The following is a 288,358-nucleotide window of genomic DNA, read 5'->3' as shown; positions in this document are numbered from 1 at the left end:
TTTGAGATTTTGTTTTCTGTCGTGGTATTAGTTGTGCATCTGGATAATATGGCTTTCCACACTGTATCTGTGGAGTGTCAGATTTTTCATTACTGCACAAACTTGTTTCACAACTATCTGGTGGTTCATGATGTCCAATAGTTTCACAAGCATTTTCAGACTCGTCCTCTGATGAACATGGTATTTCCTCTGTATGGCAAGTTTCTACTCCTTTGCTTGAGGTTGTTGGATTATCTACATCTGCATTGTCACTTGTTGTACTAGTAACTGGCTTGTAGAACTGTCTAATATCGGAAAGTTTCAGACGCTTGCTTGTCATAATTGAAATCTGTTTCCCAGATGACTCAACATGCTAAAATACAGTCTTTATTGAAAAACTCTAACGTACAACGAAAGAAGATAGAACAGAATGGAAGTAGGATTGAACTGTAGAATGTATTTAAGTCGAACGCGCGAACCTCACAGTGACTACCGAGCCGACTGATCGCTTGGGCATCGCTGGGACAATAATTTGTGCTAGTTACAACACAAGTAATTGCAAATTTCTCGAAAAATACTTAAACAATCACAAATATATTATATTACTGTTAAAGCTCATCAAAAGGCAAACATGTTGTGATATAATGTCTGTAAGCGCATCAATGAAATAAAAACACGTAAATAAAAACTAGCAATACAATTCGAGTAGAGGCTTCAGGCCGTTAAAAATCGCTATTTTTGTGTTCTAATTATACAAGAAAATACAATATTTTACCACAAAGCACCAGCACTTTATTAGAGGGCGGTGATAATATGAAATTTCATGGATTAATGAGGGCTACAAACACAGGTCTAATGAGCCCTGTTGTAAAATCGAGGCTCAGACTAAAGGGAGCGGAGGGGGGTGATGTAGGGCGCGTCTGGATCCGAGCGGCCCGAACCTGTCGTTAACTGTACCCTAAACGTACACTATGGTCAGAGGATTCGGCAGCTAAGGAGAGTAAGGCGTTTGACAATAAAACCGGCTGGACATGCATAAGAACAAATAGCGAAGGAAAACCGCACAATATATACATAAGATTGATGCAGCTACAAGCTACAAATGGCTTGCCGGATTTAGTTCACAGGAGTTTACGCTTGGGAGTAATATTTTCGAAGTTCATGCTCTGTTCAATGTGTTGTGATGAAAATTTTACTTAATCTTACACTACGTACAAGACGTAGGTATTCTGTGATGGTGCTTGCAAGTATTGCATGTATACTTAGGCCTACTGACATATACTTACGAACTATCGCTTAGATCGAAAAGCTTAGAAGCATGCCTGTATTAAAGATGTACATTTCGGCTACTGAAAAAAGCCTACATCTAGGCCTAATTATGTAATTCGATTGGTAAGAACACGAGAATCACAAGAACAAACACACAATTTATAGACCTGTGATGCAATAAAACAATTCAATAGACCAAACTGTAGGGGGGATGATTGTATGCACCATACCCCACATCTAAAATGAAGGGGGGATGTATCCCCATCCCCCCAGAATCTAGGCCCCTGGATATTTCAATCGAAATGATAGATCATTTGTCACACGACCAACTAACTTATAAATACTATAGTACGAGAGAATGTGCAAATTAGGTGTGCATATGATACCTAGTTAGTATTAAATAAAGTTGCAAATAAACAAGTGAAGGTGCATCCTGAATCTATGTAATTTTCAGATTACACAGTGTATAAACAAACATAAACACTTTCTGATGCAGGCCGAGAGGAGCCCTAACTCAAAGAATTGATAAGATAACTCAGGCCAACGATGGTTTTATTGCTTGAACTTTTTACATGTTCTACGGTAATTCTTGTACGCTGAATCTGAAAATAGTATCATTATTGTCTTATTATATATGTCAAAATGGCTGGTATGAGTTGACGATGACGATGACCGAAGAAGGTCGAGATGTTGTTCGCTCCTCTACATAAAATTTTCTCAACCCATATCAGCTGTATTTACATATATATTTGTCTCTACAAGTGGGTTTTCTTGTCATCACGGATTAAGAGTCTTATTGATTCTAGAACCCACGAGAAACACGTTATTAGTACATAAACGGTTAACTGGCAGCATGACGTGTCATTTCTGAAAAGTATTTGTGCGTACACTTTGACATGTATATTTTCTTTTCAAAATTATTTATTCGTCGCTATAGCAACTAAAATTTGTGTAAATGACCCACCATATTGCGTTATATTTGTAGTACTTTTTTTTGCAAAGAAGCAAAAGCAAAACTTTACAGAATTCATTAAAAAGTGTATTACATGTATTTTGGAATAAAACTTGGGGATCAAGATACATCATAAGCTTTGAACAAATTTTGCACCATTTGTGTCGAAAGGTTGAGACAAAGAACTAAAGGTAAGAAAAGGTATTTGTTTTTTGACATTCTAATGGTCTGGTGTGAGTATAAAAACCACGAAGATGACTGCTTTTGTGCTCATGTAACGTGCAAGGCTACAGCACTCGGAAAAAAAGACTTTTCTTATCTGAGTCTTCAATCTGCTAAGACCTGTTGTTCATGGACCTGATATACCTGTACTTCATCGAAGACTCTTGATACAGTTTCATATGATTTGAATGTGATGTCAATAGAAATGATTATAGGGATTGTTCTCATCCTGAAACCTCTGGTGAACCATAACTTTCACCCAATGTGAACTTAGTGATTTGGTGAAGGATTTGGACCTTTCAAAGGATTCTTCAGAGACTTGGGGTCCAGATTTCATGTAAAGAACTTACTTTCTCCAATTACATCATTTACTTGTACAGAAATCGTGAGGAAAAGTTTATATCATACTTTTTTTACTGGTTTATTGCAACAATACTGCTGAATTAATACTAATGCTAGGAGTGACAGTCTATGAGCCAAGTGAGTGGTGATTTATCGTTAATTCCTCCAAAAGAAATTTAACAGGTCTTCTTCTTTACAATGGTTGTATATAAACATGTGTTACTATTGCTTATTCGATTCACTTGAAGAAAATTATGAAAATCTCGAACTTCTACTCAATAAAGGTAAATACAAAGAACATAGTTGGCTACTTTTTCTTTCGGGACGGGACCTGGCCATTCTCTCCATTGCTGCCTTTGCCTCCGTCCAAGATAACATTTAGAGTGACATCCTCCACCCCCCCAAAAAAGAGTAAAAAATTATATAATAAATAAATAAATAAAACTAAACCTAATAACAATTCACGAAAGGGGACGAAGAGGAACCACAACGTTCCTGAACACCCCAGTTGAAGAGAGAATTCTTACGATTTCTCTCTCTCTAAACTAAACCCCTGCCACGATAGTTTGCGTTTGCATTACTTTATAGAGAATTGACATTAAACGTCATTTGTAAATTGTTGGGCCAACAATTCGGTTATACAAAGTTTATATGTTTTTCTTGTTTTGTGTGAGTGGGACAGCAGAGCTCGATATCAGCATTGCATAAAGAAGCAATGGCCATAGAGGATTGGAAAACATTGAACATGAAAGTCTGTTTGAGACAAAAAGTCCTATTAACTTCAATTCACATAAAAGTAGGCTGATGAAGCAGTTTGTAAAGGCCTTAGACAAAGATAACGACTGTTTCAAGTCTTTATGTGGGCAATTACAAGCTGTTTTAAAAGTGAAACTTAAAGAATGGAGTTTTGTTGGACCTCAGATTAGGATATTTACTTCGGATGAACAGGTCGAAAGGATAATGAGGAAAGTTTAAAAAGAAGCGAGGATTGCCTTTAGAGATGTAATTAACAAATATTTAGGAAACAACAAGGACCGAAGTGACGAAAATATTATCAATAACATGATCGGTAAATTCAAAACGCTAGGTTGTAATATGAATTGGAAAGTTCATTTCTTACATTCAAATATTAACTATTTCCCTGAAAATCTCAGAAAATTAAGAGAAACTTTTCATCAATACATCAGGAAAGTGGAGAGAAGGTGTTAGAGAATATGGAACATAAGCATGATAACTTATTGCTGCTGGTCATTGAAACGAGATGCTCCAGACGCAATACATAAAATTAAGACCACAGCACTTAGTTTTTGAGAGTAAAACACGTAGATTTTAAACAAAAATCAGAATGAATGAGGATCATATTTGTTTCATATCATTGTTGTTATCTTTTCTTGAGAATGTTTGTATTTTTCTTAACAAACTTTATAATAAAAAGTTTCACTGTGGAAAACAAAATCAACAATATGTATATGTTCTAAACAAGAGTTTTTCTTCCCAATTTATAAAAGAGTCTACATGATAGAAAACAATGAATATTATTTTCAAAATTTGTGTAACGAAATTATGAAAAATCTGTTATTAAAACCAAAACAAATTTTATAAATCATGAATTCACTGGTCTATATACTATTGACGATAATGAAAAACTAAACTTTAAAACAAAATGTATTTCAAATACAAATTAAAAGGAATTGTTTCCAGGGGCTGTAGTTGAAAAAATCTAGGCAATAAAAGATGATTTCTAAGAATGACAAGAAAATGAAACTGTCGTAATTATGTAAAATATGGACAATATATTCTAGACTATTGGCCCGGCATGGCCTAGCGCGTAAGGCGTGCGACTCGTAATCCGAGGGTCGCGGGTTCGCGCCCGCGTCGCGCTAAACATGCTCGCCCTCCCAGCCGTGGGGGCGTTATAATGTTACGGTCAATCCCACTATTCGTTGGTAAAAGAGTAGCCCAAGAGTTGGCGGTGGGTGGTGATGACTAGCTGCCTTCCCTCTAGTCTTACACTGCTAAATTAGGGACGGCTAGCACAGATAGCCCTCGAATAGCTTGGTGCGAAATTCCCAAACAAACAAAATCCTATTATAAATCAACCATTAATAAGTATAACAAGTTCACAAAGTCATAACGTAAGAATACTCCACCTGTCACTTTATTTAAAGTAACTAGTTTATAAGTCAATGGATTAATTGACTGCAAACCTTGTAACATTTGGATTTGAAATGGTTCTATAACTTTTTTGACCTAATGTGATAATAAAATATGGTATATTGCCTCCAGAGATTAAGCAAGAAGTCATATTTGTGAAAATAGCAAATTATCATAAGATTCTATCTACAAGGAGACTCAAAACCACTCTCTCTGTGAGAAGCTTCTATATAGAACATGATGTATGGGTGATTGATTTCAATAAGAATTTATATTGTATTGGTTTGGTTTGTTTTGAGTTTCGCGCAAAGCTACACAAGGGCTATCTGCGCTAGCCATCCCTAATTTAGGAGTGTAAGACTAGAGGGAAGGCAGCTAGTCATCACCACCCAACGCAAACTCTGGGGCTACTCTTTTACCAACGAAGAGTGGGATTCACCGTATTATCATAACGCTCCCATGGATGAAAGGGGAGCATATTTAGTGTGACGGGGATTCGAATCCGCGATCCACATATTGCGAGTCGAGTGTCTCAACCACTTGGCCATGCTCGGCCACTTCTATTGGGAATAGAATTCAAGTGAGAATACAGACTGAAGTTAAACTTATTAAAAACATTTTCATGGTCTTTGATAATGAAATCACTGTGAACTACACGAAAATTACATCACCAGAAACTGAACTTATAATTGCAACAAAGATGGAAGCATTAGGTAACGAGGAAGACGAATATAAAGTGCAATAGATCAGAATAGCAATAACTATAAAAACAAATGGTCCAAATTAAAAATCATACACCAGGATTACGTTTTGGTAGTATATTGACAGGATAATAACTAAATTGATAATTTCATTAGAAGTAACTCAACCTGGCTCCTGTCAAGATCGCTTCCAAAGTGCCATCAAAGATGGAGTTCCTCGTGGATATCTGGGTATTCACTAAGGTTGTAAAGAGAGCCTTCTGCAACTTCATAATTTATAGGGAAAATGGATGCTTTTAATGGGCAAACTCACAGGTAAAATTCGATAGAAAAGTTTAAGAAAAGAGTATATTTCAAATATCCTTTATTTGAAAAAAATCACTATTACTCAAACATGTCTGGCAAGTTCACATTTAACACCTGATATTATTCAAAACTAAAAAAGGTTGAACAAGCATAGAGAGTGAACGGCCTGAAAGTGAATTCTTTGAACCTCTATTTGACTCCTACAATGATATAATAGCAAGTGGTGACAAAGGGGAAGAGATTATGTCGTAATCATATCATAAGCCATAGAAAATAAAGTTAAACAATAATAATAATTTTGCAGACTGTTTCCCACTAACCTATTTATTATACAAGTTTTTTTTTTAATTTCTATGCATAATGTATATGTAGTTTTAATATAGAACGTTGGTTCAAGAAACCCCAAGCTACTTACTTTGTTTGGAGCTAAACAAATTAGAACAACTGTTGTGTTCAAATATTCCTTAAACATAGGTATATCACTATCAAAGAACAGTAATTCTGGTAGGAGTAAAACGTTTATATATGATTTAATGAACTGAACTTTGCGTCATTTTCACTTATTTATTACTGAAAAATCGAAAAAAAAACTCCTGCCCGCGGTAGCTCAGCTTTACGTCTGAGAACTAATAACGCTAATGTGTTTCGATATGCGGTGAAAAAATCAGATAGTTCATTGTTAGTTATGTGTTTAACAACATACAAGCAAACGAGGGTAGAAAGCCTCTAGATTCACGACAGGTATGTTTAATTGTCAGTCCAAAACGCTAATTACAAAAACGCCATCTTCAACAAACCCGCACGTTTTGAAATGGTCCAGTTTCATCTTACGACTTTCTGTATTATCTGTTTTATTTGAAATGAGGAGTTAAGAATAAAGGGAAATATTGTCATCAAAGATTTGAAATGTTTCCTAAAAAAATCGAAAGAGATAACGAAACTTATATTCAAAGGATATGACTATGCTATACAATTTCTTTTGGTAAAAAGTTAAAAATAAGACTATTTTATTACAATCGTTTCAACAAGTAATTTATTATTACTATTAAGTTAATAGTAATACTATTTCATTTTCGCCACAGATGGCAGGAACATCTAAGTATAGATGGAAAATAAATTTGTGGTGGGAATGCGAAATCGTTCAGGTGTAGAGTAAGGAGTACGGATTTATTATTCCTGAGAATCACTATCAGTTAATTTCTAAACTTTTCACGCATATCTTTTTAAGTTCGCGGTAAAGAGATGCTGCTCATTTTCATTCTAACCAACCTGAAATATGTTTTCACCTTCTTTTACTTTATTTTTATTAAGCAATTATAAAGGATATTTGAACATCCCGTATAATATATAATGTTTATTTTGATTAACGGCTATTGCTCTACTCACCCCTCAACTGGTTAAAAGTCAGACTAATGAGACTAAGTGTAATTAAAAAACAACAAACATTTTTGTAATTTCTACAAATAATTTTGATATTCATTATTAACTTCTTTTCTTAGCGAATACAAATTAGCCGTGTGTTAAATTTATTCTGTAAATTAGAGCTAGACATATTAAGTTTTTTCGTGAAATATTCTTGTCTTAATACTAAATATTTATTACTAGAACAATTTTATTATAATACACAGTTTTTACAGCACGTTTTACTGTTAAATTTGTTATTTGGAATGAAATATATTTTATCAGTAAGTAAACTCAAAACCAAAATAAGAGTAGTCCTATATCGATACTATCATTATAGGTGATCAGTGCTGTAAGGTTAATCAGTTCGTTGTATTATAGTACAAATTGTACTTCTCACTTTTAGAAGGATGATGCGACAGTTAGTGAAAGCGCTGGTATAAACCGAAAATTAAATAAATATTGCTTATGGAAAAAAAAAATGTGCTCATTATGCAGTGACTAGAAATTTAACACAGTTCTTGAAGATTAGAAAGATACACACTGTATGCAAATATAAAACTTTATCCAAACAGTTTTACAAAGGATTTTCAAGTCAGTCTTGTATAGTGTATATAGAATTATAAATGGTCAATAAGTTAGTAAAAATGTAAATATAATTTATATCAGGCAAATTTAAAGTAGGCAGATAAATATATCACAGAAATATTTCAGAACATATTTCAAGTTTAATTAAAACAAATTTGTGTGTCTGACTTCATTAAGGATAATTAGTTATATTATTAGTATCAAAAATATTGAAATTTACAGAATATTATAAATTATCAAATAGTAAATCAGGAGAGATGTCATTACTATAATAAAACCATAATCTGCAACTGTATATAGTTCTGCAGTTAGAAAGTATATAATTATTATTTGTTTTCTTGCATATAAAGTAAAACTAATCAGAAAAAAAATAAAATTTATTTTTAGTAGTCTAGAAAGTTAATTTATATTCCAAATTATAAGTTAGTAACAATATCTGAAAAATAAGCGTGATTGTCAGTGTATCAGGATTATTGTGTGAATAAATGACATTTCAGAACACCATATAGTATTTTTATCAACTAATTTTTGCTCAGTTTAACTGTGATGCATAGTTTTTAATTGTCAGTATATTTATATTTTAATATTAAAGGCTTAACTCCATGTCAGATTTCATTATTCTTTTCTATAATATTTAATCCATCACGAGATCCAGAACATATTTAAATATTTTAAAGTAACCTTTTGTTTCTTAAAAGATATTACAAGAAAAGTGCTTTAAAAGATCTAAAAAAAATGTGTAATTTCTATTCTATATTTTATATTCTTGTGTGGTTTAATTCCCAGTAGCATAAAGAAGTTTACATTGTGTTGTTTAAGATATATCACTGGAGGATGACAAAGACATGAAGATAATTTGCCTGAAACTTTGATATCTGCTTCCTCCCAGGTTGGTGATCCAGGAAACTGTGCGTGAAGATTACCCCTCCCCATCTTACTTTTGTTAGCATATAAAAGTCTTGATATCAATGGAGCTTCTTATGTGTGGTGAGGAGTTGCTTGGAATACAGGCAGTTCTACAACAGTCTCAGCAACAATTATTATTTCATAAGGCTAGTTTTCCAGAGCCACGGAATGATGGCTTGGAAGTTGGCATTTTGTTGCCTTGTTTTAGTATTGCTGTTGGAAATCCAACTAGTGAATAGGTAAATTGTAATTATAATGTTTTGAATGTATTATATAGCAGGTATTCAAGGTAACATTAATTTTGTAATACTATTATAGTTAAATTGATTTTATAAATGCTTTGACCCAAAAATATAACAATGAATGAAGTACTTAACTGTTGAATCTAGTTATTATAAGTAAGAATATAAGAACTGTGTATTAGGTAAGCTATATTCATTAATAGGTTGATTTTCATTCTAACCCATATATGCCACTTGCTTTGGTCAGAATTTATTGTTAATTAGGAGAAACTATCTGTATTCCAGGATGGTATTTTGATGAAAAGAGATTACTTATTATTAGGTGTTTTAAATAGGAGGGTTTACTTATCAGTCAATAAGGTGTATTTATTAAATACCCTCTCCCAATATAGGGTGTTTCAGTTAGGAGAGTTAGGGTAGTAATAAACAAATAGAATTAAAAAAATTGTACTAAAAGCAAATAAGTGTTATAATTAGAAGAGATAAACTATTAGGTATTTTAAATAGAAGATAGTACTAACATGTTACAGTACTGGTCATTAACATGACTAAAAACTTGCAATTGGATGCATTTTATAGTTCAGAGTACAGCCTTATTGGGAAGTTTTTTTATTATTATTTTTTTCTTTTTAGTTAAAAGTTACTCAATAAGTAAGTGATAAGTCTAAAGGCTTACAGTGCAAACATTTGGATTTTGACATACTTTGATCAGTTTTGTGCTTAACAACAAACAGATCTTAACATTTGAGTTTTGACATACCCCATAGTTAACAGGGCACAGATAGTCCTTTCTGGAACTTTGTGTTTAACAACAAACAAATCTTAACATTTAAGTTTTGACATATCCATGGTTGGCAGGACACAGCCTTTTTTAGATTTATGCTTAAGAACAAACAGATCTTAACATACCCGTGGTTGGCAGGGGGCAGATGGTCCTTTGTTTAACTTTGTGCTTGACAACAAACAGAACTTAACATTTAGGTTGGCAGGACAGAAGTAGTCATTTGTTTAGATTTGCACTTAACAAGAAACAAATCTTAACATTTAGGTTTTGATATACCCATGGCTGTAGGGCACAGGTAGCTCTTTGTTTAGTTTTGTGCTTAATAACTAAAGTGTGTTTACTTAATGTGCATTTGTCAAATAGCTTTGATTTTTACTACTAGTAGTGACATAAGTTTATGTAAATGTGTATCATTCTTGGAAAATTTTTAGATTATGTTTGCAAATATATTTCCAAAGGAAATATATATTGGTTTTAGATATTTGTAAGTATACTGTGTCTGTTTTAAAAGTAGAGCATTTTACTGAGCTTCACAAAATGTTGACATTGTTTTTCTTTTGCTCATTAAACAGTTGAAATGGAGACATTATATTAACCTTTTCAACATTCCACAAAGGAAAGTTCTTTTATAGACATTACAAACAATAACATATTTATAATTGAGTGTCCGTGAATGTATAGCAAACTGTTTTTGTAAACTAAAGCAGTGACTTTCTACTTGTATTTTAGAATGATATTTGTGATATGAATTATGCAGAATTTTAAATCACAGAAAGCCACTTATTTTATTAAAACATATAAATTCTGTAACAAAGCATTTTTTCATATATAATTCATTTTATTAACTCATTAAGTAATACATTTAAGATGTAAGCATGAGAAAGAATTATGAAAGTAAGATTTGTAAGCCTTAGAAGGTTTACTTCTGGTATTAGCTTTAGTTTACTGAGCTGTAATGTAAGTTATTGGGCAGATCATATAAGTTATGAAGTGTCTTGACCACCTTAAACTCTCCTTTGACCTGAAAAAATGTGAAATGTTCAATAAAGATTTTCTAGTTCTTCAGTGAAAACATGAATTTCAATGTCTTTTCACAATAAATAAGTATTGTTATAAATAATCAAAATATCAATTGAAATTGTTATATTTTCAAATTATATCTGAAATATAAAGTAGATCCAATAACATTTGTAATACATTTATTATTCACTAATATTTATGTTTAGTTTAACTATGTGTGTTATTTTTATACTTATGATTTGATTAGAAACTTTCTGTAAAGAAATCAGTGATGGATAAAAGTTCAGATTAGTTGTTTCAACCACCTTTCTTAACGTTTCAGCTATACTAAAGGACGACACTCAAAATCACTGCCCTGTAAGTATTACATTTTGTGTTGTCGCAGAAATTATATAAGACTTAATGTTTAATCTTAATGTATGAAAACATCAAGTATGGTACCACAATATAACAAGTTGTGGAAATATACTACCTTATACTATCTTAATATAAGTTTTGAAAATATCGCATATTTCAGTATGTGTTGTGCTATAAGAAGTTGCAAAACGTTACACTATAACACAGAAACTCTTAAAGATTTAGTAATAAGTAAACTTCACTGTTCTGTTGATTTAATATTCATCTGTTGATTAACAAATAGCTTCACTTTAGTAAATAGCTATGCTAGATTTTTGTATTTTTCTATATTTATAGTTTCTCTACATTTATTTAGTGCATTTTTTTTAATGCTTAGGAATGTCATTTTTCAGTTTTGATATTCTTGTGGTAACATTTTGCATCTTTATTTTAAAAGGTTTATCAGAATAATATGTAAAAAGTATTTAATACAAATTTGATAATTACGAATAAAATATGTAACACAATTTGAAGTATATATAAAAGTAGGGTTAGGGTATTGCAGTTAAATATGTTATTGTTATGAAACATAAATTTAAATAACATACCACACACTTCAATAAACACTCTTTAATATTACAGACTGATAGAACTAGTCTTGCATTCATTTCTAAACTATTTCTGATAAAGGAGTTTGCAGGAGTTCATTTGTTCATAATTAAGATTTTTTTTTGTTTTTAATTATAATTTTTCTTGTATAATAGTTGGCATTATGCTAATTTCTAATGAGTAATAAATTTGTATTTATAATATATTTGAAAGTTATAGAATTATATATACATGAACAAAAACTTATATGCTTAGTTTTATTTGTTGGATTATATTGCAACATTTTCTCATTTTAGTGTCTTATTTATGTCTATAAAAGTCATGTAGTCCTATAGATATTTATATATATATTAATGTTATGGTAATGTATTTTTGTATGGAATTTATGAATATATAAAAACAGGCACCTAGTCCTATAGTCTGGTGACTTTTCTGTGACTGTAATATTAACATGTTGGTGACTTTTCTGTGACTGTAATCTCAGTAAGTAATCATTCAATATTATTTTTAATTTTTTCTGTTTTACAAAAATTTCCATTTTTGACCAACTGTTATTATATATTACAAGTTCTGAGTGATGTACAGTCTGTTAACACTAGTACAGTCTGATAAAACTAGGATGCAGGAAGAAAACTTGCCTATTTCCGTGTGTGTGTACAATATTCTCTTTTTAAAAAGGAAATGTGGTGTAACAGGAACAGGAAGTACACTGCAGGAAGGATGAACTGTCTCTGTCTGGTTGACACATGATATACATTCCTTGGTAGATGACAACTTGATTATTAAGTCTTAAATTAGAAACAAATGTCAAGTGAAGTACTTAAAAAAACCACAGTTGCCAAAAGTTTATCATATTTATGCATAAAATAATAAGTACAAGACATGTAAGATATCAAGAAATGCCAGTTTCAAAATGTGATTGTTAAATAATTATTGAACAGTATTAGCAGTTTGTTCATTCTAGAATTTACTTTGAAGGACTGAGAGTGACAGATACAATTTACTTTTAAAATTATAACTAGTATTTTATCACAAAATTAAAACTTTTCACTTCTCATAAAAATAGTATTTATTAATAATGAAAAATATTATTAAACTAACTGATGATTCATTGCATTCTAATTACTAGAAACGTAGTTTTTTTATCAGCGATTTATGACATTAAATTTTTCTAGTGAGTTAATTGTTCAGCTTACACATGGTTAATTTATAATTGTATTTCTGATCTATTTAGTAAGCTTAATTCAATAATTAGTACTTTCAGGTAAACAGTCTCATTTCTTACTCACACACATAATTAACAAAACTCAGTTTGCTGTGTTATGGAACTGAGTTTTTATTCTTTCAGTCATATTTAAAACTGTGGTTATATTCATTTTTTAAATTTTTTCCCATTACTTCTGATGTGTTATACATTATTCTTTTCTATTTAATTCAATGTAAGTAAAAGCTCATTTAGAAATCTATTTAACTTCAGTTTTAGAATATTTTTGTATGAGTTGAGGCTGAAATGAAGGCCTATCTGTGGATCCTCCATTGGTTCCCTTGTGTAATCTTTTTATGGATAATTTTGAAACTGAAGCTTTATGGGACAGTAAACTTAAACCTTAAATATAAATTAGGTATATTGGTGAATGTTCATGGTGAAGAAACCTTGGCATATTTTACTAATTACTTGAAGACTTTAGAACCCACTATTAAATCCATCCATAAGATTGAAGAAAATAATAGTTTACTGTTTCTTGACATATTAGCTAGCAAAATGAAACCAAAGATAAGTTTGAAACTGCTATATACTATACATTTTTTTTCTGTTATCATGTTGCTACCTCAAGAATCATGTTATACGAATTCGCAAAAATGTCAGCTTTTTGTTCTTATGTTTACAGGTGTTTAAAGCTACATTCTAAACAAGAAAGAACAACAAAAAATAGACTGTTATTAATTACATATGTAGTATTAAATAGAGTTTTTCTTTCCTGTAATATTATTGATATATTTGTGGGAAATTTCTGTAAAATTACAAATGATGGTAAAAGAAAAGCCACCCTAAATGAACATTTGATAAAATAGAGAAAATGGTTTTATTATTTATACCATATGTCTCAGCTTTATCCTATAAAATTGTTTGAAAATTTAAAAAACAAAATAGAATTCTTATTTTAGTTTGTAAATTTTGAAGAAGTGAGTGAAATATTAATGAAACTAAATATGTAACAGAGGAAATGAGAATTCACAGAACTATATGTGAATGTAATGTGATAGTGTAATACATTGAACAAACTAAACTAAATGTTAAAAGTAACTGAAATGAAAACTGGACTAGCTGAACATACAAGTCTTACTGGTCATGTCATGTGGTGGGAAAATCGGTTATTGTGGTTAGACCAAATGTTATGACAACAAGAAACATTAGATAATTTATAGAAATAATAAAGCTTAATAAAAATAATTATCACATTTTGAATAAGGAAGAAGGGTTGGTATGTTTTAAAGTACAAAGATGTCATGATTTTCTTTGTGACATAACCATTGGTTTTGGTATATATTATTTACACTGATTTTGATTTCACACTCCCAAGGATGATATCATTCTATGTCAAAATGTATAGAGTGTCAATGATCTCAGATTTTTAATTTAAAAATGTTGATAAGAGTTTTGATTTTTTTATTTATACAAGTACCTTGGATTTTTAATATCATCAGGGATATGATAAAGAAGGAAGGAGTACTTGATAGTTTTGTTGAGATTTTTTGGTTTTATTAACAGATATCTTCAGCTTATGGATGATACAGAAAATGGATACAACAATATTCAGTACTTAAGACAGATATATAGTGTTGAATCTTATGAAATAAACAAATAGGAGAAGTTCTTCTCATCCACACATTATAAATTCTAACAGTACTAAATATGATACAGGTTTTTTTTATACAAGTACCTTGGATTTTTAATATCATCAGGGATATGATAAAGAAGGAAGGAGTACTTGATAGTTTTGTTGAGATTTTTTGGTTTTATTAACAGATATCTTCAGCTTATGGATGATACAGAAAATGGATACAACAATATTCAGTACTTAAGACAGATATATAGTGTTGAATCTTATGAAATAAACAAATAGGAGAAGTTCTTCTCATCCACACATTATAAATTCTAACAGTACTAAATATGATACTGGTTTTTTTATACAAGTACCTTGGATTTTTAATATCATCAGGGATATGATAAAGAAGGAAGGAGTACTTGATAGTTTTGTTGAGATTTTTTGGTTTTATTAACAGATATCTTCAGCTTATGGATGATACAGAAAATGGATACAACAATATTCAGTACTTAAGACAGATATATAGTGTTGAATCTTATGAAATAAACAAATAGGAGAAGTTCTTCTCATCTACACATTATAAATTCTAACAGCACTAAATGATTTATTTCTTTTGTGTAGTAACTAATCACAGTTGTTTTCTTTCAGATGTACGTCGGGGAATCAAAGGTTTCTTTAGAAGTAAGTTATAGAATTTATATCATAGTCTGATATCATAGAATAAGTCTAATGGAATAGAAATGATTGTGAGTTACTTTGACAATGAATGTCAAAGAAAACTTGATTGTATAATATAAGAAAACAAAACACAAGAAAATGCATTTATAATTTAGTGTTATTATTACTACTGGTACAAGGAATTGCTCTGTTCAGTAAACAAGTTCTGGTACACATTGTTTTGATTTATTTGGACAGTGTTTTTAAATATTTATGTATTTTATCTATATTGAAAATCCTGTGTAAAGCATTTTTATAGATTGTTTGACTTTTTGTATGCAGCAATGGATATATCAAAAACACTTCTCTCCATTATTAAGCTGTGTGTATTTGAAAACAGTGTGTACAAAGGTTTTCTGTTTTTTTTCAATTATTTTATTTGTATTGTTGCAATATTATTTTAAGGCTATTGGCGGGATCTTTCTGATTATTTGGTAAACATAATGTGAGATCCATTCTACATAACAATAACTAATTAGGTTTCTTTTAAACATTATGTACAAACTGTTTTCACTGATAGGCTTAACTTTATAAAATATATCTATAAAGATTTCAAAAATAAGGCAAACCTAACTTTCATTTTAAACATGGAAAATGTCCTCCCAAACTGATAATACACAAATATGTTTCCTAAGTACTGACCACTTGAATCACAGGCAAATTCTTTCATTACCGAATATTTAATAATTCACTGAGTCTTATATTTGTTTTATTTTTACTTCTTACACAAAACTTGGACATTCTAAATTTGATGATATTTTTAGGTACTTCAGTGTGTACAAACAAACGTTTAAGTTAAAGTTCTAGATATACTGCTGACAACATTATACTGATGTTAGCTTTCTGTATATGATTCTTATTAGCAACATAGAACTATGCTAGATAAAGTAGACTCCCTGAATGACTATTAACCCAAAAGTCGACTTCATTCATTGCATGCAGTATATTACAACACCATCAGTTTGTTTGCCTATCTTTACCATTATATTTCCCCAGGCCCAACACTACCCTATTCTATACTGCAACCACTGAAATCAGTCCCCAGGCCATTGTTGACATTCCTTATTGCAACTGTCTGCTGCTTGTTGTTTTTTATAATAAATATTAACAAGTATGGTCTTAACTGATTGTATTTGTGTTCACTCAGGGCATGCCACTTTTAATTTATTCTAATGGTTTTTCTAATTACATGTTGTGGTTTTAGTGCCTTTTAGACTGTGATTTTTAAATTTCTTACCATAAAAAGTATCAAAATGTGTTAATGTTAACTAATTGTTATACTAATCAAGTTAGAAAAAGCTTATGATATTCATGTTATTGTTATTAACTAATTGTTATACTAATAAAGTTAGATAAAGCTTATGATATTCATGTTATTGTTATTAACTGATTGTTATACTAATCAAGTTAGATAAAGCTTATATTATTCATGTTATTGTTATTAACTAATTGTTATACTAATCAAGTTAGATAAAGCTTATGCTATTCATGTTATTGTTATAAACTAATTGTTATACTAATCAAGTTAGGTAAAGCTCATGTTATTGTTATTAACTAATTGTTATACTAATCAATTTAGATAAAGCTTGTGATATTCATGTTATTGTTATTAACTAATTGTTATACTAATCAAGTTAGATAAAGCTTATGATATTCATGTTATTGTTATAAACTAATTGTTATACTAATCAAGTTAGGTAAAGCTCATGTTATTCATGTTATTGTTATTAACTAATTGTTATACTAATCAAGTTAGATAAAGCTTATGTTATTCATATTATTGTTATTAACTAATTGTTATACTAATCAAGTTAGATATAGCTTATGATATTCATGTTATTGTTATTAACTAATTGTTATACTAATCAAGTTAGATAGAGCTTATGATATTCATGTTATTGTTATTAAGTAATTGTTATACTAATCAAGTTAGATATAGCTTATGATATTCATGTTATTGTTATTAACTAATTGTTATACTAATCAAGTTAGATATAGCTTATGATATTCATGTTATTGTCATTAACTAATTGTTATACTAATCAAGTTAGATAATGCTTATGATATTCATGTTATTGTTATTAACTAATTGTTATACTAATCAAGTCAGATAAAGCTTATGATATTTATGTTATTGTTATTAACTAATTGTTATACTAATCAAGTCAGATAAAGCTTATGTTATTCATGTTATTGCTATTAACTAATTGTTATACTAATAAAGTTAGATAAAGCTTATGATATTCATGTTATTGTTATTAACTGATTGTTATACTAATCAAGTTAGATAAAGCTTATGTTATTCATGTTATTGTTATTAACTAATTGTTATACTAATCAAGTTAGATAAAGCTTATGATATTCATGTTATTGTTATTAACTAATTGTTATACTAATCAAGTTAGATAAAGCTTATGATATTCATGTTATTGTTATTAACTAATTGTTATACTAATTAAGTTAGATAAAGCTTATGCTATTCATGTTATTGTTATTAACTAATTGTCATACTAATCAAGTTAGGTAAAGCTCATGTTATTCATGTTATTGTTATTAACTAATTGTTATACTAATCAAGTTAGATAGAGCTCATGTTATTCATGTTATTGTTATTAACTAATTGTTATACTAATCAAGTTAGATAAAGCTTATGATATTCATGTTATTGTTATTAACTAATTGTTATACTAATCAATTTAGATAAAGCTTATGATATTCATGTTATTGTTATTAACTAATTGTTATACTAATCAAGTTAGATAAAGCTTATGATATTCATGTTATTGTTATTAACTAATTGTTATATTGATCAAGTTAGATAAAGCTTATGTTATTCACGTTATTGTTATTAACTAATTGTTATACTAATCAAGTTAGATAAAGCTTATGATATTCATGTTATTGTTATTAACTAATTGTTATACTAATCAAGTTAGATAAAGCTTATGATATTCATGTTATTGGTATTAACTAATTGTTATACTAATCAAGTTAGATAAAGCTTATGATATTCATGTTATTGGTATTAACTAATTGTTATACTAATCAAGTTAGATAAAGCTTATGATATTCATGTTATTAACTAATTGTTATACTAATCAAGTTAGATAAAGCTTATGATATTCATGTTATTAACTAATTGTTATACTAATCAAGTTAGGTAAAGCTCATGTTATTCATGTTATTGTTATTAACTAATTGTTATACTAATCAAGTTAGATAAAGCTTATGATATTCATGTTATTGTTATTAACTAATTGTTATACTAATCAATTTAGATAAAGCTTATGATATTCATGTTATTGTTATTAACTAATTGTTATACTAATCAAGTCAGATAAAGCTCATGATATTCATGTTATTGTTATTAACTAATTGTTATACTAATCAAGTCAGATAAAGCTTATGTTATTCATGTTATTGCTATTAATTAATTGTTATATTGATCAAGTTAGATAAAGCTTATGTTATTCACGTTATTGGTATTAACTAATTGTTATACTAATCAAGTTAGATAAAGCTTATGATATTCATGTTATTGTTATTAACTAATTGTTATACTAATCAAGTTAGATAAAGCTTATGATATTCATGTTATTGTTATTAACTAATTGTTATACTAATCAAGTTAGATAGAGCTCATGTTATTCATGTTATTGTTATTAACTAATTGTTATACTAATCAAGGAAGATAATGCTTATGATATTCATGTTATTGTTATTAACTAATTGTTATACTAATCAAGTTAGATAAAGTTTTTGTTATTCATGTTATTGTTATTAACTAATTGTTATACTGATCAAGTTAGATGGAGCTGATGATATTCATGTCATTGTTGTTATTTGTATTACCTAATTTAATGTTACATAGTTTAACTTTTTAACATTTGTACATTTTTAGCTACTTTTATAATAATTAATTGAGAATTGTTGAGAAAAACAAGACATATAGCACTTATCTGTTTAACTTTTTATTGTCATTGACTGTCCTGCATTGTTGACCCCAGTGCCACAAGTCCATGAAACAAGTTTTTTAATTAAGTAAATGATGCATGGAAGAACACAGAACAATGACATGCCAACTGCTTAGAAAGTTGGGTATCTGTCAGAACTAAGTTGAATTTCCCAGTTACGTTCTGATGGGAAAATTTCTCATCATTAAATTGTCAATTATCTGTCTTATCACATGGCATGAAACATATTGGAATCAATCAGTTAAAATCTAGGATTTTAACTCATGTTATGCATGCATCACATACTCTTTGATAACATTACCATGACAGGTATTCTCGGTATAAATACTGCCTCACATACTTTTTGATAACATTACCACGACAGGTATTCTAGGTATGAATACTGCATCACATATTCTTTGATAACATTACCATGAAGTTATTCTAGGTATGAATACTGCCTCACATACTCTTTGATAACATTACCATGACAGGTATTTTAGGTATGAATACTGCCTCACATACTCTTTGATAACATTACCATGACAGGTATTTTAGGTATGAATGCTGCCTCACATACTCTTTGATAACATTACCATGACAGATATTCTTGGTATGAATACCGCATCACATATTCTTTGATAACATTACCACGACAGGTATTCTAGGTATGAATACTGCCTCACATACTCTTTGATAACATTACCACGACAGGTATTCTAGGTATGAATACTGCCTCACATACTCTTTGAGAACATTACCATGACAGATATTCTAGGTATGAATACCGCATCACATATTCTTTGATAACATTACCACGACAGGTATTCTAGGTATGAATACTGCCTCACATACTCTTTGATAACATTACCATGACAGGTATTCTAGGTATGAATACTGCCTCACATACCCTTTGATAACATTACCACGACAGGTATTCTAGGTATGAATACTGCCTCACATACCCTTTGATAACATTACCATGACAGGTATTCTAGGTATGAATACTGTCTCACATACCCTTTGATAACATTATCATGACAGGTATTCTAGGTATGAATACTGCCTCACATACTCTTTGATAACATTACCACGACAGGTATTCTAGGTATGAATACTGCCTCACATACCCTTTGATAACATTACCACGACAGGTATTCTAGGTATGAATACTGTCTCACATACCCTTTGATAACATTATCATGACAGGTATTCTAGGTATGAATACTGCCTCACATACTCTTTGATAACATTACCACGACAGGTATTCTAGGTATGAATACTGCCTCACATACCCTTTGATAACATTACCATGACAGGTATTATAGGTATGAATACTGCTTCACATACCCTTTGATAACATTACCATGACAGATCCACTGTTTATAAATGTGTAATCACTCATGATGACAAGAAATCCACTTTGAGTATAAATGTATCTCTAGATGGTTGGTATTAGTATCAACACCTTTACTAATAAAGCAGAGAACAATGTTTCTACCTTCTTCAGGTTAACAAAGAGAGAATTTGCAACAGACTATTTCCAGGCACATGTGTTAAGGATAGAGTGTAATGGAGTGCAGGATTTTAAGGGGAGTTGCAGTTAGACATTAAGTTATTAATTATTATAGGTATAAAAGTGTTCCTTTATATTGGTTTAATTTTGGTTGTAATTTTTGCTGTTGTATAAGTAGGGTTTCTTTGATTTTGCATTTGTTTATATTTATTTCCCTTCCTGGTATATGGGTTATATTGTGTTTATTTGGTTTGCAGTGTTCAAAAATGTGTGAATATGTTTTTTTGTGTTCTTTGAATCTGGTTTCAATTTTCTGCTTGTTTCTCAGAATAAAAGTCATGACAGTTGTTGCATTGTATTTTATAAACAGTGTTGGTGTTGTGAAATTTGCAGAAAGGAAAACTAAGAAACAACCTCACACAAAAAGATATTAATTCCATACACAATTTAAAACAAGATAATAACATCAAAATTCTTAAAGCAGATAAAGCACTGCTGTAGTTTTAATGAACACAAATGAATACTTTCAAAAAATGAACATCTTATCAGATAGAAACAAATTTAAACTACTATACATAAATCCAACAAACACATAAAAACCAATTAAACAAAATACTATTACAAATGATAAAAACAACACAATCTTAGAAAAACTTTATTCTTACCTACAAAGGACTGACTCATGCACACCAGAACTATATGGTGCCCCCAAATCTGATTGTCCTCTATGACCCATAGTGTTGACCTAGGAGTCATTTAACTACAACTTCAGTAAATACATAACGTGGACATTTTGTCAATATGTCACATCAGCTGGCTCCATTTTGAAAGACTCTGTTAACTTTAAATATATTCTTAATGAACTAAATCGTAAGTCCTTAATGGCCAGTTTTGATGTAATTTCTCTCTTCACAGAAGTCCCAATCACTAAAGCCTGCATAATAGCTTTAGAACTTTATATCCAAGATCCCAACCCCAGCAACCAATTAGCAGCCCTTATAGAATTCACTTCCACCAAAACTAACCTTATGTTCAATGACCAAAACTACCTACAATAAATGGCCTAAGCATTTTTATCATTTTTATGATAGAGATTGAATCACAAGCAATCAATTCAGCCTTATTCCCACCACTATACTGTGAACAGAGAAAAAAAAAAAAATCACAACCTCAAGATCACAAGAACTGGTACACAAATCAAAACAAAAATCCACAGAAAAATCACCTATACTGGGTTATACATTCTCAGCACATGAAACAAAAAAATTCAACATATCAAGAAAGTAAATAAACAGCCATGAAACTATACTCATCCAATAAAATTAACGATGAAATTGACAAAATAAAACAACACTTCATAACCATTAATAAATTTCTTCAAAAAACCCATGGAAAAAATTATACACATACACCTAGATTGACAACAATAAACCCTAAGATACAACAAACTACAAAACCTTACATTGCTGCATACCATATGTTTCTGATATTAGCAAAAAAATAACCAACATTTGGAAAAAAACTTGCAACAAAACACAACATTCCAGTAAACACCAAATTTATTCAAAAACCAGGTATGAAACAAAAGTCTATACTGTGTAAAACCCCTTTGTATGGATTCTTGTACGTAGTGAAGGGACCTTTCAGGGAAGGTTCTGTTCTTTCAGTTTACCTCTTCTGTTATCTTAACATTCACTAATGTGTTTGCCATGCATGGTGTCCTGTGAAGGGGAGGAGAGGATCTTGGTGGTTGAGGGGTCCAATCTTAAACACCACTTCAGCCTTAAATTCCTGTAGATGGGTGGCCTTGGGGTGGCTCCCCTTGTGTTAATCAACTGGCTCTTCATTGGTTTGGCAGTACATTGGTTACACCATCTGTTTCCTGCTTCTCTTGCTATTCTGATTGTTTTTAACTGTATTTTGCAGGGGAATGTTTTTTCTGATGCCTGGTGCCAGGCTATTGTCCTGCCTGGGAAGGATCCAAAGATTCCTTCAAACTATTGTCCAATTGCTTTGATGAGCTGTCTCTGTAAGACCTTCGAGAGGATCGTTAATGCTCATCTTGTTTGGCTCAAATCAAACAACTCCCTTTCATCCACCCAGCATGGGCTCCGATGATAGTGCTTCATCATAGACCACCTGGTTCGACTTGAAATGTTAAATTGAGAAGCCTTTCTCAAATAACAACATCTTGTATCAATATTCTTTGACATTGAGAATGTTTTTGATACAGCATAGAGGTATGGCATTTTGCAAGACCTCCATATATCTTGGTCATGTGGTCATTTGGCCAATTTTATTAAAAATGTTTTAATGGACAGGAGATTCCAAGTTCATGTGGGTTCAACACTTTCCTGTTCTTTTCTACAAGAACTTGGAGTCCCTCAAGGCTGGATTTTAAGTGCCATACTTTTCAGTATAAAGATTAATGCCATCACTAAACAACTTCCTCTTACTGTTACAAACGGGCTCTATATTGATGACTTTCACATCTCATGTCAGTCGTTGATCATGAGGTATATTGAGCAGCAGCTACAGACTGCCCTCAATCATTTATTGAAGTGGACCACAGCAAATGGTTTTAACTTCTTTCTCTCTAAAACTGTTGCCATGCACTTTTGTCATCAGTGGAGTATTCACTCTAATCCTGAACTCCATGTCAGTGAAGTTGCGCTTCCTTTGTTCCCTGAGGCAAAGTTCGTAGGGTTTATTTTTGACCATAAGCTGACCTTTGTACCACACATCAAGCAACTATGAGTCAAATGTACAAGAGCACTGAGCATTGTCCGTGTTTTCTCTTCCAATACTTGGGGAGCAGATCAATGTTCTATGCTAAAGATATATTGTGCTCCTATTCAATTGATACTGGACTATGGCTTTGCCAAGACCTTGGCCTTGAAAATGCTGGATCCCATTCATCATCAGGGGCTTTGTCTCTGGATTGGGGCTTTCCACATTTCCCCAGTCTAGAGTTTGTACACAGAATCTCACAAACCTCCTCTCCACCTCCGGCTTGTGCATATGTCTTTATTGTATACTTCAAGAATTTGATCTTACCAAAGTATTCCACTTGGTTTTCTGTTTTCCTTCCTCAGTAGGCCATGCTGCTTCAGAACAGATGATCTGCCATTGTTCCTTTTGGCCTTCATATCCAGGCATAGTTGGATAAAATTTGGTCTGTCCTTGGTTAACCATGCTGTATCCACTGGTCAGCCCATTCCATCATGGCTTCTTACAGTCCCCAAATGTGATCTCAATTGGAAATACTGTCTGTTATTTGTTGAACATCTTTCGAACCATCCTTCCATTCCTATTTATACAGATGGTTAAAAATCAGGGGACTTTGTGGACTCTGCCATAGTTCGATTTGAAATTAGAAAATGGCTGTAATGTCAAATAACTTGAAACAAGGACTGGAAAGGCCAACTTTAGGTGACTGATGCTGTTGTTTGAACTACCTGTTAGCCAGGTTGGTGAGTTATTGTCAAACTTTTTCTACAAGTCTTTCAAAACTTTTATTACTTTATTTCTGAAAATGGCTATAACATCAAATAACTCAGAACCAGGACTGGAAAGGCCAACTTTAGGTGACTGATGGTGGTTTTTGAACTTACCTGTTAGTATTCCTGGTGAGTTATGATAATTACAGTTATGTAACAGAAAGTCCTTTACAACTTGTATTACTGTAACTTTTCTCTTACCACTGTGGACTGGATGTAGACATTGGTTTTAATGCTATTTATGTTTTTTTAAACTTTTTTGTTTTTACCTTCATTTCCTTTTATGAATTTTTCTACATTTACTTTACCTTTACCTTTTTACCAGATGTTTAGTGCAGATAGCCTAGCTGCTTTGTGCCATAAAACACCAAACCAACCAACAAACCAGTTATGTAAAAATTACACTGACAAACACAACACCACCATTATTTATAAAAAACAATGCAACAACTACCACAACTTCTATATTGGAGAAACAAGCAGAAAATGGAAACTAGCTTCAAGGAACACAAAATAAAACCTTCACATGTTTTTGAACACTGCAAATCAAATAAGCACAACAAAATCATAGAAAACACCCAGATACTAAGTAGGGAAACTAATATAAACAAATGCAAAATCAAAGAAGCCTTACTTATACAGCAACTTAAACCAAAATTAAACTACTATGAAGGAATACCTGTAATAATTAATAACCAAACACCTAATTGCAATGCCACCTAGAATCTTGTACTTGTTTGCACTCTTATCCCTATTCCGTTTTGATCAGTTGCAAACTCTCTCTTTGTTAACCTGAAGATGACCTGAGAAGGTCCTGAGATAGATGTCATCATTCAGAGAATAAAACAACAGTATATTCTGTTTTGATCAGATGTCATCATTCAGAGAATAAAACAACAGTATATTCTGTTTTGATCAGATGTCATCATTCAGAGAATAAAACAACAGTATATTCTGTTTTGATCAGATGTCATCATTCAAAGAATAAAACAACAGTATATTCTATTTTGATCAGATGTCATCATTCAGAGAATAAAACAACAGTATATTCTTTTTTGATCAGATGTCATCATTCAGAGAATAAAACAACAGTATATTCTGTTTTGATCAGATGTCATCATTTAGAGAATAAAACAACAGTATATTCTGTTTTGATCAGATGTCATCATTCAGAGAATAAAACAACAGTATATTCTGTTTTGATCAGATGTCATCATTCAGAGAATAAAACAACAGTATATTCTGTTTTGATCAGATGTCATCATTCAGAGAATAAAAGAACAGTATATTCTGTTTTGACCAGATGTCATCATTCAGAGAATAAAAGAACAGTATATTCTGTTTTGATCACAAATACAGTTTATTGACAAATTCTATTACAAATCTCTGCGACATAAACTATATTCGAAAATGATGTTGAAGGCAAAGACATCTGATCATGTTGAGGTATTATTGGCAGATAAAGTGAGAGTTCTTCCAAAATTACCAGATTTTTTGTGTAATAAAATATATATATATACACACATGTATTGTAACTAAAATTTGTAAAATAATTTGAATGATGAAAATAACACAATAAATTAATAATAATTAATAGTTTGGATGTACAATGTGCAAAGAAATATCACACACAACATTACAATTAACATTCAAGTATTTTAGGGTTAACTGCTTCATCTCTTTTCGTTATTAAGAATATTATATTTGTTGTATGTTTAACTGTATTACACTTATATCATCTATTCACACATTTTGTGTTGTGTGTGTAACTTTATTATACTGATATCAGTCTTCCATGCATTATATCTTGTTTGTAACTGTATAAGATTTGCTTGTATAACTCCAAATATAACATTCAGTTTATTCTAAACATTATTCAATTTGTAAGGTATCAGAAATTTGATTATCTGAAACATGTTTTGGCTTAAATTCATTCCTTTATATCAAAATAATAAAAAATGCATCATAAATAAACTTGAATTTCCCTAATTAATATTTTTCTTTACCTTAATAAAATATGATATTGTTTTGTTTATAAATATTTCTGTTTGTGTGTAGGTCATTTTCTTATGTATATGTGTATAATTTTTGTTAAGGAAACAAATGTGATAACCCAGCTCCTCCTGTCAATGGTCAGATGAGATGTCAGTTGAGTCATAGAAATCGTAGAGTGTAAGTACAAGGAATCCTTCTCATACTTGAAGTAGCTGTATCTGTTAATTAAGGATTGGGAGAAAATCTGAGATTTTTTTTTTTACTTGTCTGGATCAGCAGTATTACATTGATCCTTTTGTGACCAGGAACCACAGAAAACTTGGCAAGACGTCTAAACCTTTATTTTTAATTGAAGATGGCTGAAATAACCTTTATCATTAGGTTCAGTATGCTTGATTTAAAATTAGAGACGTTCATGTGTAGAATTTGTTTATGCATCTTTACTGTCTATTTCATCAGTTCAGAATTAAGGACAGTGAAGCACAGGTAGCTTTATTGTCTTGTTTGTTCGTTTGGAGTTATTCACAGCTAAGTGCAGACACCTTGTGTTCACATTTTCAAAACAAACACAAATAAGTTATTACTTTATGGTGACCTTTTACTGCATCTCTTTACTCCTTGCTTAAAAATATTAAATATTTTTATTGGTTGCAGTTAAGTGTTATACTAATTTTTTATAACTGAATGTGTCCATCCTATTAATGTTAGGTGTGTATATTAATAACTATTATATGAAAGGTGTCTTAATAATGCCAGGTGTGTACAGTGATTACCATTACATGAAAGGTATCTTACTAAAATCAGGTGTGTACAGTAATTACTATTATGTGAAAGGTGTCTTAATAATGTCAGGTGTGTACAGTGATTACCATTACATGGAAGTGTATCTTACTAAAATCAGGTGTGTACAGTGATTACCATTACATGAAAGGTATCTTACTAAAATCAGGTGTGTACAGTGATTACCATTACATGAAAGTGTATCTAAGTCATGTGATGTGTGTACATTAATAACCATTACAAGAAAGGTATCTTACTAATATTAGGTGTGTGCAGTGATTACCATTACATGAAAGTGTATCTAAGTCATGTGATGTGTGTACATTGATTACGGTTACATGAAATGATATCTTACTAAAATCAGGTGTGTACAGTGATTACCATTACATGAAAGGTATCTTACTAAAATCAGGTGTGTACAGTGATTACCATTACATGAAAGGTGTCTTAATAATGTCAGGTGTGTAGAGTAATTACCATTACATGGAAGTGTATCTTACTAATGTTAGGTGTGTACATTAATAACCATTACAAGAAAGGTAACTTACTAATATTAGGTGTGTGCAGTGATTACCATTACATGAAAGTGTATCTAAGTCATGTGATGTGTGTACATTGATTACTGTTACACGAAATGATATCTTACTAATGTCAGGTGTATACACTGATTACTGTTAAACAAAATGATATCTCACTAATGTCAGGTGTGTACACTGATTACCATTAGATGAAAGTGTACCTAAGTCATGTGATGTGTGTACATTGATTACTGTTACATGAAATGATATCTTACTAAAATCAGGTGTGTAAAGTGATTACCATTACATGAAAGTGTATCTAAGTCATGTGATGTGTGTACATTGATTACTGTTACACGAAATGATATCTTACTAATTTCAGGTGTATACACTGATTACTGTTACACAAAATGATATCTTACTAATGTCAGGTGTGTACATTGATTACTGTTACACGAAATGATATCTTACTAATGTCGGGTGTGTACAGTGATTACCATTACATGAAAGTGTATCTAAGTCATGTGATGTGTGTACATTGATTACTGTTACACGAAATGATATCTTACTAATGTCAGGTGTTTACAGTGATTACCATTACATGAAAGTGTATCTAAGTCATGTGATGTGTGTACATTGATTACTGTTACACGAAATGATATCTTACTAATGTCGGGTGTGTACAGTGATTACCATTACATGAAAGTGTATCTAAGTCATGTGATGTGTGTACATTGATTACTGTTACACAAAATGATATCTTACTAATGTCGGGTGTGTACAGTGATTACCATTACATGAAAGTGTACCTAAGTCGTGATGTGTGTACATTGATTACTGTTACACGAAATGATATCTTACTAATGTCAGGTGTGTACAGTGATTACCATTACATGAAAGTGTATCTAAGTCATGTGATGTGTGTACATTGATTACTGTTACATGAAATGATATCTTACTAATGTGAGGTGTGTACAGTGATTACCATTACATGAAAGTGTATCTAAGTCATGTGATATGTGTACATTGATTACTGTTACACAAAATGATATCTTACTAATGTCAAGTGTGTACACTGATTACCATTACATGAAAGTGTATCTAAGTCATGTGATGTGTGTACATTGATTACTGTTACACGAAATGATATCTTACTAATGTCAGGTGTGTACAGTGATTACCATTACATGAAAGTGTATCTATGTCATGTGATGTGTGTACATTGATTACTGTTACACAAAATGATATCTTACTAATGTCAAGTGTGTACACTGATTACCATTACATGAAAGTGTATCTAAGTCATGTGATATGTGTACATTGATTACTGTTACACAAAATGATATCTTACTAAAATCAGGTGTGTACAGTGATTACCATTACATGAAAGTGTACCTAAGTCATGTGATGTGTGTACATTGATTACTGTTACATGAAATGATATCTTACTAATGTCAGGTGTGTACAGTGATTACCATTACATGAAAGTGTACCTAAGTCATGTGATGTGTGTACATTGATTACTGTTACATGAAATGATATCTTACTAATGTCGGGTGTGTACAGTGATTACCATTACATGAAAGTGTATCTAAGTCATGTGATGTGTGTACATTGATTACTGTTACACAAAATGATATCTTACTAATGTCGGGTGTGTACAGTGATTACCATTACATGAAAGTGTACCTAAGTCATGTGATGTGTGTACATTGATTACTGTTACACAAAATGATATCTTACTAATGTCGGGTGTGTACAGTGATTACCATTACATGAAAGTGTACCTAAGTCGTGATGTGTGTACATTGATTACTGTTACACGAAATGATATCTTACTAATGTCAGGTGTGTACAGTGATTACCATTACATGAAAGAGCAACCTACTAATGTTGATGTGGATATTGACAACTCTTAATTTCAAGTACAGCTGTTAATTTCTCGTGTGAATGTTGATTTACAGTTTAGTATTTGTTGCAGGTTACTGCAAAGATTGTTGCTATGGTACAGTTCCCAGAGTGTGTAAAGTGATTATAGAAATAATTACAACTTCAGGTTAACTGATTTGATCATATAATATGAATTTAAGTCAGTCTTCAGTTTCTATTTTAATTATGAATGTATAGTTATGTGTATGAAAGGTTTTGAGTTACTTGATAAAGTGGTTGAAATGACAGTTTTAAAGGATTTTGTTTCTGTTTTCATTGTGAATGTGTGTTTATGTGTATGAAAGGTTTTGAGTTACTTGATAAAGTGGTTGAAATGACAGTTGTAAAGGATCTTGTTTCTATTTTAATTATGAATGTGTGGTTATGTGTATGAAAGGTTTTGAGTTACTTGATAAAGTAGTTGAAATGACAGTTTTAAAGGATCTTGTTTCTGTTTTAATTATGAATGTGTGGTTACGTGTATGAAAGGTTTTGAGTTACTTGATAAAGTGGTTGAAATGACAGTTGTAAAGGATCTTGTTTCTATTTTAATTATGAATGTGTGGTTATGTGTATGAAAGGTTTTGAGTTACTTGATAAAGTGGTTGAAATGACAGTTTTAAAGGATCTTGTTTCTATTTTAATTATGAATGTATAGTTATGTGTATGAAAGGTTTTGAGTTACTTGATAAAGTGGTTGAAATGACAGTTTTAAAGGATCTTGTTTCTATTTTAATTATGAATGTATAGTTATGTGTATGAAAGGTTTTGAGTTACTTGATAAAGTGGTTGAAATGACAGTTGTAAAGGATCTTGTTTCTGTTTTAATTATGAATGTGTGGTTATGTGTATGAAAGATTTTGAGTTACTTGATAAAGTGGTTGAAATGACAGTTGTAAAGGATCTTGTTTCTGTTTTAATTATGAATGTGTAGTTATGTGTATGAAAGATTTTGAGTTACTTGATAAAGTGGTTGAAATGACAGTTGTAAAGGATCTTGTTTCTGTTTTAATTATGAATGTGTGGTTATGTGTATGAAAGATTTTGAGTTACTTGATAAAGTGGTTGAAATGACAGTTGTAAAGGATCTTGTTTCTGTTTTAATTATGAATGTGTGGTTATATGTATGAAAGATTTTGAGTTACTTGATAAAGTAGTTGAAATGACAGTTTTAAAGGATTTTGTTTCTGTTTTAGGTATGAATGTGTCGCTACATGTATAAAGGGTTTTGAGTTCCCTGGTAAACTGGCTGAGATGAAAAGGATATGTAATTCATTTGATGGATCCTGGCGCCCTATAACCGAGTTTCCTGAATGTGAAGGTAATTTTTGTTTTCTGAATTTAGCATTAAACATTTCACAATATTAATCTAGAAAGCATTTATATAGTTAACTATTTGAAAGCACTTGAGTTTTGGGTCTTGTTTGGAAATATTACAGCATTTATTTGTGATCCTGTTTTGTTAACTTCTTAACCAGAATCTAGGAAGTTATTTTTAAATGATACATGCATTTTGTATAATATATTGGAATTTAATACATTATAGTAGCACTGTCTTTATTATCACACCAATTTCAAGAACAGCTTCATATTTAACATGAGTTGAGTAAGTTCATACATACAATTATTATATTATCTTGTAATGCCCACTCAAGAAGTATCAAAGCCAATGTATGTAGTATTCATAATGCTTCAAGTAGACTTGAAGAATGTGATAATAAAGCAGTTATTTGATGAAATAGCAGTATAGCATAATGTTTTGATCTCATATTGTCCAATATTTTATCACAACACAAACATGTATTGTGTTCCTAAACCACACCTTACTACACATTTTTAAAAAGAATCATAATCCTAAATAAATCCTTAATAAAAATATCCTCTCTGAAACATCATGTACCAACTTTAGTTCATTGTAGCATGCAGCTCACTTGATATCTCAGTATACATATGTAACAACATCAGTGTACAATACAGCTTATGACATCTTTGTAAAGTACTGTATGTAGCACCTTCAGAAAGTAAGTTACAGTTTAGTATCTTTATAAAGTTCTGTATGTAGCATCTTCAGAAAGTACATTATAGTTTAAGGTATCTTTATGATGTACCATATGTTATCTGAGAAGTTACTTGGAGTTTAAGTGAATTGTTTGAACTACTTTGTGATGTTTAAGTTAAATTGAATAAAGTACATAATTTTTTAGTCATCACTGACCTATATCTGCTTATAAATTTGATTGAGAACTGATTTAATGTTTTAATGAGGTGTTTGTTGCCTGTTCACATCATTAATTAAATTAAAACAGTGTCAATGTATATTTTCCTAATTTTAACACATCATATATGTATGTATATGGTTCGATGTATTTACTTACTGTAAGTAAAAATCAAAGTTTTAATATTACTTTTAGCTTTCTTATGACCATTTTGTGTTTAATAGTTTTATAGTAAGATAAAAATAGATTCTACTTACTCAAGTAAGTTTTAGGTAGCTAAACAATGATTTATAAGTATGGTGAAATGTTTAATAAAGTAAGTTTTAGGTAACTAAACAATGATTTATAAGTATGATGAAATGTTTAATAAAGTAAGTCTCAGGTAGCTAAACAATGATTTATATGTATGATGAACAGTTTATTAAAGTAAGTCTCAGGTAGCTAAACAATGATTTATATGTATGATGAAATGTTTAATAAAGTAAGTTTCAAGTAGCTAAACAATGATTTATAAGTATGGTGAAATGTTTAATAAAGTAAGTTTTAGGTAGCTAAACAATGATTTATAAGTATGATGAAATGTTTAATAAAGTAAGTTTTAGGTAGCTAAACAATGATTTATAAGTATGATGAAATGTTTAATAAAGTAAGTTTTAGGTAGCTAAACAATGATTTATAAGTATGATGAAATGTTTAATAAAGTAAGTTTCAGGTAGCTAAACAATGATTTATAAGTATGATAAAATATTTAATAAAGTAAGTTTTAGGTAGCTAAACAATGATTTATAAGTATGATGAAATGTTTAATAAAGTAAGTTTCAGGTAGCTAAACAATGATTTATAAGTATGATGAAATGTTTAATAAAGTAAGTCTCAGGTAGCTAAACAATGATTTATAAGTATGATGAAATGTTTAATAAAGTAAGTTTCAGGTAGCTAAACAATGATTTATAAGTATGATGAACAGTTTAATAAAGTAAGTTTTAGGTAGCTAAACAATGATTTATAAGTATGATGAAATGTTTAATAAAGTAAGTCTCAGGTAGCTAAACAATGATTTATAAGTATGATGAAATATTTAATAAAGTAAGTTTTAGGTAGCTAAACAATGATTTATAAGTATGATGAAATGTTTAATAAAGTAAGTTTTAGGTAGCTAAACAATGATTTATAAGTATGATGAAATGTTTAATAAAGTAAGTCTCAGGTAGCTAAACAATGATTTATAAGTATGATGAAATATTTAATAAAGTAAGTTTTAGGTAGCAAAACAATGATTTATAAGTATGATGAAATGTTTAATAAAGTAAGTTTCAGGTAGCTAAACAACGATTTATAAGTATGATGAACAGTTTATTAAAGTAAGTTTCAGGTAGCTAAACAATGATTTATAAGTATGATGAAATGTTTAATAAAGTAAGTCTCAGGTAGCTAAACAATGATTCATAAGTATGATGAAATGTTTAATAAAGTAAGTCTCAGGTAGCTAAACAATGATTTATATGTATGATGAAATGTTTAATAAAGTAAGTCTCAGGTAGCTAAACAATGATTTATATGTCTGATGAAATGTTTAATAAAGTAAGTCTCAGGTAGCTAAACAATGATTTATATGTATGATGAAATGTTTAATAAAGTAAGTTTCAGGTAGCTAAACAATGATTTATAAGTATGATGAACAGTTTATTAAAGTAAGTCTCAGGTAGCTAAACAATGATTTATAAGTATGATGAAATGTTTAATAAAGTAAGTCTCAGGTAGCTAAACAATGATTTATAAGTATGATGAACAGTTTATTAAAGTAAGTTTTAGGTAACTAAACAATGATTTATAAGTATGATGAAATGTTTAATAAAGTAAGTCTCAGGTAGCTAAACAATGATTTATAAGTATGATGAAATGTTTAATAAAGTAAGTCTCAGGTAGCTAAACAATGATTTATAAGTATGATGAAATGTTTAATAAAGTAAGTCTCAGGTAGCTAAACAATGATTTATAAGTATGATGAAATGTTTAATAAAGTAAGTCTCAGGTAGCTAAACAATGATTTATAAGTATGATGAAATGTTTAATAAAGTAAGTCTCAGGTAGCTAAACAATGATTTATAAGTATGATGAAATGTTTAATAAAGTAAGTCTCAGGTAGCTAAACAATGATTTATAAGTATGATGAAATGTTTAATAAAGTAAGTCTCAGGTAGCTAAACAATGATTTATAAGTATGATGAAATGTTTAATAAAGTAAGTCTCAGGTAGCTAAACAATAATTTATAAGTATGATGAAATGTTTAATAAAGTAAGTCTCAGGTAGCTAAACAATGATTTATAAGTATGATGAAATGTTTAATAAAGTAAGTCTCAGGTAGCTAAACAATGATTTATAAGTATGATGAACAGTTTATTAAAGTAAGTTTTAGGTAACTAAACAATGATTTATAAGTATGATGAAATGTTTTAGTGAACGTAATGATATTACCTGTTTCTTGAGAAGAGATGTAGTGTGTTCCACCCTCAGTAAATATTGTCATTATTCTTGTAGGTCATTGTTTTTCTATATCTTGTTATCATACATTATCATGAGATCCTTTGTCACTCAAGTTTCACAATTTGCTTGTTTTTTTATGTTTTTTTAAAACTGCTCGACATTAAGCTTCTTACTGAATAATACAGTATAGGTCAATGCATATCTTAAGTTTTATTCATTGTCTGTTAAAGCATATGGAAACCTTTTTTACAGCAATCTGTGATCCCCCATGTATCAATGGTGGTAAATGTGCTGGGAATAATCATTGTATCTGCCCTCCGAACTTCCGAGGATCTAGCTGCAACTATGGTGAGTAATTTCACCCAATACCTACTCTACCAGCATCTGAGGACTTAGCTGTAACTATAGTGAGTAATTTCACCTATTTTTGCCCTTCCAACTTCTGAGGTCCTAGGTTTGTGGTGACTAGTTTCACCTATATCTGCTGTATGAACTTCTGAGACCTAGCTGCATGTTAAGTAGTTTCACCAATACTTGCCCCCCCCCAACATTTGAGGACCTATCTTGCATGATGAGTAATTTTATCTCTACCTGCCCTCTCAACTTCTGAGGACCTAGCTGTATGTTAAGTAGTTTTACCTGTATCTGGTGTACCAATTTCTGAGGGCCAAGTTGCATGGTAAGTAGTTTCACCTATATCTGTCCTCTTAACTTCTGAGGATTTAGCTGCAAGTCTGGTGAGTACTTTTATTTGTATTCATATCTTGAAGTGTTTAACTCATGTAAGGTGGGTATTGAGGGTTACACCTAAAAACTTGGCTGTAGGGCATATTTTTTATTTCAGCACTGTTCAGTGTGATCTTAACTTTTTTTGACATTTTTGAAATGTTTGCTGAGGTGCATCAAAATATAATTCATGCCATATTAAGTGGGTTGAAAGTTACTCCTAAGTTATTATACCATCTGATTATGGCATTTAGGAATTTTTGAATTCTACTGGCAACTATTAGGAGGTTTTGCTAAGTGCTCCAGACAGCAATGTCGTCAGCATATTGTGTGAAGTTCATGTATGTTAGGTTCAGAAAGGAGATGTTGTGAACAAAGAGTATATAAAGGATAGAGTCTGGCTACAATATTAAATGGTTGAGAGATGGTTGGAGTCTGGCTGTAATGTTGAGTAGTTGAGAGATGGTTGGAGTCTGGCTGTAATGTTGAGTAGTTGAGAGATGGTTGGAGTACAGCTGTAATGTTGAGTAGTTGAGAGATGGTTGGAATTTGGCTGTAATGTTAAATGGGTGAGAGATGGTTGGAGTCTGGCTGAAATGTTAAATGGTTGAGAGGTGGTTGGAGTCTGGCTGTAATGTTGAATAGGTGAGAAATGGTCAGAGTCTGGCTGTAATGTTAAATAGTTGAGAGATGGTTGGACTTTAGCTGTAATGTGAAATGTTTAAGAGATGGTTGTAGTCTAGCTGTAATGTTAAATGGTTGAGAGATGGTTGGACTTTGGCTGTAATGTTAAATGGTGTTATTGACTTTGACAGAGTCCGTTTGATCACAAAGGAAGTTAGATGTCCATCTGAAGATTGTGTCAGTGACTTATTATTTTATTTAACTGGAATCTGAGTGCATTGTGCCTCACAGAGTCAAATGCTTTCTTTACATCTAGGAATGTAGCAATAGTGGCTAGGTTGTTATTAAATGCTTTGTGTATGGATTTGGTTAACCTGGTTAGGTGGTGAACAGTTTGTTTACCTTTATATGAGGAGTTTTGGATCTTTTGAATCAGGTTGTTGTTCTCACAGTATAGGAGAAGTCTGATATAATTATAGTACATTCTAGTAGTTTACTTAGGAGACCGATTGATCTCGAGAGTTATATGTTTGATTTTAAGAATGATTGAAACCATTACTTTTCTTCCAGGAATCTGGTTAGTAGATGAATGCATAATGTTGAGAAGAAGGGTTAATAGGGTGATTGATGTGTTTTAAAGTATTGTATTACAGATACAGTTATGCCAAGGAACTGAGTTTTTTAGTGTTCTAATACATATTTGAAGTTTGCCAGTAGAGATTTTTATTTTGAAATAGTCATGGCTGTCGAGTGATGACTGTTCATAGAGGTTGAAAATATCAAGAAAATAGTTCAGGTCAACTTCTTGTTTGAATTGTTGATTAAAATGAATCAGTTTTTAAAAAAGAATGTTGATAAAAATAATCAACCAGTAAGCTTTTTCATTGTTGATCAAGTCAGTTTTTGTATAATTGGAAACTGATGCAAGGTTTAAAGAATTTTCTGGTTTTTGGCTTAAGCAGTAAAAGAAATATGAAAGACTCAGCAGGGTGTACAGAGAAATTACAGGAGTACATTAGAATAGATCCAAGGATTGTAACAAGGCCTAAGATGTCAGTGGTTGTGTTATAGTGTGGTGGGTGGCTAGTGTTAATATTATGTCTATTGTAACTATGGAAGTGTGTGTGTGGGGGAATTGAAATCACTAACTATAATGGGTTTGTGTTGCATAAGTAGATAGGTGTAGAGGAATTTTGAGTCTAGTGGCTTGCATGGTGAACAATATATGGCTAAAAGTGAAAGGTAGTGTCTGTTGTTAAGCCAGATATTGCATAAAATACTTCAATTTTTTTGAGGAAGTGTCTGTTTCTATGCTTATACTGTGGATTATTTTTTAATTATATTGCTAAACTTCTTATTTCAACTGTTTTAGGGTGTGAAAAGGATTTATAAGTTGGTAGATTTACATTGGTGTCCTCTTTGACTGTTGTTTCTTAAATTACGATAATATTGATGTTGATGTTGCTGTTTAGATCAGATATTTCTAGTTGCATGATATTTTGACTGCTTTGATATCTTAAGTGTAAGAATCTTTTAAATAAATTTCTGAAGGTTCAATTTTTTGATCATGTGCTTCAATGTGAAGAGTAATGTGGTGTGGCTTGAGATTAAGTAGTGGAAAGTAATATTTAGCTGTTTAACAAACGTGATTAATGACTTGAGATTAAGTAGTGGAAAGTAATATTTAGCTGTTTAACAAACGTGATTAATGACTTGAGATTAAGTAGTGAAAAGTAATATTTAGCTTTTAACAAACATGATTAATGACTTGAGATTAAGTAGTGGAAAGAAATATTTAGCTTTTAACAAACATGATTAATGACTTGAGATTAAGTAGTGGAAAGTAATATTTAGCTTTTAACAAACGTGATTAACGACTTGAGATTAAGTAGTGGAAAGTAATATTTAGCTGTTTAACAAAAGTGATTAATGACTTGAGATTAAGTAGTGGAAAGTAATATTTAGCTGTTTAACAAACGTGATTACTGACAGTGGTGTGATTTTCTTTGGTGATATCAGGAAAAATAGGTGGAAAAATAGATAATTAGGTGAGGAAGGCTAGTAAATTGGCAGTGAAGTCACTGAGATTAATGTATAAATAATTGGAGTGTTCTTGTTTTGGGTTTGTTGTAATGGTGGGTTTTGTAGTTGGTTGTTAAGCATGACAGTGAAAATGAAAAGTGAAGAACATAAAAAATGTTCTCAACCCAAACAAGCCATTTTTACATATGTATGTTCTTTTGTTTGTGATTGAGAAAGGATTGGCCTGTGTCTGTAAGGTGTTGGTAATAGGGGTACTCTGTTTTGGTGAGTGGGAGGTTCGTATGTGGGAGTTGGATGTTAGTGTAAGTGCTTTGATCTGAGTGGTTGTGGTTTGTGCAAGATTAGGGCTTAATAGGTTTCTAATGGCTTAGTATTTGGGACATGCTCTATAGCTTGCAAAGTGGTGGTCTTGGCAGTTAGCATATTTAACGTGTCTGCTGCCATTGGAACACTGTTATCCTTATGTGGGAAGAGAAGTACCTAATTCATCTAAGGTTGATAATACAGTTAGACTTAGAGTGTCCAAATCTGAAATATTTGAAACACTGTAAGACCAACTTATGTAGGAGTTTGACAAGTTCTGTATTTAGTGTAAAATAATGTTCATTCATTGTTGAGTAGAGAGTTATGGTGTTTTTTCTCTTCAATGTATCTGCTCATCCTTTTATGCAATAGTTTTAATGCTTAAAATTGGCTGTCTTTATTCCAAATTTTACTCTTAGGTGAAGCTGTAATAAGAATTCCAGACTAGTAGCGTATGTGTCTTTTAGTGTAGGCACATGCAGAAATATTGGTCAAACTTGAGCAGTTTTTGTTGAATAACTTTGTACATGTGGCTTATATTTAGACCAAATGGGACACCTAATTATAGATTATAAAGAGCTATCAGTGTACCAAATTTGAAAGTAATTCATAAAGGTTAAATATGTTTTCTATGGAATAAAATTTTCACACTTCTGGAGGAAAGAAAGAAAGGAAAGAAATTCAATAAAAATTTGAGATTTTATATTTCATGTATTTCTTAATAGATTACTTTCAAATTTGGTAGGTGAAGCAAGGTTCCTGAAGAACACAGCCACTGTAAATATGTGATAGTTTGGAATTTCTTAATAGATTACTTTCAAATTTGATAGGTGAAGCAAGGTTCCTGTAGAACACAGCCACTGTAAATATGTGATAGTTTGGAATTTCTTAATAGATTACTTTCAAATTTGGTAGGTGAAGCAAGGTTCCTGTAGAACACAGCCACTGTAAATATGTGATAGTTTGGAATTTCTTAATAGATTACTTTCAAATTTGGTAGGTGAAGCAAGGTTCCTGAAGAACACAACCACTGTAAATATGTGATAGTGACTATGGTCCAATCAAGCTACAGAAAGTGAAAAATTGCTAAACTATCACTCCTGTTAGCAACTTAAAGTGTGTCCTGCAGATTGTTTTGTCCACACAACACACTTCTGATATTAAGAATGATAACAATAACGTGGTTTTATTATATTATTTTGTATGTTCATAATAACTTGGTTTTATTGTAATTGTTTTCTGTGTTAATAATAATTCTAATTTATTATATTTATTTTCTGTGTTAATAGTAGTTCTGATTTACTATATTAGACACATCACTCTGCAATCCATCTGATTCTCTGAAGTTTATTGGATCGTGGCAGTGTAATCACACTCAGCAAGAAACCAAATGTTCTTTAAACTGTGCACAAGGCACAGAGTTTGAGTCTCAGCCTGCTGACATCTATACTTGTAGTGTAGAGGGAACATGGAACCCAGCTACAGCCCCTAAGTGCATTCCTGGTAAGAGTTTATATATATGTTTCAGCCATTAACTGTCATATATGTTAATACTATTATGTTATGTTCCATACCTATGTGTGGCTTACTTTTTCATTACTTAATCGGTGTAACAAATTCATTTGCTGTGGTAAACTATAAATTTATGGTAAATATTTTTGTAAGTTTAACAAGTGTAGTAGTTTTCTTTTAAATCTAACAAGAAATAATCAAATGAATGATTATATTCACTTTTTTCTTTTTATTGTCAAAGTCCTTGAATGGAGAAAACTTATAAAGCTAATCCTATCTTTCTAGTGAATGTGATTCATCCAACAGGCAGTCCATATTTTCCTGCTGATAAAATAAAAACAAGTAAGTTATTAAGTTTGACATAGCAGTGGAAGAATTAGGGATAATACACATAGTTCTAATACATATGTGTGTGTGTAATACTTTATCTATTGGATTGTGTATTTTGTGGAACATTGGGAGAGTTACAAAGAAGTTTATTGGTTCATCCTTTAGTAGATAAAGCATTTATGTAATACTTTATTGAATAAAGTATTTATTGTAATTTGACAAAAAACAGCCAAATTTATGTGTTGCAGTTTCACAAAGTTTTCACTGTAATAAAGCTCCTTTCTTTCAGTTTATATTTTATAATCACTTCTTTTGTGTTATGGTTTTGTTTTATTTGCATTGTTTTTGAATGTAGTAATTAATAAAACTGTGGTTTTTAATAACTGTTTATGTATTGGAAATTAAACTTAGGAGATTCAATGAGTGTTTTAAAGAATCATAATGCTATGTGTAATGAGGGCTTGGGATGGACTTCTGGTAGAACTCTGTATTATAGAGCTGGTAAAGTTGAGTCAAGTACCACAAAATTTTCCCCACCTTTTAAGCTACAGGTGCACTATAAAAGTAACAGTCAACCTTTTAGTATGAATGGTGTATTGTATGACTCCGCTAACTAATCAGAAACACTTCTGATTACTAGCACAGAATTAGAGAGAGCAGTACTTACTATTTTTAGCTTTGCTATCAATACAAGGTGCTAGTTTGTAGCATAGAAGATTATTAGAAATAACTTTTAGAAAGTAAATTACATGTGTAGCAATGTTATTTACAGTAGAGCACAAAACTGAACTTTATGTACAGTTATTAACTATAGGCTTTAATACTGCTACATTTTACATGTGTAGCAATGTTATTTACAGTAGAGCACAAAACTGAACTTTATATACAGTTATTAACTATAGGCTTTAATACTGCTACATTTTACATGTGTAGCAATGTTATTTACAGTAAAGCACAAAACTGAACTTTATGTACAGTTATTAACTATAGGCTTTAATACTGCTACATTTTGTCTTCATTTTGTCAGTTGGAGTAGAGGAGCAAAAGCACAGTGGTGTGTGTGCAACATGGGGTCAGTTTCATTACCGAACCTTTGATGGGAGTATGTACAGTTTCCAAGGTCCATGTGCCTATGTTTTAGCTAAAGACTCCCGTGATAACACATTCAGCATACATGTGAAGAATGATCCTAGTTGTGTAAGTAGCAAGACGTGCCATCGACTTATAGTGATATATTTGGGTGGAGACAAGTATAAGCTGATGCACTCTAACAAAAAAGCCACTGTCTACCATGGGACAGAAGAAATTCCTGTACCTAGCACATCTGGTAGTCTGCTGCTAGAGAAAATTGCAGGATACCTAGTAATTAAAAGCTCTTTAGGATTCAGGTAAGTTTCTTTTAATGGTTAAAATTACAGACATACTCTGAATTTAGATTACGAAGATCATGTGAGATTATTTCAGATAAGTAGGAGTGATTAGTTCCAAGTTACTTTTGAATGAAGAACAATAGAGTTACACAGCAGAATGTTTACTAGTCAATATGAAATGTCATCTTTTGTACAGCAGAATGTTGTTTGGTTTTGATGAATAGATTCAAGTTATGTAATTGTAATAAAGTTACCATTGTAGTGGAATAGTTGTTTTGATGAAAGTGTTTCTATTTTGTTTACTAGTCAATATGAAATGTCATCTTTTGTACAGCAGAATGTTGTTAGTTTGGTTCTGATGAATAGATTCAAGTTATGTAATTGTAATAAAGTTACCATTGTGGTGGAATAGTTGTTTTGATGAAAGTGTTTCTATTTTGTTTACTAGTCAATATGAAATGTCATCTTTTTTACAGCAGAATGTTGTTAGTTTGGTTCTGATGAATAGATTCAAGTTATGTAATTGTAATAAAGTTACCATTGTGGTGGAATAGTTGTTTTGATGAAAGTGTTTCTATTTTGTTTACTAGTCAATATGAAATGTCATCTTTTTTACAGCAGAATGTTGTTAGTTTGGTTCTGATGAATAGATTCAAGTTATGTAATTGTAATAAAGTTACCATTGTGGTGGAATAGTTGTTTTGATGAAAGTGTTTCTATTTTGTTTACTAGTCAATATGAAATGTCATCTTTTTTACAGCAGAATGTTGTTAGTTTGGTTCTGATGAATAGATTCAAGTTATGTAATTGTAATAAAGTTACCATTGTGGTGGAATAGTTGTTTTGATGAAAGTGTTTCTATTTTGTTTACTAGTCAATATGAAATGTCATCTTTTGTACAGATATTGATGTGTTAATTGAAGTAATTTTTGTGTTCTGATACAGCACTACAGAAATGTTTGTTGACTAATTTACCATTTTCACTTTATGAATTAATATTAAAGTGTTAGTTGTAGTGGTTATTGTAGATTACATTACAATGTCTGTGTTTTCACAACAATAATATTTTTTACTACCATAGTCATTGTTGGAGATTGTGTTATGATATCAGACTTTTCACTAAAAACATTTTGTTGACTAATATAGTAATATAACTTTTCATGCTCATATTGACATGTTTTAAATGATACTTGTATGATATCTGTTTCACTGATGCATGTATTATACTGTAACGGTACCAGTCTGTAGTTTGTACTTGATAATAAAATTATTTTTATATGACTGTAATTTGTGTTCATACTTGTCCTGATATCTTAGTGAAGTCTTGCAAATATACATGCATATTTTTACATGTATTGTTGTATGCTGATTGTTTTAGTATATTTACATGCATATTTTTACATATATTGTTGTATGCTGATTGTTTTAGCATATTTACATGTATATTTTTACATATATTGTTGTATGCTGATTGTTTTAGCATATTTACATGCATATTTTTACATATATTGTTGCATGCTGATTGTTTTAGCATATTTACATGCGTATTTTTACATATTGTTGTATGCTGATTGTTATAGCATATTTACATGCGTATTTTTACATATATTGTTGTATGCTGATTGTTTTATCTTATTTACATGCGTATTTTTACATATATTGTTGTATGCTGATTGTTTTGGCATATTTACATGCGTATTTTTACATGTATTGTTGTATGCTGATTGTTTTGGCATATTTACATGCGTATTTTTACATATATTGTTGTATGCTGATTGTTTTAGCATATTTACATGCGTATTTTTACATATATTGTATGCTGATTGTTTTAACATATTTACATGTATATTTTTACATATATTGTTGTATGCTGATTGTTTTAGCATATTTACTTGACTTTATTCATACTGATTTTCCTTGTTGCTACTGGACTCAGTCATCAAAAAATTGAAATGTGAATAATTCAGTAATCCATGTGTTTTAATGTTGAACAAATGCTACAAGTGAAAAAAAGAAACAACTGTTATATAGGAGTTTAAAAATTGCTTATGTTTTTGTTTCAGCTTAAAATGGGATGGTAAAGATACAGTTCTGCTTTCACTTGCATCTTCCCTAAAAAATAACACTTCAGGGCTTTGTGGTCGCTTTGATGGAAGTAAAGAGAATGACTTTGAGTTAGTCAATGGAGAGGCTGGAGGATCAGTGTCAGCCTTTGCAAACAGCTGGAAAATGAATGACCTTGGTGGTAAGCTTCAAACAGGTTTCTTTTTTACATCTTATATGAAAATATATGTGTGTTTGTGTTTACAATATGATTATATTCATAGATAACTGCATTTATAATGAACTGTGACAAAGTGATGCATTTAATATGTGTAATTTTTGTATCTTTGAGCAGTTATATTCTAAAAGTAATGATTTATGTGATTTCTACTAGTCAAACTCAGATAAAGAGTTTGTTATTAATTAGACAGAAACATTTATCAAGTGTTTACTGTGTTGATTTTGATGACAGTATAAAGTACTGTCCACTTACAGTTAAACAGTTTAGTTTGGTGTCAAATCATTAGAGATTTACCGTTCTTAACATTATAAGCTACTTCACTGGTTGTCACCTAGCCTTGTGATTCGAACACTGCAAACAAAATGAACACAACATAACCATAAAAAACGCCCAAATACGAAATAAATAAACAAACATACAAACTCAAAATTAAAGAAGTCTCACTTATACAACAATTCAAGCCCAAAATAAACCACTACAAAGGAACACTTTTATACCTATATTAATAAATATAATCAAACATCTAAGCACACCCTCTACATTCCTACACTCAATTACACAACCCACTTCAAACATGTGGTCAGCTATCGGTCAGTTTCCTCTTTCTTTCTTTGTAAACCTGACGATGACCGAAGAAGGTCAAAACATTGTTCGCTCCTCTACATAGAATTTTCTTAACCTATATATGTGTTTTTACACATATATATGTTATTTACTCATTAGTTTATATATGTATATCGAGTTTGTCAATCTACCATGTACACATGAGATCACCATACCTATGTTGGCATCATTTGTTGTGTCACTCTACATGTAAATGTACCCTTCTATGTTGTTATCTGTTTACCAGACTACCCATGTGTGTGTGTGTGTGTGTGTGTGTGTATGTTGTATTGTTTTGTGTTGGTATTTATAGGTTTTCCCAATAATATATCATATGTGTACTTATATTGATTTTAATTTATCATATACACATTTATAGAACATTACTGAATTATTCCAATACCCATGGGACTTTAATATATTATCTGTATATTCATGAAACTTTAATATATCATTCACAAACTCTTTACGATGTGTGTAATATTAAAAGTGTAAATTCTACATACTAAAACAAAAGAATGAAAATGACATATCTTCAGCAGTTTCAGAGTATTGGCTTTTTTTTCTGTTCTAAGAAAACTGCCCAGACTCAGTAAGCCAAGAACATACCTGTACGTATAGGACACCAGAAGAAAAGAAGGTTTCTGAGGAAGCTTTGAAAACATGTCAGATCCTGTGGGATACAAAGTATTCAGTCTGTCATCATGTAAGTATTCATGTGGTTGGAGGAATAAAATATGTCAGGTCTTGTGGGATACAAAGTATTCAGTCTGTCATCATGTAAGTATTAATGTGGTTGGAGGAATAAAATATGTCAGATTCTGTGGGATACAAAGTATTCAGTCTGTCATCATGTAAGTATTCATGTGGTTGGAGGAATAAAATATGTCAGGTCTTGTGGGATACAAAGTATTCAGTCTGTCATCATGTAAGTATTCATGTGGTTGGAGGAATAAAATATGTCGGGTCTTGTGGGATACAAAGTATTCAGCCTGCCATTATGTAAGTATTCATGTGGTTGGAGGAATAAAATATGTCAGATCCTGTGGGATACAAAGTATTCAGTCTGTCATCATGTAAGTATTCATGTGGTTGGAGGAATGAAATATGTCAGGTCTTGTGGGATACAAAGTATTCAGTCTGTCATCATGTAAGAATTCATGTGGTTGGAGGAATAAAATATGTCAGATCCTGTGGGATACAAAGTATCCAGTCTGTCATCATGTAAGTATTCATGTGGTTGGAGGAATAAAATATGTCAGATCCTGTGGGATACAAAGTATTCAGTCTGTCATCATGTAAGTATTCATGTGGTTGGAGGAATAAAATATGTCAGGTCTTGTGGGATACAAAGTATTCAGTCTGTCATCATGTAAGTATTAATGTGGTTGGAGGAATAAAATATGTCAGATTCTGTGGGATACAAAGTATTCAGTCTGTCATCATGTAAGTATTCATGTGGTTGGAGGAATAAAATATGTCAGATCCTATGGGATACAAAGTATTCAGTCTGTCATCATGTAAGTATTCATGTGGTTGGAGGAATAAAATATGTCAGGTCTTGTGGGATACAAAGTATTCAGTCTGCCATCATGTAAGTATTAATGTGGTTGGAGGAATAAAATATGTCAGATCCTGTGGGATACAAAGTATTCAGTCTGTCATCATGTAAGTATTCATGTGGTTGGAGGAATAAAATATGTCAGATCCTGTGGGATACAAAGTATTCAGTCTGCCATCATGTAAGTATTCATGTGGTTGGAGGAATAAAATATGTCAGATCCTGTGGGATACAAAGTATTCAGTCTGTCATCATGTAAGTATTCATGTGGTTGGAGGAATAAAATATGTCAGATCCTGTGGGATACAAAGTATTCAGTCTGTCATCATGTAAGTATTCATGTGGTTGGAGGAATAAAATATGTCAGGTCTTGTGGGATACAAAGTATTCAGTCTGTCATCATGTAAGAATTCATGTGGTTGGAGGAATAAAATATGTCAGATCCTGTGGGATACAAAGTATTCAGTCTGTCATCATGTAAGTATTCATGTGGTTGGAGGAATAAAATATGTCAGGTCTTGTGGGATACAAAGTATTCAGTCTGCCATTATGTAAGTATTCATGTGGTTGGAGGAATAAAATATGTCAGATCCTGTGGGATACAAAGTATTCAGTTTGTCATCATGTAAGTATTCATGTGGTTGGAGGAATAAAATATGTCAGGTCTTGTGGTAGTCACATTAAGTAACTGTATGTATTGTGATAGTATTGGTGTCACATATTTAACTGGTAGTTATTTTAAGTAACTGTATGTATTGTGATAGTATTGGTGTCACATATTTAACTGGTAGTTATTTTAAGTAACTATATGTATTGTGATAGTATTGTTGTCACATATTTAACTGGTAGTTATTTTAAGTAACTGTATGTATTGTGATAGTACTGGTGTCACATATTTAACTGGTAATCATATTATGTAACAGCATGTATTGTGATGGTATTGTTGTCACATATTTAACTGGTAATTATTTTAAGTAACTGTATGTATTGTGTGGTGTCACATATTTAACTGGTAGTTATTTTAAGTAACTGTATGTATTGTGATAGTATTGTTGTCACATATTTAATTGGTAATTATATTATGTAAAAGCATGTGTTGTGATAGTACTGGTGTCACATATTTAACTGGTAATCATATTATGTAACAGCATGTGTTGTGATAGTACTGGTGTCACATATTTAACTGGTAATCATATTATGTAACAGCATGTGTTGTGATAGTACTGGTGTCACATATTTAACTGGTAATCATATTATGTAACAGCATGTATTGTGATAGTATTGGTGTCACATATTTAACTGGTAATTATATTATGTAACAGCATGTTTTGTGATAGTATTGTTGTCACATATTTAACTGGTAATCATATTATGTAACAGCATGTGTTGTGATAGTACTGGTGTCACATATTTAACTGGTAATCATATTATGTAACAGCATGTGTTGTGATAGTACTGGTGTCACATATTTAACTGGTAATCATATTATGTAACAGCATGTGTTGTGATAGTACTGGTGTCACATATTTAACTGGTAATCATATTATGTAACAGCATGTGTTTTGGTAGTACTGGTAGTCATATTAAGTATCAGTAAATGTTGTGATGATACTGGTGTCACACACTTAACTCGTAGTTGTAGTAAGTAACAGTATGGAATTTTCGAAGTCTATGATATAATTTAAATTGCTAGATTAATTTAAGCTTTTCCAATCACTGGGGATGGGTACTTTTGCTTGTATCTTATTATTTTCCTAACATTTCATTTTACAGATCATAACTTATTACCACATATTGCAGCATATTAAATTGTGAGGTTATCGTTACTTTTACCGACCTAATATTGTATTATGTTGATTGTTAACTCTCTACCATGTGTTAGAGAGTCCTACAAGTGCAAGCTATTATTACTAATCAAGTATAATTGTTTATAGATTGTTAACTCAATACCATATATTAGTGTCCTACAAGTGAAAGCTTTTATTACTAATCAAGTATAATTATTTATAGATTGTTAACTGTGTATCATATATTGGAGTGTCCTACAAGTGCAAGCTATTATTACTAATCAAGTATAATTGTTTATAGATTGTTAACTCAATACCATATATTAGTGTCCTACAAGTACAAGTTTTTATTACTAATCAAGTATAATTATTTATAGATTGCTAACTGTGTATCATATATTGGAGTGTCCTACAAATACAAGTTTTTATTACTAATCAAGTATAATTGTTTATAGATTGTTAATTGTGTATCATATATTGGAGTGTCCTACAAGTACAAGTTTTTATTACTAATCAAGTATAATTATTTATAGATTGTTAACTGTGTATCATATATTGAAGTGTCCTACAAATACAAGTTTTTATTACTAATCAAGTATAATTGTTTATAGATTGTTAACTGTGTATCATATATGGGACTGTCCTACAAGTACAAGTTTTTATTACTAATCAAGTATAATTGTTTATAGATTGTTAACTGTGTATCATATATTGGAGTGTCCTACAAGTACAAGTTTTTATTACTAATCAAGTATAATTATTTATAGATTGTTAACTGTGTATCATATATTGGAGTGTCCTACAAGTACAAGTTTTTATTACTAATCAAGTATAATTATTTATAGATTGTTAACTGTGTATCATATATTGGAGTGTCCTACAAGTACAAGTTTTTATTACTAATCAAGTATAATTATTTATAGATTGTTAACTGTGTATCATATATTGGAGTGTCCTGCAAGTACAAGTTTTTATTACTAATCAAATATAATTGTTTATAGATTGTTAACTGTGTATCATATATTAGTGTCCTACAAGTACAAACTATTATTACTAATGAAGTATAATTGTTTATAGATTGTTAACTGTGTATCATATATTGGAGTGTCCTGCAAGTACAAACTATTATTACTAATGAAGTATAATTGTTTATAGATTGTTAACTGTGTATCATATATTAGTGTCCTACAAGTACAAACTATTATTACTAATGAAGTATAATTGTTTATAGATTGTTAACTGTGTATCATATATTGGAGTGTCCTGCAAGTACAAGTTTTTATTACTAATCAAGTATAATTATTTATAGATTGTTAACTGTGTATCATATATTAGTGTCCTACAAGTACAAGTTTTTATTACTAATCAAGTATAATTATTTATAGATTGTTTATTCAATACCATTTATTAGAGTGTCCTACAAGTGAAAGTTTGATTAGTAAACATGTGTTATGATTTATAGATCGTTAATCCTATACCATATATCGAAGCTTGTCGTATGGATTACTGTGCATGTTCAGTATCCAGAGAAGAGTGCGTGTGCAACAGTTTGGCCGAATACTTTAGAGAATGTGTGCGACTGGGAGGGAAAATACCTGGAGGGTGGAGATCAGCAAAACTTTGTCGTAAGTATTTTTCTTTGGTTTAACTGTTTTTATCATCTATACTTTTAAACAACTACAAATAAAATGTTCTGTTCATATTTAAACAAAAGAAGTAAAATTAATATTCATGTAGCAGAGATAAGTACCTTTTATTAGCTAGTGTACTTAATACCTGTATTAGTGTACTGCTTAAGTTTGGTGATTAATAGAAACTGCTTAATAGCAAAAAACTAAGTATACTTCTTGGTTACACTTATGGATGTGATCATTTTTACTACTTCAATGTACATGTTGTTTTAATATAAATCCTTAAAAATATACTTGATGGACATGTATTTGTAAAGCATATTTAAGTAAGGTCTATTAATGCTTGTAAAAAAATTATTATATTTTGTAGATTGTGTTTAATGTTATCTTAAGTGTTTAGGTTTTGTTAATTAGCCTTGAAGTGCCCTTCAGACATGGTTTACCTTGATTGTGGAAGCTCTTGTCCAAAAATGTGCACTAGTGTTAAGTATGATTGTGAAGACGAACATTGTGTAGATGGTTGCCACTGTCCTGAGGGAACTGTTCTTCTGCATAACAGGTGTGTTAAACAGGACAACTGTCCTTGTCTCCATGGTGGAAAGTATTATGAGCCAGGGGAGAAAATCGAACAAGAATGTAACTCATGGTGAGTAATTTGTTATTATTGGTTGGTAGTGTTCTTCTACTAGCTACACTGTTATATCAAATAAATTTAAATGCATCAGCATACTTAGTATTTCCTTGTTTAACTTCAGTCTTTTGTTTTAGCTAGAGAATCACTTGTTGAATTATTACCAATAGAATTTTTAAGTTCCTGTTTTCATTTCTTATCTACAATCAGCTTTCTTTATCTTACAATCCAGAAAATATAATGTGGCATTGAATTGACGTTCCCTAATAAACTGTTATCTTGACCAAAGTCAAAAGTATTACACTTGTATTCTGTGATAAACCCACAGTATACGGTATAACTTGTAATACAACAAACAGGATATAATACATTAGAACCTCAATTAATGGGAATCTGCAAACAGTGGGTATTGCACCTTTATGGGCAGTTCTTTTTGGTCTCCTTTTTCTACTAATTGTTACTGAAATAGATCTTGCAATAATAGGCACCTCAATATTCTGAATTAATGTCAGTGTTATGAGGTTTTAGAAAGGCTGAATTTTTTTACAGCTGGCATCTGTGACTTGTGAGTGATAAATTTGAACAATAAATGGACAGTACACTGTTCACTTGTTTTAAAATAATGTGTTCAAAACAAGTGAATTATAGATACATTACAACTGTAGGGTGTTACAGTTGTTGAAAATTATAGATACATTACAACTGTAGGATGTTACAGTTGTTGAAAATTATAGATACATTACAACTGTAGGATGTTACAGTTGTTGAAAATTATAGATACATTACAACTGTAGGATGTTACAGTTGTTGAAAATTATAGATACATTACAACTGTAGGATGTTACAGTTGTTGAAAATTATAGATACATTACAACTGTAGGGTGTTACAGTTGTTGAAAATTATAGATACATTACAACTGTAGGATGTTACAGTTGTTGAAAATTATAGATACATTACAACTGTAGGATGTTACAGTTGTTGAAAATTATAGATACATTACAACTGTAGGATGTTACAGTTGTTGAAAATTATAGATACATTACAACTGTAGGATGTTACAGTTGTTGAAAGTCCATACAGTTTGGTTCAATTACTTTAGAACCCAATGGAGAAAACAAATTAGTTTTTTTTTCTCCGTTTCTCATTATACAATCTGCAATAAATTCACTTCTGTTACTTTGTAAGTTATCCAGAGCTACAATTAACTGTTTCCTTTTTGTCAAAGTCCACTTAGGAGAGTTAACTTACTTCAGAACACTCTTTGACAAGACACATTATTCTCCTTTATCCCTATTATTACAATAGCACTGTTAAGCTCACTTTAAATATTGACCATTATAGCTAAATTAACAATTATGCAATCCAACTTTTACAAAATTAACTTTCTTTGACCTAACCTATTTTGGACTTGCTTGGTCACTTATATACAAATATTGCCCAACTGAGTCCTAGAACTTTCTCCAAATTATGATATGCTATGATGTAACAATACTCACTTAAAACAACAAGAAAAATACAAAAGGTTCAAGTAATGTGATTCCAAATTACATCACTTGAACTACACACACGGCATACAACTGTTACTGAATTATGTAACGAAATTTGTTATAACTATCATCTTTGAAATAATTACTTTCACACTCTTGTTAGGAAAGCTGAATAATCATCCAATATTACATCACTGAATGAACTAAATAATAGCTGTTACACTAATACTTACATATCCAACAAGTGTCTTTAATCTCTATATGTGCATTTGATAAAGTGTACAGTTAACTTTGTATGCCCTTATGGTATACCAGTAAATTACAAACATCTCAGAAGGATGACCAGTATTCAAACACATTGTTGATTGAATCAGCTATAAAACATCATACTTTCATGGAATTCTTGCTTATGTGATACTAGAAAAACCTTTTTATCATGCAATGTGCAACTCCCAACTTTACAACATTTTTACACTTTGTGCATGTAGATTTGTAATAGAGGTCAAGATTTTCCCATTTCTCATCACAAAGAACTTTACTTTTCTCAGTTCTTAGAGGGCAGGTATGTTGTCATGAATTCGTCACACATGGATCTAAAGCACTAATACCACAGGTGATCAGCTAGTATACTGTAATAAATGTTTTCACAGATTTGAAGTGCAGTTTTATTACTGTGGGGACTTCTCACTGTAAACACTAGGATACATAAGCCAATAAATTCCATGTTGAGTTCACAGAATAGGGTCTAGGTTGGCTTATTTATATGTGCATGTTTTTCTGCTACAGAGGGCATTTGGAAGCAGTTAGAAGGGTGCCCTTAATGCTGAGGTTCTATTATGTAACTTGTAATACAAACTACAGTGTAACATGTAATACAACAAACAGTGCACAATATACCTTGTAATGCAACCTACAGTGTAGAGTATAATTTGTGATACAACCTACAATATACAGTGTAACATGTAATAAAACAAACAGTGCACAATATACCTTGTAATGCAACCTACAGTGTAGAGTATAACTTATAATACAACTGACAGTAAACAGTATAACTTACCATTTAACCCAAAAATACATAATAACTTTTATAAATTACACAGTTGTGATAAAACCCACAACAGGCATTACAGTTTGCGATAGTACCCACAGTATAAAATGTAACTTGTGAGACACCCAATAACATACAATATAAGTTGTTATACTACCAACAGCATAGCGTATAACTTGTGATACCACCAAAAACGTACAATGTAACTTGTGATACTACCAACAACATACAATATAACTTTTAATATACCAACAGTATACATTATAACCTGTGATACAACCAAGAACATACAGTATAACTTGTGATATACCCAACAACATACAATATAACTTGTGATACTATCAACAATATACAATATATATATATATATATATAACATTTGATACTACTAACAATATAGAGTATAACTTGTGATATACCTATCAACATACAATATAACTTTTGATACTACCAACAGTATACATTATAACCTGTGATACAACCAAGAACATACAGTATAACTTGTGATACTATCAACAACATAATATATATATATAACAGTTTTACTTGTGGTACAACTAACAATTTACAATATAACTTGTTATACACCCAACATCATACAATGTAACTACCAATACACCCAACAACATACAATATAACTTGTGATACACCCAACACCATAGAGTATAACTTGTTATACAATTAACAACATACAATATAACTTGTTAAACCACAAACAGCATACAGTGTAACTTGTGATACACTCAACAACATACAATATAACTTGTGATACTACCAACAATGTACAATATAAATTGTGATACTACCAACAATGTACAATATAAATTGTGATACTACCGACAATGTACAATATAAATTGTGATACTACCAACAATGTACAATATAAATTGTGATACTACCGACAATGTACAGTATAAATTGTGATACTACCAACAATGTACAGTATAACTTGTGATACTACCAACAATGTACAGTATAACTTGTGATACTACCAACAATGTACAGTATAAATTGTGATACTACCAAGAACATGCAATATCAACTGTGATACTGCCAACAACATACAATATAACTTGTGATACTATCAACAACATAAAATATATATATAACTTTTGATACTATCAACAACATAGAGTATAACTTGTGATACTACAAACAACGTATAATATAATTTGTAATACAATCAACACTACACAATATAACTTGTGATACAATCAACAATATATAATATAACCTGTGATACAACCAACAACATACATTATAACCTGTGATACAACCAACAATATACATTATAACCTGTGATACAACCAACAACATACAATGTAACTTGTGATACAACCAACAACATACAATGTAACTTGTGATACAACCAACAACATAAAATGTAACTTGTGAGACTACCAACAACATAAAATGTAACTTGTGAGACTACCAACAACATAAAATGTAACTTGTGAGACTACCAATAACATAAAATGTAACTTGTGACACACCCAACATCATACAGTATAACTTGTTACACAACTAACAACATGTAGTATTAATGTAATACAACTAGGAACATGCAGTATAACTTGTTATAGAACTAACAACATGTAGTATTAATGTAATACAACTAGGAACATGCAGTATAACTTGTTATAGAACTAACAACATGTAGTATTAATGTAATACAACTAGGAACATACAGTATAACTTGTCATACAACTAACAACATGTAGTATTAATGTAATACAACTAGGAACATGCAGTATAACTTGTTATACAACTAACAACATGTAGTATTAATGTAATACAACTAGGAACATGCAGTATAACTTGTCACACAACAAAAAACGTATTAATGTAATACAACTCGGAACATGCAGTATAACTTCTCCTGGAATCAAAAATTTACTGTATGAATGTGTATGTTATAATATAATATTATAATATATTATTACTGACTATTTAGTTAAAGAATATATTAAACAGAATTGTAGCTTCCTCCACCTTACATTTCTTTTTAATGCATGTCTAATTGATGAAGTGTGATCTTGTAGAGATAGATACAGTATCTCTCTACACATGAATTATTATAATATTTGTAAACAGAAATGTTTTTGACACATACATATTAGGTAAAAAAGTATTTTATGAGACCCTGTCAGTTGAAGAATTTATAATCTAGCTGAAAATTTTTAAAACACAGTCAATGGAAATTATAGTAAATAATCAAGAAATACCCATTACTGGTTTGTTCTAATGTTGAATGCTAAAGTTACAGATGTAAAAAAGTTCAGTCAAATTTTTCTAAGCATAAAGTAAACAAAAATTTAACAACAATGTTTTGGTGTTATCTTAAGTGTTACTTTGTTTTTAAGTTAGTTTAAACACTTTTGGTTGAGTCTTTTATTTTATCTATATCAACATAACAGATTAAGGACTTCACTGTTATAATAATTCTAATTCTTTGTAGTGAATGTCGGGCAGGAGAATGGGAATGTACCAAGCAAAAGTGTGAAGCACGTTGCGCTTCTACGGGTGATCCTCACTATAAAACTTTTGATGGTAAAAATTATGATTTCTTGGGTACCTGTTCTTACTACCTAGTGTATCATGACAAGTTTACTATTGTTCAAGAGAATGCACCATGCCAGACTGCAAAGATAGCTGGAAAGAAAAATACACCATTTTCGAACTTTGGTTCATGTACAAAATCTGTAATCATCACTATCGGCAACAGTATCTTGACCTTGAAACAAAATTTTCAGGTAATAAGTTACTTTTTTTAAAACATTTTAAGGCACAACAAAGATCGTTTATTTATGTATATAAATTATTTTTAGAGGAGTAGAGTTACAAAAATTTATTTAGGCAACCATACCTATCATCAGTAAAAACCATGCATATTTTTCATTAACACAAAATTGGTTAAAGAAAACAAATGAATGCCAGTCTATCACCAGATTCATCACATTTCACTGAATTATGTTATCCTCATGAATAACTCTGTAGAAAGAAAATAAAAATTATACTAGGCTTTTTATTTTGATCAACTTTTCATTACACAGTCTACTGTGTAATGTCTTCAGTGTGTTTACTGAATGAGCTTATTTTCATAAAGCTGTGTAGAATGGATAATTTAAAAAATATTAAACAGGTAATTTTTACTGTACCAAAGTAATAATTGACTAAAACAGAAAATATTCATATATACATACTGACAATTATTCTGTACAGTGGAAGGTCATAGAATGTTTGATAGTTCTTCATGTTGAAGCTGGACCACAGGTCTTCTACTTCTTAAACATTCTGTGTATCTCCAGCAGTTTTTCTCAAGCATTAAGGAGAGCAACCTTAAAAATTCTGTTACACAATTTGAACAGATGGATGCTTCATTTTATCGACAAATTGAAATGTATTTGATATGTTTAAACTATTTATATGCATAATAAGTATTAATGAAAAATAGCTTCTCATTGTAGGACTTGCCAATTTTATTTTCTGGTCTGGGTTTTTTGGTAGTTCGGTAAAGATTTGTTATAGGTATTCACTTGTTCCTCCTCCATGTACTCCATTACTTCGAACCCTGGGTTTGTGAAACCACTTTTCATTTACCAGCAAGTTATTTGTGAAGATTCATTTCTGTTGGTTAGTGATGGTTTCATCTAGACTTATTAAGACACGCCTCTGGTAACCTAAAGAAAGAACCAAGTACAAGGAACATTATCTACCCAATTAACATAATAGTGTGTGCAGATAAAAGCAGTGCAGTCTTAACTGGTGATCTGGTCACACCAGTCCACTAATAATTGAACTTGACTACTAAGTCTGACAGCTTGGTGCCACAACTTTTAATTGATCACGACAGTTTGAAAGTTGGTGACTTTATATAAGTACTGAAACCTTAGAAATAATAATACAATCATTTTATATTGATATGTGCTGATTTGTTTTTGTACATCTTTGAGAATTTTTCTGTAATTGGTTCAGTAATGATAAATTTATATGCAAAAACGGCTCGTTTGGGCTGAGAAAACACTTTACATAGAAGAGCGAACAACGTTTCGACCTTCTTCGGTCATCGTCAGGTTCACAAAGAATATATTGAATATTATATATTCAAACATCTAATACCGCCCTCTACATTTTGACACACAGTTACACAACCCCTTTCAAACATGTGGTCAGTTTCCGGTCAGTTACCTCTTTCTTTGTGAACCTGACGATGACCGAAGAAGGTCGAACGTTGTTCGCTCTTCTATGTAAAGTGTTTTCTCAGCCCAGACGAGCCGTTTTTGCATATAAATTTATCAACAAGTGGGTTTCTCGTCATCACTGATTATTGGTTCAGTAATGGTTTATTTGGTTAACAGGTCTATATTGATATGTGCTGATTTATTTTTGTACATCTTTGAGAATTTTTCTGTAATTGGTTCAGTAATGGTTTATTTGGTTTTCAGGTCTATATTGCTATGTGCTGATTTGTTTTTGTACATTTCTGAGAATTTTTCTGTAATTGATTCAGTGATGGTTAACAGGTCTATATTGCTATGTGCTGATTTGTCTTTTGTACATCTTTGAGAATTTGTCTGTAATTGGTTCAGTGATGGTGTATTTGGTTAACAGGTCTAATGTTAGCTTTATTATTTTACTTACTGTCAATGAAGCTATTCTTTTTTCTTTCACTATCTTATTTTGGTGTGGCTACTAACTGTGTCACAGATTCTACGTCTGAAATATATATAAAAAAAAAGTCACATTAACACCATATCATTAGCGTTCATATAAATGTTGAAAACCAGATTCTTGTGTAAGCACAGTAATTCAAGTCATACTACACCAGCTTGTAATCTGAGCTTTAGGCTTAATACATAAACATAATGTAAGGCTTAGCAAAAGCACTACTTATTAATGGAAAATTTTATTTTACTTTTGACTACAACTCATTGTCATAAAACTTAAGAATTAAAATATATTTCTGTTATATCACTAAAGTTATAAACAAAATAAATAATAAAAATAAACCTTTCTACTAAATCAACATGAATATTGAGCATTCAACATGAACACCATTACTAACACTGTTGAAAATGCTTTCACTCTTCCTTTTTTTAGCTAGTGATTTTAAACTTTCTGCTAACCCTACATTGATGTTAAAAAAGCATATCTTGTTATACATACCATTGGATGATGAAGTATTTTGGTAATTTAAAGTTGCTGATTCAAGAATGCTTCTCTCGGTGTGAGTTCCTGTATGTGGTGAGGGAACTTCCCAGCGAAGGTTCTGTTTTTTTCACCTGATCTTCTCTGGAACCTAAACATCCATCCACAGGTTTGTCATGCATGATGACCTGTGAAAAGGAGGAGAGGATCCTGGTGGTTGAGAGGTCCAACCCTGACATACCATTTTGGCCTTGAATTCTTGTAGATGGTTGGCCTTGGTGTGCTCCCCCCCCCCCCATGGGTCAAGCAACTGGTAAACTTGGGTTAGGGTCAACCAAGTACTAGTGTTGGATGTTCTCAACAGGTGTTGTGGACATTGTATTTGATGCTGGTGTTTGGATATAGTGCTCATGAAACCCTGGCATTGCTGCAGCATCCTTGTTTGGCATTGTAGTGCATCCTCTTGTAGGGCTACATGGTGTGTGGGGTCAGTGGGTGCCAAAACATTCTTTTTTTTATTATGGATCCCCCAATTAAAACAGATAAAGGACCATGTCTTGAAGATTCTGAGCAGCAATATTCAACGTCTGTAACACCTGCACCTCATTTTCTTATACTATAGTACATTTTCTTTCAGACAAATCTTTAGGACAAATGTCTCCCTTTTTTATTTAAAAGGAACTAGAGGGACTTGCTGGTTTTTTTGAAGTCAGTCAACAAGCTTTGCTCTGGTGATGTATTGGTGGAAACATCCACATCTCAATATAGTGAACTCCTCTTGCATTCAAAGGTGATTGGGGATATACCTATTGAGGTTACACCTCATGCTACTTTGAATCTATCACAAGGAGTTATAGTTGAGAGGGGTTTGAAGAACATCCCCAAGTCAGAGATTCTTGCTGGTTTCTCCACCCAAGGAGTTTCTGCAGTGAGGCGTATCTCCACACGCAAAGATGGAATTACGATGCCAACCATTGTCCTCATTCTGACATTTACATCATCATGTTCATATGCCACCCCAAGTTGCAAAACGATCATTTGTTCACATCCTCAGTCACTGGAATCCTCTTCCAACTGCAAAGACCTGCTCAATTGACCCAGGGCAGGTCGATAGACCTCCCTAGAATAAAAATAGCAAAGAAAATGATGTGGCCATAAACAAAAGGGCTTTCCACCCAATTCCCCTACACATAAATAAAAAATGGCCACCTCGATACAATGGAACTGTCGAGGTTTGCATTCTAATTTGGATGGCATCAAAACACTGATCGCTTCCCACCATCCTGTATGTCTTTTCTAACAGGAAACATTTCTGAAATCTGCCAATACAGTTACTTTTTGGCAGTGTTCTTTGTACAGAAATGACAGGTTGTGTGATGGACAGGTGCATGGAGGGGTGGCACTGTTGGTTGATCAGCATGTGCCCATCCTGTCTTTGCCAGTTGACACACCCTTGGAGGCCATAGCCATCCATGTTTCCTTTGGTCATACCATTACTGTTTGTTCTCTCTACCTGTCTCCTGAAGAGACCTATTATCAATCAGACCTTGATGTTCTTATCAAACAGTTGCCATCTCCCCTTTTAATTCTGGGGGAATTTAATGGACATAATCCCTTCTGGGGAGGTACTGATATTGATGGAAAGGGTCACTCAGTATAGCATCTGCTCTCACATCACAACCTTTCTGTTTTCAATACTGGCTCTTCTACTTATTTTCATGCACCTAGTCAGTCCTTTATTTCTATTGATGTCTTCCTTTCACTATTCTTCCACTTTTCTTGGAGGGTTGACAATAATCCATGAGGCAGTGATAATTTTCCTGTAATTTTGAGAAAGACTGACCATGGTGGATGCTACCCGACCCACATGCCTCGTTTGGAGCTGGATCAAACCAACTGGCCCTCTTTCACTGCTCTTGTAGAACTTGATCCTGCCATCATCTGCAAGCCATCAGTAGATGACTGTGTGGTAACTGACTGTATTATACAAGCAGCTGCTCAATGTATTCCTAAAACCTTCACATGTTTTGCATGATATCTCCATTTGTAGTAAAATCCTCCCTGCCACATGGCATGGAAAGCTCAAAAACGGGCCTAGGATACTTTTTGTAAGTATCCCACACTCTTGAAATGCATCGCTTTCTAGCAGGCCTGTGCAAATGCTTGACAGGTAAGATGTCAAAGGCTGAAGGTATCTTGGATTAAGTTCACAACCAACATATCTTCTACCACCAGTTCCAAAGTCATATGGGATAAGATTTGAAAGGTCAGTGGATAATATAGTTCTATACCCTCTTGATCTTGCTCTCTAATGAGCAGGAAGTAGCTGATACTCAGAGCATCACTGATACTCAAGGTGAAAGCTTTTACCAGGTATCTAGCACTTCTGCTTCATCTTCCACATTCTTAGTCATCAAGACTTGGGCAGAGCAATAACCTCATTTCTTTTGAGCTGATTATCTCATTGACTATAATCGTCCCTTTATACTGGTGGAACTAAAACTGGCCTTTCATCAGTATAGCAGTACATTGGTCGGACCTGATGATATACACTACGAGATGATGCACCATCTATCTCCTGCTTCTCTTGCTATTCTTCTGATTGCTTTAATTGGATCTGGCAGGGGAATGTTTTTCCTAATGCCTGACACCAGGCTATTATCTTACCTTTCTCTAAGCCTGGGAAGGATCCCAAGATTCCTTAAACTACTGTCCAATTGCTTTGATGAGCTGTCTCTGTAAGACCTTAGAGAGGATGATTAATGCTTGTCTTGTTTGGTTCCTTGAATCAGACAACCTCTTCTCACCCACCAAGCATGAATTCCGAAGACAGAGCTCCATTATGAACCACCTGATTTGACTTGAAATGTCAGTCAGAGAAGCCTTTCTCAAATGACAACATCTTGTATCAATATTCCTTGACCTTGAGAAAGCTTATGATACTACATGGAGGTATGACATTTTACAAGACCTCCACTTATATGGGTTACATGGTTATTCGCCTATGTTTATTAAAAAAATTTTAATTTACAGGTAATTCCAGGTTTGTGTGCATTTGACACATTCCTGCTCTTTTCTACAGGAATTTAGGACTCCCTCAGGGCTGTGTTTTGAGTGTCATACTTTTCAGTATAAATATTAATGCCATCACTGAACAACTCCCTCTTCTTGTTGCAAATAAGCTCCATGTCAACGACTTTCACATCTCATGCCAGTCGAACACAAGGTACAGTGAGTGGAAGCGACATACTGCGCTCAATCATTTACTGAAGTTGACCACACCAGATGGTTTTAACTTCTCTCTCTCTAAAACTGTTTGCATGCACTTTTGCTGCCAACAGGGTATTCACCCTGATCCTGAACTCCTTATCTGTAAAGTTGTGCTACCCATAATAATTGATACAAAGCTCTTGGGGCTTATCTTTGACCATAAGCTGATGAACTACAGCTGATTTATGTGATGATTTAATAGTAAACCACAGCTGAGTTGGGTGTTAATTTAGTGGTGAACTACAAATCTTTTGTGTGGTGAACTACAGCTATTTTGTGTGGTTATTTAGTGATGCATTACAGCTGATTTATGTGTTAATGTATTAATGAACAATGGCTGATTTGTGTGGTGATTTAGTTTTTACTGATGTATAATATTTTCTGTTATTAGGTTTCTCTGAATGACCATGATATTAGGATCTTTCCACATACAGCACCTGGTTTACATATTTTCATGGCTTCTTCACTCTTTATGAAGGTAAGTGGTTTTATAAACACAGTAATATGAGAGAGGGAGAGAGAACCTTTACTTGATTGTAAGTTGTATACACACAGTAATAGGAGAGAGAGTCACTACTTGATTGTAATGTTTACACTAATATTTGCATAAGAGAGGAAAACATTATTTGATAGTACAGTGGCATAAGACGGGAAAACATTGTTTGATAGTGTTTTATACACAATGATATGAAAGAGAAAGCCAGTGTTCGATAGTGTTTTATACACAATGACGTGAGAGAGAAAGCCACTGTTTGACATTGTAAGTTTTATACATAGTGACATAAGAGAGAAAGCCACTGTTTGACATTGTAAGTTTTATACATAGTGACATGAGAGAGAAAGCCATTGTTTGATAGTGTAAGTTTTATACATAGTGACATGAGAGAGAAAGCCACTGTTTGACATTGTAAGTTTTGTACACAGCGACATGAGAGAGAAAGCCACTGTTTGACATTGTAAGTTTTATACACTGTGACATAAGAGAGAAAGCCACTGTTTGACATTGTAAGTTTTATACACTGTGACATAAGAGAGAAAGCCATTGTTTGACATTGTAAGTTTTATACATAGTGACATGAGAGAGAAAATATTCATTGTTTGATAGTGTAAGTTTTATACATAGTGACATGAGAGAGAAAGCCATTGTTTGACATTGTAAGTTTTATACATAGTGACATGAGAGAGAAAGCCACTGTTTGACATTGTAAGTTTTATACATAGTGACATGAGAGAGAAAGCCACTGTTTGACATTGTAAGTTTTATACATAGTGACATGAGAGAGAAAGCCACTGTTTGACATTGTAAGTTTTATACACTGTGATATGAGAGAGAAAGCCATTCTTTGTTGCTGTTGTCACTGTAAGTTTTATACACTGTGACGTGAGAAGGTGAGTGATTATTTATTTTTTTTCAGTTTGGCTACATATTGTTCTAACATAGTTTGAACAGTATTTCTAAAAGACACTTCTCTGCTTGTTTTTAACCAGTTCTAAAATATAGTATGTTTAACTTTTTTTGTTACTTTACTCATTGTTGATAATACTTGTAATTTCATCGGGTTCAAATCATATAACCTATCCCAGGAAAATACTGTCAACTTGTTGTGAAAGCTGTGAATCATAATTATAATCAAGTATATTCGTCACAAAGCATTAATATATTCTATATCTTAATGTATTTCCACCACTCTAGTTCAATATATCTGTAGTCAATGGCAAGTTTGTCCTGGTAACAAAGCACCGAAGCTGGCTGGGATACAAAGAATATAGCAGGCTTTGTTTTACCCTGGCCAGTGTCATGATCTTTGGTTATTGAGAGAAATTCTTTGTTGGCAATGCCTTGTGTAGTGCCTACATTTCTCAGTAAGATCCTGTATGGTAGTGTACTGATACAAAATAGATTGTATTTCCAAAAGTTTAAAAATTTCACATTTTGTAGTTGAGTTAGCTGGAGGAATGAGTTTATTGTAAGATGGTTTGAAATGAATGTATTCACAGTTGTTAAAAATTTCACATTTTTTTAGGTTGAGTTGGCTACAGGAATGAGTTTACTGTGGGATGGTAAAAATCGAGTATATATTGATGCACCATCATCTCATTTCAATAAAGTGAAAGGATTGTGTGGGACTTTTAATCATAATCAAAAAGATGATTTTCTTACTCTGGAAGGAGATATTGAAGCTGATGTAAATACATTTGCTAAGAAATGGACTTTAGGAGAATGTAAAGAACAAATTCCAGCAGATGAGGCTAAAAGACCATGTGATATCTATCCACAGAAGAGTGCTGAAGCACAGAAATTTTGCTCAAGACTAAAGAGTAATTATTTTAGAAGTGAGTATGAAATACTGTAAGCATAATATATTTTAGTTTCCAATATGGTTTGACATGATTATTAGTTGGTGCTCATTGACCTTCACTGAGTGAATTATTTTTCATGATTATTAGTTGGTGCACATTGACCTTCACTGAGTGAATTATTTGGCATGATTATTAGTTGAACACCATCCATAACTCGATAAAATTAAATATAAATAGACATATACTGTTATGGGCTTTAGGTTATTTAGGATAAACAATTTTGTTTCCTTGTTACAATTAGCAGTAATTTTAGTGTACTTCTTAATTGTATATAGTAATTATGAGGTCTATCAAGAGATATGGTAGAGAAAATAACAGATAAAATATAAAGTTTAAACTTTATTTACAAAATAAAACACTTTATTTATTTAGGATGTTTTTAGAAATTGCACAAATGAAACTTGAAAATGTCCACATGAAGAAAAGTATTTTTATTTGTAACATGAAAATCGTTTTGCATTTGGAGCAGTCAACAATCTAATTCATATATTTAGTAATAATACATTAGTAACATTTGGGTTTATGTCCACAAAGGACTTGTATTTACTGAAAGTTTACCAAAGTCTGTGAAGCTACATTAAGTATAGTATACACACCTTCATTGTTACAGAGTTGTGTATAATATACAAACCCATTGGAAAATAATTAATAATCAAGTGATATCATGATAAATATTAATTGTGTAATGTGATTATTCTTTGAAGGTGCTCTTAAGTTATGTCATAAAAAAATATTAATTAACTTAAAATAATGAAATATTTATTTATGTATGTTAAAGTAGAAGCCAAATATATGGGAAGAAAATGCTTTATATATTTTAACCTTCTAAGAAGTGTGTTTCAGCATTTATGTAGGAAAATGATTTTTTATTTCAGTAGAACCATTGATATTCTAGATTACTGAAAAATATGTTGTAAGATATTAGTTTGATCTCAACTTTTGAAAACCTAGATTACTGGGAATTTTATCATTATAAAGTTAGTTTTGAGAACTTATATTGCTGCAGTTTTTATTATAGAAAATTAGTTTTCACCTTCATAAAGCCTTTTATGACCAACACTACTGTTAATGCATTTTTATCATACGTTTATTTTTATTGAAATTTTGAAAGTATAAACATTTAAATTTCAAAATATTTCATTTGATTCTTTTTTAATATATGGAGAATCATTTTTATATTTTGTTTTATCTTTCTTCAGCTGGTCATGATGTTGTTGATCCAGAACCATTCTACAAAAAATGTATTTTTGATATGTGTTCTTGTGAGAGCAAGCCTGAAGATTGCCTCTGTCCTGCTTTTGCTGATTATGGTGCTGAATGTGCCAAAAAAGGGGTACTCATTAGATGGAGAGATAACATCAAAGAATGCTGTAAGTTAGAGTGAAGAATTATAATATTGTTAAAATTATTAAAATCTTCTAAAATCAAATAATAGCAAGTTTCCATATATTTCCTTTAATTTATAATGTAGTATATTCTTTTACTTTTATTAAACATTTATATATAAATTATGTTTATCCATAAAACTTAAACTTTTTTAGCATGTTGTTACATGAATAAACTAAAACTGATTTCGGGAGGCTGTTTCCAACAGTAATCATACAAGATACGTTTGCTAAATGTGAAATTTGTGCCTAAATGTTTGATGACATTGTAAAGTTCTGAAAGAATGGTATCAGTGAGAAAAAAATCATAAATATTAATCTGTCATTACATTTACTTGACTGAAACACTATTTTATTTCATTATGTTAAAAACAGTAGGTGAATGTAAGTACAGGAGACACAAATGCACCTACTTGATCATAGAATAAACATTTGTCTAGCATGTCAAGTATAATATTTTGAATGATTGTAACACTTACCAATGATCCATTGTGTTTGTATACATGTGTGTTTAAGTTATGTATATTACTAAAATAATGTCAACTCATTATTTTATTAGGTAGTTGATATTCATTTGTATATGGATTTTGATACAGTGTTTTAGTGTTTTTATTTCTGTGATTAAGCCAAAACTACTGAACTGAGTGACATTAATCTTTTGTAGAATACTCTGAAAAGACCTTTTCTAATGATTTTGTCAATTTATTCAGCTTTGAAGTGCACTGGTGGTCAGACTTACCAAGAGTGTGCTGATCCTTGCCAACATTCTTGCCTTACTATTGCTTCTAATGTTAAATGCCTCAAGAAGTGTGTTGAAGGCTGTGCATGTCCTCCTGGAACAACTTTGAATAATGATGAAATGTGTATTCCAGTCAGTGAATGTCAGTGCATATTTGAAGGAAAAGAATATCTTCCAAACTCAAAGAGGCTAGATGGCTCAGATGTGTGGTAAGTGTCTTTGTGTCAGCTCCAAATTTCATGAAGAGAGATTTGTGGTAATTATTTTTGGATTAATTTCACACTTCAAGAGGCTGAGTGTTTAAGATTTATAGTAAATACATTTGAGCTGAGTCAATTTCCAAGAGTTAAATGACTTAGAGGTATGCACTCTTAGGGTCGACTCTAATTCCAAGACACTAGGTGGCTCAGATTTATGGTATACTTTGGGGTTGACTTCAAGGCCCAAGAGATTATCTTGCTGAGATGTATGGAACATTTTTAGATTGATTCAAACTTTAGATGCTAGGTGGCTCAGAAGTATAGGTACTTTTTGCTTGACTTCTCAAACTTATTAATAATTTGGTTAATTTTAAGCCTATGTTAAAAATGGAAAAGGTTATGTTTCTAGAAATGTAGCATTTTAGTTAACTGAAATACAAGATACAGGTAATTAAATATATATTCTCATAAATACAGTCATGACCCATATATCCACAATTTGTATTTAATATTTCAATATTTAGCTTTTGTGGCTTCATTGGGAGCTGGAGTTATCATGCTAAATTACAAATACATTCTGGAGAAGTAGGTTGTGATTTTATTTATGTTCATTGAAATGTCTCATAATAAACTCTAGTTTGCTTTGAACAAAACTAATAATTTCTTTGTGATTGATCTGCTTCATGTAATTATTGTAAAACACTGATAGTTCCCAAAAAACGTGTAAAAGAGAGATATTGATCTGTTGTGTTATATTTTTGAGTTATTGGTTTAATTTACATAAACCTCAGAAGCCAGCTGTTGGTTTGTATCTTGAAAAGTAGTTTTTGTTGTCAATTACTTTAATCATGATTAACAATAGTATAACATTCCAATCTTTTAAAGAAAACAATCAGTTTGTCATTTGATATGCTCAGAATCTAAATATAACTTAGCCTTAATGTCTAACAATATATTTTCGTAATGGTTATTTTCAATTGTTAACAAAAATGGATATTATAGGATTTCCACAAACAAGTGTTTGGTTAACTGAAGTATACATTTTGAGGTTTACTTCTAATGCATGCATATCTGTCTGTCTATATGTATCTATATATGTATATGTATTCAAAAAATAATATAAAGTTAATCTTTAGGGGAATAAGAAAATCCTTTATGTATGCGTATTTAGAATTCCAAGAAATCTGAGAACTTACGTATATATTAATTACAAAAGTTTTAGTTTCAGAAAAATGAATAATAAATATGGTTGACTTTTAAAAATTTTTAAACTTTTTTCTTTACTTTTCAGCATATGTGAAAATGCTGTTTGGAACTGTCGGGCAGCATCTTTGAAAGAACTTGTTTCTGTAACTAACCCTGATGATCTTATGCAAAGAGATCCAGAATATTGTGGGAAGCAGTTAAATATGGAATATACTAACTGTGTACCTGTTTGTCCTCCCAACGTGCCAAAATAAATTAGTTGAACAAGAGTGTGCTACACGTATCTGTAAACCTGGGTGCATGTAAGTTGTTTTGTTTCATTCCTGGTCTATATTTATGTTATTTTGTGGTTGATAACTTATTCTTTACTTACTTTAATGCTGGCAATGATATGTTCTAAACTTTTGTGTTTTGTAAATTTATAAACTACAGGATGTTCGGAAAGTCACTATGCAGTTTTGTAAACATACTTTATTCAGTCTATTTCAAGCCAGCAACTGATAGCGGTATTTAGAAGCAAAATAAGAAGGATCCAGGCCTGTATTGTTGCCAACAGGTGTCACTTTCAACATTGTTTATAATTGTTATTCATATTTACCTTCAGTATTCTATATTGAAACATGTCTTTAATAAATATATAAGTGCACAGTAACATTTCGAACATACCGTATTTGAATATGTGATGTTGTTAAAACAACATACTAATTGAAAATAGTGTTTTTAATGGGCACACATTTTATTTATTATGAGAAGTACCAATTTCAGATTGAGAATTTGAACATTATATAAAGCTTTGTTTCTCTGAAGGCTGTTGTTTGCTATACTTAGAAAAGTAGTGAATTTCAACTTTCTGTAAAATTTTGTTTCTTTGAAAACTGTTATATGTTTAAGAATGTCTTGAAATGGATACTTGTGTAAAGTTTATATCATTGTTTGTTGTTGTATTCTAAGTGTATTGAATGTTATTGTTTTTGTTTTATTCTTAGATTTTTTTGGCTTATTGAAAGTTATCTTTTGTTGTTTTAGTCTAAGGTTCTCAGAGTATTGAAAGTTGTTGTTTGTTGTTTTATTGTGTTGAAAGTTATTGTTTGTTGTTTCATTCTTAGATTCTTAGTTTATTTAAAGTTATCCTTTCTTGTTTTAGTCTTAGATTCTCAGTATATTGAAAGTTGATGTTTGTTGTTTTATTCTTAAATGATAGTGTACTTAAAATAATAGTTGTTTTATTGTATTGAAAGTTATTGTCTGTTATTTTGTTGTTAAATTTCAGGGTATTGAATGTAACTGTTTGTTGTTTTATCCTTAGTTTTATTGTATAAAAAAGTTATTGTTTATTTTATTTCTAGATTTTACTTTATTAAAAGTTATAATTTGTTCTTTTATTCTTAATTTTAATGTATTAAAAGTTATTGTTTATTGTTTTATTCTTAGTTTTCATATTTGAAAGTTATTGTTGTTTTATTCGTAGAGTTTAGGTGTACTGAAAGTTATTGCTTGTTGTTTTATTCTCAATTTTAGCATTTGAAAGTTGTTGCTGTTTTGTTCTTAGATTTTAGTGTGTGAAAGTTATTGTATGTTGTTTTATTCTCAGTTCCAATGTATTTAACATTATTGTTTATTGTTTTATTCTCAGTTTCAGTGTGTTCAATATTATTGTTTGTCATTTTATTCTTAGATTTTAGGTGCATTGGAAGTTATTGTTTGTTGTTTTATTCTTAGATTTTAGGTGAATTGGAAGTTATTGTTTGTTGTTTTATTTTAAGATTTTAGGATGTTGAAAGTTATTGTTGTTTTATTTTTAATTTCAGTGTATTCAACATTATTGTTTGTTGTTTTATTCTTAGATTTTAAGTGTATTGAAAGTTATTGATTGTCATTTTATTCTTAGATTTTAGGTGCATTGGAAGATATTGTTTGTTGTTTTATTTTTAGATTTTAGGTGCATTAGAAGTTATTGTTTGTTGTTTTATTCTCAATTTTAGCAATTGAATGTTATTGTTGTTGTTTTATTCTTAGATTTTAGTGTGTGAAAGTTATTGTATGTTGTTTTATTCTCATTAGTGTATTTAACATTATTGATTATTGTTTTCTTCTTAGTTTCAGTGTGTTGAATATTATTGTTTGTCATTTTATTCTTACATTTTAGGTGCATTGGAAGTTATTGTTTGTTGTTTTATTCTTAGATTTTAGGTGCATTGGAAGTTATTGTTTGTTGTTTTTTTCTTAGATTTTAGGTGAATTGGAAGTTATTGTTTGTTGTTTTATTCTTAAATTTTAGGTGTATTGGAAGTTATTGTTTGTTGTTTTATTAGATTTTAGGTGCAATGGAAGTTATTGTTTGTTGTTTTATTCTTATATTTTAGGTGTATTGGAAGTTATTGTTTGTTGTTTTATTCTTAAATTTTAGGTGTATTGGAAGTTATTGTTTGTTGTTTTATTCTCAATTTTAGCAATTGAATGTTATTGTTGTTGTTTTATTCTTAGATTTTAGTGTGTGAAAGTTATTGTACGTTGTTTTATTCTCATTTCCAGTGTATTTAACATTATTGATTATTGTTTTCTTCTTAGTTTCAGTGTGTTGAATATTATTGTTTGTCATTTTATTCTTACATTTTAGGTGCATTGGAAGTTATTGTTTGTTGTTTTATTCTTAGATTTTAGGTGCATTGGAAGTTATTGTTTGTTGTTTTTTTCTTAGATTTTAGGTGAATTGGAAGTTATTGTTTGTTGTTTTATTCTTAAATTTTAGGTGTATTGGAAGTTATTGTTTGTTGTTTTATTAGATTTTAGGTGCAATGGAAGTTATTGTTTGTTGTTTTATTCTTAGATTTTAGGTGTATTGGAAGTTATTGTTTGTTGTTTTATTCTTAAATTTTAGGTGTATTGGAAGTTATTGTTTGTTGTTTTATTCTTAGTTTCAGTGTGTTCAATATTATTGTTGTTTTATTCTTAGATGTTAGGTAATTGAAAGTTATTGTTTGTCAATTTATTTTTAGATTTTAGGTGTATTGAAAGTTCTTCTTTGTCAATTTACTTTTTAGATCTTAGGTGTACTGAAAGTTATTGTTTGTTGTTTTATTTTTAGTTTCAGTGTATTCAACATTATTGTTTATTGTTTTATTCTCAGTTTCAGTGTGTTCAATGTTATTGTTTGTCATTTTATTCTTAGATTTTAGGTGCATTGGAAGTTATTGTTTGTTGTTTTATTCTTAGATTTTAGGTGTATTGGAAGTTATTGTTTTTTGTTTTATTCTTAGATTTTAGGTGCATTGGAAGTTATTGTTTGTTGTTTTATTCTTAGATTTTAGGTGTATTGGAAGTTATTGTTTTTTGTTTTATTCTTAGATTTTAGGTGCATTGGAAGTTATTCTTTGTTGTTTTATTCTTAGATTTTAGGTGCATTGGAAGTCATTGTTTGTTGTTTTATTCTTAAATTTTAGGTGTATTGTAAGTTATTATTTGTTGTTTTATTCTTAATTTTTAGGTGTACTGACAGTTATTGTTTGTTGTTTTATTTTTAGTTTCAGTGTGTCAATATTATTGTTTGTTGTTTTATTCTTAGCTTTTAGGTGTATTGAAAGTTATTATTTGTTGTTTCATTCCTAGTTTTAATGTTTGATAGTTATTGTTTGTTGTTTTACTCTTAGATTTTAGGTTTATTGAAAGTTATTGTTTGTTTTATTCTTAGTTTTATTGTATTTAACATTATTGTTTGTTGTTTTGTTGTCAGATTTTAGGTACATTGAAATTTATTGTTTGTTGTTTTATTCTTAGATTTTAGGTGCATTGGAAGTTATTGTTTGTTGTTTTATCTTTAGTTTTAGTGTTTGAAAGTTATTGCTTGTTGTTTTATTCTTAGATTTTAGGTGTATTTGAAGTTTTTATAGTTTTATTCTTAGATTTTAGGTGTATTGAAAGGTATTGTTTGTTGTTTTATTCTTAGATTGTAGGAATATTGAAAGTTATTGTTGTTTCATTTCTAGTTTTAATGTTTGAAAGTTATTGTTTGTTGTCTTGCTCTTAGATGTAACCTGTATTGAAAGTCATTGTTTGCCATTGTATTCAAAGTTTTAGTGGTTTACAGTATTGTTTGTTTCTTTTCTTCTTAGATTTTAGGTGTATTAAAAGTTATTGTTCGCTGTTTTATTCTTAGTTTCAGTGTATTCAACATTATTGTTTGTTGTTTTATTCTCGGTTTCAGTGTATTCAACATTATATTGTTGTTTTATTCTTAGATTTTAGGTGTATTGAAAGTTATTGTTTGTTGATTTATTCTTAGTTTCAGGTGTATTGAAAGTTATTGTTTGTTGTTTTATTAGATTTTAGGTGTATTGAAAGTTATTATTTGCCGATTTATTCATCTATTTGAGGTGTATTGAAGGTTATTGATTGTTGTTTTATTCTTAAAGTTTAGGTGTATTGGATGTTATTGTTGTAGTTTTATTCTTAGATTTTAGGTGTATTGAAAGGTATTGTTTGTTGGTTTATTCTTAGATTGTAAGAGTATTGAAAGTTATTGTTGTTTCATTCCTAGTTTTAATGTTTGAAAGTTTTTGTTTGTTGTTTTGCTCTTAGATTTAACGTATATTGAAAGTTATTGTTTGCTGTTGTATTCCAAGTTTTAGTGTTTTAAAGTATTGTTTGTTCTTTTATTCTTAGATATTATGTGTATTAAAAGTTATTGTTTGCTGTTTTATTCATAGTTCCAGTGTATTCAACATTATTGTTTGTTGTTTTATTCTCAGTGTAAGTATATTCAACATTATTGTGTGTTGTTTTGTTCTTAGATTTTAGGTGTATTGAAATTTATTGTTGGTTGATTTATTCTTAGTTTCAGGTGTATTGAAAGTTATTGTTTGTTGTTTTATTAGATTTTAGGTGTATTGAAAGTTATTGTTTGTTGTTATATTTTTAGATTTTTAGTTTAGTGGTGTAAATTAGTTTGAATAATCTATAGTCCTTATACACATGAATTTTGTATTCTAAAAGGAGCTACAGTTTACTGTTTTATGTTATATAATAAAAACATCAGTTCTTATGTGGTTTATTGTAAGTTTATTTTCAACATTACTGGGTGTTGATAATAACCATAATATAGAACCATTACAATTGAAAGTTCAGTAACCTTGCAAACAATGTGCTTCATAATTGTATATCAGTGAATAAATATTTAAATCTAGATGTAGTGCAGTGGCTAGAACATGTTAATGTGCAGATCAGAGAGCCAGGAGTTTGAGATGTCACAGCAGTGAATGTGATCCATACTTTCGGAAATATGACAAAACTGACAGTGAACCCATATGCTACAATCTGTCTTATGTATAACTAAAAGTGACTCCATATGCTGCTATTCAACTTATTTAAAACCTACAGTCAATCCATACCATGTCATTCATCCTATGTGAAACTGACAATCAATCCATATGCTACCTTTAATCTTATTTAAAACTGATAGTCAATCCATACCATGCCATTCATCTTATGTAAAACTGACAGTCAATCCATACCATGCCATTCATCTTATGTAAAACTGACAGTCAATCCATACCATGCCATTCATCTTATGTAAAACTGATAGTCAATCCATATGCTGCCATTCATCTTATTTAAAACTGATAGTCAATCCATACCATGCCATTCATCTTATGTAAAACTGACAGTCAATCCATACCATGCCATTCATCTTATGTAAAACTGACAGTCAATCCATACCATGCCATTCATCTTATGTAAAACTGATAGTCAATCCATATGCTGCCATTCATCTTATTTAAAACTGATAGTCAATCCATACCATGCCATTCATCTTATGTAAAACTGACAGTCAATCCATTCCATGCCATTCATCTTATGTCAAACTGACAATCAATCCATATGCTGCCATTCATCTTATGTAAAACTGATAGTCAATCCATATGCTACCATTAATCTTATGTAAAATTGACAGTCAATCCATACCATGCCATTCATCTTATGTAAAACTGACAGTGAACCCATGTCATGCTATTCATCTTATGTATAACTGACAGTGAACCCATGTCATGCCATTCATCTAATGTATAACTGATATATTACTCCAGATCTCTAAGGAATGTATTTTATTCTAGCTGCAAGCCAGGGTTTGTTTTGGACACAGACACCAAACAGTGTGTTAAAATAGCTCAGTGTGGCTGTTATCATGGAAATAAAAGATTTGTTGAAGGTGAGACAATACAGCTTGAGTGCAACACCTGGTGAGTTTTTACTTTTTTTTTACATTATGCTATTAAGTAAAATATTAGTCTGTTAATTTGTCCAGTTGAAATATTTTATAGATGAGTTAAACTAGGATACAGTAATTGGTTAGAAAAGAAATATGAAATAATCTGTTGGTGGAATTCAAATTAAACTTGGAATGTTATGATATTTATGATAGGAAGCTTGTTTGTTTATTTCTACACAAGTTCCATTATACACTCACCATGTGTAAGTATGTAGTTCAGAAGTTTACTTGATGTATTTACATGTACCTTTATTTTGTATGTTTGTTTATAAAATATAATTATCTTGAAGCTTCATTCAAAAAAGATGTTTACAGTCACTCTTTTTATTTCTGTTTATATGATGAATATTACAAAATTAAAGGAATGAAGATGTAATATTTCTCACTTGATAATGTTTAGTTGGTGTTTTTTATTGTGAATTTAACACTTCACATATAAATTAGGTTTTATATTACCATTTCAGACTTTTATCATTAGTTGAAGTTGTGCTGTAGAAAGATAAGTTAGATTTAATAAAAAAGTTAGATATTCTCATTCATTTGAAACATTTATAAATTATATATTGTTCTTAAAGTTTATATGCTTTTTTGTTCCTAGTACTTGTACTTCTGGAATATGGAAGTGTGGCAAAAAAGAATGTCCAGGAATCTGTACAACATGGGGTGAATCACACTTCAGTAGCTTTGATGGCAAAATGTTTGACTTCCAGGGAGATTGTGAATATATTCTATCAAAAGGAAAACTGGATAAATCACGTAGTTTTACAGTAATTATTAAGAATGTACCATGTGGGACTAGTGGTGTGACTTGCAGCAAATCACTTACAGTAGATGTGGGTGAGTCCCTTTGTATCAAAATACAATTGTGGAGTTTTGTGGTTGTCAAACATTCCAAACATGTGGTATGACTGCTACTCTATTGATATTAGCTTTCAGGGATAAAAATGATGAATTTTCTTCCATTAGTTTGTATACATAATATTTTCAAGTACATAATGTTCCAGACATTTCTGTAATTTAATCTTGTTAAGTTAAATGACAGGAAATCTCACTTTCTCCTTACATAATCTTTTTGTTTTTTTCCACATAGTTAAGTAATCAAATTTTATTTTTTAATGAACTTAAAACTTTACTTTATTGTCATTTGTCAGCATTTCAATAAGTAAGAATAGCACAATATGGAATCCCCCAGAATATAAATATAATAGTTTACATACAAAACCATTGTGTTATGTAGTAGAAACAGTGGGACATAAATTTGTAGTTTTGTGTGAATATTATAACAGCTCATAAAAACAATTAATTATAGAACTTTGCTACCCAAATTCAGAATATAATTAACACAGTACTTTCTGCATATTACTAATAGTGTTTGTTTGGTTTGTTTATGTAAGTTATGTTAACTTCTGATTAGAGCAAGGTACGTACTTAGAATGAAACCAAAAAACCAATCTAGTAATAGCTGCAGTTAATTGTGTATACTCTTCTTTTTGTCATACTTATAAATATTTCAGCATATTGTTTCATCAGTTGTGTGCTCTCATTGTTTATAATATTTTACAATAATACTTATACAGAATATTAATCATTGTTTCATCAGTTGTGTGCTCTCATTGTTTATAATATTTTACAATAATACTTATACAGAATATTAATCATTGTTTCATCAGTTGTGTGCTCTCATTGTTTATAATATTTTACAATAATACTTATACAGATTAATAATCAATATTTCATCAGTTGTGTGCTCTCACTGTCTATAATATTTTACAATAATACTTATACAGAATATTAATCATTGTTTCATCAGTTGTGTGCTCTCATTGTTTATAATATTTTACAATAATACTTATACAGATTAATAATCATTGTTTCATCAGTTGTGTGCTCTCACTGTCTATAATATTTTACAATAATACTTATACAGAATATTAATCATTGTTTCATCAGTTGTGTGCTCTCATTGTTTATAATATTTTACAATAAAACTTATACAGATTAATAATCATTGTTTCATCAGTTGTGTGCTCTCATTGTTTATAATATTTTACAATAATACTTATACAGATTAATAATCATTGTTTCATCAGTTGTGTGCTCTCACTGTTTATAATATTTTACAATAATACTTATACAGATCAATAATCATTGTTTCATCAGTTGTGTGCTCTCATTGTTTATAATATTTTACAATAATACTTATACAGAATATTAATCATTGTTTCATCAGTTGTGTGCTCTCACTGTCTTTAATATTTTACAATAATACTTATACAGAATATTAATCATTGTTTCATCAGTTGTGTTCTCTCACTGTCTATAATATTTTACAATAATACTTATACAGAATATTAATCATTCTTTCATCAGTTGTGTTCTCTCACTGTCTATAATATTTTACAATAATATTTACAGAAATTAGTAATCAATCATGTGATGATGGATTTATGAGCTAAACTTTTGTACTTCAAAAAAGAAACAAACTCAGAGCTGTTCTATGAGGAGCTATAATGCAGCTAAAATGAACAGATATTACATGTCTGATATCCCATAGTCATTATCTTCCTTTAAATATGACACTAAATATTTAATAAAATGAAAGCTAAAGTAGGCAGAAAGCTGTACGAGATACCATGTTCCTGGTATCTCAGGGTCATTAAGAATATTACACTAAATATTTAATGAAATGAAAGCTAAAGCAGGCAGAAAGTTGTCTGAGATCCACATTGCTTGTATCTCAGGGTCTTTTAAGAATATGACACCAAATATTTAATGAAGTGAAAGCTAAAATGGGCCAAAAGCTGTCTGAGATATCACATTGCTGGTATCTCATGGTCATTAAGTTTATGTAAGTTTGACACAAGATATACCTTTCTTTTGTGCTACTGTAGTAATAGTAAAAAGCCCCAAAAATGTTTTTTTCACAGTGAAAGGTAAAATATTCAATATTAGCCTGTTATTATTATCACTACTAATATTTGTATTGACAGCTAAGTATCCACAGTGTGCCTTCACTTTTGTTACATAGTTATATGTCTGCAGAAGCATAATGTGAAACTGGGTTTTAATCCACAGATAGACCATTGTTTAACTTTGTGCTTAACTTTAAATAAGCAAAGCTACAGTGTGATATCAGAAGCTAGTATCTGACTGTTTAAAATTATCAGGCAAACATTGATTGAAGTTTTGTGTCATTGTTCTTTAAACCTAACTCTTTTGTCTCTTAATTTATAACGTAACTTCAGTGGAAAGATGGATTATTTCTTGTTTCTATAAAAATCTTATGCAAGGACCATTACTGCATTTAAGAAAGAAAAGCACTGTTATTATTGTTGCTGATGAATTCATAGTAGGAACAACATTTTCTCTCAAAGCATACATTATTTATATGTTTTAGTAATAATCTCTTTTGAAACCAGTTGTCAGTAACTGTGTTATTGATATTGCTAAAAGGTGGAGAGGAAAAGGTTACCTTGACACAGAATAAGCCAGTTCCTAAAACAGGTTACACATCCAACTTCATTGTTCGAGAGGTTGGCTTATTTGTATCAGTTTATACAAAGCATGGAGTAACAGTACAGTGGGATAAAGGCACCAGAGTGTATGTACGAGTGGATACAAAATGGAAGGGGAGGGTAAGTATCCAGTAAGTGATAAAAGGAAGTTCTAAAACATATGCTTATTTCAAATAAGAAATATTTTCTGTTTAACTGTTGGTTGAGAATTTTTTATTGTGTGTGATGTATAGTTTCAATATATCAAGTTGTCTTGTGACAGTTTTGTGCAATACCTTTTGCACATAAAAACTAAACATTTTACATACTGTATATTTCAGCCTTTAAACTGGAACTTGTTAAATATTTTTGTGTCAGTATTCATACCATCCAGTGATTTCTCATTCAATCCAGAAATAAATTTCTCAGGATATTTATTTTTAGAAAATTTTGAACTCTGTCACAGCTCTTCTTTACATATTCTAAAAAAAATAGTGATGGAACACATTGTCATGTCCATTTGCAACTTAAAGTATATATTACATAAATTCCATTATTTTCCTAAGTCTGTAAATATCAGTAAATTCAACACTTAGCTGCTATACAAAATAACCAAGAAAATAAACTTTTAATTACAGTTGATAATTAACAAAGTTACAGAAACACTTGATAATTAACAATGTTACAAATACACTTGATAATTAACAAAGTTACAAATACACTTGATAATTAACAAAGTTACAGATACACTTGATAATTAACAAAGTTACAAATACACTTGATAATTAACAAAGTTACAAATACAGTTGATAATTAACAAAGTTACAAATACAGTTGATAATTAACAAAGTTACAGATACACTTGATAATTAACAAAGTTACAAATACAGTTGATAATTAACAAAGTTACAGATACACTTGATAACTAACAAAGTTACAGATACACTTGATAACTAACAAAGTTACAGATACACTTGATAACTAACAAAGTTACAGATATAGTTGATAACTAACAAAGTTACAGATACACTTGATAATTAACAAAGTTACAGATATAGTTCATAATTAACAAAGTTAGAGATATAACGGACATTGAACCTCAGATATTTTAGAACCTAAGAGTTCATGATAAATATTTCATTGATTACCTATTCTAAAGCAGCAGTTTCCAGACAGAAGGCTGTGACCCATGGTTAGGTTTCAGAATGAGTTGCAGAAGAAAACACAGTAAAAGAAACATCTTTTTATATTTTTGAAAGTGATTATATATGTTTTAAAACACTTACACATTTCATTAAAACATTTTATAAGAGTAATTGCTTTTCTTGGTGAAACATGGTGTCTAGAAAATTTCTTGGCTACTGAGGTTGGTCCTAGACTGGGAGAGTATGTGAGTCTCTGTGAGAATGAAAAAATTGATCAGTAGTGGTATGTTTGCAGAAATAGCCACAATGATAATGTCTTCAGTATTGTTACTAATAATAGTGTGTTTCTTTACAGAATGTGATGATTACATTAAACCTTATGGTAACTGATTTGGAAATTGAAATGACCATAATAAAGAAACTTACAATTTAAATGGATAACTGAAACACAACGTTTGTTTTGTTTACTTACATGTGAACAAATGTTAAAATTTAAACATTTTATTGTTCCATTTATAGCTGAAAGGATTATGTGGAAACTTTGATGATGATCAGTCCAATGACTTTCGTACTCCTTCGGGTGGACCACCTGAAGCACGGCCAGTTGTGTTTGGTAACAGCTGGAAGGTCCATGAAAGCTGTCCTTATCCTAGAGATATCAAAGACACTTGTCTGTTACATCCTCAGAGAAGAACGTGGGCTTTAAGCAAATGTGGTGTTCTAAAGTCTGATATTTTTAAGCCTTGTCATTCTGAAGTTTCTCTAGATCCATACTATGAAAGGTAAATAAAAGTAGAAAGAAATACAACAGTAATATAGAAAAGTAACATGAACTATCTCGTTACTATTAGAATGTGAATTTTGTTTTTCTTTCCCATTTTTAATTAATTTTGGGCCAGCATTATATTATATTAATCAATAACTTTGGAATTCTCTGCAAATAATATTTGTATTAGAAGGTGTGGATGCTTTGCTAAACATTAACAATAACTCATTATTATAAGTACTTTATCAAACATTTACATATTAACAGTGTCTATTTCAAAATGTTATGAATGGAAGTATTTGAGAAGTAATTTGGAGACTCTTAGTATATTAGCAATCATTCAGGAATTATAATGCTGAGAAATTGGATTTATCTGTATGTTGTTGGCACAGTACAGATAACCCACTGTGTAGCTTGGCTCCTAACAAGAAACAAAACAAAGAAGATTGATAAATATAGCTATATATCATTATTATTAACTTCTGGTTAGAACATGTTCCCTATATGGATCAGAATTTAAAATCATACACTTAATAATGAGCATAGCAAGTATAATTATTTTAATATCTAAGCAACATCAGGAAAAACTTTTTAGAGCAATTTTATTTTCAGTAAAGGGTTTATATCAATTTACACTATTAGAAATCATTTCTTATCTTTTCTTAGTACTTCTGGATTTATAATAGTGTAAATTTGTTTCTCACAAAGAAAGAAATCTTTTATATCAATTCAAACTTATAATATCAAGAAATACATTGTGAATTTCTTGAAACATTTTTCAAATGTAAAAATAATTTTATTCCAACTTAACACTATTAGAAACACTTTATCATGCTGACTAATAGCAATGTTATCTAACTCATAATTCACTCTAATTTATATTCTTTGCTGAGTGAAGGTTTAGTTGCTATCTATGTTGGTAGATTGCTTTGGTTAGCCTGCAGCATTTCGAACCAGTTTTTCTTTGTTGTACTAAGATGCACTTTGTCTTAAGGCAAAGCAACTTTTCTTACCAGTAGCAGAAAATACTTTATCTCCATATGTTTTACTTACTTTTATGGGTTTGTTTAGTGCTGTAAGAAGAGCAGTCTGGTAATTTAAAACTATCAGAAGCACTTTATTCAGTATGTTTTAACTTTAATAAATACTTAGCAGGCATGTGTTGAGATTTATATGTAAATGATATTTGTTTTACCAGTGTTTGTGTTCAAAATTTCTTGTTAGGTGTGTGTTTGATGCTTGTGCCTGTGACTCAGGAGGAGACTGTGAGTGTCTCTGTACGGCCCTTGCAGCCTATGCACAAGAATGCAACTTCCATGGAGTACCAATCAAGTGGCGATCACAGGAGTTATGTCGTAAGTACTTTGGTTGGTTTTAATTTATGAATATGTAATAAAATTGTGACAGATTGTCTTTTAATACAATTAACATCTTAAGGCTCAAGGAATTTATTTGCAATGACAATTACAGATATGGACAATCTAAGAGAGCCATCGTGTATTTCAAAATGGATGTTTTAGCACTATACACTTGAGTGCAAGTGTGTTGTGTAAAAATATCTCATTGCATGATTTGTTCATACATAGTCATTTAGACATTTTCTATGCCTATATAAGCTGCATATAAATTATTTTTTTATATTTTTAACTGAATGTATAAAATTTATTGGATGTTCATGTGGGTTCTAAATTAGGAAGAAGAGGGGACTCTCTGTGAGAATACAAGAGGATCAATATTAATAATATGTATTAAGTTTATTGTTTTAAGTATGCTGAAACTGTTGACATATGTAGTGAACTTTTGTGTACTTAATTACAACTACCAGTTGAATCTTAAGATAGTCACCGCTTTAACCTTAACATAGTCATTAGTACCAGTTAAGTCAGGACATAATTAATACAACTAGTTAAATCATGAAATAATTAGTACCTTCAGTTAAGTCATAATATAATCACTACCACGAATTAATTAATTGGTACCACGAGCCAAGTCATGACATAATTAATAACACCAGTGAAATTATGACATAATTAATATCCAGTTATTTCATAATCACTACCACCATTCAAGTCAGGACATGATTAATATCACCAGTGAAATCATGACAATTAATACCACCAGTTAAGTTAGTCATAATATACTTATTACCACCAGCTAAGCCATAACATAATAAGCACTACCTAATACATTTACATTGTTCATGTAGCCTCTGTTTTATTTACAGCTATTCAGTGTGAAGATTGTGCAGAATACCAGGCTTGTCTGTCTACCTGTCCAAAGTTGACTTGTGAAACACAATATTTGTATGCCACACTTAATGAAGATTGTGCTTTTGAACCATGTGTTGAAGGGTGTGAAACTAAGCCTTGTCCTTTTGGACAGATTTATAACAATGATCGTGAGTTCAAGTGCATCCCTATTGTAGATTGCCAAGTGCCTTGTAAGAAAATTAATGGGAAAGTTTATATGGAAGGAGAAAGAGTAACAGACCCTGAAACTGTAGATCCTTGCCAGTCTTGGTAAGTTAGTAGTAACATTTCACATAAAGTTCTCTTGTTTATGGTACCATTCTGTGCTATGCTTAAACAATAATATGACAGTTAGCATAAGATATTAATATTACATCAAAATACTGCAGCTGTTCTTCCATTTAAAGAGGATAGTATGTGTAATATACGAAGTTGGTTTTTCTTTCCATGTACGTTATGTGGGAGTACCCTGTGTATAGTTGGTCTTTCATTCAATGTATGTCATATGGGAGTACACAGTGTATAGTTGGTCTTTCATTCAACATATGTAATATAGAAGTACACAGTGTATAGTTGGTCTTTCATTCAACATATGTAATATGGAAGTACACAGTGTATAGTTGGTCTTTCATTCAACATATGTAATATGGAAGTACATAGTGTATAGTTGGTTTTTTATTTAATGTAGGTGACATGTGAATGGTTCTTTATTTAAGTAGTGAAATCCCATGTACATTTGGTCTGTAATTAAAAATATATTTTATAGGAGAATCCAGTACAAAATGTGTTGTCTTTCATTCAAAATCAACAAAGCAGAAGTTTGTTCATTTATGTGTGTGTTAAACTTAATGAGACCAAAATTAAAGCACTTATTTATATCATTTTTGTAGCTCACATGTGACAATATGTGGATATTTATTTGGATTAGTGTTTAAAGATGAACTGGACTATTTGTATTGGTGCATGTGATATAAGTATTGGTAAATGAAATTTCTAATTATATTCCTCATTAGTGCAGCTTATATGAAAGAATAATATAGAAATATGATATTTGTTTCATTGGTAGTTCTCAACTAAACTGAGACACACTGTGAAGTCTTTTTTTTTTAGTAAAGAGTTACTAAACAGAGAAATTTTGTAGATTTTCTGTGAAGTCTGCTTCATAAACTAGTAGTCATCTAAACTGAACTATTATGCAGAGTTTTATTTGAAATGTTTTAGTGGATAGTTGCTAAAAAGATGTCATGTAGAGTTTTTGTGAAGTATGTTTTTGTAGTTAATAGTTGGATAAATTGACACACTAAATACAGTTTTTCTATTAAGTTTTTTAGCAGCTAGTGGCTAAACTGAGGCACTGTGTTAAGCTTACATTCTTGAAATGTATTGTAGAAACTGACTGGCAGCTAAACCTACACATTAAGTGTGTCTTATATTTATTATGATAGCAACATCAATAAGATAATGAGTAAATATAGTCATTTGTAGTGACAGAAAATATTAATTTTGTGAACATTTAATGATTATAAAGATAAACTGCTTACAGAGTTTGGGATGCAACATTATTGGGATAATTACAGAGTTCTTTATCTGTAGCTTCTGCCAGAAAGGTGAACTTATTTGTGAGGGTGAGCCATGTGCTACTTCAACCACTAGAGCATATCAAAGAGATAAATATCCATGTAAAAAAACAGGCTGGACACCTTGGATGAATTCTCCATATCAAGTTGGTGGTGATTATGAACTGCTTGAGGACCTTCAGTTGTTCCAGGTGTATTCTGAGTACTGTGGAACAGATAACATAACTAAAATAGAATGTCGTGTTGTTGGATCTAAGAAGTCAATCAAAGCAGCAAGGCAGTATGCCACTTGTGATTTGCCAAAAGGACTGGTGTGCAATGACAGAGAACAGACTTCTGGAATGTGTCAAGATTATGAGATCAGAGTGTACTGTCAATGTAGTATGTAGAGATTAAGTTGTATTTCACTGTCAATGTAGTATGTAGAGATTAAGTTGAATGTAGTATGTAGAGATTAAGTTGTATTTCACTGTCAATGTAGTTTGTAGAGATTAAGTTGTATTTCACTGTCAATGTAGTATGTAGAGATTAAGTTGTATTTCACTGTCAATGTAGTATGTAGAGATTAAGTTGTATTTCACTGTCAATGTAGTATGTGAAGATTAAGCTGTATTTCACTGTCAATGTAGTATGTGAAGATTAAGCTGTATTTCACTGTCAATGTAGTATGTAGAGATTAAGTTGTATTTCACTGTCAATGTAGTATGTAGAGATTAAGTTGTATTTCACTATCAATGTAGTATGTAGAGATTAAGCTGTATTTCACTGTCAATGTAGTATGTAGAGATTAAGTTGTATTTCACTGTCAATGTAGTATGTGAAAATTAAGCTGTATTTCACTGTCAATGTAGTATGTGAAAATTAAGCTGTATTTCACTGTCAATGTAGTATGTGAAGATTAAGCTGTATTTCACTGTCAATGTGGTATGTAGAGATTAAGCTGTATTTCACTGTCAATGTAGTATGTAGAGATTAAGTTGTATTTCACTGTCAATGTAGTATGTAGAGATTAAGTTGTATTTCACTGTCAATGTAGTATGTAGAGATTAAGTTGTATTTCACTGTCAATGTAGTATGTAGAGATTAAGTTATATTTCACTGTCAATGTAGTATGTAGAGATTAAGTTGTATTTCACTGTCAATGTAGTATGTAGAGATTAAGTTATATTTCACTGTCAATGTAGTATGTAGAGATTAAGTTGTATTTCACTGTCAATGTAGTATGTGAAGATTAAGCTGTATTTTACTGTCAATGTGGTATGTAGAGATTAAGTTGTATTTCACTGTCAATGTAGTATGTAGAGATTAAGCTGTATTTCACTGTCAATGTAGTATGTAGAGATTAAGTTGTATTTCACTGTCAATGTAGTATGTAGAGATTAAGTTGTATTTCACTGTCAATGTAGTATGTGAAGATTAAGCTGTATTTTACTGTCAATGTGGTATGTAGAGATTAAGTTGTATTTCACTGTCAATGTGGTATGTAGAGATTAAGTTGTATTTCACTGTCAATGTGGTATGTAGAGATTAAGTTGTATTTCACTGTCAATGTGGTATGTAGAGATTAAGTTGTATTTCACTGTCAATGTGGTATGTAGAGATTAAGTTGTATTTCACTGTCAATGTGGTATGTAGAGATTAAGTTGTATTTCACTGTCAATGTGGTATGTAGAGATTAAGTTGTATTTCACTGTCAATGTGGTATGTAGAGATTAAGTTGTATTTCACTGTCAATGTAGTATGTAGAGATTAAGTTGAATGTAGTATGTAGAGATTAAGTTGTATTTCACTGTCAATGTAGTTTGTAGAGATTAAGTTGTATTTCACTGTCAATGTAGTATGTAGAGATTAAGTTGTATTTCACTGTCAATGTAGTATGAAGAGATTAAGTTGTATTTCTCTGTCAATGTAGTATGTAGAGACTAAGCTGTATTTCACTCCTTAATGTTTTAAATGTATGATTTTCAAGATTTAGTATTTTGATTACACATTCTTGATACCTAAAAAGATGTGATTTTTAGTTATTTCTAAGTTACTGTTTGTGATAAATTAATAAATTATTCCATAATTTGTATTAAAAGCACAGAAAAAGTAAACAAATCTAGTAATTGTATAATATGTATCGAAGGTGTAACACTGAAAATATAAATCAACATATTCTAAACATTCTTGACAAATTAAGAAAGAAAGTAAATCCTGACAACTTTACATGGTTTTTATGTCATGTAGGTGTTTGATCATTGATTATTAAAACTGCAAACTAATATTTTTGCATGTGTATATTATTATACCTGATGTATTATTTATTAAAGTATGGACTGTGTTTTGTTAGAAGCAGAACCAGTTATATCTCCATCGACAACCCCATTGATCATTACTGAAGTTGTAACTGTAGTCGAACTTCCTTCAGAATGTACGGCTCCAGGTTGGACCTTTTGGATGAATTCTAACAAGCCAGATGAGATTGGAGATGATGAAAGCATAGGAGAATTGAGAAAAAAGTATGTGTTTTGTCCAGAAAGTGAAATCGAGAAAGTTGAGTGTCGGGTAGCTTCTACTAAAAGTAGTTATGAATTTAGCAAAGATCAAAATGTTCAGTGTAGCAAAGAAGGTCTGATTTGTAAGAATTCTGGCCGTGGAGACTTCAGTACATGTGCTGATTATGAAGTAAGGTTCTACTGCAAATGTGCTGATACAGGTAACATATTTCAATTATTTTTTTATTTCATTTTAAGAATTACTTAAAACATGTAATATGAACTACTGTAGTTGTGTGAAGAACTAGCTGTTGTAGGTGTTCAAAGGACTAGCTACTGTAGTTGTTCAAAGGACTAGCTACTGTGGGTGTTCAAAGGACTAGCTACTGTAGATGTTCAAAGGACTAGCTACTGTAGATGTTCAAAGGACTAGCTGCTGTAGATGTTCAAAGGACTAGCTACTTCTGGTGTTCAAAGGACTAGCTACTGTAGATGTTCAAAGGACTAGCTACTTCTGGTGTTCAAAGGACTAGCTACTGTAGATGTTCAAAGGACTAGCTACTTCTGGTGTTCAAAGGACTAGCTGTTGTAGGTGTTCAAAGGACTAGCTACTGTAGTTGTTCAAAGGACTAGCTACTGTAGATGTTCAAAGGACTAGCTACTGTAGATGTTCAAAGGACTAGCTACTGTAGGTGTTCAAAGGACTAGCTGCTGTAGATGTTCAAAGGACTAGCTACTGTAGTTGTTCAAAGGACTAGCTACTGTGGGTGTTCAAAGGACTAGCTACTGTAGTTGTTCAAAGGACTAGCTACTGTGGGTGTTCAAAGGACTAGCTACTGTGGGTGTTCAAAGGACTAGCTACTGTAGTTGTTCAAAGGACTAGCTACTGTGGGTGTTCAAAGGACTAGCTACTGTAGATGTTCAAAGGACTAGCTACTGTAGATGTTCAAAGGACTAGCTGCTGTAGATGTTCAAAGGACTAGCTACTTCTGGTGTTCAAAGGACTAGCTGCTGTAGATGTTCAAAGGACTAGCTACTTCTGGTGTTCAAAGGACTAGCTACTGTAGATGTTCAAAGGACTAGCTACTGTAGATGTTCAAAGGACTAGCTACTGTAGGTGTTCAAAGGACTAGCTGCTGTAGATGTTCAAAGGACTAGCTACTTCTGGTGTTCAAAGGACTAGCTACTGTAGATGTTCAAAGGACTAGCTACTGTAGGAGTTCAAAGGACTAGCTGCTGTAGATGTTCAAAGGACTAGCTACTTCTGGTGTTCAAAGGACTAGCTACTGTAGATGTTCAAAGGACTAGCTACTTCTGGTGTTCAAAGGACTAGCTACTGTGGGTGTTCAAAGGACAAGCTCGTGCAGCTGTTTAAAAGACTAGCTAATGTATGTGTTTAATGACTAACTACTGTAGGTGTTTACAGGACTAACTACTGTAGGTGTTTACAGGACTAACTACTGTAGGTGTTTAATGACAAGCCACTATAAGTGTTTACAGGACTAACTACTGTAGGTGTTTACAGGACTAACCACTTTTGATTATTAAAGGACTAATTATTGTAGTTGTGTACGGAACTAACTGATGTAGATTTTTAGAGTTTACTTTTCTGTAATTACTTTGTTAACCTGCTGAACCAGAATTACTGTATGAGAGTTTTAATATGAACAAACTTGTTTTCTTGTTTTCTCATTGAATATTTAAATGATTAGACTTCTTATCACTTAAGGGGGTAAATTTAAATTTTTAATAGGTCAGAATGAATCAGAAATAATATTTTGTGTAATTACAAGTAGAATCCACTGGTAATAGAAGAAAAGAACAAAATTAGATCTGTCTCCACTAATTGTTTTAAGTTTAAATATATCCATGAGACAAAAATTCAGTCACAGTTACCCAGTTATTATTAAATGAGTATATTACACAAAAGGCCCTATCAGCAAGAACAACGAATTAAAAATTTATATTTTTATGTCTTAAAGTATATTTTGGAAAATTTATTTACTCATTTGTTTGGTGATAAGATGTTTTCTACTGATTTTCATGTGTTTTTTAATTAGGAGAAACCACTGACTGGTAAAGATAAACCAAAGTATATTAAAGTAAAAATGAGGTTAATGTTTCTTCATAACCATTTTAAACTTCTTATTTTAAATTCAAAGAAAGATTTCTATTGATTTCTTACTAGTTTTTGAATTTTTGTTATAGTTAATTAAATGTATGAAAGTTGTTTACAGTTTCACAACAAAAATGTAAACTTTACTGCTCATGTAACCTCTTGAAATGAAAGCCTATAATCTAAAATCTTCTGGAACTAACAGTTTTCTTCCATAATTTGTATTTCACTAGACAAATTATAAATGAGCTATTGGAATTGTAGTGTATTAATGTCTTTTCAAAATAATAGGTTTTGTATTCATAAATGATAGAAAAGTGTAGCTAAGGATTGCCTAACATCTATTTTGTCTTTATGGACAATGCAGTAATGACGCTGAAATGCGTCTTGGTAAGCTGTGACAAAATAGGGTTTACAAATGCTATGGTACTGTTCTGAAGAATACATAGCTCCAGAAATAGTCATTTCTATATTACTCTCCTGAAAAGTTAGAACATTCATATATGCTAAATATATTTTATTTCGGGAAACCTGAACTCTATCAGATACAGAGAGCCTAGCAACTCGAATGGTTTCGATAGTTTTAATTACTGTAAAAGAAAATCAAAGGCAAATGGTTCATAATTGGTTACTTTTAAAATTTATAGAAGGTTAACACAATACATTTCATGAGTGTATTATTATTATTAGAGTTACCCTTTTTTAACTCAGAAAAACAAACTTTTTATTGTTAGCTTTCAATAGATAATTTTGTGATATCACAATGTCCACTGACACCATGTAATGTAATGGTATACAATAACACTATGTAATTATGTAAGCTCTGACACTGTGTAATGTAATGGTATACAATAACACTGTAATTATGTAAGCTCTGACACTGTGTAATGTGATGGTATACAATAACACTATGTATTTATGTAAACTCTGACACTGTGTAATGTGATGGTGTGCAGTAACACTATGTGTAGTTGTGTATACACTGACAGTATGTAATGTGATAGTATACAGTAACACTATGTGTAGTTGTGTATACACTGACAGTATGTAGTGTGATGGTATACAGTAACACCATGTAATTATGTAAACTATGTAATGTGATGGTGTGCAGTAACAATATGTGTAGTTGTGTATACACTGACAGTATGTAGTGTGATGGTATACAGTAACACCATGTAATTATGTATACTATGTAATGTGAGGGTGTGCAGTAACACTATGTGTAGTTGTGTATACACTGACAGTATGTAATGTGATGGTATGCAGTAACACTATGTAATTATGTAAACTATGTAATGTGATGGTGTGCAGTAACACTATGTAATTATGTAAACTATGTAATGTGATGGTGTGCAGTAACACTATGTGTAGTTGTGTATACACTGACAGTATGTAGTGTGATGGTATACAGTAACACTATGTAATTATGTAAACTATGTAACGTGATGGTATACAATACCACTGAGTGTAATTGTGTAAACTATGTAATGTGATGGTGTGCAGTAACACTATGTAATTATGTAAACTGTGTAATGTGATGGTGTACAATACCACCATGTAATTATGTATAAGCTGACAGTATGTAATGCGATGGTATACAATAACACTATGTGTAGTTGTATGTACACTGAGTGTATGTAATGTGATGGTGTGCAGTAACACTATGTGTGGTTGTGTATACACTGACAGTATGTAGTGTGATGGTATACAATACCACTGAGTGTAATTGTGTAAACTATGTAGTGTGATGGTATACAGTAACACTATGTGTAGTTGTGTATACACTGACAGTATGTAGTGTGATGGTATACAGTAACACTATGTAATTATGTAAATTATGTAATGTGATGGTGTGCAGTAACACTATGTGTAATTGTGTATACACTGACAGTATGTAATGTGATGGTATACAATAACACTATGTAATTATGTAAACTATGTAATGTGATGGTATACAATAACACTATGTGTAGTTGTATGTACACTGACAGTATGTAGTGTGATGGTATACAATAACACTATGTAATTATGTAAACTATGTAATGTGATGGTGTGCAGTAACACTATGTGTAGTTGTGTATACACTGACAGTATGTAATGTGATGGTATACAGTAACACTATGTAATTATGTAAACTATGTAATGTGATGGTGTGCAGTAACACTATGTGTAGTTGTGTATACACTGAGAGTATGTAGTGTGATGGTATACAGTAACACCATGTAATTATGTAAACTATGTAATGTGATGGTGTGCAGTAACACTATGTAATTACGTAAACTATGTAATGTGATGGTGTGCAGGAACACTATGTGTAGTTGTGTATACACTGACAGTATGTATTGTGATGGTATACAATACCACTGAGTGTAATTGTGTAAACTATGTAGTGTGATGGTATACAGTAACACTATGTGTAGTTGTGTATACACTGACAGTATGTAGTGTGATGCTATACAGTAACACTATGTAATTATGTAAACTATGTAATGTGATGGTGTGCAGTAACACTATGTGTAGTTGTGTATACACTGACAGTATGTAGTGTGATGGTATACAGTAACACTATGTAATTATGTAAACTATGTAATGTGATGGTGTGCAGTAACACTATGTGTAATTGTGTATACACTGACAGTATGTAGTGTGATGGTATACAATAACACTATGTAATTATGTAAACTATGTAATGTGATGGTGTGCAGTAACACTATGTGTAGTTGTGTATACACTGACGGTATGTAGTGTGATGGTATACAATAACACTATGTAATTATGTAAACTATGTAATGTGATGGTGTGCAGGAACACTATGTGTAGTTGTGTATACACTGACAGTATGTATTGTGATGGTATACAATACCACTGAGTGTAATTGTGTAAACTATGTAGTGTGATGGTATACAGTAACACTATGTGTAGTTGTGTATACACTGACAGTATGTAGTGTGATGGTATACAGTAACACTATGTAATTATGTAAACTATGTAATGTGATGGTGTGCAGTAACACTATGTGTAGTTGTGTATACACTGACAGGTATGTAGTGTGATGGTATACAGTAACACTATGTAATTATGTAAACTATGTAATGTGATGGTGTGCAGTAACACTATGTGTAATTGTGTATACACTGACGGTATGTAGTGTGATGGTATACAATAACACTATGTAATTATGTAAACTATGTAATGTGATGGTGTGCAGTAACACTATGTGTAGTTGTGTATACACTGACAGTATGTAGTGTGATGGTATACAATAACACTATGTAATTATGTAAACTATGTAATGTGATGGTGTGCAGTAACACTATGTGTAGTTGTGTATACACTGACAGTATGTAGTGTGATGGTATTCAGTAACACTATGTGATTATGTAAACTATGTAATGTGATGGTGTGCAGTAACACTATGTGTAGTTGTGTATACACTGACAGTATGTAGTGTGATGGTATACAGTAATACTATGTAATTATGTAAACTATGTAATGTGATGGTGTGCAGTAACACTATGTGTTGTTGTGTATACACTGACAGTATGTAGTGTGATGGTGTACAGTAACACTATGTAATTATGTAAACTATGTAATGTGATGGTGTGCAGTAACACTATGTGTAGTTGTGTATACACTGACAATATGTAGTGTGATGGTATACAATACCACTGAGTGTAATTGTGTGAACTGTGTAATGTGATGGTGTGCAGTAACACTATGTGTAGTTGTGTATACACTGACAGTATGTAGTGTGATGGTATACAGTAACACCATGTAATTATGTAAACTATGTAATGTGATGGTGTGCAGTAACAATATGTGTAGTTGTGTATACACTGACAGTATGTAGTGTGATGGTATACAGTAACACTATGTAATTATGTAAACTATGTAATGTGATGGTGTGCAGTAACACTATGTGTAGTTGTGTATACACTGACAGTGTGTAATGTGATGGTATACAGTAACACTATGTAATTATGTAAACTATGTAATGTGATGGTGTGCAGTAACACTATGTGTAGTTGTGTATACACTGACAGTATGTAGTGTGATGGTATACAGTAACACTATGTAATTATGTAAACTATGTAATGTGATGGTGTGCAGTAACACTATGTGTAGTTGTGAAAACACTGACAGTATGTAATGTGATGGTATACAGTAACACTATGTGTAGTTGTGTATACACTGACAGTATGTAGTGTGATGGTATACAGTAACACCATGTAATTATGTAAACTATGTAATGTGATGGTGTGCAGTAACACTATGTGTAGTTGTGTATACACTGACAGTATGTAATGTGATGGTATGCAGTAACACTATGTAATTATGTAAACTATGTAATGTGATGGTGTGCAGTAACACTATGTGTAGTTGTGTATACACTGACAGTATGTAGTGTGATGGTATACAATACCACTGAGTGTAATTGTGTAAACTATGTAGTGTGATGGTATACAGTAACACTAAGTGTAGTTGTGTATACACTGACAGTATGTAGTGTGATGGTATACAGTAACAGTATGTAATTATGTAAACTATGTAATGTGATGGTGTGCAGTAACACTATGTGTAGTTGTGTATACACTGACAGGTATGTAGTGTGATGGTATACAGTAACACTATGTAATTATGTAAACTATGTAATGTGATGGTATGCAGTAACACTATGTGTAATTGTGTATACACTGACAGTATGTAGTGTGATGGTATACAATAATACTATGTAATTATGTAAACTATGTAATGTGATGGTGTGCAGTAACACTATGTGTAGTTGTTGTATACACTGACGGTATGTAGTGTGATGGTATACAATAACACTATGTAATTATGTAAACTATGTAATGTGATGGTGTGCAGTAACACTATGTGTAGTTGTGTATACACTGACGGTATGTAGTGTGATGGTATTCAGTAACACTATGTGATTATGTAAACTATGTAATGTGATGGTGTGCAGTAACACTATGTGTAGTTGTGTATACACTGACAGTATGTAGTGTGATGGTATACAGTAATACTATGTAATTATGTAAACTATGTAATGTGATGGTGTGCAGTAACACTATGTGTTGTTGTGTATACACTGACAGTATGTCGTGTGATGGTGTACAGTAACACTATGTAATTATGTAAACTATGTAATGTGATGGTGTGCAGTAACACTATGTGTAGTTGTGTATACACTGACAGTATGTAGTGTGATGGTATACAATACCACTGAGTGTAATTGTGTGAACTGTGTAATGTGATGGTGTGCAGTAACACTATGTGTAGTTGTGTATACACTGACAGTATGTAGTGTGATGGTATACAGTAACACTGTGTAATTATGTAAACTATGTAATGTGATGGTGTGCAGTAACACTATGTGTAGTTGTGTATACACTGACAGTATGTAGTGTGATGGTATGCAATACCACTGAGTGTAGTTGTGTATACACTGACAGTATGTAGTGTGATGGTATGCAATACCACTGAGTGTAGTTTTGTATACACTGACACTATGTAGTGTGATGGTATACAGTAACACTGTGTAATTATGCAAACTATGTAATGTGATGGTGTGCAGTAACACTATGTGTAGTTGTGTATACACTGACAGTATGTAGTGTGATGGTATACAGTAATACTATGTAATTATGTAAACTATGTAATGTGATGGTGTGCAGTAACACTATGTGTAGTTGTGTATACACTGACAGTATGTAGTGTGATGGTATACAATAACACCATGTAATTATGTAAACTCTGACACTGTGTAATGTGATGGTATACAGTAACACTATGTAATTATGTAAACTGTGTAATGTGATGGTGTACAATACCACCATGTAATTATGTATACACTGACAGTATGTAATGTGATGGTATACAATAACACTATGTGTAGTTGTGTATACACTGACAGTATGTAGTGTGATTGTATACAGTAACACCATGTAATTATGTAAACTATGTAATGTGATGGTGTGCAGTAACAATATGTGTAGTTGTGTATACACTGACAGTATGTAGTGTGATGGTATACAGTAACACCATGTAATTATGTATACTATGTAATGTGATGGTGTGCAGTAACACTATGTGTAGTTGTGTATACACTGACAGTATGTAATGTGATGGTATGCAGTAACACTATGTAATTATGTAAACTATGTAATGTGATGCTGTGCAGTAACACTATGTGTAGTTGTGTATACACTGACAGTATGTAGTGTGATGGTATACAATAACACTATGTAATTATGTATACTATGTAATGTGATGGTGTGCAGTAACACTATGTGTAGTTGTGTATACACTGACAGTATGTAGTGTGATGGTATACAGTAACACCATGTAATTATGTAAACTATGTAATGTGATGGTGTGCAGTAACACTATGTGTAGTTGTGTATACACTGACAGTATGTAATGTAATGGTATGCAGTAACACCATGTAATTATGTAAACTATGTAATGTGATGGTGTGCAGTAACACTATGTGTAGTTGTGTATACACTGACAGTATGTAGTGTGATGGTATACAGTAACACTATATAATTATGTAAACTATGTAATGTGATGGTGTGCAGTAACACTATGTGTAATTGTGTATACACTGACAGTATGTAGTGTGATGGTATACAATAACACTATGTAATTATGTAAACTATGTAATGTGATGGTTGTGCAGTAACACTATGTGTAGTTGTGTATACACTGACAGTATGTAGTGTGATGGTATACAATAACACTATGTAATTATGTAAACTATGTAATGTGATGGTGTGCAGTAACACTATGTGTAGTTGTGTATACACTGACAGTATGTAGTGTGATGGTATTCAGTAACACTATGTGATTATGTAAACTATGTAATGTGATGGTGTGCAGTAACACTGTGTAGTTGTGTATACACTGACAGTATGTAGTGTGATGGTATACAGTAACACTATGTAATTATGTAAACTATGTAATGTGATGGTGTGCAGTAACACTATGTGTAGTTGTGTATACACTGACAGTATGTAGTGTGATGATGGTGTACAGTAACACTATGTAATTATGTAAACTATGTAATGTGATGGTGTGCAGTATTACTATGTGTAGTTGTGTATACACTGACAGTATGTAGTGTGATGGTATACAATACCACTGAGTGTAATTGTGTGAACTATGTAATGTGATGGTATGCAGTAATGCTATGTGTAGTTGTGTATACACTGACAGTATGTAGTGTGATGGTATACAGTAACACTATGTAATTATGTAAACTATGTAACGTGATGGTATACAATACCACTGAGTGTAATTGTGTAAACTATGTAATGTGATGGTGTGCAGTAACACTATGTAATTATGTAAACTGTGTAATGTGATGGTGTACAATACCACCATGTATTTATGTATACGCTGACAGTATGTAATGCAATGGTATACAATAACACTATGTGTAGTTGTATGTACACTGAGAGTATGTAATGTGATGGTGTGCAGTAACACAATGTAATTATGTAAACTATGTAATGTGATGGTGTGCAGTAACACTATGTGTAGTTGTGTATACACTGACAGTATGTAGTGTGATGGTATACAATAACACTATGTAATTATGTATACTATGTAATGTGATGGTGTGCAGTAACACTATGTGTAGTTGTGTATACACTGACAGTATGTAATGTGATGGTATGCAGTAACACTATGTAATTATGTAAACTATGTAATGTGATGGTGTGCAGTAACACTATGTGTAGTTGTGTATACACTGACAGTATGTGATGTGATTGTATACAGTAACACTATGTAATTATGTAAACTATGTAATGTGATGGTGTGCAGTAACACTATGTGTAGTTGTGTATACACTGACAGTATGTAGTGTGATGGTATACAGTAACACCATGTAATTATGTAAACTATGTAATGTGATGGTGTGCAGTAACACTATGTGTAGTTGTGTATACACTGACAGTATGTAATGTGATGGTATGCAGTAACACCATGTAATTATGTAAACTATGTAATGTGATGGTGTGCAGTAACACTATGTGTAGTTGTGTATACACTGACAGTATGTAGTGTGATGGTATACAGTAACACTATATAATTATGTAAACTATGTAATGTGATGGTGTGCAGTAACACTATGTGTAATTGTGTATACACTGACAGTATGTAGTGTGATGGTATACAGTAACACTATGTAATTATGTAAACTATGTAATGTGATGGTGTGCAGTAACAATATGTGTAGTTGTGTATACACTGACAGTATGTAGTGTGATGGTATACAGTAACACCATGTAATTATGTATACTATGTAATGTGATGGTGTGCAGTAACACTATGTGTAGTTGTGTATACACTGACAGTATGTAATGTGATGGTATACAGTAACACTATGTAATTATGTAAACTATGTAATGTGATGGTTGTGCAGTAACACTATGTGTAGTTGTGTATACACTGAGAGTATGTAGTGTGATGGTATACAGTAACACCATGTAATTATGTAAACTATGTAATGTGATGGTGTGCAGTAACACTATGTGTAGTTGTGTATACACTGACAGAATGTAATGTGATGGTATGCAGTAACACTATGTAATTACGTAAACTATGTAATGTGATGGTGTGCAGGAACACTATGTGTAGTTATTGTATACACTGACAGTATGTATTGTGATGGTATACAATACCACTGAGTGTAATTATGTAAACTATGTAGTGTGATGGTATACAGTAACACTATGTGTAGTTGTGTATACACTGACAGTATGTAGTGTGATGGTATACAGTAACACTATGTAATTATGTAAACTATGTAATGTGATGGTGTGCAGTAACACTATGTGTAGTTGTGTATACACTGACAGGTATGTAGTGTGATGGTATACAGTAACACTATGTAATTATGTAAACTATGTAATGTGATGGTGTGCAGTAACACTATGTGTAGTTGTGTATACACTGACAGGTATGTAGTGTGATGGTATACAATAACACTATGTAATTATGTAAACTATGTAATGTGATGGTGTGCAGTAACACTATGTGTAGTTGTGTATACACTGACAGTATGTAGTGTGATGGTATACAATAACACTATGTAATTATGTAAACTATGTAATGTGATGGTGTGCAGTAACACTATGTGTAGTTGTGTATACACTGACAGTATGTAGTGTGATGGTATACAGTAACACTATGTAATTATGTAAACTATGTAATGTGATGGTGTGCAGTAACACTATGTGTAGTTGTGTATACACTGACAGTATGTAGTGTGATGGTATACAATACCACTGATGTAATTATGTAAACTATGTAATGTGATGGTGTGCAGTAACACTATGTGTAGTTGTGTATACACTGACGGTATGTAGTGTGATGGTATACAATAACACTATGTAATTATGTAAACTATGTAATGTGATGGTGTGCAGTAACACTATGTGTAGTTGTGTATACACTGACAGTATGTAGTGTGATGGTATACAATACCACTGAGTGTAATTGTGTGAACTGTGTAATGTGATGGTGTGCAGTAACACTATGTGTAGTTGTGTATACACTGACAGTATGTAGTGTGATGGTATACAATAACACTATGTAATTATGTAAACTATGTAATGTGATGGTGTGCAGTAACACTATGTGTAGTTGTGTATACACTGACAGGTATGTAGTGTGATGGTATTCAGTAACACTGTGATTATGCAAACTATGTAATGTGATGGTGTGCAGTAACACTATGTGTTGTTGTGTATACACTGACAGTATGTCGTGTGATGGTGTACAGTAACACTGTGTAATTATGTAAACTATGTAATGTGATGGTGTGCAGTAACACTATGTGTAGTTGTGTATACACTGACAGTATGTAGTGTGATGGTATACAATACCACTATGTAATTATGTAAACTGTGTAATGTGATGGTGTGCAGTAACACTATGTGTAGTTGTGTATACACTGACAGTATGTAGTGTGATGGTATACAGTAACACCATGTAATTATGTAAACTATGTAATGTGATGGTGTGCAGTAACACTATGTGTAGTTATTGTATACACTGACAGTATGTAGTGTGATGGTATACAATACCACTGATGTAATTATGTAAACTATGTAGTGTGATGGTATACAGTAACACTATGTGTAGTTGTGTATACACTGACAGTATGTAGTGTGATGGTATACAGTAACACTATGTAATTATGTAAACTATGTAATGTGATGGTGTGCAGTAACACTATGTGTAATTGTGTATACACTGACAGTATGTAATGTGATGGTATACAATAACACTATGTAATTATGTAAACTATGTAATGTGATGGTATACAATAACACTATGTGTAGTTGTATGTACACTGACAGTATGTAGTGTGATGGTATACAATAACACTATGTAATTATGTAAACTATGTAATGTGATGGTGTGCAGTAACACTATGTGTAGTTGTGTATACACTGACGGTATGTAATGTGATGGTATACAGTAACACTATGTAATTATGTAAACTATGTAATGTGATGGTGTGCAGTAACACTATGTGTAGTTGTGTATACACTGAGAGTATGTAGTGTGATGGTATACAGTAACACCATGTAATTATGTAAACTATGTAATGTGATGGTGTGCAGTAACACTATGTAATTATGTAAACTATGTAATGTGATGGTGTGCAGGAACACTATGTGTAGTTGTGTATACACTGACAGTATGTATTGTGATGGTATACAATACCACTGAGTGTAATTGTGTAAACTATGTAGTGTGATGGTATACAGTAACACTATGTGTAGTTGTGTATACACTGACAGTATGTAGTGTGATGGTATACAGTAACACTATGTAATTATGTAAACTATGTAATGTGATGGTGTGCAGTAACACTATGTGTAGTTGTGTATACACTGACAGTATGTAGTGTGATGGTATACAGTAACACTATGTAATTATGTAAACTATGTAATGTGATGGTGTGCAGTAACACTATGTGTAATTGTGTATACACTGACGGTATGTAGTGTGATGGTATACAATAACACTATGTAATTATGTAAACTATGTAATGTGATGGTGTGCAGTAACACTATGTGTAGTTGTGTATACACTGACGGTATGTAGTGTGATGGTATACAATAACACTATGTAATTATGTAAACTATGTAATGTGATGGTGTGCAGTAACACTATGTGTAGTTGTGTATACACTGACGGTATGTATTGTGATGGTATACAATACCACTGAGTGTAATTATGTAAACTATGTAATGTGATGGTATACAGTAACACTATGTGTAGTTGTGTATACACTGACAGTATGTAGTGTGATGGTATACAGTAACACTATGTAATTATGTAAACTATGTAATGTGATGGTGTGCAGTAACACTATGTGTAGTTGTGTATACACTGACGGTATGTAGTGTGATGGTATACAGTAACACTATGTAATTATGTAAACTATGTAATGTGATGGTGTGCAGTAACACTATGTGTAATTGTGTATACACTGACGGTATGTAGTGTGATGGTATACAATAACACTATGTAATTATGTAAACTATGTAATGTGATGGTGTGCAGTAACACTATGTGTAGTTGTGTATACACTGACAGTATGTAGTGTGATGGTATACAATAACACTATGTAATTATGTAAACTATGTAATGTGATGGTGTGCAGTAACACTATGTGTAGTTGTGTATACACTGACGGTATGTAGTGTGATGGTATTCAGTAACACTATGTGATTATGTAAACTATGTAATGTGATGGTGTGCAGTAACACTATGTGTAGTTGTGTATACACTGACGGTATGTAGTGTGATGGTATACAGTAATACTATGTAATTATGTAAACTATGTAATGTGATGGTGTGCAGTAACACTATGTGTTGTTGTGTATACACTGACGGTATGTCGTGTGATGGTGTACAGTAACACTATGTAATTATGTAAACTATGTAATGTGATGGTGTGCAGTAACACTATGTGTAGTTGTGTATACACTGACAATATGTAGTGTGATGGTATACAATACCACTGAGTGTAATTATGTGAACTGTGTAATGTGATGGTGTGCAGTAACACTATGTGTAGTTGTGTATACACTGACGGTATGTAGTGTGATGGTATACAGTAACACCATGTAATTATGTAAACTATGTAATGTGATGGTGTGCAGTAACAATATGTGTAGTTGTGTATACACTGACGGTATGTAGTGTGATGGTATACAGTAACACTATGTAATTATGTAAACTATGTAATGTGATGGTGTGCAGTAACACTATGTGTAGTTGTGTATACACTGACAGTATGTAATGTGTGATGGTATACAGTAACACTATGTAATTATGTAAACTATGTAATGTGATGGTGTGCAGTAACACTATGTGTAGTTGTGTATACACTGACGGTATGTAGTGTGATGGTATACAGTAACACTATGTAATTATGTAAACTATGTAACGTGATGGTATACAATACCACTGGTGTAATTGTGTAAACTATGTAATGTGATGGTGTGCAGTAACACTATGTAATTATGTAAACTGTGTAATGTGATGGTGTACTATACCACCATGTAATTATGTATAAGCTGACAGTATGTAATGCGATGGTATACAATAACACTATGTGTAGTTGTATGTACACTGAGTGTATGTAATGTGATGGTGTGCAGTAACACTATGTGTGGTTGTGTATACACTGACAGTATGTAGTGTGATGGTATACAATACCACTGAGTGTAATTGTGTAAACTATGTAGTGTGATGGTATACAGTAACACTATGTGTAGTTGTGTATACACTGACAGTATGTAGTGTGATGGTATACAGTAACACTATGTAATTATGTAAACTATGTAATGTGATGGTGTGCAGTAACACTATGTGTAGTTGTGAAAACACTGACAGTATGTAATGTGATGGTATACAGTAACACTATGTGTAGTTGTGTATACACTGACAGGTATGTAGTGTGATGGTATACAGTAACACCATGTAATTATGTAAACTATGTAATGTGATGGTGTGCAGTAACACTATGTGTAGTTGTGTATACACTGACGGTATGTAATGTGATGGTATGCAGTAACACTATGTAATTATGTAAACTATGTAATGTGATGGTGTGCAGTAACACTATGTGTAGTTGTGTATACACTGACAGTATGTAGTGTGATGGTATACAATACCACTGAGTGTAATTGTGTAAACTATGTAGTGTGATGGTATACAGTAACACTAAGTGTAGTTGTGTATACACTGACAGTATGTAGTGTGATGGTATACAGTAACACTATGTAATTATGTAAACTATGTAATGTGATGGTGTGCAGTAACACTATGTGTAGTTGTGTATATACTGACGGTATGTAGTGTGATGGTATACAGTAACACTATGTAATTATGTAAACTATGTAATGTGATGGTGTGCAGTAACACTATGTGTAGTTGTGTATACACTGACAGTATGTAGTGTGATGGTATACAGTAACACTATGTAATTATGTAAACTATGTAATGTGATGGTGTGCAGTAACACTATGTGTAGTTGTGTATACACTGACGGTATGTAATGTGATGTATACAGTAACACTATGTATATACACTGACGGTAACAGTAACACTATGTAATTATGTAAACTATGTAATGTGATGGTGTGCAGTAACACTATGTGTAGTTGTGTATACACTGACGGTATGTAGTGTGATGGTATACAGTAACACTATGTAATTATGTAAACTATGTAATGTGATGGTGTGCAGTAACACTATGTGTAGTTGTGTATACACTGACAGTATGTAATGTGATGGTATACAGTAACACTATGTAATTATGTAAACTATGTAATGTGATGGTGTTGCAGTAACACTATGTAATTATGTAAACTATGTAATGTGATGGTGTGCAGTAACACTATGTGTAGTTATTATATACACTGACAGTATGTAGTGTGATGGTATACAGTAACACTATGTAATTATGTAAACTATGTAACGTGATGGTATACAATACCACTGAGTGTAATTATTGTAAACTATGTAATGTGATGGTGTGCAGTAACACTATGTAATTATGTAAACTGTGTATGTGATGGTGTACAATACCACCATGTAATTATGTATAACTGACAGTATGTAATGTGATGGTATACAATAACACTATGTGTAGTTGTATGTACACTGAGTGTATGTAATGTGATGGTGTGCAGTAACACTATGTGTGGTTGTGTATACACTGACAGTATGTAGTGTGATGGTATACAATACCACTATGTGTAATTATGTAAACTATGTAATGTGATGGTATACAGTAACACTATGTGTAGTTGTGTATACACTGACGGTATGTAGTGTGATGGTATACAGTAACACTATGTAATTATGTAAACTATGTAATGTGATGGTGTGCAGTAACACTATGTGTAATTGTGTATACACTGACAGTATGTAATGTGATGGTATACAATAACACTATGTAATTATGTAAACTATGTAATGTGATGGTATACAATAACACTATGTGTAGTTGTATGTACACTGACAGTATGTAGTGTGATGGTATACAATAACACTATGTAATTATGTAAACTATGTAATGTGATGGTGTGCAGTAACACTATGTGTAGTTGTGTATACACTGACAGTATGTAATGTGATGGTATACAGTAACACTATGTAATTATGTAAACTATGTAATGTGATGGTGTGCAGTAACACTATGTGTAGTTGTGTATACACTGAGGTATGTAGTGTGATGGTATACAGTAACACCATGTAATTATGTAAACTATGTAATGTGATGGTGTGCAGTAACACTATGTAATTATGTAAAACTATGTAATGTGATGGTGTGCAGGAACACTATGTGTAGTTATGTATACACTGACGGTATGTATTGTGATGGTATACAATACCACTGGGTGTAATTATGTAAACTATGTAGTGTGATGGTATACAGTAACACTATGTGTAGTTATGTATACACTGACGGTATGTAGTGTGATGGTATACAGTAACACTATGTAATTATGTAAACTATGTAATGTGATGGTGTGCAGTAACACTATGTGTAGTTGTGTATACACTGACGGTATGTAGTGTGATGGTATACAGTAACACTATGTAATTATGTAAACTATGTAATGTGATGGTGTGCAGTAACACTATGTGTAATTGTGTATACACTGACGGTATGTAGTGTGATGGTATACAATAACACTATGTAATTATGTAAACTATGTAATGTGATGGTGTGCAGTAACACTATGTGTAGTTGTGTATACACTGACGGTATGTAGTGTGATGGTATACAATAACACTATGTAATTATGTAAACTATGTAATGTGATGGTGTGCAGGAACACTATGTGTAGTTGTGTATACACTGACAGTATGTATTGTGATGGTATACAATACCACTAGTGTAATTATGTAAACTATGTAATGTGATGGTATACAGTAACACTATGTGTAGTTGTGTATACACTGACAGTATGTAGTGTGATGGTATACAGTAACACTATGTAATTATGTAAACTATGTAATGTGATGGTGTGCAGTAACACTATGTGTAGTTGTGTATACACTGACGGTATGTAGTGTGATGGTATACAGTAACACTATGTAATTATGTAAACTATGTAATGTGATGGTGTGCAGTAACACTATGTGTAATTGTGTATACACTGACGGTATGTAGTGTGATGGTATACAATAACACTATGTAATTATGTAAACTATGTAATGTGATGGTGTGCAGTAACACTATGTGTAGTTGTGTATACACTGACGGTATGTAGTGTGATGGTATACAATAACACTATGTAATTATGTAAACTATGTAATGTGATGGTGTGCAGTAACACTATGTGTAGTTGTGTATACACTGACGGTATGTAGTGTGATGGTATTCAGTAACACTATGTGATTATGTAAACTATGTAATGTGATGGTGTGCAGTAACACTATGTGTAGTTGTGTATACACTGACGGTATGTAGTGTGATGGTATACAGTAACACTATGTAATTATGTAAACTATGTAATGTGATGGTGTGCAGTAACACTATGTGTTTGTTGTGTATACACTGACAGGTATGTAGTGTGATGGTATACAGTAACACTATGTAATTATGTAAACTATGTAATGTGATGGTGTGCAGTAACACTATGTGTAGTTGTGTATACACTGACAGTATGTAGTGTGATGGTATACAATACCACTGATGTAATTATGTGAACTGTGTAATGTGATGGTGTGCAGTAACACTATGTGTAGTTGTGTATACACTGACGGTATGTAGTGTGATGGTATACAGTAACACTATGTAATTATGTAAACTATGTAATGTGATGGTTGTGCAGTAACAATATGTGTAGTTGTGTATACACTGACGGTATGTAGTGTGATGGTATACAGTAACACTATGTAATTATGTAAACTATGTAATGTGATGGTGTGCAGTAACACTATGTGTAGTTGTGTATACACTGACAGTATGTAATGTGATGGTATACAGTAACACTATGTAATTATGTAAACTATGTAATGTGATGGTGTGCAGTAACACTATGTGTAGTTATTGTATACACTGACGGTATGTAGTGTGATGGTATACAGTAACACTATGTAATTATGTAAACTATGTAATGTGATGGTGTGCAGTAACACTATGTGTAGTTGTGAAAACACTGACAGTATGTAATGTGATGGTATACAGTAACACTATGTGTAGTTATGTATACACTGACGGTATGTAGTGTGATGGTATACAGTAACACCATGTAATTATGTAAACTATGTAATGTGATGGTGTGCAGTAACACTATGTGTAGTTATGTATACACTGACGGTATGTAATGTGATGGTATACAGTAACACTATGTAATTATGTAAACTATGTAATGTGATGGTGTGCAGTAACACTATGTGTAGTTGTGTATACACTGACAGTATGTAGTGTGATGGTATACAATACCACTAGATGTAATTGTGTAAACTATGTAATGTGATGGTATACAGTAACACTATGTGTAGTTGTGTATACACTGACAGTATGTAGTGTGATGGTATACAGTAACACTATGTAATTATGTAAACTATGTAATGTGATGGTGTGCAGTAACACTATGTGTAGTTGTGTATACACTGACGGTATGTAGTGTGATGGTATACAGTAACACTATGTAATTATGTAAACTATGTAATGTGATGGTATGCAGTAACACTATGTGTAATTGTGTATACACTGACAGTATGTAGTGTGATGGTATACAATAATACTATGTAATTATGTAAACTATGTAATGTGATGGTGTGCAGTAACACTATGTGTAGTTGTGTATACACTGACGGTATGTAGTGTGATGGTATACAATAACACTATGTAATTATGTAAACTATGTAATGTGATGGTGTGCAGTAACACTATGTGTAGTTGTGTATACACTGACGGTATGTAGTGTGATGGTATTCAGTAACACTATGTGATTATGTAAACTATGTAATGTGATGGTGTGCAGTAACACTATGTGTAGTTGTGTATACACTGACGGTATGTAGTGTGATGGTATACAGTAACACTATGTAATTATGTAAACTATGTAATGTGATGGTGTGCAGTAACACTATGTGTTGTTGTGTATACACTGACAGTATGTAGTGTGATGGTATACAGTAACACTATGTAATTATGTAAACTATGTAATGTGATGGTGTGCAGTAACACTATGTGTAGTTGTGTATACACTGACGGTATGTAGTGTGATGGTATACAATAACACTGATGTAATTATGTGAACTATGTAATGTGATGGTTATGCAGTAACACTATGTGTAGTTGTGTATACACTGACGGTATGTAGTGTGATGGTATACAGTAACACTATGTAATTATGTAAACTATGTAATGTGATGGTGTGCAGTAACACTATGTGTAGTTGTGTATACACTGACAGGTATGTAGTGTGATGGTATGCAATACCACTGAGTGTAGTTATGTATACACTGACGGTATGTAGTGTGATGGTATGCAATACCACTGAGTGTAGTTTTGTATACACTGACACTATGTAGTGTGATGGTATACAGTAACACTATGTAATTATGTAAACTATGTAATGTGATGGTGTGCAGTAACACTATGTGTAGTTGTGTATACACTGACGGTATGTAGTGTGATGGTATACAGTAACACTATGTAATTATGTAAACTATGTAATGTGATGGTGTGCAGTAACACTATGTGTAGTTGTGTATACACTGACGGTATGTAGTGTGATGGTATACAATAACACCATGTAATTATGTAAACTCTGACACTGTGTAATGTGATGGTATACAGTAACACTATGTAATTATGTAAACTGTGTAATGTGATGGTGTACAATAACACCATGTAATTATGTATACACTGACGGTATGTAATGTGATGGTATACAGTAACACTATGTGTAGTTGTGTATACACTGACGGTATGTAGTGTGATGGTATACAGTAACACTATGTAATTATGTAAACTATGTAATGTGATGGTGTGCAGTAACACTATGTGTAGTTATTGTATACACTGACGGTATGTAGTGTGATGGTATACAGTAACACTATGTAATTATGTAAACTATGTAATGTGATGGTGTGCAGTAACACTATGTGTAGTTGTGTATACACTGACGGTATGTAATGTGATGGTATACAGTAACACTATGTAATTATGTAAACTATGTAATGTGATGGTGTGCAGTAACACTATGTGTAGTTATGTATACACTGACGGTATGTAGTGTGATGGTATACAATAACACTATGTAATTATGTAAACTATGTAATGTGATGGTTGTGCAGTAACACTATGTGTAGTTGTGTATACACTGACGGTATGTAGTGTGATGGTATACAGTAACACTATGTAATTATGTAAACTATGTAATGTGATGGTTGTGCAGTAACACTATGTGTAGTTGTGTATACACTGACGGTATGTAATGTGATGGTATACAGTAACACTATGTAATTATGTAAACTATGTAATGTGATGGTGTGCAGTAACACTATGTGTAGTTGTGTATACACTGACGGTATGTAGTGTGATGGTATACAGTAACACTATGTAATTATGTAAACTATGTAATGTGATGGTGTGCAGTAACACTATGTGTAGTTGTGTATACACTGACAGTATGTAGTGTGATGGTATACAATAACACTATGTAATTATGTAAACTATGTAATGTGATGGTGTGCAGTAACACTATGTGTAGTTGTGTATACACTGACGGTATGTAGTGTGATGGTATACAATAACACTATGTAATTATGTAAACTATGTAATGTGATGGTGTGCAGTAACACTATGTGTAGTTGTGTATACACTGACGGTATGTAGTGTGATGGTATACAGTAACACTATGTAATTATGTAAACTATGTAATGTGATGGTGTGCAGTAACACTATGTGTAGTTGTGTATACACTGACGGTATGTAGTGTGATGGTATACAGTAACACTATGTAATTATGTAAACTATGTAATGTGATGGTGTGCAGTAACACTATGTGTAGTTGTGTATACACTGACGGTATGTAGTGTGATGGTATACAGTAACACTATGTAATTATGTAAACTATGTAATGTGATGGTGTGCAGTAACACTATGTGTAGTTGTGTATACACTGACGGTATGTAGTGTGATGGTATACAATACCACTATGTAATTATGTGAACTATGTAATGTGATGGTATGCAGTAACACTATGTGTAGTTGTGTATACACTGACGGTATGTAGTGTGATGGTATACAGTAACACTATGTAATTATGTAAACTATGTAGCATGATGGTATACAATACCACTGGGTGTAATTGTAAAACTATGTAATGTGATGGTGTGCAGTAACACTATGTAATTATGTAAACTGTGTAATGTGATGGTTGTACAATACCACCATGTATTTATGTATACACTGACAGTATGTAATGCAATGGTATACAATAACACTATGTGTAGTTGTATGTACACTGAGGTATGTAATGTGATGGTGTACAGTAACACAATGTAATTATGTAAACTATGTAATGTGATGGTGTGCAGTAACACTATGTGTAGTTGTGTATACACTGACGGTATGTAGTGTGATGGTATACAATAACACTATGTAATTATGTAAACTATGTAATGTGATGGTGTGCAGTAACACTATGTGTAGTTGTGTATACACTGACGGTATGTAGTGTGATGGTATACAGTAACACTATGTAATTATGTAAACTATGTAATGTGATGGTATGCAGTAACACTATGTGTAGTTGTGTATACACTGACGGTATGTAGTGTGATGGTATACAGTAACACTATGTAATTATGTAAACTATGTAATGTGATGGTGTGCAGTAACACTATGTGTAGTTGTGTATACACTGACGGTATGTAGTGTGATGGTATACAGTAACACTATGTAATTATGTAAACTATGTAATGTGATGGTGTGCAGTAACACTATGTGTAGTTGTGTATACACTGACGGTATGTAGTGTGATGGTATACAGTAACACTATGTAATTATGTAAACTATGTAATGTGATGGTGTGCAGTAACACTATGTGTAGTTGTGTATACACTGACAGTATGTAGTGTGATGGTATACAGTAACACTATGTAATTATGTAAACTATGTAATGTGATGGTGTGCAGTAACACTATGTGTAGTTGTGTATACACTGACGGTATGTAGTGTGATGGTATACAGTAACACTATGTAATTATGTAAACTATGTAATGTGATGGTGTGCAGTAACACTATGTGTAGTTGTGTATACACTGACGGTATGTAGTGTGATGGTATACAGTAACACTATGTAATTATGTAAACTATGTAATGTGATGGTGTGCAGTAACACTATGTGTAGTTGTGTATACACTGACGGTATGTAATGTGATGGTATACAGTAACACTATGTAATTATGTAAACTATGTAATGTGATGGTGTGCAGTAACACTATGTGTAGTTGTTGTATACACTGACAGGTATGTAGTGTGATGGTATACAGTAACACTATGTAATTATGTAAACTATGTAATGTGATGGTGTGCAGTAACACTATGTGTAGTTGTGTATACACTGACAGTATGTAGTGTGATGGTATACAGTAACACTATGTAATTATGTAAACTATGTAATGTGATGGTGTGCAGTAACACTATGTGTAGTTGTGTATACACTGACAGTATGTAGTGTGATGGTATACAGTAACACTATGTAATTATGTAAACTATGTAATGTGATGGTATGCAGTAACACTATGTGTAGTTGTGTATACACTGACGGTATGTAGTGTGATGGTATACAGTAACACTATGTAATTATGTAAACTATGTAATGTGATGGTGTGCAGTAACACTATGTGTAGTTGTTATATACACTGACGGTATGTAGTGTGATGGTATACAGTAACACTATGTAATTATGTAAACTATGTAATGTGATGGTGTGCAGTAACACTATGTGTAGTTGTGTATACACTGACGGTATGTAGTGTGATGGTATACAATAACACTATGTAATTATGTAAACTATGTAATGTGATGGTGTGCAGTAACACTATGTGTAGTTATGTATACACTGACGGTATGTAGTGTGATGGTATACAATAACACTATGTAATTATGTAAACTATGTAATGTGATGGTGTGCAGTAACACTATGTGTAGTTGTGTATACACTGACGGTATGTAGTGTGATGGTATACAGTAACACTATGTAATTATGTAAACTATGTAATGTGATGGTGTGCAGTAACACTATGTGTAGTTGTGTATACACTGACAGTATGTAGTGTGATGGTATACAGTAACACTATGTAATTATGTAAACTATGTAATGTGATGGTGTGCAGTAACACTATGTGTAGTTGTGTATACACTGACGGTATGTAGTGTGATGGTATACAATAACACTATGTAATTATGTAAACTATGTAATGTGATGGTTGTGCAGTAACACTATGTGTAGTTGTGTATACACTGACAGGTATGTAGTGTGATGGTATACAATAACACTATGTAATTATGTAAACTATGTAATGTGATGGTGTGCAGTAACACTATGTGTAGTTGTGTATACACTGACGGTATGTAGTGTGATGGTATACAGTAACACTATGTAATTATGTAAACTATGTAATGTGATGGTGTGCAGTAACACTATGTGTAGTTGTGTATACACTGACGGTATGTATGTGTGATGGTATACAGTAACACTATGTGTAATTATGTAAACTATGTAATGTGATGGTGTGCAGTAACACTATGTGTAGTTGTGTATACACTGACAGGTATGTAGTGTGATGGTATACAGTAACACTATGTAATTATGTAAACTATGTAATGTGATGGTGTGCAGTAACACTATGTGTAGTTGTGTATACACTGACAGTATGTAGTGTGATGGTATACAGTAACACTATGTAATTATGTAAACTATGTAATGTGATGGTGTGCAGTAACACTATGTGTAGTTGTGTATACACTGACGAGTATGTAATGTGATGGTATACAATAACACTATGTAATTATGTAAACTATGTAATGTGATGGTGTGCAGTAACACTATGTGTAGTTGTGTATACACTGACGGTATGTAGTGTGATGGTATACAGTAACACTATGTAATTATGTAAACTATGTAATGTGATGGTGTGCAGTAACACTATGTGTAGTTGTGTATACACTGACAGGTATGTAATGTGATGGTATACAGTAACACTATGTAATTATGTAAACTATGTAATGTGATGGTGTGCAGTAACACTATGTGTAGTTGTGTATACACTGACGGTATGTAGTGTGATGGTATACAATACCACTGATGTAATTATGTGAACTATGTAATGTGATGGTGTGCAGTAACACTATGTGTAGTTGTGTATACACTGACAGTATGTAGTGTGATGGTATACAGTAACACTATGTAATTATGTAAACTATGTAATGTGATGGTGTGCAGTAACACTATGTGTAGTTGTGTATACACTGACGGTATGTAGTGTGATGGTATACAATACCACTATGTAATTATGTAAACTATGTAATGTGATGGTATACAGTAACACTATGTGTAGTTGTGTATACACTGACGGTATGTAGTGTGATGGTATACAGTAACACTATGTAATTATGTAAACTATGTAATGTGATGGTGTGCAGTAACACTATGTGTAATTGTGTATACACTGACAGGTATGTAATGTGATGGTATACAATAACACTATGTAATTATGTAAACTATGTAATGTGATGGTATACAATAACACTATGTGTAGTTGTATGTACACTGACAGTATGTAGTGTGATGGTATACAATAACACTATGTAATTATGTAAACTATGTAATGTGATGGTTGTGCAGTAACACTATGTGTAGTTGTGTATACACTGACGGTATGTAGTGTGATGGTATACAGTAACACTATGTAATTATGTAAACTATGTAATGTGATGGTGTGCAGTAACACTATGTGTAGTTGTGTATACACTGAGGTATGTAGTGTGATGGTATACAGTAACACTATGTAATTATGTAAACTATGTAATGTGATGGTGTGCAGTAACACTATGTAATTATGTAAACTATGTAATGTGATGGTTGTGCAGTAACACTATGTGTAGTTGTGTATACACTGACGGTATGTATTGTGATGGTATACAATACCACTGAGTGTAATTATATGTAAACTATGTAGTGTGATGGTATACAGTAACACTATGTGTAGTTGTGTATACACTGACAGTATGTAGTGTGATGGTATACAGTAACACTATGTAATTATGTAAACTATGTAATGTGATGGTGTGCAGTAACACTATGTGTAGTTGTGTATACACTGACGGTATGTAGTGTGATGGTATACAGTAACACTATGTAATTATGTAAACTATGTAATGTGATGGTGTGCAGTAACACTATGTGTAGTTGTGTATACACTGACGGTATGTAGTGTGATGGTATACAATAACACTATGTAATTATGTAAACTATGTAATGTGATGGTGTGCAGTAACACTATGTGTAGTTGTGTATACACTGACGGTATGTAGTGTGATGGTATACAATAACACTATGTAATTATGTAAACTATGTAATGTGATGGTGTGCAGTAACACTATGTGTAGTTGTGTATACACTGACGGTATGTATTGTGATGGTATACAATACCACTGATGTAATTATGTAAACTATGTAATGTGATGGTTATACAGTAACACTATGTGTAGTTGTGTATACACTGACGGTATGTAGTGTGATGGTATACAGTAACACTATGTAATTATGTAAACTATGTAATGTGATGGTGTGCAGTAACACTATGTGTAGTTGTGTATACACTGACGGTATGTAGTGTGATGGTATACAGTAACACTATGTAATTATGTAAACTATGTAATGTGATGGTGTGCAGTAACACTATGTGTAGTTGTGTATACACTGACGGTATGTAGTGTGATGGTATACAATAACACTATGTAATTATGTAAACTATGTAATGTGATGGTGTGCAGTAACACTATGTGTAGTTGTGTATACACTGACGGTATGTAGTGTGATGGTATACAATAACACTATGTAATTATGTAAACTATGTAATGTGATGGTGTGCAGTAACACTATGTGTAGTTATGTATACACTGACGGTATGTAGTGTGATGGTATACAGTAACACTATGTGATTATGTAAACTATGTAATGTGATGGTGTGCAGTAACACTATGTGTAGTTGTGTATACACTGACAGTATGTAGTGTGATGGTATACAGTAATACTATGTAATTATGTAAACTATGTAATGTGATGGTGTGCAGTAACACTATGTGTTGTTGTGTATACACTGACGGTATGTAGTGTGATGGTATACAGTAACACTATGTAATTATGTAAACTATGTAATGTGATGGTGTGCAGTAACACTATGTGTAGTTGTGTATACACTGACAATATGTAGTGTGATGGTATACAATACCACTGAGTGTAATTATGTGAACTATGTAATGTGATGGTGTGCAGTAACACTATGTGTAGTTGTGTATACACTGACGGTATGTAGTGTGATGGTATACAGTAACACCATGTAATTATGTAAACTATGTAATGTGATGGTGTGCAGTAACAATATGTGTAGTTGTGTATACACTGACGGTATGTAGTGTGATGGTATACAGTAACACTATGTAATTATGTAAACTATGTAATGTGATGGTGTGCAGTAACACTATGTGTAGTTGTGTATACACTGACAGTGTGTAATGTGATGGTATACAGTAACACTATGTAATTATGTAAACTATGTAATGTGATGGTGTGCAGTAACACTATGTGTAGTTGTGTATACACTGACAGTATGTAGTGTGATGGTATACAGTAACACTATGTAATTATGTAAACTATGTAACGTGATGGTATACAATACCACTGAGTGTAATTATGTAAACTATGTAATGTGATGGTTGTGCAGTAACACTATGTAATTATGTAAACTGTGTAATGTGATGGTGTACTATACCACCATGTAATTATGTATAAGCTGACAGTATGTAATGTGATGGTATACAATAACACTATGTGTAGTTATTGTATGTACACTGAGTGTATGTAATGTGATGGTGTGCAGTAACACTATGTGTGGTTGTGTATACACTGACAGTATGTAGTGTGATGGTATACAATACCACTGAGTGTAATTATGTAAACTATGTAATGTGATGGTATACAGTAACACTATGTGTAGTTGTGTATACACTGACGGTATGTAGTGTGATGGTATACAGTAACACTATGTAATTATGTAAACTATGTAATGTGATGGTGTGCAGTAACACTATGTGTAGTTGTGAAAACACTGACGGTATGTAATGTGATGGTATACAGTAACACTATGTGTAGTTGTGTATACACTGACGGTATGTAGTGTGATGGTATACAGTAACACCATGTAATTATGTAAACTATGTAATGTGATGGTGTGCAGTAACACTATGTGTAGTTATTGTATACACTGACGGTATGTAATGTGATGGTATACAGTAACACTATGTAATTATGTAAACTATGTAATGTGATGGTGTGCAGTAACACTATGTGTAGTTGTGTATACACTGACAGGTATGTAGTGTGATGGTATACAATACCACTGAGTGTAATTATGTAAACTATGTAATGTGATGGTATACAGTAACACTATGTGTAGTTGTGTATACACTGACGGTATGTAGTGTGATGGTATACAGTAACACTATGTAATTATGTAAACTATGTAATGTGATGGTGTGCAGTAACACTATGTGTAGTTGTGTATACACTGACAGTATGTAGTGTGATGGTATACAGTAACACTATGTAATTATGTAAACTATGTAATGTGATGGTGTGCAGTAACACTATGTGTAGTTGTGTATACACTGACAGTATGTAGTGTGATGGTATACAATAATACTATGTAATTATGTAAACTATGTAATGTGATGGTGTGCAGTAACACTATGTGTAGTTGTGTATACACTGACGGTATGTAGTGTGATGGTATACAATAACACTATGTAATTATGTAAACTATGTAATGTGATGGTGTGCAGTAACACTATGTGTAGTTGTGTATACACTGACGGTATGTAGTGTGATGGTATACAGTAACACTATGTGATTATGTAAACTATGTAATGTGATGGTGTGCAGTAACACTATGTGTAGTTGTGTATACACTGACGGTATGTAGTGTGATGGTATACAGTAACACTATGTAATTATGTAAACTATGTAATGTGATGGTGTGCAGTAACACTATGTGTAGTTGTGTATACACTGACAGTATGTAGTGTGATGGTATACAGTAACACTATGTAATTATGTAAACTATGTAATGTGATGGTGTGCAGTAACACTATGTGTAGTTGTGTATACACTGACAATATGTAGTGTGATGGTATACAATACCACTGAGTGTAATTATGTAAACTATGTAATGTGATGGTGTGCAGTAACACTATGTGTAGTTGTGTATACACTGACGGTATGTAGTGTGATGGTATACAGTAACACTATGTAATTATGTAAACTATGTAATGTGATGGTGTGCAGTAACAATATGTGTAGTTGTGTATACACTGACGGTATGTAGTGTGATGGTATACAGTAACACTATGTAATTATGTAAACTATGTAATGTGATGGTGTGCAGTAACACTATGTGTAGTTATGTATACACTGACAGTATGTAGTGTGATGGTATACAGTAACACTATGTAATTATGTAAACTATGTAATGTGATGGTGTGCAGTAACACTATGTGTAGTTGTGTATACACTGACAGTATGTAGTGTGATGGTATACAGTAACACTATGTAATTATGTAAACTATGTAATGTGATGGTATACAATACCACTGGTGTAATTATGTAAAACTATGTAATGTGATGGTGTGCAGTAACACTATGTAATTATGTAAACTATGTAATGTGATGGTGTACTATAGTAACCATGTAATTATGTATAAGCTGACAGTATGTAATGCGATGGTATACAATAACACTATGTGTAGTTGTATGTACACTGAGTGTATGTAATGTGATGGTGTGCAGTAACACTATGTGTGGTTGTGTATACACTGACAGTATGTAGTGTGATGGTATACAATACCACTGATGTAATTATGTAAACTATGTAGTGTGATGGTATACAGTAACACTATGTGTAGTTGTGTATACACTGACAGTATGTAGTGTGATGGTATACAGTAACACTATGTAATTATGTAAACTATGTAATGTGATGGTGTGCAGTAACACTATGTGTAGTTGTGTATACACTGACAGTATGTAGTGTGATGGTATACAGTAACACTATGTAATTATGTAAACTATGTAATGTGATGGTGTGCAGTAACACTATGTGTAGTTGTGTATACACTGACAGTGTGTAATGTGATGGTATACAGTAACACTATGTAATTATGTAAACTATGTAATGTGATGGTGTGCAGTAACACTATGTGTAGTTGTGTATACACTGACAGTATGTAGTGTGATGGTATACAGTAACACTATGTAATTATGTAAACTATGTAATGTGATGGTATACAGTAACACTAAGTGTAATTGTGTATGCAAACTATGTAATGTGATGGTATACAGTAACACTATGTAATTATGTAAACTATGTAATGTGATGGTGTACATACCAATATGTGTAATTATGTATAACTGACAGTATGTAATGTGATGGTATACAATAACACTATGTGTAGTTGTATGTAAACTATGTATGTAATGTGATGGTGCGTGCAGTAACACTATGTGTGGTTGTGTATACACTGACAGTATGTAGTGTGATGGTATACAATAACACTATGTAATTATGTAAACTATGTAATGTGATGGTATGCAGTAACACTATGTGTAGTTATGTATACACTGACAGTATGTAGTGTGATGGTATACAGTAACACTATGTAATTATGTAAACTATGTAATGTGATGGTGTGCAGTAACACTATGTGTAGTTGTGAAAACACTGACAGTATGTAATGTGATGGTATACAGTAACACTATGTGTAGTTGTGTATACACTGACGGTATGTAGTGTGATGGTATACAGTAACACCATGTAATTATGTAAACTATGTAATGTGATGGTGTGCAGTAACACTATGTGTAGTTGTGTATACACTGACAGTATGTAATGTGATGGTATGCAGTAACACTATGTAATTATGTAAACTATGTAATGTGATGGTGCGCAGTAACACTATGTGTAGTTGTGTATACACTGACGGTATGTAGTGTGATGGTATACAATACCACTGAGTGTAATTGTGTAAACTATGTAGTGTGATGGTATACAGTAACACTATGTGTAGTTGTGTATACACTGACAGTATGTAGTGTGATGGTATACAGTAACAGTATGTAATTATGTAAACTATGTAATGTGATGGTGTGCAGTAACACTATGTGTAGTTGTGTATACACTGACAGTATGTAGTGTGATGGTATACAGTAACACTATGTAATTATGTAAACTATGTAATGTGATGGTATGCAGTAACACTATGTGTAGTTGTGTATACACTGACAGTATGTAGTGTGATGGTATACAATAACACTATGTAATTATGTAAACTATGTAATGTGATGGTGTGCAGTAACACTATGTGTAGTTGTGTATACACTGACGGTATGTAGTGTGATGGTATACAATAACACTATGTAATTATGTAAACTATGTAATGTGATGGTGTGCAGTAACACTATGTGTAGTTGTGTATACACTGACAGTATGTAGTGTGATGGTATTCAGTAACACTATGTGATTATGTAAACTATGTAATGTGATGGTGTGCAGTAACACTATGTGTAGTTGTGTATACACTGACAGTATGTAGTGTGATGGTATACAGTAATACTATGTAATTATGTAAACTATGTAATGTGATGGTGTGCAGTAACACTATGTGTTGTTGTGTATACACTGACAGTATGTATGTGTGATGGTGTACAGTAACACTATGTAATTATGTAAACTATGTAATGTGATGGTGTGCAGTAACACTATGTGTAGTTGTGTATACACTGACAGTATGTAGTGTGATGGTATACAATACCACTGAGTGTAATTGTGTGAACTGTGTAATGTGATGGTGTGCAGTAACACTATGTGTAGTTGTGTATACACTGACAGGTATGTAGTGTGATGGTATACAGTAACACTGTGTAATTATGTAAACTATGTAATGTGATGGTGTGCAGTAACACTATGTGTAGTTGTGTATACACTGACAGGTATGTAGTGTGATGGTATGCAATACCACTGAGTGTAGTTGTGTATACACTGACAGTATGTAGTGTGATGGTATGCAATACCACTGAGTGTAGTTTTGTATACACTGACACTATGTAGTGTGATGGTATACAGTAACACTGTGTAATTATGCAAACTATGTAATGTGATGGTGTGCAGTAACACTATGTGTAGTTATTGTATACACTGACGGTATGTAGTGTGATGGTATACAGTAACACTATGTAATTATGTAAACTATGTAATGTGATGGTGTGCAGTAACACTATGTGTAGTTGTGTATACACTGACAGGTATGTAGTGTGATGGTATACAATAACACCATGTAATTATGTAAACTCTGACACTGTGTAATGTGATGGTATACAGTAACACTATGTAATTATGTAAACTGTGTAATGTGATGGTGTACAATACCACCATGTAATTATGTATACACTGACAGTATGTAATGTGATGGTATACAATAACACTATGTGTAGTTGTGTATACACTGACAGTATGTAGTGTGATTGTATACAGTAACACCATGTAATTATGTAAACTATGTAATGTGATGGTGTGCAGTAACAATATGTGTAGTTGTGTATACACTGACAGTATGTAGTGTGATGGTATACAGTAACACCATGTAATTATGTATACTATGTAATGTGATGGTGTGCAGTAACACTATGTGTAGTTGTGTATACACTGACAGGTATGTAATGTGATGGTATACAGTAACACTATGTAATTATGTAAACTATGTAATGTGATGGTGTGCAGTAACACTATGTGTAGTTGTGTATACACTGACAGTATGTAGTGTGATGGTATACAATAACACTATGTAATTATGTAAACTATGTAATGTGATGGTGTGCAGTAACACTATGTGTAGTTGTGTATACACTGACAGTATGTAGTGTGATGGTATACAGTAACACCATGTAATTATGTAAACTATGTAATGTGATGGTGTGCAGTAACACTATGTGTAGTTGTGTATACACTGACAGTATGTAATGTGATGGTATGCAGTAACACCATGTAATTATGTAAACTATGTAATGTGATGGTGTGCAGTAACACTATGTGTAGTTGTGTATACACTGACAGTATGTAGTGTGATGGTATACAATAACACTATGTAATTATGTAAACTATGTAATGTGATGGTGTGCAGTAACACTATGTGTAGTTGTGTATACACTGACGGTATGTAGTGTGATGGTATACAGTAACACTATGTAATTATGTAAACTATGTAATGTGATGGTGTGCAGTAACACTATGTGTAGTTGTGTATACACTGACAGTATGTAGTGTGATGGTATACAGTAACACTATGTAATTATGTAAACTATGTAATGTGATGGTGTGCAGTAACACTATGTGTAGTTGTGTATACACTGACGGTATGTAGTGTGATGGTATACAGTAACACTATGTAATTATGTAAACTATGTAATGTGATGGTGTGCAGTATTACTATGTGTAGTTATGTATACACTGACGGTATGTAGTGTGATGGTATACAATACCACTGAGTGTAATTATGTGAACTATGTAATGTGATGGTGTGCAGTAACACTATGTGTAGTTGTGTATACACTGACGGTATGTAGTGTGATGGTATACAGTAACACTATGTAATTATGTAAACTATGTAACGTGATGGTATACAATACCACTGAGTGTAATTGTGTAAACTATGTAATGTGATGGTGTGCAGTAACACTATGTAATTATGTAAACTGTGTAATGTGATGGTGTACAATACCACTATGTATTTATGTATACGCTGACAGTATGTAATGCAATGGTATACAATAACACTATGTGTAGTTGTATGTACACTGAGGTATGTAATGTGATGGTGTGCAGTAACACAATGTAATTATGTAAACTATGTAATGTGATGGTGTGCAGTAACACTATGTGTAGTTGTGTATACACTGACGGTATGTAGTGTGATGGTATACAGTAACACTATGTAATTATGTAAACTATGTAATGTGATGGTGTGCAGTAACACTATGTGTAGTTGTGTATACACTGACGGTATGTAGTGTGATGGTATACAATAACACTATGTAATTATGTAAACTATGTAATGTGATGGTGTGCAGTAACACTATGTGTAGTTGTGTATACACTGACGGTATGTAGTGTGATGGTATACAATAACACTATGTAATTATGTAAACTATGTAATGTGATGGTGTGCAGTAACACTATGTGTAGTTGTGTATACACTGACGGTATGTAGTGTGATGGTATACAGTAACACTATGTAATTATGTAAACTATGTAATGTGATGGTGTGCAGTAACACTATGTGTAGTTGTGTATACACTGACGGTATGTAGTGTGATGGTATACAGTAACACTATGTAATTATGTAAACTATGTAATGTGATGGTGTGCAGTAACACTATGTGTAGTTGTGTATACACTGACAGTATGTAGTGTGATGGTATACAGTAACACTATGTAATTATGTAAACTATGTAATGTGATGGTGTGCAGTAACACTATGTGTAGTTGTGTATACACTGACGGTATGTAGTGTGATGGTATACAATACCACTATGTAATTATGTAAACTATGTAATGTGATGGTATGCAGTAACACTATGTGTAGTTGTGTATACACTGACGGTATGTAGTGTGATGGTATACAGTAACACTATGTAATTATGTAAACTATGTAATGTGATGGTATACAGTAACACTGGAGTGTAATTGTGTAAACTATGTAATGTGATGGTGTGCAGTAACACTATGTAATTATGTAAACTGTGTAATGTGATGGTGTACAATACCACCATGTATTTATGTATACACTGACAGTATGTAATGCAATGGTGGTATACAATAACACTATGTGTAGTTGTATGTACACTGAGGTATGTAATGTGATGGTGTGTGCAGTAACACTATGTAATTATGTAAACTATGTAATGTGATGGTGTGCAGTAACACTATGTGTAGTTGTGTATACACTGACAGTATGTAGTGTGATGGTATACAATAACACTATGTAATTATGTAAACTATGTAATGTGATGGTGTGCAGTAACACTATGTGTAGTTGTGTATACACTGACGGTATGTAATGTGATGGTATACAGTAACACTATGTAATTATGTAAACTATGTAATGTGATGGTGTGCAGTAACACTATGTGTAGTTGTGTATACACTGACGGTATGTATGTGTGATGGTATACAGTAACACTATGTAATTATGTAAACTATGTAATGTGATGGTGTGCAGTAACACTATGTGTAGTTGTGTATACACTGACAGTATGTAGTGTGATGGTATACAGTAACACTATGTAATTATGTAAACTATGTAATGTGATGGTGTGCAGTAACACTATGTGTAGTTGTGTATACACTGACGGTATGTAGTGTGATGGTATACAGTAACACTATGTAATTATGTAAACTATGTAATGTGATGGTGTGCAGTAACACTATGTGTAGTTGTGTATACACTGACGGTATGTAGTGTGATGGTATACAGTAACACTATGTAATTATGTAAACTATGTAATGTGATGGTGTGCAGTAACACTATGTGTAATTGTGTATACACTGACGGTATGTAGTGTGATGGTATACAGTAACACTATGTAATTATGTAAACTATGTAATGTGATGGTGTGCAGTAACACTATGTGTAGTTGTGTATACACTGACGGTATGTAGTGTGATGGTATACAGTAACACTATGTAATTATGTAAACTATGTAATGTGATGGTGTGCAGTAACACTATGTGTAGTTGTGTATACACTGACGGTATGTAATGTGATGGTATACAGTAACACTATGTAATTATGTAAACTATGTAATGTGATGGTGTGCAGTAACACTATGTGTAGTTGTGTATACACTGACAGGTATGTAGTGTGATGGTATACAGTAACACCATGTAATTATGTAAACTATGTAATGTGATGGTGTGCAGTAACACTATGTGTAGTTGTGTATACACTGACAGAATGTAATGTGATGGTATGCAGTAACACTATGTAATTATGTAAACTATGTAATGTGATGGTTGTGCAGTAACACTATGTGTAGTTATTGTATACACTGACGGTATGTAGTGTGATGGTATACAATACCACTGAGTGTAATTGTGTGAACTGTGTAATGTGATGGTGTGCAGTAACACTATGTGTAGTTGTGTATACACTGACAGTATGTAGTGTGATGGTATACAATAACACTATGTAATTATGTAAACTATGTAATGTGATGGTGTGCAGTAACACTATGTGTAGTTGTGTATACACTGACGGTATGTAGTGTGATGGTATACAATAACACTATGTAATTATGTGAACTATGTAATGTGATGGTGTGCAGTAACACTATGTGTAGTTGTGTATACACTGACGGTATGTAGTGTGATGGTATACAATAACACTATGTAATTATGTAAACTATGTAATGTGATGGTGTGCAGTAACACTATGTGTAGTTGTGTATACACTGACAGTATGTAGTGTGATGGTATTCAGTAACACTGTGATTATGCAAACTATGTAATGTGATGGTGTGCAGTAACACTATGTGTTGTTGTGTATACACTGACAGTATGTCGTGTGATGGTGTACAGTAACACTGTGTAATTATGTAAACTATGTAATGTGATGGTGTGCAGTAACACTATGTGTAGTTGTGTATACACTGACAGTATGTAGTGTGATGGTATACAATACCACTGGAGTGTAATTATGTGAACTATGTAATGTGATGGTGTGCAGTAACACTATGTGTAGTTGTGTATATACTGACAGTATGTAGTGTGATGGTATACAGTAACACCATGTAATTATGTAAACTATGTAATGTGATGGTGTGCAGTAACAATATGTGTAGTTGTGTATACACTGACAGTATGTAGTGTGATGGTATACAATACCACTGAGTGTAATTGTGTAAACTATGTAGTGTGATGGTATACAGTAACACTATGTGTAGTTGTGTATACACTGACAGTATGTAGTGTGATGGTATACAGTAACACTATGTAATTATGTAAATTATGTAATGTGATGGTGTGCAGTAACACTATGTGTAATTGTGTATACACTGACAGTATGTAATGTGATGGTATACAATAACACTATGTAATTATGTAAACTATGTAATGTGATGGTATACAATAACACTATGTGTAGTTGTATGTACACTGACAGTATGTAGTGTGATGGTATACAATAACACTATGTAATTATGTAAACTATGTAATGTGATGGTGTGCAGTAACACTATGTGTAGTTGTGTATACACTGACAGTATGTAATGTGATGGTATACAGTAACACTATGTAATTATGTAAACTATGTAATGTGATGGTGTGCAGTAACACTATGTGTAGTTGTGTATACACTGAGAGTATGTAGTGTGATGGTATACAGTAACACCATGTAATTATGTAAACTATGTAATGTGATGGTGTGCAGTAACACTATGTAATTACGTAAACTATGTAATGTGATGGTGTGCAGGAACACTATGTGTAGTTGTGTATACACTGACAGTATGTATTGTGATGGTATACAATACCACTGAGTGTAATTGTGTAAACTATGTAGTGTGATGGTATACAGTAACACTATGTGTAGTTGTGTATACACTGACAGTATGTAGTGTGATGGTATACAGTAACACTATGTAATTATGTAAACTATGTAATGTGATGGTGTGCAGTAACACTATGTGTAGTTGTGTATACACTGACAGTATGTAGTGTGATGGTATACAGTAACACTATGTAATTATGTAAACTATGTAATGTGATGGTGTGCAGTAACACTATGTGTAATTGTGTATACACTGACAGTATGTAGTGTGATGGTATACAATAACACTATGTAATTATGTAAACTATGTAATGTGATGGTGTGCAGTAACACTATGTGTAGTTGTGTATACACTGACAGTATGTAGTGTGATGGTATACAATAACACTATGTAATTATGTAAACTATGTAATGTGATGGTGTGCAGGAACACTATGTGTAGTTGTGTATACACTGACAGTATGTATTGTGATGGTATACAATACCACTGAGTGTAATTGTGTAAACTATGTAGTGTGATGGTATACAGTAACACTATGTGTAGTTGTGTATACACTGACAGTATGTAGTGTGATGGTATACAGTAACACTATGTAATTATGTAAACTATGTAATGTGATGGTGTGCAGTAACACTATGTGTAGTTGTGTATACACTGACAGTATGTAGTGTGATGGTATACAGTAACACTATGTAATTATGTAAACTATGTAATGTGATGGTGTGCAGTAACACTATGTGTAATTGTGTATACACTGACAGTATGTAGTGTGATGGTATACAATAACACTATGTAATTATGTAAACTATGTAATGTGATGGTGTGCAGTAACACTATGTGTAGTTGTGTATACACTGACAGTATGTAGTGTGATGGTATACAATAACACTATGTAATTATGTAAACTATGTAATGTGATGGTGTGCAGTAACACTATGTGTAGTTGTGTATACACTGACAGTATGTAGTGTGATGGTATTCAGTAACACTATGTGATTATGTAAACTATGTAATGTGATGGTGTGCAGTAACACTATGTGTAGTTGTGTATACACTGACAGTATGTAGTGTGATGGTATACAGTAATACTATGTAATTATGTAAACTATGTAATGTGATGGTGTGCAGTAACACTATGTGTTGTTGTGTATATACACTGACAGTATGTAGTGTGATGGTGTACAGTAACACTATGTAATTATGTAAACTATGTAATGTGATGGTGTGCAGTAACACTATGTGTAGTTGTGTATACACTGACAATATGTAGTGTGATGGTATACAATACCACTGAGTGTAATTGTGTGAACTGTGTAATGTGATGGTGTGCAGTAACACTATGTGTAGTTGTGTATACACTGACAGTATGTAGTGTGATGGTATACAGTAACACCATGTAATTATGTAAACTATGTAATGTGATGGTGTGCAGTAACAATATGTGTAGTTGTGTATACACTGACAGGTATGTAGTGTGATGGTATACAGTAACACTATGTAATTATGTAAACTATGTAATGTGATGGTGTGCAGTAACACTATGTGTAGTTGTGTATACACTGACAGTGTGTAATGTGATGGTATACAGTAACACTATGTAATTATGTAAACTATGTAATGTGATGGTGTGCAGTAACACTATGTGTAGTTGTGTATACACTGACAGTATGTAGTGTGATGGTATACAGTAACACTATGTAATTATGTAAACTATGTAACGTGATGGTATACAATACCACTGAGTGTAATTGTGTAAACTATGTAATGTGATGGTGTGCAGTAACACTATGTAATTATGTAAACTGTGTAATGTGATGGTGTACTATACCACCATGTAATTATGTATAAGCTGACAGTATGTAATGCGATGGTATACAATAACACTATGTGTAGTTGTATGTACACTGAGTGTATGTAATGTGATGGTGTGCAGTAACACTATGTGTGGTTGTGTATACACTGACAGTATGTAGTGTGATGGTATACAATACCACTGAGTGTAATTGTGTAAACTATGTAGTGTGATGGTATACAGTAACACTATGTGTAGTTGTGTATACACTGACAGTATGTAGTGTGATGGTATACAGTAACACTATGTAATTATGTAAACTATGTAATGTGATGGTGTGCAGTAACACTATGTGTAGTTGTGAAAACACTGACAGTATGTAATGTGATGGTATACAGTAACACTATGTGTAGTTGTGTATACACTGACAGTATGTAGTGTGATGGTATACAGTAACACCATGTAATTATGTAAACTATGTAATGTGATGGTGTGCAGTAACACTATGTGTAGTTGTGTATACACTGACAGTATGTAATGTGATGGTATGCAGTAACACTATGTAATTATGTAAACTATGTAATGTGATGGTGTGCAGTAACACTATGTGTAGTTGTGTATACACTGACAGTATGTAGTGTGATGGTATACAATACCACTGAGTGTAATTGTGTAAACTATGTAGTGTGATGGTATACAGTAACACTATGTGTAGTTGTGTATACACTGACAGTATGTAGTGTGATGGTATACAGTAACACTATGTAATTATGTAAACTATGTAATGTGATGGTGTGCAGTAACACTATGTGTAGTTGTGTATACACTGACAGTATGTAGTGTGATGGTATACAGTAACACTATGTAATTATGTAAACTATGTAATGTGATGGTATGCAGTAACACTATGTGTAATTGTGTATACACTGACAGTATGTAGTGTGATGGTATACAATAACACTATGTAATTATGTAAACTATGTAATGTGATGGTGTGCAGTAACACTATGTGTAGTTGTGTATACACTGACAGTATGTAGTGTGATGGTATACAATAACACTATGTAATTATGTAAACTATGTAATGTGATGGTGTGCAGTAACACTATGTGTAGTTGTGTATACACTGACAGTATGTAGTGTGATGGTATTCAGTAACACTATGTGATTATGTAAACTATGTAATGTGATGGTGTGCAGTAACACTATGTGTAGTTGTGTATACACTGACAGTATGTAGTGTGATGGTATACAGTAATACTATGTAATTATGTAAACTATGTAATGTGATGGTGTGCAGTAACACTATGTGTTGTTGTGTATACACTGACAGTATGTCGTGTGATGGTGTACAGTAACACTATGTAATTATGTAAACTATGTAATGTGATGGTGTGCAGTAACACTATGTGTAGTTGTGTATACACTGACAATATGTAGTGTGATGGTATACAATACCACTGAGTGTAATTGTGTGAACTGTGTAATGTGATGGTGTGCAGTAACACTATGTGTAGTTGTGTATACACTGACAGTATGTAGTGTGATGGTATACAGTAACACCATGTAATTATGTAAACTATGTAATGTGATGGTGTGCAGTAACAATATGTGTAGTTGTGTATACACTGACAGTATGTAGTGTGATGGTATACAGTAACACTATGTAATTATGTAAACTATGTAATGTGATGGTGTGCAGTAACACTATGTGTAGTTGTGTATACACTGACAGTGTGTAATGTGATGGTATACAGTAACACTATGTAATTATGTAAACTATGTAATGTGATGGTGTGCAGTAACACTATGTGTAGTTGTGTATACACTGACAGTATGTAGTGTGATGGTATACAGTAACACTATGTAATTATGTAAACTATGTAACGTGATGGTATACAATACCACTGAGTGTAATTGTGTAAACTATGTAATGTGATGGTGTGCAGTAACACTATGTAATTATGTAAACTGTGTAATGTGATGGTGTACTATACCACCATGTAATTATGTATAAGCTGACAGTATATAATGCGATGGTATACAATAACACTATGTGTAGTTGTATGTACACTGAGTGTATGTAATGTGATGGTGTGCAGTAACACTATGTGTGGTTGTGTATACACTGACAGTATGTAGTGTGATGGTATACAATACCACTGAGTGTAATTATGTAAACTATGTAGTGTGATGGTATACAGTAACACTATGTGTAGTTGTGTATACACTGACAGGTATGTAGTGTGATGGTATACAGTAACACTATGTAATTATGTAAACTATGTAATGTGATGGTGTGCAGTAACACTATGTGTAGTTGTGAAAACACTGACAGTATGTAATGTGATGGTATACAGTAACACTATGTGTAGTTGTGTATACACTGACAGTATGTAGTGTGATGGTATACAGTAACACCATGTAATTATGTAAACTATGTAATGTGATGGTGTGCAGTAACACTATGTGTAGTTGTGTATACACTGACAGTATGTAATGTGATGGTATGCAGTAACACTATGTAATTATGTAAACTATGTAATGTGATGGTGTGCAGTAACACTATGTGTAGTTGTGTATACACTGACAGTATGTAGTGTGATGGTATACAATACCACTGAGTGTAATTGTGTAAACTATGTAGTGTGATGGTATACAGTAACACTATGTGTAGTTGTGTATACACTGACAGTATGTAGTGTGATGGTATACAGTAACACTATGTAATTATGTAAACTATGTAATGTGATGGTGTGCAGTAACACTATGTGTAGTTGTGTATATACTGACAGTATGTAGTGTGATGGTATACAGTAACACTATGTAATTATGTAAACTATGTAATGTGATGGTATGCAGTAACACTATGTGTAATTGTGTATACACTGACAGTATGTAGTGTGATGGTATACAATAACACTATGTAATTATGTAAACTATGTAATGTGATGGTGTGCAGTAACACTATGTGTAGTTGTGTATACACTGACAGTATGTAGTGTGATGGTATACAATAACACTATGTAATTATGTAAACTATGTAATGTGATGGTGTGCAGTAACACTATGTGTAGTTGTGTATACACTGACAGTATGTAGTGTGATGGTATTCAGTAACACTATGTGATTATGTAAACTATGTAATGTGATGGTGTGCAGTAACACTATGTGTAGTTGTGTATACACTGACAGGTATGTAGTGTGATGGTATACAGTAACACTATGTAATTATGTAAACTATGTAATGTGATGGTGTGCAGTAACACTATGTGTTGTTGTGTATACACTGACAGTATGTAGTGTGATGGTATACAGTAACACTATGTAATTATGTAAACTATGTAATGTGATGGTGTGCAGTAACACTATGTGTAGTTGTGTATACACTGACAGTATGTAGTGTGATGGTATACAATACCACTGAGTGTAATTGTGTGAACTGTGTAATGTGATGGTGTGCAGTAACACTATGTGTAGTTGTGTATACACTGACAGTATGTAGTGTGATGGTATACAGTAACACTGTGTAATTATGTAAACTATGTAATGTGATGGTGTGCAGTAACACTATGTGTAGTTGTGTATACACTGACAGTATGTAGTGTGATGGTATGCAATACCACTGAGTGTAGTTGTGTATACACTGACAGTATGTAGTGTGATGGTATGCAATACCACTGAGTGTAGTTTTGTATACACTGACACTATGTAGTGTGATGGTATACAGTAACACTGTGTAATTATGCAAACTATGTAATGTGATGGTGTGCAGTAACACTATGTGTAGTTGTGTATACACTGACAGTATGTAGTGTGATGGTATACAGTAATACTATGTAATTATGTAAACTATGTAATGTGATGGTGTGCAGTAACACTATGTGTAGTTGTGTATACACTGACAGTATGTAGTGTGATGGTATACAATAACACCATGTAATTATGTAAACTCTGACACTGTGTAATGTGATGGTATACAGTAACACTATGTAATTATGTAAACTGTGTAATGTGATGGTGTACAATACCACCATGTAATTATGTATACACTGACAGTATGTAATGTGATGGTATACAATAACACTATGTGTAGTTGTGTATACACTGACAGTATGTAGTGTGATTGTATACAGTAACACCATGTAATTATGTAAACTATGTAATGTGATGGTGTGCAGTAACAATATGTGTAGTTGTGTATACACTGACAGTATGTAGTGTGATGGTATACAGTAACACCATGTAATTATGTATACTATGTAATGTGATGGTGTGCAGTAACACTATGTGTAGTTGTGTATACACTGACAGTATGTAATGTGATGGTATACAATAACACTATGTAATTATGTATACTATGTAATGTGATGGTGTGCAGTAACACTATGTGTAGTTGTGTATACACTGACAGTATGTAGTGTGATGGTATACAGTAACACCATGTAATTATGTAAACTATGTAATGTGATGGTGTGCAGTAACACTATGTGTAGTTGTGTATACACTGACAGTATGTAATGTAATGGTATGCAGTAACACCATGTAATTATGTAAACTATGTAATGTGATGGTGTGCAGTAACACTATGTGTAGTTGTGTATACACTGACAGTATGTAGTGTGATGGTATACAGTAACACTATATAATTATGTAAACTATGTAATGTGATGGTGTGCAGTAACACTATGTGTAATTGTGTATACACTGACAGTATGTAGTGTGATGGTATACAATAACACTATGTAATTATGTAAACTATGTAATGTGATGGTGTGCAGTAACACTATGTGTAGTTGTGTATACACTGACAGTATGTAGTGTGATGGTATACAATAACACTATGTAATTATGTAAACTATGTAATGTGATGGTGTGCAGTAACACTATGTGTAGTTGTGTATACACTGACAGTATGTAGTGTGATGGTATACAGTAACACTATGTGATTATGTAAACTATGTAATGTGATGGTGTGCAGTAACACTGTGTAGTTGTGTATACACTGACAGTATGTAGTGTGATGGTATACAGTAACACTATGTAATTATGTAAACTATGTAATGTGATGGTGTGCAGTAACACTATGTGTAGTTGTGTATACACTGACAGTATGTCGTGTGATGGTGTACAGTAACACTATGTAATTATGTAAACTATGTAATGTGATGGTGTGCAGTATTACTATGTGTAGTTGTGTATACACTGACAGTATGTAGTGTGATGGTATACAATACCACTGAGTGTAATTGTGTGAACTATGTAATGTGATGGTATGCAGTAATGCTATGTGTAGTTGTGTATACACTGACAGTATGTAGTGTGATGGTATACAGTAACACTATGTAATTATGTAAACTATGTAACGTGATGGTATACAATACCACTGAGTGTAATTGTGTAAACTATGTAATGTGATGGTGTGCAGTAACACTATGTAATTATGTAAACTGTGTAATGTGATGGTGTACAATACCACCATGTATTTATGTATACGCTGACAGTATGTAATGCAATGGTATACAATAACACTATGTGTAGTTGTATGTACACTGAGAGTATGTAATGTGATGGTGTGCAGTAACACAATGTAATTATGTAAACTATGTAATGTGATGGTGTGCAGTAACACTATGTGTAGTTGTGTATACACTGACAGTATGTAGTGTGATGGTATACAATAACACTATGTAATTATGTATACTATGTAATGTGATGGTGTGCAGTAACACTATGTGTAGTTGTGTATACACTGACAGTATGTAATGTGATGGTATGCAGTAACACTATGTAATTATGTAAACTATGTAATGTGATGGTGTGCAGTAACACTATGTGTAGTTGTGTATACACTGACAGTATGTAGTGTGATGGTATACAGTAACACTATATAATTATGTAAACTATGTAATGTGATGGTGTGCAGTAACACTATGTGTAATTGTGTATACACTGACAGTATGTAGTGTGATGGTATACAGTAACACTATGTAATTATGTAAACTATGTAATGTGATGGTGTGCAGTAACAATATGTGTAGTTGTGTATACACTGACAGTATGTAGTGTGATGGTATACAGTAACACCATGTAATTATGTATACTATGTAATGTGATGGTGTGCAGTAACACTATGTGTAGTTGTGTATACACTGACAGTATGTAATGTGATGGTATACAGTAACACTATGTAATTATGTAAACTATGTAATGTGATGGTGTGCAGTAACACTATGTGTAGTTGTGTATACACTGAGAGTATGTAGTGTGATGGTATACAGTAACACCATGTAATTATGTAAACTATGTAATGTGATGGTGTGCAGTAACACTATGTGTAGTTGTGTATACACTGACAGTATGTAATGTGATGGTATGCAGTAACACTATGTAATTACGTAAACTATGTAATGTGATGGTGTGCAGGAACACTATGTGTAGTTGTGTATACACTGACAGTATGTATTGTGATGGTATACAATACCACTGAGTGTAATTGTGTAAACTATGTAGTGTGATGGTATACAGTAACACTATGTGTAGTTGTGTATACACTGACAGTATGTAGTGTGATGGTATACAGTAACACTATGTAATTATGTAAACTATGTAATGTGATGGTGTGCAGTAACACTATGTGTAGTTGTGTATACACTGACAGTATGTAGTGTGATGGTATACAGTAACACTATGTAATTATGTAAACTATGTAATGTGATGGTGTGCAGTAACACTATGTGTAATTGTGTATACACTGACAGTATGTAGTGTGATGGTATACAATAACACTATGTAATTATGTAAACTATGTAATGTGATGGTGTGCAGTAACACTATGTGTAGTTGTGTATACACTGACAGTATGTAGTGTGATGGTATACAATAACACTATGTAATTATGTAAACTATGTAATGTGATGGTGTGCAGTAACACTATGTGTAGTTGTGTATACACTGACAGTATGTAGTGTGATGGTATTCAGTAACACTATGTGATTATGTAAACTATGTAATGTGATGGTGTGCAGTAACACTATGTGTAGTTGTGTATACACTGACAGTATGTAGTGTGATGGTATACAATACCACTGAGTGTAATTGTGTGAACTGTGTAATGTGATGGTGTGCAGTAACACTATGTGTAGTTGTGTATATACTGACAGTATGTAGTGTGATGGTATACAGTAACACCATGTAATTATGTAAACTATGTAATGTGATGGTGTGCAGTAACAATATGTGTAGTTGTGTATACACTGACAGTATGTAGTGTGATGGTATACAGTAACACTATGTAATTATGTAAACTATGTAATGTGATGGTGTGCAGTAACACTATGTGTAGTTGTGTATACACTGACAGTATGTAGTGTGATGGTATACAGTAACACTATGTAATTATGTAAACTATGTAACGTGATGGTATACAATACCACTGAGTGTAATTGTGTAAACTATGTAATGTGATGGTGTGCAGTAACACTATGTAATTATGTAAACTGTGTAATGTGATGGTGTACAATACCACCATGTAATTATGTATAAGCTGACAGTATGTAATGCGATGGTATACAATAACACTATGTGTAGTTGTATGTACACTGAGTGTATGTAATGTGATGGTGTGCAGTAACACTATGTGTGGTTGTGTATACACTGACAGTATGTAGTGTGATGGTATACAATACCACTGAGTGTAATTGTGTAAACTATGTAGTGTGATGGTATACAGTAACACTATGTGTAGTTGTGTATACACTGACAGTATGTAGTGTGATGGTATACAGTAACACTATGTAATTATGTAAACTATGTAATGTGATGGTATACAGTAACACTATGTGTAGTTGTGTATACACTGACAGTATGTAGTGTGATGGTATACAGTAACACCATGTAATTATGTATACTATGTAATGTGATGGTATACAATACCACTGAGTGTAATTGTGTAAACTATGTAATGTGATGGTGTGCAGTAACACTATGTGTAATTGTGTATACACTGACAGTATGTAGTGTGATGGTATACAATAATACTATGTAATTATGTAAACTATGTAATGTGATGGTGTGCAGTAACACTATGTGTAGTTGTGTATACACTGACAGTATGTAGTGTGATGGTATACAATAACACTATGTAATTATGTAAACTATGTAATGTGATGGTGTGCAGTAACACTATGTGTAGTTGTGTATACACTGACAGTATGTAGTGTGATGGTATTCAGTAACACTATGTGATTATGTAAACTATGTAATGTGATGGTGTGCAGTAACACTATGTGTAGTTGTGTATACACTGACAGTATGTAGTGTGATGGTATACAGTAACACTATGTAATTATGTAAACTATGTAATGTGATGGTGTGCAGTAACACTATGTGTAGTTGTGTATACACTGACAGTATGTAGTGTGATGGTATACAATACCACTGAGTGTAATTGTGTATACATTGACAGTATGTAGTGTGATGGTATGCAATACCACTGAGTGTAGTTGTGTATACACTGACAGTATGTAGTGTGATGGTATGCAATACCACTGAGTGTAGCTGTGTATACACTGACAGTATGTAGTGTGATGGTATACAGTATCACTGTGTAATTATGTAAACTATGTAATGTGATGGTGTGCAGTAACACTATGTGTAGTTGTGTATACCGACACTACATTTAATTATGTATGTATTGAGACTCCATTTAAAGTGATATTGAAGATTCATTTCTAATGAAATCTATGTAGAACACTACCTGTTTGTATATTAACTGAATATTCTCATGATTAGCGTGCGACTTCCCAAGGGGTATGGAAAAGGATTACATTTCTGGACAAGAAGTTAGTGTATCAAGCTTCAGGTCTCCCTCCACTCTGGGAAACAAAGCTAGATTAAATGGGAACTCAGCATGGAGTGCTGAGTATCTTTCTACAGACCAGTGGATTCAGGTCAGTAAAGGAATGTTCAAACTATGTTTCTAGTGATTGATTATCTTGTAATTGTAAATATGTACATGTCTAGAATGCTGACTTGTGGTTCATTAGTTATAAAAATTCTGTATTTAAAAGAACATAGTTTTAAGTGTTTTGATAAATGTAGAATACTGTAGTGTGCTTGTTTTAAAAGTTTGCTTCAAGGTACTAGCCCCTCAGTGTGGATTCCTGTACATGGTGAGGGGACCTCCCAGGGAAGGTTCCGTTCTTTCAGTGTACCTCCTCTGTTATTTCAATATCCACCCACGTGCTTGTCATGTGTGATGACCAGTGAATGGGAGGAGAGGATCCTGGTGGTTTAGAGGCCTAACCCTAACACACCACTTCGATCTTGAATTCTTGAAGATGGCCAGCTTTGAGGTGGCCACCCTAGGGTCATTTGTCTGGTCCATTTGGCTAGGATCAACCAAGTGCCAGTGTTGGATATTCTCAACAGGTGTTGAGGACATTGTATCTGATGCTGGTGTTTGGGTGTAGTGCTCACAAAACCCTGGTGTTGCTGCAGTGTACTTGTTTGACATTGTAGTGCGTCCCATCGTTGGGCTCCATGGTAAGTGGGGTCAGTGGGTGCTGAAACATTCTTTTCTTATTATGGATCCCTCAAATAAAAACTTAAATAAAATAATGAAGAAACAGTTGGTAAAGGACCATGTCTTGAAGATTCTGAGCAGCAATCTTCAACATTTGTAACACCTGTATCTCAGTTTCTTATAGTACATTTTCTTTCAGACAAATCTTTAGGACAAATGTCTCCCTTTTTTATTTAGAAGGAACTAGAGGGACTTGCTGGTTTTCCAAAGTTAGTCAGAAAGCTTTGCTCTGGTGACATATTGGTGGAAACATCCACATTTAAACATAGTGAACAACTCTTACATTCAAGGGCAACTGGGGATATATCTATTGAGGTTATGCCCAATGATACTTTGAATTTGTCATGAAGAGTTATTGTTGAGAGGGGTTTAAAGAACATCCTTGAGTCAGAGATCCTTGTGGGCTTCTCCACCCAAGGAATTTCTGCAGTGAGGTGTATCTCCACTAACAAAGATGGAATTATGATGCCGACCAATGTCCTCATTTTAATATTTACATCACTGCATCCACCTGTCACCATCAAGGTAGGTTATTTTAATTGCAAGGTATGGCCATACATTCCAAACCCTCTCAAATGTTTCCAGTGTCAGCAGTTTGGTCACTCAAAGACATCATATTGTGGTTCCTTGACGTGTGCTCGTTGTGGTGACAAGGACTGTGATGCCTATGACTGTGAAAGAGACTCTCATTATGTTAATTGCAATGGCTCTCACCCATCCTACTTTCGTTTTTGTCCTAAGTGGTTGGAAGGAAAAGAGGTGCAGCATTTGAAGACGATTCAAAACATTACTTACCCCGTGACTTGAAAGTTATTGTTCACCACTTCATCTTGGATGTATGCTGCTGCACTTCATTCCACTACTTCAGTGGGAGTGCAGACAAATCTCTCTGTGCCTTCAAAAGAATTATTCTCAAACCATAAGAAAAGTCTTTTGACCTCTATGGTTATAAAAGTTGATGAATCAACATTAACGCCCATCTCTGCTCTTAACACTCATTCCAACAAACCCCAAGATCCACTTCCTTTGGTTCTGAGTATGAGCATTTCCTTGGATACATCATCTTCTCCCACCCCAAGATGCAAAATGATCATTTGTTCACGTTCTCAGTCACTAGAATCCTCTTCCAACTACAAAGACCTGTCCAATCGAACCAGGGCAGGATCTATGGAGGTCGATAGACCTCCCTAGAATAAAAACAGCAAAGAAAAAGATGTGGCCATAAACAGAAAGGCTCTCCACCCAATTTGCCTATACATAATTAAAAATGGCCACCTCAATACAATGGAACTGTCAAGGTTTACGTTCTAATGTGGATGACATCAAAACACTGTTGGTTTCTACCATTCTGTATGTCTTTCCTTACAAGAAACATTTCTGAAATCTGCTGATACAGTCACATTTTGGCAGTGTTCTTTGTACAGAAATGACAGGTTGTGTGATGAATGAGTGCATGGAGGGATGACACTGTTAGTTGAGCAGCATGTGCCCACCCTGTCTTTGCCACTCAACACACCCTTGGAAGCCGTAGCCATCCATGTTTCCTTTGGTCGTACCATCACACTTTGTTCTCTGTATCTGTCTTCTGAAGAGACCTATTATCAATCAGACCTTGATGCTTTTATTAAACAGTTGCCATCTCCCCTTTTAATCCTGGGGAACTTACTGATATAGATGGGAAGGTTCACTCTGTAGAGCATATGCCTTCAGATCCCAATCTTTCTCTTTTCTGTACTGGTTGTTATACCTATTTTCATGCATCTAATCACTTCTTTACTGCTAGTGATCTCTCAGTTTGCTCCCCTTAACTATTTCCCTACAAGGCAGTGATCATTTTCCTACAATTTTGAGAGATACTGGCCACGGTCAATGTCACCCGACCCACTGGCCCTCTTTCACTGCTTTTGCAGAACTTGTTCCTGCCATTATCTGTAAACCATCAATAAATGACTGCATGGCAATATTTACTGACTGTATTATAGAGGCAGCTGCTCAATGTATTCCTAAAACTTCGAAACATATTTTATGCTTTCCTCCTCTGTGGTGGAATCCTGCCTGCTACATGGCTTGGGATACTTTTTGTTGGTATTCCTCACTCTCAAACCTCCTCGCTTTACAGCAGGCTCGTGCACATTCTCGGCGGGTAAGACGTCAAAGCCAGAAGAAATCTTGGATAAAGTTCACTACCAATTCCAAAGTCATATTGGACAAGATTCAAAAGGTCATTGGGCAGTATAATTATTTTTGACTGTTGATCCTTTGATGGCCATGAAGTAGCTGATACCCAGAGCATTGCTGATACTCTAGGTGAAAGCTTTTGCTTGATATCTAGCACTTCTGCTTCATCCTCCACCTTAGCCATCAAGATTCAGGCAGAGTGATCACCTCTTTTCTTTTGAGCCGATTGTCTCTATGACTATTATCATCCCTTTACACTGATGGAACTCAAACTGGCCATTCATCGGTCTGGCAGTACATTGGTCAGACCTGATAATATACATTACGAGATGATGCACCATCTATCTCCTGCTTCTCTTGCTTTTCTTCTGATTGCTTTAACTGGATCTGGCAGGAGAATGTTTTTCCTAATGCCTGGCACCAGGCTATTATCTTACCTTTCTTTAAGCCTGGGAAGGATCCCAAGATTCCTTAAACAACTGTCCAATTGCTTTGACGAGCTATCTCTGTAAGACCTTAGAGAGGATGGTTAATGCTTGTCTTGTTTGGTTCCTCGAAAAACAACCTCCTCTTCTTTACCCAATTTGGGTTCCGACAATATAGCTTCACCATGGACCACTTGTTTTGACTTGAAACGTCAATCAGAGAATCCTTTCTCAAACGACAACATCTTGTATCAATATTCTTTGACATTGAGAAGGCTCATGATATAACATGGAGGTATGGCATTTTGCAAGATGTCTACTTATATGGGTTACATGGTCATTTGTCCATTTTATTAAAATTGTTTCAATAAATAGGTGATTCTAGGTTTGTGTGAGTTTGACACTTTCCTGCTCTTTTCTACAGGAACTTGGAGTCCCTCAGGGTTGTGTTTTGAGTGTAACACTTCTCAGTTTAAAGATTAATGCCATCACTGAACGACTCCCTCTTACTGTTGCAAACGAGCTCTATGTCGACGACTTTCACATCTCGTGTCAGTTGTTGAACATGAGATATATTGAACAGCAGCTACAGACTGCTCTCAATTGTTTACTGAAGTGGACCACAGCAAACAGTTTTCACTTTTCTTTCTTTAAAACCACTTGCATTCAATTTTTCCACCAATGGGGTATTCACCCTGTTCCTGAACTCTATAGCGGTGAAGTTGTGCTACCCGTGGTCCCTGAGGCAAAGCTCTCAGGGCTTATTTTTGACCAAAAGCTGACCTTTTTACCACACATCAAGCAGCTACAAGTCAAATGTACAAGAACCCTGAACATTCTTTGTGTCCTCTCTTCCACAACTTGGGAAATTGATTGATATTCTATGCTAAAGATATATCATGCTCTTAGTTGATTAAAACTAGACTATGGGTCACTGGTCTATAGCTCTGCCAGGACCATGACCTTGAAGATCCTGGACCCCATTCATCATCAGGGACTTTCTGCACTTTACCAGTTTGCCTCTAAACTTCAATCCTTACCACATCATCCCGTCTGGGGTTGTTTTTCTTCCTTGGTGGGCCATGTTTTTCAGAAAAGACAATCTGCCATTGTTCCTTTTGATCTTTGTAAGGCGTTGGATAAAATTTGGTTTGTCCTTGGATAACCATGTTGTATCCACTGGTCAGCCCATCCCACCATTGGTTATTACAATCCCCATGTGACCTTTCTTTAATTCATCTAGGGTGTACTGTCTTTTATTTGCTGAACATCTTTCGAACCATCTTTTCATTACATTACCATTTATACAGATGCTTCGAAATCAGGTGATTCTATTGGCTCTGCGATGGTTTGTTATTGTTCGTTGGTTGCTTACAGAATCCCTTGTACAGTTTCTGTGTTTACTGCTGAACTGTATGCCATTTCTTTTGCTCTGGATCACATATAAGCTAAGCATTACTCAAATCGCTCTATTTATACTGTCTCTCTTTGTTCTCTGCTGGCCCTGGAATTGTTTGACATTCATTTTCACCCTGTTCTCACTGATATTCAAAAGGGACTAGCTCATTTCTCTTTAACATCTACATCTATCCAGTTTTTTGTGTGGATTCCAGAGCATGTTTTGAGTCCTGAGAACAAGCTTGCTGTTGTTGCAGCTAAATTTGTCTACTCTGGTGCTGCTGTGCCTGTTTCATACGTGGACTATGGTGCTGTATTCAAGGCTCAGCTCCGTGCCAGTTGGCAGTCGACTTGGAGTGAGCGACTTGAAAACAAGCTTTTCCAAATAAAATCCTCTATTGGACTTTGTCTGTCTTTATCCATAAGGATCGGAAAGATGAAGCTTTCCTGACTAGACTATGCATTGGTTGCAGGTTTTTAATTTATCGATTTCTTTTATCTGGGACTGATGCACAAATGTGTTGTCTGCATGACAATAAGCCATATATTACTGTCTTGCCATCGTTATGACTCTCAACGACGGGATCATTTCCAACGTGTTTTGACCCAAGGTTTATCCGTAACGTTGGACAGTGTCTTTGATAATGGTGACACTGTCTACCTTACAAATGTTTTTAGTTTTTAAAGGCCATTAACCTTTTTAATGCTATTTAAGTTTTTTAATTTATAAATTATACCTTTTTATTTTAATATGATTCATTGTTAAGAATTAAAGTATAACTAGTTTGATATGAAATTAGAAAATGGCTGTAATTTTAATAGCAATTATTCTTCATAATTCATATATTACTTATTTAGTAGATGTTATTTGTGAAAATAATGAATTCAGTAAAATAAATCTTCATAAGATAATTCAGTATAACTTTTGTAACTTAATGCACTGCAGGATAACTGTTGTAACTTAATGCACTGCAGTATAACTGTTGTAACTTAATGCGCTGCAGTGTAACTGTTGTAACTTAATGCACTGCAGTGTAACTGTTGTAACTTAATGCACTGCAGTGTAACTGTTGTAACTTAATGCACTGCAGTGTAACTGTTGTAACTTAATGCACTGCAGTATTACTGTTGTAACTTAATACACTGCAGTATAACTGTTGTAACTTACTGCACTGCAGTGTAACTGTTGTAACTTAATGCAGTACGGTGTAACTGTTGTAACTTAATGCACTGCAGTGTAACTGTTGTAACTTAATGCAGTGCGGTGTAACTGTTGTAACTTGATGCAGTGCAGTATAACGTTTGTAACATAATGCAGTGCGGTGTAACTGTTGTAACTTAATGCAGTGCGGTGTAACTGTTGTAACTTAATGCAGTGCAGTATAACGTTTGTAACTTAATGCAGTGCAGTGTAACTTTTGTAACTTAATGCACTGCAGTATAACTTTTGTACCTTAATGCACTGCAGTATAACTTTTGTACCTTAATGCACTGCAGTATAACTTTTGTACCTTAATGCACTGCAGTATAACGTTTGTACCTTAATGCACTGCAGTATAACGTTTGTACCTTAATGCACTGCAGTGTAACGTTTGTAACTTAATGCACTGCAGTGTAACTGTTGTAACTTAATGCACTGATACTTAGTCTATTTTAAGGAAATTTTTACCATACATTTTATTAATTTCTGAAGGGGTACTTATGAAATTCAAAAGGTGGATGAGATATATTCTATGTTTATGGTTTTGGAATGTCTAGTTTATTGTAACATATTGACAGGGAACAGAAGCAAATTTATTTTGTAAATTTTTGACACTTGTTACAAAAGTGTGTGTTAGATTTAAATACTAGTTACCAGTTTAAAGTAAACATAAATCGTCTACTTCTGTGGCACGACTGAATAGCTGGTGTTTGGTGAATTAATTATTCTAGTTCTGATTTGTGTTAAATAGGTGGATTTACAAGAATTACAAGATGTGACTGGTGTAATTACCCAAGGAAGTCCCTTGCAACCAGAGTGGGTAACAGCATACAAGGTTTCTTACAGTAGAGATAATGTAGCATTTTCAGTAGTGAAATCGCCAGATGGAAGTGAAACGGTAACTTTATTTTGTTTCTAGTGTAACTTACAACTGAAACCTGTATAGATGTAATATTATTTCCTGAAAGGTTTTATATTTATAATGTCAGTGAATGAAAGAACATATAACATTTTTTTTATAGTTCAATAGATGACAGTCAGTGAAACTGACTGTCAAATTATATTTTATTTGTAATGATAAGAAACCCACCTGAAGTAAAAATGTATCTCAGAATGGCTGGTATGGGTATTAATACTTTTACCAAAATAAAGCAGAGAACAATGTTATCTTAAGTTATCATCATGTTAAAAAGCCATGTTAAACTTGAAATATAAAGAACTAAATGAATTTCAGGAACAACAAAATGAATTTAGACCATCAACTGGTCCACTGTATTCATCCAGACATTTATAGACTCATGCAATACAACACCAATCAAACCAATAGTAACAAGGAAAAGATCTGTCACAACAAAAAAACCAGATAAACTAAGGTACCAACAAGAAAAAAACAATGAACAGCAAACTCTCTTTGTTGACCAGATGATGACCTAAGACAGTTGAAACGTTGTTCTTTGCTTTATTAGGGTAAAAGTGTTAATAACCATACCAGCCATTCTGAAATACAAATTATATTTTAGTTGTAAAATTTAACAATACACATCAAATAAAAGTGTCTCTATATACAAAGGAATGACTACAGATTATGTTCTTAATCTGTAGTGATATAGATATTGTGATTTCATAACCCTTAACAAATTTTTATAATAACCTAAATATTGAATTTGAAATAATGGTATGCTTGTCAAATGAAAACTAACAGATTTTTTATAATTAAATAAAATGTGTAAATATGCTAAACAATATGCCTAATGTGTGTTTGGATGAGAGAAGAAAGCACAAACCTGATAGTTTTATAAGATTTTAGTGATGGGGATGACTGCCATGAAACCTTGTATTGATATCTTCTAACCTAGATTCAAGTGCACAAAATTTATCATGACATTAAAAACATTGATTCAATTTCAACTTAAATTGTTTCTAAATTGAAGTATTTTCTGCTATATCACCAATGTGTTTAATAAAAACAAACCTATTTAAGCAATGAAGATTCTAAGAATTTAAAATATATTTTTCCAGTTTTGTTGTTTCTAAATATCACTATACTTTCAGTACATAGATTAAAAACATGAGTAGGTTGTACTTTTGTTGCTGAGCAACATGACATAAGTAAGAGCCATTGTTAGAACTTGGTGTTAACAAAACACTCTGGCTTTTCAATATATTAACAGTTATTAAGCTAACTCATTTTTGCCAATAATTATTCACCACTAATGAATTTCATAAATAATGTTCATTCTTATTGGCTCACAAAGTAATTTATTGTATGGTGGGATCAGAGTAACAACAGTCTCTAAGTAGAGGCTTACTTGGAAGGAGATTTCTGTGGTTCAAACTATTTAACATGGTGACATGAAAGTAACCACAGTTACACCATACAATATACTATATGAAATGTACAGTATATTCTATTGGGGTTACATGCAGTTTACTGTGTAAAATGTACAGTATATCCTAGTGAGGTTACATGCCGTTTACTGTGTAAAATGTACAGTATATCCTAGTGAGGTTACATGCCATTTACTGTGTAAAATATACAGTATTGCCTAGTGAGGTTACATGGCATTTACTAAGTCAAATATACAGTATTGCCTAGTGGGATTACATGAAATTTACTGTGTAACGTATATAGTATATCCTAGTGGGGTTACATGAAATTTACTGTGTAACGTATATAGTATATCCTAGTGGGGTTACATGCAATTTACTATGTAAAATATATAGTATATCCTAGTGGGGTTACATCCAATTTATTATGTAAAATATACAGTATATTCTAGTGGGATTACATGGCTTAAATGCAATTTGCTGTGTAAAATATACTGTATATTCTAGTGGGGTTACATGCAATTTACTATGTAAAGTATGCAGTATATCCTTGTGGGGTTATATGAAATTTACTATGTAGAATATACAGTAAATCCAAGTAGGATTACATGCAAGGTACTTTGTAAAATATACAGTTTATTCTAGTGGGGTTACATGCATTTTACTATCTAAAGTATGCAGTATATCTTTGTGGGGTTACATGCAATTTACTGGGTAAAATACACAGTATATCCTGGTAGGGTTACATACAATTTACTATGTAAAATATACAGTATCTCCTATTGTGGTTACATGCAATATACTATGTAAAATACACATTATATTTTAATGGGGTTACATGCAGTTTACTGTGTAAAATGTACAGTATATCCTAGTGAGGTTACATGCCGTTTACTGTGTAAAATGTACAGTATATCCTAGTGAGGTTACATGCCATTTACTGTGTAAAATATACAGTATTGCCTAGTGAGGTTACATGGCATTTACTAAGTCAAATATACAGTATTGCCTAGTGGGATTACATGAAATTTACTGTGTAACGTATATAGTATATCCTAGTGGGGTTACATGAAATTTACTGTGTAATGTATATAGTATATCCTAGTGGGGTTACATGCAATTTACTATGTAAAATATATAGTATATCCTAGTGGGGTTACATCCAATTTATTATGTAAAATATACAGTATATTCTAGTGGGATTACATGGCTTAAATGCAATTTGCTGTGTAAAATATACTGTATATTCTAGTGGGGTTACATGCAATTTACTATGTAAAGTATGCAGTATATCCTTGTGGGGTTATATGAAATTTACTATGTAGAATATACAGTAAATCCAAGTAGGATTACATGCAAGGTACTTTGTAAAATATACAGTTTATTCTAGTGGGGTTACATGCATTTTACTATCTAAAGTATGCAGTATATCTTTGTGGGGTTACATGCAATTTACTGGGTAAAATACACAGTATATCCTGGTAGGGTTACATACAATTTACTATGTAAAATATACAGTATCTCCTATTGTGGTTACATGCAATATACTATGTAAAATACACATTATATTTTAATGGGGTTACATACAATTTAGTGTGTAAAATATACAGTATATCCTTGTGGGGATACATGCAATTTACCATGTAAAACACACAGTGTATCATGGTGGGGCTACCTACAATTTACTATGTAAAATATACAGTATATCCTAGTGGGGTAACATACAGTTTACTGTGTATAATATACACTATATTTTAGTGGGGTTACATGCAATATACTATGTAAAATATACAGTATATCCTCATGGGGTTACTGGGGTTACATGAAATTTACTGTGTAAAATATACAATATATCCGAGTGGGGTTAGTTGGTTACATGAAATTTGTTATGTAAAATACACAGTATATTCTTGGTGGGGTTACATGCAATTTACTGTGTAAAATATACAGTATTTTTTATTGGGGTTATTAGGGTTACATATAATTTACTCTAAAATATATGGTATATTGTAGTGGGGCTAGATACACTTTACTCTGTATAATATGCAGTATATTGTATGGGGTTAGATACAATTTACTGTGTAAAATATACAGTATATCCTTGCAATGGTTAGTGAGATTACCTGTAATTTCCTTTTGTGTGATTCATGCATTATGAATATGATTTTAATCAACAAAATCATGAACACAAAATCAGTTTGTGTTCAGTTCTGAAAAATGTATTGAGGAAACTCTTTCCAACCTTATGCTACCAAACAGAATTAGTTTTGACTTGAACAAATGTGTGTTGTGGAATCTCTTATATTTACTTATTTTTTATTTAGTTAGTTCTATTAGTATGATATTCAAATAACCACACATTTGAATTAAAGTGTTATTTTGTACTGATTACTGTATTGTTTAAGTTGTTATACACATAGAGGTTGTAGTGAACTGAAATTACACTAAAACTGTCACATATACTTTGCTTGCAGGATTCCCTTTTTTGACCATCTTAACATAGTAGTACAAATATTTTCCATAGGTTTTCACTGGAAATAATGACCAGAATACACCAGTTACAAACAAGTTTGATGAACCTCTCAAAGTTCGTTTTGTACGAATTATACCCTTTCAGTGGAAGGGATGGATAAGTTTACGATTAGAAATTCTTGGCTGTAATAGAGAAAGTAAGTATTATAATGAGTACCTACAGTCTAGTCAAAGATGGTAACAACTTGACATGATAGATCATATTTTGCCACACTTTTCCTTTCATTTTATCACACTTACCATGTGAACTGTTGAGTAAACTTTTGATTTTCATAATAAATGGACTGTTGTTGGTGCATGGCATGTCTTAAATTACAGAAACAAAGCTTTAAGTAAGTTTTAAAATGTAATACATTTATCTTTACTTAAATAACTAAATGTCTATATTCTTAAACAAAATAAATATGGTTTTAAGTAAGATACAAAACAGGTCTTGTATTATGTTGTAAGAAAGACACAGAAAGTAGAATATGGCAGTGCTATGATATCATAGTAATCACATTTACATTTTAAAAAAAATGTGTTTTTTTAGTTGGTAGATTCAGATTTCAAAATATTTTATTTCTTTTGTCTATTGAACTTGAGTGCTTTTGAAAGGTGGTCTTTTCTTCATCAGGGGTAAACAGTTTTTATCATTTTATGTTATTGGGTTTTTATTGTTTCATGTTAAGACTTCTTTAACCTACGTATTTCTCAGACATAGTGATTATTTCTGAACAAGCACTTAAGTACATTATTGAAAGGTGGACTTTTCTTCATCAGGGGTAAACAGTTTTTATCACTTCATGTTATAGGGGTTTTATTGTCTCATGTTAAGACTTCTTGAACCTGTGTATTCCTTTCACATGGTGATTATTTCTGAACAAGCATTTAAGTACATTATTTTTTTATTAATCTATACATGCTATAGGAAACTTTTCTTTTCAGTTCCTGTTGGTACTACAACTGTGCCCCCTTGTGTCCCTGGCTGGACTCGGTACTTCAATATTGATAGTCCCAAATCTGGTGATGGAGACATTGAACTCTTTAAGGATATTCGTACAAAATATGATCTCTGTGAAGACAGCTTTATTCAAAAGATTGAGTGTAGGTCATTTGTGAATGGGCAGATGGTGGATCATACTGAAACTGGTGATGTTGGGATTAAGTGTTCTATAAATAAGGGTCTTGTATGTCTCAACTGGCTACAGAAGAAAGGAAAGTTATGTCATGATTACAGCATTAGAGTTTACTGTGGTTGTGGTAAGTACTTACTGAAGTGTATCACAGGATTAAAATAATATTTGTAATTTAATGCTCAGTTCCAAAATTTAAGAGAAAAAGATATTAATAATATCAATTTATAATATCAATAATTTTGAGCAAATTTAAGACACAACCCAACTTGAAATCTTAGTTCGAAAAGTAGCCTTCTAACATATTAAAATGGCTGAGAAAAACACTAGGGGAACATTCTAATATGTTAATTGGTTATTCACATATCATATATTGAAGTAAGTGTATATTTCCAAAGATGGAAAGACATTTGCAGAGATCACTGGGTTTTTTTAGTACATAAACCTTATTTTATTGGAAATCTTGAGTTTCTAATTCATACAAGACTACACATTTAGTACTTTGACTTTACAAAAAACTCGTTTGAAAAAGTGCTGAATTCAGTAAACCATGTCACACACAAAAATCAACATTTAACTGTGCTTTTTTAATGTTTACTATTCAATTAAAAAATTGAATAATGTGTAATAATATGATTTGTATGATAATCTAAAGCTCGATACAAAACTTATTCACATAAATTCATGAAATAATAGTTCAATAAAATGTTGAATCCAATCAAAAACTTTTTTATGTTGTTAAGTGTACAGCTGTGTATTTCAATGAGGAGTTTGCTGTTTATGTGGGTAGGTTTACAGGTGTGGATTTCAATGAAGAGGTTACTGTTTATGATGATAGGTGTACAGAAGTGGATTTCATTGAAGAGGTTACTGTTTATGTTGTAGGTGTACAGGTGTGGATTTCAAGAATTGTAGATTTCAGGAAATGTTTGATAAAGCTTGATTAAAAAAGAAAGATCTCTATAGGTGTAGCAGATAGGCTATCTCATTGGTTAGAAAAGTGGTTGGATGAGAAAAAGCAGAGTAAAAAGAGTTTGCTCAAACAGTATTTATGTCATAAGAGAGCTACCTCAAAGCTTAGTGTTAGGACTTTTGTTCTTTTTTATTTAGATCAATGACATTATGAAGGAAGTTGTATAAATTTGGAGATGGCATTAAAGTTTTGAGTTTTGTTAGCTGTGAGGAAGATGCTACTGCCTTGCAAAAGGATTTGGACTATTTGGTTAGATGGGAAAATAAATTTCAGATGGATTTTAATTACTGTATTTTACGCCTTGTAAAACGCTACACTGTGGAAGACGCACCCTAATTTTGGAAAGACAATTCTAAGAAAAAATATTTTGCTTCAGCAACCAACATCTTGATGTAACCTTGAGTTTTTTTCAATGTACTGAGTAAGTACAGTCAAATACATCGTATTCTTCACAGTATATTGACAGTATTATTTAAATTGAATGTTTTATTGTATTGAAAATACTTGTAATTGGTGAGTAATGAGATTACGATCTGTATATGAAACCATTTTGAGTAGATCCTAAGCTCACATCTTGTCTTAACTCGTCACTTTTGTCTTGGAAGACACATGGGGATTTTTCAAGGTATTTAAAAAAAAAAAAGTGCATTTTACAAGGCATAAAATATACTATAATTAGTCCAAGGTAACATGGAATTTCATAATGTGAAGTGAGTATAATTTTGATGTGAATAACATCTACAGTATTATGGAAGAAATTAACTTGTTCTTGTGGTTCGTCAGTCTCATGAGCCTTTCAGTGTGTTGTTGTTAGTGGCAGGGCTAATAGAATCTTAGGTTACATCTACAGAAAGTTTGGATGAAATGTAAGTGTCTGCCTGTTTGTCCATTATCTAACTACTCCTAGGTGGTTGAGCCAATCTCAACCAAACTTTGTAGATTGATAGTTTGGAACAAGAGGAGTATTAATGTGGATTCACAACACCTTCATCCCTTATTATTGCTGTTCATGAACATTTATTGTTTTTGACATAACCTTAATTACATTCATAGGTGGTGCCACATTTATTTACTAAAAACAAAATCTTTATGAAATTTTCTCTTAAACTATATACACCCAATGAGTGGGGGCACTTAGATGTCTTGTATATCTTAGAGAGTGCACTGAACCTGTTATGGAGGAATGCAATGAAAAAAAATGGTCACAATCATTGCAGTACTACATTACATCAGCAGAAGTTTCTTCTTCAATACAGCCGTAAGGCTGCTATGAAGAACTGTTTCTTGAGTTATACCAACTTCCATCTATGACTTTTTAACTTCAGTCTGTAAGACATATCTGTGGCCACTGACCATCACTTGATTAATTACATGAAACAATGTGGAAGAACATTAGGAGTTGGGTATTGAAAGTAGGTAACAGAAAGCACCCTTTCTGCCACTGCTTTAGTTACAACCTCTTTCTGCAAAGTTGCCCTAACTATCACATATTGTATACCATGTTTTACGTATATAAAGCTTATACAAAACATTCAGTAAGGTAATAATGAAAACTGAAATAATGTGTTACTTATCATAACGTCCACACCCACACATTTTTTAGTTCATAACCTGGACAAAGGACAGATACTTAACTTGTATTTTATAATCTTGTTGTATAGATTTCTGGTTAAGCTGCATTTGGAGTATTTTGTTTAGTTTTTGGTTCTTTAATTTAGAAAGAATACTAAATGTTTGGAAAAGGTTCAGAGGAGAGGTATTTGGGATGTAAAGGTTGTTGTAAGAGGATAGCTTAAGATCTCTTGAAAAAGATGAGTTAGAGTTGATCTAATTGAGGTTTTTTAAGATTGTTAAGGGGGTTGATAATGCCAATGTGTCATATTTTATCATATGTAATAGTGAGAATGGTAAGACTAAGATATACAGATTATTTCTGGCAGAATAATTGTCATGTTCAGTTTAGACAGTTTTATTTTCTGAACAGGGTAGGGTAGCTGGTCTTTGGAAAGTGTTATCCGTACATGTGATAAATGCATTTAATTTAAGGGAAGGCTTAATAAATATTTGAAAGATAAACAAAATGGTTTAACATGTTTTTTATATATAGTGAAATTAAATAAATACATTTAAATGAAGTTAAATAAGTAAATAAGGTCATGAGGAAAGATTGCATAATTTTTTAATTTTAATATGTTTTGTTTTGGCTTTTAGAAAATTATAGTTATATATTCAAAGTTTTAGTGGATAGAATGGCTTACAGAGATTGGCTTGTTGCTCTTGAATTCTGTCGGTGAGAAATCTTCATAATTCTAGTTTTATAATTCACTTTGATAAAGGCATTGTTATATTATACAAATTTGCATTCAGAATGTGATGATATGTTAACTGTAAATGTATAGATGTAGTAATTAAAGCTGAGTTATATTATTTGTTTTGGAATAACAAACAGGCCCAATACATACTGAGACTGAAAGTATAACACCTGTGGTGACAACATCATCTGTCACTATTCCAACATGCACCGAAGGTTGGACTAACTTTTATAATACAGATGTTCCTTTTACTGGTGGTGGAGATTTTGAGTCAGTGAAAGAACTCATAAAGAAATATCAGTTTTGTAGTGTTGATCAGGTGATAGACATCAATTGCAAAGCTTCAGTGAAATCTCCTCTAAAGGGTGCTGGTGAGCAGCTTGTCGACTGGAAGGAAACTGGAGACAAAGCTGTTGAATGCTCCACTTCTAAAGGACTTGTATGCTATAATAACCAACAAGGAAAAGGTGGAAAGTGTCATGATTACTCAATTCAGCTCTACTGTCAGTGTGGTATGTGAAAATTACATTTGTTTGTAATTATAAGTATATAATATTAATTTTACTTGCATATTTCAAATATTTAAATTTGAATTAAATTTCTGTTAATTCTGTCTTTCTGTTAATTAATTTTAATTAATACCTTTCATCCCTAACTTCTGCATCATTATGTTTTATGTACTTAGTAATTCAACCTTATTTAGAATATGCAGTGTACATATTAAATTACAAATTTAAAGGAAATACAACTAAAAACAAGTTACTTTCATTGCTTTGACAATTGAATTTTTTCATATCTTTAGTAAAGTTGGAAATCCCTGATAGGCAAGTGTGTATCACATGTAACTTCTAAAGGTTCTGTTGTTTTTTATTATATTATGGATCTCTATAGATTTATCTATTTCTGAATACATTAGAGACTTCTATAGGTTTTACTGTTTCTGATTACACCAAAGATATTTATAGTCTCTGCTCTTTCTGATTGTATCACAGACTTCTATACATTCTGTGTGTCTGATTATACCAAAGACTTCTGTAGGTTCTATTGTTTCTGATCATGCCAGACTTCCTATAGGATCTACTGTTTCTATTATAACAGAGACTCCTATAGATTCTACTTTTTCTGATTATACCAGATACCCCTATAGGTTCTGCTATGTCTAATTATACCAAAGATTTCTGTAAGTTCTTCTGTGTCTATTTATACTATGTACTTATTTAGATTCTGCCTTTTATGATTATACCAGATATTTCTGTATATTAAGCTGTTTGTGATGATAGTAGAAACTGGGGTTGGCATGATATAAGTATTATATCCTCAAGCTGATATGATGGTATTGATACTTCATCCAATAGGGTATGATTTAAATATTTGTCAAACTTTCAGTAAACATTATATTTCTTTTGTACAGAAAAAATCAGCATTTCTAATAAATTATTTTTGCTAAAATTGATGTTTTAATATTCAAAGTCAACATAGACATTGGTCTAAATGTAAAGCAATTTTCATGTTAAGATTACAATACTTTTGTCCTTCTAAAAAATTAATATTTTTTGTGTTATCTCTCAAACCTCTAAAATAAATTCAAACTCTTTCCAATAAATTTTCATATTCTCTCTGCTATATTCACTGTCCTACACTGTTGATTTTTTCTTTATGTTAGCCTTAATATTTTATCCAATGCCACTTGTCCATGAAGTCATATTTTTAGAAGTTAAGTAATTTATGGAAGAACATAAAATAATAACATGTAAACAACTAAGACTTTTTTTTGTAACTGTTACAGTTTTTGTGGCTCTTTAAAGTATGTAAGAAAATTCAGCTTAGTTCTTCAGTGTGTTCTCATAGGCATTTTTATTTCTCCTCATGAATGCAAAATGTTAATAATCTTATTTATAACTGCATTGTAAAATGAATATAGCCATCAGTTAGGTGAAATCTAAGCTTTCTGTTGGTTATAATCTTAATGAGAATCAACATCAGAACTTTCTGTTAGCAAACTGTAACTCAGAGTGTGTGATAGGAGGGCTCTGAATTTGTATTTGATTGCTCGTTAGGCACATAACTTTGAAAGATATAAAAATATTGCTTAGCTTAATCAATGATAAATGTATAGAAACCCATTGTATAGTTTTCAGAGGGGTGTGAAATTAATTATGGAAGAAGTGATGACTAGAGAACAAGGTGTCACATTGTTTGTATATCATGATAAATAATAGTTTGAATGTAACTTAATAAAATGTTGTGATAGGTACAGTTTAATCTGCTCATGGTGAGAGAATTAGAATAGTTGTGTCTGAATTATTCAGAAAATGAACAGCAAAAGAAGTGAAGCTTCAGAAAGAACAATCTCAACATTCCTTCAGGCATATAATTTGTATGGGCATATTTTGGATTCTATGAAAACAGTGAAGTAATTGATGAAACTAGTGCAAGGCTATTATATTGTATTCATTTTCTGCAAACCATGAATTGGCATTTTCATCTACAAAAATATCACAGTTTGGCTTTGAGAAAACAATCAGTTTTTTGTTGAAATCTGGACTTGCTCCTGAAAATGTGCTGTAAATTTTTTGAAAAATGCCAAAAGCTTAATCCTGCTAGCAAACAAAAGTTTGTATTTGAAAAGGCCATTGTAAACATTATTGGTACTGAACATCTACATTATTCTGTTGTAGAAAGAGCTTCCAAAACATGAATGTTGTTCAACCTGCATATCAAACCTCTTCATGTAGTATACTTTTTAGCAATGTCAACCCAGGGTTGTATAAAGAATCAAAGGCAACTGTGGTTAATGCTTTGGCTAGCTGGATAAAATTTGTCCTTACAGCAGATCCTTGGACCAGCAATACACTGTTGGCTACATTACAATTGCTGCACAGTGGGAACTGCAGACACTTTGATTGTAAACACAGCTTTTAAATGAGATACATAAAGCTCAAAATTATTGTGAAGATTTATGTGAGTCAATACATGAATGGTTCTTAAACAGTGGTTATTGACAATACATTCAATACTGATTGAGAAATGGTTCTTAAACAGTGGTTATTGACAATACATTCAATACTCATTGAGAAATGGTTCTTAAACAGTGGTTATTGACAATACATTCAATACTCATTGAGAAATGGTTCTTAAACAGTGGTTATTGACAATTCATTCAATACACATTTAGAAGTGGTTCTTAAACAGTGGTTATTGACAATACATTCAATACTGATTGAGAAGTGGTTCTTAAACAGTGGTTATTGACAATTCATTCAATACACATTGAGAAGTGGTTCTTAAACAGTGGTTATTGACAATACATTCAATACTGATTGAGAAGTGGTTCTTAAACAGTGGTTATTGACAATACATTCAATACAGATTGAGAAGTGGTTCTTAAACAGTGGTTATTGACAATACATTCAATACTGATTGAGAAGTGGTTCTTAAACAGTAGTTATTGACAATACATTCAGTACTGATTGAGAAGTGGTTCTTAAACAGTGGTTATTGACAATACATTCAGTACTGATTGAGAAGTGGTTGTTGTGATGCTGATATTCATATCAAGTTTTTTTCCCCACAATATCAATTTAGCTGTGAAGGAAGATCTAAAAGTAAGAAACTGCTACTAATCTGTTATAAATATTTAGAATCCTTGTTGGCAGTAATGAAGGTCTCTAGCTGCAAGTATTCTCTTGAGGTATAAGAAAAGATTGGAACTTCAAACTTAGAAGTTAAAACAAGATATAATTACCTGGGACATGTTTGAGAGGGTATATGAGCAGAAGGATGCAATTTTACTATGCATGTCAAGTCCTCACATACATATGACTAATGACACTGTTTCAGATTTTGAGAATGCTAACAGTATGCATACCTTTTTGGGGAAATTCAGTCAAGCTATGCTGGTGTTGTCTGAGCACTATGTTATGATGTAATTTGTTGTACCAGTGATAAGGATAATTATTAGACTTTGTGCAATCATGACCCAGGATGTGGACTTTATGAAAGACATGAAAGCAGCAGTTGTAAAGATCCTAAAAGGTGTTACATGCCCACCAACATCAGATTATGTCTCTGTATTTTGTCACATTTAAGATGCTTCAAATATATGTCAAGCTTAAACTCTGAGGAGATCAGAGATACTAATGAATGTGTTAAAGCCGAAGGTCTTATGATCAGGTGGAAGTAGTGAAACTATCAATCAGCCTGGGGGTGACCAGTTGGAAAGGTAAACATTAATAAGGAGTGATTGAAACTATCAGTCAACTTGGGGGTGACCAGTTGGAAAAGTAAACATTAATGTGGAAGTAGTGAAACTATCAGTCAACCTGGGGGTGACCAGTTGGAGAAGTGAACATTAATGTGGAAGTAGTGAAACTATCAGTCAACTTGGGGGTGACCAGTTGGAAAAGTAAACATTAATGTGGAAGTACTGAAACTATCAATCAGCCTGATTCCTATCGGTATAACAAACTTTATAACAAGCCAGTGCTCTATCTAGATATATGTCATACTGATTCCTATCAGTACAACAAACTTTGTAACAAACCAGTGCTCTATCTAGATATATGTCATACTGATTCCTATCAGTACAACAAACTTTATAACAAACCAGTGCTCTATCTAGATATATGTCATACTGATTCCTATCAGTATAACAAACTTTATAACAAACCAGTGCTCTATCTAGATATATGTCATACTGATTCCTATCAGTATAACAAACTTTATAACAAACCAGTGCTCTATCTTGATATATGTCATATTGATTTATGTCATATCAGCCATTCTAGAGAGTCCTGCAGATTCTTGTATTTGTGATAATTTCATGGACTTTGTTACAGGACAATCAAGGCTGTTTGGATAAACTAAGATAAAAATACTTAAGTAATTTGGATATTTTCTTTAATGTTTATTTTTACCTCAGTTCCGGAACCTAGACATCGAGTTCTGTGTAACTGGACAGATTGGTGGAATAAAGATGATCCGGATGGTGAAGGAGACATTGAATCCATTGAAATGTATCAGGTATAATCATATATATATATACAAGTAACATGTTAAAATAGTTGTTTTAACATTGAAATAACTCTGTACAGTTTACACCCACCTTACTAATTCTATTGATTCTGATTAAGAAGTCAGCACACAGAATCACATACAAAAGTTATAATTTATTTCAAACAAGACTCAAAACTCAAGCTCTTTTGAATATTTCAGTAGTAATATTACAGAATGGTTCAATAGTAATATTACTGAATGTTTCAGTGTTATTGTTACTGAATTTTTCAGTATTCATATTACTGAATGGTTCAATAGTAATATTACTGAATGTTTCAGTGTTATTGTTATTGAATTTTTCAGTATTCATATTACTGAATGGTTCAGTAGTAATATTATTGAATGTTTCAGTGTTATTGTTACTGAATTTTTCAGTATTTATATTACTGAATAGTTCAATATTAATGTTACTGAATAGTTCAATATTAATATTACTGAATAGTTCAGTATTAATATTACTGAATAGTTCAATATTAATATTACTAAATGATTCAATATTAATATTACTGAATAGTGCAATGTTAATATTACTAAATGATTCAATATTAATATTAGTCTTAAAGAGAATAAAGAATAATATTGTACTGTTTAAATGCACTATAATTTTGGGTCTTATCTGAAAACCATTACGGCCAATATTGGTGATAGATGAATACTTAGTAAATAATTTACTGCAAATCATACTCGAGTGGTTTAATATTCAAAAGTAAAGTAAACTTTGTTTAAGAATATACATGAAACATGTCAGATTTTCTGTGCAACATTAAAAAGATCAACTTCTAATTATCTGTTTTTCTTTCTCCTTTTTTTTTTCTTTTACTCAGGATTTTGTGAAATACATTTTTCAGAATTAAGGAAAACAAAAGCACTCAGATGTTACTCAGATATTTTACTTTTTGTAAGCATTATTTTGCCAGTAAAGTTATTGGCATGTACAGATTGTACTATTTTGTAAAGAGGTGTGTGTATATATATGTTAAACCAAAGAATTGTGAGTATATCTTGACACCAAGTGTGATGAGAAGTAGAGAGGAGTTTAATGTGTTTTGGTTCATTGTCTGGATTCATTATATTTATTTCTAAAATTTCCAGATTATCCAGTTTTTTTTTTCAAAACTTTTTCACCGACATTTGAAATTTCACAGTTTTCTTTGGACAAGGTTGATGTTTGGTTTCTGTAAGGTAGAATGCAGAGGTTGATTTCCTTGGAACATTCTGAGTGATATGTTACACAAATGTTTTCCACATTGTTTATACAGTAGAAGACTTTCTTTGTTTATGTAAATTTTGTGAAAATGTTTGCTATTGTAGCTTTTTGTACACTATTAGTTTTATTCTTTTTATTATTTGTTACAATGTATAATTATGCTATTTTTAAAAATAAAAAATAAGACTGTTAACTCAGTTAACACTTTTACAGAGTGTTCCAGAAATCTGGTTCCATAGGGAAAATAAACATTATATTCATAAAGTTAAAAAAATTTGTCAGTTGTACATGTTTCAGAAAAGAAAATTCTGATGCCACATTATAATAAGAATTTACATGTGTATATCTTTTAATGGCATGCAATTTGAGTAATAAATAAATTAAAAATAAATTGTATATTTTTTTCCCTATGGGTCCAGATTTCTGGGACACCCTGTATATGGATAATTTAAAACCAGATAACAGTGAAGTATAAATTATTTAATTCTGTAAACAAGTGAATATTGAGATGTGAACAGTATATATCAGTTAATACTCGTATGTTATTAGTTAAAAACCTGTAAACAATCATATATAATGTTTCATATAATAAAACACGCATTCAGATAGTTTTATATCAGTAAACAGCCAAATACAAATAGTTTCAAATCAATCAGCATTAAAATATAAATAATTTCAAAATCCCTGAATCAGAAAAAGTTAAGATATGAACAGTTTAGAACCAAACAACAATCAAATGTAGACAACAGATACGAATAGTTTAGAACCAAACAACAATCAAATGTAGACAACAGATACGAACAGTTTAGAACCAAACAACAATCAAATGTAAGAAACAGTTAGATATGAACAGTTTAGAACCAAACAACAATCATATGTAAGAAACAGTTAGATATGAACAGTTTAGAACCAAACAACAATCAAATGTAAGAAACAGTTAGATATGAACAGTTTAGAACCAAACAACAATCATATGTAAGAAACAGTTAGATATGAACAGTTTAGAACCAAACAACAATCATATGTAAGAAACAGTTAGATATGAACAGTTTAGAACCAAACAACAATCATATGTAAGAAACAGTTAGATATGAACAGTTTAGAACCAAACAACAATCAAATGTAGATAGATATGAACAGTTTAGAACCAAACAACAATCAAATGTAGACAACAGTTAGATATGAACAGCTTAGAACCAAACAACAATCAAATGTAGACAACAGTTAGATATGAACAGTTTAGAACCAAACAACAACCAAATGTAGACAACAGATATGAACAGTTTAGAACCAAACAACAATCAAATGTAAGAAACAGTTATATATGAACAGTTTAGAACCAAACAACAACCAAATGTAGACAACAGTTAGATATGAACAGTTTAGAACCAACCAACAATCAAATGTAGACAACAGTTAGATATGAACAGTTTAGAATCAAACAACAATCAAATGTAGACAACATCAAACCATTCAAAACTCATAAATAAGTCAAGAGTTAGATATAAAGCTGTTTAAAATTAATTGACAGTGACATACAAGGTTTTACTTCAGATATGAATATATGTTTTTTTGAGAATCATAACATTGTTAATCTACTTATAATTTCTTATTTGCTCAATCAACTGTTGCATGCAGTATGTTCACAAAATAATGCTTGGCATTTAATATTGTTTGTGTATTTTATAAATGTACAAAGAAATTAGAAAATTGATTAGAGGTCCTAATGTTTACTGATTGGAGTGCCTTTCCTGTTGGTGATATCTTGTTTATTTCCAATGCTACAGTTTTCTTATAAGGGCTCCATTTTTTGCATGAAAGTAAGGAGACAATTGCCTCCTCTGCCTTAGCTTAGCTATAGTGCTGAGACAACTACTATGTCTGTCATATCCCAGCTAAACATGATGAGCCGTGGTATTGTGTCAAAGGCTTTGTTGATAATTAGCTTTAATTCATGGGTTCTTAGAAGTATTTTAGGGAACTCTGTTTAATAATGTAAATATCTTTAACAGTGAGCCACAGAACTAAATGTACTACACTATAAGATGACTGAAGAAATACTTTTCATTATTAGTTGACATTTTATGAAAATAAACACCAGACTATAACAGCATAAAATATGCTTTCTTTTATCATAACAGGAATCCTGGACTAATACTCCCATTTGGGAAGTTACACATCTGCTTGTCTGGAATGTGGTCAAAATGCTACTGGTTATATATGTAGTTGTGTGATATCACATCTAAATGCTACTGGTTATATATGTTGTTGTGTGATATCACATCTAAATGCTACTGGTTATATGTGTAGTTGTGTGATATCACGTCTAAATACTACTGGTTAAATATGTAGTTGTGTGATATCACGTCTAAATGCTACTGGTTATATATGTAGTTGTGTGATATCACGTCTAAATGCTACTGGTTATATATGTAGTTGTGTGATATCACATCTAAATGCTACTGGTTATATATGTAGTTGTGTGATATCACGTCTAAATACTACTGGTTATATATGTAGTTGTGTGATATCACGTCTAAATACTACTGGTTATATATGTAGTTGTGTGATATCACGTCTAAATACTACTGGTTATATATGTAGTTGTGTGATATCACGTATAAATACTACTGGTTATGTATGTAGTTGTGTGAAATCACGTCTAAATGCTACTGGTTATATATGGAGTTGTGTGATATCACGTCTAAATGCTACTGGTTATGCATATAGTTGTGTGATATCACGTTGGAATTCTACTGGTTATATAATCTATTTGTATATTATGAGGTCTAAATGCTACTGGTTACACATAGTTGTGTGATATGTGGTCCAAATACCACTGGTTATATATATATATAATTGTGTGGTATGAGGTCTAAATTTTACTTGTTGTAGAGTTAATTGTGTGATAAGAGGTTTAAATACTTGTTGTATTTATATAATTGTGTGGTATGAGGTCTAAACACTACTCATTGTATGATACTAGGTCTATATAATGCTAATTGTGGTATACAAGGTCTATATGATACTAGTTGTATTATATTATTTCTTTAACAGTTTAATGGTTACCTGAGTTTGATGTTTATGTGTTCATAGTTGATAAAACTTCACATTTTTTTCTTACTTGTCTACAGAATGAGTATGGCGTGTGTAGGAAACCTGAACTGAAAGCTATTGAATGTCGACTTTCTAAAACTAAGCATGATTATCGGGAAGTCAGGCAGAAAGTAACTTGTGACATTGACACAGGTTTGAGCTGTTACAACAAGCACCAAATTGGAAAATGTCATGATTATGAAGTGAGATTTTTTTGTGCTGGTGATGAATGTCCTGGAAGTAAGTGCTTTGCAAAAATGAAATTTTTTAATGTTATTTTAACTACATGTCATTATATTTTCTTTGCCTATCTTCAGATTTACACAAAGTGTATTCAGTTATTAGTTATTATTAATATCATAGAACACCATTTCTGAAACTGTGGTACATTTCAGTGGTCTTTGGTTAGAATGTGGCAGCATAGTGTACAAACTCCATTGTCATCTGTTGAGATGAAAACCAACTTCAGGTTCTCCATGAAAAAAATCGTTTAAGAACCATTAACATCTAAGTAGTTATCTAATTGTAACTTGTTGACTTATTAGTTATCTAATTTTAACTTGTTGACTTATTGCTAATTATTTAGTATGTAACTTTGATTATTTTTTTCCTATTTAGGCCTCCAGTAACATCAAATTAGCTCTTTAATTATATCTTGTTGACTTATTGTTGATTATATATATCTACTGTTAGAACTTTGATTGTTGTTTCTCACATTAAGTTTTGCAGTGGTTTTTTAACTTGTTGATGTATTGTTCATTAGCAATCCTGCTCTTGTCAAGTGTAGACTTGATTACAAATTCAAAACTTTTATTTTACAAAATGTATATACATGTTCATTGTGCTAGTTCCAGTAACTTATAGAAATATCATGTTATTTTTCAATATGTTTTTAATTAGGAGTTTTTCACTGAGCACAATTTTAAAAGTAATGTTTAAAGTTTAACTTAGAGCCTTTCTAGCTTATTGGGCTGCAGGATATTCCATTTTGTGAACAGTTTTCTGCATTTAACTGCAAAAAAACTAAATGTAAAAATTTATTTTTGATCTTTAGCTGTTCCAACAAAAACAAAAAAGAAACCACGGCCTAAAATTACAAGTGAGTTTTTTTACAGTTTTATATGTATGAAAATTGTGTAAATCTAACCATGGAGGTGCACCAATCGCTGTACGACAGCCACGTGACATGGTTTGAATTTTCTCCTAGAAATGCGAATCAGGTACAAAAAGCAATGGACAGAGCTTTAATATGTGCAGATGGTAATCTTAGATAGCGATCAGTGTCCAATATGCTATACGTTGCTATTCCAAAGATTGGTAACACTTGGAAATTGTTCAATTTTTATGACATGCCTACAACTCTAGCCTGTTTACTATAGGATTCATTCTGCAGAAAAATTCTTAGTTTAAGAATTAGTTTAGGTTTACATGCTCTGTTTATGGTATCGTTGTTTGAGAATGGATATTTCTTATCTGTCTCTGTAATGTAATTAAACACCAGCTCTGATAAAGTGTTGCATCATATAGGAATGTACAGGGAAATGAATTTTAGATCATTTTCTTGTCTCTGTTTGTTAATTTTTCTAAATATAAATAGATGGTAGTTCTTCAGAGGTCAGTGCTACTTTCATAAAGTTTAAATAAACATTAAAAATAAATAGTTAACTGTTGATACCAATGGAAGTTAATGCTTTTCTGTGTAACAAATATTTTTATAACCTACTTCAACATTTAAATATAAAGATGATAACGTGTTATTTTACAAAATTTATTATGTGTTATTTGTTCCTTTTCAGTTATTCCTCCAACAAAACCTACTCCGTGTGTTTCAAGCTGGACACCTTTCTTTAATACTGATAGTCCTACTTCTGGAGAAGGAGATATAGAACTCTTGGTAAACATCCAGAAGCGTGGAAGTGTATGTTTTGATAAGTACATTGCAGGCATCGAGTGTAAGACACGTATTGGGAAGACTGTGGTTGATTACACAGAATCGGGAGATTTTGGAGTGAAGTGCTCACTAGCAGTGGGACTGGTGTGTGAGAATTCTTTACAAAAGAAGGGACGTCGGTGTCACGATTATTCAATCAGATTCTTCTGCTCTTGTGGTAAGATCAGAATCGTATAACATGTGAATGTAATTATTCTTTTATCAAGAAGAGCCATAACTTTAGTTTTTGTTTAACACATTAATCGGAGTTAGGTTCAGGTTGGAAATGATTAGTTGAATAATTGAGTGAGGAAAGTAATGTGAATATTACAGCAGAGAAAAGAAAGTTTGTAGTAATATTTCACTTGTTTATTAAATACACAGGCCTTCAAATTTAAAAGTTGTTTTATGGATTTTCCATAATTCAGCTGCATACATTTCAAAATTAAAATTCATTTTTTATATCACTTGAAGATTTTTTTTACAAATTAGGAAGAAAGCAAAACTTTAACTTGGAAAAAATTATTATTTTGTTTACTACACTGAACATTTTATTATTATTATGTTTGAGTTCTAGAAAAATTATTGTGATTGGTCTAGAGAAATCTATAGCATGTAGTTGTCAACATTTTAAAAAGAATAAAATGTGACCCGAGTTCGATGTAAATTATTCAGTTATAATAAAACTACATATGATGTTTTGTGAAAAAATCTGTACATGACATAGAAAAATGGTAGACTTGTGATATCTATAGATAAGAAGATGAAAGTTGTTTTCTGCTCTTTAACCATTAATTTCAGATATATCTGTGTGGTTTGTAAAATGTAAGTTGTTCATTAGCAATCCAGTTCTTGTTACATATAAACTTGATTACAAATTTAAATTTTACAAGATTTATTTCAATGCATTATACATTGTGATATATTCTGTAGTTTGTAGAAATATATTTTTAATTATCACCTTCTTTTTAGTGATCATATTTTAAAAAGTAATATTCATCTTAGAGCTTGTCTAAGTTAGGAGGCTACAAGATATGTTGTTTTATAAACAGGTTTCTGTATTTAACTACAAAAAGTTAGTGTACAAATTTATTTTGATCTTTCTGGTCCCACCAGAAACAAAGAAACCACCACCTGTCACTGCAAGTGAGCTTTTTACTGTTTTATTTGTATGTAAATTGTGTAAATTTAATCATTTAGATACACCTATCATTGTGTGGCAGCCACATAATTTGTTTAGAATTCTTTGCTAGGTATGTAAATCAAACACACAAAGCAATAGCTTAACTGATGACCTGAGCTAATTATTAATGTCTTACATAATATATATTTTTAAAAAATTAGTAATTGAAAACTGTTGTATTTGTATGATATAAATGCTAAAGCCTCAAATAAAAACTTTGTTTTTTAACCTAGTCAATTGATCAAAATTTGAAATCTTGCATCACTATTATTAGTGCATTTGTTGAATACAAAATGCTTTATTGTTGTATGAGTACAATTGTATAAAAAGTAAAATTTTAATATTTCATGGTAACAATGGAATTTATTTCACTTGTATAAAAACTGTCATTCTACACAGCTATGTCAAATTTCCAATGCAACTGCAAATATTGTATGATTTTAGCAAAATGTGCATGAATGTCTATGCCAACTTGCTGTTCTTAAGGTTTACTAAAACATTAAACATATTACATAACAATTACCAGAGCTATATTAGGAAATACAGAAGAGTAATACACATGCTATGAACATTCAGCTCAAAAATAACCTGTTGTGGCTGTTTATTATAGTTTGGTATACATGATATGCAGTATGATTGGAAAACAGTCAGTTTTTGCTGTGGATTATAGTTTATAGCACATATGGCTGACAAATACCCATCTAGTATGATACATGAGCTCCCCCACATATGTCTTTCCTGATTTAGTGCTGTCATCCATATGTAGATATTTTTGTTCACTTCTAGCTTTGAAGCTCCCACATATTCTCATGTGTTTCCATATAAGATTGCTGTATTTTAGGATGCCATTGAGGATGTGACAAACCTCCACTGATAGTAGTTTAGGATACCATTGAGGATGTGACAAACCTCCACTGATAGTAGTTTGACAGTTTTTGGTACAGCTGACTATGATTAGTGAAGCATCACTTCTCAGTTTGGCACTTGTATGTTAAGAAGTGTCATTTTTTTACTTATATGAGAGACAAGTAGCATCAGAAGATGTGGTGTTTGTTGTCTTTGTGTTTCATTTCATTGTCTTCATTCTGTCTTTCTGAGGCTCAAATTTCATACCTTTGCCTTTCCACCACTTTATTTCTGAAATGCACCTCCATTCACATTATAGCTTTATCCTAATGACAATTTCAATCAGTCATACACAGAGTCAGACCTGATGGTTCTTCTGATAGCTCAGGTACTGGTGTGAATTTGGACACATTTTTAGCTACTAATGTAATAAGCTATATGAGCACCCTTCATATAGCTTATTACAAGCCTTCAATGGACATCTTGCCTCCTGCTCTGTTTTAGCAACTAGTGTATACAATGTGTAATGTTTTGGGCATTCTCTGGTTAGTTGCCATTCTTATTCTTTGTTAGACAGGGCAGTCATTTGGCTGACTACCTGTTTTTTTTTCCACCTTTGCCAGACATTGGTGATTATTAGAGAGAAGGTGTTGTCTGCCTTGTCTTCCATGTTTATCAGATCAACCAGTCATAGCTTTCAATTGCTCAGAGAACACATATCTTGCTTCTCAGAGGGTCAAAACATTATAAATTGTATATACCAGTTACTGAAACAGTGCAGGAGGCAAGATGTCTATTCAAGGCTTGTAATAAGTTATCTGAGCATTCTCTGGCAACTTACAATTCTTATTATTTGTTAGACAGGGAGGTCATTTGGCTGATTGCCTGTTTTTCCACCTTTTCCAGACATATTGCTTATTATTAGAGAGAAGGTATTGCTGTACCTTGTCTTCCATGTTTATCAGATCAGCAAGTCTCAGCTTTCAATTGCTTGGAGAACATATATCTAGCTTCTCAGAGGCTAGATCTTCTTCTTCCTTTTTGAGGTTGTAGGCCTGACACTGCTGTTATGGAATAGAATTGCATGGATGTGCTAGATTGCCTGGTGACTCTATTGGCTTCCAGCCTGCTCAGTCTTGTAGCAGTTGGATAGGTATAACATGATAGTGGGTTTTTCATTTATGCCTTCATGTCTAGAAGTGCATCTTTTCACTGATATATATCTCCAAGGTTGGAACTTGTAGGGAGGATATGGAATTCAACAGTCTCTGGACAGATGAAGAATCTTTTCTCCATACAAGTCTTTTCGAGCTTTTAGCAGTTTGACAAGCCATGTTTCTGGCTCTTGTATTGTTGTGAGGAAAGGTGTTGATGCTTCACTCAGACAGTTCCACTATTGTCTCCTATATTTCCTAGCAAGGTATCTGCAGGTCTATTTGTATTCATGTATTGGATCTTCTATTTTGAGCCAACAAAGTTAGGATTGTTCTTCTCATTTGAATTTAACAGCTGATCACGTATTTTGTCCTAACAGAGCTCTTCCCACCAAATGAATGTTTGTTATGCAATTATTTTACACTTTCTCTCATTTTGGAACATCTCAGATTGATTCTTTTGTCACACACTGTCTTTCTGGCTTTCTATACCTCACACTCTGGATTTGGACATAGATGGTTTTAACTAGAACTGGATAGATCTTCATCTTTAGGTGTTCCCTCCAATTTGTCTGCTATCCCAAGTTCTTGCATTTATTTTATCCTCATGCTGTTGAGTTCTTCTGGTGACACTACATTGGCTGGGTCATCCTTGGTTTCCACAGGTGCCAACCTTTTCTGCTTCGTCTATATTCATGTCTCTTATGTCAGATTTTTTTCATCCTGTGATCACCAGTCATCAGCTTCATGCCAGGCTTTTATGCAGTCCATGGCACAAAATCAGGGATTGATTCCTTGGGTTGCATCTTTATTTACCAGGTCCATTCAGCATTTTTTGTTGGACGTTTATCAGTGGAAATGGTTTGCTTGTCGTCTGGATCTCTCGGACATGGTTTTAATCTTTCTTGCCCCTCTGTGCCACATGTTTCTCAATTTCTGACATGATTATTCAACATAGGTTTGGCACCTTTGTCTGTTTTCCTGTATAAGACAGCTCTATCAGCTACTTTTTTTGTATTTGTGGGAAATGTAATGTTTTTGAGTTCTTGGTTGTGTCTTTGCTTCTGATACCATTTCAGGTTATCCATTCTCAACATCCTTTCCAGGTGGGCCCCCAGTGGCACAGTAGCATGTTTGTGAACTTCTAATGATAGAAACTGGGTTTTGATACCCATGGTGGGCAAAGCATAGATAACCCATTGTGTAACGTTTTGTTTAATCTCCAACAAGTTCTTAATTTGAATATCACAGTGATTCTCCATGCCTTATTTCATTCACCATTTGAACTTCTGATGTCATGTTCTGAATATCACCTTTCTCTTATAATGCATTTTCTTCTGTTGTTGTCTGTTGGACTTTCATGTTTGGATATGCTTGCATTTCTTGTTCAAAGAACTCTTTACCATTCCACTTATGTTTTATCTCCTCATAATTCTTGTTTACTGTCCTTTTAAGTTGGGCCAGATGGTTAGGGTGCTTGACTTGTAATCAGGGGGTTAGGATTTGAATCCCCATCACACCAAACATGGTCACCCTTTCAGCCATGGGGAATTATAATGTGATGGTCAATACCACTATTCATTGGTAAGAGAGTAGCTCAAGAGTTGGCAGTGGATGGTGATGATTAGTTGCCTTCCCTTTAGTCCAATTAGGGACAGCTAGTGCAGATAGCCCTCGTGTAGCTTTGTACGAAATTCAAAACCAAACCTTTCAAGTTAAGCGTGACTTGTCTTTTTTGGTCGTTCTTTTCATTTCAGTGATCATTGAACAGGATCTTTGACTTTTCATAATTTTGTACATGGAACATCGATTCCTGTGCTGTTGGTTGGATTTAGTTTGTTCCAAATTCTTCTCTTAATTGTGGGAACAGGAGATGTTGCCTTATTTCTCAAATTGAGGAGTTTAAGATTTTTGTTTGTAATCCCATGCCAGGGAAGCTCAATTTTTATCAGGTTGAGAGAGGCTTGACAAGTCCCTTAATTCTGAATTTGGTTTGCTGCATTTTACACTTCTTCAGATGAGGTGAGTGTTTGTCCACTTTTGTGTTACTTGCCTTCTCTCTGTAATTCTGGTGGCTTGAAATGCAACATTCTGTAACTTTTAGGTTAAGTTTTACTCATAGCACATTACTAAACAAGATAAAATATAGAGCTGTTTTTTATGCCCTAGCCATTACACTGTGAATCTAAAGTTGGGTCCATATCCCTGTAATTTCAGTAAAGTGTGTCTGTCTGGTTTTAGCTTGGACATATTCCTCTAACAGTATTAGGGTTTTGCCTTAGAGGCTGGTCAACCTTTTCCACCCCAGAATTAGATTTCATGATTTCTGAGCCAAGAACATACCTGTTCCAGAAATGTGTTTACTCCACTTGTGTGCTATTAGTGCATCTCATTTTTGTACATCTCTTATCTGTGTATACACTTTTTGAGCAGTGTGAAGGTCCAGCAGTAGTTTGAAGGGATTATATATTTAGAAATAGCTGGTATGGGTAGAGTAAGCACTAGCAGAGGAGCGAACAATGTTTTGACCTTCATTATTCATCATCAGATTCACAAAGAAAGAAACAGTTACTGACCGGTAGCTGACCACATGTTTGGAGGCAGTTGTATAATTGAGTGTGGGAATGTAGAGGGCATGCTTAAATGTTGGATATATTTATTAATATAGGTATAAAGGTGTTCATTTGTATTGGTTTATTTTGGGCTTGAGTTGTTGTGTAAGTGAGGCTTCTTTAATTTTGCATTTGTTTATGTTTGTTTCTTTATTTAGCATTTGGGTGTTTTCTATGGTTATGCTGTGTTTATTTGATTTGCAGTGTTCGAAAACATGTGAAGGTGACTTTTTGTGTTCTTTGAATCTGGTTTCCATTTTTCTACTTGTTTCTCCAATATAGAAGTCGTGGCAGTTATCACAATTTTTTTTTTATAAATAATGTTGGTGTTGTGTTTGTCAGTGTAGTTTTTACATAGTATAGGCCTCAGTTTTGTGCCTGGTGTTAGAATAAATTTGGTACTAACTGGAGTGTCATGTTTTGTTACTAGTTTTTGCCAGATGTTGGTTATTTTTCTGTTGATGTTGGGAATATATGGTATGTAGCAGTATATGGTTTCCTGATGTTGGAATATATTTACTTTTGTTGGTTGATTTTGCTTTTTGTCTAGGTGTGTGCATATAATGTTCTCTGCAGTTTGCAGAGGAAACTTGTTGATGTTGATGAAGTATTTTTTTATTTTGTCTAATTCGTCATAATTTTATCTGGTGAGCATAGTCTTATGGCTGTGTTTATTTGGTCTCATAGTATGTTGAGTTTTTGTTTTGTTTTGTGTGCTGAGTCCCAAGAAATGTATAGTCCAGTATGGGTGATTTTTCGGTGGATTCCTGTTTTAAATTGTGTGTCAGTTTTTGTAATTTTGAGGTTAAGAAATGATATTTGATTGCTTTCTTCCTGTTCACATGTGAAGTTAATGTTGGGATGTATGGAGTTAATGTGATTGAAAAAATTAAGTATGTGTTTTGTGGATGTGAATCCTACAATCGTGTCATCTACATATCTGTACCAGTATAGTGGTGAATGTAATATTGTGTTAATTGCTTGTGTTTCAACTTGTGTCATAAAAATATTGACTAGAACTGATGATACTGGATTGCTCATGCTTAGGCCATTTTTTTGTATATAGTTCTGGTTGTTGAACCTTAATCAACTTAATCACAAAGCCTTAAAGGCCAGTTTCGATGCCATATCCCTCTTTTCAGTAGTCCCAATCACTGAAGCCTGCAAGGTGGCCCGAGAACTCTATATCCGAGACCCAAACCCATTAATAGGCATTCCCAGCAACCAATTAGCAACCCTCATAGAATTCACCAGGATGAAGAACAACTTCATGTTTAGCATATGTATCTGGAAAGGAGGTGCATTGATGTTGGTAAAGGAAATCACAAGATTTAACTTGTTTTGAGCAATATAACATGGTAAATGGCTGGAGCATGTTACATCAGATTCCTACCAATGCTTAGATGGACAGAGAAGAGAAATTTTCGTTGAAATAAAGCTGTAGTGTAGGGGAGGCAAATATTAACAGAAATACATTTTTTGTGCAGGAAAATATTAACTTTCTTTACTCAATCCACCTTTCTGAGACAGGTATGTGTACCCAAGTGGTGTATTATGTGTACCCAAGTGGTGTATTATGTGTACCCAAGTGGTGTTTTAAGTGCACCCAAGTGGTGTTTTATGCATACCCAAGTGGTGTTTTATGAGTACCCAAGTGGTGTTTTATGCGTACCCAAGTGGTGTTTTATGCGTACCGAAGTGGTGTTTTATGCGTACCTAAGTGGTGTTTTATGCGTACCCAAGTGGTGTTTTATGCGTACCCAAGTGGTGTTTTATGCGTACCCAAGTGGTGTTTTATGCGCACCCAAGTGGTGTTTTATGTGCACCCAAGTGGTGTTTTATGTGCACCCAAGTGGTGTTTTATGCGCACCCAAGTGGTGTTTTATGCGCACCCAAGTGGTGTTTTATGTGCGCCCAAGTGGTGTTTTATGCGCACCCAAGTGGTGTTTTATGTGTGCCCAAGTGGTGTTTTATGCGGGCCCAAGTGGTGTTTTATACGTGCCCAAGTGGTGTTTTATGCGTGCCCAAGTGGTGTTTTATGCGTGCCTACCTACTGTGTTTCCCATGTACTCTTTGCTACACATACCTACCTTCATCCTGTTCCTATTGCTTGTTCTTCCTCTGTCCGTGGACTTCATTGTTTTCAGTTTCATCTGTGACTATTGTTTGGGGATCAAGAACAATAGTTTTTTCTTGGGCTATGGATTATCATTGTCATATACATGTCATATGACCAGTTGTTACTGTGTATTATACTGTAATATACATGTCACATGACCAGTTGTTACTGTGTATTATAGTTTAATATACATGTCATATAACCAGTTGTTACTGTGCATTACAGTTTAATATACATGTCATATAACCAGTTGTTACTGTACATTACAGTTTAATATACATGTCATATAACCAGTTGTTACTGTGCATTACAGTTTAATATACATGTCATATAACCAGTTGTTACTGTGCATTACAGTTTAATATACATGTCATATAACCAGTTGTTACTGTGCATTACAGTTTAATATACATGTCATATAACCAGTTGTTACTGTGCATTACAGTTTAATATACATGTCATATAACCAGTTGTTACTGTGCATTACAGTTTAATATACATGTCATATAACCAGTTGTTACTGTGCATTACAGTTTAATATACATGTCATGTAACCAGTTGTTACTGTACATTACAGTTTAATATACATGTCATATAACCAGTTGTTACTGTGTATTGTAGTTTAATATACATGTCATATAACCAGTTGTTACTGTGCATTACAGTTTAATATACATGTCATATAACCAGTTGTTACTGTGCATTACAGTTTAATATACATGTCATATAACCAGTTGTTACTGTGCATTACAGTTTAATATACATGTCATATAACCAGTTGTTACTGTGCATTACAGTTTAATATACATGTCATATAACCAGTTGTTACTGTGTATTACAGTTTAATATACAGGTCATATAACCAGTTGTTACTGTGTATTACAGTTTAATATGCATGTCATATAACCAGTTGTTACTGTGTATTACAGTTTAATATACACGTCATATAACCAGTTGCTACTGTGTATTACAATTTAATATACATGTCATATAACCAGTTGTTACTGTGTATTATGGTTTAATATGTACACACAGTTTTATGTGTATATATATTTAACTGCAAAAGGCTAGCATAAAATTTTCTTTTTTTTTCAGTCAAGCCAAAGACAACAACACCACAACCTGTCATTACAAGTGAGCTTTTTAGTATGTTATATGTACGGAAAATTAGCAGTTGTTGTTATGTACTCTAGTTTAATACATATATAATAAACATACGTATCTCAGAATAGCTGGTATGGGTATTAACCTTAAGATTCTTAAGGTTCTTAACCTGAAGATGACCTAGGAAGGTTGAAACATTGTTCTTTCCTAATCAGTAAAAGTGTTAATACCCATATCAGCTGTTCTGAGATATATTTTAATTTCAAGTGGGTTTCTCATCATCCAGGATATAATTACTATGATTACTGTGCCAGTCAATTATACTGTTAAAAATTTAATAATTTTTTATACTTTATATTTGTAACAACTACTAGTGTTACATATATCTCAGTTTTATGATGGTTCACTCAACAAATTCTGACGTGTCTTCTGTTATACAATTACAGTTTTATATTCCTCAAAATTTCACTTATAATTAAAGAGTGTTGAGTACATTGTTAAGCTTAATTATTTTTGTATATTATTAAAAACATCTATTACAAGACTAAACTCTTACTGTTTTCTAGCTTCTCCATGTCCTTTAACTCAAGTTTATGATGACTGTGGTTACCGCTGCAATCAGACTTGCCAGTCTTTTTTTAACCTTCTTGTCAAGGAACAAAAGTGTGTCCTTGGAACTCCTTCAGACCTGTGTATTCCAGGATGCCGACCTACCAAAACCTGCAGTGCCCCCTATGTCTGGAGAGACTATTCCACATGTGTGCGTAAGGAGGAGTGCACTTGTGTTTTGCCTGATGGAACAATTCTATCTGTAAGTTATGAGAGAATATCTATTGATGATGGTCTTTAAGATGACAGATACTACTTTTGGTGCATGTCTTAAGATTGCTTTATCATAAACATTGATATACATGGCTTTGTTTGACTATTTAATCATGATCATAGTTTTGCCACTTAAGTCATCATCAGGTTCCAATTATCAGTTACTATAATTTGTACTAAACATTTGCAAGATTGTTGAAGGAAATGTATATAAGATGGCTTACGTATAGACATATATGGATGTAAGAAACAATATTCAATCAATAGATTTTGTGAGACCATTGCAAACTTTTTCTCACACATTGGTATATTAAGGTTATTTTAATTGGAGCATTTATTTTCTTGTATATGGAATTTGTTCATATTAATCATATATTTACTCTCCTGATTGCTTTTTGTAAAATTTATTTTAAAGAGATTTTGTAATAGAGATTTAGTTCTCTGTGTTCCAGAATCATTATCTGTATTAAACGCTCTACAAAACGTTTTAGGTAGAAAAGAACAATCTTCATTTATTTTTGATTATTGTATTCAGTTTTATATTTTATATTGTCAACAACTCTTTAAATACTTAACCTAACATTTATCTCACTGGAAAGTTTTTGATTAATATATCTAGTGGTATTTAGAGATGTGATTAATTATTAGGTAGGAGTATATATTGTATTATGCTTAATATACATATATGTGATAAATAATATGAATGCTAAAGACAAATACAGATGTGACTTTGAATCTGTCTATTAATTCACCATGTGTATGATATCACAAACTTAAAGGATGAAGTCATTTGTTTTGTGATCACGAGTGTCCTTTCATGAAATTTCTGTTGATTGATCAGCAGTTTAATTACATATAATAATTTAAACTGTAACTTGTAGTTTCTGTTTTTAATTATCTCAGAAAATCTACCAAGTACCCAGTTGGTAAACCTAAATTATATTGGTTTCTTATTGAGTACTATTTCAAGCTCATTTAGAACAACAATAATTTGTAGATACTTTTTGATATTTGGATATATTTTTCACTTTTCCATGAAGCCTGGTAGAGTTATTGACTATAATTGCCAGAAGTGCCAATGTCAAGACAATCATTTAATATGTATACCAATACCCCACTGTGGAGAAACGCCCACTAAAGAGGGTGAGTACCAAATACATTGAAATACAAGTAACTTTAGTACGTATGAACCTGGAAAACATGTCACACTTCACTCAGGAAGGTAATTTATACTAATGAAACTTGCCACAGTAAACCTACCAATCTGTGTATGTACCTGATTAAGGAAGATAATTTCTTATACTGGATTAAGATATTGTTATCTTACTGTTTTTTGTATGCACATACCTGTGAAGGAAAATTTTTCCAAATGAAACTTGCCATTTCAGTTGTAACTGGAAAGGGTAGTTGCAGGTGATAAGTTAAATGGAAATAAAAACATGTTTGTTTCAAAGAAACCATTTAGGAACTTTAATTACATCTGACCTGTTACATCTTTAATTACATCTGTTCAGAAACCTGCCATAAAATCTTCAATCACAATATTAAACTATACTTGCTACTATACCTTTAGAACTAATATATATAGTTTTATAGATTAACAATTTATTGTTTTAATGAATTGTATGACTCAAGCTACCAAGTAAAGCTTAAATGTTTACAATCTAGTATTTAAACTTTATTTAGGGTTAAACATATCTAATGTTATGATAAGTATCTAGTAAGTATTAAGTAAGGGTTAAACATATCTAATGTTATGATAAGTATCTAGTAAGTATTAAGTAAGGGTTAAACATATCTAATGTTATGATAAGTATCCTGAGCTAACTTAAACCTAGTGGCTATGACATATTAATTTATCTAATGAATTTCCATCTTGCTCAAAAACTAGCAGAATTTAGGGGTATAATTTCAAATACATTATTAATTGTTTATTGGACTTTTAAACACTTTTTTGAAACTGTCTATTTAACAAAATCCTCATGGGTATAACATTTTGTTGTTACAGGATTCTTTGAAATTTACTAATTGTACAAAAACTTAAACAAAAATACGACCAGTGTTTCATGTAATTCTTTACAAGGAGGTTTTGGAGATTTTTCAAATAAAATTAAAAATGTTTCAGATGAAGAATAATATTTTGTAATTTTAACATATGTATTATAATTTATCTTGAATGAGTCTCAGATTTATTATGTTAATTTATGATAATTTCAAATAGCCAGAAACTTTAATTTTAATTTATAAGATAATTAAATGTTGACATGTATCAAATAATGATATTTTCCAACAAGATTGGTACTCACAATTTTCATTCTTAACTCAAATATATTTTAATACACAAACAACAATACAGTTTATAATAATTACAAATACCAATTTATATACAAAACATAGAAATATATACAACATAGAAAAATACTGAGTCTTCTATCTGCTCTAGAACTGAAACTTTTATCAACATTCATGAAGAGCAAATTAATCTGTGTTGATACACAAGTACACTTCCCTCAAAGGGAAGCTAGCTAGCTGCTTCACTAAGGACACATAAGTGTTTCACAAACAAAAAATATCTAATTTCATCATAGAAATACTAACATGTGAAGTTAATTCTCTGAAGTTAGATGGTTTATAATGTTTGAAATCTATAAACGCTCCTAGTCAAATATCTTTAGTTTTTCAATTAATAAGTGTTTATCACAGTTGTAGCTTTCGAGGATTACAGTATACTAACTGTAACAAATCAACAATATTATACTGTCTCTCCACATGTTGCAAGGTTCTCGAAAGTTCATCTTGCAACAATGTAAAACATATATTGTGGCACTTTTCCAATACAAATTTAACATTGTAAGTAACATACATTTCTAGATATATTTCAAACTGAAACGATAATAAATATATAACAGTAAATCCATTACACATGAAAATCACTTTGCACTTTTAGCAGTCAATCTTTAATTCCATGTATACGGACATATTTTTAGTAAATATATTTAATTAAAAACTTCCAATTTATTTCTCTGCAAACGACATAATATTTATTGAAATTTTGCCAAATTTTTGAACATACATTAAGTACTTTGAGAGCAGTAGTATGTATACCATAAAGATTCCATAGTGTTTACAATGTTGAGCAGTATACATAAGCCATTTTTTTCATAAATTTTATGTAAAAATTCACTTGTTTTAAATTTAACATAATGGATTTATGATCATTCAAGTATTTAGTAAAATTTATAGAAAGTAAATTTTCAAGAGAAGTTAAAAGTAACATAATCGCTTTCATTAAGTGTTACATTAAGATAATTGGAGCTTTCCACTTGATATGTTTTCTCCACAGTATTCACTCAACCAACACCAACTCATGCTGAACAAAATAGGTGCTGGACAAATTGGATCAATATTGATTCCCCATTATCAGGAAGTGGCGACATGGAAGATCTAACAGAAATTCGATTGAAATATAGTTTATGCTCTAACCCTCTGGCAATTGAATGTAGAGTGGTTTCAAGTAAGTGTTGTCAAAAGACATAGTTACAATGTCGTAATTATTTTAAAATAAATGGTCACCTCCAAACTTTTTTCACAATTATTTTATTAGTATTGTCATAAACAGTACAACTGTTGCATTATCTCATTCTTTCTTGTTTATCTTTTACTTTTGTTCTGTTTGTTTTCAGACTTTTTATCCAAAAATTAGATGTTTGTTACTGTGTACACATTTAAAGTGTTTATTGTTGCTGTTACTGACTGTGTACACATTTGAAGTGTTTATTGTTGCTGTTACTGACTGTGTATTCATGTGAAGTGTTTATTGTTGCTGTTACTGACTGTGTACACATGTGAAGTGTTTATTGTTGCTGTTACTGACTGTGTACACATGTGAAGTGTTTATTGTTGCTGTTACTGATTGTGTGTTCATGTGAAGTGTTTATTGTTGCTGTTACTGACTGTGTACACATGTGAAGTGTTTATTGTTGCTGTTACTGACTGTGTACACATGTGAAGTGTTTATTGTTGCTGTTACTGACTGTGTATACATGTGAAGTGTTTATTGTTGCTGTTACTGTTGTACTAAAATTTGTAAATTTTTATTAAAAAACTTCTAAAAAGCAAGAAAAGATTAAACAAATGAAATTATTCTTTGTTTGGATGATTGAAATGGTACAGTGAACTTAAGAGACTTTTTTCCACATTTAATAAAAGTTTTTCAGATAAATGATGATGAATTCAATTGTAACATTGTTCTAAACTCTGATGTACTTGCTGTAGACTTCAGAGACTAGTAAATTCCTTTTTACCATAACTGCTTAGAGGCTTAAAATTTTAACCTGCATAATACAACCTTGAAGCTATTTACACAAGCATTGTTTCCTGATTAAATTACATTCTACAGTCTCACACCTGTCTAGGCTGTAACTAAGTGTATAATATAAGTGTGGCCTTACACTTGCTAAGGCTATCACTGACTGTTTAATATAATTACCTTGCTGTTTGTGCCATTGTTCTTGCTAGACAAGCACTAACACTGTAATATTAATACCTTGCTGTCTCACACTTGATAAGGTTGTCACTGACTATTTAATCTGATTACATTGCTGTATGTGGCTTTACACTTGCTAGACGAACACTAACTCTATAATATTAATAACTTGCTGTTTGTTGTCCCACACTTGATAAGGTTGTCACTGACTATTTAATCTGATTACATTGCTGTATGTGGCTTTACACTTACTAGACAAGCACTAACACTGTAATATTAATACCTTGCTGTTTGTTGTCCCACACTTAATAAGGTTGTCACTGACTATTTAATCTGATCACATTGCTGTATGTGGCTTTACACTTGCTAGACAAGCACTAACACTGTAATATTAATACCTTGCTGTTTGTTGTCCCACACTTGATAAGGTTGTCACTGACTATTTAATCTGATTACATCGCTGTATGTGGCTTTACACTTGCTAGACAAGCACTAACACTGTAATATTAATACCTTGCTGTTTGTTGTCTCACACTTGATAAGGCTATCACTGAATGTGAATGATTTAGACATTGTATTATCATTGAATATTGTTAGACATGTTGCCACAAGAGTTGATGAGCTATAAAAGGACATTATTACTTTTACAGGTAAAGAAAGCTCTGTAGATGCTGGTCAGAATGCAGAATGTGATTTAAAAACTGGACTGCATTGTTGGAACAATGTAAATGGAGATGAAGGATGTTATGATTATGAAATCAGACTTCTTTGTCCTTGTCCTGGTAGATATTTGTTTTTATTTTTAATAATATCTGAGTCATACATTTCTATATCTTAAACATTTCTTGACGAAAAATTACTCTCCACAAGCTCAGTTGTAGAATACCTACATTGTAAGTAAACTTTATTTCTCTGGAACATTTACAGACACTGTAGCGTGTTTTCAGCTTTTTAGGTACAACTATGAAAATATTAAAAGAAAGGTATAAGCATAATAAATCTTACTCAAAAGTTACAGTATTTCAGCATGAACATAAATCAACATTAGAATTAGAAATTACTTTTAAGTTCTAACTTGTCAGTTGTTAAGCATTTAATATTTTTTATCTACATTAGTCTAAGTGTGTATAATTTTGAATCTCTTATCTTCAAGCCAGTGTTTTTTTTGTTCTATATAATGCTCATATATGTGTGAGGGTGGTTCTGGTGTGTTCCATAATTCTTTCATATCTATAAGGTATGGTGGTTCTGGTGTGTTCCATAATTCTTTCATATCTATAAGATATGGTGGTTCTGGTGTGTTCCATAATTCAGTAATCTTGAACTATGATGTTTCTGATGTGTTCCTCAGTCCTGTTATCACATTACTTACACATTTCAAGTATAGTAATTATATTCTGACAGGCTACTGATCTTCAAATACTTGCCTGCCATATTGGGGCAGATATGGCTAGCAACAGGAGTTCTAAACAGTGAACAAGTGAATGGTTCATTTATTGCCTACATACAATGGTACATTTACAAAATAGATGCAGGAGCAACAGAACTTAGTGAGGGACCTTAAAAGACCAATAGAGGAGGAGAATTGGGAAACCAAGGACCAATTAGTGAGCTGGCAAATGACATGTTTCTGCCAGCCATTATGATCGATTACCACAATATTAGGGAAAACAAATGTTTAACTTCATACCATATGCTGACCCAAAAGTTTGGATGACCATTGCAGTTTGACACAGCAGTAGCATTTGTTATGAACACTACAGCTCTCAGTGGATCAGTAACCATTACAATGCACAAACTGTGCTGACAGCTCACCCAAAATTATCCACATACATACAACACATCCCTGTCACCAATGTACACATGAAAGGTAACACAGCATACCATGCTAAAGAGGAACAGTTCCTGTATCTAGTGGTAGGAGTGCTTGAGATTCAGACAAAAACATTGAGAGAGGTTAACATTCCGCTTTCCATTCTGTATAAACAATTCTTCTACAGCTTTACATTTCTCTTTCCACAGTATAACAACCAACCTTATACAGGTATATGCTATCTTCTCCACATTATAACAACCACCTTATACAGATTCACATTCTCTTCTCCACATTATAACAACTAACCTTATGCAGATTCACATTCTCTTCTCCACAGTATAACAATCAACCTGATACAGGTTTGTTTTCTTCTCTGCAATATAACAACCAACCTTATACAGATTTATGTTCTCTTCTCCACAATATAACAACCAACCTTATACAGGTTTGTGTTCTCTTTTCCACAATATAACAACCAACCTTATACATGTTTGTGTTCTCTTCTCTGCAATATAACAACCAACCATATACAGGTTTATGTTCTCTTCTCCACAATATAACAACCAACCTTATACAGGTTTATGTTCTCTTCTCCACAATATAACAACCAACCTTATACAGGTTTATGTTCTCTTCTCCACAATATAACAACCAACTTTATACAGGTATACGTTCTCTTCTCCACAGTATAACAACAAACTTTATACAAGTTTAAATTCTCCTCTGCACTATATAGCACCCAATCTTATCCAGATTTAGATTCCTCTCTTCCATAGTATAAGAACCAATCTTATCCAGATTTAGATTCCTCTCTTCCATAGTATAAGAACCAATCTTATCCAGATTTAGATTCCTCTCTTCCATAGTATAAGAACCAATCTCATCCAGATTTAGATTCCTCTCTTCCATAGTATAAGAACCAATCTCATCCAGATTTAGATTTCTCTCTTTCATAGTATAAGAACCAATCTCATCCAGATTTAGATTCTCTCTCTAGTCCATAGATATTTCTCTCTTTCATAGTATAAGAACCAATCTCATCCAAGATACCAATCTTATCCAGATTTAGATTCCTCTCTTCCATAGTATAAGAACCAATCTTATCCAGATTTAGATTCCCCTTTCCACAGTGTAACAACAAACTTTATCCAATTTTATTTTCTATTATCCACAGTATAATAGCAAATTTTGTTCAACATAAAGCTATCAAAAGAGATCATGCACTCAACTTTTTCTTCACCTGTCAATGGAAGCAAACACAAAAATATTTACAAGAGGAGCAGCAGAACAGTGATATCAAAAAGAGTTTGAAAGTAGGTGGTTAAGTCCAGACTGAGTTCATGTAGACAAGGCATGACCCATGCCATGCAGATATGGCAAGAATTACTATGGAATAGATTTCTGTGCTCCCTGCAATACACCTAGGTAATGGGTAGTGTTACCAAATTATTAACTGATACCTTTACCAAATCCTTACCCAATAGCCTTTATGATGGCAGTGATCCTTCATATAGCTTCTTTGGCAAAGAAAACAATAGCTGGAAAATTTTTTTATGAAACTGAACCTCTGTTACTCTTATCTTTAGATTAGTAACCTAATCCTAACTTGTTATACCTGAAGATGTCTGTTCTATTGAACAAAGAGTACTTGAGAATACCAACAACAGAACAAGTTAGAAAAATTTAATTATTAGTTTCATACAAGAATATTAAATTATTTGAAGACAATAAATTAATAAGTTTGACTATTAATCTTTTAGAAACTTCTACTAATTTCCCAGCTATTCTTCTTAATATATTTTGTAGTTTGACTGTTAATCGTTTAGAAACTTCTACTGATTTCCCAGCTATTCTTCTAAATATATTTTGTAGTTTGAGTGTTAATCGTTTAGAAACTCCTACTGATTTCCCAACTATTTTTTTAAATATATTTTGTAGTTTGACTGTTAATCTTTTAGAAACTTTTACTAATTTCCTAGCTATTCTTCTAAATATATATTTTTTTATTATTTCTGCTTTTCATAAAGATAAATTAAATTTTTAACTTTATAATGGCAAAGCAGTTGTTACAGTTTTGTGTTTGGTTAAATTTAGTTTAAAGATGAACATTAAACTGAAGGCATTATCTAATTACTGCTCTATGTTGTTGACTTTAGATTTATAAATACTTAATGTGAACTGAAGGCATTGTCTAAGTACTGTAGTACCTCATTGAATCTCATTTATAGATAAGTACCTAATATGATGGTGTTTTTTTCAGTACATTTTGAACTTAAGTTATAGATGAGTATTTTAAACAGAAGGTATTGTTGATTTTAGTTTGTAGTAAGAGCTGAAGGCACTGTGCTTTAATGTAACAAAAAGATATGGCACACTTACAGGATAAAATATTTTGGATTTTGCTAACATTATAGATTGTATTAAAGTCATGTATTAGTGGTTTATCTTTGCAAATAGTTACTTGTGTTCCTGTGCATACACACTTTGACTCTTGAGACATTGGTTTGCTTGTAGCCTTGAAAACTTAACATCCATGTGCAGTGGAAGGTCATTGGAAACTACTTCAAAAATTAACTTATCCATCCATTTTCACAAACATATTTTATTGAAATATATACTGCAAAAGTAGCCATAATTATCAACCATAAACTTATTAAACTGATCAAATCATTGGTCATAATCCTGACCATCAAATTGAGCAACAGAAGAATTTATTCCCAGGTTACCACAAAACCTAATACAGTATTCTGATTTTATTCTCTGTATAAGTAATTCAGTATTTTATCACTTAACATTTATTGTCCTTATTGCATCAATTATCATTCTTTATTTTCTTCCAGGCAGCACCACTTCAACTTCTTTCCTCAGCACTACTACCCCTCAACCAACCTGTACAAGTGGTTGGACAAAGTGGTTTTCATCTCATATCGTTGATGGTAAAGGAGATTATGAAACACTTCAGAATATCCAATCAAAAGGCTTTAAGTTACCTTGTGAAAGTAATATGATTACAGCAATAGAATGTAGGCCAATTGGAATTCCATCTGGTGTACCAAAACAAAATATTGTTTGTGATATTAAATTAGGATTTATTTGTGAAAATCGGCAAGGGAAGGGAGGCCAAACCTGCTATGATTATGAAGTACGTTTTCTTTGTGAATGTGAAGGAACTACAGTTACTGCAGAAGTAACAACAGGTATTGTGTAGTTCTAGTATTCCTATTCTATTAATATTTGTATCAGTTTACAGTTACAAAATGTGCAAATGGAATGTAGCATCTGTAAAATATGAAATAATATTTACACATAACACTTTAACTTTTTATAACATGTTATAACATCAGATTATACTTTATTATGCAACTTTTGTAACTTGTAACGCTACATATGATATTTAAATACTATCCATGACTTGCAACACGTTTGTGGTAGTGCCCTACACTTCAATTTTCTTTATTCATCATTTTCACACATGACATTTAAGTTATACTTCCTTGTATGCATGTTAACTCAATAAATCCTGGTCTATGTGAAAAACAATCAGGTAATCAGACAAAATTACCTGGGCATACATAACTTTATTTAATAAAACTACACTTAAAGTAAACAATAAAGTAACGATGTCCAGAGTATGAAACCGTCTTTAGTGTATGGCAAGTTGGAACAAGCTCACAAAAAATACAAATAATAACACCTGTTGTGAAGAAAAAAGTATCTAACACGTATTTATAGCAGTCTGTGTGATGAAGACAAACTTGTCTGAATGTTTGTTCACAAAGTGAACAAACTGTGCATGCATATTTTAGAGCTAAGGAAGTTAAGAAAGCCCATAGAAATTGCATTTTGTGTGAGATTTATTTTGTTTCAGGAAAGTATAGACAGGTTAGGTGTTGTTCACATAAAATACTTTGTAAATAAAAAAAAAGTTGAAACTGAAGCCAGTCATCACATGATGACAATGTCATTATGCTGTGTAGCATGCTTGTTCCATTTAAAACTTTTACTAAGTAAAAATACAGCTGATGTATTCTGAATGGAAAAGCCAATGTGCAGTCCAGACTTCTTAGGCAAAGGCCTATCTGTTGAATGCAAAATTTCTTGTACATCTCTCAAAGTTCCATACAGACAAAAGCAACTGTATATTTCATATCGGTGCTGCGTTTTGAATCTTAAAAGGTTGATATGATATTTTGATATGTTTCTTTTTTAATATGCAACATTGTGCATATAATACATTTATATGCTAATTTTGTGGCAGGTAACATCACACACTGTACTTTAATATGTTGTTTTTTTAACACATGATAACATTAGACAAAAATAGCTGCTTGTTAGTATGTAATGCCACATATTATATTCAAATATGAAAATTTTCTAATGTGTAACATAATATATAGTACATTTATGTTCTGTTTTTTTTTAGCATATGACATTACATATAATATTTTAATGTGCTGTTTATGTAATTCAGAACATATTATACAGTAGTTTAATATACTGTTTAATTTAACCTGTTGACTGCCGCTACGGCAGCTCCTATGCTGGTTTTTTTTCAGCAAAATTGAGTAATTTTTAAAACAAAGGAAATAAACAACAAATGCTATTTGTTCTCTAAGCAAAACTTATAGTAGTACACAAAATGAAGAAATATGAACAAAACATGAACAGGTTAATTTGTAACGTCGCATTATAGTTTGACATGTTTATGTAATTATAACACCTTTATGGCACTGAACAGGTTATATTTATGTAATCTGTAACACCTTATTATAGTTTGACATGTTTATGTAATCTATAACACCTTTTATAATACTCTGATATTACGTTTATGTAATCTGTAACACCTTTTATAACACTTTGATATCACGTTTATGTAATCTGTAACACATTTTATAATACTTTGATATTATATTTATGTAATCTGTAACACCTTATATAATACTTTGATATTATATTTATGTAATCTGTAACACCTTTTATAATACTCTGATATTACGTTTATGTAATCTGTAACACCTTTTATAATACTCTGATATTACGTTTATGTAATCTGTAACACCTTTTATAATACTCTGATATTTTGTTTGTGTAAGAAACTTTAGCTTATTTAGACTGCACAATAAATTTCTCTTATGCATTAAGCCAACTTGCTAAAGAGTTTATGTATGCCAAACAATTTTTCCTTTAAGTTGTATATTGTGTTAGTTTTTTTGTGACTAAAGAAGTTCCCAGTAATACAGTTTAGTTGAAGTTTATGAACAATTCATCATGATATATGTGTACATATACTAAGACCGTATCTGTTGTAACAGTCTATAGCTAGCCAGTGACTTTTTAGGTTTAAAATATCATGCTAGATTAACTTCCAACATGAATCATGACTTGAAAATAAATAATAGAAAGTATACATAGTTTAGACTGGAATATAAACATTATTTATTTGTTTATCTAATTAACCTAGGTTATTTTAAATAAAATCATTTGATCTAATGTGTTTCTCTACAAATTTTGAAGTTATTTGTGTAATTTTTGCAGAGTCTTCTGTAACCTCTCCATTAGTTACTACAGTAGTGATTGTCCCAACAACTCCATCAGTACTTCGTAAGTTTGATCTTTCTTATTTTTTTAAGTAACCAGAACATAGGCTAGTGAAGATAAAATATGCTCTAAATGTTTCAAGATACTCTTTTAAAATACACAGGTCTGTAAAATTAAACATTTCAAAACTGATTAAATTATATAAAAAATAAGAAATGGATATCTTTTAAAGTATACAGGTCTGTAAAATTAAACATGCCAACACTGATTAAATTATATACAAAATAAGAAATGGATATCTTTTAAAGGACAGTTATGAGATGTGTTCAGTTTTGAAATAAAGTTTATTGATTAATCTCTTATGAACATATTATTGATTGTCACTCTTCTGTTCTACTAGTAAAGAAAACTGTTAATATGATAAAATTCATCACAGTGCACTGGGATCTTAGTATCTGGTTTAAGGAAATGTGCTAACAAATGATACAGATATTATGAGAAGGTGTATTCTGTTAATAAGATAGTATTAACGTAGCACAATAAGCAGGGCAATTGTAATAAAATTATAATGAGATGTTTTGTAAACTTATATTTCTTTTAGTATGTGTTTAATGTTTACTATGTTACCTAAATTTATATTTTAGAAATTTAAGTACATTTTTACTTTTGGGGTACAGATGCTATATTGTAATAACATAGGCATTAATGATTGTAGCATTTTACATATCCAATATCACTGTGGTTATACCTTGATAAAATGAAATTCTTTTCTGATACTGCATTAAGTCCAGACACTGAGCAAGTAGACATAATTCTAGGTACTGACCGTATAAAAATAAGTCTAGACATTGAGTATATAGAAATAAGACTAGCTACTGAGCATTTAAGGATTACAATGAGATACCTAAAATGTAGGGATTTCATCCAAGCATTGAATATCGAGGACTTACATCCATGTATTGAATATCAAGGGCTTACATCCAAGCATTGAATATCGAGGGCTTACATCCATGTATTGAATATCAAGGGCTTACATCCAAGCATTGAATATCGAGGACTTACATCCATGTATTGAATATCGAGGGCTTACATCCATGTATTGAAAATTGAGGGCTTACATCTATGTATTGAATATCGAGGGCTTACATCCATGTATTGAATATTGAGGGCTTACATCTATGTATTGAATATCGAGGGCTTACATCCAAGCATTGAATATCGAGGGCTTACATCCAAGCATTGAATATCGAGGGCTTACATCCATGTATTGAATATCGAGGGCTTACATCCTTACATCCAAGCATTGAATATCGAGGGCTTACATCCAAGCATTGAATATCGAGGGCTTACATCCAAGCATTGAATATCGAGGGCTTACATCCAAGCATTGAATATTGAGAGCTTACATCCATGTATTGAATATCGAGGGCTTAAATCTATGTATTGAATATCAAGAGCTTACATCCATGTATTGACTATGAAGGGATTACATTCATTTACTAAGTATTTAGAAATTAAGCTTAGATACTCAACATTCTGGAATTATATCCAGATAATAAGCATTTAGGGATTGCATCCAGATGCTAAGCATTTTGAAATTAACCCTCTCACCCTGGGTATCCAATACTGTGCATGACCCAGAGTTTCTTATACTCAAAACTTTGTATAACTATATTTTATCCATGTTATACCAATTAGTATTGTATAAAATCATAGTTAACAATCCATATTGTATTTGTATAAAATCATAGTTAACAATCCATATTGTATTCATATAGAATCATAGTTAACAATCCATATTGTATTCGTATAAAAGTTCTTAATTCTACAATGAAATATGTTTAAAAATCTTGAATTTCCTCTCATATTACAAATATGACACATATTCACTAGGTCTCTTCTTCCTTTTATTTACAATCTTTTTTAAAAGTATAAAATTAAACATATTATTCACTGTAACATTGTTTTTGCTCAAACAAACTGTAAATTCTGTAGTCTTCAATTTTGTTTGGTTACAGAGCTGTCAGTAGATAATCAGAACCTTTCTACCACACCTATCTGTCACATTCTCTCTCTTTTAGGTTATTTTAAGAGTTCTCTCTTATGGTTAATTTATATTACATAAACCCAATAGAAAGGCAAGGATTTCACCTATTAAATAACATATCATACAACACTATATTCTTAAGAAATGATAGTCAGTTTTACTTAGAGTACAAGCAACATTCCTGTGAGAAACTTGAATAATTTGTAACAGTAAGAAAGCCAAAAATATTGTGATAGGTAAGGAAAATTAGCTACATTTTGTATGCTGTTAGTCTATGTTATTTGGTGCATTATTTAATTAGATAAACATTATTTAGTGTATTATTATCATTAGTATAAAAGAGTAGACTTGAAAAGAAAAAATAAGATTAGGTAAGTACTTTATTTCATGTTTATTCTTTATGTGTAATTATGAAAGTAACTAAAATGTAAAAATATGGATCTTTTTAGATCAGTTAAAATTAGATGAAATAAAGTAAGTAATAATATTATAATGTTTTCATGAGGTAAGCACACAAACAACAGATGGGTAACATAATTCGATAGTGTAATGTGAGCTGCATGTGCCCAGAGTGATTTAAAGCTTATAATGGCATAGATAGTAGTTAGACATGGCTCAAAGAGCAACCAGAAGAAGAAGGAGGGGGATAAAATATATATAAATAGATATACACCATTACAAGTTCAAAATAGAATATGTATATATATATATATATATATATACTATTACAAGTTCAAAATAGAATATGTATATATATATATACTATTACAAGTTCAAAATAGATTATGTATATATATATATACTATTACAAGTTCAAAATAGAATATGTATATATATATATATATATATACTATTACAAGTTCAAAATAGAATATGTATATATATATATATATACTATTACAAGTTCAAAATAGAATATGTATATATATATATATATATACTATTACAAGTTCAAAATAGAATATATATATATATATATACTATTACAAGTTCAAAATAGAATATGTATATATATATACATTAGTTCAAAATAGAATATGTATATATATATATATACTATTACAAGTTCAAAATAGAATATGTATATATATATATATATACTATTACAAGTTCAAAATAGAATATGTATATATATATATATATATACTATTACAAGTTCAAAATAAAATATATATATATAAATAGATATATACTGTTACAAGTCTAAAATAAAAAATATATATGCACAAATAGATATACACTATTACAAGTTCAAAATAAGAATATATGTATAAATATATATATATATACACACTATTACAAGTTCAAAATTAAAAAATATATAAATAGATATGTACTATTACAAGTTCAAAATTAAAAAATATATAAATAGATATGTACTATTACAAGGTCAAAATTAAAAAATATATAAATAGATATGTACTATTACAAGGTCAAAATAAAAATATATATATATAGATATATACTATTACAAGTTCAAAATAAAATATATATTAATAGATATATACTATTACAAGTTCAACATAAAAATATATACGAGGGCTGTTCAAAAAATACGCGGACTGACGTCATAAAACAAAATGTACTTTATTTAGAAGTTACAGCTCTAAGACCCCTTCAAAGTACTCTCCTCCCCAATGCACACACTTATACCAACGGTGTTTCCACTTGTTGAAACAGTCCTGGTACGCTTCTTTTGTAATGTCCTACAGCTCCTTCGTCGCATTTGCCTTAATCTCGGGAATCGTCTCAAATCTTCTTCCTTTCAAGGGTCTTTTGAGTTTGGGGAACAAGAAAAAATCGCAAGGAGCAAGGTCAGGTGAGTAGGGGGGTGGGGAAGAACAGTGGTCGAGTGTTTGGCCAAAAACTCGCGAGTTCTGAGGCACAAATTTCACAGCAACGCGGTGCATCTTCAATTTTTTCGGTCAAAATCAAAAGATCCAACTGATATCCCACACTCTTCAGCAAGCTCCCTGACAGTGAGACGTCGATTTGCCCGCACCAGGGTGTTGATTTTGTCAACGTGTGGGTCGTCAGTTGACGTGGAAGGACGTCCAGGATGCTCATCATCTTCAATGGACTGTCGACCATCCTTAAAACGTTCATGCCACTTGAAACATGCCGTACGCTTCATAGCAACATCACCGTAAGCTGTGTTAAGCATAGCAAAAGTTTCAGTCGCAGATTTTCCAAGTTTAACACAAAATTTCACAGCAAGTTGTTGCTCCTTCAGGTCATACATTCTGAAATCTGCCAAACGAAAAAATTGCACTTCACTTAAAACTGCGTAGCTAATACACAAATGAAGATATCTGCAGTCAGGAAATGGCGTCATAATCAGCTGATCTGTGCGAACCTAGTGACACCAAGCGGATTTCCCTGGAACCAACTGGAGCCGCGCAATTACATAAAAAAAATGTTCTCAACCCAAACCAGCAGTGTTTACATATATCAGTACAAACCTACTTAAGATAAATGAGTGTACTTTCATGTTACAATCCGAAATAATTCCTGAAAGAGAAGGTAATTTAGGTTTATCAGGTCAATTAAACTGACCAATTCCAATGTCATATAGGGTAGAGGAAATAAATCTGCAAAGACTTTGACAACAAAGAGGTCACATGGTTAGTTAAGTTAGAAGTATTAAATCTACAAAGACTTTAAATGAGTACAAAGAGGTCTACAAAGACTGAGTTGGTTAAGTAAGAAGTATTAAACCTACAAAGACTTTAAATGAGTACAAAGAGGTCATGTGATTGGTTAAGTAAGAAGTATTAAATCTACAAAGACTTTAAATGAGTACAAAGAGGTCATGTGATTGGTTAAGTAAGAAGTATTAAATCTACAAAGACTTTAAATGAGTACACATGATTGGTTAAATTTTACTGACCTATACTAATAGAGTTAAACTTGGGTGCTGAGAATGGAGTGTTAAAAGTACAGGTACCAAACATGAAGGTTTTATGTCTGAATACTGATCATTGAGAAATTTAGTCCATGTATTGAGCATGTAGGATACCAATATTGTGTATGTATAGATTAAGGTGTGTAATGAATTTTGGCCAACATTTGAATATGTTGAGGTTGTGCTCACATATTGAACATTTAGTTGTTATTCAACTTTCTTTTATGTCCAAAAGTAAAGTGTTATTATTAATTGTTGTTAGTCAAAATAAAAAGTTTAAACTTAGAAGAATATATAAATAATGATATTTTCTAATTATTTTGGTTTATTAATTTAACTTAACTATGTTAAATCACATGGTCTATGGCAGGGGTTCCCAACCTTTTTGCACTCGCGACATGAAAATGTAATTGATGAAATAAAATTAATGTTATCCCAAGCTACTTCTAACAAGGCTACGTGACTCCCCTGCCAAGGCTTCGTGACCCCCCTGCCAAGGCTTTGCGACCCCACAGGGGGTCGCGACCCACAGGTTGGGAACCCCTGGTCTATGGGGTCAGTTATTCTGATGTTCATATATTTAATTTTTTAAAATCAAATTCAGAAGTATAGGTGTACAATATCAGTTTGATAGGAAAACGTAATTAGGTTGTTTGACAATGTATTATGAAGACTTTTTATTCAACATTATTAGTTTTATTTCTGCAGAAAATAACTTACTTTTGTTTGTTGTATAATCCAAGCAATTGTACCTTTATCTATTACATATCCTAGCTCCGTGTACTAATTACAAACATCTCATCAGTGGACCAACTCCTCTTCCTGATGAAAACTTGAAAGCTTCAAGTAGTTTAAATTCAAATAGTGAACCACAGAATTCAAGATTAACACTGCAGAAGGGGCCAAATTCAGGTCTGTCATAAAATATAATGTGAATTTTAGGTATAAGATAACACATTAACAGTTTTCAAAACAAAGTGTTAATGTTTGTTTTTTTTCCATCTTATCTATGTTTTTGGTGAAATGTTTCTTTGTTTAAAGTAATAAGATTGAGACATTCTATCAAACAAATAGTACCTTCTCAAGAAATTTAAAAAATAAGTGTGTACTTTGAAAAAAAATCACATTGATAGAGATACATATTGCACTTAAATATTACAGTGTAGAAGAAATTATATTTAGCTCATGCATAGTTCATTACATTTTAGGTTGAGTGGCTAGCATGGGGATGTGAATGCATTATAGGAGTAATGGTCAGATTTCATTATCTGTTCATAAAATTAAATATGGACACTTTTGATTAGCTGCATAATTTTTAGCCTTTTAGCTAAAAAATGTTAAGGTCAGTTAGAATGGACAGCCATTATATAGTTTTGAGCAAATTTTTGAAAGGTATAAATACTAATTTTTATATATAGCATACCATGTGTTTTCAGTGTTATTGAAAAATTTAAGTTTCAGAAATTCACTTTTTTGCCCTAATTAATGTGGAAAACTTTCATAATTTATATTACCAAGAATTATACATGTATGTTTTAAAGCTGCTTATTCATGTAATACAAGAAGAAACATCCACTTTTTTCATTTCTAATTAACATATTTTTTACAAATGTTATACACTCTATTTAATTGGAGGTTGAGAATTAATATGAATAAGCAAAGCTTATTTAGTGCCTTTGTTTAGTATTTATACCTTGTTTGGTAAATATCCAGTTACTTGTTTTAGATGGAGCATGGATCCCTGCTTACTTCGATAAAGATCAGTATCTTGAAGTTGACCTTGGAAAAACCCAGCCTGTATATGGTATCATTGTTAAAGGTCAGGACAAAGGTCAATCATGGGTCACAGCATTTAGGGTTATGTATAGCTCTAATGATCAGTCTTTCTCATTTGTGACAGAATCATCCAATTACAAAGTGGCTAAAGTAAGTGCCAGTTGTTTCTGTAGTTCAGTAATTTTAGAAATAAATGACAACTTGTTTTTTTTCAGTTGAACATTCTTTGTTTCTCTACATAGTTTCTGCAGGATAATTCTACTGAGACACAAATAATAACTGACAGTATGAAACTTTAATTGGTTTAATTAAGATATTCTGTTTAATTCTATAGAGCATTATTCTCAGTATATTGTTGAAAATTAATATTGTTATATATAGTAATCACTATTGAAAGTAAAAACTGAAAAAGCAAAAGTTAAGGTAAAAAAAAACAGATAAATGTTATCCTCTTTGTGACTTACGAATGTTTATGTGCCATCACACATATGCTGTTGAACCTTGCATGCAAGGATATAACATCTTGTCTGTCTTTACAAATTCCAAAGTGAGAGAGCTGCTGTTTCTCATCCAACAGTTATGACCATAAATTAACAGATACAAAGGATAACATTTAAAGTTTATCACCTTAACCTTTCTGTTTCAGTCCTTATTTACAGTAGTATGTGGTTACTATAGATAATTTAAAATATTTGTGATGACAAGAAACCCACTTGAAGTAAAAATGTGTCTCAAGATGGCTGGTATGGGTATTAAGTTACAAACTCTCTTTGTTAACCTAAAGATGACCTTGAAGTTTGAAACATTGTTTTCTACTTTATTTCAATAAAAGTTTTAATACTCATATTAGCCAACTTTAGACACAATTTAAACTTTCAGAAATACGCTTTACCTCATATAATTCCAAATGGAAACTGTAGAGTCAGTTAGAAGTTTCTGTATAAACCAGTTGAAATTTCTTACAATTTTTATGGTATATTTTTAGTATAATGCTCTTAAGAAAACTGCAAAGTGAAACATTGTGTTTCTAATTAAATATTAATAAAATCAATAACAACAGAATTTGGTATTATAAAGTCGTTTATTTCTAGATATATATATAATACTGAATTCTAGTTTTGGTAGATGAAGAAGAGAAATTACATAATTCTTGTAGATGATCTTTTGGATTCTCCAAGATGTGTTTGGCTTTTCAATATTTAACTTAATGTCATTAAAATTTAATCAGTGATTATACTGAATTGAACATCTTAGATCTAATCATTTCTATCACAAATTTCTAGGTTTTACAGGCAACTATGATAGTTTTTCAGAGGTAAAACATATATTTGTAAATCCATTTGAAGCAAGATATATTAGAGTTCAACCATTGGAATGGGTCAGACAGATTGCATTACGTTTGGAACTCTTGGGATGTGAAGGTGAGTACAGTATGTGAGTAATTTAAATAGTAATCTCATTTCATGCTCTTAAACAGTTGTTTACAGTGTAGTATAAAATATGTTTATTCCTCTTAACCAGTTGTTTACAGTGTTGTACAAATTGTTATACCTCTTAAACAGTTGTTTACAGTGTTGTATAAAATGTTATACCTCTTAAACAGTTGTTTACAGTGTGGTATAAAATATATTTATACCTCTTAAACAATTGTTTACAGTGTGGTATAAAATATGTTTATACTTCTTAAACAGTTGTTTACAGTGTGGTATAAAATATGTTTATACTTCTTAAACAGTTGTTTACACTGTTGTAAAAAATATTATACCTCTTAAACAGCTGTTTACAGTGTTGTATAAAATGTTTAGACATGAAATAAAACAGTACCTTAAAAATTGAGCAGTTTATCAAATTATTTTCATTGACTTTAAAGTAGGAAATTGATTAAAAATATTAAATGTTTGTGTGGAATGTAATTTTTGTTCCTTGTTTCTTAGGTATACCCAAACCTTCGACAGTAGCACCAACCCCTTCACCAGGTAAATGTTCATAGAATAGATCTTTAGAATTTTAAATTTTTTTATGATACCTTTGTAAAGCAGGTGTTTCATTTAATATCAAAATGTATTTCAGTCTAATGCTTTAATTTATCTGATTTTTATTTGATGTATGTAAATGAAGATAATGAGTGTGAAGGTAGAATACTGAAAACAATTTGGTTTTTCTTCATACATGCAGCACACAATTGTATATATATATATATGTAATGTGTTTTTTAATAGTAATAGACAATGAAGCTATAATATGTTTTTCCTATTACAATAATCTTATTTTCACATCTCTTGTGAAAAAGACATAAAATTAAAACCTACATTTTGCAAGTACTGATAATAATTATCAATTTTCACTAAAAATTAAAAGTTGCTTATTTTCACTCATGAAATAGTTTTAATAGGATTCTTAGTATGTATTCCATCACATGAAGTTCTTTAAAGCTGATATACTGGCATACAAAGCTTCAGAAAAAGCAAATAAATACTTAGTAATAAGTAGAATACAGATTTATTATCTTCTTGATTTTAATTTTTGTGACTTACCTGGTATCTATAAAAATGAATTAAAATGCTAAAAACTGAGAAGAGTAATCGAACTTTTTGTAGCTGGTAAAATAACATAAGTAACTGTGTCTAACCTTTTGTAACTGATAAAATAACAGAAGTAACTGTATCTAACCTTTTGTAACTGATAAAATAACAGAAGTAACTGTATCTAACCTTTTCTAACTGATTAACAATAACTACAGAAGTAACAGAAGTAACTGTGTCTAACCTTTTGTAACTGGTACAATAATACAGAAGTAACTGTATCTAACCTTTTGTAACTGTTACAATAATACAGAAGTAACTGTGTCTAACCTTTTGTAACTGGTACAATAATACAGAAGTAACTGTATCTAACCTTTTGTAGCTGGTAAAATAACAGAAGTAACTGTGTCTAACCTTTTGTAGCTGGTAAAATAAAAGTAACTGTATCTAAGAGAAGTAACTGTGTCAAATCTTTGTAGCTGGTAAAATAACAGAAGCAACTGTGTATGATTATTGTTGTAGATTAACAGAAATAGCTGTGTTCAACCTTTATAGCTGGTAAAATAACAGAAGTAACTGTGTCTAACCTTAGTAGGTGGTTAAATAAAACAAACATAGCCGTGTTGTACCTTTATAGCTGGTAAAGTAACAAATAAATAATTTTGTCTAATCTTTGTTGCTGGTTATTTAATACAGAAGTAGCTGTATCCAATCTTTGTCCCTGTTTATCTAACACAAAAATAGCTGTATACAATTTTTGTTGCTAGTTATACAACACAGAAATAGCTGTATCCAATCTTTGTCACCGTTTATCTAACACAAAAATTGCTGTATCCAATCTTTGTTGCTAACAACACAGAAATAGCTGTATCCAATCTTTGTCACCGTTTATCTAACACAAAAATTGCTGTATCCAATCTTTGTTGCTAGTTATACAACACAGAAATAGCTGTATCCAATCTTTGTCACCGTTTATCTAACACAAAAATTGCTGTATCCAATCTTTGTTGCTAGTTATACAACACAGAAATAGCTGTATCCAATCTTTGTCACTGTTTATTTTACACAGAAATACCTGTATCCAGTCTTTGTTTCTAGTTATATAACACAGAAATATATCACATGCATCCAATTTTGTTGCTACTTATCTAACACAGAAATAGCTGTATCCAGTCTTTGTTGCTGGTTATATAATCCAGAAATAGCTGTATCCAGTGTTTGTTGCTAGCTGTATCCAGTTTTTGTTGTAGTTATCTAATACAGAAATAGCTGTATCCAGTCTTTGTTGCTGGTTATATAATGCAGAAATAGCTGTATCCAGTGTTTGTTGCTGGTTATATAATGCAGAAATACCTGTATCCACTCTTTGTTGTTAGTTATCTAATACAGAAATAGCTTTATCCAGTCTTTGTTGGTGGCTAGCTAACACAGAAGTAGCTGTATCTAATCTTTGTTTTTAGTTATATAAATAACTGAGTCTAATCTTTATTGCTGGTTAGTTTGTGTGGCTAGCTAACACAGAAGTAGCTGTATCTAATCTTTGTTTTAGTTATATAAATAACTGAGTCTAATCTTTATTGCTGGTTAGTTTGTGTGGCTAGCTAACACAGAAGTAGCTGTATCTAATCTTTGTTTCTAGTTATATAAATAACTGAGTCTAATCTTTATTGCTGGTTAGTTTGTGATAGTTATTTTCAAGTTTTTGTGCTCATTACCATCAAAGTAGCTTTTTGAGTCTTTCTTGCTTATTGACACAAAAGTAAATATACAATACAGTTTCTTGTACACTGAGTAACTAGCATAATGGTGCTGTAATGTAATTGAAACAAACAATTTATGTTTTGTAATTAAATTGTATTTTGTTTCTTAATGCTGTTTTTCTTAACCTTGTTGGTTTAGAAACTTGTATTTATTAGTTATTAGGTCAAATTTAGTATAGATATATTTATATAGCTTACTTTAATTTTGAAATGAAAAATAATTATTTAACAGAAATTTTCCTTTTTTTTTCCTTAAGTCTACAAAGCTATGGCTTTATAAAGTACTGGAAACCAGTGTAATAAACTCATTACACAGAAATATTTAAAGATTAATAAATATTATTATGTTGCTTGTGTTTAATTTCACAAAATACAGTAATGATTCTTTAACCACTCTCTGTATAGTATGTCAAGATAAAATGGGATTAGAGAATGGTAGAATAACACCTGATCAGGTCAGAGTTACTTCTTCTAAAGGACCAAACTTTGGGCCTTCTGCAATTGCACTAAACTCACTTGCAACAAAAGGTTCAGCTGGAGGGTGGGTAGCTAAGGAAGAGGATTCAAACCAGTTCGTTGAGGTAAAAGTAACTTGAAATATCTTTTCTACTTTCTAATAAGAATACCAAAATATTGTATTTTTTGTGATTCTTATGTGGTTTGAAAGATTAAGGTGTTATGAAGAATGTAAATCGTAAAAGTACACAAGTATGTAAATTGCTTCAAACACAGTGAAGACTTATAAAACACTAATTTTCAACATTTGTGTTTTATTTAAAATACACTAAACTGTAAATGTTATTCCATTACAGATATCCTCTTAAAACTGTTATCTGTGATTTGTCTTTGCACAGATAGTTTTATTTATGTTATTTTCTACAGATAGAATTGTATGCCATCATGTCTAACATAGCTAGAAAGATTCAGTATTGAAAGAAATGCCATCACTGTAGAGACTTCATGGACAGTAGGTTCATTTAAAATTTTATTTATAAATTTCTACTCCTTTAAATAAGCAATGATCTGAGTAGCAGAGATACAAACACGTGCTGTTCGATGATCTGAGTAACAGAGATACAAACATGTGCTGTTCAATGATCTGAGTAACAGAGATACAAACAAGTGTTGTTCGATGATCTGAGTAACAGAGATACAAACACGCGTTGTTCGATGATCTGAGTAACAGAGATACAAACACGATGATCTGAGTAACAGAGATACAAACACGTGCTGTTCGATGATCTGAGTAACAGAGATACAAACACGTGCTGTTCGATGATCTGAGTAACAGAGATACAAACACGTGCTGTTCGATGATCTGAGTAACAGAGATACAAACACGTGCTGTTCGATGATCTGAGTAACAGAGATACAAACACGTGCTGTTCAGTATGAAATTTTTGCACTGATGTTTGGCTTATTGGTTTCATTTATTTTCCAGTTTTTGGTGTTTAATACCTGTAATTATAAGTATGGTGTAGACATTGTAAACATTTTGGTATAAACTTTGTATTATATAGTAATCTGCTGACCATTTGATATGTATGTATATACTTACACTACTTTTTTGATAAATATTTAATTAAGACATAATAAATTTATAAATGATATAAGTCTTCCCAATTTTACCTGTATTTCAAAGGAAAAGTCTGAAAATTGTCTTTCTAAGTGTATTTTATAACAGTAAACTTAACATTTTGTATATAAATAATTTGAAGTTATAGCAAACAAAATTGCGTGAGGCATTTTACTGAAATCAATTGTTTCAATGCTCCATTTCATTGAAAGTATTGTTCTCACATATGTTTCAACATGTACTAGACATTTTACTGAAAGTAGTGTTTCAGTATATGTTTCAAACATGCATTAAACATTTTACTGAAAACTTTGCTTCAATATGTTTCAAACATGCACTAGATATTTTACTAAATGTATTGATTCAGTATATGTTTCAAACATGCACCAGACATTTTAATAAAAGTATTGTTTCAGTATATATTTCAAATATGCACTAGACTTTTGCTGAAAATATTGTTTCAGTATATGTTTCAAAGTTGCACTAGACATTTTACTAAAAGTATTGTTTTCATATATGTTTCAAACATGCACTAGACATTTTACTGAAAGTATTATTTCAATATATGTTTCAAAGTTGCACTAGACATTTTACTAAAAGTATTATTTCAATATATGTTTCAAAGTTGCACTATACATTTTACTGAAAATTTTGTTTCAGTATATGTTTCAAAGATGCACTAGACATTTTAGTGAAAAATTTCAGTATATGTTTTAAACATGTACCACACATTTTACTCTATTGTTTCAAAATGTTTCTCACATGCACTAGACATTTTAATAAAAGTATTGTTTCAGTATTTGTTTCAAAGGTGTTCTAGACATTTTGCTGAAAATATTGTTTTGTTATATGTTTCAAACATGCACTAGATATTTTACTAAATGTATTGATTCAGTATATGTTTCAAACATGCACTAGATATTTTACTAAATGTATTGATTCAGTATATGTTTCAAACATGCACTAGATATTTTTCTAAATGTATTGATTCAGTATATGTTTCAAACATGCACTAGATATTTTACTAAATGTATTGATTCAGTATATGTTTCAAACATGCACTAGTTATTTTACTAAATGTATTGATTCAGTATATGTTTCAAACATGCACTAGATATTTTACTAAATGTATTGATTCAGTATATGTTTCAAACATGCACTAGATATTTTCTAAACGTATTGTTTTGTTATATGTTTCAAACATGCACTAGATATTTTACTAAATGTATTGATTCAGTATATGTTTCAAACATGCACTAGTTATTTTTCTAAATGTATTGATTCAGTATATGTTTCAAACATGCACTAGATATTTTACTAAATGTATTGATTCAGTATATGTTTCAAACATGCACTAGTTATTTTTCTAAATGTATTGACTCAGTATATGTTTCAAACATGCACTAGATATTTTACTAAATGTATTGTTTTGTTATATGTTTCAAACATGCACTAGATATTTTACTAAATGTATTGATTCAGTATATGTTTCAAACATGCACTAGTTATTTTACTGAAAGTTGTTTTAGAAGTACACCTTCACAGCTGCAGATGTGATTTGTATGAATAACTTTCAAGTTGTATCTCACAGAATGTTCCATAATTCCTGATGATGAGAAACCCAATTGAAATAAAAATATATCTCAGATAAGCTGCTGTGGGTATTAACACTTTTATTGATAAGCAAAGAATGATGTTTTGTCCTTCCCAGGTCATGTTTGGGTTAAAAATGAGATGCAATGTTCCGTAATGCCTTTAAGAGTCCACTTTTCCTCATTAATCCAAGTTTGTGGGGATGTGGTCCATATGTGCTTTCCAGAGTGTCATTCAACATCATGTTGTGTTTGATGTGAAAGTTATCAGATGTTAATTTGACCTTGCATTTCTGGTTTAGTAACATATTATCTTAGAAGAGGGTAAGTATCAGGTACAATATAGTGGGATGCTGAAAAACATTAGGTTTGTATCTGAAAGTTACTAGAGGTTTTGCATGTGTAATGTGCAAACTGTAAGATGTAATTTTATTCTTCACATGTATTTCACCTTTCTATCCAACTTTTCTGAGTCACTGACAGCATCCAATCCATACATGTCACAAGTACAAGTATTTTTGAACATATTTATTGCATACAACTGACTTGCATATTCTACTTAAAGCTTTCCATATTTTATGTAAATATAACAGTAATTTTGAAAATTATATTTGATATTACTTCTCCAGTATGGGACCAAATTTATTCATGTTGCATTAAAGCTGATTCAACTTTCAAATGTTGTCAGTTAATGCCTTAACCAAAGTTGATGTACATTATTCGTGTTTGCTGCAGTATTGTGTATCACCACCTTTAGCCTATACATGATTCAGTTCTTTCTGTTTTATTACTGAAATGTATTTTATAATGCTAATTTTGAAAATTCACCTTTTATACAGCTTCATTTTTATATAATTTATTTTATTAATTAAAGAAAGTTAAATAAGTTTTATCAAACTTAAAAGGGGCTTAGATGGAGTACAGTAATACTAACAGTTTAAATTAAGACTTAATTTAAAGTGTGGCTACATGTGCATGGCATGTATGTAAATCCAGTTCAAAGTAATGTTGCGTCTCCTTTTTAAATTATTATGACAGGAAAAGTAGGTATTATATATGTATGTGTTTTTTTTTGTAGTTCATAAAATGTTCAGGATATTCTAACATACTATTTAATGACAGAAAATATTTTAAATATTTTAAGATCAACCTTCTGGCACCCAAGAACCTGACTGGTTTAATCACACAAGGACGTAATGGAATATCCCAGTGGGTCACTTCTTACTACATTGCTTACAAGAGTACTAAAGATGCCCCCTACAATTATTTATTAGAGAATAAAAAACCAAAGGTAAATTATTCATTTTTCACTTTGCACGTATCTTTTTAGGATGATAATGAAATATAGCTTTACTTGTTTTTCACATTATTCATATTCTTAGCATAAGTTGACATAATCATTATGTTGTATCTCTTGTTAGCATAAGTTGACATAATCATTATGTTGTATCTCTTGTTAGCACAAGTTGACATAATCATTACGTTGTATCCCTTGTTAGCACAAGTTGACATAATCATTATGTAGTACCACTGGTTGGCATAAATTAAAATAATTAAAGCACTGTTATATGGCATTAGTTAATTAACAGTGTATCTCTTTTAGAAAAAAATTCAACTACAGGTATATCATTTAATAAGATTTCCCAAATATTTTGAAATGATGTACACTTTTTTCTTTAACTTTTAATACTGTCAAATAGGATTTTAATTTATTATTAAAACTCTTCTGCTGATTGTGAAACATCTTTTCAAAGATTACTGTGGCTCAGATCTGGATTTCATTTGTTTTCAGATCTTTGCTGCTAACTTTGACAGTGATACGCAAGTTACAAACTACTTTCCAAAAATGATTAGGGCTCAGTTTCTTCATATTCATCCTTTCAGATGGCATAATTGGATAGCAATGCGTCTCGAACTTCTTGGTTGCTTTGAGGCGACAAGTAAGTTGTACAATTAGAAGAATATTTATATAGGACTTGTATCTGGGTTAAATTTGTGTACTGTGTAATATTTTGTTTATAACTATTAAGCAATTTTTTATGTTAACTCTAATTTGACAAACAATAATAGAAAATAAGATTAACAGATAAGTGTAATTGACTTAAAGACTTATCTTTTTCCTGACTTAAATAGATTACTTGCCTGTAATGTTGACTGTTGTCTTGAGTAATGATATAACTTTATTTTTTCAGCTGAAGTTATTTCTGAACTTCCAGTTACTTCAACTACCCCTTTCATTATTTCTAGTAAGTTTTGTATTGTGAAAATATCACAAATAAGTAAAAAAACAGAGAGTTGGAAATATACATTATTTATAATCAACAACTTGAAATTGAAATTGTATTTAAATTTAAGTTCATAAAAGTTTGTACAGATAGATTAAATACATGTAGGATTAATAAAAATACAGAATCCTCTAACAACACTTTCAAAGTGGTAATTTCCAACATTGGAGGTAAACTATTGAAGAAAGGTCCACCTTTCAAGAACACTTGGTTTATAGGGTCCTGTATTTTTGTCTTAAATTGGTTTTATTTTAGATTAACATGTTCTTTTAACATCATAATGTAGTTTTAGTTCCAGGCTACAGTGCAATTTATAAAAATAAATTTAACATGATTAAGTAGTTTCTAAATGTGAAAAGAGTATTTATGAATTATAAGTATTGTTTCTTTATTAACAAGATATTAATATCTTAAAGAAACTCCTATACATGTTATTTAAAATGTCACAATGGTATCTTCAGTACAAAAAAATATTTTTTTGGTTTAAGATATTATTATTTTCAGAATGTAAGGAACCAATGGGACTAGAGAATGGTCAGATTCAAACAGGTGATATACTCGTGTCATCCTCTCTGAGTCCCCAGAGTGGCTCTAATCGTATTCGACTCAATACTGAGTCTGGTGCAGATGGGACTGGAGGATGGGTAGCAAAAGTGAATGATCAGAAACAGTTTGTTGAAATCAGTTTTCCTTCTATAAGAGAGTTGTCTGGAATTATAACTCAGGGTAAGAAGAATAACTTTAGTTTAGGAACATTTGAACATGTAGATGTCATGATACTTTAGCTTTATGTCTTAGCTCTCTAACCCTGGATATCCTTTGCTGCACATGACAGAATGTTTAGTGTCTCACATCCAACATTTTATCTATGTTATACCAATTAGTATAGTATAAAATCATAGTTAACAATCCATATTGTATTCATATAAAATCATAGTTAACAATCCATATTGTATTCATATATAAGTTTAAGTTCTTAATTGTACAAGGAAATATTTTTTTAAAATCCTTAATTTCCATCATCTCTTGAAAGAGTTAGAAATTCAACATAAATTACTCACTATAGAGTAATTATTACTTAGCAAACTATACTTTTTATAGCCTTCAATTTTACTTGGTTACAGATCTGTCAGTAGATAATCAGAACCTTTCTACCACATCCATCTGTCACATTGTCTCTTTTTTAGATTATTTTAAGAGTTCCTCTTGTGTTTAATTTATATTACATAAACTTAATTGAAAGTCAAGGATTTCATCTGTTAAATGACATATAAAACACTGTATTCTTAAGAAACAATGGTCAGTTTCACTTTAGGATATTTTAGGGATTACACAAAGGAAACTTCAGATTTTTTTATGAGGAACAGTATTTTTAATTTTAAAGTGCATGTTACTTTTCACAAAGAATATTCAAACCAAATACTCAATATATTCATGAACAAATCTTTATTTTACTAAAACTACTTCACTAAAAATATGATACATATGTTTTGTATGTAAAAGACACAATGTTTACTAAAACACTGCTTAATTTTCTGAAGATGTACACAATATACTGAAAGTTAGAAGCATTAAATCTGCAGACTTTAAATGAGTACAAAGAGGTCACATGATTGGTCAAGTAAGAAGTATTAAATCTACAAAGACTTTAAATGAGTACAAAGAGGTCATGTGATTGGTTAAGTAAGAAGTATTAAATCTACAAAGACTTTAAATGAGTACAAAGAGGTCATGTGATTGGTTAAGTAAGAAGTATTAAATCTACAAATACTTTAAATAAGTACAAAAAGGCCACGTGACTGGTCAAATTGATCAAGCCTGTGTTGAAATAGTTCAATCAGTCATGGATATGTTATATTTTAGCTTTATATCTTAAACCAGTCATATAGATTTGATTGTATTTCAACTTATGTGTTACACACATTACTTACCATTGTTAAATTTTGAAGTATTTTAGTACACTTGAAGACTTAGAATTTTTATTTTTGGAGTTTTTGTATAGTTTTTATACAATTTTTAAAATTGTTACTTGATTTCTGCTAATTAGGCCGTGAAGATGCAGATAATTGGGTAACAAATTTTGCTGTTTTCTATACTATTGATCATAAGAAGTGGACCAGTGCCAGAAACATTGTTGGTAATGAGGTAAATAGCTACATTTTCTAAATGTTTGAAAATATTTAGATTTTTTTTTTATTTGATGGGTCTTATTGCTATGTAATAAAACCCTTTAAATGCAGTAATTATGTAAAATGCAGTTTAGTTGCAAGCTCACAGTTTCATAATCTCAAGGAGTTTTACAATAAAAGTAAAGAACACCTAGAGCCCAGTTATTACAACATTTATTACAACTTTACTGGTAACTTTTACTTAGTTTTAAATTTTTATATAATTCCAAAGATATTCCTGATCTTTATACAAGAAAAGTTATTCACATGCATCTAATGAGTATTCACAGAGAACTCAAGCAGAAAAATAACTTTGAGCCTGCAAATGAATGATATTATATTCAGTTGATTAATTATTCTTTTGGTTAAACTAACTTTTTTATTCATACTTGAAGTTCTATCAGTACTTAATCTGTCTTTGTAGGAAGATGTGTACTAATTTATTCAGTTCAATGTGAAAAATGATCCTGTGTGATTAAGTTACATCTTGATTTGTGTCAGAAGAAATTGTAGATGAATAACTCACAAACACTCATTTCTAACAAAATATTTATCTAACTCACACTCGTGTTAATTTGAAACTATATCCAGATGTTTCCAACCAAAGAATTTATTACACTTCAGTACTTCTAAACCTACTATTTCTTGACTTTGTTCATTCTTAATGTGGAAATGTCTCATGATGGAGGTATTGTAAGGTATTATTTTGTGGCAAGGTTAAGTTTTCACTAAATCAGAAAAACTGTTTGTGAAATTAAAATTGTTTTATTACATAGTTACCACTACATACATGTAGGTGTAAATAAATTTTCTGTTTTATGATTGTCTATACAAATCACAATTGTTTTACATAAGTAAAATTTAGAATGTACCTTTCATGAAGATATAAACAATTATATAGTTAATATACTTAACTTCATTATATAATACCTCATCCACTAAATGTCTTTTTCCTGTGTTTTTAGTGATTGGTGTTATTGAATTTTGTTTGGTGATGACATACTCTTCTAATTTGCTCTGTCTGCCGAGATGAAACATTTTTAGTTGTGTTTATTAATGAATTTGGTATAAACATTGTATAACGAGAAAATACACAATATTTTCCTGTTCTGACAGCAGTGTTAACTTTGTACCAGTTTATGTCGATATTGTTTTGTACAAGAGGATTACATTTGTAGTCACTATCTGTGTATGAAAAGAGTTTTACAAAGACCCTAGCTGATATAAACAAAAGTCACTAAGACTGAACCTTTCTCACAGTTTAGTAGAATATTGTTACAGCTACGTGCCGTTTTTACATGAAATATGGTATATTTTATTACTGAATGTTTTTATTATTTTCTTTACTAGAGGTAGTATTCTCTCCTTTTTACTTCTACTTCTGGTTTTGTTTAACACCTTACTCACACCATATTATTAGTAACAGGTTGTAAACAAGCACAGGTTTCACATCTACTTCTGGTTTTGTTTAACGCCTTACTCACACCATATTATTAGTAACAGGTTGTAAACAAGCACAGATTTCACATCTACTTCTGGTTTTGTTTAACACCTTACTCACACCATATTATTAGTAACAGGTTGTAAACAAGCACAGGTTTCACATCTACTTCTGGTTTTGTTTAACAACTTACTCACACCATATTATTAGTAACAGGTTGTAAACAAGCACAGGTTTCACATCTACTTCTGGTTTTGTTTAACAACTTACTCACACCATATTATCAGTAACAGGTTGTAAACAAGCACAGATTTCACATCTACTTCTGGTTTTGTTTAACACCTTACTCACACCATATTATTAGTAACAGGTTGTAAACAAGCACAGATTTCACATCTACTTCTGGTTTTGTTTAACAACTTACTCACACCATATTATTAGTAACAGGTTGTAAACAAGCACAGATTTCACATCTACTTCTGGTTTTGTTTAACACCTTACTCACACCATATTATTAGTAACAGGTTGTAAACAAGCACAAATTTCACATCTACTTCTGGTTTTCTTAGACTAAAAAAAATGTCAGACTCTTCATAGTTCACCTTCTACCTCCAGATGATCAATGAAAATCTAAAAATATGTGTTTCTTTTGACAATTATAGGATTCCATACAATTATACTATGGAACAGTGGATAGTTTCGATAGTTACAGAAACTGACACTTAGGGCTGAATATCGTACACAACCTTGACTGTCTTTAGGATGTTTGAAATTATAAATTAATAAAAATTGTATATACATCAAATACATTAATGGACTGTAGGGTATGTGTTATCTTCATACTACAAGTATGTTTAATATATGTATTAGTATTTTTATTTGGTTTTATTTAATTTAAGAACTCATATAAAAACATAATATATCTCAAAAATATTTAGTACCATACACATTTGCATACAAATTTTCATGTTTTGATTGACAGAACATATTTTGGCAATTGAAAAACTAAAATTTTGCCAATTGCAGTTCTTACGATTGATTTGTATTCTTCTTTCTAAAGGTTTTCAAAGGAAATACTGACCGCAATTCTTTAGTTTACAATTTATTTAACACTTCAGTTAGTGCTGTAGCTGTCAGAATTGTACCTTTGGAATTTTACGGAGGAATTAGCATGAGATTGGAATTACTTGGCTGCTTTGAACCTTATGGTGAGTTCTGCAGTGAAATCTTCAATTTATTTTAAAATAGAGGCATGTCAGCTAGGAAATATTAAGAGATTGTTCTATTTTTAATCAAACAATTATAAATAAACTATAATATGTTGGATTTTATTTTGATTATTTTATACTGACAGTGAAAGACCTCAAGATTTAGTTTGCTTACTTTGCCTTTTTTGTTCTTTTATTTAGAAACATGTATAAGATACGGTCCTTGGATCAGTTTGAGTACTCCGAAACCTGGAAATGTTGGGGACCAAGAGCCAATAAAAAAAGATTGTAGGTGTCAGTGGTGGTTGTCTCAATCCAGTGCATTATTCAGTGTCGGAATATGTAACACATAAAGATTACTCTACTATGCAACAAAAGTGACCTGTGACCTATCTAGAGGGCTTTTGTGTCGAAACCAGGACCAGTCACAAAACTACTGTTTTAACTATGAAGTGAGAATAGGTTGTTGGATCTGTGGTAAGTGCATGGTTAATAATTATATTGTATCTTTTTATAGCAAAACTGATTTTGTTTAACTTTGACACTCACAGAAATATCACATATCTCAGAGGTGAAAAGAATGGAAAATTCCACTATGGTATGAGTAAATTAAAAGGAGGAAAAAAGACTTGTGATAGAAACTGGTAAATGATGTTTTAATTTTCACAATGTTCCTTGTTATGATGCTCTTGTAGTGATTTTAAACTTTGATGGAACAGAAGGTTTGATACACCAAAGGTTTATCAAACATATAATGATGGACATGAACATCATCCAACAGACCTAAAGATGTATACCTTAATATTTTAAAAATAAGATAACATTATTAAATATATCATTGTAAATAAAAATAATAATTAGAAATTGAGATTTGAAATATATTTAATATTTTTCTATAAATGTTAATAATAATAACAGATAAATAGGGTGATGTACATTGTTGTGAAGGAACATTTTCATATTTCTAAATTCGGAAAGATAATTAGTAATTTTATGTAAAAAGCAAAATAACAGAGATAAATTAATATTCAAAAAATATTAATAATAAATGTACATATATACTTGCATATACCCAAAGATAGTGTGAGCTTATATGATTTTTATATAAGTACAGCCAAATTCTTATGTCTAGATACACAAATACTTGAGTAAGAAAGTATATTATGCTAACTTATTAATAAGTAGACAGACATAGATTTGTAAGAATAATGAAGTGATATATTTGTGGTGGAACGTACTACATGTTTTGACGCAACATTGCTCAGGTATCTGCAGGTGAACAGATATTTAATTTTAAATCTGTACATAGAAGTTCTTGGTTTATTCTGTTGTCAGTATTAAAATATCACCTAGTCAAACACTTGAATACATTTGTAACTTCCACAACTATGGCCTAGACAACCCCGTGTGAAACATTTCACTGATTGTCGTGATATCTTTAGTCACATTATAATTACTGGTTCTGTGTTACTAATCAAAAGGAAGAGACAGCAAAGCAAACTCATCTGTTGAATTGGCACCATTTATTTGGAAGAAATGAATGATTGTTTGTTCTGTAACATATGAATGTGTATGGTTCCATACATACTATATTTTTCTATTCTTTCTGTTTGTGTATACATGTGGGTGTATTTTATTTTTAGATGCCAGACGACTAGCTATCATTTTGAAACTTAGAAACATTAAGTCATTGCTTTGTAACAGTTCACATCACCTTAGCTGTTATTGTTGTTAACATTTAAAAAAACACTTTTTTTAAATATATTTGAAGCCCCAGTCTTTGACTAGTATTTAAATTTATACTGATATATAAATATTTATATTTATGTTATTCTGTTTTGAAACTAAATTTTTAATTTGCTAGTAACTCGCATCTTTAGATCTATTGTTTAATGCTTACTTTGAGTGTTCAGAATGTGTCAATCCATTGTGGTATCAAACTTCCTGCTTCTCAAAATTTAAAATCCCCATAGGAAGAGTGCCCCCTCCTGAACATTAAAACATATGTATTTATCATTTACTGTTTTCTTGTGGTAGAAGTTTTTGATAATGGTAGAGGAGAGATTTACCCAAAGATTGCTAGAAATTAGTTCACCGAGAACTGTGATACTTTTCTGAGATCACCTTTCAGTAGTCTATATCATATACTCTAACAATAATAGTTTAAGTAATATATATGCAAAAACAGATAATGATGGAGACTGCGCTAAATTGCCAGAAGTACATTTTTTGCTGGCTAAATTCCAATAATTATAAACCCAGTGTCTAGTTCTGGAATGGTATAATGTAGTTTATTCACCAAACTAAATAAACATTTACGGGAATATCAGTTTTTTCATATGTTCTGAACTGTACGAACACTTTCTGCTCCTCCTATTTTTGGTTATTTGTTTATAAACACTATATTTGTCGTTTAATTTACATACAAATGTATGTAGATGTGTGTTGGTATAATATTTATAATATATTATACTTCTACTAGCCTAATTATGATACTTTTTAAGTTATGAGCAAATAACCACTCAAGACGCAGGGGTACGAACAATTTGTTGTAACTGTAAGAACATGTTTACATGGAAATGCAGTACACATTGAAAATAGACATTTTAAGAAGTTAAACACTTTGATAAAGTTAATCAAAAAGAACTTGGGTTTATTTGCAAGACAGAAAATAATTAATAAAAAAATTAGATCAACCCAAATGCAATCAAACAAAGAAAGAAATGACAAATATGTTAACTTCATAATATTATCTTATATAATTACATTACAGCCTGCTTAAAAAACATTACACCTTCCCTATCAATTCCACATAGTCATAATAAAAACATTACTTAAACTCAGTGATGTCGAGAAAACCCACTTGTAGAGAAATATATATGCAAAAACGGCTTGTTTGGGTTGAGAAAATATTTTACATAGAAGAGCGAACAACGTTTCGACCATCTTCGGTCATCGTCAGGTTCACAAAGAAAGAGGTAACTGACCGGAAGCTAACCACATGTTTGGAAGGGGTTGTGTAACTGAGTGTCGGAATGTATAGGGCGGTGTTAGATGTTTGAATATATAATATAATTTTATTTTATTACATTTAATATAGGAATAAAGGCGTTCCCTTATATTGGTTTATTTTGGGTTTAAGTTGTTGTATAAGTAAGGCTTCTTTAATTTTGTGTTTGTTTATGTTTGTTTCTTTATTTAGTATTTGAGTGTTTTTATGGTTATGTTGTGTTCATTTGACTTGCAGTGTTCGAAAACGTGTGAAGGTGACTTTTTATGTTCTTTGAATCTGGTTTCTATTTTTCTACTTGTTTCTTCAATATAGAAATCGTGGCAGTTAACACATTGTATTTTATAAATAATGTTTGTGTGGTGTTTGTCACTGTAGTTTTTACATAGGATCGACCTCAGTTTTGTGCCTGGTTTTTGAATAAATTTGGTATTAACAGGAGAAGGTCGAAACGTAGGGCTACACAACTGACCATTAAAGTAGATGCACAAACACTTTCCGCCCCTCCTATGTTTGGTTATTTGTTTATAAACAGTTTATTTTTCGTTCAATTTACATCAAAACTTGTGTAGATGTGTGTTAGTATAATATTTATAATTCATCCTTGTTTGATTATCCTAACCATGATACTTTTAAAGTTATGATGAAAAAACTACTCATGATGCAGGGGTATGAACACTTTCTGTCGTAACTGTGTTTTCCTATTAATTGATATTTCTTTTCATAATTATCATCTGAGTTATTCCAAGGATAGTCAGTGTTGTTATATGAACATTCATTCAAGTAAGATGTTGTAAAACAGTAATTTGTTGTAGGTCCAAATGTGACAACAACTACTCTTCCACCTGTTCCTCTCTGTCCTGAAATTCCAAGTATTCTTTCAACTGGTTGTCCACCAGACTGCCCTCCTGGAAAAGTCTGTGATGGTATTAGTTGTGTTGATCTAATAGATTGTCCTTGCATGCAAGAAAACAAGCGTTTCAAGGTGTGGACATACTTTAAGAATGAAATATATGTTGTATTTTAACTTTTATTTAGTTCAGATGTAGTAGTATTAAATATACCAACTGTAGTAGTATTAAATATACCAACTGTAGTAGTATTAAATATTCCAACTGTAGTAGTATTAAATATACCAACTGTAGTAGTGTTAAATATACCAACAGTAGTAGTGTTAAATATACCAATAGTAGTAGTGTTAAATATACCAACTGTAGTAGTATTAAATATATCAACTGTAGTAGTATTAAATATATCAACTGTAGTAGTATTAAATATACCAACTGTAGTAGTATTAAATATACCAACTGTAGTAGTATTAAATATACCAACTGTAGTAGTGTTAAATATACCAACTGTAGTAGTGTTAAATATACCAACTGTAGTAGTGTTAAATATACCAACAGTAGTAGTGTTAAATATACCAACAGTAGTAGTGTTAAATATACCAACAGAAGTAGTATTAAATATACCAACTGTAGTAGTATTAAATATACCAACTGTAGTAGTGTTAAATATACCAACTGTAGTAGTATTAAATATACCAACTGTAGTAGTATTAAATATACCAACAGTAGTAGTGTTAAATATACCAACAGTAGTAGTGTTAAATATTCCAACTGTAGTAGTATTAAATATACCAACTGTAGTAGTGTTAAATATTCCAACTGTAGTAGTATTAAATATACCAACTGTAGTAGTGTTAAATATACCAACAGTAGTAGTGTTAAATATACCAATAGTAGTAGTGTTAAATATACCAACTGTAGTAGTATTAAATATATCAACTGTAGTAGTATTAAATATACCAACTGTAGTAGTATTAAATATACCAACTGTAGTAGTATTAAATATACCAACTGTAGTAGTGTTAAATATACCAACTGTAGTAGTGTTAAATATACCAACTGTAGTAGTGTTAAATATACCAACAGTAGTAGTGTTAAATATACCAACAGTAGTAGTGTTAAATATACCAACTGTAGTAGTTTTAAATATACCAACTGTAGTAGTTTTAAATATACCAACTGTAGTAGTTTTAAATGTACCAACTGTAGTAGTTTTAAATATACCAACTGTAGTAGTTTTAAATGTACCAACTGTAGTAGTTTTAAATGTACCAACTGTAGTAGTTTTAAATGTACCAACTGTAGTAGTTTTAAATGTACCAACTGTAGTAGTGTTAAATATTCCAACTGTAGTAGTATTAAATATACCCATTTTATTTAGGCATTAGTTGATATTTTTAACTACATGCTAACTGTTGTTTGCATTATTAAGTTATTTTTCAATGTTTTTCACAAGTGTGGTTTGCATTATAAATTTAATTTTTAATGTTTTTCACAAGTGTGGTTTGCACTATAAATTTAATTTTTAATGCTTTTCACAAGTGTGGTTTGCATTATAAATTTAATTTTTAATGCTTTTCACAAGTGTGGTTTGCATTATAAATTTAATTTTTAATGTTTTTCACAAGTGTGGTTTGCATTATAAATTTAATTTCTATTGTTTTTCACAAGTGTGGTTTGCACTATAAATTTAATTTCTATTGTTTTTCACAAGTGTGGTTTGCATTATAAATTTAACTTTTATTGTTTTTCACAAGTGTGGTTTGCATTCTTTCTTTATTTCTTACAAATTAACTTGCTTATCTTATTTGTTTCTGACTGTTTTTGATTGCATGTAATTTCACATTATTGAAAACATTGAGTGTTTCTTTTCAATATTAATATCTTTATGTACTTTTGTTATATTTATAATGTTCATTATTTTGTTGTTGTTTTTTATTCAACAGTCACGTGAATGTAGAGCTGATCTTTTGTACTAAAAAAGAATTCTTAAAGAAAAGGAAATTTATTGTAAATAAATACTTTTTAATAATTATCCAAATTTTATTTGGTTGTAAAAATAAATGAATACTCTTTATGGGAACAGAATAGTTTGTTTAGCTTGTAAATTATGTCATAAAATTTCACATTTTATTTAATTTGTTCTGATAAATTATTTTGTATTATGAAACGGTGTTATTGCATTGTTTTAAAATTAACCTTAGAATGAAACTAATTTGTTATTAGTATGAAATTATGCTGTTATTTATTACATTCTAATTTTACAAAGTTGACTAATTTTAAAATTTTATTTCTAGCCAGGAGATATTCTTGAAACAAGGGACTGCCAAACTTGTGTTTGTCATATGAAAGGACATTCACGATGTGAACAAAAAAAATGTCCCAAATGTCCTGAGGTAGGAAACATCTGAACCAGTTAACAGTTGTGGAACTTATAATGTTATGTTTAATGACGAAAACTTTTGCCATAAGAATTGTGTTCAATAGTAACAAAAATATCCAAAGTTTACCCTTTATTAAACATTTACATTTTTGGCTCTGAACATAAACAGCAAATTTAAGAGAAAGTATTTTGTTCTTAACTGTTTCAGCCAAAAATGAAAGAGAACCAAAACCAAATTTTCAAGATAAAGAAACATTTTAACAATAATTGGTTATTTATTATATGTATATATATCAAACTAAAGCTGAGAAATTGGATCATATTTTTGATTTTCTTTGTGACTTTTGAAAATATGATCATAATTGAGTCAATAAAATATAAGAAAATATCTTTTATTTTGTCTTATGTGTTTAAATAATAAAACAGTATTTAATGGTTTAAATAATAAAACAGTATTTAATTTGAGAAATTAAGTTAATGCTATTTTATTATAAAAAAATGTAAAACGTTTTTCTATATTTAGGGGGAAAAACAAAAACTTACTTCTGCATGTAAATGTACTTGTGAAGGCTGTCCAAAGGGCACTGTTCTGTGTCCAACAGATGGTCAGTGCATTAACAGCAATCTCTGGTGTGATGGAGCAATTGACTGCCCAGATGATGAAGTCAACTGTGAAAAACGTGAGATATTAGTCAGTGTGTGATTGATTGTAAAACAGTTACAGATATTTACAAATCTAAGTTTTTCTTTATGTGCATCTGTAGTTTTACTTTTATTATGTTCATCTTTAGTTATACTTTTATTATGTTCATCTTTAGTTATACTTTTATTATGTTCATCTTTAGTTATACTTTTATTATGTTCATCTTTAGTTATACTTTTATTATGTTCATCTTTAGTTTTACTTTTACTCTTCATTATATTCATTTTTAGTTTTACTCTTCGTTATGTTCATCTTTAGTTTTCACTTTTACATTCATTATGTTCATCTTTAGTTTTTAATTTTACATTCATTATGTTCATCTGTAGTTTTACTTTTATTCTTTATTATGTTCTTATATGGTTTCTACTTTTGCCTTCATTATGTTCATCTTTTATTTTCACTTTTACATTTATTATGTTCATCTTTAGTTTCACTTTTACATTTATTATGTTCATCTTTAGTTTCACTTTATTCTTCATTATGTTCTTAAATGGTTTTTACTTTTGCCTTCGTTATGTTCATCTTTTGTTTTCACCTTTAACTTTATTATATTCATCTTCAGTTTTTACTTTTACCTTCATTATGTTCATCTTTAGTTTTTACTTTTACTTTATTATGCTTTTCTACATATTTCACTTTTACCTTCATGAGTGAATCCATAGTTTTCAACTTTAATTCTTTCATTTGTTCATCTTCAACTGTTACCTTAAGTTATTTATTGTTTCCATCTATTTGTTGTATCCTCTAAATATGTACTTCATTTTATTTTCTGTTCATATAATTTTTTCTAACAGTATTATCATCAGAATTTGTACTGTGCATATCGTGGGTCAGACTTTTCTACATTGTCTTGAATCATGTGGTAAGATCATAAAATAATCATTATGGAAAGAAATATAATATGCTGTGTAATGTATAGTGTTCTATGTTTCTGTTTGATGTGCTTTGTAACTGTGTAATGTATAGTGTTCTATGTTTCTGTTTGATTTTCTTGAATCATGTGGTAAGATCATAAAATAATCATTATGGAAAGAAATATAATATGCTGTGTAATATACAGTGTTCTATGTTTCTGTTTGATGTGCTTTGTAACTGTGTAATGTATAGTGTTATATGTGTCTGTTTGATGTACTTTGTAACTGTGTAATGTATAGTGTTCTATGTTTCTGTTTGATGTGCTTTGTAACTGTGTAATGTATAGTGTTCTATGTTTCTGTTTGATGTGCTTTGTAACTGTGTAATGTAGTGTTCTATGTTTCTGTTTGATGTGCCTTGTAACTGTGTAATGTATAGTGTTCTATGTGTCTGTTTGATGTACTTTGTAACTGTGTAATGTATAGTGTTCTATGTGTCTGTTTGATGTACTTTGTAACTGTGTAATGTATAGTGTTCTATGTTTCTGTTTGATGTGCTTTGTAACTGTGTAATTTATAGTGTTGTGTGTTTCTGTTTGATGTGCTTTGTGACTGTGTAGTGTATAGTGTTGTGTGTTTCTGTTTGATGTGCTTTGTGACTGTGTAGTGTATAGTGTTGTGTGTCTCTGTTTGATGTACTTTGTAACTGTGTAATGTAGTGTTATATGTTTGTGTTTGATATGCTTTGTAACTGTGTAATGTAGAGTGTTGTATTTATACTGATATATAAATATTTATATTTATGTTATTCTGTCTTGAAACTAAATTTTTAATTTGCTAGTAACTCGCATCTTTAGATCTATTGTTTAATGATTACTTTGAGTGTTCAGAATGTGTCAATCCATTGTGGTATCAAACTTCCTGCTTCTCAAAATTTAAAATCCCCATAGGAAGAGTGCCCCCTTCTGAACATTAAAACATATGTATTTATCATTTACTGTTTTCTTGTGGTAGAAGTTTTTGATAATGGTAGAGGAGAGATTTACCCAAAGATTGCTAGAAATTAGTTCACCGAGAACTGTGATACTTTTCTGACATCACCTTTCACTAGTCTATATCATATACTCTAACAATAATAGTTTAGGTAATGTTTTTATTATGACTATGTGGAATTGATAGGGAAGGTGTAATGTTTTTTAAGCAGGCTGTAATGTAATTATACAATATAATATTGTGAAGTTAACATATTTGTCATTTCTTTGTTTGTTTGATTGCATTTGGGTTGAACTAATTTTTGTATTAATTATTTTATGTCTTGCAAATAAACCCAAGTTCTTTTTGATTAACTTTATCAAGGTGTTTAACTTCTTAAAATGTCTATTTTAAATGTGTACTGCATTTCCATGTAAACATGTTCTTACAGTTACAACAAATTGTTCGTACCCCTGCGTCTTGAGTGATTATTTGCTCATAACTTAAAAAGTATCATAATTAGGCTAGTAGAAGTATGGTATATTATAAATATTATACCAACACACATCTACATACATTTGTATGTAAATTAAACGACAAATATAGTGTTTATAAACAAATAACCAAAAATAGGAGGAGCAGAAAGTGTTCGTACAGTTCAGAACATATGAAAAAACTGATATTCCCGTAAATGTTTATTTATTTTGGTGAATAAACTACATCATACTATTCCAGAACTAGACACTGGGTTTATAATTATTGGAATTTAGCCAGCAAAAAATGTACTTCTGGCAATTTAGCACAGTCTCCATCATTATCTGCTTCGTCATCATGGCGAACAGGAAACAACTGTCCAGTGATTTAAAAAACCAAATTATTGAAAATTGTAAGTCTCGTGTGTCTCTTTCCGGTATTGCTACACAACGTAATGTACCAAAATTTACTGTTCAAAGCATAATTGCCAAGTTTAAACTTACAGGATCAACTTCTAACCTCCCTCGTTCTGGAAGACCCATTAAAATTCCAGAGAGAGCCAACAGGAAGGTTCTCAGAGAAGTTAGTTGGAACCCTCATTTAACACGTAATGTCATACAGAAACTGGTAAGGAAAACTGGGGTTGAAGTAAACACCTCTGCAGTTTCGAACATGTTACGCTCTTTTGAGTTCAAAGCATGCTGTCCTCGTAGAACTCCATATTTTACGCCTGTTCATTTAGAAGCATGATTGAGGTATGCAAGAAAGCATGTAGATAAACCCTTTAATTATTGGAAGAGTATTCTTTGGCCAGACAAGACTAAAATCGAGCTTTTCGGCCACAATGATGTTCCCAATATTTTCCGTAGGAAGGGGGAATGAAATCTTTCAAAGAACATCGTCCCTACAGTTAAACACGTAGGTGGCTCGATCATGCTATGGGATTCTTTCAGCTCTTCTGGTGTAGGCAGCCTTCACTGCGTCAAAGGAATCATGAAAAAAAGGAGAGTACATCGGCACTTATATCAAGAATGATGCTCATAACTTGAAGCTTGGGCGTTGTTGGATCTTCCAGCACAACAATGACCCTAAGCACACATCTCAATATGTGCAATCCTGGTTGCAGAGGAACCATATAAGCGTTCTGGAGTGGCCATCACAGTCACCAGATCTGAACCCAATTGAAAGCGTTTGGCATGAGTTGAAGACCAGGGTTCATCAGCATCATCCAAGAAACTTGCAAGAGTTGGAGGCCTTCTGTAAAGAAAAATGGAAGAAAATACCAGTTGAGTACTGTCAAATTATCATGGAGGGCTATGAGGAGAAATTTCACCAAGTAATTTAGCTGAAAGGCTACACAACTGACCATTAAAGTTGATGCACGAACGCTTTCCGCCCCTCCTATGTTTGGTTTATGAACAGTTTATTTTTCGTTCAATTTACATCAAAACTTGTGTAGATGTGTGTTAGTATAATATTTATAATGCACTATAGTTTCATTATTTTAACTGTGATACTTTTTAAGTTATGATGAAAAAACTACTCATGATGCAGGGGTATGAACACTTTCTGTCGTAACTGTGTTTTCCTATTAATTGATATTTCTTTTCATAATTATCATCTGAGTTATTTCAAGGATAGTCAGTGTTGTTATATGAACATTCATTCAAGTAAGATGTTGTAAAACAGTAATTTGTTGTAGGTCCAAATGTGACAACAACTACTCTTCCACCTGTTCCTCTCTGTCCTGAAATTCCAAGTATTCTTTCAACTGGTTGTCCACCAGAGTGCCCTGCTGGAAAAGTCTGTGATGGTATTAGTTGTGTTGATCTAATAGATTGTCCTTGCATGCAAGAAAACAAGCGATTCAAGGTGTGGACATACTTTAAGAATGAAAATATATGTTGTATTTTAACTTTTATTTAGTTCAACTGTAGTAGTATTAAATATACCAACTGTAGTAGTATTAAATATACCAACTGTAGTAGTATTAAATATACCAACAGTAGTAGTGTTAAATATACCAACAGTAGTAGTGTTAAATATACCAACAGTAGTAGTGTTAAATATACCAACTGTAGTAGTATTAAATATACCAACTGTAGTAGTATTAAATATACCAACTGTAGTAATATTAAATATACCAACTGTCGTAGTATTAAATATACCAACAGTAGTAATATTAAATATACCCATTTTATTCAGGCATTAGTTGATATTTTTAACTACATGCTAACTGTTGTTTGCATTATTAAGTTATTTTTCAATGTGTTTCACAAGTGTGATTTGCATTGTAAATTTAATTTTTAATGTTTTTCAAAAGTGTGGTTTGCATTATAAATTTAATTTTTAATGTTTTTCAAAAGTGTAGTTTGCACTATAAATTTAATTTTTAATGTTTTTCACAAGTGTGGTTTGCATTATAAATTTAATTTTTAATGTTTTTCATAAGTGTGGTTTGCATTATAAATTTAATTTTTAATATTTTTCACAAGTGTGGTTTGCATTATAAATTTAACTTTTAATGTTTTTCACAAGTGTGGTTTGCATTCTTTCTTTATTTCTTACAAATTAACTTGCTTATCTTATTTGTTTCTGACTCTTTTTGATTGCATGTAATTTCACATTATTGAAAACATTGAGTCTTTCTTTTCAATATTAATATCTTTTTGTACTTTTGTTATATTTATAATGTTCATTATTTTGTTGTTTTTATTATATTCAACAGTCAGGTGAATGTAGAGCTGATCTTTTGTACTAAAAAAGAATTCTTAAAGAAAAGGAAAGTTATTGTAAATAAATACTTTTTAATAATTATCCAAATTTTATTTGGTTGTAAAAATAAATGAATACTCTTTATGGGAACAGAATAGTTTGTTTAGCTTGTAAATTATGTCATAAAATTTCACATTTTATTTAATTTGTTCTGATAAATTATTTTGTATTATGAAACAGTGTCATTGCATTATTTTAAAATTAACCTTAGAATGAAACTAATTTGTTATTAGTATGAAATTATGCTGTTATTTATTACATTCTAATTTTACAAAGTTGGCTAATTTTAAAATTTTATTTCTAGCCAGGAGATATTCTTGAAACAAAGGACTGCCAAACTTGTGTTTGTGATATGAAAGGACATTCACGATGTGAACAAAAAAAATGTCCCAAATGTCCTGAGGTAGGAAACATCTGAACCAGTTATCAGTTGTGGAACTTATAATGTTATGTTTAATGACGAAAACTTTTTCCATAAGAATTGTGTTTAATAATAATAAAAATATCCAAAGTTTACCCTTTATTAAACATTTACATTTTTGGCTCTGAACATATCAAACTAAAGCTGAGAAATTGGATCATATTTTTGATTTTCTTTGTGACTTTTGAAAGAATAATCATAATTGAGTCAATAAAATATAAGAAAATATCTTTTATTTTGTCTTATGTGTTTAAATAATAAAACAGTATTTAATTTGAGAAATTAAGTTGATGCTATTTTATTATAAAAAAATGTAAAACGTTTTTCTATATTTAGGGGGAAAAACAAAAACTTACTTCTGCATGTAAATGTACTTGTGAAGGCTGTCCAAAGGGCACTGTTCTGTGTCCAACAGATGGTCAGTGCATTAACAGCAATCTCTGGTGTGATGGAGCAATTGACTGCCCAGATGATGAAGTCAACTGTGAAAAAAGTAAGATATTAGTCAGGGTATGATTTATTGTAAAACAGTTACAGATATTTACAAATCTAAGTCTTTCTTTATGTGCATCTTTAGTTTCACTTTTACACTTCATTATGTTCTTATATGGTTTTTACTTCTGCCTTCATTATGTTCACCTTTACCTTTATTATTTTCATGTTCAGTTTTTACTTTTACCTTTATTATGTTCATCTTTAGTTTTTACTTTTACTTTTATTATGTTCATCTTTAGTTTTTACATTTACCTTTATTATGTTCATCTTTAGTTTTTACTTTTACCTTTATTATGCTTTTTACATATTTCACTTTTACCTTCATGAGTGAATCCATAGTTTTCAACCTTAATTCTTTCATTTGTTCATCTTCAACTGTTACCTTACTTTTGTAACTTGTATTTTGTAACTGTGTAATGTATAGTGTTCTGTGTTTCTGTTTGATGTGCTTTGTAACTGTGTAGTGTATAGTTTCTTGTTCTATGTTTCTGTTTCATGTGCTTTGTAACTGTGTAATGTATAGTGTTTTATGTGTCTGTTTGATGTACTTTGTAACTGTGTAATGTATAGTGTTCTTTGTTTCTGTTTGGTGTGCTTTGTAACTGTGTAATGTATTGTGTTTTATGTGTCTGTTTGATGTGCTTTGTAACTGTGTAATGTATAGTGTTCTATGTGTCTGTTTGATGTGCTTTGTAACTGTGTAATGTATAGTGTTCTATGTGTCTGTTTGATGTGCTTTGTAACTGTTTAATGTATAGTGTTGTGTTTCTGTTTGATGTGTTTTGTAACTGTGCAATGTATAGTGTTTTATGTGTCCTTTTGATGTGCTTTGTAACTGTGTAATGTATAGTGTTTTATGTGTCTGTTTGATGTACTTTGTATCTGTGTAATGTATAGTGTTATATGTTTCTGTTTGATGTGCTTTGTAACTGTGTAGTGTATAGTGTTATATGTTTCTGTTTGATGTGCTTTGTAACTGTGTAGTGTATAGTGTTCTTGTTCTATGTTTCTGTTTGATGTGCTTTGTAACTGTGTAATGTATAGTGTTTTATGTGTCTGTTTGATGTGCTTTGTAACTGTGTAATGTATAGTGTTTTATGTGTCTGTTTGATGTGCTTTGTAACTCTGTAATGTATAGTGTTATATGTGTCTGTTTAATGTGCTTTGTAACTGTGTAATGTATAGTGTTATATGTTTCTGTTGGGATGTACTTTGTAACTATGTAATGTATAGTTTCGGTATTCCTGTTAAATGTACTTTGTAACTGTGTAATGTATAGTGTTTTATGTGTCTGTTTGATGTGCTTTGTAACTCTGTAATGTATAGTGTTTTATGTGTCTGTTTGATGTGCTTTGTAACTGTGTAATGTATAGTGTTTTATGTGTCTGTTTGATGTGCTTTGTAACTCTGTAATGTATAGTGTTTTATGTGTCTGTTTGATGTACTTTGTATCTGTGTAACGTAAAGTGTTATATGTGTCTGCTTGATGTGCTTTGTTACTGTGTAATATATAGTGTTCTATGTTTCTATTTGATGTGCTTTGTAACTGTGTAATGTAGATTGTTATATATTCCTGTTGGGATGTACTTTGTAACCTTATAATGTATAGTGTTATATGTTCCTGTTTGGATGATGTATGTAACTGTGTAATGTACAGTGTATGTTTTGTCACAGCACTGTCTTGTGTCAAGATATTTCTGTTTTTATGTCCTATTACAGCAGAAGTACCAGTCATTACCACTACACTTCCTCCTACAGTGCCACCAACTGCTAAGCCTTGTGTCACTGATGTACCTTATGGTAAGAATTTATTTTACTTTTAATGACATGGTATTATATGACACTATATATTTGTAATAGATTAAGATGAAGTGAAATGGTATCATTATTGTATGGATTTTGTTTAAAAAGTTTACTTTCTCAGTAGGATTTAAAATTAACAGAGTCAATAAAGGATGTCTTATCAGTTTTCATAGTAAACCATAAATCTTTGTAAAACAATTACTTTAATATTATATTAAACATTAGGAAGTAATGATGAAATGTTAACTAGTTTAGAAGATTTTGAGTAGAAAGTTCACCTACATATTAGAAAATAAGAAATGTTAAAAACTTTTTGTAAAAAAAAACCTTCCACATTTAATATCACTGTTTATTTTTAGGAGTTGCTGTGTGCACTGTCCAGAATGAATATATTTCAACATTTGACAAACTGGACTACAAATATGCAGTTTGCGAGCATACGTTAATGAGAGAGAAGGCACATCATTGGTATTCAGTATCTGGTAGGAAATGTTTTAAAATATGTTTTAATTATATATAATATAACGTGAACCTTTGTTATGATAATTTGTTATTCAAATATTGTATTGTGCATGTTGTCAGTAGTGAAGTGCTTCTGTGTTAATATTTTCATTCACTACTTATTCAGAAAATTCTACTATTTTTTTTAATGATAACTGTATAGAGTTTTGATTTATTTTATTATTCAAATATATATAAAGAAGTACCTTTTACAGTGAGTTCTATAATTTAAAGATATATTTATGAAAGCTGTTATGCCTTTTACAATGAGTTCTATAATTTAAACTTACATTTATTAAAGCTGTTATACCTTTTACAATGAGTTCTCTAATTTAAAGATATATTTATGAAAGCTGTTACGCCTTTTACAATGAGTTCTATAATTTAAAGATATATTTATGAAAGCTGCTATACCTTTCACAATGAGTTATATAATTTAAACTTACATTTATTAAAGCTGTTATACCTTTTACAATGAGTTCTATAATTTAAAGATATATTTATGAAAGCTATTATGCCTTTTACAATGAGTTCTATAATTTAAACTTACATTTATTAAAGCTGTCATGAACATTTATTTTTACCACATGTTCAAAGTTTATGTACAGACTATAAATTATTTATGAATTGCTATGCTCTGCTTATTTTAAAGCCAGCTATTTTCATTTTTGTTACATTTAAGAAGTTGCTATTTTTAAAGATAATTTTTTTTTGGTTTTGTTAGTTTTCAAGAAGTGCACTGACTCCAAACCTCAGTACTGTGATAAAGTGGTTAAAGTCATTATTGAAGGTTTGGAGTTTAGCTTGGGACCAACAATTAATGATTTCAAGATAGATAACACAGTGTTTCATCCTGACAATTTTTGGATAATATCAGAAAAGCTAAAAGACATCAGGATTCAGCGTGTGGGTCAAGAGCTTATTTTGAAATCCATACGTTATGGATTCGATGTTATAATTGATTCCCAACAAAATATTAAAATCAAGGTCAGTTTTGAACTATGTAATTATAATAAACACTTTAAACATTTCAGTTCTAGTAAACTCTTATTTTTCAAGTATGTGTACGTAAACATTTAATATTGGAAAGCTGCAATTATACTGTTGAATATAACTCAATAAATATTCATTTGAGATTAGGATATACTATCATGGAAAGCATACACTTCGTTTTTTTTCATTACTTAGTTTTTACATGAATATAGGCTTAATATCTGTATTTTTCTTGACTTGTGTGATTCAAGACTTAAGTTAGAGTATATGTTGATATGATTATTTAGTTAAGAAGTTTGTTAGTTGTACCACAGTTGTTGTTTTAATAAAGTACTGGTAATATAAGACAGTGCCTTAGGTATATCAGAGAAAATTAGCATTACTTCTGAAGTTAGGTTACTTACTTAACCTTAAGTAGTAGAAACTGGACAGTGCCTTAGGTATATCAGAGAAAATTAGCATTACTTCTGATGTTAGGTTACTTACTTAACCTTAAGTAGTAGAAACTGGACAGTGCCTTAGGTATATCAGAGAAAATTAGCATTACTTCTGAAGTTAGGTTACTTACTTAACCTTAAGTAGTAGAAACTGGACAGTGCCTTAGGTATATCAGAGAAAATTAGCATTACTTCTGAAGTTAGGTTACTTACTTAACCTTAAGTAGTAGAAACTGGACAGTGCCTTGGTATATCAGAGAAAATTAGCATTACTTCTGAAGTTAGGTTACTTACTTAACCTTAAGTAGTAGAAACTGGACAGTGCCTTAGGTATATCAGAGAAAATTAGCATTACTTCTGAAGTTAGGTTACTTACTTAACCTTAAGTAGTAGAAACTGGACAGTGCCTTGGTATATCAGAGAAAATTAGCATTACTTCTGAAGTTAGGTTACTTACTTAACCTTAAGTAGTAGAAACTGGACAGTGCCTTAGGTATATCAGAGAAAATTAGCATTACTTCTGAAGTTAGGTTACTTACTTAACCTTAAGTAGTAGAAACTGGACAGTGCCTTAGGTATATCAGAGAAAATTAGCATTACTTCTGAAGTTAGGTTACTTACTTAACCTTAAGTAGTAGAAACTGGACAGTGCCTTAGGTATATCAGAGAAAATTAGCATTACTTCTGAAGTTAGGTTACTTACTTAACCTTAAGTAGTAGAAACTGGACAGTGCCTTAGGTATATCAGAGAAAATTAGCATTACTTCTGAAGTTAGGTTACTTACTTAACCTTAAGTAGTAGAAACTGGACAGTGCCTTGGGTATATCAGAGAAAATTAGCATTACTTCTGAAGTTAGGTTACTTACTTAACCTTAAGTAGTAGAAACTGGACAGTGCCTTAGGTATATCAGAGAAAATTAGCATTACTTCTGAAGTTAGGTTACTTACTTAACCTTAAGTAGTAGAAACTGGACAGTGCCTTAGGTATATCAGAGAAAATTAGCATTACTTCTGAAGTTAGGTTACTTACTTAACCTTAAGTAGTAGAAACTGGACAGTGCCTTAGGTATATCAGAGAAAATTAGCATTACTTCTGAAGTTAGGTTACTTACTTAACCTTAAATAGTAGAAACTGGACAGTGCCTTAGGTATATCAGAGAAAATTAGCATTACTTCTGAAGTTAGGTTACTTACTTAACCTTAAGTAGTAGAAACTGGACAGTGCCTTAGGTATATCAGAGAAAATTAGCATTACTTCTGAAGTTAGGTTACTTACTTAACCTTAAGTAGTAGAAACTGGTGAATGTGTTCTTTAAGAAATCGAAAGTTTAATCCTCATTAATTGAGCTAAACTTTTCATTTTACTGAATAATCCAAAAGAATCTACTCAGTAATAGAATATGTTCATGAATACAAAAATACCTGATTACAAACCTAACTTACACTTTCCATGTAAGCTAACTCATAATTTATATTGTATCTTGTTTTATTCAATTTTCAACATTAAATACATTCATATACTTGAGTATGTTTAGCATAATATATGAACAACAGTGGTACAAAATAGTCAATGAACAACAAAGTTTCCTTGTGAACAGCAGTAAGTCTGTGAATTTACAATGCTGAAATAGGGGTTCAATTCCACTATGTGGATACAGCAGATAGTGTAATATGGCTTTGCTATTAGAAAACACACATGAACAACAAAATGCCATTTAATATACTTGTGTACTTTGTAACACTACACATTTAATAAACAACAAAGTAACTTTTGATATACTTTTGTACTGTGTAACACAAGACAATTAATGAACAACTAAGTAACTTTTGATATACTTGTGTAATGTGTGACACATTTAAGCTACTGAACAATAAGAGACCAGCTATATAGTTAGGTGCTATTTAACACAAGGTAATGTATAAACCATAAGTCACTGGTTCCAAAGTAATGTCTTCTACAAGTTATCAAAGTCACTGGTTCCAACAGTTATGTCTTCTACAAGTTATTGGCCTAATATTCTTTTTAACAATGATTTAAATTTTATTTGTCTTGTGCATATTATGAACTTTTTCACCAAGTGACCAGCTGAAAGTATTTCTTGTATTTATTCTAATTTTAGATGTTTACATTTTTCACTTATTTAAGTTGTATTTGTTATATATTTAGGCATCTTACTGTCTTGTTTATAAAGTCTCTGGTCTTTGTGGAAATTACAATAATAATAAGAGAGATGATAAAGAAACCCCTGAAGAGGAACAAGTTTTATCAACTGAACACTTTGGTGATAGTTGGTCACTGAGTACCACTCAGAAATGTCTTCCACCTGTTTGTCCTGCAGAAACTATGAAGCATGCCTTAGAGATATGTGAACATGTCAGGTATGTGAATATTCCTTTAATATCCCTCTTATGAATGAATGACTTGCACTCTTGAGAAGTTATTAATCAATGTACATAGTATTCTATTTGTTTGTTTTTCAATAGTAGAGAAACCTTATAGTTAGCTGATGGACAGTAACCTTTACTTCCTAAACAAGTTGTCTTTAATAACAACTTTTGTTAGTCTGGTAAACAGAGAAAAAACCTTTTTCAGTTTTCTGGAGTCTTTTTAAATAATCTACTCTTTGTACTTTACTTTGTTATCAGCAGTTTAACTGATTTAGAAGCAGTGAAAAAAATCATTCTAAAATCTGAATAGTCAGTGTTTCAATAAACCATATCTAGCAGTTAAATATTTCCAGTGTAATTGATGTTAATTTGTGGAACTATACATTTACACATTCATATATGATGCATATATTGGGGTGGCTAAGTTTCATGATATCTTTACAGTTTCTGTGAAACTTAAACTTTAGAATTTGAAAAGTAAAATACAACAAAGGAAAATATTGTAAAGAATGTTGTATATATTTTTAGGCATAAACATTCAAAATTGTATGATTGTTTGAAAATTGCAGGTTCAGCTACATTTTCCAGAAAAGTGCACCCCTTTTCCGGGCCATTTTTCTCCTAATTGTCTTTTCCTTCTTTCATTCATGCAAATAAATAATCAGTATTGTTCCAATTATTTAGCTGACACTGATGTTTGAAAATCATATAAAATATGGACCTTCAAAATTGTAACATACAGTACTTGTATACATTATGTCATATTACAACATACAACAAGTATTTTCTATGATGATAGTGGTATTGCAAAGGTGCGGTGAGGAAAAGTTACTAACTTAACCACATTTGGAATTGCACCATATATACAGAATGTTACTCTTGCTCAAAAAATATTTAAATAAAAGACAGTGAAACAGTTTATTGAACAGAACAACTCAAATAAAGCCATATTAAAACATTTCATTTACATAAAATACTTGTATTTGCATGTTATACTATGTAAGGACTAATGCACTTAAGAGATTCTATAAGTAAAGTAGTTTTTCTTTATAATTATTTATGTAGTTTTTCCTAGAAATTTACTGATTCATTTCTGAAAAAATCCTGAATTTTTTCAACTTGTGTCTGTGCAGACCATTTCTATTTTCTACCATTGTACTGAAGACATGTTTTTTAAACATTCACTTTCCGTGGTATTTTTTTGGTTTAACAGTTAATATGAATCTTTAATCACAAAAATTTTGAATTCCAGAAAACCACCATTTGAGGTTTGTGCAAGTGACATGGTGATAGATACCTATATTTCTCTCTGTTTATCTACTGTTTGTGATTGTCTTCAGCGACCTGATAATGATCCTGAGGAATGCAAGTGTTCAGCCATTGAAAACTTTGTACAGAGTTGTCGATCAGCTACTAAAGCTCCAATTGGAGAGTGGAGAATAGCTCATGGCTGTGGTGAGTTTATTAGCAATACAGTTATTACTCATTTAAATTTTACCTTTGATAAATTACTATTTTCGTATATTATATGTGTAACAATTATTTATTGAGCTCAAAAGTTATAATGCACTAATCAGTCAGTAATGCACATCATTCCTTTACAGTGTGGAACTTATCATAGTGATGGACTTTATGTTATTCTTCAATAGAAGTAATGAAGTAATACTGTTTAACAACTATCATAGAACTAATAAGGGAAAACTGTTTAATAACTCTGTCATAGAACTATTAAAGGAAAACTGTTTAATACCTCTATCATATCATAACTCTACCATGTCTGTTTCATAACCACTAATTGGTAAGGAATCCCATTTGCTGTATATATCACTCAATAGTTTTTATCTTAGAACTAATCTAGGTGGTATCCTACATCACCCTGTCATTTATAACTTTAAATCACTACCTGAAAATTATTCCAGTTGGTTATCTATATTACTTGGCCATTCCTAACTTTAAACCACTACCTGAAAAGTATTCCAGTTGGTTATCTATATTACTTGGCCATTCCTAACTTTAAACCACTACCTGAAAAGTATTCCAGTTGGTAATCTATATCACTTAGCCATACCTAATTTTAAACCACTACCTGAGAAGGAATCCAGTTGGTTATCTATATCACTTAGCCATCCATAACTTTAAACCACTACCTGAAAAGGAATCCAGTTGGTAATCTATATTACTTAGCCATCCCTAACTTTAAGCCACTACCTGAGAAGGAATCCAGTTGGTTATCTATATCACTTAGCCATCCCTAACTTTAAACCACTACCTGAGAAGGAATCCAGTTGGTTATCTATATCACTTAGCCATCCCTAACTTTAAACCACTACCTGAGAAGTAATCCAGTTGGTTATCTATATCACTTAGCCATCCGTAACTTTAAACCACTACCTGAGAAGGAATCCAGTTGGTTATCTATATCACTTAGCCATCCCTAACTTTAAACCACTACCTGAGAAGGAATCCAGTTGGTTATCTATATCACTTAGCCATCCCTAACTTTAAACCACTACCTGAGAAGGAATCCAGTTGGTTATTTATATCACTTAGCCATCCCTAACTTTAAACCACTACCTGAGAAGTAATCCAGTTGGTTATCTATATCACTTAGCTATCCCTAACTTTAAACTACTACCTGGAAAGGAATCCAGTTGGCACATATAATATACAAGATGTAACATTCAAGTTTTTTGTTGAAATAAATTAAAGGTTAGAACAGTTTGAGTAAAGGTGACTACATGTGCACATGGTTTTTATACACGTAGAGTTAAAGTGTGTAGTTGTTATATATTTAGCAAGTAAAGTTTTATTGTTAATGAACTATGAAAGTATTTAGAAGATAAGTTGTTTTTTATGTGTATTAGAACAGTGGGTAAAGTACAAAATTAAGGCTGTTTACTTTAAAATCATTGGTTCATTTCTTATCCCACATAGCTCCAAAATGCCCACCTGGTTTAGTATGGCAAGATTGTGGATCTCCTTGTGAGAAGAATTGTGATAACTTCCAGAGGGAAGACTTAGTATGTCCTGCTGTGTGTGTATCTGGCTGTTTCTGTCCACCTGGATTGCTGCGTCATGGAAGGTTCTGTGTTAAACCTGAAATGTGCCATGACTGTAAGTACATTCTAGTGTCTGGAAATAACAAAACTGTATGACAGAGTAATGTTTACATAAGCTCTTTAAGTTTTTAAAACAATATATAAGAGGTTCACATTAAACCTTTTTTACCAATTAATTAATAAAAAATAAGTTTTAGCTGTTAATTCAATTTAAATACAATATATGAATGAGTTATCTAGATTTAACAAACTAAAATGTCAAATAAATTTAATAGAAAAAGAGAGAAAAGTAGAATCAAGTATTCATAAAACTGATCTACAATGAATGTAATAAATAAATTTGAAAACAATGAACTGGAAATGTTAATATAGTGTTAAATAGCTTTATAAAATAAATAACTGTAATATGTGTTGGGAAGTAAGTAGATCATTTTTCATTTAATGAGATGGTTAAATAATAATCTCTGACTGAGTGTGTTTAAAAGTTTAAAACATTTTTTATATTAATGAAATAAAATTTAATGTGATTCAGCATCAGCTGTGCACTAAGTTTAGATTGAAAACAGTTTCTTCACAAAATAAGTACAAATCTTTCCTTTCATAGTCGTTTTCACACAAGTATTAATCTCTTTCTTTGGTAAGACTTTTTACCTTAATTGGATCATTTTGTTGATAACAAGTTCCATGCAAATATGGATCATTCTGTTTCTAACTGTTTTCACACAAGATAAGTATGGATCATTCTGTTTGTAACTGTTTTCACATAAGATAAGTATGGATCATTCTGTTTGTAATTGTTTTCATACAAGATAAGTATGGATCAGTCTGTTTGTAACTGTTTTCACACAAGATAAGTATGGATCATTCTGTTTGTAACTGTTTTCATACAAGATAAGTATGGATCAGTTTGTTTGTAACTGTTTTCTTAGAAGATAAGTATGGATCAGTCTGTTTGTAACTGTTTTCATACAAGATAAGTATGGATCATTCTATTTGTAACTGTTTTCATACAAGATAAGTATGGATCATTCTGTTTGTAACTGTTTTCACACAAGATAAGTATGGATCATTCTGTTTGTAACTGTTTTCACAAAAGATAAGTATGGATCAGTCTGTTTGTAACTGTTTTCACACAAGATAAGTATGGATCAGTCTGTTTGTAACTGTTTTCACACAAGATAAGTATGGATCAGTCTGTTTGTAACTGTTTTCACACAAGCTAAGTATGGATCAGTCTGTTTGTAACTGTTTTCACACAAGATAAGTATGGATCAGTCTGTTTGTAACTGTTTTCACACAAGATAAGTATGGATCATTCTGTTTGTAACTGTTTTCACACAAGATAAGTATGGATCATTCTGTTTGTAACTGTTTTCACACAAGATAAGTATGGATCATTCTGTTTGTAACTGTTTTCACACAAGATAAGTATGGATCAGTCTGTTTGTAACTGTTTTCACACAAGATAAGTATGGATCAGTCTGTTTGTAACTGTTTTCACACAAGATAAGTATGGATCATCCTGTTTGTAACTGTTTTCATACAAGATAAGTATGGATCAGTCTGTTTGTAACTGTTTTCTTAAAAGATAAGTATGGATCATTCTGTTTGTAACTGTTTTTACACAAGATAAGTATGGATCATTCTGTTTGTAACTGTTTTCACACAAGATAAGTATGGATCATTCTGTTTGTAACTGTTTTCACACAAGATAAGTATGGATCATTCTGTTTGTAACTGTTTTCATACAAGATAAGTATGGATCAGTCTATTTGTAACTGTTTTCATACAAGATAAGTATGGATCATTCTGTTTGTAACTGTTTTCATACAAGATAAGTATGGATCAGTCTGTTTGTAACTATTTTCACACAAGATAAGTATGGATCATTCTGTTTGTAACTGTTTTCACACAAGATAAGTATGGATCATTCTGTTTGTAACTGTTTTTACACAAGATAAGTATGGATCAGTTTGTTTGTAACTGTTTTCATACAAGATAAGTATGGATCAGTTTGTTTGTAACTGTTTTCACACAAGATAAGTATGGATCATTCTGTTTGTAACTGTTTTCATACAAGATAAGTATGGATCAGTCTGTTTTTAACTGTTTTCATACAAGATAAGTATGGATCAGTCTGTTTGTAACTGTTTTCACACAAGATAAGTATGGATCATTCTGTTTCTAACTGTTTTCACACAAGATAAGTATGGATCATTCTGTTTGTAACTGTTTTTACACAAGATAAGTATGGATCAGTTTGTTTGTAACTGTTTTCATACAAGATAAGTATGGATCAGTTTGTTTGTAACTGTTTTCACACAAGATAAGTATGGATCATTCTGTTTCTAACTGTTTTCACACAAGATAAGTATGGATCATTCTGTTTGTAACTGTTTTCACATAAGATAAGTATGGATCATTCTGTTTGTAACTGTTTTCATACAAGATAAGTATGGATCAGTCTGTTTGTAACTGTTTTCATACAAGATAAGTATGGATCAGTCTGTTTGTAACTGTTTTCTTACAAGATAAGTATGGATCATTCTGTTTGTAACTGTTTTCACGCAAGTTAAGTATGGATCATTCTGTTTGTAACTGTTTTCATACAAAATAAGTATGGATCAGTCTATTTGTAACTGTTTTCATACAAGATAAGTATGGATCAGTCTGTTTGTAACTGTTTTCATACAAGATAAGTATGGATCAGTCTGTTTGTAACTGTTTTCATACAAGATAAGTATGGATCAGTTTGTTTGTAACTGTTTTCACACAAGATAAGTATGGATCATTCTGTTTCTAACTGTTTTCACACAAGATAAGTATGGATTATTCTGTTTGTAACTGTTTTCACACAAGATAAGTATGGATCATTCTGTATGTAACTGTTTTTACACAAGATAAGTATGGATCAGTTTGTTTGTAACTGTTTTCATACAAGATAAGTATGGATCATTCTGTTTGTAACTGTTTTCTCACAAGATAAGTATGGATCATTCTGTTTGTAATTGTTTTCATACAAGATAAGTATGGATCAGTCTGTTTGTAATTGTTTTCATACAAGATAAGTATGGATCAGTCTGTTTGTAACTGTTTTCACACAAGTATGGATCAGTCTGTTTGTAACTGTTTTCATACAAGATAAGTATGGATCAGTCTGTTTGTAACTGTTTTCATACAAGATAAGTATGGATCATTCTGTTTGTAACTGTTTTCACACAAGATAAGTATGGATCATTCTGTTTGTAACTGTTTTCACACAAGATAAGTATGGATCATTCTGTTTGTAACTGTTTTCATACAAGATAAGTATGGATCAGTTTGTTTGTAACTGTTTTCACACAAGATAAGTATGGATCATTCTGTTTCTAACTGTTTTCACACAAGATAAGTATGGATCAGTTTGTTTGTAACTGTTTTCATACAAGATAAGTATGGATCATTCTGTTTGTAACTGTTTTCACACAAGATAAGTATGGATCATTCTGTTTGTAACTGTTTTCACACAAGATAAGTATGGATCATTCTGTTTGTAACTGTTTTCTTACAAGATAAGTATGGATCATTCTGTTTGTAACTGTTTTCACACAAGATAAGTATGGATCAGTTTGTTTGTAACTATTTTCATACAAGATAAGTATGGATCAGTCTATTTGTAACTGTTTTCACACAAGATAAGTATGGATCAGTCTATTTGTAACTGTTTTCACACAAGATAAGTGTGGATGATTCTGTTTGTAACTTTTCATTCAACATATATGTAAATCATTCCATTTGTAATAGTTTCACACAGATATGAATCTCTCCTGCTTTTCATGCAACTGTAATATATGTATTTTATAAACCAATAAAACTTATGACTGTTTTGTATTAGAACCTTCACAAGATTATATTTCAAGTCCAACTGACTAACTTGATCTAACTTTTTAAGTTCATTTCTTCATTTTCAAATTCTTACCCCTCACATATAGTTTCCATCAATAACTAGAAACTGTGCCACACCCACTATTCCAGGGTAGAAAACACAAATTAGGGAAAAATAAAATCAGATAATCTAATATTTTAAACCATCACTTGATAGGAATTACATAAAATGAGCTTTTATCATAAATAGTTTTAATGAAAAAGATAAAACATAGAAATAATTATCTTAGAAAACTCATGATTGTAAAGAGAAACAATGATAATAATAAGTTTAATTTTAAAATTCAGTGGCTAGAAACTGAGCAAGTCTAAATATAAAACAAGAGACATTCTTGAATATTTGTAACTGTAATTACATCTCAAATTGCTCAGGAGATCAAGCTATGAGTTTAAAGTGTGTATTTGAAAAGAAACTCAGAGTCAGTCTATGAGTCACTGTGTTGTGTCTAGAAAAAACTAAATTTATAAAAGAAAATTGCTCTTCATAGTTATTCCAAAAATAAAATTACAGAAAATAATTGAGGGTTACACACAACACGATATGTTGCACTTGTAACATTTAATGAGGGTGTACACAACATGATATGTAGCACTTGTAACATTGGATGAGGGTGTACACAACATGATATGTAGCACTTGTAACATTGGATGAGAGTGTACACAACATGATATGTAGCACTTGTAACATTGGATGAGGTTGTACACAACATGATACGTAGCACTTGTAACATTGGATGAGGGTTACTCACAACATGATGTGTAGCACTTGTAACATTGGATGAGGGTTACTCACAACATGATGTGTAGCACTTGTAACATTGGATGAGGGTACACACAATACAATATGTATCACTTGAAATGTTGGACCTACATCATTATCATTTTCCTCTTCCTATCCCGCATATAACGTCCAATCAAGAATATATCCTGTAGCTGCCACAGCCTCATCTATTAGGCCTGCCATGCTCATGACGACTAGCTGCTGTACCATACTTCCTTTTTGGTATGGAAGTGGTGTCACTATCACTTTCATAAATACCAGCGAAACTTTGTAGAATGGATGGCAACTGCCTGTTGTGTAGAGGATGACGTTTCGAAAGTATTTCACCTTTTGTCTTTAGGTCAGTGTCAGGTCATTGTCTGCCTAAACAATGTATCAAAGAATACCTGAATTCTCATCTACCATGATTTGCCTGAGGGTTCCATCAACATTCTTCAATTCCATCTTTTGACACAAAATATCATAGAACTCTCACACTTGAACTGCTCCAACACATTGAATAGAAAGGTACCATGAAATGATGACATAGCATGTACTGAACTTGTACACCATCCATAGGTGATGGTCTGGTATGCAATTTAAATGGGTGTCTCATGTCACCATATGGTGAACTTGGAACTTAAGTGTAAATTCAAAGCAATATTAAGATATTTTTCATTTAGTAGTTACATAACTTCTTTATCTTCCCAGGTATTTGTAAAGGTTATGGTGACCCCAACTATTACACTTTTGATGGTCATTACTATCCTTTTCAAGGAAACTGTACTTATGTCCTTGCTCAACATCGCACTAACAAGGGCTACCGAGATTTCCAAGTTTTTGGTACAAATGTAGAATGCCAAGAAGAACCTAACACTGCCTGTTTGTCTGCAATAACAGTTCGTTTCAAGGGAAATACTGTGACAGTGGAAAAGGGAAAACAGGTAATGTGTAACTGTAAAGGTGAATCATTATGTGTGTTTTAACATCAAGACAGGTAATGTGTAACTGTAAAGGTGAATCATTATGTGTGTTTTAACATCAAGACAGGTAATGTGTAACTGTAAAGGTGAATCATTATGTGTGTTTTAACATCAAGACAGGTAATGTGAAACTGTAAAGGTGAATCATAATGTGTGTTTTAACATCAAGACAGGTAATGTGTAACTGTAAAGGTGAATCATTATGTGTGTTTTAACATCAAGACAGGTAATGTGTAACTGTAAATGTGAATCATTGTGTGTTTTAACATCAAAACAAGTAATGTGTAACTGTAAAGGTGAATCATTATGTGTGTTTTAACATCAAGACAGGTAATGTGTATCTGTAAAGGTGAATCATTATGTGTTTTAACATCAAAACAAGTAATGTGTAACTGTAAAGGTGAATCATTATGCGTGTTTTAACATCAAAACAAGTAATGTGTAACTGTAAAGGTGCATCATTATGTGTGTTTTAACATCAAGACAAGTAATGTGTAACTGTAAAGGTGCATCATTATGTGTGTTTTAACATCAAGACAGGTAATGTGTAACTGTAAAGGTGAATCATTATGTGTGTTTTAACATCAAGACAGGTAATGTGTAACTGTAAAGGTGAATCATTATGTGTGTTTTAACATCAAGACAGGTAATGTGTAACTGTAAAGGTGAATCATTATGTGTGTTTTAACATCAAGACAGGTAATGTGTAACTGTAAAGATGGTCTATTATGAAGTTAAGGCCAACATTATTATGTTGACCTCATTTTAGTTAAAAGTATAACTGAATAAATAGATAAAAAACTTTTGTTGTCTTTAAGTAAACTGAAGGTTGCATTGTTTCATCTCAAACAATTGAAAAGAATGAACCCAACAGTAGAAGTTATAACATCACTATTTTCAGCTGGATTATTTTGTTGAGAACATAACTGTAAAACAATGACATTTTTAAGCAAAATTAAGATTTAATGGAAACAGTCAAACAAAATCAGGAGTATCTACACATGTATTTCATGTGTAGATTCACTAAGAGTAATAATACTGTATTTAATGTGTAGATTCAGTGAGATTATTACTACTGCATATAATGTGTAGATTCAGTAAGATTATTACTACTGTATATAATGTGCAGATTCAGTGAGATTATTACTACTGTATATAATGTGTAGATTCAGTGAGATTATTACTGCTGTATTTAATGTGTAGATTTAGTGATATTATTATTACTGTATTTAATGTGTAGATTCAGTGAGATTATTACTACTGTATTTAATGTGTAGATTTAGTGAGATTATTACTAATGTATTTAATGTGTAGATTTTGGGAGATTATTACTACTGTATTTAATATGTAGATTTTGTGAGATTATTACTACTGTATATAATGTGTAGATTCAATGAGATTATTACTACTGTATATAATGTGTAGATTCAATGAGATTATTGCTACTGTATTTAATGTGTAGATTCAGTGAGATTATTACTACTGTATATAATGTGTAGATTCAATGAGATTATTACTACTGTATATAATGTGTAGATTCAATGAGATTATTGCTACTGTATTTAATGTGTAGATTCAGTGAGATTATTGCTACTGTATTTAATGTGTAGATTCAATGAGTGTATAACCACTGTATTTAGTTTAATTTGCAGATGTGGATATTTACTTGGTAAACATTAACTCATTGAGTGAATGTATTTGTTTTTTGTAATTTCCATTGTTTTTGTAACTATAGTATTATTGACCAGAATTTTAGATTCTAAGAGTATTCTATATATCTTTTAAAGGTAACGTTTAATGGGTACTTTATCAAAGAAAGTGACTATCCATTTGTGGCTGAAGGTTTTAATATCACAGCAGTGAGAGGTCGAAGTGCTGTTGTTCAAGTTCCTTCTATCAATCTTGCAGTTCGGTACTTTGAACTAAACTTTGGATTTTACATTGAACTACCATCTAAATATTACTGGAACAGTACAGAAGGATTGTGTGGTGGGTTTCTCTGTTTTGAAAGATTTATATAAATTATATTTTTATTATGGTTGGTTTCCTGAATTTATTTTATGTTGAAAATGAATTTGGAATCTAAAGAGGGTTGAGGGTATTATGTAACAACTTTTGTATTTACAAGTCACTTGAGAACCACAGCCTATATAAACCCTTTGTGGAGTGGCATGTATCATAACTACATTTTCTTATTGCTTTGTAGGTAGTCTGATGCCACCAACAATCTACTTCTTTTGTAACAGGTATTTAAAAGTAATTTCTGACACAAAATATTTATGTGATTAAGTCATAAATGTGTTCAGTTTTCTAAGACAAGATATATCACTTTATGGTATTCTAAAACTAATTAATATTGGTTAACTTGGAGCACCATAAACATCCAGAATAGAAACAATCTTGCAGTTAGTTCTGCCACAAATGTAATATGTGAGACATAGTAAGTGAGGATACAAAAACACTAAAATAAATGGCAAAAGCTATCTGTGTGTCACAGACAACAGTATATTTAATAAAATATACATACCAGTTCTGTTGCTGCATAGACAGATTATGAAAAACAAACAGAAAAGAGCTGGATGCTTTGGACATGACAAACTTTGATGTATTCATTTGAAATGAAAACTATGTTGTAGTATTGTAAAGATCTATGGAAATTGGAAAGGACTTGACAAGACGTGGCTCAAAATTATTTTAATATAACTCACTCAACCCTCTGTACAAACAAGAATAAATAAGTTTGGTTAAACACTGTATTATTTTAGCATACCTTTTGAAGTGTAGCTTAATTGTATTTTATGTCTGGCATAGCCAGGTGATTAGAACACTCAACTCATAATGTGCAGCTCACAGATTCAAATCCCTGTTTTATCAAACATTCTTGCCTTTACGGCAGTGGTAAAGCTATGATGAGACGGTCAATCCTACTATTCATTTATATAAAAGTGGCCCAAGAGTTGGTGCTGAGTGATGATGTGTAGCTGTATTCCATAAAATCTTTCACGGTTAGTCTTGCATAGCTTTGTGCAAAATTCAAAACAAACAAAGGATTGTTTTCAAGTTAATTTTGGTTTTATATCAAATATTTCAAGTTAATCAGTATATGAAGAAAATAAAAACAAAATAGTGAAATTGTATAATTATAGAAGGTTTCTCTTCTCACACAGTTGATGAAGATTCTCATTAATTGGAGCTATATACAAAATCTTATTTGACCATGAAAACTAGCTTCTACTTGTCTGAATATGGTTGATATTTCATGTTTTCATTAAACATTAATTTATCATATACATATGTATATAAAAATACTAGTACTGTTGTTGTACTTGATGCTGAAATGTTTATATACTCAACAAACAGTGGAATATTTGTCATATAGAACATTTCTTATGTATAACAAGGTACTGAACAACAGTGGAATATTTGTCATATAGAACATTTCTTATGTATAAAAAGGTACTGAACAACAGTGGAATATTTGTCATATAGAACATTTCTTATGTATAAAAAGGTACTGAACAACAGTGGAATATTTGTCATATAGAACATTTCTTATGTATAAAAAGGTACTGAACAACAGTGAAATATTTGTCATATAGAACATTTCTTATGTATAAAAAGGTACTGAACAACAGTGAAATATTTGTCATATAGAACATTTCTTATGTATAAAAAGGTACTGAACAACAGTGGAATATTTGTCATATAGAACATTTCTTATGTATAAAAAGGTACTGAACAACAGTGGAATATTTGTCATATAGAACATTTCTTACGTATAAAAAGGTACTGAACAACAGTGGAATATTTGTCATATAGAACATTTCTTATGTATAACAAGGTACCGAACAACAGTGGAATATTTGTCATATAGAACATTTCTTATGTATAACAAGGTACTGAACTCTTACTTTCCTGTACAATTTAGGAATATGCAATTTTGATGCATCAGATGACATGTACCATAGGAATGGATATGTAACAGACAATGTAGAAGACTTTGCCTATAGTTGGCTAACCAATGGAACCAGAGAGATGTGCACCATCTCTAAGATAAAGATCCCCACCCCACCCCAGAAATATGCAACTTTACGCCGACTGCCTGTGAATTTGTTGTTGATCCTATACCATTCAGAGAAGCTTGTAAGAATGACGTGTCATACAGTATGAAACCGTAGATCAGTGTGTCGTGCTAAACTTGAGTATGCTCAGCAGTGCTGTAAACGTGGTATCTCACTGGGAAAATGGTTGGAACTAAATAACTGTGGTGCGTGTAATATTTAGTGGTTTTATTAAATAACCGTGGTGCGTGTAATATTTAGTGGTTTAATTAAATAACCGTGGTGCGTGTAATATTTAGTGGTTTAATTAAATAACCGTTAGTGCGTGTAATATTTAGTGGTTTAATTAAATAACTGTGGTACATGTAATGTTTAGTGGTTTAATTAAATAACTGTGGTACGTGTAATATTTAGTAGATTAATGAAATAATTGTGGTAGTGTAATATTTAGTGGTTTAATTAAATAACTGTGGTACATGTAATATTTAGTAGATTAATGAAATAACTGTGGTACGTGTAATATTTAGTGGTTTAATGAAATAACTGTGGTACATGTAATATTTAATGGTTTAATGACATTTTTGTCATTTAAAAAGAAAGAGAAAGAAAAAGATCTCAGTTGACTCAACAGCAGTTCTTAAAAATTAACTATTGATGTTTGACCTGGGGATTCTGTAACTTGTTGACCTGGGCATACTGTAACTTTAACAGGCAATTTAGATTTTCTGATATACTTTTTATTTTCTTGAATTAATTAGAGGTAATCTCTTCTGTGTGTGTTATCTGTAGAAAGTTGTGTTTTTTGTAAACAGTTGAAAGTGTAGGTAGCTCAGACATATTCAGCTTGAACGTTATTCTGCTAACAGCTTTATCAATAATTATGATGTTGTATCCTTTGTCAGCAGCTTTATGTTTTAGGTAATTGATTTTATCTTTGAACTAATTGCAGAGAGTTCTGTAAGTTAAGATACAGAAGGTTCCTGAAGAAGTGATATTTTTATATAACATTAGAGTTTCTAGTTACCAAAATGCATGCATTTTTATATATATGCACGTGTTTGGTGGCTTGACCTGTAAATCCCACTATTCATTGGTAAGAGGGTAGCCCAAAGTATAGTGATGTCGACTCACTCTCTTCTCTCTTTGAGGTAAATCTATCTGAGGAATACCAATCATGTGTCAGCTTCTAATCTGTCCTAGTGATCATAAGCAGCCTTGGAGCTTAAAAAACACATGATATATATTCAGCAGTCAAGTAGAAACAAAATCAAAAGGGAGGACTGTGTTAAAAATGGCAAATTTAAAGCTCTGAGTAATAATATCATAACAAACAAAGAAAAATGTTCCACAAATCAAAATGAGTACAGGCTATTATTTGGGATATAAAATGTACCCTGGGTTTTGGAGGTGAATATAAAAGAAGGACCCATATTGTGGTGGGAATACACCATCTTTCAGTCTTAATCTCTCTTTGCCAGTCTCAGAAGAAGAAATTCATAAAAGTAAATAATAATAATAAAATAATCAAAATTTGGTCAAAAGATGTAGCAGTAATATGTTTTTGAAATTATAAATAAATAAAAGCTATATTTATTTCTTAATATCACAACATATATGAGTAATCTAAAGTATTGATCTAGTATTATGTTTCTTGATTTGAAATGATAAAGAATTGTGGTTTAAATGCTGTATTACTTTCATTAATTGAATACCACAAGATATATGAGTGATATATGTTCGTGCATGAAAGAACTAAACAGCATACATGCTGTTAGAATGTAGATGCACAAACAGGTATTTTGTGTCATGTAATTAGAAAAATGTAGCATTTTTGTTTTTTTAACCTAACTAAATAAAGTAACTTATTTTGTTTCCATTCCACAGGTTTTGACTGCCCCTCTAATATGATATTTGAATGTCGCTCTCCTTGTGTTAAAACTTGTGATAATTATAAAACTTTGTCCAGTCAGTACTGCACATTAGAACCTCACTTCTCGTGCTTCTGTTCTCAAGATAAAGTCCTCAAACAAGGGGAATGTGTGGATTCTGTTGTATGTGGTAAGTGTTACAAAATTATTACTACTCATTTTTCATGTTATTGTCCTTGAATTTACTCTACAATTTTATTTTCTTATAAGCAAATAGTAGTATTTGCTTATTGTCAGGTTTATAATATGAAAGTAGTATCATAAACATATGATACTAAGTTTTGTATGGAAAACATGCATTTTTAATTTTTTTTTTTTCATATACTTCCAGAAACCTGTGATGCAGAAGGACATGTGGTAAGTATAGTAGAATAATATTTCTATCTTGTCATGGTTAATGCAATGTTTAGAATTAAAGTTTTGTTGTGTATGTTACTTTTATATACACTGCAAACATTTCATAGTTGTATGTGTTTTACTGTTATTCTACATGTTCCAGGTGTTTATACTGAACATTTTATTATGAGTGTAGCCATTAGTACTTATGTTCAAGGTGTATAGACAACACATTTTTATGAATGTGACCATCAATAGATGTGCTGTAGGTGTTCAGACTTATCAAGAATTACAATAATGCTACTTGAATGTAGGTGGGAGATGAGTGGAGTAAAGGACCATGTGAAAAGTGTAGCTGCACAGAAGACTTGAAAGTGAAGTGCACAGAAACTCTCTGTCCACCCACCCCTGTGTGTAAAATAAACGAGACCCTGAAAATCATACCACCGAAAAATGGTAGCTGTTGTCAGACTTATATCTGTGGTAGGTGTCTCACTCTGTTTGTAATTTTAGAATTTGATAAGTTTTTATGTCATAATTCACTTTACATCAGCACTGTTTCTTCCAGAATCTGATATCATACTTAATTTTAAGCTCTGTTTAAAGTTTTTGTATCTCTACATTACAAAAAACGAGACCCTGAAAATCATACCACCGAAAAATGGTAGCTGTTGTCAGACTTGTATCTGTGGTAGGTGTCTCACTCTGTTTGTAATTTTAGAATTTGATACGTTTTTATGTCATAATTCACTTTACATCAGCACTGTTTCTTCCAGAATCTGATATCATACTTAATTTTAAGCTCTGTTTAAAGTTTCTGTATCTCTACATTACAAAAACGAGACCCTGAAAATCATACCACCGAAAAATGGTAGCTGTTGTCAGACTTGTATCTGTGGTAGGTGTCTCACTCTGTTTGTAATTTTAGAATTTGATAAGTTTTTATGTCATAATTCACTTTACATCAGCACTGTTTCTTCCAGAATCTGATATCATACTTAATTTTAAGCTCTGTTTAAAGTTTTGTATCTCTACATTACAAAAACGAGACCCTGAAAATCATACCACCGAAAAATGGTAGCTGTTGTCAGACTTATATCTGTGGTAGGTGTCTCACTCTGTTTGTAATTTTAGAATTTGATAAGTTTTTATGTCATAATTCACTTTACATCAGCACTGTTTCTTCCAGAATCTGATATCATACTTAATTTTAAGCTCTGTTTAAAGTTTTTGTATCTCTACATTACAAAAACGAGACCCTGAAAATCATACCACCGAAAAATGGTAGCTGTTGTCAGACTTATATCTGTGGTAGGTGTCTCACTCTGTTTGTAATTTTAGAATTTGATAAGTTTTATGTCATAATTCACTTTACATCAGCACTGTTTCTTCCAGAATCTGATATCATACTTAATTTTAAGCTCTGTTTAAAGTTTTGTATCTCTACATTACAAAAAACGAGACCCTGAAAATCATACCACCGAAAAAATGGTAGCTGTTGTCAGACTTATATCTGTGGTAGGTGTCTCACTCTGTTTGTAATTTTAGAATTTGATACGTTTTTTATGTCATAATTCACTTTACATCAGCACTGTTTCTTCCAGAATCTGATATCATACTTAATTTTAAGCTCTGTTTAAAGTTTCTGTATCTCTACATTACAAAACGAGACCCTGAAAATCATACCACCGAAAATGGTAGCTGTTGTCAGACTTGTATCTGTGGTAGGTGTCTCACTCTGTTTGTAATTTTAGAATTTGATAAGTTTTTATGTCATAATTCACTTTACATCAGCACTGTTTCTTCCAGAATCTGATATCATACTTAATTTTAAGCTCTGTTTAAAGTTTTTGTATCTCTACATTACAAAAACGAGACCCTGAAAATCATACCACCAAAAAATGGTAGCTGTTGTCAGACTTATATCTGTGGTAGGTGTCTCACTCTGTTTGTAATTTTAGAATTTGATAAGTTTTTATGTCATAATTCACTTTACATCAGCACTGTTTCTTCCAGAATCTGATATCATACTTAATTTTAAGCTCTGTTTAAAGTTTTTGTATCTCTACATTACAAAAACGAGACCCTGAAAATCATACCACCGAAAAATGGTAGCTGTTGTCAGACTTATATCTGTGGTAGGTGTCTCACTCTGTTTGTAATTTTAGAATTTGATAAGTTTTTATGTCATAATTCACTTTACATCAGCACTGTTTCTTCCAGAATCTGATATCATACTTAATTTTAAGCTCTGTTTAAAGTTTTTGTATCTCTACATTACAAAAACGAGACCCTGAAAATCATACCACCGAAAAATGGTAGCTGTTGTCAGACTTATATCTGTGGTAGGTGTCTCACTCTGTTTGTAATTTTAGAATTTGATAAGTTTCTATGTCATAATTCACTTTACATCAGCACTGTTTCTTCCAGAATCTGATATCATACTTAATTTTAAGCTCTGTTTAAAGTTTTTGTATCTCTACATTACATATTTTCTGTAATGTTGTGTTACAACTCTTTTATATCTCTACTTTAAAACTTTTCTATACCTTTTGTTAAACATTTTCAATAATTCTGTCTTACAAGTTTCCTCTATCTTTGTATTGTAACTTTTCTATATCTCTTATGTTACAATTTTTCTGTACCTGTGTGTTGCAACTTTTTTTATTCCTGTGTTACAACTGTTTTACATCTGTATTTGTATTATCAAACATCAGCACTGGTGTATTATAACCTTTCAAAAACTGTAAAAATAATTTTGTTTGTGTCTGTATGACACAATTGTGTTTTTGTATTTATAATTTTAAAGAATAGAAATATTTACAGTTTTTTTCACTGTAAATAATAATATTTTTTTAATAATATATTACACCAGAAATGGAAGTTAAGAAATGTAAAGAGATAAACCCTCCTGACTGTAAACTTGGAGAAGTGGCCAAGATTGATACAAGTAAAGAATGCCCAGTTTATGTTTGTGGTAAGTAATAATATTTACATTTGTTTAGTATTGTGTAAACTATAATATCATGTTTGTGGTAAGTAATAATGTATAGTTTTTTAGTTTTCTGTAAAGTAAAATATCATATTTATGTTACGTAATAATGTATAGTTGTTTAGTTTTCTGTAAAGTAAAATATCATATTTATGGTAAGTAATAATGTATAGTTGTTTAGTTTTCTGTAAAGTAAAATATCATATTTATGTTACGTAATAATGTATAGTTTTCTGTAAAGTAAAATATCATATTTATGTTACGTAATAATGTATAGTTTTCTGTAAAGTAAAATATCATATTTATGGTAGGTAATAATGTATAGTTGTTTAGTTTTCTAAAGTAAAATATCATATTTATGGTAAGTAATAATGTATAGTTGTTTATACATATCAAATTTAGGTTTGCGACAGTAATAATATATATATTTGTTTAGTTTTGTGTAAAATATAATATCATGTTTATGGTAAGTAATAATGGATAGCAGTTTACTTTAGTTTAAAATATAATATAATATGTTTTTGATAAGTAATAATGTATATTTGATTAGTTTTGTGTAAAATATAATATGTTTAATGTAAATAACAATCTATATTTGTGTAGTTTTGTGTATAATATAATATTTATGTGATTATGGTAAGTAATGTATATTAGTTTTGTGTAAAATATATTATTTTTATGTTTGTGATAAGTAATAATGTATATTTGTTTAGTTTTGTGTAAAATATGATATCATGTTTATGGTAAGTAATAATGTGTAATTGTTTAGTTTAGTTTAATTAAATTTGTTTAGGTTTGTGATAAGTAATAATATATATTTTTTGGTTTTGTGTAAAATATATTTATGGTGAACAACAATGTATGGTTGTTTGGTTTTATTTAAAATATAATATCATATTTATGTTTATGATAAGTAATAATGTATAATATTTGTTTAGTTTTTTTATAAAATATAATATCATGTTTATGTTTGTGGTAAATAGCAATGTATATTTCGTGTTCCTAAGTAAAATGCTTAGCTGTTGTTCATAGAAGAGATTCATCGTATGTTACATACTGTGTACATTATTTTATATATTGGTACTTGTTAGTGTTGATTTGTACTTAGTTGTCATCACAGCATAAAATAACCTGTTCATTTCTTAGAAATTCTGTAGTATAAAAATGTTGAGTGATGACACTAAAGTATTTAATGGGCTTCTATATGTTATCTGAGATATTCTGTGTAGGTTCTGTATTGAAGGTATCAAAGGTATTAGATGAATAATTCATGTTTGCTCTTTATGTTTTGTACAGTTTCCTTTACTATTATTAACGTTTGTGTTTTTCTCTCATTAGAATGTGATGAGAAAATGTGTCCTCCTCTGGAATGGCCTGTTAAACTGGACGTTGGTCAAGGAACAGAAGTCCACCCCTCTGGCTGCTGCAAACAGGTGGTTGTAAAGTGCTATCTGAACAAATGTCCTCCTGTTCCTGATTGCCCCAAAGGTTTTGAACTTCAAGTCAACAAAGGTGTATGTTGTAACATAAGTACTTGTGGTAAGTTGTGCACAAAAAGTTATGATCTGATTCATTATTTTATTAGTCATTTAACCATTCAAGTGTACTTTGAAATTTATTTATTTGGTTAAGAGAAGTATTAGTTCAAGAGAGTGAAATTTTCATGTATATAACATATATTGAGAAGGTTTGTGTTAGATAGTGTAACTGTAGCCTTTTTTTTATTCTCTGTTTATACCAAAGGCTCAAACAGGTGAAGGAATTTTGATTTTCATACCCAAACTGGATCTTCATCAAGAAATTCATTATTGGTTTTCATAAGAAATTCTTGCATGTTCTTCTTGGTGGTCTTAATGTTTCTAAAACACTAAAAGCCATTAAGAAATGCTTACTTGTCTTTTTTTTAGGTCAGGCTGTCCCTAAAATACTGAGATCTTTTTGGGAAATACATGTCTTTCTTGGAGGTCAGACTGTCCCTAAAATATTGAGAGCTTATTAGGAAATACAGGTCTTTCTTGGAGGTCTGATTGTCCCTAAAACACTAAGAGCTTGTAAAGATATACAGGTTCTTCTAGTAGGTCTAAATGTCCCTAATACACAGAGTTTGTTAAGAAATACAGGTTTTTCTTGGAGGTTTGAATGTCCCTAAAACACTGAGAGTTTATTAAGAAATACAGGTCTTTCTTGGAGGTCTGAATGTCCCTAAAACACTGAGAGTTTTTTTAATAAATACAGACCTTTCTTGGAGGTCTGAATGTCCCTAAAACACTGAGAGTTTTTTTAAGAAATACAGATCTTTCTTGGAGATCTGAGTGTCCCTAAAACACTAAGAGCTTGTAAAGATATACAGGTTCTTCTAGTAGGTCTAAATGTCCCTAAAACACTGAGAGTTTGTTAAGAAATACAGGTTTTTCTTGGAGGTTTGAATGTCCCTAAAACACTGAGAGTTTGTTAAGAAATACAGGTTTTTCTTGGAGGTCTGAATGTCCCTAAAACACTGAGAGTTTAAGTTACACGAGGTTCACAAACAGTTGTAATAACAGTTTAGTCTCAATTTTCCTTGCCTCTTATTTGTTTTAAACATTTTTAAATTTCAAGGTACAGTTAAAACGGTTTAAAAGTCTCTATTTTATTAATGTTTCTAACTTCCAAGATATATTAGAAATGTTTTCAAATTCATATTTATTAATAATTTTAATTTTCAATGTGAAAGGCCATGATGTATAAGTTGAACAAGGTTGGGTAGAATACACAGTTTTCAACATTTCCCAAGCAACCATACTGGCTCTATTGTTGTCATAAGAAAACAATGTTCCCAGCTGAGTAAAAATGTTTTGAATATATGTATGTCCATGATATAATTTGTGGCATGATGGGATTTGTAATTATTGGTAAATTATTAAAATATTGACCATGGGGAGGTTACCATAAAGTTAATCACTAGTTAAGTGCAAATAATGTTTTAACCATTGTATTTGTGAAAAAGTTCCTTGGTTATAATCAGGTATATCATCATGATGAAGTGGTCTCCTAGTTAGAATTGGATATTTTAGAACTGTGGAATGGTTTCTCGACTAGTATTGGATATGTTAGAATTATAGGAAGGTTTCTTGACCAGCATTGGATATGTTAGAATATTAGAAAGATTTGTTTTTACCAGAATTGGATATGTTTGAACCATAGCAAGGTTTCTTGACCAGAATAACATACATAAGAGCCATGAGAGTATGCCATGATTAAAATTAAATCACATACCAACTTTACTGAATAATAACCACCTCATCAACTGAATATTGACATGCCTATCCATTCTACCTGAATAATAACCACCTCATCAACTGAATGTTGACATACCTATCCATTTTACCTGAATAATAACCATCTCATCAACTGAATATTGACATGCCTATCCATTCTACCTGAATAATAACCATCTCATCAACTGAATATTGACATGCCTATCCATTCTACCTGAATAATAACCACCTCATCAACTGAATATTGATATGCCTATCCATTAAACCTGAATAATAACCACCTCATCAACTGAATATTGATATGCCTATCCATTCTACCTGATTAATAACCATCTCATCAACTGAATATTGATATGCCTATCCATTCCACTTGAATAATAACCACCTCATCAACTGAATATTGATATGCCTATCCATTCTACTTGAATAATAACCACCTCATCAACTGAATGTTGACATACCTATCCATTCTACCTGAATAATAACCACCTCATCAACTGAATATTGATATGCCTATCCATTCTACCTGAATAATAACCATCTCATCAACTGAATATTGATATGCCTATCCATTCTACCTGAATAATAACCATCTCATCGACTGAATATTGACATGTCTATCAATTATACCTGAATAATAACTGTCTCATCAACTGAATATTGATATGCCTATCCATTCTACCTGAATAATAACCACCTCATCAACTGAATGTTGACATACCTATCCATTCTACCTGAATAATAACCACCTCATCAACTGAATATTGATATGCCTATCCATTCTACCTGAATAATAACCATCTCATCAACTGAATATTGACATGCCTATCAATTCTACCTGAATAATAACCATCTCATCAACTGAATATTGACATGCCTATCCATTCTACCTGAATAATAACCATCTCATCAACTGAATATTGACATGCCTATCCATTCTACCTGAATAATAACCACCTCATCAACTGAATATTGATATGCCTATCCATTAAACCTGAATAATAACCACCTCATCAACTGAATATTGATATGCCTATCCATTCTACCTGATTAATAACCATCTCATCAACTGAATATTGATATGCCTATCCATTCTACCTGATTAATAACCATCTCATCAACTGAATATTGATATGCCTATCCATTCTACCTGAATAATAACCATCTCATCAACTGAATATTGATATGCCTATCCATTCTACCTGAATAATAACCATCTCATCAACTGAATATTGACATGTCTATCAATTATACCTGAATAATAACTGTCTCATCAACTGAATATTGATATGCCTATCAATTCTACCTGAATAATAACCATCTCATCAACTGAATATTGACATGCCTATCCATTCTACCTGAATAATAACCATCTCATCAACTGAATATTGACATGCCTATCCATTCTACCTGAATAATAACCACCTCATCAACTGAATATTGATATGCCTATCCATTAAACCTGAATAATAACCACCTCATCAACTGAATATTGATATGCCTATCCATTCTACCTGATTAATAACCATCTCATCAACTGAATATTGATATGCCTATCCATTCCACTTGAATAATAACCACCTCATCAACTGAATATTGATATGCCTATCCATTCTACTTGAATAATAACCACCTCATCAACTGAATGTTGACATACCTATCCATTCTACCTGAATAATAACCACCTCATCAACTGAATGTTGACATACCTATCCATTCTACCTGAATAATAACCACCTCATCAACTGAATATTGATATGCCTATCCATTCTACCTGAATAATAACCACCTCATCAACTGAATATTGATATGCCTATCCATTCTACCTGAATAATAACCACCTCATCAACTGAATATTGATATGCCTATCCATTCTACCTGATTAATAACCATCTCATCAACTGAATATTGATATGCCTATCCATTCTACCTGAATAATATCCACCTCATCAACTGAATATTGATATGCCTATCCATTCTACCTGATTAATAACCATCTCATCAACTGAATATTGATATGCCTATCCATTCTACCTGAATAATAACCACCTCATCAACTGAATATTGATATGCCTATCCATTCTACCTGATTAATAACCATCTCATCAACTGAATATTGATATGCCTATCCATTCCACTTGAATAATAACCATCTCATCAACTGAATATTGATATGCCTATCCATTCTACTTGAATAATAACCACCTCATCAACTGAATGTTGACATACCTATCCATTCTACCTGAATAATAACCACCTCATCAACTGAATATTGATATGCCTATCCATTCTACCTGAATAATAACCATCTCATCAACTGAATATTGATATGCCTATCCATTCTACCTGAATAATAACCATCTCATCAACTGAATATTGACATGCCTATCCATTCTACCTGAATAATAACCACCTCATCAACTGAATGTTGACATACCTATCCATTTTACCTGAATAATAACCATCTCATCAACTGAATATTGACATGCCTATCCATTCTACCTGAATAATAACCATCTCATCAACTGAATATTGACATGCCTATCCATTCTACCTGAATAATAACCACCTCATCAACTGAATATTGATATGCCTATCCATTAAACCTGAATAATAACCACCTCATCAACTGAATATTGATATGCCTATCCATTCTACCTGATTAATAACCATCTCATCAACTGAATATTGATATGCCTATCCATTCCACTTGAATAATAACCACCTCATCAACTGAATATTGATATGCCTATCCATTCTACTTGAATAATAACCACCTCATCAACTGAATGTTGACATACCTATCCATTCTACCTGAATAATAACCACCTCATCAACTGAATATTGATATGCCTATCCATTCTACCTGAATAATAACCATCTCATCAACTGAATATTGATATGCCTATCCATTCTACCTGAATAATAACCATCTCATCAACTGAATATTGACATGCCTATCAATTCTACCTGAATAATAACTGTCTCATCAACTGAATATTGATATGCCTATCCATTCTACCTGAATAATAACCACCTCATCAACTGAGTGTTGACATACCTATCCATTCTACCTGAATAATAACCACCTCATCAACTGAATATTGATATGCCTATCCATTCTACCTGAATAATAACCATCTCATCAACTGAATATTGACATGCCTATCAATTCTACCTGAATAATAACTGTCTCATCAACTGAATATTGATATGCCTATCCATTCTACCTGAATAATAACCACCTCATCAACTGAATGTTGACATACCTATCCATTCTACCTGAATAATAACCACCTCATCAACTGAATATTGATATGCCTATCCATTCTACCTGAATAATAACCACCTCATCAACTGAATATTGATATGCCTATCCATTCTATATGATTAATAACCATCTCATCAACTGAATATTGATATGCCTATCCATTCTACCTGAATAATATCCACCTCATCAACTGAATATTGATATGCCTATCCATTCTACCTGAATAATATCCACCTCATCAACTGAATATTGATATGCCTATCCATTCTACCTGAATAATAACCATCTCATCAACTGAATATTGACATGCCTATCAATTCTACCTGAATAATAACTGTCTCATCAACTGAATATTGATATGCCTATCCATTCTACCTGAATAATAACCACCTCATCAACTGAATGTTGACATACCTATCCATTCTACCTGAATAATAACCACCTCATCAACTGAATATTGATATGCCTATCCATTCTACCTGAATAATAACCACCTCATCAACTGAATATTGATATGCCTATCCATTCTACCTGAATAATAACCACCTCATCAACTGAATATTGATATGCCTATCCATTCTACCTGAATAATATCCACCTCATCAACTGAATATTGATATGCCTATTTATTCTACTTGAATAATAACCTCCTCATTAACTGCACATGGATATTTATTTTTGTAATATTTAAAGTATGTTAATTTTTTATGTTTGACAATATGTTACATATCTTATTTTCTAAAACACTTACAAAGATGTCAACCATTACGATTTGTGAGTAATCATTACGATTTTGGTGTCTACATTATGACTATACACTCATACAGACAAATATTACGACTTGTTGCAACTCCCAAATTATTATATATTATATAGGCCTATACAATAAAGTGATAAATTGTTCCCCCAGGGCTTGAAAGGGGTGAAAAGAAAATTTCTAGCTAGATACAAATAAATTTTCATACTAAATAAAAGACATAGTCCAAATGGCTACTTGCAATAATCATGTTTGTGCTTGAAATAATAAAAAATATTTGTATCTCCCACGTCTACCAATAGTTTGAGTGCAGTGCTTCTCCATACTGGATAAGTGGGGGAATCCATAGTTATGTTATCAGTGCTTGTCAGCCAATCAGCGCTCTTGTAGATGGGTATTTCTAGTTTTCTAAGCGGCATAGAAACATCAATGCAATCGTTCACAAGCTGGAAAAAAAGAGGCCTTGTTCATCAGATTGTCTTGTTTCTGGTAAATCTAAAAGGACTAAAACTGTGAAAGGGCTCTGTCTACAATCATTACATTCAGTCATTTGAACTAGTTGGCATCTCTGTACATGCTGGATTTAAATGCAGAAACAGTATAGAATGAAAAGGCATAAAACTGAAAGTTTCACTCTATGGGTCACACCCTAACCTTTAACAATCTTTTTGGCTTTTTCAATGGAGTTTACAGTTTGGTAATTCTGTAAGTAAAATCTTTGTGTTCCTCTGTTCATTACATTGTATGTTTAATAAAGTTAAATTTATTTCTTACTATACTTATTTTATTTTTCTTTGCTTTTCTGGTTTTATTAGAGAAGAAAGATGTGTGTGTTTATAAGCACACGTACGAAACAGTGGATGGAATGGAGAGAAAATTAAAGCCTGAAGAGCAGTACAGTCGAGAATATGAGGTAACATGTGTTTAGGGTTGAAGAAAAATTTAGTGGCTTTTAATTTTAGTTACATATAATCATAGAAAATTGTAGGTCATCCTACATATTTACAGGCATGCTTCGGAAAGATAAGTGGCAGTCATACAAAGAAACTATAAGATACAATGGGTACTATGCCATGCAGGTGTAATGAAATCTTATATAAAAATAGCAAGGTTCTTATATTTTACACTTAGTTTAAAAGAGATTTAGGAATGTATGTGTAATTTTACATCATTTTAGTTCATTACGTGAGAAACCTCCTGATGCAAGTTTCTGGGTGTTTGTTTGCAATGAAAATTTGCTTAGTCTTATCTTGCAGAATCACAGGTCAAAGGCCATGTCATCATGTTTGTTGATTTGCATTTAAAACTTTATTTAACGTCTATTTTATAAATTTATTTGAGTATGTTTGGTATCAAATTGTAGATTATAATTCAAGTTTTAGTATTGTATATTAGTTAATTTATTAATTCAAAACAAATATTAACACCTAAATATTGATTTTTTAGTGAGTCGTGTGGTATGTTGAATGCACCACAGGTTCAAATTAGATGTTTATTATGTCAAAATACTAGGTCTATAGTTTTGTACAAATTGGGGACTCAGATTACCTATACTGACAAGCTAGAGTATAAAATAAGAACCTCGTATCTTTTAATTTTGCTGAGATATTGCGTATGAACTATATCAAACACAGTGGCCTCGGTCACCTCTTTCTATTTTTGGAAACAGTTCCTTATAAACACTTATTTGTGTATATGATATGTAACTAACCAATCAAAACCTTAGAATTTCCCCTCATGGCTTTCCCGGTCATTTTCATGTGTTAAGACACCATATCACTTTTTCCAAACAAGAATTCAAGGAGATAGGTTACATCTTTAGTTTGGTGGGAATTTTTTTTTTTTTCTTTTAGGCTGATATACATCTCAGTTACTTAATTTGATAAATTATAATGAAATTCTATAGTACCAATATGGTAATTTATGATTTTGTGGTTATTTCAATGTGCATGTAAAACAAAAAAAAATTATTTCACATTCTCCATGTGCAAAAATTTCTTAAGGTTTAGCAAGAAACAAGAATAATCAACCAATCAAGAAGAGATAATTGTTTGCTTTACTTCTTTATTTAATGTATTTAAAAAAAAATAAGTTTAATAACTTGTTTATAAATAGTATTAATCTGTAATCATATACAAAGTATAATTATTGAAATGTGACTGTATATTACAAAATACTAGTCCACTTAAGGTCAGTGTTATATTATTGAATACAGTAAAATGAGTACACATGCACTACATCAATACAAATTTTGTAGTGTTAGCCAGGAATGGCCTGAAGGTAAATATAATAAATAATGAGACTTCAGCAATTTAAACTAAACATTTTTACATTTGTGTAATAATCTATTATCGTTCTAGAATGAGAAAAGCCAATTTGCAGTTATTTCCTAATTTTTATTACAGTTACAGGGTTGGTCATGTGTACAACCCCCACCCCTCATAGTTAAGGTATAGAAAATAACACATAATATAAAGTATCACTGAAAACAAACATTTGAAATGTATTTAGGGGGTTTTAGAAATTACACATATAATATTTTGAGATGAAAAATAGTTTTTAACCATAACATTAGATCACTTTGCACTCAGACTAGTAACAAAACATAACATTAAATCACTTTGCACTCAGACTAGTAACAAAACAGATTCATTATTTTCACAAATAAATCTTTACTAAAGATACTTCATTAATAAAACAAGTCTTTTAACATTTACTAAAAGTCTATTACAACGGTTATAGTTCAAATACGTAAATGTGTATTCATTTGTGTTGTCCCAAGTCTGTCATGAAAGGGTTAATTTAGAGGTGTAATCTTATGGATCAAATGTTATATTATTAGTTTCAATATAAAAATTTTTTATTTAATCCTAGGAACATGGAAACAATAAGTATTTCACTTCAAACACAATCTCACAGCTGTTTGTTTTAAGTGTTTACAGCATTTCAAAGTAATTACCAATTTAATACTGAATACAAGATTCATTACAAAAAAGTTTCTCATGATTTTGCATGAAGTATTCAGTAATGTCTAAGAACTTTAAAAAGTAACTGTTTAAGTAAGAAATGAATAGTTATTAACCATGACCACATAATTTACATGAAAAGAATATTATAATGTTTAACTACTTAACAGTTGTATTGTTGGTATCTGTGGAATTTAAACAAATGTAAACACTTGTCTACTTTTCTTAACAGTTGTATTGTTGGTATCTGTGGAATTTAAACAAATGTACATACTTGTCTACTTTTCTTAATAGTTGTATTGTTGGTATCTGTGAAATTTAAACAAATGTACATACTTGTCTACTTTTCTTAACAGTTGTATTGTTGGTATCTGTTGAATTTAAACAAATGTACATACTTGTCTACTTTTCTTAACAGTTGTATTGTTGGTATCTGTGAAATTTAAACAAATGTACATACTTGTCTACTTTTCTTAACAGTTGTATTGTTGGTATCTGTGGAATTTACACAAATGTACAAACTTGTCTACCTTTTTTAACAGTTGTATTGTTGGTATCTGTGGGATTAAAACAAATGTACATACTTGTCTACCTTTCATAACAGTTGTATTGTTGGTATCTGTGGGATTAAAACAAATGTACATACTTGTCTACCTTTCATAACAGTTGTATTGTTGGTATCTGTGGAATGTAAACAAATGTACATACTTGTCTACCTTTCTTAACAGTTGTATTGTTGGTATCTGTGGAATTTAAACAAATGTACAAACTTGTCTACCTTTCTTAACAGTTGTATTGTTGGTATCTGTGGAATTTAAACAAATGTACATACTTGTCTACCTTTCATAACAGTTGTATTGTTGGTATCTGTGGAATTTAAACAAATGTACATGTCTACCTTTCTTAATAGTTGTATTGTTCGTATCTGTGGAATTTAAACAAATGTACATGTCTACCTTTCTTAATAGTTGTATTGTTGGTACCTGTGGAATTTAAACAAACATATATGCATGTCTTCCTTTCTTAATAGTTGTATTGTTGGTATCTGTGGAATTTAAACAAACATATGTGCATGTCTTCCTTTCTTAATAGTTGTGTTGTTGGTATCTGTGGAATTTAAACAAATGTACTTGTCTACCTTTCTTAACAGTTGTTTTGTTGGTATTTGTGGAATTTAAACAAATGCACATGTCTACGTTTCTTAACAGTTGTTTTGTTGATATCTGTGGAATTTAAACAAAATATGTACATGTCTTCCTTTCTTAATGGTTGTATTGTTGGTATCTGTGAAATTTAAACAAACATATGTACATGTCCACCTTTCTTAACATTTGTATTGTGCGTATCTGTGGATAATGTCCTTCATATGACCCCATAAGAAAGAAGGTAATGTCATCTGACAATGTTATATGTATAGGATCAACTCATTGCAACTCCTTTTGTGTTTGACAAGCTCTTTGACTCTTTAAATTGTTGGTATCACTTCTGTATGGAATTCTAAACTGACAAACTTTTCCATCCACTCTACAATAATGTCTTAGCACTCTACTACTCAACTTTCTCTCTTATGTGCACAGGATCATATTGTCATAGCAGTAGAACAGTCTATTTTATCTTTATCACCCATAATTTTCTTTATGTAATATAGTAATCAACTTCCCTCTCTTGTGCATAGGAAACACACAACCTTTTTCTTGATGAAGTTCTCAACTGGTAGATTCTGTCTGTACTGTGCGATATTGTTTTAGCACCTGAATCATCTCTTTTACCTTTGTCACCCATAACTTTCTTTATATAATATAATAATCAACTTCCCCTTTCGTGCTGATTGGCCACACCCAACCTTCTCATTATTGTTCTTAACTGATAGACCCTGTCTATACACTCTGATATTGTGTTAGTACTAGAATACTGTGTTTTACCTTTGTCACCCATAACTTTCTTTATATAATATAATAATCAACTTCCCCTTTCGTGCTGATTGGCCACACCCAACCTTCTCATTATTGTTCTTAACTGGTAGACCCTGTCTATACACTCTGATATTGTGTTAGTACTAGAATACTGTGTTTTACCTTTGTCACCCATAACTTTCTTTATATAATATAATAATCAACTTCCCCTTTCGTGCTGATTGGCCACACCCAACCTTCTCATTATTGTTCTTAACTGATAGACCCTGTCTATACACTCTGATATTGTGTTAGTACTAGAATACTGTGTTTTACCTTGTCACCCATAACTTTCTTTATATAATATAATAATCAACTTCCCTTTCGTGCTGATTGGCCACACCCAACCTTCTCATTATTGTTCTTAACTGGTAGACCCTGTCTATACACTCTGATATTGTGTTAGTACTAGAATACTGTGTTTTACCTTTGTCACCCATAACCTTCTTTATATAATATAATAATCAACTTCCCCTTTCTTGTTCATTGGCCACACCCAACCTTCTCATTATTGTTCTTAACTGGTAGACCCTGTCTATACACTCTGATATTGTGTTAGTATTAGAATACTCTGTTTTACCTTTGTCACCCATAACTTTCTTTATATAATATAATAATCAACTTCCCCTTTCGTGCTGATTGGCCACACCCAACCTTCTCATTATTGTTCTTAACTGGTAGACCCTGTCTATACACTCTAATATTGTGTTAGTATTAGAATACTCTCTTTTACCTTTGTCACCCATAACTTTCTTTATATAATATAATAATCAACTTCCCCTTTCTTGTTGATTGGCCACACCCAACCTTCTTATTGATAAAGTTCTTAACTTTTAGGCCCTGTCCATACACTTTATGATATTATTTTCAGACTCATTCTATACTAGGTTGAATTAAGAAGGACAACAGATGTGTAAAATTATATTTATAAACTGTATACTTTGTGTTAATATGTTTGTATGATTTCTTTCTAATTATAGCAATAGATCTAACATTGGTTATATGTAGTTAATTAAATTATTTGAATAATTGTTTTCTGTAGTGAGCAATTTATAAATAATTTTCAAAAGTTCCTTGATAGACAATCATATAATATTGTTAGTAATACAGTTGATTAAAATTCAGTTCTAAACATTTTTGTATTTTTATCTTGCAAGCCTGATTCCACTTGGCCTGATGGACTGTGTCGAAACTGCACATGCACAGGAAGTAATGGGAAATTTACATTTAACTGTCGTGTGGAAATTTGCCCCAAGATATCTGATTTCATTGACAAAGATGTAAGTAGATCCCTTGTTTTTGTTCTATTAGTGGTTCATTAGGTAAAGATGTAAGTAGATCCCTTCTTTTTGTTCTGTTAGTGGTTCATTAGGTAATGATGTGAGTAGATCCCTTCTTTTTGTTCTATTAGTGATTCATTAGGTAAAGATGTAAGTAGATCCCTTCTTTTTGTTCTGTTAGTGGTTCATTAGGTAAAGATGTAAGTAGATCACTTCTTTTTGTTCTGTTAGTGGTTCATTAGGTAAAGATGTAAGTAGATCCCTTCTTTTTGTTCTGTTAGTGGTTCATTAGGTAAAGATGTAAGTAGATCCCTTCTTTTTGCTCTGTTAGTGGTTCATTAGGTAAAGATGTAAGTAGATCCCTTCTTTTTCCTCTGTTAGTGGTTCATTAGGTAAAGATGTAAGTAGATCCCTTTTTTTTGCTCTGTTAGTGGTTCATTAAGTAAAGATGTAAGTAGATCCCTTCTTTTTGTTCTGTTAGTGGTTCATTAGGTAAAGATGTAAGTAGATCCCTTCTTTTTGTTCTGTTAGTGGTTCATTAGGTAAAGATGTAAGTGGATCTCTTCTTTTTGTTCTGTTAGTGGTTCATTAGGTAAAGATGTAAGTAGATCCCTTCTTTTTGTTCTGTTAGTGGTTCATTAGGTAAAGATGTAAGTGGATCCCTTCTTTTTGTTCTGTTAGTGGTTCATTAGGTAATGATGTAAGTAGATCCCTTCTTTTTGTTCTATTAGTGATTCATTAGGTAAAGATGTAAGTAGATCCCTTGTTTTTGTTCTATTAGTGGTTCATTATGGTAAAGATGTAAGTAGATCCCTTCTTTTTGTTCTGTTAGTGGTTCATCAGGTAAAGATGTTAGTAGATCCATTCTTTTTGTTCTGTTAGTGGTTCATTAGGTAATGATGTAAGTAGATCCCTTCTTTTTGTTCTATTAGTGATTCATTAGGTAAAGATGTAAGTAGATCCCTTCTTTTTGCTCTGTTAGTGGTTCATTAGGTAAAGATGTAAGTAGATCCCTTCTTTTTGTTCTGTTAGTGGTTCATTAGGTAAAGATGTAAGTAGATCCATTCTTTTTGTTCTGTTAGTGGTTCATTAGGTAAAGATGTAAGTAGATCCCTTGTTTTTGTTCTATTAGTGGTTCATTAGGTAAAGATGTAAGTAGATCCCTTCTTTTTGTTCTGTTAGTGGTTCATCAGGTAAAGATGTTAGTAGATCCATTCTTTTTGTTCTGTTAGTGGTTCATTAGGTAAAGATGTAAGTAGATCCATTCTTTTTGTTCTGTTAGTGGTTCATTAGGTAATGATGTAAGTAGATCCCTTCTTTTTGTTCTATTAGTGATTCATTAGGTAAAGATGTAAGTAGATCCCTTCTTTTTGTTCTGTTAGTGGTTCATTAGGTAAAGATGTAAGTAGATCACTTCTTTTTGTTCTGTTAGTGGTTCATTAGGTAAAGATGTAAGTAGATCCCTTCTTTTTGTTCTGTTAGTGGTTCATTAGGTAAAGATGTAAGTAGATCCCTTCTTTTAGTTCTGTTAGTGGTTCATTAGGTAAAGATGTAAGTAGATCCCTTCTTTTTGCTCTGTTAGTGGTTCATTAGGTAAAGATGTAAGTAGATCCCTTCTTTTTGTTCTGTTAGTGGTTCATTAGGTAAAGATGTAAGTAGATCCCTTCTTTTTGTTCTGTTAGTGGTTCATTAGGTAAAGATGTAAGTAGATCCCTTCTTTTTGTTCTGTTAGTGGTTCATTAGGTAAAGATGTAAGTAGATCCCTTCTTTTTGTTCTGTTAGTGGTTCATTAGGTAAAGATGTAAGTAGATCCCTTCTTTTTGTTCTGTTAGTGGTTCATTAGGTAAAGATGTAAGTAGATCCCTTCTTTTTTTGCTCTGTTAGTGGTTCATTAGGTAAAGATGTAAGTAGATCCCTTCTTTTTGCTCTGTTAGTGGTTCATTAGGTAAAGATGTAAGTAGATCCCTTTTTTTTGCTCTGTTAGTGGTTCATTAGGTAAAGATGTAAGTAGATCCCTTCTTTTTGTTCTGTTAGTGGTTCATTAGGTAAAGATGTAAGTAGATCCCTTCTTTTTGTTCTGTTAGTGGTTCATTAGGTAAAGATGTAAGTAGATCCCTTTTTTTTGCTCTGTTAGTGGTTCATTAAGTAAAGATGTAAGTAGATCCCTTCTTTATGTTCTGTTAGTGGTTCATTAGGTAAAGATGTAAGTAGATCCTTTTTTTTGTTCTGTTAGTGGTTCATTAGGTAAAGATGTAAGTGGATCCCTTCTTTTTGTTCTGTTAGTGGTTCATTAGGTTAAGATGTATGTAGATCCCTTCTTTTTGTTCTGTTAATGGTTCATTAGGTAAAGATGTAAGTGGATCCCTTCTTTTTGTTCTGTTAGTGGTTCATTAGGTAAAGATGTAAGTCGATCCCTTCTTGTTGCTCTGTTAGTGGTTCATTAGGTAAAGATGTAAGTAGATCCCTTTTTTTTGCTCTGTTAGTGGTTCATTAAGTAAAGATGTAAGTAGATCCCTTCTTGTTGCTCTGTTAGTGGTTCATTAGGTAAAGATGTAAGTAGATCCCTTTTTTTTGCTCTGTTAGTGGTTCATTAAGTAAAGATGTAAGTAGATCCCTTCTTTATGTTCTGTTAGTGGTTCATTAGGTAAAGATGTAAGTAGATCCTTTTTTTTGTTCTGTTAGTGGTTCATTAGGTAAAGATGTAAGTTGATCCCTTCTTTTTGTTCTGTTAGTGGTTCATTAGGTAAAGATGTAAGTAGATCCATTCTTTTGGTTCTATTAGTGGTTCATTAGGTAAAGATGTAAGTAGATCTCTTCTTTTTGTTCTGTTAGTGGTTCATTAGGTAAAGATGTAAGTAGATCCCTTCTTTTTGCTCTGTTAGTGGTTCATTAGGTAAAGATGTAAGTAGATCCCTTTTTTTTGCTCTGTCAGTGGTTCATTAGGTAAAGATGTAAGTAGGTCCCTTCTTGTTGCTCTGTTAGTGGTTCATTAGGTAAAGATGTAAGTAGATCCCTTTTTTTGCTCTGTCAGTGGTTCATTAGGTAAAGATGTAAGTAGATCCCTTCTTTATGTTCTGTTAGTGGTTCATTAGGTAAAGATGTAAGTAGATCCCTTTTTTTTGCTCTGTTAGTGGTTCATTAGGTAAAGATGTAAGTAGATCCCTTCTTTATGTTCTGTTAGTGGTTCATTAGGTAAAGATGTAAGTAGATCCCTTCTTTTTGCTCTGTTAGTGGTTCATTAGGTAAAGATGTAAGTAGATCCCTTCTTTTAGTTCTGTTAGTGGTTCTTTAGGTAAAGATGTAAGTAGATCCCTTCTTTTTGCTCTGTTAGTGGTTCATTAGGTAAAGATGTAAGTAGATCCCTTCTTTTAGTTCTGTTAGTGGTTCTTTAGGTAAAGATGTTTATTTTGGATGATAGTTTATTTAACTTCTGGTTATGTTAATATATTTATGGTAGTACGTGTATAATTAGTTAAGAGATAAAAAGGTCATATATATCAGAAAAAGATAATTCTACGAATTAGAATAAGAAATAAATTATGACAACCTTTGAATATCTTATGGCTTTGAATTGAATTTCATTTAACCATCTAAATAATTTACAGTTAGCCAGTCTACTTAAATGCATGAAGTGTGACTTTAATTAACCCTTTCCATATGGATTGCAGGTAAAAGTCCATGTCATCATGTTTGTCAACTTGCATTTACAATTTTATTAAAAATAAATATTTTAAAACAAATGCACCTGAACATTGCTTTTTGAATGCAGCATTGGTTCACATTAGATGCTTCTGATGACAAAATACAAAGTCTTTAGTTTTGTATGAATTGAGAACTCAAATTACCAATATTCAAAATGTAGAATATAAGATAAGAACCTCTTATCTTTTGTATTTGCTAAGATATGACTCATATACTGAACCAAACAGAGTGGCCCTGCTCATTTCTTTCCATTTTTAGAAATAGTGTCTCTAATATACACTTTCTTAAATATATGACATGTTAATAACCAACTGAAAGCTTAAAATGTCCCTCAAGTGGTTTTCTGAGCAATTTTATAACATGAATAATTCTTTCTTTCAAAATGAACCTTGTGCTGGTAACTTGAATTATTAACCTGTCCAAAATTTCATGTTTTTTATACCAGTATAATTATTCTCATGGACACTTTCATGGTTTCCAATTTGGTGAATTTCACCCAAACCATAATTAAAGGGTTAGTTAAACTCATACTTAAGTGTTCAAATATGAATCACAATGTAATATTTGCCTTTAAGTTCATGTTCTGCTGTTCTTGTTTGTAGACAACTATAGCCACTTCAAAGCAATAAAAATTAAAAGACATAATTTATTGTTATAAGGATGGTTAGTCTAAAAACATTAACTACATAAGTTTCTGCATAAGGATGGCTGGTCTGAAAATGTTAAGTAGAAAGCTTAATAGTTAAGAATGGATAGTCTAAAATTTAACCACTAAAGTTAATGTACAAAAGTGTTTCTTTCTTTTCCATTATTACCTAGGCAATCACATAAATAATTATGATGTTGAGTCTAATAAAGTTATCCACATAAATAATTAAATAATGATGCTGAATCTGATAAAGTAAGCTGTAAATGATTGTATAATGATGGTAAAGTTAGCCACATAAATAATTACACTATGTTACAAAATTTTTACTTTTTCGTGTTTCTGGGCAGAAAATGATATTTCCTAATTGCTTATGCCTCAAGTAAATGGAAAAGACCTATTTTTCTCCTCAAACTTTACTTTTGTGACCTTGGTAATGAAATTTTCAAAGTTATCCATTTTACAGAACATCTCACGTAGATTCAGTGCTGAGTAGCGATAGAGAATGTTCTCTAACTTGCAAGAATTTTCAAGATTTTTCTGTAATGTTGTAGAACTTACAATAATTTTCAAGAACCTTTTAGAATTTTACACATGTAAAAACAGCTGGTATGGGTTGAGAAAATTTTTTATATAGAGGAGCAAACAACATTTTGATGTTATATCCCTCTTTACAGAAGTCCCAACCACTGAAGCCTGCAAGATAGTCTTAGAACTCTATATCTGAGACCCTAACTCATCAATAGACATTCCCAGCAACCAATTAGCAACCCTCATAGAATTCACCACAATGAAGACAAACTTCATGTTCAACAACCACAACTATATACAAACAAATGGCCTAAGCATGAGCAACCCAGTGTCACCAGTTCTAACCAATATTTTTATGACACAAGTTGAAACACAAGCAATTAACACAGCATTACATCCACCACTATACTGGTACAGATATGTAGATGACACGTTTGCAGGATTCAAATATACAGAACACGTACTTAATTTTTTCAATCACATTACCTCTATACATCCCAACATTAACTTCACATGTGAACAAGAAGAAAGCAATCAAATATCATTTATTTACCTCAAAATTACAAGAACTGACACACAATTCAAAACAGAAATCCACCGAAAAATCACCCATACTGGACTATACATTTCTTGGGACTCAGCACACAAAACAAAACAAAAACTCAACATATTATGAGACCAAATAAACACAGCCAGAAAACTATGCTTGCCAGGTAAAATTAACGATGAATTAGACAAAATAAAACAGTACTTCATCAACATCGATAAGTTTCCTCCACAAACCATAGAAAACATTATACGCACACACCTAGACAGAAAGCAAAATCAACCAACAAAAGTAAATATATCTCACGAATCAAAAAATCACAAAACCATATACTGCTGTATACCATATATTCCTGACATCAGCAGGCAAATAACCAACATTTGGCAAAAATTAGTAACAAAATATGACATTCTAGTTAATACCAAATTTATTCAAAAACCAGGCACAAAACTGAGGTCTATACTATGTAAAAACTACACTGACAAACACCACACCAACATTATTTATAAAATACAATGTGATAACTGCCACGACTTCTATATTGGAGAAACAAGTAGAAAAATGGAAACCAGATTCAAAGAACATAAAAAGTCACCTTCACATGCTTTCGAACACTGCAAGTCAAATAAACACAACATAACCATAGAAAACACTCAAATACTAAATAAAGAAACAAACATAAACAAACGCAAAATTAAAGAAGCCTTACTTATACAACAACTTAAACACAAAATAAACCAATATAAAGGAACGCCTTTATACCTATATTAAATATAATAAAATAAATAATATAAAAATATATAATCAAACATCTAACACCGCCCTCTACATTCCAGCACTCAGTTACACAACTCCTTCCAAACATGTGGTCAGCTTCCGGTCAGTTACCTCTTTCTTTCTTTGTGAACCTGACGATGACCGAAGAAGGTCGAAACATTGTTCGCTCTTCTACTTAAAATATTTTCTCTTCTGAAACGAGCCTTTTTTGCATACATATAATGGTGTTGAGTATGATGTAGTTAACCACATAAATAATTATGTAATGGTGTTGAGTATGATGTATTTAACCACATAAATAATTATGTAATGGTGTTGAGTATGATGTAGTTAACCACATAAATAATTATGTAATGGTGTTGAGTATGATGTAGTTAACCACATAAATAATTATATAATGGTGTTGAGTATGATGTAGTTAACCACATAAATAATTATATAATGGTGTTGAGTATGATAAAGTTAACCACGTAAATAATTATATAACGATGTTCAGTCTTATAAAGTTAACCACATAAGTAATATTGCTGAGGTTGATAAAGTTAGCTACAAATAATTGTATAATGATGTTGAGTCTGAAAATGTTAGCCACAAAATTTATTGTGAAAGATCACTAGGCTTACAAATGGAAGAGTATCCATTTGGGTTGGTACTTTTAAATGCATTATAACAAACAACTGTATTTTGGAAAGAAGAACTAGTAGGATCATTTTTGTAAACATTTTTAGCGTTGTTTGTTTGTATTTTCAGAGCAAATCAATTTAAAATTGAAATGTTTGTTGGATTCTTGAGTTGAAAATCTGCTGTTGATCTTTGAGGACTGTATCATTGTAATTATAACAAAATTCATATCTTCTGATGTTAAATAATTCATAATTTTAAACCATCCACACAAATTTAGAATTATTTTTGTAACTTTAGGATTATGTTCGGGTAGAAGAAAATGTGCCTGGAGCCTGTTGTCCAAAATTCCGACGTTTACGCTGTAAACATGGAAACCACACTTACATTGTGAGTAATGTAGTACATTAAAATAATTTTTCATTTTCTATAAATATTTAAATGGCAACAGATATGTTGTAAAATAGATCTCAATGTTTGAAACTTTTGCAGATACATATAAAGTCTTCATCTCAAGCCTAAAAAATATATAATTTTAGTCAGTTTACTGATTTATTGAAATGTTTTACAAAAATGATTTTAATGTTGAAAACATTCTGTAAAGTGTAAACATCAAACTAAAACTCTTAAATTAAAATGAAATATGTTTCTGTGCCTTGTTCTTGTCTCCTATCTTTTGAATGCTTTCGCTCACTCTGAAGATGTTATTCACTGCTATTTAACATGTTAATTTCCAACAAGCTTCATACCAAGCTGAATTAGAAGATTATTAACATTATATGTTATAACATTGTAATTCCAACTGTTATGTTCTTAACTACTTATCTAATTAAACAAAATTTAATATCCCTTGTATTTCTAGGTTGGTGAGAGTTGGCCATCTCCTGGTATAGATAAGCATAACATCCCTTTTATGGACTAGGGTGGTGACATTTTGTGGTCTCATAGTGTAGAAAAGTGTAACATCCCTTTGGTGTTCCAAGTTGGTGACAGTTAGCCATCTTCTCATGAACATAACTGTAACATCCCTTTTATGTAGGTTGGTGACAGATGACCATCTTCTCTGGGACATAACTGTGACAATCTTAGATATTCCAGGTTGGTGACAGTTGACCATCTTCTCATGAATGTAACTGTAACATTCCCTGAATTTTCGTGGTTGGTGACAGTTGACCATCTTCTCATGAATGTAACTGTAACATTCCCTGAATTTTCGTGGTTGGTGACAGTTGACCATCTTCTCATGAATGTAACTGTAACATTCCCTGAATTTTCTTGGTTGATGACAGTTGACCATCTTCTCATGAATGTAACTGTAACATTCCCTGAATTTTCTTGGTTGATGACAGTTGGCCATCTTCTCATGAATGTAACTGTAACATTCCCTGAATTTTCTTGGTTGATGACAGTTGGCCATCTTCTCATGAATGTAACTGTAACATTCCCTGAATTTTCTTGGTTGGTGACAGTTGACCATCTTCTCATGAATGTAACTGTAACATTCCCTGAATTTTCTTGGTTGATGACAGTTGGCCATCTTCTCTGGGACATAACTGTGACAATCTTGTATGTTCTAGGTTGGTGACAGTTGGCAATATTCTCATGAACGTAACTGTAACATCCCTTATATGTTGTAGGTTGTTGACAGATGGCCATCTTCTCTGGGACATAACTGTGACAATCTTGTATGCTCTAGGTTGGTGACAGTTTACCATCTCCTCTGGGACAAAACTGTAACTTATTTTGTATGTTTTAGGTTTGTGACAGCCATCTTCTCATAGACATAACTGTAACAACCCTTGTACATTCTAGGTTGGTTACAGTTGACTATCCTCTCATGAACATAACTGTAACAACCCTTGTACATTCTAGGTTGGTTACAGTTGACTATCTTCTCATGAACATAACTGTAACATCTCTTGTATGTTCTAGGCTGGTGACAGTTGGCCATCTCCAGATGGTGATAAGTGCAAGAAGTACAAGTGTGTAACAGCTCCAAATGGGGAAGTACAAAAAGTTGAACAGATAACTACCTGTAAGAAAGATTGTCCACCAGTAAGTTTATTTCAGTTGATATAACCACTTCCCAGCAAACAGGCTTATTTCATGTCAGATGTATGGTGCTTCTATTTAAATTTAGTATTTACATACAAAATAAGATGACAAGTGTACACTTTTTAAGTTCAGTATTCACACAATGTAAGATGACAAATGTACACTTTTTAAGTTCAGTATTCACACAATATAAAAGGACAAGTGTACACTTTTTAAGTTCAGTATTCACACAATGTAAGATGACAAGTGTACACTTTTTAAGTTCAGTATTCACACAATATAAAAGGACAAGTGTACACTTTTTAAATTCGGTATTCACACAATGTAAGATGACAATAATATTTTCAACATCAGAAAGTGAGCCATATATGTGATAGCTTCAGTGTATAGATTTGTTTATAGTATTTTCAGTATCAGAATGTGACCCATGTATGTGACAGCTGCAGTGAATTTGTTAGTTAATAGTATTTTGAAAATCAGAATGTGCCCCACATATCTGACAGCTTCAGTGAATAGGTTTGTTAATAGTATTTTCAATGTCAGAATGTGTCACATATATGTGACAGCTGATGTGAATACATTTGTTAATAGTATTTTGAGCATAAGAATGTATCACATATGTGTGACAGCTGATGTGAATAGATTTGTTAATAGTATTTTGAGCATGAGAATGTGTCACATATGTGTGACAGGTGATGTGAATAGATTTGTTAATAGTGTTTTGAGCATGAGAATGTGACCCATATGTGTGACAGCAGCAGTGTATAGGTTAGTTAATAGTATCTTCAATATCAGAATGTGTCACATATGTGTGACAGCAGCAGTGTATAGGTTAGTTAATAGTATTTTCAATATCAGAATGTGTCACATATGTGTGACAGCAGCAGTGTATAGGTTAGTTAATAGTATTTTCAATATCAGAATGTATCACATATGTGTGACAGCTGATGTGTATAGGTTAGTTAATAGTATTTTTAGCATGAGAATGTGTCACATATGTGTGACAGCTGCAGTGTATAGGTTAGTTAATAGTATTTTCAATATCAGAATGTGTCACATATGTGTGACAGCAGCAGTGTATAGGTTTGTTAATAGTATTTTCAGGATGGAAATGTGACCCATATGTGTGACAGCTACAATATGTAGTTTAATTAATAGTGTCTTTAACATCAGAATATGACCCATATATGTGACAGCTGATGTGAATATGTTGGTTAATAGTATTTTCAATATCAGAATGTGACTAATATATGTGACAGCTGAAGTAAATAGGTTTCTTAATAGTATTTTCAGTATCAGTAGGTGACACATATGTGACATCTGCAATGAGTAGGTTTGTTAATAGTATTTTCTGTATCAGAATGTGAGCTATACATGTGACATCTGCAATGAGTAGGTTTGTTAATAGTATTTTCTGTATCAGAATGTGAACCATACATGTGACATCTGCAATGAGTAGGTTTGTTAATAGTATTTTCTGTATCAGAATGTGAACCATACATGTGACATCTGCAATGAGTATGTTTGTTAATAGTATTTTCTGTATCAGAATGTGAACCATACATGTGACATCTGCAATGAGTAGGTTTGTTAATAGTATTTTCTGTATCAGAATGTGAACCATACATGTGACATCTGCAATGAGTAGGTTTGTTAATAGTATTTTCTGTATCAGAATGTGAGCTATACATGTGACATCTTCAATGAGTAGGTTTGTTAATATTATTTTCTGTATCAGAATGTGAACCATACATGTGACATCTGCAATGAGTAGGTTTGTTAATAGTATTTTCTGTATCAGAATGTGAACCATACATGTGACATCTGCAATGAGTAGGTTTGTTAATAGTATTTTCTGTATCAGAATGTGAACCATACATGTGACATCTTCAATGAGTAGGTTTGTTAATATTATTTTCTGTATCAGAATGTGAACCATACATGTGACATCTGCAATGAGTAGGTTTGTTAATAGTATTTTCAACATCATAGACATTGTATGATTGACAATAAGTATTTTAATCATGTTCTTTAAATGTAAAGTGATATATTAGTGTTCTTTCCAACATTACAAAGATTCATACATGTGTTCATGTTCTAGTAACAGTGTTTACATTTTGTCTTTTAGTTTGCTGAGTATGTTGAACCAGCTCCTGACTCACCTGATTGTTGTGGACATTGTAAGATTGTTGCTTGTGAAGAGAATGGACAAGTCTATCAGGTATTAAATTATGTCCTGTTGTTATTGATTCATTTCCACAAGTGTTACTTGTTTTCTTAACAAAGTTTTCGTGAAATGTCCTACAATATGTAATCAATATATACAAAAATATATAACACTCAGTAGTTGTAGTAATTTTATTTAGTCAGATAAGAGTTAGAACTAACATAATATATTATCTCCACCAATTTACTTAAGTATTGTATTGTTATCTATGATGAAATTTTTCATAGTTCTCAGGTAAGGCAAAAAACATGCTTAATGAATACTCATTGTTGTTTTGGCTGGTTTTGAGACTTCCAAATTAATCATTGAAACAAAGGTTGTGTACAGATGGTCATTGTTTGAATGTGTACATATCAGGTGTGTACAGGTGATTGTTGTTTGAATGTGTACTTGTCATGTATGTACAGGTGATTGTTTGAATGTGTACTTGTCAGGTATGTATAGGTGATCATTTTTTGAATGTGTACTTGTCAGGTATGTACAGGTGATCGTTGTTTGAATGTGTACTTGTCAGGTATGTGCAGGTGGTCATTGTTTGAATGTGTACTTGTCAGCTATGTACAGATAGTCGTTGTTTGAATGTGTACTTGTCAGGTATGTGCAGGTGGTCATTGTTTGAATGTGTACTTGTCAGCTATGTACAGATGGTCGTTGTTTGAATGTATACATATCAGGTGTGTACAGGTGATCATTGTTTGAATGTGCACACATCAGGTATGTACAGGTGATTGTTGTTTAAATGTGTACTTGTCAGGTATGTACAGGTGATTGTTGTTTAAATGTGCACATCAGGTATGTACAGGTGATTGTTGTTTGAATGTGCACATCAGGTATGTACAGGTGATCGTTGTTTGAATGTGCAGATGTCAGGTTCTTTTCGATGTGTGCTTTTGAAAATGTTTATATATGTATAATTCTTATTATTTTTAATCTATTTAAATGAATACAAAACTAGCTTCACAAAGTTTTATTATTCCTTGTGGAAAAAGGCAAAAAAGGCCTAAAAGTTCTCTGTTTGTTAACAAATTAACACCATTATACTTTTTTAAACTGTATTTATATAGCATTTTTAAGTAATATATTACTTTAATAACAGAAGAATATTTTCTATTTTAATGTATATGTTATTTATGCCAAGTTTGAATCAAATAATGTTTTTTTTTAAGTTGTAGTTATTATCATAGTATTAATTTTAATTTTTGAAGGACAAGCTCCATAACTATATGACTTAGTTAAAACTGTCTGCAGCTGGGATACTGATATGTACCTTAAGTTGGAACTTTGTTTAAATATCTTTCTTATTTTGTATGTGAGGTTGGAGTGAAATGGAACTCTACAGAAAAGCCTTGTTATGAAGCAGAATGTATAGAAAAAAATGGCACAATCCAAACTCTTTTTGTAAAACGAGAATGTCTTCCCATTCCTGACACTTGTCCTAAGGTATATTTTGTTGTAACCTAAGTGATCAGTTGTATTCTATTCATTTAATCATCTTTTGTGTATGTATTCTTATTAGAAATCACTGTTTCATGATAAATAAAAGGTGATTGTAATTTGTAAAATATCAGGTAATGTAACTGATTTTTGATTTTCTTATTTAATTAATTTTACTGTTGATATTTTGTAAATTAATGTAGGCTTAACTTGTATATACTTTTCAGTTAGCTGGACCTTTAGACACATTGTTAGTCTTTTATTATTAGAACATTAATTAATACACCTGAGTAATTGTTTATATTGATGTCCATTTTTACTGAAAATACTTTCAAACTAGTTCTAGCCTATCACGTAATAGTAATTTCCCTTCTCTGTATTGCTCCCAGTATTATTAGTATTGTGCTTAACAACAAATAGTTTGTTTTGTAAGTAATGCAGACCTGAAAATGTTAGTCTTTCTTCATAACAAACTTAGATCTAATGGTACTTATGTATGAGTTATCCAACTCTAGATATTTATATATTTATAAAATATGTATAACTCAGCTATGTTAAAGTAAACAATGTGTGTTTCAAAATTATCCTGCTTTCAAACCTTAAAAATTCAGGGTACAAAAAGAAAATGAAATTAAAGAAAACATATTTTCTTAAACATATGTAAACAGTTCCCAAACTGTAATAACATTTTCTAAGATATAAGAAAATTTAAGAAATCATAACAAAGAAACTTCAGTTAGAGGAATTGCATCTTTTATGCTTCTGTCAAAAAAGGGGAAGGCAGAGTTTTAAGGAAAGTCAGAGATGTGTATAATCAAGTTTACTTTTTCCAAGAAATTTATTTCTATGAAATTCCAACCACTGATGTTGTGTTCCATTTTCTCCCAAGTAAGATAGTATATTATTTTTTGCCGCTTTCATTAGAAATACTGGTTATACTAAGGCATAGTACAATACTTGTTGTTGGTTTTTTAAAATTATTTGTTCTCTTTTGTATATCAAATGTCATTATTATTATACCACATTATGCATCTTGTTTTGTCATTGCTGGCTTAATATATGTATTTAAATCTGAGACAAATCTCAAAGAGTTTTAGGTGGTTTTAATGGGTAAAAAACGGCAATTTTTATCAGTTTAATATAGTAACAAATATACAGTGTTTTAATTTGATTATACAGTTGTTCATTACCCTGTCAAACCAAGTCCAAACTTTAATATGTGTTTCTCATCATCATATTCAAATGTCACTGAACACATTAAATATTACAGCTGAAAATACAAAGAAACATTATTTGTAATTAGAAATGTAACAAAAGTTTAATTTATCACTGATATTAATAATTAGATTGAATGTGTGCATCACACTAAATAGCTTTGTCTGATGTGCATCACACTAAATAGCTTTGTCTGATGTACATCACACTAAATAGCTTTGTCTGATGTGCATCACACTAAATAGCTTTGTCTGATGTACATCACACTAAATAGCTTTGTCTAATGTGCATTACACCAAATAGCTTTGTCTGATGTGCATTACACTAAATAGCTTTGTCTGCTGTGCATCACACTAAATAGCTTTGTCTGATGTACATCACACTAAATAGCTTTGTCTGATGTGCATCACACTAAATAGCTTTGTCTGATGTACATCACACTAAATAGCTTTGTCTGATGTGCATCACACTAAATAGCTTTGTCTGATGTACATCACACTAAATAGCTTTGTCTGATGTGCATCACACTAAATAGCTTTGTCTAATGTGCATTACACCAAATAGCTTTGTCTGATGTGCATTACACTAAATAGCTTTGTCTGCTGTGCATCACACTAAATAGCTTTGTCTGATGTGCATCACATTAAATAGCTTTGTCTAATGTGCATCACACTAAATAGCTTTGTCTGATGTACATCACACTAAATAGCTTTGTCTGATGTACATCACACTAAATAGCTTTGTCTGATGTGCATCACACTAAATAGCTTTGTCTGATGTGCATCACACTAAATAGCTTTGTCTAATGTGCATCACCCTAAATAGCTTTGTCTAATGTGCATCACCCTAAATAGCTTTGTCTAATGTGCATCACACTAAATAGCTTTGTGTGATGTGCATCACACTAAATAGCTTTGTCTGATGTGCATCACACTAAATAGCTTTGTGTGATGTGCATCACACTAAATAGCTTTGTCTGATGTACATCACACTAAATAGCTTTGTCTGATGTGCATCACACTAAATAGCTTTGTCTGATGTGCATCACACTAAATAGCTTTGTCTAATGTGCATCACACTAAATAGCTTTGTCTGATGTACATCACACTAAATAGCTTTGTCTGATGTGCATCACACTAAATAGCTTTGTCTGATGTGCATCACACTAAATAGCTTTGTCTAATGTGCATCACCCTAAATAGCTTTGTGTGATGTGCATCACACTAAATAGCTTTGTCTAATGTGCATCACACTAAATAGCTTTGTCTAATGTGCATCACACTAAATAGCTTTGTGTGATGTGCATCACACTAAATAGCTTTGTCTAATGTGCATCACACTAAATAGCTTTGTCTAATGTGCATCACACTAAATAGCTTTGTCTGATGTGCATCACACTAAATAGCTTTGTGTGATGTGCATCACACTAAAATAGCTTTGTGTGATGTGCATCACACTAAATAGCTTTGTCTAATGTGCATCACACTAAATAGCTTTGTCTGATGTGCATCACACTAAATAGCTTTGTCTAATGTGCATCACACTAAATAGCTTTGTGTGATGTGCATCACACTAAATAGCTTTTGTCTAATGTGCATCACACTAAATAGCTTTGTCTGATGTGCATCACACTAAATAGCTTTGTCTAATGTGCATCACACTAAATAGCTTTGTCTAATGTGCATCAAACTAAATAGCTTTGTCTGATGTACATCACACTAAATAGCTTTGTCTAATGTGCATCACCCTAAATAGCTTTGTGTGATGTGCATCACACTAAATAGCTTTGTCTAATGTGCATCACACTAAATAGCTTTGTCTAATGTGCATCACACTAAATAGCTTTGTCTAATGTGCATCACACTAAATAGCTTTGTCTAATGTGCATCACACTAAATAGCTTTGTCTAATGTGCATCACACTAAATAGCTTTGTCTGATGTGCATCACACTAAATAGCTTTGTCTGTAGATGTGCATCACACTAAATAGCTTTGTCTCTGATGTGCATCACACACTAAATAGCTTTGTCTAATGTGCATCACCCTAAATAGCTTTGTCTAATGTGCATCACACTAAATAGCTTTGTGTGATGTGCATCACACTAAATAGCTTTGTCTGATGTGCATCACACTAAATAGCTTTGTGTGATGTGCATCACACTAAATAGCTTTGTCTGATGTACATCACACTAAATAGCTTTGTCTGATGTGCATCACACTAAATAGCTTTGTCTGATGTGCATCACACTAAATAGCTTTGTCTGATGTGCATCACACTAAATAGCTTTGTCTGATGTGCATCACACTAAATAGCTTTGTCTAATGTGCATCACCCTAAATAGCTTTGTGTGATGTGCATCACACTAAATAGCTTTGTCTAATGTGCATCACACTAAATAGCTTTGTCTAATGTGCATCACACTAAATAGCTTTGTGTGATGTGCATCACACTAAATAGCTTTGTCTAATGTGCATCACACTAAATAGCTTTGTCTAATGTGCATCACACTAAATAGCTTTGTCTGATGTGCATCACACTAAATAGCTTTGTGTGATGTGCATCACACTAAATAGCTTTGTGTGATGTGCATCACACTAAATAGCTTTGTCTAATGTGCATCACACTAAATAGCTTTGTCTGATGTGCATCACACTAAATAGCTTTGTCTAATGTGCATCACACTAAATAGCTTTGTGTGATGTGCATCACACTAAATAGCTTTGTCTAATGTGCATCACACTAAATAGCTTTGTCTGATGTGCATCACACTAAATAGCTTTTCTAATGTGCATCACACTAAATAGCTTTGTCTAATGTGCATCAAACTAAATAGCTTTGTCTGATGTACATCACACTAAATAGCTTTGTCTAATGTGCATCACCCTAAATAGCTTTGTGTGATGTGCATCACACTAAATAGCTTTGTCTAATGTGCATCACACTAAATAGCTTTGTCTAATGTGCATCACACTAAATAGCTTTGTCTAATGTGCATCACACTAAATAGCTTTGTCTGATGTGCATCACACTAAATAGCTTTGTCTGATGTGCATCACACTAAATAGCTTTGTCTGATGTGCATCACACTAAATAGCTTTGTCTGATGTGCATCACACTAAATAGCTTTGTCTAATGTGCATCACACTAAATAGCTTTGTCTGATGTGCATCACACTAAATAGCTTTGTCTGATGTGCATCACACTAAATAGCTTTGTCTGATGTGCATCACACCAAATAGCTTTGTCTGATGTGCATCACACCAAATAGCTTTGTCTGATGTGCATCACACCAAATAGCTTTGTCTGATGTGCATTACACTAAATAGCTTTGTCTGCTGTGCATCACACTAAATAGCTTTGTCTGATGTGCATCACACTAAATAGCTTTGTCTAATCAGAAGTTAATATGAAGAAACTATAAACAGTTTTCAAACTTGGATAAGTTTTTTAAATAATAAAGAAATACAAGTTAGAGAAATAATATGTTAATGGTGAACAATTCTCAAACGTAATGACTTTCCTAATATAAAAAAGGTATCAAATTATACAAATAATATCATTTTTGATGCAAGCAATTCTGAAATTGTAGGGAACTTTTCTAACATATGTAATTTAAAAAATTATATATATAATTAATTCTCAAACCATTATGACATTTGTAACAGAGAAAATCAAATCAAAATGTTCTTTCTTTATTGCAATTTGTTAATGGTTTATCATCTTTTGTTGACCAGGAAGATATTGTATTTGATGACTTTGGCTGTTGTAAGAAATGTCGTTTTATACCAGGTAAGTTATTAACGTAAATATGATTAGACAGATGCTTCTCTTAAAATATTTGAAAAAGAAAGTTAATAGGAATTTAATTGTGGAAAATTGTGTCATAAATTTTAAAGTTAATATCAGTGTTCAACGATTGGCAATGTTCAATATTAAGATTACGTGAATATTGTTCACCAGAAAAAAACAAAAACTGTCTCAGTGTTAAGATATTATCTTAATGCTTCTGTACATGAGGAATAACAATGTTCAATATTAAGATTATGTGAATATTGTTCACCAGAAAAAAACAACAAAAACTGTCTCGGTGTTAAGATATTATCTTAATGGTTCTGTACATGAGGAATAGCAATGTTCAATATTAAGATTATGTAAATATTGTTCACCAGAAAAAACAACAAAAACTGTCTCGGTGTTAAGATATTATCTTAATGCTTCTGTACATCATCGGCATGGCCAGGTTGTAAAGGCACTCGACTCATAATCTGAGGGTCGCAGGTTTGAATCCCTGTCACACCAAACATGCTCACCCTTTCAGCCATGGGGGAGTTATAATGTGACGGTCAATACCACTATTCATTGGTAAAATAGTAGCCCAAGAGTTGGCAGTGGGTGGTGATGACTAGCTGCCTACCCTCTTATCTTACACTACTAAATTAGGGACAACTAGCTCAGATAACCTTCTTGTAACTTTGCGCTAAATTCAACACAAACCAATCTTTACATCAGGAACAGCAATGTTCAGTATTAAGACGAACTTCACAGATTTATACCAACTTACTTAGCCCCCTGGAATACCTTCACATTAGTTGTCACCCTGTTCTCATCAAGAAAACCATCTAGCCCATTTCTCTATATCATCTACTTCTATCCAGTTGGTGTTTGAGGGAACAAGCTTGCTGACACAGTTGCTAAGGCTGCTGCTATGGTGCTATCACTGTCATGCTCGTTCCATACATGGAGTAAGGCTCTGTTTTCAAGGCTCAGTTCTGTGCCAGTTGGCAATTGACTTGGAGTGAGCAATGTAATAAAAAGCTTTTCCAAATCAAACCTTCTGTTTCTCTTTCACTGTCTTGTTTCCATAAGGATCAGAGGAGGAAGTTCTCCTGGCTAGGCTATGCATGCATTAGTCACGTTTTTTTAACTCATTGTTTTATTTTATCTGGACAGATGCTCCAATGTGTGGTCTATCGTACCATCATTATGACCATTAGAGACAGCAATATTTTAGAAATTTATTTTATATAGGTTCACCCCTGATGCTGGGCAGTATCATTGATGATGTTGACACTGTTCACATTACTAATGTTTTAAGCTCTAAGTTATAATGAATTTACTTAAATTTTATTTTTACTGGTTATTTGATGTACATAGCCTAATACCTATGCACCAATAAACACCAAACAAACAATCAGTAACTGCTGTTTTAATTATTAAGATATATTAATGGCTCAACTTTACACTACAAATAGTAATGTTTACTTTTTAAATTCCCATAAAGTGGTGACAGATAGTCAAATGAAGCACACATGTCATAAAATTAATGTTGTTTTTTTTTAACTCTTCAAAGTTTTATTGTTTTAATCATTCAAAAATACTTCATATTAGGTATACAGATTTACTGTTTTATTTTTATGTTAATATGTCTTGATTTTGTTTTTAAGAAGATAACTTGTTACTATTATGATTTATTTCAAATGTGTATCTGGTTTTATACAATATTTTTATTCTCTTAAGACTTTCTTTATAATTAGACTTATTTATCATTCATGCTACACATGCATTTATTTCCATGCCATATTTTTATACTCTTAAAAACTGTGTTTAAAAGTAGACTTACTTTTAATTGGGATTTCTGTTACAGGCACGTGTGTTCCAATGCGAGTTCCTAAAGTTGAAACAGTAAATTTCTTCAAGATGTATGAAAGAAACCGAGGAACGTGCACTAACAAAACCCATTTCTGATCTGGTTGAGTGTAGAGGTCACTGCAAGTCATCCACTGTTTACTCACCAAGTATGTGAAGTTATTTAGTCAGTGTTTCAACTTTTCTCGGCGCAATTACACTTTTGTGTCTTTTGAATAATTATGATTTTCATAAGTATCTCTTTAAGTATTAGGATGTGACATACAGATATGTAGTGTTTATAATGAAGATAAATATCTAGTCTCTGTGGTGAAGGTAGGTAACTAGTCTCATAACATACAGATATTTAGTGTTTATAATGAAGATAAATATCTAGTCTCTATGTGAAGACAGGTAACTTATCTCATAGCAGACAGGTATTTAGTGTGTATAATGGAGATATGTAACTAGTACTGGATTGAAGATAAATGTGTTGCTTTAATAGTGAAGATAGGTAACTATTCACATAATATACAGATATTTAGTCTCAAGAATGAAGATAAATATCTATCCTCCATAGTGAAAATAAGTAACTAGTCTCATAACAGACAGGTATTTATTCTACAAAGCAAAGATAAATATATAGTCTCCATAGTAAAAACAGATGTGTAGTCTCCATACTAAAGACAAGCACTTTCCTATTGTGTTTTTACTGTCTGAGGTTGTTCACTGCATAAGGTGATGTTATTATAATTTTCTCTGTTTAGAACAAGACACCTTTGTGAGCTCCTGTGACTGTTGTACAGCCAGTGGGTCAGTTAAACGAGAGATCATTTTGGATTGTGAAGATGGAAGTGAACTGAAGAAAACATTTTTCCAACCGAAGGATTGTGTCTGTACTGAATGTGGACAGTATGGAAAGGAGATATTACTTCCTACTCCTCTCAAATAATATCCTAAACTTTTTAACTCTGTTTTTTACCTTATGAGTTTTTAACAGTTTCAAAAATATATGCATTTGTAACCACCAATGTTTTCTTAACAGTTCTTGAATGTTTCAATCATGGTGTTAGCTGTTTGTCTTTTTTTTTATTATAAATAATGGAAAATTAAAAAATATGTCATCTATTTCTTTGTATTTAGTTTTTGAATAATAAAAATACAATTTTAATACATGTTTTATGAATTAGTCTTACATTCGATGTTTAAATATTATTTTGGTCTTAACCTTACTTGTAAATTGTAGAATAACAAATCTGTATTTTTTTGTCTTGCACATTTAAAGATCCCAAGATCAATTGTAACTGAAAATTAGTTGGAGAGTTATAATGTAATGAACATTTTGGCTTTACATGTATTCTCAGAGTGTATTATTCTGCAGATGAAAATATAAATTTTAGTTCCAGTATTTTGTGATAAATTAAAAGAGTTCAAGAATTACATCGAAAACTATATTAACAGACAAATAATAACACCAACTGAACTTACTTATAAATCTATTGGAAAATAGGTTCGATTTTTTTAACAGTTAAGTTGAATGAACTGTACTCACATTATTTTGGTAAAGTTTTGTTCATATTTTGATTAAGCATAATTAGTTTAATTCATGTTGTCCACAAGTCATAGCCTGGCATGGCTGAGCAATTATAGTGTTTGACTTTCAACCTGTGGATCTCAGGTTCAAATCCCATTCCACCAAACATTCTTCCTTTTTCAGATGTGGGGGTAAAACGGTAGTCCAAGGATTGGCAGTGGATAACTAGCTACCTTCCCTTTAGCCTTTCACTAATAATTTAGGAACAGCTATTGCAAATAGCTCTCATTTAGCTTTGTGCAAAATTCAAAACAAATAAAATGAAAACTTTTAGGTTAAAAACATGTCAACAACAATCAGTTTATACCTTTATCTCTTCAGGATATTTTTAACTTGTACGTGTTTTCTTGGGAAGGAATATTTAGATCAATAGCAGTGACTAAAGCATTTAGGCTTGAATAGTGATAGTAATTTTTATATAAGTTCTCATATGAAATACAATAGTATGTGGTTATAATTTTATCTTTAGATGGCCACTGAGATATTAGATTTCTTTCTAAAGTAACTACAATGATGTGATGTAATAGACAGTTACTTCTGTATTTTACAAAGATATTTATAACAGGAATTATAACCACTGTTACATGGTGAGTAGTATCCAACAAAATCTACCAGCACTACACAGTGGATTGTATCTATCAAAATCTAACATGGGTTATAACCAGCACGACACAGGAGATTGTATCCGTGAAAATCTATTATGAGTTATAACCAACACTATTTAATAGATTGTATTCTCTATGTATTTCATAGTATGCTACTACAAGCTTTCTTCATTCTTATGAGTGATAAGAACATTAGCCTTCAAAAGTCTTCTCATAACACTAAATACCCTTTATTGTCACAACTCCCTTCCTAATACTAAATACCCTTTATTGTCCACGTCCCTTCCTAATACTAAATACCCTTATTGTCCACCTCCCTTTTAAAACTAAATACCCTTATTGTCCACCTCCCTTCCTAATACTAAATACCCTTATTGTCCACCTCCCTTCCTAATACTAAATACCCTTATTGTCCACCTCCCTTTTTAATACTAAATACCCTTATTGTCCACCTCCCTTCCTAATACTAAGTACCCTTATTGTCCACCTCCCTTCCTCACACTGAATACCCTTATTGTTGCAACTCCCTTCCTAACATTAAATACTGTTATTGTCACAACTCCCTTCCTAACATTAAGTACTGTTATTGTGACAACTCCCTTCTTAATACTAAATACTGTTATTGTCACAACTCCCTCACACTGAATACCCTTATTGTTGCAACTCTCTTCCTAACATTAAATACTGTTATTGTCACAACTCCCTTCTTAACACTAAATATGTTTACCTACAAAATTCCCTCATCATAAATGTTTTCCTAACAGTAAATAACCTTATTGTCTCAACTTAATATTTTGGTCCATCTCAGGTGTTCCATCCTCTAAATTTATTTGAAATAATTAAAACATTGTAAAGACAGCCCTTGTCATTCATATACTTAACAAGCTTTTTTTAAAACTGACTTACATTTACTGCTTCTACAGCATTGAAAGGGAACTAACTCAAATGGCTGTTAGAAAAATGAAACTTTTTTTAACAGCAGATAACTCTTACCCTGCCAAAATATATATTTGTGTCTGTTGGACTTACTGTTAAATATGAAAAAAAGTTGAAACCTCTCAAAGTGCTTTCTCTTGAAAAAAAGAGAGAAAACAATAACCCTCTAACCCATACATCGTCATGGTAACCCTTCTCTGAACCCTTTCCAACATTCCAATGTATTTCTTGAGGGAAGGAACCCAAAATTGAACACAATAATCCAAATGTGGTTTAAACAGTGACTTGTACAATAAAATTATAACCTCTTTAGATTTATATTCAATATTTCTGTAGTTATAATCTAAACTCCTATTTGTCTAACCACAAAAAATAGCACGCTGCTTGGATGGCTTAAAAGAATGATCTATTATTACACCAAGCTCTCTTTTATGACACTTTTAAGGCTATTCCAAACCAAATTAAACTTAGTATTCAAATTATGATAACCCACAAACATTATCTTACATTTATCATAATTAAAACCCATCTGTTATTTATTTGCCAAACTCACTAAATGATCTAAATCCTTTTGTAAAGCAGGAGCAGCAGCATCTTCACAGCTAACAACACTCAAGATCCCAATATCATCTGCAAATTGAACTAATCTATTGACCATTTCTTCATCAATGTGACTAAGCAAAGGTTTTAAGACAGAGCCTCAGGTACCCCGCTTGTGAGAATAATCTGGTTTCAATAAACTATTCGTAACAACCCTCTATTTTCTTCCATCTAGCCAATTTGCTGTTATCCTCCAAACATATCGATATTATTTACTAGTCTTTTATATAGCACCTTGTCTAATCCTTTCCAAAAATTCAGATATACCAAATATACACCCTTAGCCTCATCTGCAAAAGCAGTAACCTGCGATACTTTCCTTATAATGTATTCCACCAACCTTCTCCAACTTCCTATTGGAATCAAAGATTTCAGCATGTCTATCATGCAAATCATCATGCTTAATTTCTCCCCTAACACTAGAGCATTACTATCACATGATACACATAGCTCTCTCTGAGCACCAATACTAAATCAGCACCTATTGTGTGATAGATGATCTCCCTGTGAACAACTGCTAAATCATCACTTCTTGTTTGGTAGATGCTTTCTCTGTAGAGCACTACTAAACCATCACTTCTTGTTTGGAACATGCTCTCTGTACACCACTACTAAACCATCACTTCTTGTTTGGTAGATGCTTTCTCTGTACACCACTACTAAATCATCACTTCTTCTTTGGCAGATGCTCTCTCTGTACACCACTACTAAATCATCACTTCTTGTTTGGCAGATGCTCTCTCTGTGCACCACTACTAAACCATAACTTCTTGTTTGGAAGATGCTCTCTACGTGCACCACGTCTAAACCATTACATCTTGTTAGGTAGATGCTTTCTCTGTGCACCACTACAAAAACGTCACTTCTTGTTTGGTTGATGCTCTCTCTGTTCACCACTACTAAACCATAACTTCTTGTTTGGAAGATGCTCTCTACGTGCACCACGTCTAAACCATTACATCTTGTTAGGTAGATGCTTTCTCTGTGCACCACTACTAAATCATCACTTCTTCTTTGGTAGATGCTCTCTCTGTACACCACTACTAAATCATCACTTCTTGTTTGGCAGATGCTCTCTCTGTACACCACTACTAAATCATCACTTCTTCTTTGGTAGATGCTCTCTCTGTACACCACTACTAAATCATCACTTCTTCTTTGGCAGATGCTCTCTCTGTACACCACTACTAAATCATCACTTCTTCTTTGGCAGATGCTCTCTCTGTACACCACTACTAAATCATCACTTCTTGTTTGGCAGATGCTCTCTCTGTGCACCACTACTAAACCATAACTTCTTGTTTGGAAGATGCTCTCTACGTGCACCACGTCTAAACCATTACATCTTGTTAGGTAGATGCTTTCTCTGTGCACCACTACTAAATCATCACTTCTTCTTTGGTAGATGCTCTCTCTGTACACCACTACTAAATCATCACTTCTTGTTTGGCAGATGCTCTCTCTGTACACCACTACTAAATCATCACTTCTTCTTTGGTAGATGCTCTCTGTACACCACTACTAAATCATCACTTCTTGTTTGGCAGATGCTCTCTCTGTACACCACTACTAAATCATCACTTCTTCTTTGGTAGATGCTCTCTCTGTACACCACTACTAAATCATCACTTCTTCTTTGGCAGATGCTCTCTCTGTACACCACTACTAAATCATCACTTCTTCTTTGGCAGATGCTCTCTCTGTACACCACTACTAAATCATCACTTCTTGTTTGGCAGATGCTCTCTCTGTGCACCACAACTAAACTATCACATCTTGTTTGGTACATGTTCTGTCTGTGCACCACTACTAAACCATTAGTTGATGATTGTCAGATGATTCCTCTCTGTACCACTATTAAACCATCACATCTTGTTTGGCAGATGAACTCTCTGTGCACCACTACTAAACTATCATTTTTGTTTGGTAGATGCTCTCTCTGTGCACCAGTACTAATCCATCACTTCTTGTTTGGTAAATGTTCTGTCTGTGCACCACAACTAAACCATTAGTTTATGTTCGTTAGATGTTCCCTCTCTGCACCATAACTAAACCATAACTTCTTGTTTGTAAATGCTCTCCATGTACCACTAGTAAACCATCACTTCTTGTTTGGTAGATGCTTTCTCTGTACACCACTAATAAACTATCACTTTTTGTTTGGCAGATGCTCTCTCGGTGCACCAAAACTAGACCATCACTTCTAGTTTGTTAGATGCTCTATTTGTTCACCACTACTAACCATCACTTCTTGTTTGGTTGATGCTCTCTCTGTGCATCAATACTAAATCATCACTTCTTGTTTCGTATATGCTCTCACCGTGCACCGCTACAAAACAATCACTTTTTCTTTGATAGATGCTCTCTATGTGCAGAACTACTAAGCAATCACTTCTTTTTGTGAGAAACTCCCTGTGTGCAGCAACACTAAACCATCAGTTCTTCCTTCGTAAATGCTTTCTCTGGGCACCGCTACTAAACCATCTTCTTGTTTGGATGAAGCTCTCTTTGTGTACCAACACTAGACCATCAATTATTGTTTCGTAGAAGCATTCTCTGTGCACCACTACCAGTCCATCACTTTTTGTTTGGAAGATGCTCTCTTTGGGAACCACTATTAGTCCTTTACATCTTGTTTAGTAGATAAGATCTCCGTGCACCTCTACTAAATCATCACTTTTTGTTTGGCAGCTGCTCTCTCTGTGCACCACTACTAAAAATCACTTGTTGTTTTGTAGGTTCTTTCTCTGTGTACCACTACTAAACCATTACTTCTTAATGGGTAGAAGCTTTCTCCGTGCACTATTTCTAAACCGTCATTTCTGATTTGGTAGATGCTCTCTGTGCACCAATACCAAACCAAAACTTCTTGTTTGGTGGATGCTCTCTCTGTGCACCTACACTAGACTAATACTTCTTGTTTGATAGATGTACTCTTTTTGCACCACTACTAAACCGACACTTCTTCTTTGGTAGATGCTGTCTCCGTGAACCACTACTAAGCCATTAATACTTGTTTGGTAGATGCTGTCTCTGTGCACCACTCCTAAACCATCATTTCTTGTGTGGCAGATGCGCTCTCCGTGCTCCACAACAAAACCATCACATCTTGTTTCATAGAAGCTCTCTCCGTGCACCACTTCTAAACCGTCATTTCTTTTTTGGTAGATGTTCTCTCTGTGCACCAACACTAAAACATCAATTTTTATTCGACAGATGCTCTTTTCGTGCACCACTAGTAAACCATCACTTCTTGCTCGGTAGATGCTCTCTCTGTGTACCACACCTAAACCATTAGTTCTTGTTTGTTAGATGCTACCTCTCTTTACCACTAGTAAACCATTAGTTCTTGTTTGTTAGATGCTTTCTCTGTGCACCAATACTAAATCATCACTTCTTGTTTCGTATATGCTCTCTCTGTGCACCGTTACAAAACCATCACTTATTCTTTCATAGATGCTCTCCATGTGCAGCAATACTAAACCATCACTTCTTTATGGTAGAAACTCCCCCTGTGCACCAACACTAGAACATCACTTCTTCTTTCGTAGATGCTCTATCTGTTCACCACTACTAAACCATCACTTATTTTTGGTAGAAACACCCCCTGTGCACCAACACTAAACCGTCACTTCTTGTTTGGTTGATGCTCTCTCTGTGCACCACTACTAAACCATTACTTCTTGTTCGGTAGATGCTATCTCCGTGCACCACAACTAAACCATCACTTCTTGTTTGGTACATGCTCTCTCTATGTACCACACCTAAACCATTAGTTCTTGTTTGTCAGATGCTACCTCTCTTCACCACTAGTAAACCATTAGTTCTTCTTTATTAGATGCTTTCTCTGTGCACCAATACTAAATCATCACTTCTTCTTTCGTATATGCTCTCTCTGTGCACCGTTACAAAACCATCACTTATTCTTTCACAGATGCTCTCCATGTGCAGCAATACTAAACCATCACTTCTTTTTGGTAGAAACACCCCCTGTGCACCAACACTAGACCATCACTTCTTCTTTCGTAGATGCTCTATCTGTTCACCACTACTAAACCATCACTTCTTGTTTGGTAGCTGCTCTCTCTGTGCACCACTACAAAACCATCATTTCTTGTTTGGTAGTTGCTTTCTCTGTGCACCAATACTAAATCATTAATTCTTCTTTCGTAGATGCTCTATCTGTTCACCACTACTAAACCATCACTTCTTGTGTGGTAGCTGCTCTCTCTGTGCTTCACTGCTTAACCATCACTTCTTGTTTGGTAGCTGCTCTCTCTGTGCTTCACTGCTTAACCATCACTTCTTGTTTGGTAGATGCTCTCTGTTCTCCACTTCCAAACCATCACCTCTTGTTTGGTAGTTGCTCTCTTCTGTCCACCACTACTAAATTTTCACTTTTTGTTTGTTAGATGTTCTCTCCGTGCTCCACTACTAAACCATCACTTTTGTTTTCTAGATGCTCTCGATGTTCAACATCACTAAACCATAACTTCTTGTTTGGAAGATGCTCTCTACGTGTACCATGTCTAAACCATTACATCTTGTTAGGTAGATGCTTTCTCTGTGCACCACTACAAAACTATCACTTCTTCTTTGGTTGATGCTCTCTCTGTGCACCACTACTAAACCATTACTTTTGTTCGGTAGATGCTATCTCCGTGCACCACAACTAAACCATCACTTCTTGTTTGGTACATGCTCTCTCTATGTACCACACCTAAACCATTAGTTCTTGTTTGTTAGATGCTACCTCTCTTCACCACTAGTAAACCATTAGTTCTTCTTTATTAGATGCTTTCTCTGTGCACCAATACTAAATCATCACTTCTCCTTTCGTATATGCTCTCTCTGTGCACCGTTACAAAACCATCACTTATTCTTTCACAGATGCTCTCCATGTGCAGCAATACTAAACCATCACTTCTTTTTGGTAGAAACACCCCCTGTGCACCAACACTAAACCATCACTTTTGTTTTCTAGATGCTCTCGATGTTCAACATCACTAAACCATAACTTCTTGTTTGGAAGATGCTCTCTACGTATACCATGTCTAATCCATTACATCTTGTTAGGTAGATGCTTTCTCTGTGCACCACTACTAAATCATCACTTCTTCTTTGGTAGATGCTCTCTCTGTACACCACTACTAAATCATCACTTCTTGTTTGGCAGATGCTCTCTCTGTACACCACTACTAAATCATCACTTCTTCTTTGGTAGATGCTCTCTCTGTACACCACTACTAAATCATCACTTCTTCTTTGGCAGATGCTCTCTCTGTACACCACTACTAAATCATCACTTCTTGTTTGGCAGATGCTCTCTCTGTGCACCACAACTAAACTATCACATCTTGTTTGGTACATGTTCTGTCTGTGCACCACTACTAAACCATTAGTTGATGATTGTCAGATGATTCCTCTCTGTACCACTATTAAACCATCACATCTTGTTTGGCAGATGAACTCTCTGTGCACCACTACTAAACTATCATTTTTGTTTGGTAGATGCTCTCTCTGTGCACCAGTACTAATCCATCACTTCTTGTTTGGTAAATGTTCTGTCTGTGCACCACAACTAAACCATTAGTTTATGTTCGTTAGATGTTCCCTCTCTGCACCATAACTAAACCATAACTTCTTGTTTGTAAATGCTCTCCATGTACCACTAGTAAACCATCACTTCTTGTTTGGTAGATGCTTTCTCTGTACACCACTAATAAACTATCACTTTTTGTTTGGCAGATGCTCTCTCGGTGCACCAAAACTAGACCATCACTTCTAGTTTGTTAGATGCTCTATTTGTTCACCACTACTAACCATCACTTCTTGTTTGGTTGATGCTCTCTCTGTGCATCAATACTAAATCATCACTTCTTGTTTCGTATATGCTCTCACCGTGCACCGCTACAAAACAATCACTTTTTTCTTTGATAGATGCTCTCTATGTGCAGAACTACTAAGCAATCACTTCTTTTGTGAGAAACTCCCTGTGTGCAGCAACACTAAACCATCAGTTCTTCCTTCGTAAATGCTTTCTCTGGGCACCGCTACTAAACCATCTTCTTGTTTGGATGAAGCTCTCTTTGTGTACCAACACTAGACCATCAATTATTGTTTCGTAGAAGCATTCTCTGTGCACCACTACCAGTCCATCACTTTTTGTTTGGAAGATGCTCTCTTTGGGAACCACTATTAGTCCTTTACATCTTGTTTAGTAGATAAGATCTCCGTGCACCTCTACTAAATCATCACTTTTTGTTTGGCAGCTGCTCTCTCTGTGCACCACTACTAAAAATCACTTGTTGTTTTGTAGGTTCTTTCTCTGTGTACCACTACTAAACCATTACTTCTTAATGGGTAGAAGCTTTCTCCGTGCACTATTTCTAAACCGTCATTTCTGATTTCGTAGATGCTCTCTGTGCACCAATACCAAACCAAAACTTCTTGTTTGGTGGATGCTCTCTCTGTGCACCTACACTAGACTAATACTTCTTGTTTGATAGATGTACTCTTTTTGCACCACTACTAAACCGACACTTCTTCTTTGGTAGATGCTGTCTCCGTGAACCACTACTAAGCCATTAATACTTGTTTGGTAGATGCTGTCTCTGTGCACCACTCCTAAACCATCATTTCTTGTGTGGCAGATGCGCTCTCCGTGCTCCACAACAAAACCATCACATCTTGTTTCATAGAAGCTCTCTCCGTGCACCACTTCTAAACCGTCATTTCTTTTTTGGTAGATGTTCTCTCTGTGCACCAACACTAAAACATCAATTTTTATTCGACAGATGCTCTTTTCGTGCACCACTAGTAAACCATCACTTCTTGCTCGGTAGATGCTCTCTCTGTGCCCCACTCCTAAACCTTCACTTCTTGCTTGGAAGATACTCTCTCTGTGCACCACTACTAAACAATTACTTCTTGTTTGGTAGATGCTCTCTCTATGTACCACACCTAAACCATTAGTTCTTGTTTGTTAGATGCTACCTCTCTTCACCACTAGTAAACCATTAGTTCTTGTTTGTTAGATGCTTTCTCTGTGCACCAATACTAAATCATCACTTCTTGTTTCGTATATGCTCTCTCTGTGCACCGTTACAAAACCATCACTTATTCTTTCATAGATGCTCTCCATGTGCAGCAATACTAAACCATCACTTCTTTGTGGTAGAAACTCCCCCTGTGCACCAACACTAGAACATCACTTCTTCTTTCGTAGATGCTCTATCTGTTCACCACTACTAAACCATCACTTATTTTTGGTAGAAACACCCCCTGTGCACCAACACTAAACCGTCACTTCTTGTTTGGTTGATGCTCTCTCTGTGCACCACTACTAAACCATTACTTCTTGTTCGGTAGATGCTATCTCCGTGCACCACAACTAAACCATCACTTCTTGTTTGGTACATGCTCTCTCTATGTACCACACCTAAACCATTAGTTCTTGTTTGTTAGATGCTACCTCTCTTCACCACTAGTAAACCATTAGTTCTTCTTTATTAGATGCTTTCTCTGTGCACCAATACTAAATCATCACTTCTTCTTTCGTATATGCTCTCTCTGTGCACCGTTACAAAACCATCACTTATTCTTTCACAGATGCTCTCCATGTGCAGCAATACTAAACCATCACTTCTTTTTGGTAGAAACACCCCCTGTGCACCAACACTAGACCATCACTTCTTCTTTCGTAGATGCTCTATCTGTTCACCACTACTAAACCATCACTTCTTGTTTGGTAGCTGCTCTCTCTGTGCACCACTACAAAACCATCATTTCTTGTTTGGTAGTTGCTTTCTCTGTGCACCAATACTAAATCATTAATTCTTCTTTCGTAGATGCTCTATCTGTTCACCACTACTAAACCATCACTTCTTGTGTGGTGGCTGCTCTCTCTGTGCTTCACTGCTTAACCATCACTTCTTGTTTGGTGGCTGCTCTCTCTGTGCTTCACTGCTTAACCATCACTTCTTGTTTGGTAGTTGCTCTCTTCTGTCCACCACTACTAAATTTTCACTTTTTGTTTGTTAGATGTTCTCTCCGTGCTCCACTACTAAACCATTACTTTTGTTTTCTAGATGCTCTCGATGTTCAACATCACTAAACCATAACTTCTTGTTTGGAAGATGCTCTCTACGTGTACCATGTCTAAACCATTACATCTTGTTAGGTAGATGCTTTCTCTGTGCACCACTACAAAACTATCACTTCTTCTTTGGTTGATGCTCTCTGTGCACCACTACTAAACCATTACTTTTGTTCGGTAGATGCTATCTCCGTGCACCACAACTAAACCATCACTTCTTGTTTGGTACATGCTCTCTATGTACCACACCTAAACCATTAGTTCTTGTTTGTTAGATGCTACCTCTCTTCACCACTAGTAAACCATTAGTTCTTCTTTATTAGATGCTTTCTCTGTGCACCAATACTAAATCATCACTTCTTCTTTCGTATATGCTCTCTCTGTGCACCGTTACAAAACCATCACTTATTCTTTCACAGATGCTCTCCATGTGCAGCAATACTAAACCATCACTTCTTTTTGGTAGAAACACCCCCTGTGCACCAACACTAGACCATCACTTCTTCTTTCGTAGATGCTCTATCTGTTCACCACTACTAAACCATCACTTCTTGTTTGGTAGCTGCTCTCTCTGTGCACCACTACAAAACCATCATTTCTTGTTTGGTAGTTGCTTTCTCTGTGCACCAATACTAAATCATTAATTCTTCTTTCGTAGATGCTCTATCTGTTCACCACTACTAAACCATCACTTCTTGTGTGGTAGCTGCTCTCTCTGTGCTTCACTGCTTAACCATCACTTCTTGTTTGGTAGCTGCTCTCTCTGTGCTTCACTGCTTAACCATCACTTCTTGTTTGGTAGTTGCTCTCTTCTGTCCACCACTACTAAATTTTCACTTTTTGTTTGTTAGATGTTCTCTCCGTGCTCCACTACTAAACCATCACTTTTGTTTTCTAGATGCTCTCGATGTTCAACATCACTAAACCATAACTTCTTGTTTGAAGATGCTCTCTACGTGTACCATGTCTAAACCATTACATCTTGTTAGGTAGATGCTTTCTCTGTGCACCACTACAAAACTATCACTTCTTCTTTGGTTGATGCTCTCTCTGTGCACCACTACTAAACCATTACTTTTTGTTCGGTAGATGCTATCTCCGTGCACCACAACTAAACCATCACTTCTTGTTTGGTACATGCTCTCTCTATATACCACACCTAAACCATTAGTTCTTGTTTGTTAGATGCTACCTCTCTTCACCACTAGTAAACCATTAGTTCTTCTTTATTAGATGCTTTCTCTGTGCACCAATACTAAATCATCACTTCTTCTTTCGTATATGCTCTCTCTGTGCACCGTTACAAAACCATCACTTATTCTTTCACAGATGCTCTCCATGTGCAGCAATACTAAACCATCACTTCTTTTTGGTAGAAACACCCCCTGTGCACCAACACTAGACCATCACTTCTTCTTTCGTAGATGCTCTATCTGTTCACCACTACTAAACCATCACTTCTTGTTTGGTAGCTGCTCTCTCTGTGCACCACTACAAAACCATCATTTCTTGTTTGGTAGTTGCTTTCTCTGTGCACCAATACTAAATCATTAATTCTTCTTTCGTAGATGCTCTATCTGTTCACCACTACTAAACCATCACTTCTTGTGTGGTAGCTGCTCTCTCTGTGCTTCACTGCTTAACCATCACTTCTTGTTTGGTAGCTGCTCTCTCTGTGCTTCACTGCTTAACCATCACTTCTTGTTTGGTAGATGCTCTCTCTGTTCTCCACTTCCAAACCATCACCTCTTGTTTGGTAGTTGCTCTCTTCTGTCCACCACTACTAAATTTTCACTTTTTGTTTGTTAGATGTTCTCTCCGTGCTCCACTACTAAACCATCACTTTTGTTTTCTAGATGCTCTCGATGTTCAACATCACTAAACCATAACTTCTTGTTTGGAAGATGCTCTCTACGTGTACCATGTCTAAACCATTACATCTTGTTAGGTAGATGCTTTCTCTGTGCACCACTACAAAACTATCACTTCTTCTTTGGTTGATGCTCTCTCTGTGCACCACTACTAAACCATTACTTTTTGTTCGGTAGATGCTATCTCCGTGCACCACAACTAAACCATCACTTCTTGTTTGGTACATGCTCTCTCTATGTACCACACCTAAACCATTAGTTCTTGTTTGTTAGATGCTACCTCTCTTCACCACTAGTAAACCATTAGTTCTTCTTTATTAGATGCTTTCTCTGTGCACCAATACTAAATCATCACTTCTTCTTTCGTATATGCTCTCTCTGTGCACCGTTACAAAACCATCACTTATTCTTTCACAGATGCTCTCCATGTGCAGCAATACTAAACCATCACTTCTTTTTGGTAGAAACACCCCCTGTGCACCAACACTAAACCATCACTTTTGTTTTCTAGATGCTCTCGATGTTCAACATCACTAAACCATAACTTCTTGTTTGGAAGATGCTCTCTACGTGTACCATGTCTAATCCATTACATCTTGTTAGGTAGATGCTTTCTCTGTGCACCACTACAAAACTATCATTTCTTCTTTGGTAGATGCTCTCTCTGTACACCACTACTAAATCATCACTTCTTGTTTGGTACATGTTCTGTCTGTGCACCACTACTCAACCATTAGTTCATGATTGTCAGATGATTCCTCTCTGTACCACTATTAAACCATCACTTCTTGTTTGGTAGATGAACTCTCTGTGCACCACTACTAAACTATCATTTTTGTTTGGTAGATGCTCTCTCTGTGCACCAGTACTAATCCATCACTTCTTGTTTGGTACATGTTCTGTCTGTGCACCACAACTAAACCATTAGTTTATGTTCGTTAGATGTTCCCTCTCTGCACCATAACTAAACCATAACTTCTTGTTTGTAAATGCTCTCCATGTACCACTAGTAAACCATCACTTCTTGTTTGGTAGATGCTTTCTGTACACCACTACTAAACCATCACTTCTTGTTTGGTAGATGCTTTCTCTGTGTACCACTAATAAACCATAATTTCTTGTTTGGTAGATGCTTTCTCTGTGTACCACTAATAAACCATAATTTCTTGTTTGGATAGATGCTTTCTCTATCCACCATAACAAAACCATTCATTCTTTTTTGTTGGATGCTTCCTCTCTGTTCACCACTACTAAACCATAACTTCTTGTTTGGAAGATGCTCTCTACGTGCACCGCGTCTAAACCATTACATCTTGTTAGGTAGATGCTTTCTCTGTGCACTACTACTGAATCATCACTTCTTCTTTGGTAGATACTCTCTCGGTGCACCAACACTAGACCATCACTTCCTGTTTGTTAGATGCTCTGTCTGAGCATCACTACCAAACCATCACTTCTTGTCTGGAAGGCTGTTTCCGTGCACCACTACTAAACTACCACTTCTTGTTGGGTAGATGCTGTTTCTGTGCACCAATACAAGACTATCACTTCTTGTTTCATAGATTCTCTACGCGTGCACCACTACTAAACCATCACATCTTGTTTCGTAGATGCTGTTTCCGTTCACCGTTACTAAAATATTTTTGGTTTGGAGATGCTCCGTCAGGGCACCACTACTACATTATCACTTCTTGTTCGTTAGATATGCTTTTTGTGAACCACTTCTAAACCATTACTTCTTGTTGGGTTGATGTTTTCTTCGTGCACAACTACTAAATCATCACTTTGTGTTTGATAGATGCTCAATATCTGCACCAACACCAGAGCATCACTTCTGGTTTGGTAGATGCTTTATCTTCTGCACCACTACAAAACTATCACTTCTTCTTTGGTAGATGCTCTCTCTACTAAATCATCACTTCTTGTTTGGCAGATGCTCTCTCCGTGCACCACAACTAAACTATCACATCTTGTTTGGTACATGTTCTGTCTGTGCACCACTACTAAACCATTAGTTCATGATTGCCAGATGATTCCTCTCTGTACCACTATTAAACCATCACTTCTTGTTTGGTAGATGAATTCTCTGTGCACCACTACTAAACTATCATTTTTGTTTGGTAGATGCGCTCTCTGGGCACCAGTACTAATCCATCACTTCTTGTTTGGTACATGTTCTGTCTGTGCACCACAACTAAACCATTACTTTATGTTCGTTAGATGTTCCCTCTCTGCACCATAACTAAATCATAACTTCTTGTTTGTAAATGCTCTCCATGTACCACTAGTAAACCATCACTTCTTGTTTGGTAGATGCTTTCTCTGTACACCACTAATAAACTATCACTTTTCGTTTGGCAGATGCTCTCTCGGTGCACCAAAACTAGATCATCACTTCTAATTTGTTAGATGCTCTATTTGTTCACCACTACTAACCATCACTTCTTGTTTGGTTGATGCTTTCTCTGTGCATCAATACTAAATCATCACTTCTTGTTTCGTATATGCTTTCACCGTCCACCGCTACAAAACAATCACTTTTTCTTTGACAGATGCTC

The 288,358-nt window shown here is 32.1% G+C and overlaps 6 protein-coding genes across 9 annotated transcripts; all 6 read left to right on the top strand.

The window, feature by feature from the left end:
- The first annotated feature begins 8,876 nt into the window (after positions 1–8,876).
- On the top strand, positions 8,877–49,672 carry LOC143234671 (otogelin-like protein). Its single transcript, XM_076472209.1, has 13 exons — positions 8,877–9,059; positions 11,189–11,223; positions 15,288–15,320; positions 26,422–26,497; positions 30,744–30,868; positions 34,501–34,596; positions 39,256–39,447; positions 39,742–39,798; positions 40,814–41,174; positions 43,220–43,401; positions 44,619–44,749; positions 48,854–49,016; positions 49,437–49,672. Exons 1-13 carry the CDS (start codon positions 8,989–8,991, stop codon positions 49,670–49,672), a joined length of 1,758 nt encoding a protein of 585 aa, XP_076328324.1. The 5' UTR covers positions 8,877–8,988.
- A 10,851-nt stretch (positions 49,673–60,523) lies between these two features.
- LOC143235781 (von Willebrand factor-like) lies at positions 60,524–66,752 on the top strand. The gene is made up of 6 exons (XM_076473983.1): positions 60,524–60,568; positions 60,999–61,085; positions 62,632–62,941; positions 64,168–64,338; positions 65,064–65,301; positions 66,584–66,752. Exons 1-6 carry the CDS (start codon positions 60,524–60,526, stop codon positions 66,750–66,752), a joined length of 1,020 nt encoding a protein of 339 aa, XP_076330098.1.
- Positions 66,607–187,813, top strand: LOC143234668 (mucin-5AC-like). 4 transcript variants are annotated; one of them, XM_076472204.1, is made up of 28 exons: positions 66,607–66,800; positions 72,606–72,731; positions 73,359–73,597; positions 76,214–76,395; positions 77,919–78,181; positions 79,390–79,520; positions 80,390–80,684; positions 82,008–82,372; positions 84,324–84,689; positions 132,629–132,786; positions 139,375–139,521; positions 143,476–143,620; positions 144,411–144,725; positions 148,021–148,395; positions 152,805–152,905; positions 157,280–157,481; positions 158,296–158,340; positions 159,038–159,349; positions 160,288–160,317; positions 168,181–168,219; positions 168,756–169,000; positions 170,052–170,154; positions 172,355–172,525; positions 174,148–174,279; positions 178,154–178,510; positions 180,849–180,914; positions 186,578–186,715; positions 187,530–187,813. In XM_076472204.1, exons 3-28 carry the CDS (start codon positions 73,456–73,458, stop codon positions 187,796–187,798), a joined length of 5,094 nt encoding a protein of 1,697 aa, XP_076328319.1. In that variant the 5' UTR covers positions 66,607–66,800; positions 72,606–72,731; positions 73,359–73,455; the 3' UTR covers positions 187,799–187,813. The 4 variants fall into 4 exon arrangements, with proteins under 4 accessions (XP_076328319.1, XP_076328321.1, XP_076328320.1 ...); XM_076472206.1 differs by lacking the exon at positions 158,296–158,340; XM_076472205.1 differs by lacking the exon at positions 160,288–160,317.
- A 755-nt stretch (positions 187,814–188,568) lies between these two features.
- On the top strand, positions 188,569–202,779 carry LOC143235780 (lactadherin-like). Its single transcript, XM_076473982.1, has 12 exons — positions 188,569–188,590; positions 188,863–189,000; positions 189,514–189,555; positions 192,267–192,442; positions 196,174–196,320; positions 196,822–196,969; positions 197,222–197,275; positions 197,819–198,040; positions 199,362–199,459; positions 201,984–202,131; positions 202,333–202,419; positions 202,649–202,779. The coding sequence occupies exons 1-12, from the start codon at positions 188,569–188,571 to the stop codon at positions 202,777–202,779; spliced, it is 1,413 nt and encodes a 470-aa protein (XP_076330097.1).
- Positions 202,333–236,034, top strand: LOC143234670 (hemocytin-like). Its single transcript, XM_076472208.1, has 17 exons — positions 202,333–202,608; positions 205,957–206,126; positions 208,287–208,385; positions 208,896–209,052; positions 213,078–213,247; positions 214,455–214,553; positions 214,908–215,064; positions 216,786–216,866; positions 217,229–217,351; positions 218,095–218,357; positions 220,969–221,180; positions 222,442–222,644; positions 224,124–224,303; positions 229,644–229,876; positions 231,703–231,904; positions 233,844–234,182; positions 235,861–236,034. Exons 2-16 carry the CDS (start codon positions 206,103–206,105, stop codon positions 234,083–234,085), a joined length of 2,445 nt encoding a protein of 814 aa, XP_076328323.1. The 5' UTR covers positions 202,333–202,608; positions 205,957–206,102; the 3' UTR covers positions 234,086–234,182; positions 235,861–236,034.
- On the top strand, positions 234,120–273,271 carry LOC143235779 (hemocytin-like). The gene is made up of 16 exons (XM_076473981.1): positions 234,120–234,162; positions 235,861–236,034; positions 236,236–236,261; positions 236,555–236,723; positions 238,502–238,585; positions 239,116–239,217; positions 240,571–240,771; positions 247,333–247,430; positions 252,593–252,715; positions 259,840–259,929; positions 261,472–261,594; positions 263,723–263,815; positions 265,136–265,261; positions 270,206–270,260; positions 272,116–272,266; positions 272,864–273,271. The coding sequence occupies exons 1-15, from the start codon at positions 234,120–234,122 to the stop codon at positions 272,214–272,216; spliced, it is 1,608 nt and encodes a 535-aa protein (XP_076330096.1). The 3' UTR covers positions 272,217–272,266; positions 272,864–273,271.
- The last annotated feature ends 15,087 nt before the right edge of the window (positions 273,272–288,358 follow it).

This window comes from Tachypleus tridentatus, chromosome 12 (assembly GCF_004210375.1).
Source record: "Tachypleus tridentatus isolate NWPU-2018 chromosome 12, ASM421037v1, whole genome shotgun sequence".
NCBI classification, from domain to species: domain Eukaryota; kingdom Metazoa; phylum Arthropoda; class Merostomata; order Xiphosura; family Limulidae; genus Tachypleus; species Tachypleus tridentatus.
The sequence above is the reverse complement of the archived record's forward strand: the minus strand, read 5'-3'. Positions and strand labels throughout refer to the sequence as shown.

What these genes read in the sequence shown, in the direction of transcription:
- LOC143234668 (XM_076472204.1), top strand. Translation starts at nt 73,456, where the DNA reads ATGTTTGACTTCCAGGGAGATTGTGAATATATTCTATCAAAAGGAAAA. An exon ending in AGAAACGCCCACTAAAGAGG is followed by an intron (nt 170,155 to 172,354) that starts GTGAGTACCAAA and finishes TTTTCTCCACAG; the next exon opens with TATTCACTCAACCAACACCA. An exon ending in AACAACTCCATCAGTACTTC is followed by an intron (nt 180,915 to 186,577) that starts GTAAGTTTGATC and finishes TACATATCCTAG; the next exon opens with CTCCGTGTACTAATTACAAA.
- LOC143235780 (XM_076473982.1), top strand. Translation starts at nt 188,569, where the DNA reads ATGCTCTTAAGAAAACTGCAAA. An exon ending in TACCCCTTTCATTATTTCTA is followed by an intron (nt 197,276 to 197,818) that starts GTAAGTTTTGTA and finishes TATTATTTTCAG; the next exon opens with AATGTAAGGAACCAATGGGA. An exon ending in AGAGCCAATAAAAAAAGATT is followed by an intron (nt 202,420 to 202,648) that starts GTAGGTGTCAGT and finishes ATCTTTTTATAG; the next exon opens with CAAAACTGATTTTGTTTAAC.
- LOC143234671 (XM_076472209.1), top strand. Translation starts at nt 8,989, where the DNA reads ATGATGGCTTGGAAGTTGGCATTTTGTTGCCTTGTTTTAGTATTGCTG. An exon ending in AATCAAAGGTTTCTTTAGAA is followed by an intron (nt 15,321 to 26,421) that starts GTAAGTTATAGA and finishes ATTTTTGTTAAG; the next exon opens with GAAACAAATGTGATAACCCA. An exon ending in AAAAGCTCTTTAGGATTCAG is followed by an intron (nt 41,175 to 43,219) that starts GTAAGTTTCTTT and finishes TTTTTGTTTCAG; the next exon opens with CTTAAAATGGGATGGTAAAG.
- LOC143234670 (XM_076472208.1), top strand. Translation starts at nt 206,103, where the DNA reads ATGCAAGAAAACAAGCGTTTCAAG. An exon ending in AAGAAAACAAGCGTTTCAAG is followed by an intron (nt 206,127 to 208,286) that starts GTGTGGACATAC and finishes TTTTATTTCTAG; the next exon opens with CCAGGAGATATTCTTGAAAC. An exon ending in GAGATATGTGAACATGTCAG is followed by an intron (nt 221,181 to 222,441) that starts GTATGTGAATAT and finishes TTTGAATTCCAG; the next exon opens with AAAACCACCATTTGAGGTTT.
- LOC143235779 (XM_076473981.1), top strand. Translation starts at nt 234,120, where the DNA reads ATGCTCAGCAGTGCTGTAAACGTGGTATCTCACTGGGAAAATG. An exon ending in TGTGGATTCTGTTGTATGTG is followed by an intron (nt 236,035 to 236,235) that starts GTAAGTGTTACA and finishes ATATACTTCCAG; the next exon opens with AAACCTGTGATGCAGAAGGA. An exon ending in ATGCCCAGTTTATGTTTGTG is followed by an intron (nt 239,218 to 240,570) that starts GTAAGTAATAAT and finishes TTCTCTCATTAG; the next exon opens with AATGTGATGAGAAAATGTGT.
- LOC143235781 (XM_076473983.1), top strand. Translation starts at nt 60,524, where the DNA reads ATGTCAACGACTTTCACATCTCATGCCAGTCGAACACAAGGTACA. An exon ending in AAAGAGTAATTATTTTAGAA is followed by an intron (nt 62,942 to 64,167) that starts GTGAGTATGAAA and finishes ATCTTTCTTCAG; the next exon opens with CTGGTCATGATGTTGTTGAT. An exon ending in CTAGATGGCTCAGATGTGTG is followed by an intron (nt 65,302 to 66,583) that starts GTAAGTGTCTTT and finishes TTTACTTTTCAG; the next exon opens with CATATGTGAAAATGCTGTTT.